At 41.4% G+C, this 261,226-nt stretch overlaps 2 protein-coding genes and 2 pseudogenes across 2 annotated transcripts; 3 read left to right on the forward strand and 1 right to left on the reverse strand.

Moving 5' to 3' along the window:
* Nucleotides 1-24,281: 24,281 nt before the first annotated feature.
* On the forward strand, nucleotides 24,282-26,507 carry LOC148024783 (phenylcoumaran benzylic ether reductase IRL1-like). The gene is made up of 5 exons (XM_087693769.1): nucleotides 24,282-24,667; nucleotides 24,835-24,969; nucleotides 25,125-25,362; nucleotides 25,683-25,886; nucleotides 26,016-26,507. Exons 1-5 carry the CDS (start codon nucleotides 24,473-24,475, stop codon nucleotides 26,177-26,179), a joined length of 936 nt encoding a protein of 311 aa, XP_087549895.1. The 5' UTR covers nucleotides 24,282-24,472; the 3' UTR covers nucleotides 26,180-26,507.
* Nucleotides 26,508-62,216: 35,709 nt separating this feature from the next.
* On the forward strand, nucleotides 62,217-225,722 carry LOC148024784 (glucan endo-1,3-beta-D-glucosidase-like; annotated as a pseudogene).
* Nucleotides 225,723-226,437: 715 nt separating this feature from the next.
* LOC148024785 (glucan endo-1,3-beta-D-glucosidase-like) lies at nucleotides 226,438-235,936 on the forward strand (annotated as a pseudogene).
* A 22,107-nt stretch (nucleotides 235,937-258,043) lies between these two features.
* LOC148024786 (phenylcoumaran benzylic ether reductase IRL1-like) lies at nucleotides 258,044-260,264 on the reverse strand. Its single transcript, XM_087693770.1, has 5 exons — nucleotides 259,867-260,264; nucleotides 259,565-259,699; nucleotides 259,172-259,409; nucleotides 258,648-258,851; nucleotides 258,044-258,518 (listed from the first exon to the last, which is right to left on the reverse strand). The coding sequence occupies exons 1-5, from the start codon at nucleotides 260,059-260,061 to the stop codon at nucleotides 258,355-258,357; spliced, it is 936 nt and encodes a 311-aa protein (XP_087549896.1). The 5' UTR covers nucleotides 260,062-260,264; the 3' UTR covers nucleotides 258,044-258,354.
* Nucleotides 260,265-261,226: the final 962 nt, after the last annotated feature.

The raw sequence follows: 261,226 nt of genomic DNA on the forward strand, positions 1-261,226 counted from the left end.
AAGCGGCCCCAATAACGCATGCAAAGAAAGGAGAACTTGTAATTCCAAAAGAGCACATTTCTTCTGCCAAGACTGTGAAGTTCAGTCATCCTAAGGAAAAGCAGAGCAATGTAGTCCAAGACAATGAAGTACAGAGTACTACAGAGCCACAGAGAGCAACAGAGACAGTTACAGAGAAAGGACTAGAGGTCCAAGAAATAGAGGATGCGGAAGGACCTTCTCATGAAGAAGAAGTGCAAATGTTGCCTCTCCTAGAAGAAAAAGGGAAGATAAAAGTGGGCATGGCCCCATTTCCCAGCTGATTGGAAAAGCCTATGAATCCTATCAAAGAGTATGATTTGGTCAAAGACCTAGACACTTTTAAACCAAACTTTACATTCCGATAGTTGCTAATGTTGTCTCCTAGCTATCGAAAGAAACTCAAAAGCATACTAACTAGAAGAAGAGGCCTAAGAATTGTTCCCTTTGTGGTGACAAAGTCTAATAGAGCCTCAGAACCCATGAAGGAAGTAGATGTGGCTAACGCGTTCCTAGATCTTGGAACCCCAAAGATTGGTGTATGGATTGAAGGGTGCTTTATTTCAGATGCATTGATTGATGGAGGCTCATCAGTAAACATAATGATGGATGTGACAATGAAGGATCTAGGCTTGCAAGAAATGCAGCCTATGCAATGGTTTATCAGACTAGTAGACCAAAGTAGAATCAAGCTGTTGGGCATTCTCCCATGCATAAAGACAACCCTCACAGGAAGAGACTATTGGCTAACATATCTGGTGGTCAAACCAAATTCCTACAGGACCTCATTTCCTCTACTGTTGGGAAGACCTTGGCTTTTTGAAGCAAGAGCAAGGACGGATTAGCTTAACACTAACCCTAGGCAGAGGATCCAATAAAGTAGTATTGAAGTTGTATGGATCGCAAAAAGGCAATGGATCCACATCCATCAAAGTTTAATAAACTCCTCCAATGAAGTAATAGATGGTACATCAGGAGATGAAGAGGTCGTCAAGTAGATCCTCTCCAAGAAACAGAGGTGTAGTCCCTAACAGTGGGCATTGTAAGCCAACTCCCAAAAGATGCAAAGTCCTTTTCAATGGGTAAATACTTCCTACTTGAGCCAGGAACGACTTTTGAAATCACATCTAACAGTGTGATAGAAGCATGGATGTATTGTTCTCTCTTTTACATGGCCATAGTAGAGCTAGAGAAAGAGGTAAAAGGCAAAGTAGAGAACCTGTTCTTCTCTTACAAACCTCCTATACAGAGATAGAGCTAGAGCTTGACGAGAATGATGATGAATTTGAAGAAGAAGATTATGAAAGCAAGATATAATAATATATTCCATCCGAAGAAGGCATGGATGAAGAGGGAGTCCCAGAAGCCTTAGAAGCAGAAGACTTCATGCTATTGGACAGAATGACGATGGTACCCTTTGGACTAGTAAATGGACCTTCCCATATACAAAGCTTTTATAAGAAATGGATTAAGAAAAATAAGCCATCTTTTATTAGTGGTTCTTGCCACCGCATCTACCCTTGCTAAGAAAGGATGATGATGATACCCCTTGTCAACAAGCACCATCCCCAAGGGCCCAACAGAATTTCAAGAGTCCTTGTTATGTGACGTTCTTGGATGCATCCTCAGAAGAGGAGTCCTCGAGCTCCTAGGTAATTAATACCCAAACCAAATCTGAGATAGCCCTGATACCATTTTAGCATCCCAATGAGCAACCCAAGTCCTCATTAAAACAAGAAGTGTCTAGTGGGACATCAAAACAAGACACCGCCCCCTTGAAGGAGTCGGATCTGTACCCGGAAGCAATCTGTGGGACCTTCATCCACGAAGTGGAAGATGGAAGGCAGTTAACCTTTGTGGATGCAAATGGCACTACATGCCACTTGAAGGTGGGTAGCAGCCTGCCAGAAGGGGAGTTGTCGATCTTGTACAACTTATTGAAAGAGAATTTAGACGTGTTTGCATGGTCATATAAAGATCTAAAGGGGATTGATCCCACAATTTGCCAACACCACATCCACCTAGAGCTTGATGCCAAACCTATGAGGCAAAGACAAAGACGTATGAATCCCAATTATTCTGCTCTAGTGAAGGCCAATTTATTGTAGCTCCTTGAAGTAGAGTTCATTTATCTAGTGGCTAATATTGAATGGGTTTCACCCATTGTGGTCATACCCAAGAAGAATAGGAAACTTACAATATGTGTGGACTTTCAAAGTTGATTTCCAAGATGAAGAAGGATCATTTCCCTATCTCTTTCATAGACCAATTGTTGGACAAAGTGGCAGGCCATGAGCTCTATTCCCTCTTGGATAGATTCAACAGATACAACCAAGTCCAAATTGCAAAAGAAGACCAATCCAAAACAGCCTTCACAACATAATGGGGAACCTATGCTTACAGAGTGATGGCGTTTGGGCTCTATAATGGTCCTACTACTTTCCAACGAGTGATGATGGCTGCCCTCCAGAACCATCTACATGATTTCATTGAGGTGTATCTTGATGACTTCTCTGTCTATAGCCTCATTCGTGAACATTGGGGACACTTAGAGCAGTGTTTTGACTGAGCCAGGATTATGGGATCTCTCTCAACCCCGAAAAATGCATATTTGGAGTCTCTTCTGTAGTTCTGTTGGGTCACATTGCCTCTCCATAAGGGATATCAGCAAACCCTACAAAGATTGAGAAGATCGTAGCCTTAACAGGACCAACCAAACTCAAACAATTGAAGGGATTTCTAGGCCATGTGGGCTACTATAGAAGGTTCATAGCCCATTTTGCAACAAAGGCATCCCGTTTGCATAAAATCTAGAGAAAAGATGTCAATTTTAAATGGACCACTGATTGTTCGGCTCCCCAAAATCCACAAGGCATTCCACAATCCTCTGCAACTTCGGTGGCTTACTCTTAATCTCATAATCGAACTCCTGCAAAGTGATTAACCACTTTGCCAAATGATCAGGCGGTTGTATATTGTTCATAAGCAATCTAAGCCCTTCCGCCTTTGTATAGAAAACTACCTTCTCATAGAGGATGTAGTGCCTGAATTTTTTAGTCGCAAAGACCATCGCAAGGCACAACTTCTCCCCATAGCTGTAGTTAATTTTTGAAATGCCCAATTTTCGACTAGCAAAAGCTATCAAACGATATCACTTTTTCTTCCAGATTTGGGCTAAACAGCAGAGCTGATACTATGCATGGTGGCTGCTGAAAATATGTAAAATACCGTGCCTCTTTTAGGTGCTTTTAAAACTGGTGCTTTTACTAGCTCCTATTTCACATCCTCGAAAGCTACCTTATAAGGGCCGCTCCATACAAATAGACAGCTAAAGGATAATAAGTTTGTTAATGGCAATGTCCTTTCTGCCAAGGCATTTATCAACCTTCGATAGTACCCTATTGATGACAGAAAGCTATATAGCTCTTTCGGAGTGCGTGATGGACTCATAGCAACTATAACCTTGATCTTTTCAGGGTCAGTTGCGATCCCTATTGAACCGACCACATGGCCTAGCAATAGCCCATAAGGCACTCCAAAGACACACTTCCTTCGATTAAGAGCAATACAAAATTGTCTGCAGCGCTCAAAACATTTTCTTAAGATAATCAACATCCTTTCCCTTACAGTGGCTGCCCCCAGGTCATTGATAAATACTTTTAACTCATCTGGGAAGATGTCACCAAAGGTCTTGTCTGCTATTCATTGCCATGATCCACGTGCATTGCACAATCCAAAGGCCATCACATGGTACACAAAAGTATCAATGATAGTAATAAAAGTTGTTTTCAACTTGTCCTCTTCTGCAATTGCCATCTGCTTGTATCCTGCAAAGCAATCCATAAATGAATATATTTCCCTACCCGCTAATTGATCCAAAATCTGGTCAATAAATGGCAACGGGTAGTAATCCTTAACCGTCTGCTTATTCAACTCTCTAAAATCTACACATAGTCAGATCTGGTTGTTTTTCTTCTTCCTGATGACAACTAGTGAACATAATTCCGTGTGCTATACAGGGAAGATTAAACCAGCTTTCCGTAACTTCTGCAACTTCTCAAACATCCCGTCCCTCAATTCAAAAGGCATACGTCTTACTTTCTAACACACAGGACGACTTCCTTCTTTTACAGGCATAGTATGAATAGCCAGGCTGGGAGGAATGCCTCTCAGCTCATTACAACCCCAAGCAAAGATGTCATGGAATTCTTGAATCAAGGACACATAGTCCTCCCTTTCTGCTGTACTAAGCATGGAATCTAATTTAATTTGCCGTGAATCATTCGGCGTGCCAAGGTCCAACTCAATCACATCCATGTCTCTTATCCTATCTTGTGGCTCTATCGGCTCATTTAGAGTTATCTAATAAATATCCTCTGTAGTGGACCCCTCTTTAGATTCATCACTGGATGATGTCTCACTACCAGATGGATCATCTGTTGTTTCTAATTCAGTAGAGGATAAAGGGGCTCTCTCACTTTGAGGAGACTTAGGGTAAGCAGCAACTATTACTCGATTAGCACCTCTATCTAGAACCACTCGACCAGTGGGTATATCGACCTGATAGTTTGTTCGTAAGATCCAAGGCCTACCTAGCAAGACTCGATAGCTAGGACACCCTGCAAATCTTATCACCCTAAAGTCCAAGAAGCATTCTACACTTGCAACTATAACATGGACTTTAGTAACGCAACCTTCAGGTTGCCTTAGACTATCATCAGCCATTCTAAGAAGGGTGGAGCTATCTTTTTGGATGCCTAGACCCAACCTCTCCATCAACTCTGAACTCATGATATTGATAGAGGACCCAGTAACTACGATAGCATGCTCTACTAATATTCCATCCACATATGCTGGAACCCTAGGGCAATTCTTTTCAGCATGATCAAACCAATCTTTCCCTACTCGTGCTATGCCCAAAGATTCTACAGTATACCCAATACGCAGGATCTTCTTGAATTCCTTGCGTACTCCTAGAGATAATTTAATCAACTGTAAGAGGTTTACATCTGGTTTGACTTCACAAAGAGAACTTGCCAAATAGTGATAAATCACAAACTTTGACAAAGAGATAGGGCAAACTGAGGCTAAACCTCATGCTTTACCACTGTCATACATCCACGAACAATCCTTATATTTTTCCTTATTTTTCCAATATGTATTTCTATTTTTTCCTTATTTTTCCCATTTTCTTGATTTATTTGGCAATAAAATATGCTTTTTTTGGTTTTTCTTATTCCAATCACTTCAGCATACTAACATTCAATTTATCTTCCATTTTTCCCCCATGGGAACATCTTTCACCCACCCGAAACGGAAAAACTACCATTTTACCACTTAAAGACCGCATTTTGGGTTTACGGGAATTAAATAAAGCATGTAAATCATTGCAAAATCAGAATTTCCTGATAAATAGCAATTACTCATGATGCAACCAGTACACAAACAAATTTTCATCCAATTAGAACATAATCATCATCATAAACTATAAAAAATCCTTCATTTTCTTCATAAAAATGGTCATACCGTGTTTTTACGAAACCCGAGATGCCTTCAATGACTGTATAACCAGAAAATGGAGCCTCCATTGCTCTCAATCCAATGCTACTCTTCAATCTTTAGCATCTCCATCAATCTCCATCACCATTTCCTTCATTCTTCCTCCCCGAATCCTCCTTCAAGATGGTACACATGAACAGCCCATAGAGAAGAGAGAAAGGGAGGAGAGAGAAAGACTAGAATCTGTTCTCTTCATTCGGACAGCCATTTCTTGCATGAAGACTGGTGATATCATCAACCAAGAGGGAGAAGTTGAGGCCCAATGTCGATTGCATGAGGTATTTGCAGCCCCACATCATGATTGGGGGGGATGATGGCGCATTTTTCGATGCCTGTTGCTGCCGCTATGCTCCACGCTTCCACGTTTTTTTTCCATCAATTTTGCGGGGGGGGGGGGGGGGGGGGTTTTAAGTCTCCAAAGGGCAACCCCCCTTTGGTCTTCAATTTGGTCCACCTTTTCATATCTTGGCCAATTTTTGGCCTCTTCCTCGTCCGAACTCCGTTTCGAGCTTTGAAAAATCCTGCGCGTCCGTCTCGACATCCCGCACTGACTGACAGGTCCTGGCATCCTGCACGGTAGTCGAAAAAATTATCAAAAATTCACAAGTGTCGCTCGGGTGCCTTTTAAAAGCCGTCTTTCACTTGGTGCTTAAAATCATCCTAGCCGCAGCCGCCGCCTTCGATGTTAAATATTTTTCCCCTAAACTCCGGATTTTTTGGCAAATTTTAGGCACATCTAGGGCTCAAAACTCCTCTCTCATAGGGAGTGAAGTATTCATGAAAGATGGCAAGAAATCTTGTTATTTCAAAGTAGAAGTCAAAACAGTTAGTCCCAATCATACACAAGAGACTATGTTTTAGTTTGAAGCAAGGGCTAGGTACCTTAGAGGTGCACTCCCTCATTTAAGGCAAGATGGCTACTATTCCAAAGGACTAAAGAGTGGGGCACAAATTTCATTATTATGCCTACATTTCTACTTTGAAGCAGAAGCATTAATTTGTGAGTGTAGAACAAGATGGGCCCAAGATAGTAATAATTGGAGAAGGAGCAACTGCTGCTTGATCATAGGGGATTGCCTTGCAAGGGATCAAGGAGCATTAATGAAATCGATGATTTGAAGGAGATTGAAGATCTAAAGGAAGTTCTTCTATCATCTACATCACATAGCCATAAGTAGATGTAGATTATGTAGGATCAAGGTCGATGTTGCAATAGGCTCATAAAGTTCCTAGTGGCCAAGTCATCATTGAGCAACAAGATTGTTAGTGTTTCTTTGTTTTCTAAGGGCTTGTTGGGTGTTAATGCCCTGTTAGAAAGCCCATCTCAATTTCTAGCACCCTCATTAAGGATCCTTTTGGGTTTTTGGGTTTAATTATCACTCTTAACGAGTCTCTATTTGCTATAAATAGGTTCTTTTATGGAAGAGTTCGAGAGAACATCAGTGAGTGGATTGTTGTGGTAGAAGATGAGATGGACCAACTAGAGGTAGTTGATGATGAGGCAATATTTGCCAAGGACTAGGAGAAGATGCATGGGATCTATATTGTTGGTTGCATGAGGGTATTCAATATAGTTGGGTTTGCTAAAGGAAATTCTAGAGATAGCTTATTTTGGGTTAGCAATCCATGAAGAGGAAAGATGTTAAGAGGTTCAATAAGCTAGGCTAGAAAGAGACTGGTTTATTGAAAATATATTGGTCTATGGGAGTAGCTGACATGAGGACCTACACCAAAATGAAATGCGAGGAAGGCCCAAAGGGATTAGGTACTAAAGAGAGAGATATTTATGCTAGGACTGAAGTTTTAGAGCTATGCAACCAAAAGGGTGACTTATAAGGGCTTGCTAAGCCTTGAGGGTTATTAAGAGAAGAGGTATTGACATGTTTGTTTGAGAGGACTAATGTTATAGAAATGGGATGTGAATAACCCTTAGATAAGTTAGGTGTCAATGTAATTGAGAGAGGGTTAGTACACATAGATTAGAAGGATGTCCCAAGGGTGGAGTTTTCTTTGTAGGAGGTCAGATTCCTTGGAGAAATTCCTAGTTGTGTTGAAAATGGGAAGATCCTAGATAAGTCGAACACCAAAGAGGAGACCCACATTGACCCTAAATTTGTTAGTAGAGTTGATAATGTGGTCTTAGAATATGGTAATGCTATAGTTTGTTTGAATGATATGTACTATAAATACACTCCTTGTTTAAATGAGAGTTTTAATCGTGGGAAGGAAAAGTTGTAGATAAAAACCTAGTCCTAGAGGAACCTATTATTTACTTATGACCTAAATAACCATGTTGAGTTTAAAATAAGGGAATAATGTTGTGTAGATAATAGACTAAAGTTAGTCCTGAAGGAAGTAACACTGGATTTGTGAGCCAAGAGTATTATGTTGATCACATAGATGATCTTTTTGTTTGGCTAAATGATTATTTAGAAGATGAAGAAAGATGGCTGGAAGCTGTAGATGGAGTAGACCGTATTTTTGAATTGGCTAGGATAGGCTATGACATTAGTTTTTCAATAGCAAGGGATCATATAGTTGTGAAACATGTTTTGTTGGAAGAAAGACCCTTGCACCTATGTGTTTGGAATAGTGAGTTTTTTGTAGAGATTGAGATGAGAGAGGCTTTTGAAATGCATCTTGTAGATGGCCCACCAATATATGATGATAATGGACTCTAGAGTCTACCTCTTGCAGGGTTTGTAGTGCCTTGAGGAGACTAGAGACAACATTGAGATGTTTGTTAGAGGTGGAATACATGGATATGCATGTTCAGAGTGCCATTATATGCAATCTCATATGTGTGAAGAGGATTTAAGTGATGGTCATGATCCTTAGGTATACCTTATGAAGCATCTTATGGCCTAAATAAAGATGAGCAAGAAGGAAAAGGCTAGGGTTATGATGACTCTAATCAAGAAATGAAACAAAAATTAGAGGATAGGGTGAAAAGAGGCAAGGGTAAACTTTCTCTTATGGCATTAAATGAAACAAAAAGTAGAGGATAGGGTGAAACAAAAAGATGAGCAAGAAGGAAAAGGCTGGGGTTATGATGACTCTAATCAAGAAATGAAACAAAAAGTAGAGGATAGGATGAAAAGAGCCAAGGGTAGACTCTCTTATGGCATTAAATGTTCAAGGAGAGGTTTTAAAAGAACATATGGAACATGGCTAGAAAATGTATGGGGATAAGAAGAGCTAGAGGTTATGCAAGAAAGAAAAGACTTGGAGGGGACTTATCGAGAGATGGTTGAATTAGAGAGGATTTAGATCTACCTTTTATAGAAAGACCTAGGTCTTGATCGTTATTTCAATGGTTAGATATGCATTTGGATACCATAAAGATGTTGCGGGTAAAGGCGCCTCCACCTAGTCGCCCGTGTATTACTACACTGACAGTCACTGCCACTGCACACTGCAGGTGGCGGGTGCCCATCACTGTCACTTTATTCTTTATTCTTTTAGTGACAGTTTGAATAAAGGAAGGTCCGGTCACACATTGTGACTGTTGGAGTTCCCATTTCTTGTCTCTCTCTTTCTTGCTCTTGCTCTCCTGCCATAGCTCTTGAGTGCAAGCTTCAATCCTTCTCACCTTTCAATTAGTATCAGAGCATGGCTTCCCGACTCTTGAGCTTGGCTCGTGGCATTCTCAGTTTTCCATTGACTCCCCACTCGCATTGGGTCTCATTCTCGACAGCCATAGCTCATTCTCTTGAGCTCTCATCACTCCTCGGCTTCCCGAGCTTCTTCGCAGTCTATTGAGGCACCATCAAGGCATTGACATTGAGGTATTGCTTCATTATTTCAAAGTTTTACTTCAGTCCACATGTCTAGGTAAACAGGGTTTTCACAGGTTGTGGGTAGCCATAGCTCACACCTCTTGGAGCTTCCTTCACTTGGATCTTGCTTCCACGCTTGCTGAGGCTTGGTGTAGGCTTTCTTTGGCCCCCATTTGTGCCCCCTTTGGGCCCCATAGTTGATACGTGGGACAACTGACTCCCCAGCTAGCTCACGTTTTTTTGCGCCTGTTTCAAAATCTGGCCCAAAAATCACTCTTATTGTCATATCTCGGGCATTCGGAACGCAATTCAGGCAAGGTAAGAGTCTAAGTTGAGGTTTTGGCATGCTGGGACATGATGGTGATGTCGAATTTGTCAAATTCTAATGACAGAATATTTTTCAATAGATTTTAGGTCTGAGACAGCATGTATTTGTATGTCTATGGCTTATGTGATGCTTCTACTGATGTCTATTGATACAGGATCACTTGTGGATGTTATGCCTCTTATGTGAGATGCATTTGGAGCTGATTTAGCTCAGCCATTGACTGTTTTGAACAATCCCAGATCTGTCCAAAACAAGGCAGCCACTTGTTACTTCAATTTTATGCTTACAGGTCTTAGCATTTGATGCCCGGTTGTGCACGGTTGGTGCCTATATATACGGGAATGTATGCCTATGGTTTGCCTATGGATTTGAGCTTGGATTGAGCACTGATATGCTCAATTTACAGAGGCTATATGCTGCTGGAAACTTCAGGACTGAAGCTATTTATGCTACAGTTGGGTTATGCCTATTGGTACGGGGTGCTCCCGGCTACTCGGTATGATGTCATGATGTATTTAGGCTATGCCACATGTCTTGTTTATTCTCCGAAATGATTTTGAGCTGAGATTAGAGCTCGATTTGGGTTTGACTGTCACTTCTTTGCAGCTGGCATTTCATCTATGACATGGTTTATGCCTAGACTACCCAGTACAGGTTATGATGTCTTGGTGAATGCTTTATGCTTTGGCTGTGGATGGCAGTTGTTTGAGCTCGTCTCAACATTCATTTGAGTATTCCCTTGAGCAGTTGGACATTGACTTGGATTTTTCCATTACGACTTCGCTTTTTCCATTTTACGACCTTAGATGCTATTGAGGCATTGTCTTGGTTACCTATCTTTGGTACTTTGACTTGGTTTGCTTGAGCTGTTGAGCTTGTTTATCCACCTTTTGAGCCAGTGGGAGCATCTTGTATGCTTGCTTGACATTGAGCAGGAGGTTTATGCTATTTTGAGCATTTTGCAAATACTTGAGACTTTGGGATCTCTTGCATTTAAATCTTGCATGGTTCATGCACTGATATCTTGGAGTTGCTTTTGACTTTAGCTTGGGCTTTGCACTCTTGTGAGAATACATCTGCTGGTGTCAGGTCTTGCCAGTGTTATCTATACTTTGCCCTATTGTCCAGGGGGTATGCCTACTCATTGACGGATGCTTTGGTGACATGTTTTGGTGTTTTCTCAGGGTCTTGATGTCTGTTTGGTGCTAATTTATGCCTGTTTATGGCTGGTTATGTCTTGGTTGTCATTTATTGACTTGGTGCAGTGATTTGGTCAGAAATTGACTCTCACAGTACCCTGCTGTCATTTATTATAGCAAGCATATAACTCCGGACTGACATGGATTTTTCATGCTTAGATATTCAGAAATGATGTACTTTCACTAGTACTTGGTGGGTAGTAGCTTTGGTTACAGTTTTTTGGCCATTTTTCTCTCGATTTTGGTGATTTTTTGGTCATTTTCTGCAGTAAATAGTAAGCAGTTTTAAACTGTATGTAGTCTTCCAGCCTACATTATGGCGAGTTCGTCCATTGATCATGCTATTTTCAACATCATTAAGCTTGATGGTATGAATTACTCTTATTGGAAGAGCCAGATTTGGTAGATGTTGGTGCACAAATCGCAGATCAAACCTTTGAGGTTGAGCAAGCATCCGCTTGCAACTATGCCAGATGAGGAATGGCTTGAGCTTGATGAGTTATGCAAGTCCACTATTGTATTATCTCTCACAGAACAGGTTCATTAGAATGTATTTGAGGAAGAACAGAGTGCATGGCAGTTGTGGGATAAAATCAAGAATCTCTATGATAAGAAAAGTCCAACGAGTTAGATGTATTGGCTAAAGCAGCTTATTGATCTACGCATGAAGGAGAATGTGACTATGTCTGCTCACTTGAGCCAGTTCCATGCTATACTCAAGAACTTGACTTCGCAAGACATCACTTTTGCAGAGGATGTCACTCCTCTTTTCTTGCTTGGTACTCTTAATGAGTCATGGGATATATTCCGCACTGCATTATGTGCCTCTACTGCTACCTTGAAATTATCTGATGATGTTGAGAGTGCTCTTCTGCAGGGCAGAGGTTAACCATAAGAATTTAGATGCCTCTCGTGTGTCGCATGCTATGACAGTTAGAGGCAAGAATGATGGATATGGAAAGCATGGTAGTGGCAGTGGCCATGGATGGGATTCTTAGAAATCTCGGTCCAAGTCTCATGGGAAGTACATAGCAAATCCCGTGGTAGGAATGCAGATGTTACTTGTCACCATTGTGGGAAAAAGGGCCATATTAGGCCACAATGCCATGAACTGCGCAATGAAAGGTGCAAAGATAAGCGGAAATACAAAGTGTAGGATAAGTCTTCTGATTGCAGCATAGTGCCTGCAAAGTCCAGTGTTAAAATTGAAGAGATCGATGTTATGCATCCTGAGGATGTTGATGATGATTATATCCTTGCAGCTTCTTCTAGTGCTTTGAAGATGACAGAGATACACTCTATGTATGCACAATGTTGGCTCTTGGACTCAGGTGTGTCCTTGTCAAGATTGTGGGAGAGAAGGAAGGAGTCTCACTTGTAGCTTTCTTGCTTGCACAATGGGGGAATATACACAAAGGTGGAGGCTGAAAACAGTTTTCCTCTTCTTAGTTGTGTAAGCCAAAAAGAACTCTAGTACATAGAAATAGAAGAACCCTATATATGGGTCTCAAACCAAACTCAACTAACTAAGGTGGCATACTAACTGAGCCACGAACTAGAGTAGATAAGGATAGCTATCATCTAGCTATTATTCATGGGCGGTGTACCAACCGCATCTGCAAACTGACAAGTTGGTGACATAAATGCACAACGGTCACCCTGGCATATCACGAGTGGAGCTCGATATCTCAACACTCCCCCTCGAGCTTAATCCTAATTCGTGCACACCAAGCAGGTCTCTGAACTTGTGTAGCTTCTCTGTGCCGAATGCCTTCGTGAATATGTCGGCTACCTAATCCTTTGTGCTGATATAAACTAGATCAATAAGACCTAGTAAAACCCTCTCCCGCACATAGTGATAATGCACCTCAATGTGCTTTGTTCTAACATGATAGACTGGGTTATTTGCCAAGTGTATACTACTCATGTTGTCACAATAAATGACAACTGGCCCATTTGTAGGCTGATGCATATCATAAAGTAGCTTATGCAACCAAGCTACCTCACATGCAGCCATTGCTGGGCCCCTGTACTCAGCCTCTGTGCTCGACAAGGTAATTGTAGGCTGTTTCTTGCTGCTCCAAGTGACTACAGCACTCCCAAAAGAGAACACATATCCACTTGTAGATCGTCTATCAGAAATACTTCCAGCCCAATCAGCATCAGTGTATCCATACAACTGTATCTGAACCCCAGTCTCATAAAGTAGTCCATACTGCAATGTGGACTTTACATACCTGAGTATGCGTCTAGCCGCATCCAAATGTGGTTTCCTTGGAGCCTGCATAAACTGACTTACCAATCCAACAGCATAGCTCAAATCTGACCTGGTAATAGTTATATAAATCAAACTTCCTACTATGCGTCTGTACATAGTAGGGTCTTCGAGAATCTCACCTGTATCTACGCTCAGCTTCACATTCTACTCCAAAGGAACTGAAATAGGCTTACAGCCTGTCATCCCATATTTGGACAGCATATCCAATCCATACTGCCTCTGCAAGAGCCGTATTCCACTTGGTGATCTAATCACCTCAATGCCCAAGAAATAACGCAGCTCTCCCAAATCCTTCATCTCAAACTTCTACTTCAATAGCATTTTCACATGAAGGATATCTTCATCACTGTCACCTTTCATAATCAAATCATCAACATAAATGACAAGTAGCATAATACCTTTCTCTGTTTTTCTCACATAAAGTGAGAAATCTGGCTTGGAAATCTGAAAGCCAATAGTGACAAGATACTGTCCTATCTTATCAGACCATGCTCTAGGTGCTTGCTTCAAGCCATACAAGGCTTTCTTCAACCTACAAACAAACTCAGGATGAACAGCATGCAAATAACTTGGTGGTTGCTCCATATATACCTCTTCTTACAAATCACCATGCAAGAAGGCATTCTTTACATCCATCTGATGTAAAGACCATTCCTTTGATGCAACCATAGCAATGACTGCTCTTACGGTTGCCATCCTTGCAACTAGACTGAATGTTTCTTCATAATCAATGCCATATGTTTGTGCATAACCCTTGACTACTAATCTTGCCTTGTATCTGTTCACACAACCATCTGCATTGTGCTTCACCTTATAAACCCACTTACAACCAATTGCATTCTTATCTTTAGGCAAAGGTACCAATTCCCATGTAGCATTTTCTTCCAAGGTATCCATTTCTTCATCCATGGCTTTCTCCCATTTTTCTTTTCCCATGCCTTGCTCAAAAGAAGTGGGTTCTGGTTCCTGTATCATTTTGACCATATAGGCATAGTGAATGGCTGTAAATCCATCATATTTCAGCCTATCCACAGGATACCTAGCTCTGGTAGACCTGCGCAAAGTAGGTTCACTCCCAGGTGCTCTCAAAACATCCCTGGTCTTCCTTACTCTAGGTGTAACAATAGAAGGAATACCCAACTCATCATCAATGCTTTGTTCTGAGCCACTGGATTCACCATCCACATAAGAGTGACCTACATTCACATCAAACATGGGTTGATCTACCTTCTCTTTTCCTTTTTGTGATACCTACATACCACTATCTGCATTACTTTGAGAAGATTCTTGTGATCTCAATCTGCCTATCCATGGCGAAGAATGTGAACCACTACTAGAGGACGCTCCAAGTCCCCTAATATCTTGTGACTGTTGCTGTGAATTATGTGCAACATTACCATTTTGTGCATCTACATTATCAATCACATTTATTGGTTTATACCAGCTACTCACCTCACCAAAAACAACATCTTTGCTCACTGTAAACTTACGAGTAGAAGGGTTATAGCATCTATATCCTTTTTGCTACAGAGAGTAATCAATAAAGATGCACTTCTCAGCTTTTGGATCCAACTTGGATCTCAACTCATCTGGCACATGAACATAGGCAATGCAACCAAAAATTTTCAAATGAGAAATATCTGGTTTCCTACCAGTATACCTCTCCTCTAGAGTCATCCCATGTATTGCTACAGTGGGAGTCATGTTCATTATGTAGACTGCTGTAGCAACTGCCTCAGCCCAGTAAAAATCTAGCAGGTCTTTTTTCATTGAGCATGGCACGAGATACCTCTCCAATATGCCTGTTTTTTCTTTCTGCAATTCCATTTTTTTGTGGGGTATGACTACATGAATATTGCTGCTTTATGCCATGCTCCTACAAGAACCTTGCAAACTCATTTGAGAGGTACTCTCCCCCTCCATCTGACCTTAGGCATTTTATTTGCAGGCCTGTTTCTTTTTCAACCATAGCTTTAAGAGTTTTGAAATGCCCAAAAACTTCACTTTTCTTTTTCATATAATACATCCAAACTTTTCTGCTATAGTCATCTATAAAAGTGATAAAATAATGACAGTCTCCAAGAGATGCAGCTTTAGTAGTCCACACATCAGAGTGGATTAATTCCAATGGCTTCTTACTCTCTTGAACATGTCTAGGAAATGTTTCCTTGCCTGTTTTCCAAATTGACAAGCTTCACATACCTTATGCATTTCTGCAACCTTGAATTTAGGAAATCCTGCAATAATATTTTGGGCTTGCATTGATTTAAGTCGCTGTAATTAACATGACCAATGCGTTTATGCCAGATATCAATATCTGCAACTACACTGGTCCCATGTGCAAACATTGCTGCACTCAATTCAGGCATGTCTGCATCCAACGTAAACATTTTGCCCTTCTTCTTTCCTTTTGCTATCAAGCGACCTTTATTTTTCATATCCTCAACAAAGCATCCATGAGAATTAAATCTGACCTACAAGCCCTGCTCAACCATTTGACCAACAGAAACTAGGTTCTTGGTGATATTCGGGACATGAAATACATCCGACAGGTATTTCTTTTTCCCATTCTGCATAGACAAAGGAAATTTTTCAATATGCACAATAGGATTTGCAGTATCATCACCAGTCTCCACAAATCCTGGTTTTTTCATTTTTCTTGCATCGAGCATCCATTCTGCATGACCTGTCATGTGGTTTGATGCACCTGAGTCAACATACCACACATCGTTGCTTTCTTCTGCACTTGCCACAGAATTGGTCATGTGCTGCACCATAAACAAATGCTCATTTCTGTCATCACCCTGTCTACTAGAGAATGCATAATTTCCTTGTTGCAATTTTCCATTCATGATGTCATTCTACTTTTTATAGCAATCTTTAGCCATATGACCCATTTTACCACAGTAGTAGCATTCAAAATTGTTGTTTGTATTTTGGCCTCTTTGCCATCCACCACGACCTCTTTGGCTCCCCCTGCCTCTAGATTTACCACGTCCTCCTCCGTAGGACTGGTTTTCTTGAGTTTGCTGTATATTCTGATTTCTACCACAGCCTCCAGATCGCCCTCCTCTACCTCTGCCTCTACCTCTTCCAGCATTTGAGTAGAAGATAGCTTCTTTTGAAGTTCCTCTTGAAGAAGATGCACCACCATTTCTCTGCTCCTCAGAAATTAGAAGAGCAATCAACTCCTCAAAATCAGGAAATCTTTCATGGATGGAAATGGATGTTCGGAACTGTGCATAATCCTTTCCTAGACCATTCAAGGTCACAGAAACTAAATTATCATCTTCCACTGGCGACCCAATGGAAGCAAGTACATCTGCAATCTTCTTCACCTTCATGTGGTAGTCATTGATGCTCATACTTTCTCTTTGCACATTGTGCAACTCTTGCTTGAGTTGCATTTTCCTGGCTTGCGTATTTTTGCTATACATTTTTGACAAAGTATCCCATGCCTCCTTTGGCGTACTTGCATCTTGAATATGCACAAACATAGAGTCTAAAATGCTGATAGACAGCCAGTACATAACTTTCCTGGCTCTCTCATGCCATGCTTTAAATGCCTGCATTTGCTGTTGATTGGGAACATCAAGAAGAATTGGTTCTTCTTCTATTTCTGCAACGAATTCCCAATATCATTTTCCCATAAGGAAATTCGTCATTCTGAACTTCTATGCTTGGAATTTGTTCTTGTCAAGCTTTTCAGTGACAATCTGTGAAAGAGAATCAGATGCCATTACAGAATCCTGCAAAAAATTCTATCACTACAAAGAACACAGCTTCAGCCTTACAATGGCAAATCTGCAAAACTGACGAAAGTGGTATTTGACCACACAGTCACTTCCTAGTGATGATTTTTCATCAACAGGCAACAAGGATGATTCTGTAACTCCCAATGTCTCTGTGCACAGGCATACAATGCAATTTCTATAGTAACTTTTCACCGACCTGTAGAACAGTGGTCGCACAACATAAAACAGGGCCTTTTTCTGAGTGCGTGCAGAAAACTTCCGCCTCCAAAACAGGCCCCGAAATGGACTCAAATCAAAAAAACAGAGCATATACCACCCTCTTGCTACACCGCGAAGGGCGTCTCAATTTGAGACAATGCACTCTTGCACTTTCCGGCTGTGCTACCTGCAGAGACTTGCTCCCAAAACAGAAAAATGAAAGCAACATTGGTCCTCTTACCAGAACACCGCGAACTTGGTTTGCTTTCTTGAGCTCCTTACCATGAACAAGGCTTTGATACCATGTCAAGATTGTGGGAGAGAAGGAAAGAGTCTCACTTGTAGCTTTCTTGCTTGCACAATGGGGGAATACACACAAAGGTGGAGGTTGAAAACAGTTTTCCTCTTCTTAGTTGTGTAAGCCAAAAAGAACTAGTACATAGAAATAGAAGAACCCTATATATGGGTCTCAAACCAAACTCAACTAACTAAGGTGGCATACTAATTGAGCCACGAACTAGAGTAGATAAGGATAGCTGTCATCTAGCTATTATTCATGGGCGGTGTACCAACCGCATCTGCAACTAACAAGTCGGTGACATAAATGCACAACGATCACCCTGGCATATCATGAGTGGAGCTCGATATCTCAACAGCCCTTTTATGTGACACCTTACTAAGAGTGGTTTCATTCATACCATACTATTTCAGATTTTGTGCGCTTGGGTGAGGACATCTCTCTTGATATTGTGGGCATTGGTGATGTTAGGCTGCAGTTTCCTTCTGGCAACAGTTTTGTTATGCAGGATGTATGTCATGTACCTACTTTGTGTTAGAATATCAAGCTCTTTCATGTGTGTTTGACCGACATGAGCTGGACACAGCTAGTCTGGCTAGATCAGTTAGGTACATTAAATAAGTCGGTTCTACTTCTAGTGTGAATGGTCTTTATGACCTTAGGTTGTATATGCACTAAGAGTGTGCTGAATGAATAATGAGAAGAATATAGAGAGGGGAAGCATGTTGCTTCACTCCGTGTTGCTCTCTTCCCTGCCTCCATGAAATCTAACATGGTATCAGAGCCATGAATGGGCTCACTGCAGGAATGCACTCAAGAAGAAGACTTGAAGATTGACCTGAAGAGCTGGAAAGGAAGAGGACTGACAGTCATTTTTCATCAATGGTCTCACAGAGGTATGTATTGTGGAGCATTGGAGTCTCATTGCTTGAAGCAGGAGTTGTGGCTTGCTGAGGAGTCTTCCAAGGACTGATTGAGCACGAGTGAGTGCATTATTATTATAATAATAAGCAAAATGTACAGCAGCAGAGATCTGGCCAGTCTGCATGTTTGCGCCTGCTGTGGCTGAAGGCATATTCACCTGCAACACAAGGCATTTGCAGCTCCTCAGGTAATCTATAGCTTGTCTATACACCTTGGAAGGTGGTTGAAGGTCTTGGCATGCTATCACTTGGATGTATGCTCAGTTATGAGCTACAGATATGATCTACAGATCTAAAATAATAGCACTTCAGCTGTAAACAGTGATAGGGCAGCTTGTATCTGAACTTGATTGGAGCTTGAAGCTCTCTGACATGGTTTATGGACCTCATTGGAGCCAAGGAGCACTCTGGAAGACATATGTATCAGTTCTCATGCCTTTGAGCTGAAATTTCTTGAAGGAAGTACTCAAATCTGGAAGTGTAAACACGCTGGAAACCTGTCTCAAAACAGTGGGCAGCAAGCATTAGCTTCCATTGAAGCATTACATAACACTTGGCTTGGATTTATCATATGTATGACATGGGATATGTATGCTGGAGGTTTATGGATTGGGTTGAGCATCAAGGGATCATGGAAGTTGAAGTCTAAGGCTGGTGATTATTGCAGTGACATTGTCTCAATGGTTGCAAGCAGTAAGTGCAATCTATGAACTGGATTCATGAAGACAGGATGCCTATAGTTACTCGAATGCTCATGTATTGAACCTAACACTTCAAAGTGAATGTCTGACATGATTTGAGGCTGTTTTGGAGCTGGATTGACTTTGGTTTACTGAGAAGTTGCTAATTGCAATTTGTAAGCAGAAGGCTTGATACCTATACCTGCTATCTATGCACTGATTTGTGCCCCATTGGTTATGCTTGGATTGCTACATGTACTAGCAGATGTCTATGAAGGTTTGGGACATGTATGACATGTATATCACTCAATTTTGGGCTTGAAATCACTGCTGGTCACTCACAGAATTACAGTTTTCAGACTACATATATGTACCCTGGCAGTGAGGTTGCAGGAGTTCAAACCGAAGTGAATACATAGTATTTGCACTGATTGCTTTACTCACAGGTTAAGCCACTTGGTGTGAGCTATTTTGGACTGTCAATGGGCTGAAATACCCTGGTTTATTACTGCAATTAATTGCAGAAAACTTTCATAAATAGTTCCGGGCTGAAGTTGGCTGAAGTTGAACTGTTAAGAAGATATTGGTTTGCAGGTAGTCAGGCAAGGTCTACAACATGGCAAATGCTTATAGAACTGATAATGTAACCCAAATTGTGGGAGAAAAGCTTGATAGCAACAATTATGCAATATGGAAGTTCCGCATGGAGAACTTTCTAATAGGCAAAGGATATTGGGACTTAGTGACAGGTGTTGAGGCTGAACTTGAAGTTCCAGAAAGGAATCCTACAGCTGATCAAAGACGAGCGCATCCAGCTTGGACGGAAAGAGATCGCAGGGTTTTACATTGGTTGTTATTATGTATCTCGGATGCTATGGTGATGCAGATCATGAACTGTAAATCCCCAGTAGATGCATGGAATATATTGGTCAAATACTATGGCACAACTACAAGTGCAAGGAAGATACAACTGAAGCAGAAATTCAATAACATGGAGAGGAAGAACAGATCCATACAAGATTATGTCACAGAGGTTAAGACCATAGCAGATCAGCTGGCATCTGTTGGCTCACAGGTTGAAGATGAGGATATGTTTACAGTGACCTTAAATGTCTTGGGTCCGGAGTACAAGTCTTTTGACACTTCAGTATCTGTACGGGCTGAGATGCCTGACTTTAATGAGTTGCATTATTGATTCATGAAGAGGTGAAGCTTGGCTTAGCTATAGGGTCAAGCAGTTCAAAGAATAAGGATGCAGTTTTTTACTCGAATCAGCGTGGTCGTGATAGCCATGGTAGAGGCTATGGATCTGGCAGAAGAGGCCAACAAAATGCATCCTATGGTAATAGCAATCAGCAGTCATCAAATGCAAGAGGTGGTGGAAACTTTCGAGGCAGGGGGAGATCTAAGTCCCGTGGCAGAGGCTCATGGCAACAGCAGCGTCAATCAGATAATCCAAATAAAGATAAGAATTGTCATTACTGTGGAAAGTATGGGCATATTGTAAAGGACTGCTGGAAGAAGCAGGGAAACCAGAAGGGCAAGCAGCATGGACATTATGCTACGTCCAGTCAGGCAGATGACTCTGGTGATAGATTGTTTGCCATGCAATATGTCAAAGATAAGGCTGCTGAAAAATCATCTGATGATGCAGTGTGGTACATTGAATCGGGGGCGTCGAATCACATGACCCTCACGGTGATTGGTTCACGGATATGGTGGCTGAAAAGCATGGCTATGTATGCACAGGTGATGACACGCAGCATAGCATTGAGCATAAAGGCAAAGTGCCTCTTGTGGTCCATAATGGCAGAATGAAAAATTTGCATGATGTATTGCATGTCCCTTCAATTACGAAGAACTTGTTATCTATTGGTCAGATGACGGAGAAGAACTTGCAGGTTAGATTCAATAAGCATGGCTTCTTTATTGAAGAGTTTGGCAATGGCTGCAAGTTGATAGCTCGTGGTCACAGGAATGGCAAAATGTTTACTCTTGATGCTTCTTTGCGAGAGCTGAATTCAGCTATGTTTGCCCATGTTTCTAGCACTGTTAGGGATTTGGAAATATGGCACAAGAGAGTGGGGCATGTCAATGTGCAAAGGCTGCAAATTATGCAAAAGAAACAGTTGGTTACAGGTTTACCGAAGTTTCAATATTCAGATATTGGTCATGTATGCGAGGCTTGTCAGTTCGGTAAGCAGTCACGATTTCCATTTGTCAAGCATGTACGACAGAGTACACGTCCATTGCAGTTAGTGCACTCTGATGTTTGGGGGCCAGCTCATAATGTATCTATGGGAGGTTCCAGATATTATGTATCCTTCATTGACGACTACAGTCGCTATACCTGGCTTTACATATTGAAAACAAAAGATGAGGTCTTTGTTGTTTTTCAGCAATTTAAAGCATAGATTGAGAAGGAGTTTGAATGCTACATCTCTTGCTTGAGATCTGATAGTGGTGGGGAGTATGTATCAAATGAATTTGATGATTTCTTGGCTAAAAGTGGCATTCGTAGGCAGCTCACCTACAGCTACACTCCGTAGCAAAACGGAGTAGCTGAAAGGAAGAATAGGGTTCTGATGGAAGCTGCTAGGGCTATGATGAATGAAAAGCATATGCCACTTTACTATTGGGTAGAGGCTGTTATGACAGCCGTATACATTTTGAACAGGACTCCCACTACAGGTATTCATGAGATGACACCGTTTGAGAAGTTGTATGGCTATAAGCCGGATGTAAGTCACATGAAAGTCTTTGGCTGTCTTGCTTATGTGCATATTCCAGATGAGAAAAGGAAGAAGTTGGATCCCAAAGCACATAAGTGTGTTTTCATTGGATATTCGCAGGAGAAGAAGGCATACAAATGCTATGATCCCTCTACCAGGGAGACTTTGGTAAGCAGGGATGTTATCTTTGATGAGATGGGTTCTTGGTATGTATCACCAGTTGCAGTGCCAGCGGATATGCCTTCCACTCATGCCTCTACAATTGATTTATAGCAGAGCACTGTTATGACAGGACCTCGTAGTCAGATAGTATCCCCATGGACAGGGAGAGTGAGGAGCTCGCCGTCCACTGACACCAGTATGTCAGTGAGGGGGAGACATGATGTCTTGGACAGCAAAGGAAAAGAGAAAGTTATTGAGGATGCATCTGGTATGATGACACCTAGCAGAATGACTTCTGGCTATGAGTCTGGTGATACTTTAGACAACGAACTTGGTATTCCGATTGTCTATACGCCTGGCACAAGGCAGAGCAAGTATATTCCGCCTCATGGGAGAGGGGAATCGAGTAGTGCACTACAGCTTAGACGCTCGCAGAGGGTCAGATACCCTGTTGACCAGTTGACATACAGTGGCTACTCTGCAAAGCATTATGCGTACATGACAAAAGTGATGGAGGTCAAAGAACCAAGTACATATGCTGAAGCAGTGAAAGATGAGAATTAGTGTGTAGCCATGGATAAAGAAATGAATGCCTTGGCTGAAAATAAAACATGGGATTTAGTACCACTGCCTAAAGGGAAAAAGACCATTGGTTGCAAATGGGTCTACAAAATCAAATGTAAGTCAGATGGCAGTGTGGAGAGATACAAAGCCAGGCTGGTCGCAAAGGGGTATGCCCAACAGTATGGACTTGATTATTAGGAAACATTCAGCCCTCTTGCTAAGATGGCAACCATACGCATTGTGATTGCCTTGGCTGCTGCTAAAGGCTGGAAATTGCAGCAGATGGACGTTAAGAATGCATTTCTTAACGGTGACCTAGCAGAGGATGTCTACATGGTTCAACCGGAAGGGTATGTTCACCCTTATTTTTAGCATTATGTATGCAGGCTGAAAAAGGCATTGTACGGGCTGAAACAGGCTCCGAGAGCTTGGCATGCTAGGATCAGTAACTACTTGCAGAGATTGGGTTTTACTGTTGGCAGGGCTGATCATAGCCTATTTACAAAGAAGACTGAGAGTGGTTTAGTAGTGCTGGTCATATATGTTGATGATTTGATAATCACTGGTGATGATGACTTGGGTATACAGCATGTAATGAAGATGTTGAAATCTGAATTTGACATGAAAGATCTGGGAGAACTGAAGTATTTCTTGGGCATTGAGGTAATTCTAGCTGACAATGGGTTATAGCTGATGCAGAAGCACTATGCCATAGAGATGCTGAAGAAGTATGGCATGGCTAAATGCAAACCGCTGGATACACCTCTTGATCAGAATGTCAAGCTAGACATGAACATTAGGGCTGAAGTAGAGGATGTGACTATGTACAGGCAGATGGTTGGCAGCTTGATTTACTTGACCATCACTAGGCCTGACTTGAGCTATGCTGTAGGGCTCATAAGCCAGTTTATGCAGAAGCCTAGAAATCCGCACTTGGATGCAGTTAGACACATTATGAGATATGTTAAGTCCACTGTAGAGTATGGGTTGTTCTATATCAGAGATAAGCCCTTGATATTGACTAGATACACGGGTGTAGATTGGGCAGGTTGCTCATATGATCGTAGATCTACGAGTGGACATGCATTTGGATTTGGTAGCGGCATGATTACTGGAGCAGCAAGAAGTAGCCTACGGTTGCTTTGTCGGTTTAAGAAATGCAAAAAGTAACCTTTCTAATTTCAAATTGATGTGCGATGAGAAAAGTTGAGGTCCACCAATATAACATACAATTGGGACAAACTTTTGAATTAAGGACATGTTGACTAGGAATTCGGAGGCACGAAAATACTTTCAGTATATAGTGTGTGCGGGAGGGCTAGTTGCCTAGAGTTTTTCACATACATAGACGTCTTCTAGAACCTTCTTCAAAAAGTGTGAGACATTCGATGGGTTCTTCGTCCCTTAGAGTAATATGGTATCCATAATCCAATACGATAGGCAAAAATAAAGCATGTCATGGAGCTCACAACACGTAATGACTTTTTGACTTAGACGCGTAAAAGCGCTTTCTTTTGGTGTCTCGACATTGTAACGTGCTATAAACCAAAAGAGAAGGGAGGCCGCACGTTTTGGTTTGGTACCCAGCCTCTCCCGAGTGCCGAGTCTCCACGTGCTTAATTAAACACACAAGCAACGACAGACAGCAAACCGGGTCAGATTCCACGCACAAGTCCAACAACCGGGTGGGGCCGGTTTTCCTCTGGAAACCGAGCGAGTCAAACGTCAGCGTTGAGAAGATGAATCACAGAAACCCTCGTTGAGACTCGCTCGAGCGAGTCAAGTATGTATGGCGGGAACCTCACCATCGGTAGTGCCTCCTCCTTATAAAACCCCCGTCATGATGAACACATGAACGAACGACTCTCGCTCTCTCTCTCTCTCTCTCTCTCTCGTGTCGGTCTGTCTGCCTGCGATCCGATCTGATCGAGAAGCAGCTTGTTTGTGCCATCAGCGATTGAAAGAGAATCAGATCAGTTACAAGCACATCATTATAACCATGTCGTCGAGCAGCAGTAAGGTGCTGGTGATCGGGGCCACAGGCTACCTGGGCAAGTGCGTGGCCTTGGCAGCAGCGGCGTCGCAGCACCCGACCTTCGTCCTAGTCCGGCCCTCCACCCTCACTAATTCCGGTGATTCCAAGAAGCAAGACCTCCTCGCGTCTCTCAAGGCAGCCGGTATCACCATCCTCCAGGTAAACTTCTACTACCTACGTCAGCTGGAACATGCATCAATCGCGCTCTCTCTCTCTCTCTCGCTGTGCCAGCCACGTCACTATCGTGTACAGCTAGCTACCAAACCTCTGGTTTTTCGTCTCCACATTTTCACTACCAGCCCTCATGATTTTTCGATGCGTGACAGGGCTCACTGGAAGACCATGAAAGCCTCGTGGCAGCACTGAAACAAGTGGATGTGGTTATCTCTACTGTCTCGGGACCTCAGATACCCGGGCAATTCAAGCTAATAGCAGCGATCAAAGAAGCAGGGACTATCAAGGTAATGCTATCGATCCGGGCACATCCAAGTGGCACTGCAATATTCGCAAGCTCTCCACCTTTACTGTCATCCTTCCCAGTGGATGCACGATTTTTGTCTGTATTACCGGTAATACATTCTCATGACACTTTCTGACCTCCGCCCTTTTGCTCCAGAGATTTTTCCCGTCGGAGTTTGGCATCGATGTTGATCGTGCACAAGCGCTGGAGCCTGCAAAGTCCATGTTCGCACTCAAGGCACAAATTCGGCGTGCTGTGGAGGAAGCGCACATCCCTCACACCTACGTTGTCAACAACGGATTTGCCGGATATTTTGTCGCAAACTTGTTCCAACCACACCTCACATCTCCACCAAGGGATAAAGTGATCATCCATGGGAGCGGAGACGTCAAAAGTAAGTGGGGGGGGATTTCACCACTTGATTTCGAGGCCATGCACATGTGGCTGTGGCACACTGGTAGAGGACACACACGCGCACGCGCACGCCCACGCCCACGCCCATGCACACCTCCTCCTAGCCTTGATTTGCCTTCCTCATCCTCATCTGCATCCTCATCCTCATCCTCATCTCTCATTAACAGCAACTCCGACTCCCGAGCAGCTTTATGTTTCTACTATGCAACTTTGTGTGCAGCTCTTCGTCTTGTTGATATTCCCTTTAAAGGTGCCTTCTAGTAAAGTCATTGATGGGTTGCGGGCCTTTGGATTATGCAGCCATAAATGTCTCCGAGGAAGATGTTGGGACATTTGCTATCAAGGCCATTGACGATCCGAGGACTCTCAACAAAACCCTACACATCAGGCCATCAACAAACATTCTTACACAAAATGAGCTAGTATCATTGTGGGAGAAGAAGATTGGGAAGACACTCGAAAGGCAGTTTGTTTCAGAGGAAGATATAGTCAAGAAAATCCAAGGTAAGAGATGCTTGCACCAAGAATGGCGGCCTTACCATATGGAAGGCCATCCAATGGTCTCAAATGCTTGACTTCTCTTTGGTTGTACCCACCAATGAATGTGTCACCTCTTGTGTTGATTTGTTGCAGAGACTCCCTTCCCAGGAAACATTTTCCCTGCACTCCTTCATGACGTGCTCATTAAAGGAGACCAGTGCAATTTTGAGCTGGGTGCACATGATGTGGAGGCCACCAACCTTTACCCCGATGTGAAGTACACTTCTACAAATGATTACCTCAACAAGTTTCTGTAAGAAAAGTGGCTTGCTACATGCCAATCTCTAGTTTGTTCAAAGGTGTACCAAGATCTCCAAGCCATCCATAAATGTACACAGCTAGTGCAGCTTATATACTATTTCACCTTTGTAGATACAATCCAAACGTAGAATAATGTATCTGAAAAAGCCAAGGCATGAGTTCATACATGTGTTGCATATCTATTTCATGAATATAGACAAGTCTAGGCTTGCATGCAAGTTTGGGATGTACAATCATTTTGATAAAACCACCCTTATAAACTGATAGACTAATAAAGCTCTTCTTGTGATCAAATCGTGATGTATCAAGCTTCTAAGTAGTTTGTGTAGAGTGATGCCTTGATCCATTGAGCACTTCAGTTGGGAACCCAACCACCTCGCTTTGATAAAATATAATGGAGCGGTTAAGGTCCTTTTAAAGACAAGTGTTCCAACAGATTAGATATTGGATTTTTGTTGCAAAGTGTTTGTTTGCATAAACATAAATAGACTTGTGATTCTGAGTCATCAATGTACAATGAGAGGGACATCACATTTAAGCAGTTTAATTAGATCCCCAATGATCAGCACAAGGCCCACAATGATGAAGGGTCATGTTTCATGTGTCTAATTAGATCCACAAGGATTGGCACAAATCCCATAATGATGGAGCGTCTATGTAAGGAACTAGCGCAAAGTGGATTGACACCTCAACAACACATTATTAGTGAATTTGGGAATTTTTCACAATTTTACAACTCGTGGTTGAAACTTTTCTTTGTCATAACTCTCACACCATGCCTCTAAATTTGGTACTCAATTATAGCTTAGTGATAGATTACCAAATTCATTGAAATTGACTTCAATGCAGATAGTTCAACAACACAAACACCACAATTGTGTAATAGTGGTCCACTAAGAAAAGTGATAGAGGGTGAGATGAATGATTATTTAGTGTGCAAAAGTGTGAGAAAGGATGCGAAAGGAGGTTGCCTTAGAGGCAAAGACCACAATTTCGAAAGGCAGCATATAAACTTTGGAATAACGTGCCAAATGTCAACTAGGAGCTCAAGGGAGGTTGCCCTTTGCGATAGATCCAAAGATGTAGAAGCATAGGTAGGCCACAAGGAACAAGGTCTATATAGGTAAGGACATGTTTCTAGATAAACCTGCCAAGTTGCTTATTTGAAATATCACAAAATTGGGAATGCTAGCTATATGACAAACATCTACAGTGTTTTACTGCGAAATTAAATTGTGCTTGAAGATTTTACTTAAGTGGGAATTTCTTCCTTTGAGCTTGGTTTTCTTTCTAAGCGGAAAGTTGTCAAAAAGAGCCCATTAGAAATTGGATTTAGTAGGGTTGAAGCTTATAACCCAAATGAAACTCCTATACAAATAGATGTGTTGAGTGTTAGATTTAAGAGATAAGAATGTGGTTAGCAAGTAACTCTCTATGTTGCAATTTGGTTTTTTGAAGAGCATGTACTTATTTGAAGTGGTAGTGAGTAATATCCAAGTTGTGGGTAGACCAACCTATTGTGGATACAATATGATACTCTAGCAATGTGATAAACAAAAGACTCGGTATCTTCAACGTGTTGTACTACATGCAATGAAAGTAGATAGGTTGGTAGTATAGCTATGATATTTGTGTAGGATTTGCATTCAACTATTAGCAATATTGCAAAATGATTAGTACATAACAACAATGATGCAATATCATGCATGCCAACACCATAGGTGTGGAACAATCAATTGGTAGGTCCTCCATATGTATTGAGACCAAGTTCTCAACACCTTCCCTCAAGCTCAATCCCATATCTTATCCAAAGTAGCTACAAACATATGGATTTTGTATGCACTCATTGCCTTTGTGAAAATGTTAAATGCCCAATCATGTTTATAGCTCACACAAACCAATATCACTTGTTGCTAAATTCTTCTTTCGCATGAAAGGATAGTGTACCTCTATTCATTTCACTAGTATGAAAGTGTATGTTTGTACCAACTATATGTTACTCATGTTGCAAGATAGATGACAATTTCTCAAAATCCATTTTCTTGCATCAATATGACATTAGGTTCTGTGGCCAAAATACCTCACATGTGTCTACAATCATACTCATGTAACTATGGGTTACTTCTTAGTGCTACATGTATGTGGGAGCTTTCGCTCAACCTACCAAGACCCAAGGGCCACTTATTGCTCAAGAGTTTCAAGCCGATATGCCAATGGCTAGCTATCACATAGCCCTATGCACTCTCAAGCTTACGAGTGGAGTGAGCTTACCTCAATGCCTGATCGAATACTCTTCTCTCTCACGCACACTAGTAGCTCCACGATCCGAGATGCAAGCTCAAGTAACCTCAATCCTCTACCTTCAAGCTCTATGCTCCATAGCCACACGTGCGAGATGAGATAAGAGTATAGAAGAGAAGGAGAGAGGAGAAGATGGAGAGTTTCTCCACCATGGTCCCTCACCCTCACACACTCGCTCCCTCACACTCTTACACTCCCTCTCTCAAGCACAAGCACAAGCAAGTAAGAAGAAGAAGAGAAGAGGAGAAGAAGAAGAAGAGAGTCACTTTTGTCACACACCAAAAATGAGCTTCTATATTCACTTTTTTGGCTTTTATACATGCCCTCATCCCTTTGGGCACCCATTCTTTTTTTTGCATGACCAACCATCTTGCCAAGGTCCTCTTTTCCTATTCTCTTCTATTTACATTATGCCTTCACCTATGCCCGTTGTCGTGCCACTACGTAGACACAGTGTAATAAAACTCTAGAGTGCATCATCATTCGGCTTTCTTATTGATTAAGAGAGTCAATGCCATATTAGTCATTAGTGTCAATGTCCATAGTGTGGATGGTTCAAAAATACTAGATTTTTGGGCAAGTTTAGTCTATTTTTAATATTTTGGATATTATTTCTTGTAAATATCTAAAAGCTCTAGACAACTTCTAGAATAGTTTGACATGTTAAAAAAATAAAGTGGCTTTTAGCCATTTTTGGGGGATTTTCTGCAAAAATAAGGATTGGCAAAATTACGCGATGCGCATTCGCAATTGACATGCAGCAAATAGCACTCCGAACTCACGGGGGATTCACAAGTAGTAATAAGGAGATGTCACCTGCGTGCAAGAAATCTATGAAAATATCCCTTATCTACCCCCTATTTATGGGACCTTACCTTATAAAATGTACCTTCCTTCCCTTAAATAACACTCCTCCCTTACACTCACGTGGTACCATATGGTAAACCCTAGTGGACCCCCCAAGTCTGAACTGGTAGAAGAAGAAGGAGTGATCTAGGAAAATTCTAACTAGGTGTCATGGTTTTTTACCCCCCTTTCAGAGCCAACAGAAGCATCAAATTGGTGGTTTGAGCAGCAAAGAGGAAGCTACTATTTCATGTACATTTTTATCTTCTCAAGATGTAAAAATAAATTAACAGGCTTCACCTCTGTGAGTATTCTTCTACATCTTCTATTTCTTCGAATCCCTTCTCTTTCATCAATTGCTCAGCTCCCTCAATCTCCCTTCACCCTAATGTCTCTTACCCCTATGTGGTAGACTTTTGACCTCAAATGCTCTGACAGTGGTGAACCCGATGTGAAAGTTAATAGTAGGTGTGTAAAGATGGGGGATTTTGCAAGTTCAAGTGGTGGTGATGCTTTACAATAGATGATTACTTTGTTGCAACAACAATAACAACAGCAATTGTTGTTACAATAGCAGATGCAAACTTGGTAGGAAGTAGAAAGAATTGATTCCTTAGCTGTGAATGCATTGGAGGTAGTGGAATAGGAATTGAAACAGTTTAAGGGTCAAAATGTTTTGTCCTTCATCTGGTTGTATGAAGAAAAGATGTTGTTTCATGGGATACTGTAGTATGCATGGAGTTGGTATTTCTCCTGCCGTTTGGCCATGCATGCATTGCATGATCAGATTGATGAGGTACATAGAAGAGATGTTGATTGGGAAACTTTTAAGAAACCTTTGAGAGAAGAGTGTTTTTAGGAAGATGCAGGATTGGTAACTAAAAAGACTTTTATAGATTGGATTAAAAAGCCTAATAAAGGGTTGGCTGCTATAGCTTTGCTCCGTGAATTTGAAAGTCAGTATGCACAGTTGGATGCTGATGAGTAGCAATCATTGGAAAGTTAGATACTTGATTTTTTTATGAAGGCTACAGATCCTGTCTTGTAGGAGAAGCTCATTGATCGTTTAGAAGATGCCTCTTCTGAAACATGGCTGAAATCAGATTGCGCTAATGTAACTAAGACAATGCATATGTTGGTCAAGAGAGATTGAATGAAATTAAGATGGGGTACAGGCACCACACCTGCCAGTGCTCAGAAGGGGACTGAAACTGCAGCCACCAAGATGCCTGTAGCTATGGTAGAACAATCGGCTATTCCTCTTTGTTTGGCTCTTAAAGGTGATGCTATGGATGAATTAATCAAGGGCATGCATGATTTGAGACTGAGTTTGCAAAGGTCGAAAAATTGGATGTCAAGGTAGAAGAGAAGGGTCGAGCAACAGCCCACATCCCAAAGGCCGTATAGAGAAGGATACAAGAGGAGATGCATTTGGTGTGATATTTTATAGCATGAAAAGAAAAACCATACATTATACTGTGTAGTAGAAGCAAAAAGGTTAGTCTTTTGGAAAGATGGTAAAATACATACAACAAAAATTGGTGTTCCAATGGAGCTAAATTTTGGAAATGGTGGCATGCAGAAGATGTTGGAAGAGATGGCTACAAGGATAGCATTTGTTGCCATATATGCAGCCACATATGGGTTGATAATTGAAAGGACTGATGAAGCTTGTAAAGGAGGCATGGATGAAGCAAAATCTTGCATTTGGATGCAAGCATTAGATTGCATGGAAAAGGGAAAAATAGCAAAGTCTCAATTTGCTAAGGTTCATAATCAAGAAGCTCTCATGGAAAAAAAAGAGAAGAAGAGATGAGGACACTGATGGTCCTTTCTCTTCAAATCCATCTAAATGCATAACACAAAGTAAAATGGAGCAGCAGAAAGAGGCTAAAGAAGCCATACATGAGCATGTTATTGAGGATGCATCTCAAGAGAAGAAACGAGAAGGGAAGAAAAGGGGCAAGCAGCCTAGTTATAGGTTACAATAAAATCTTGAGACTAACCTTTAAAAAGTCTTGAAAGAATGCATACTTGGCAGTAGAGTGTGGAATTCACACTTGGCGAAGTTCTTGCAATCGCGAAGCGTGAATTTTATGCTACAATCATTAATATATTGAAACAAAAAAGTTAGTTTGATGGTGAAGTTTGGCAAGCATTGATGCAAGTTGACATAGAGAATCAAATTCAAAGAGAGTATGACAATCCATGAAATGTTGTTTTGGAGCTCAAAAGATAGTAGTCCGGTGTCTATGGGATATAATAATAATAAGATATAGAAGAGATAGATGTTTTTTTATATAGAAGTTTATATGAGTCACTTGGATGAATTGTGTTTTTTGCATAACATTGATGTTTTTGCACAAACCTATGGAATATATAAAGACAATATAGTTTAGATATGTTAGAAAAATATGAGATGATATATTGTAATTCAATATTAGCTCCATTGAGCTAGAATGTGAATTAAAGTAGTGATATAGGTAAGATGTAGGTGATCTTATAGAAGATCTTATTTTGTGTATACAAATCGTAGAGAGTTTGATACACATGACTATCATTCGTTAAATTGGCATATTTAGCTTAGGGTGTGTCAATATATGTGTATAATAATGTCGATTAGAACTAGGTGGACTAGTTAGTTAGTGACTAAGTCCCTTTCACACTATTATTAGACTTAGTCTTACTTGATATTCCATTTATAAATGAGTAGTGACATGAATAATTAAAAAGAACAAGACTAAAGAGAGTACTATGCTCTCAGTGCTTCTCATATGTTTGTTGTGTCTCTCTCTCCCTCTCTCTGTATCACCAATATGGTATCAGAGTTGTGAGACCTTGAGAGCCTATGACGTTCACATTGCGGGAGCTAGAGCAAGAAGACAAAAGCCAACTATCATCTGAAGCTTGTGAAGAAATCTTCCCTATAGATGTGGCACCCATAACGAACACTTGAAGGGTATGTATTAGTCCTTTTGAAGTTTATTCTTGCTCTGAGCCTATTGAGGCTTGGTAGGAATGATCGATGATACGTACTACAACCTTGGGAGCATGCTTTAGTCGCTATCATATTGAGAATGTATGGAGCATATTCATTTCAGATTTGCACCTACCATTGATCACATGGACAACACAAGATTTTGTCATCTGATGAAGCTAAAGATGTTGGCTATTGTAGTTGGCATGCTAGGCAACATATAATGCTTATTGTAGCTCATGGAAATTAGAAGGAAAGGCATATACTCCGTAGCCAAAAGAAGGCAAGCATGAATCTAAGGATATGGCACCTACTTCTAGTGAAAATGTCAAGCATGGTTGAGCTATCAAATACTTGGTATTGGCATCATCAAACATCATGCGATGTTGAATAGTAGGTGTGGCATTATTCCTAAACACTTTGGCATCTTGAAAGAGGGCTGAAGTATGCCATTGGAAGTGTATTCATAGGCAAGGTGCTATCCTAAATTTATGACACCTCATACTTGATCTCTTGAGCATTGTGAAGGTTGTATGGTATTTGCAGATGCTTGGACATTACTTCATGAATGGAGGATGCTTTTCAGGAATGCAATGAACATTGAATGCTTAGTCTAGAACTAAGATATTGATAGATAAATAGTTCATTGCTTGTTCATAATCTATGAGAAATATTTTTTTGTCACTACTTCTAGTTGTATAATCAATGACACATATCTACTATGACTTGAGGCTATTTTGAGCCGAAATTTTCCATGTTTTAGAAAAAACAATGCTAGTCATTATTCATAGGTTGTTGGTTACAAATTACTTGTTTGCTCATTGTTACAGAACTTGGTTGTATAGGGGACATGCACAAGATGAAGTCCACATGAATTGGCTATCATGTTTAGATGATTTTCCACATGTCTGGGGATGTTTTTGAAATGTCTACAAACTGAAATTTACTTGTTATTGCATAATTTTACTGTCATAAAGTTAGCATATTGAAATTTTCCTACTATAATGGTGAGCTATCTATGCATCCAAAATAAATGGTTTGGAACTTCCATGTCTACAATATGCTTAGATAAGCTAAACTGAACTAATTGAAGGGCACAAATGGATGTACTCGTGTTGTTTGGATGCTATACAAATATCTTGATTAGTGAAAGATTTACTAGTCGGCATTGACAGCTGAGGACTACAGTAATACATAGAGTTGTAATCATGGCTAATGCTGAAAAGGTGGACAATATCACTTAAATAGTGGGTGAAAAATTGGACAATAATAATTATGTTATCTAAAAATTATGTATGGAGAACTTTTCCATTAGAAAAGACTATTAGGATCTTGTGAGATATGTGATGAAGCTAAACCTAAGCTTCTAGACAGACATCCAACTCTTGAACAGCACAAGGCACACCGTGCTTGGCTTGAATGTGCTAGTAGAGTCTTGCACTAGCTCTCACTATGCATTATGGATACAAGGGTCATGTAGATAATGAACTACAAGTCTCCTAAAGATGCTTGGGAAATCTTGATGAAGTATCATCCCAGGGGGGTCCACTAGGGTTTACCATATGGTACCACGTGAGTGTAAGGGAGGGGGGTTATATAAGGGAAGGAAGGTACATTTTATAAGGTAAGGTCCCATAAATAGGGGGTAGATAAGGGGTATTTTCATATATTTCTTGCATGCAAGTGATGTCTCCTTACTACTACTAGTGAATACCCAATGAGTATTATAGCACTACCACTAGTGCAAGAAAAATTCAGCTAAAGCAAAAATTCAACACCATGGAGAGGAAAGGATAGTCCATATAGAATTATGTAATAGAGATAAAGACTCTTGTAGATTAGTTGGCAAGTATTTGAACTGAAGTACAAGATGAGGATTTAGTTGATATGACCTTGAATGGACTTGGACCTGAATACAAGTCATTTGATTGCTGACGTCCGTACCACCGCAGGAACAAGGGGACACGCGTATCCGCGCGTGTGAATAGCCACTAAACAGCTCATGACCAAGTCACGACCATGATCAACAATGCCCACGTGCGTAGGAACACCCGCAATCGGGAAGGGGAAGGGGAAGGGGAAGGGGAAGGGAAGGAGGAGGAGGACGGTGGATCGAGAAGGAGGAAGGAGGAGGAGATGGAGGATGAGGGAAGGTGGGGAACGGAAGCGGGACACAAAAGAGAGAGAGAGAGAGAGAGAGAGAGAGAGAGAGAGAGAGAGAGAGAGAGAGAGAGAGAGAGAGAGAGAGAGAGAGAGAGAGAGAGAGAGAGAGAGAGAGAGAGAGAGAGAGAGAGAGAGAGACAGAAAGAAAGAAAGAAGGAAGAGACAGGAGAGAGGGAAGGAGGGGGGAGGAGGGAACCATTGACGGGGAGGGGGGAGGGTATGATTATTTTTTGTGAATCTTTAATTTTTTTTTAAAAAAATAGTATTTGAAAAAGAAAAATCAAAGGGATCCCCCTGTCCTGTGGGCAGGCGTGGGGGTAAAAAAATTTATAGTGGCAGGACCTATAGATGGCCGAGACATCGTCACGTGGCCAAACCGTGCGACAGACTCATTAGAAGACGTGTAAATTGAAAAACACAGATGTTCACGCGCAACGCAGGAGGTGCGTACACCCGTAAAAACATGAAAAAATTTAATAAAACCCAAACCGTGCATCGGAATGAAATGTCGTAAAAACACAAAATGTGTCAAAAGGTAGGGAGAAGATAATGAAAAAATACAACAGGGGGTTTGGGGAGAATGCAAAGCATTCACATGGGAAAAAGGTAAAAATCGAGCCTAAAAATGCATACAGGAAATATCGGAGAATTCGTTCATCGAAATGAAGTGCAAGAAGAATGAGAAATGTGTCACAGAATGTGCCCGACAATCCTATCACATCAGAACACAATTTTGATTAAGATAATATGCATTCACATGGGAAAAACCCAACAATCGTACCCAAAAAGGGATTCGAAAATTAATAGTTAATGATCCAGCCACCGGAATGGAGGGTAGTCAAAAGAAGAAATGTCAGGGCATCGATGATCTTCAGGGCTCACACATTAGAACTTACTTCAAATGGGGTTAGGAGACATTCACAAGGAAAAAACAATAAAATGAAGCTCGAAAACACCTATAAAAATTAATAACGAAAAATCTGTAGGTTGGAATAGGGCAGTGGAAAAAAGAAAAAATGGGCAAGAAGAGGGGCCGGTCAAGGCTATCCACTCAGAATTGAATTCTGATGAGAATAGGGAAAGTTCACATGGAAAAATGACAAAAATACGCATGAAAAAGACATGAAAACTCACAAAAATTAATAACGGACAACCTGTACTTCAGAATGATAGGGTGAAAAAAAAGTGTCATATGGAAGGTGTAGGATAGGGTTGTCACATCATGTCAGCGTTCCAAAATATCAAAGGAGTGTTCACATGAAAAAACGTCTAATGTGCGGGAATTGCTTCAAAAATTAATAACTTTCAATCCATTGCTCACAATAGAGGTGGTAAATAGGAAAAAGGTACAGTTTGAAGGGATACACATGGCTATAAGGTTGGATTTGGGTTTTTGTAAACTCAGGGTGTGTTCACATGGAAAAAGAATCAAAACACCGTATAAAGAAAAATAACAATAGGAATGGCCTCGTAGGTAAGGAAGACGAGGGCTGGTGGGTGGGCAAGGGACCCATTAAGTTAAAGTGAAGACATGGGATATACATAGATTCCATGAGTGACATATGCAAGATGTATGCTCGACACACGCGCAAGGATGTGCCCCCACACTTAAAACCTTACTTGGGTAGGGTGAAATGACTTCGCATGAATACAAGATGTGTCATTGGATTGTACGTTAATGTTACCACAGTTAAACATGACTATCACTTGCAAACAAAAGGTGTAGGGTTAGAAAAACTTAGCCTAGTTTGTCAAGCATTACAGTTGACTGGTGACGTTGCATCCTGTGTCGTTGTCGGTTGCAAGAGGTGTCAAGATGTCTTCACAGCATACATCCAGTGCAGCAGGGACCATGCAGCAGCACCTAGGGAGGAAGCTTTGCTGATGAAGGTGTAGGAATTCGGGTGATGACGAAGGCTATTGCACTCAAAACACAGTCACTCAAATGGGGAGGAAAGAACAGTCACTCATCCCATAACGCATATCATTCGATGAATCTCATCGAGAACCCCATAACATACACCCAGTTTAGAATTTGACAAGGGAAATGGGACAGAAGGAGTATGCCAGGGTGCACAATTGATGATGCGTAAGTGTGTCCAACCTCGTCTAGCATAGGTGCATAGAGAAAGGAAAACATAGCTTGCGCCAAGTGTTGTAACGTCCCTCAATCTCACCTCTCGATGATTGTTTTGAGGACACACCAATAACACTTGAGTCCCCTTTGACTGATACTCTGTTTGAGAATACAAGAGGGCAATTCGATCCTTACACCCATTATTATTATCCTCACAATGTGTGCATTTGATGGTGGAGAAGTGTATCCCGCCTTGTGCTGGCATATAGTGCGAGAATGAAGGCCAGGAAGCCTTATAGTGCAGTGCACAGGAATAGATCATGCATTGTGCATTGAGAGGTCCAGCCCGGGCATGCAACCCTCCATTCCACATAGCTCACCTCTCCTTTGAATTGAAGGGAAATGATTGGTCACTCACCCTACCCTCTGTCTCACGTTCTATTGATAAATACAGAGGGCAGTCCATACTCATAGCCCATCCTGTTAGGATGAAAGCTCACATCACTCAATTGTTTGTTGATAAAGATCACTTTATCTATTGCTAGCATTAGGGAGTTGATGATGAGGCATACCCAGGGAGGTAGCCCATATATTTGGTACTGTATATTTTTTGGAGATCATGTCGTCTGTGTTAAGGAATCACATGTTCTACAGGGAGTACAGAGACAACACACCAATGGAGGTGGCTTTGTAATTTCTTCTAGAAAAGTGTCTGTTAATGATTTGGCTATCCTGGATTGTGGGGTGTTACCATCTTTTCCACAGCCAGCTTCCTGTCCAAGGGTATTTCCACCTTTTCTTGGAATGAGGCCTGTTATGAAAAGGAATTGCTTCCTTTTCTCCCATAATAGTTTTATTTCATATTATTATTATTTTTCTTTTTTTTTACCCTACTCCCGAGGGTGTTTCCACCTTTTCTCAAAGAATAGGTTGGCATGACAAGGACTGAAGCCCTTTTCTCATATATATATATATAAGAGAATGGTAGAAATACCATGTGTCAGGACCATCCTCACCACTGTTGCTGGATTTCACAAGAAGAGAGCAAGGCCGTCTCATGAAGAAGATCTTAAGGGCTATTAGGAGCATGAGGAGAAAGACAGTGTGATGCCCAAAAGGGGAAGAGTGGGTCGACTGTGATTGTCAGAATCCATAGAGAGGGAAGTACTTCTTCAGGCGATAGCCATTGATAAGGAAAGGATCATCAGAGGCATCAACGGTCTACACTTGGACAGAGTCATTAGGATTGATACCAAGTACCTTATACGGGCCCATCCATTGTTGTTGAAGCTTGCTAGGAAACTTTCCAAATTGCAAATCATAGGCCAAGACAAGATCACCTTCCTTGAACTCCTTGTTCTTGGTGAAGCTGTCGTGATATGCCTTTCATCCGGCTTGCGTGGCTTCCATGCACTCTGTAGAGCCACCCTCTGCGAGTCTCGTCTAGACATTCTAAGTCCAGGATACAGTGTTTTGTAGGGACTCATTATCTCCCAAGCACTCCTTGATAGCCACTTGCAGGGAGGGAACCCAGTTCAATAGGAAATACGGCTTCTGTTCCATACACCAACTGGAAAGGAGTTTGTCCTATAGTTGCATTATGGGAGGTTCTGTATACCCAGAGGGCCTCTGTAAGTCGATCATCCCAATTAGACAATGTGCGGCTATCGTTCATGTCAAGATCAAGCAAACGATGTGATTGGTGACCTCAACTTGGCCTTGGCTCTGGGGTAATAGGGTGTGGACTTACAATGACGAATCTTGTACAGTTTGGTCAACTCTTCCATGATCTTATTAAGGAAGTGAGTACCTTGGTCATTGACGAGATCTAGGGGATTGCCAAAACAGGTGATGATATTCTTGTTACAGGAACAAGGCCACACTATTACCATCGTCCTACTTCAAAGCTTTAGGTTCACACCACTTGGTGACATAATCCGTACATATCAGGATCTATCTATGTTGCTTTTGTCTAGTGGGGGGATCGATTGGACCTACGAAGTCGATGCCCCACTTCTAGAATGGCTTCAAGGGAAGGATAGGTTGCAGTGGCATGGCATTGGTCTTGGTGGGTTTCCCCATCGGTTGATATGCATCACATTGCTTAGAGTAGTCATAGGCATCCTTATAGAGGGTCGACCACCAATATCCTGCTAACAGAGCCTTTCTGGCTATTGCTTCTCATGCAAAGTGACCTCCACATGGCTAGTCATGGAAAGCCTTTAGAAAAATCCCAATCTCTTCTCCTGCAACACATCTTGTGAGCACTTCATCTTTGCATTTCTTGTATAATGCACCGCCTAACAAGGTGTAGGGGGCTAATTCTAATAGAAGCCTCTTTCTTTCATGACTAGAGATGCTAGGAGGATACTGTTGGGTTGCCAGTAGATTGGCAATGTCTGCATACCACCAGGGGGAAACAGTTTCGACTAGAAATAAGGAAGCATCAGAGAGGTCTGGATCATCCTACTCCTCGTCTGCATTCTGCGGGATATGTGAATGATGATCAATTAGAACATGGGAGCAACCACACTCCAAGCTCCATTGCCGCGAGCAAGAGAAGAGAAGTGAAGAGAAGAAGAGAGGAGAGGAGAAGATGGAGAGCTTCTCCTCCTTGGTCCCTCGCCCTCACACACTCACTCCCTCACACTCTCACACTCCCTCTCTCGGGCACAAGCTCAAGCAAGCAAGAAGAAGAAGAAGAAGAAGAAGAAGAAGAAGAAGAAGAAGAAGAGAGCCACTTTTTGCCACACACAAGAATGAGCTTCTCATTCACTTTTCAACTTTATATACAAAACCCTAAATCCCTTTTGGGCGATCATCCCCTTTTCCCCTTTTTTACATGGCCGGCCGTAGCCTAGGCCCTTTTCCCATTGTTCTTTTTTCTTCCTAGCTTCCTTTCCACCGCCCGTCTACATTCACAAATTGCACGGGTGCGGGTGAGAGCCCGGCGCTCCTTGAATTAAACCATGATGCGCTTGCGCACTTTTACAAAAGTTTTGACTTGCGCTTTTCCTTGTGCACCTTTGTCTTCCATTTCTCTTGCCTTGGCCTTTGTCTTTGTCTTCTATTTTAGCTTTTCGGATTTTCCACCGCCTAGCACTCTTTTACAAGATTTTAGGGTGTGCCTTTGTATTTTAAAATGCACATTTCCCCTTTTGTAGTTGCCTTAGAATTTTAAGGTTGTCCTTGTGCTTTTGGCCTTTTCTCCTCTTCAGATCAACCTTCCCTGCAAGGACCATCTCACGAATAAAGTGGTAGTGTACCTCTATGTGTTTTGTCCTGGCATGGTAAACTGGATTCATGGCCAGGAGTACACTACTCAGATTATCACATAACAGTTTCACTGGAGCATCAACCTGAATGTCCAAGTCAGCCATAAGCTTGAGCAGCCAAGCAATCTCACATGCTGCCAATGCACCCCCCCTATACTCTGCCTCAGTACTAGATAAAGCAACCGTAGGCTGCTTCTTGCTGCTCCAACTGATCATGCCGCTACCAAAGCCAAAGGCATAGCCACTCGTAGATCGTCTGTCAGTTGAGCATCCTGCCCAATCTGCATCTGTGTATCCAATCAGTGTCAAGGACTTATCTCTGACATAGAACAGCCCATAGTCTACAGTGGACTTAACATACCTCATGATGCGTCTAACTGCATCCAAGTGCGGCTTTCTTGGCTTCTGCATAAACTGGCTTATCAGCCCTACTGCATAGCTCAAGTCAGGCCTAGTGATGGTCAAGTAAATCAGACTGCCGACCATCTGCCTGTACATAGTCACATCTTCTATTTCAGCCCCAGTGTTCATGTCTAGCTTTACATTCTGGTCCAGAGGTGTATCTAGTGGTTTGCATTCAGCCATGCCATACTTCTTAAGCATTTCCATGGCATAGTGATTCTACATCAGCCATAAACCATTTTCAGCTGGTACAACCTCAATACCCAAGAAATACTTCAGATCTCCCAGATCTTTCATGTCAAATTCAGATTTCAGCATCTTCATAGCATGCTGAATTCCCATGTCATCATCTCCACTGATTATCAGGTCATCAACATATATGACCAGCACTACCAAGCCACTGTCAGTCTTCTTTGTAAACAGGCTGTGATCAGCCCTGCCAACAACAAATCCAAGACTCTGCAAGTAACTGCTGATCCTAGCATGCCAGGCTCTCGGAGCCTGCTTCAGCCCATATAGTGCCTTTTTCAGCCTGCACACATACTGCTGAAAATCAGGGTGCTCATACCCTTCTGGCTGAACCATGTATACGTCCTCTGCTAAATCACCGTTGAGGAATGCATTCTTAACATCCATCTGCTGCAATTTCCAGCCTTTTTCAGCAGCCAAGGCAATAACAGTTCGTATGGTTGCCATTTTCGCAACCGGGCTGAATGTTTCATCATAATCCAAGCCATACTGCTGAGCATATCCTTTAGCGACCAGCCTTGCTTTGTACCTTTCCACACTACCATCAGACTTACATTTGATTTTATAAACCCATTTGCAACCAACAGGCTTTTTCCCTTCAGGCAGTGGTACCAAATCCCAAGTCTGATTTTCAGCCAAGGCTTTCATCTCTTCGTCCATAGCCATGCACCAATTTTCATCTTTTGCTGCTTCGGCATAAGTACCTGGTTCTTTGATCTCCATCACTTTTGTCATGTATGCATAATGCTTTGCAGAATAACTAGAGTACGTCAACCTGTCAACAGGGTATCTGACCCTCTGCGATCGTCTAAGCTGTGGTGCACTACTCGATTCACCTCTCTCATGAGGCGGAATGTACCTATTCTGCCTTGTGCCAAGCGTATAGACAGTCGGAATACCAAGTTCGCTGTCTAAAGTATCACTAGACTCATAGCCCGAAGTCATTCTGCCAGGTGTCATCATACCAGATGCATCCTCAATAACTTTCTATTTTCCTTTGTTGTCCAAGACATCATGTCTCCCCCTCACTGACATACCCGTGTCAGTGGATGGTGAGCTCCTCAATCTCCCTGTCCATGGAGATACTGTCTGACTGATAGGTCCTGTCATAGCAGTGCTCTGCTGCAAATCAATTGTAGAGACATGAGTGGAAGGCATATCAGATGGCACTGCAACTGGTGATACATACCAAGAACCCATCTCATCAAAGATAACATCCCTGCTTACCAAAGTCTCCCTGGTAGAGGGATCATAGCATTTGTATGCCTTCTTCTCCTACGAATATCCAATGAAAACACACTTATGTGCTTTGGGATCCAACTTCTTCCTTTTCTCATCTGGAATATGCACATAAGCAAGACAGCCAAAGACCTTCATGTGTCGTACATCCGGCTTATAGCCATAGAGCCTCTCAAACGGTGTCATGTCATGAATGCCTGCAGTGGGAGTCCTGTTCAGAATATATGCAGTTATCACAACAGCCTCTGCCCAATAGTAAAGTGGCATATGCTTCTCATTCATCATGGCCCTAGCAGCTTCCATCAGAACCCTGTTCTTCCTTTCAGCTACTCCGTTTTGCTGCGGAGTGTAGCTGCAGGTTAGCTGCCTACGAATGCCATTTTCAGCCAAAAAATCAGCAAATTCATTGGAGACATACTCCCCACCGCTATCAGATCTCAAGCAAGAGATGTAACACTCAAATTCCTTCTCAACCTGTGCTTTAAATTTCTGAAAAACAGCAAAGACCTCATCTTTTGTTTTCAATATGTAAAGCCAGGTATATCGACTGTAGTCATCAATGAAAGATACATAGTATCTGGAACCCCCCATAGATGAATTATGAGCTGGTCCCCAAACATCAGAGTGCACTAACTGCAGTGGTCGTGTACTCTGTCTTACATGCCTGACAAACGGCAATCGCGACTGCTTACCAAACTGGCAAGCCTCGCATACATGACCAACATCTGAATATTGGAATCTAGGTAACCCTGTTACCAGCTGCTTCTTCTGCATGGTCTGCAGCCTCTGCAAATTGACATGCCCCACTCTCTTGTGCCAAATCTCTAAGTCCCTAATAGTGCCAGAACCCTGGGCAAACATGGCAGAGTCCAGCTCTGGCAGTGTAGCATCAAGAGTGAATATTCTTCCATTTCTGTGGCCTTTCGCGATCAACTTGCATCCATTGCCAAACTCTTCAATAAAGCAGCCATGCTTATTGAAGTGAACCTGCAAGTTCTGGTCTGTCATCTGGCCCACAGACAATAGGTTCTTCGTAATCAAAGGGACATGCAAAACATCATGAAGATTCTTCTTCCTGCCATCATGTACAGCTAGAGGCACTTTGCCTTTATGCTCAATGCTATGCTGCGTGTCATCACCTGTGCATACATAGCCATGCTTTTCAGCCACCATATCCGTGAACCAATCACCATGAGGGGTCATGTGATTCGACGCCCCCGAGTCAATGTACCACACTACATCATCAGATGATTTTTCAGCAGCCTTATCTTTGACATACTGCATGGCAAACAGTCTATCACCAGAGTCATCTGCCTGACTGGACGTAGCATAATGTCCATGCTGCTTGCCCTTCTGATTTCCCTGCTTCTTCCAGCAATCCTTTGCAATATGCCCATACTTTCCGCAGTAGTGACAATCCTTATCTTTATTTGGATTGTCTGACTGAGGCTGCTGCTGCCATGAGCCTCTGCCACGGGAGTTAGATCTCCCCCTGCCTCGAAAGTTGCCACTACCTCTTGCATTTGATGACTGCTGATTGCTATTACTATAGGATGCATTTTGCTGGCCTCCTCTGCCAGATCCATAGCCTCTACCACGGCTACCACGACCACGCTGATTCGAATAAAAAACTGCATCCTTATTCTTTGAGCTGCTTGACCCTGTAGCTAAGCCAAGCTTCACCTCTTCATGAATCAATAGTGCAACTAGCTCATTAAAATCAGGCATCTCAGCCCGCACAGATACTGAAGTGTCAAAAGACTTGTACTCCGGACCCAAGCCATTTAAGGTCACTGCAACCATATCCTCATCTTCTACTTGTGAGCCAACAGATGCCAGCTGATCTGCTATGGTCTTAACCTCTGTGACATAATCTTGTATGGATCTATTCTTCCTGTCCATGTTATTGAATTTCTGCTTCAGTTGTATCTTCCTTGCACTTGTAGTTGTGCCATAGTATTTGACCAATATATTCCATGCATCTGCTGGGGATTTACAGTTCATGATCTGCATCACCATAGCATCCGAGATACATAATGACAGCCAATGTAAAACTCTACGAGCTCTTTCCGTCCAAGCTCGATGCGCTCGTCTTTGATCAGCTGTAGGATTCCTATCTGGAACTTCAGGTTCAGCCTCAACACCTATCACTAAGTCCCAGTATCCTTTGCCTATCAGAAAGTTTTCCATGCGGAACTTCCATATTGCATAATTGTTGCTATCAAGCTTTTCTCCCACAATCTGGGTTACATTATCAGTTCTATCAGCATTTGCCATGTTGCAGACCTTGCCTGGCTACCTGTAAACCAAGATATTCTTAACAGTTCAACTGCAGCCCGAAACTGTTTATGACAGTTTTCTGCAATTAATTGCAGGAAAAAAACCAGTAAATTTCAGTCAAATATCAGCCCAAACGACTTCCCAATCGGTTGATCCAACTCATAAAGACAATTGCCAATACATATGCCTGATGTTCGGTTCAGATTTAACTCCTGCAGATCCACTGCCAGGGTCCGAAAGCATGCAGTCCAAACCTATAAACTGCAATTACAGTAGCCTTTCCAAAGTTAAACTCCACCTGGATACATGTAATGCATGTTCCAAAGCTGCTTAGTTGACTCCTGGTACATATGCCACTTCAGACATAAGCATAGAGACATCAGCCAGTGTATTCTTAACAAGTGCCAATGCTAACAGTTTATGTAAAGATTGCAGTCAATAAACCAGCATAACCTGGTTCAACTAGCTCAAAAAAGTCCTTAAATCAGACCATACATTTGTTTCAGTATGTCACCGTCAGTACATGACTATGTAGTGACAATACCCTGTCTATATCTGACAAGCAAGTCAACCAAAAATGTCTACAATTTATATTCATCCCAAGAAGACAAGATTTCTTTTATTTTAGCTGCAAACTTCCAATATTCAGTGGCTTTTGATGCTCTTCTCAACCCAAGACAATTCTAACATGCATATGACAGTATATATGTCTTTCAGATGTCTGCATCTGTCACTCTGTGCTTCAGTAGAAAGCAAAATGCTTACTGCCCACAATCCAAGACAGTTTCCAGCCACAAAAGAAGCTTCAGATCTGTGTATTTCAGCCACCAAACTCAGCTTGCAATTGATCAAGACAAGTATATGTAGCCTCCAGCATGTACCTATACTTCACAGGTCCTTCTGGGCATACTCAAGAGCTTCCAATGCTCTTCAAGGTGTTGTAGACTCCATGTATGCTGTGTATACAGCAGTGCAGACAATTTACACAGTTCTGCCCACTTTGTTTCAGCTCATATCAGAGCTCAACCACAAGTAGTTACTCCATGTACTTCACAAAGACCTTTTTCAGTAGCCATACATGCTTCTCATGACCCATTTATGGTCACCATTGATTGCAGTAGACAGTGCAGGCCTTCAGCCCAAACAGGCGCAATCACGCTGATTGCAGACCTCTGTTTCCAGTTCTTGCTGATGAAGATGATGATTGTGATGTTGATGCCACACCCAAATGCACTCTAACCAGCCTCCTCAGGGTTCTCAAGAAGCCACAAGCTCTGATCTTGACCCTGGAGTGTGTAATGAACAAATGCCTACCTGCAGTCCACAATGGCAGCCTGTCTGCACAAAAGAAAAATGAGTCTTCACTTCCTGGAAGTAGATCTTCACTTTCTCCAACTCTCAGAGATCCACCAAGTCCTGCTCTGATACCATGTTTGAAGAAGAGAGAGAGACAGGGTTGAGCAATGTCTGAACCATTCAGATTCCATTATCTTCTTCTCATACTTTTATCATAGAGTAAAGACACACATACAAGAGTAACATAGAGTAAGTGACATGCTGACTAGACAGACTAACCATAGTCAAGTCACCGACTAGCTAACCGACTTATTTAATGTAGTCACATGCAGGAGACAGCTGTACACTAGCTGTCATGTTGGTAGTACATAAAGACAGTCACACACTACACGGGGAGCTTGACTTCTAACAGGAAGACATGCAGTATTTGATGTAGAGGGGATGGCCCCTTTGATGATACTCGTCTTGCCTCAAGTGTGGGATAGTAGATCTTTTCTCATGTCAAGTTATGTGGATTGAATTGAATGGAGCAAGGCTCATCCCCAGAGAAATAGAACGAAAAGGGGGAAAGTATGTAGGAGGAGACAATGCCCCTGTTGAGGCTCAAATTGCACTATATTAGTACTTTTATACCTTAGTACTAGCATACATGTAGAACCAGCATATGGAAAGTGACCTAAGATGTCATATGAAGCATTCAGGTTTTTACCTGACATTCAGGTGCCTTCCTGACAATCAAGAGTTTGTGTCTTTTGTATTCTTGCATGATGAGAAATGAGATATTCTTCAGGAGAGCACTAGATTCTGGTTGCTTATGTCTAGTTCTAACATTGTGTATCTGTGTCCTGAATACTCGTGATGTCTGTTTCAAGTTATTTGATCAGGAGTGAATATGATGATGATAAATTGTGTGATAGTTTTCAGGACAGTGGTTCAGCATTGATGTTTACGATATGTAGATCATGTTTGCATGGTATTCCTGAAGATTAGGTATGTGTAATGGCTGTAAATTGTGTCAGGAAGTTCCCTGCAGTGCTAATTTCCTACATTTCTTGTTATGGTCCTGATGGTCCATAACACTTTGGCGATCCCTGCCAGATTCAAGAACATGATTTCTTGATTTAGGTGCAGATCTGGAATCAAGTCCTAAGAGATTCAGGTGACAGGAATGCTGAAGCAAGAATTTGTTAGGATCAGTCTATGAATGAAGATAGTGATGGCAGTTATGTAATGACTCATCAGAGAAAGACGATCTTTTCCAAGAAGACACAGGAGATATGGTTTCGTTTTTGAGGAAAAATGCTTCAAGATCTTTCACAAATTCAAGGCATTTTTGTATTTTCAGGCATTTTTTGCACTTTTACAAGTTGCAGGTGTCAGGTCATCTCTGCATAAGAAAAACCCTGCAGTCAAGTTATTTGAAGCACGACATCTTGAAGTTCTTATTTCTTAAGAATTTAATCACTTCAAAAGTTCTCATGCTGTGGATTCAAGGTAGATTATTTAGGATGGCATGCTCATAAAGAAAGGCTGTTATGAAGTTCAAAGATAGGAAATATCAGATCTGCAATTTTCTAGATAGCATATTGCTGTGAACAATCATGCTGTGTGCTATATCTCTGTATGTCATTCTTGAAAATCAAGTGCTATTTGTGGGTGATATTAATTCAGGCAATAAAGGGGTTGTAATATTCAGGGCAGTGTGTTTATGCAGTCAATTATGATGTTTACAACAAGTCTATATGGCATTCTTGAAGATTACATGTTGCCCATGGTTGTTCTTGAATTCTGGAACCAATATGCTATTTATGGATGTTTCAAGTGGTCCTCAAACTCAAATTTGTTGGTGCAAGAATGGAGATGATTAAGAAGGATAGGATTTATGTTCACATGGATAAGGAAGAAAGGCAAGATGCAAAAAGAAATGAATTTTCAGGATTGGCCTGAAGGATTGACCTGAAGTGCAGGAATTTTCAGGCAGTTTCTTGAAGTGTAGGAATTTTCAGGCAGTTTCTTGAAGTGCAGGAATTTTCAGGCAGTTTCCTGAAGTGCAGGAAGTTTTAGGCTGTTACCTGAATTGTAGGAATCTGCAGGTCTGTTACCTAAATTACATGAATTTTAGGTTGGTTATCTGAATTGCAGGATGACAATGACAGGCATAACCTGAATCGCATGAAAGATGGAAGGAAGCTTGATAAAACTGAGACGTCTTGTCAACAAATGAGTTTTTTTTGGCATTTTTCAAGATCTACTTGCAAATGAGTGCTTCAAGCATCCTAAACTGTTAGAATTGCAAGAATATCCTGAATACCATAGGCTGAAGACTTCTACTCTATCACTGCAGAGTTTTGAGGTTGGTTGAAGGAAAAGCAAGTTGTTTTCAAACAGTAGCTATGCTTCATTATGGGTAAATCCAAGAAGAAGGACAAGCGATGAAAAATCTGTTTTGAGCATGGCCATACTTCAAAGTGTTTTCCATATGTTCATGAGTCCTGTGAAAGAGGAAAGTCATGTAAGTATTTCTGCATGTTTGATCTATGTAAGCAGTTCAATGGTATCCGCAAGAAGTTCTCTTCAGTAGCAAAGAAAGGTTCAGATTCAAGGCTAGATAAAGCATGGGAAAAGCTTACTTCTTTTGAGACTGTACTTGATGATGCTTATGAATGGCATGATGATCATGAAGACCGGAAGGTTAAGTCTTGCTCAAGTTTGAAGCAAGTTCAGAGATTGCTTAGAGCAGTTGAGAAGCTCAAGGAGAAGTATTATGATGTTTTGAATTCAAATCAAGATTCAGATTCAAGTGATGATGATGATTGTTACCCTTTACCTATGGTTTTGCCAAAGATTGAGGCTGAGGGAGTGAGAGAGGACAAGAGCCAAAGCAGCCAAAGATCCTTGAGTACCCCAAACCCAACACAGGAGCTTACCAATGGAAGAGTGGAGCATCACACACCTTGTATTGACAACTTGAAGGTATTTTCCATACTTTGGAGTCTTGAAAACGGTTATAATCAATCTTGAATCTGTTTTACTGAAGAAGAAACAAGTGATGAAGTTATCATCAAGGAAGTTGATCAGTTTGATGATCAGTCTAGTGATCAAGAAGATCAGTTGCATATTCAAGAAGATGATGCTGTCATGTATGACAAGCATGAGGCTGATGTTTTTCTTAATGAAGATGTTGTTATGGATGATTTTCTTTGTTCTCTTACTGGTTTTGAGGAAGATTATGCATCAAGGGAGTCAGATTTCACTGAAGAGGCTTTACAAGTACTTGAAATGCCACTGCCTGTAGTGCAAAATCCATCATTTCAAGATGTATTTTTCCAGGATACCTATATTTCCAGCATGTTGAATACTATTCCAGGTTATTTCAATATTCAGCCTAAAGAAATTCAACCATTTTTTACTGCTGTCAACTCTCTAGTTCATTGCCTGTATGAGCAGTTTTTAGGACAGCAAGTTATGGGACAACAGCAAATCAGTTTTCAGCCAGTTTTAGGACATCAAATGAATAGTTTTTAGCAAGGTACAGGTCTACCACAACAGATTAAAGGTCAAGAATTGCAAAAATTAGTCCATTCATGTGGTTTTCATGAAAATTTGCATGAGTTATGTCCTATGACTCAATCTTCAATTGAGATGATTGAATGGCTTTCTTCTGAGTTGGAAAAGGAGAGGAATGCAACTAAAATTGCGGCAGTTGAAGCTTTATCTGTCATTAATCGGCTTCAAGAAGAGAAAGCATTGCTTTAACAAGAGGTTTTTCATGTTAGGACTGTAATGGATTTGAAAGTTTCTCATTATTCGGAGGTCATTAATGCTCTTCAAGCAGTTGTTTCTTAGAAGGATAATGTAATTGTTGATTTACATACTTAGTTAGCTTGTTCTTATATTCCAAATCATGATGTTATTCTTGAGGATCTGTATGCACAGACAATTGATATGGTAGATGAAGTAGATAGTGATGTGGAAGAATTATTTTTTCAAGAAAATGATTCAATGGTACGTGTGTTTAAGATAAATGTTGATGGTATCATTCAAGGGTATCAGGAGTAGCTCAACATGGCTGGAAATGTAGTTTTAGAACAGAAAACTGTTCAATTTGCAGTCTGAAATCTGTCGGGACAGCATTGAGGCAGTTTTCTTGAACAGCAGGAGCAGGTTGAATTTCAGGACAGCATATGGAATGAGAGGTATAAATTAATTCAGGACCAAGGCACTACTTATCCTGAAGTTTTTCAGCAAGAAACTCTTGAAAATCCACAAATTGGTCTTATTGCAATTTATGACTGTTCAAGAGAGCATCCTGAAGACTTTTTGGCAAGGAAGGAGCAGTCTAAAGTTCAGAAAAGTTTAGGAACTGAATTGGATACATTATTTCAGAATTCTAGAGCTATGTACCCTGATCCTGAGCAGTAGGAAAATTCCCAAAATCAGGATACTAAAGAATTTGAGCCTGTAGTGGACAATGTAGATATGAATGATCAGGATAATGATCAAGTTGTTAATTTTTTAGTTCATCCTCATATTTCTGAAGTTTTTAAGTATTCTAATCAGTTTGGAAATGAAGTTGAAGCCAATAGTATTGTGCAAGTATCTGCCATAGTGGATATCTCTACAGTTGATGTTTTGGCAGAAATGGTTGATATTGTTTAGGACAATCAATTTTTGAGCATGGCAATGAGGATATTGGATAAGTTAGATGATATTTCCAAAAGTATATTGCAGATTTCTCTATCAGGAAGTGCTCAAGTTCTTTACCCGCAATATGATTTTTCAGGTTTGCTAGAATTTTCAAGTTTTCAACAGATTTTAGTAATTTAGAAGTGTTTAGGTCTGTTGGTAATGTCAGAATCACGGCATGGACAGCAGATACCTGAATTCTTGAGATCCGAATTTCTGCAACCCGAATTCCTACAACAACGATTTGAGTCCCTGATGCAAGAAAAAGTGTGGCAATAGCTTAAAATGCAGGAATTAGACCAGAAAGTACAGGTAGAGCATGGAAAACAGCAAGTAGAGCAACAAGCTGAAGATCAGTATTTTCATGTACCTGAATGTCAGGAGATATATGTTATATCAATTTGGATTGATGCAAAGCAATATTTTTGGGGTGATATGGTACAGATTGAAGCTATGGATGAGTATGATCTAGATGTAGATGCAGTTCTTTATTGTTTTCTTTTACAGGTTTTCTTGGATTATCTTGCATGTTTCTTTGAAGATGCAATTTCTTGTTCGAGATTTAAGCTGTGTGGTATATTGCCATATATTTCTTATGATGCAGATGGTGAAGCGTCATCGACATATTTCTTGATCAAATTTTCTACTCTTTGCCATTGGAGTAGTGATTTATTGATTCATTCATGGTTCTATATCTTTGTTCTCTATGATGTAGTATGGATGTCATTGTACTTGATCGGTTTCCAGTACTGGCATGTTGCCTTGAAATTTTACTGATGCTTAGGATCAATTATGCAACTGCACAAGAGGACTATGAGTATCCTAGAGGGGCTCTACTCATGGTTGCTCAGTGTGGCTTGTCAAGGGGCAAGGCCTCTAGTAGGGCATAATTGTATTCTCTGGGTTATTTCTTACTTTGTATGCTTTCCGTTATATAGCTACATACTTGTGGGTTTGAGACTTGACTGTCCCAATCATCCACCGGGCTGTGCTAGGTGTTGAGCCTTGAATTGCACTATATTAGTACTTTTATACCTTAGTACTAGTATACATGTAGGACCAGCATATGGAAAGTGACCTAAGATGTCATATGAAGCATTCAGGTTTTTACTTGACATTCAGGCGCCTTCCTGACAGTTAGGAGTTCGTGTCTTTTGTATTCCTGCATGATGAGAAATGAGATATTATTCAGGACAGCGCCTGATTCTGGTTGCTTACGTCTGGTTCTAACACTGTGTATCTGTGTCCTAAATATTCGTGATGTCTGTTTTAAGTTATTTGATCAGGAGTGAATATGATGATGATAAACTGTGTGATAGTTTTCAGGACAGTGGTTTAGCATTGATGTTTACGATATGTAGATCATGTTTGCATGGTATTCCTGAAGATTAGGTATGTGTAATGGCTGTAAATTGTGTCAGGAAGATCCCTGCAGTGCTAATTTCTTGCATTTCCTGTTATGGTCCTGATGGTCCATAACAGCCCCGTCCACACCCATAGATGTGTTGGCTAGGGCTTCCAATGGTGGCAATGAGGATGTCATGCCCTCCACCTGGAGGCGGGAATGGTCAATTCCTGCTCGGAGGTGGCAGGAAATGGTCACATAACTTCTAGACGTGTGGTGAGAGGAGGACCTAAGGAGCTTAGTCTATCAAGCTCAAAAGTTCCTTCCTGTGCTTGATTATCATTGCTTGTGTGTGTGCCGGCTTTTTGGTATTATCTATACATAGTCATAAAACTCATTGTTTATTTATGTACACATTTATGAATCCATGTCACTTCGTGAGGATAACAACCAATTGTAGAACTCATGATTGTATTGGAATGTGTCACACGCATGCAGTACCCATGATAGCCTACTTAATAACAACATATATTTTGCAACATTGAGTAGCATGGTACCTTGTGCGACTCCACTCGCAACATGTAGCTCCTCCTTAGTGAGAATTTTATTAATCAGAGAGTTTTCTTGGCTAGTTCCAACTAAGTGCATACCCCGAATAGCAATCAGTACTTGAAAGGAAGCTGGCACGACATAGGTTGGGTCTCTTTGAGACTGCCATTTGGCCAATTGCTCCTCTGAGACTGTCATAATATGGGCTCCAAGTTTGGCCATTGTAACATGGTTTTCAAACCAACAATTTTCAAATTGACTTCGACCCTCTGATTGTCATTTTAGTTGCTCTATCTCAAAGATATTTGGTTGGCAAAGCACATTGTTGAATATCACAGCTAAGCATAATTTGTTGGCCTCCTTATCAGAGAAGAGTTGCATGCATTCATGTAGGAGCTTGTCATAGCACTCATTAAGATTTTCTTGCTCTTCCCAGGATAGTAGATATGGCAAGTATTCCTCAAGATGCTTCCTAGGGAATGTCCCCATGTCTACGAGGACATAAACACGTGTGAATAATTTGAGTTTAGCATCCGACTCAATCAAGCACTCTGTGACACTTCTATGTTCTATGAAGGATTACTCGGTTGCTATATCATGCAAGGTTCTAGGAGTTTCCCTAGGCTTTAGCATAGCTTAGGGCTTAGGCCTAGATGACCTAGATTGGTCAATGCGAGGGTTGCTTATGTCCTCGGGGTTTTCATGTTTCTCCTGAGGATTTGCTATTATTGTGTCTTGGTTCTCCTCGGATGTGAACGGTATAGTTTTGTCAACCTATGGTGACAGTGTTGTATCCACTCTTGATTGGTCAATGCAAGTTCTATTGTCTATGGATAAAGTGTTGTAAGCAACCGTTGATGGTAATGGTTGCTTTGACTTATTAGAATACATGGATGTGTCTAAGATTTCACTGCTATTAGGAGAGATGGCAATGGGTTCATTCATCGGTGGACTCAATGCTTTGTTCCTCAGCTCTTTAGCACTCTTGATCTTAATCTTCTTGGCATCCTCAACAACTTGTAACTGCCATTATTTTCATTGTTTTCTTCTCTTCTTCTTGGGAAATTGAGGTGTATTCTTTAAAGATTTAGGACCCTAAACTAGGTCAGCCCGTTGATGTGCTTGGTCGGTGGGCCTCAACATTCTCCATTCCTAGTGTCTCCTCATGGGACATAACTGCAGACTTATGGATAGCCTCGCTAGGTTGTGAGGTTACAACTGCCTCTCTTTTTGGAGAGTCTAGCTCTTCAGTTAATTCCCCTGCGTTTAGCTCTTCATCCGATTGCATTGGTAGTTGCTTTGGGTCAGGGGGCATTTGCTCTAGGCTCTTGTCCTTACCCATTGGAACATGTCTCCATTGCTTCTTATCAGTGTGGATGTTGTGTTTAGAGTTTTTTTTCTCTTGCTCAGGAGGCTTGGGTGACTCTAGTGTAGAACCAAGAGATAGTTTGGGATTCCTGTCATGTAAGCTTGGATGAAACTAGCTAAAGAAGTCAGGGTTGTATTGATGGGAAGCATAAATATCTAGGATTTCAGGGTCTTGAGTGAGGCAAAAGACATATGCGCTAACATCAAGTACCATGTTCCCTACTCCTAGCCTGCTAGCCACATGTAGATCTTATTCTAGTAGCAATTTATCCTACAAGGGATGTTTTTGGACAATTGTAGAGAGATGGACCTCATGAACCATTTCCAACACTCTTAATGAGATTGGGGCAACATATGTGGGATCATGTATTGATGTCCAAAGGGCTTTCCTTTGCTCGGAGAGTGTCATTAGTCAGTGGCCAATTTTGGCTGGCAAGATTACCATTTCTGCACAAAGTCACCTTGTCCTTTCCCTTTTGTTTGATTACTTTGAGCTTTTCCTTGTTTGTCTTACATTGAGTAGTATAGAGTGAGGGTATCAAGCGCAATTGTCTACCCGTGGCTTTTGGGATGTCCTTCATGGCTTCCTCAGTGATAGCTACATTGCAGGAGCAAACTTGTTGTTGTTCATCCCAAGTTAGGGGTTTGGCTATGAGCTTTGTGTGCTTTGGTGTTGCCCTTCCGATATCCATGTGGATGTACGCATGTGTGATGCCTGACAGCTTGTGATCAAGCTTCATCATGCACTTTATCTCTCATTCATTAGTCAAATGTGCCATCTCCTTGGCCAAATCTTCCAGATATTTCTCCTCAAGTTTAGGCTTTAGGTGCTTTGGAAGTGCTGGAGGTGTCAAGGATGTTGGTTGCAACACCTCTTCTCTGTAGGTGAATTGCTAAGGACACGTTCCATAAGGGGCATCTCCAAGACTGAAGCCTGTGATTGCTGTGATTCCTGATTGGAAGTAATAGCCGCTAGTTTAATGGACTGGCTACTACTGATAGACTGCAATGTCAAGTCCTTAGGTAGATCGGAAGTGGTCGTGTCTTTTGTTTCCCTTTGAGCATTCACTTGTACAGATCGATTTGAGCTAGCCATGGTTGATTGCACATGAATTTCCCTAGGTTGAGAATTAGGGGTGCTGTCATGTCCCGCATCTTAGACATTTGGAAGCTCAGATGGAGACAGATATCGCGATTGAGAAGTTGTACTTGACAACTATTGTTGTGCTTCTTGTGTCTATTTAGGAAAAAAAAGTGTAGGAGATTTGGGACTCCTAGGCAGACTGGCTGGATTTTCTCGTGGGGCTGTTAGACAATTCTGGCATTTACTTTGTTGACCAATCAGCCTTATCATGAGCAGCATTGTGCTTGTGGTGCTCCTTATCCTCTTGGGAAGTCAAAGGCTCCTTGGGCAGTGGTGGTCTTTGTGCACACTCAACGATTACATCTAGTATTCACTTGTTAAGCAAGCTAGGTTGAGGATCTACCTTTCGAATAGTCATGTTTGGTTTCTTGATTTCAATTGTGAGGGGCTCAGTCACTCCAATGTTGTTGATTAGAGACTTGGATTTTTGTTTATATTTCCTCATGCACTTCCTCAATTTTGATAAGATCTGGCCTTCAACTGATAGAGGTGGTTAAGTAGGGGGCTTTGGCACCCAAATCCATAGGTAAGATCTAGCCTTCGACTAATAGAGATGGTTTAGTAGGGCTTTGGCACCCAAATCCATAGGTTACCTGCATAAGACCCTTGAGCACATAGCAACACTTTGTATATCCATCGATGTGTTGCGTTGGCTCTCCACCATTGATACCTTCATCTATAAGGCTTGGGCTTCTTTTATGGTCTTCTAGAATGTTTGTAAGTCCAAAGCCTATCCTTGGCATTGTCTCCTGACCTTCTTGTTTCAAGCATGGCCTCACTCACTGGTTCTCTCTATTCAATATGCACTTCTATAAACTCTTTCAACAAGTCCTTGCTCTTGTTTTACTAGGCTTTCCTTGTATGTCAGAATGTTCCTTATCTTTCCCTCGAGGTTTGATGAGGTCAACCTTGCTAAAGGTTGTGATTATCCTCACACCCAATAGTGTCAAGTGTATCCTCTATGCTACATAATCAGCCTCACACTTTGTGGCCATTTTGAAGGGTTGTCCTAGGAGGGTTTACTTTCCACAATTTTCACTATTTGGAGGAACATGGAATAGGATAGGCAAGCTTTCAAATTCAATAGTGACAAGGATTTTGCACTTCCCTGTAAGTGCTTGTGGGTCCCCCATAAGGACTAAGAGTTGCATTAGTCAGTGTGAGCTCTGTTTGGCCTAGTAGGGTCCATGCTTCATAGGTCAAGATATTAAAATCAACTCCTTCATCAATGACATCATCGACACTATGCTCTCTTTTTGTGATGAGTTTGACCCTAAGATAAGAAAGCAGTACTATGTCTTCATCTTCCGGGTATTGGCTTATAGATTCAAGCCTTCTGATACATGCCCTTGAGTCCCCAACTGCACATCTAGATTTGGATTCTCTACTGATACCTTGGGTCATCTGTGCACTGTTGTTCAAGGTTCATCTATCGTTACGACTGTCATGTCTAGCCATCCTCGCAATAGCTTGATGTTGTTACATTCTATTTTGAGTAGATGCAATCCTGATGCAACCTATACATGTTTTTTGTAATGTGCCTGCTCCTCAAATCGCGGGACACGTCTTAGCAATCCATCGAGAGATATATCTAGAAGACACCTCCCGGCACTCCCAAGGAATGACACGGGGTTTGCCAACTAGGGTCTCTCGAGTCTGTCCCGCAATGGAACTAATCTGGCCATTCCCACTAGGATCGACCTGAAGTCCGGGTTCCTAGTCAACATTGTCTAAGGTCATAGACCGACTTTTTCCTTACATTTCCTGTAACATCTCCTTTGAGGAAGGCTCTCAGCTAATCGAGACCACCCTTCTGTAGGATAGACCGTTAATCACATTCACCATGCTTCCCTCGAGGGTTGTTTTAGTTATCTAATTACCTACCATGCTATGTTTGACACATAAAAGCAGCTTCCTTAATTAACCCGTTAGTCACAGGTTCCTTCACGCAATTTAGGCCACAGACACGAAGACAGGTTAAAACAAGTTCAAACACTTCCTTAACTTATCTTCGGATTAATGTGTGTCTCCTACCCATACAGGAGAATTAAGTGCTCCTTTCTGCCTCCACAGAAAAATCCTTCCGTCTTTCGGCAATAAAAATCCGAAGGTTTATCCTTCCAAGATTCCACCTTGTAACTAGTATTGAGGCCTCAAGATCGCATCTCGATTCATGTAGAGTACTTGTGTAGGGCCCGGAGGCATTGGGATTTACGGCGAGAGCCCCCACTGGCACCCAAGCATCCTCCTATGCCAAGTGATTTCCACGGAGAGACATCTCGCGGCGGGTTCGGTCCACATTCCCAGTGCGGATTAATAACCCCCTTGGTTAGGGTTTGGCAGCTTGCGGGGGGTAGCCAGCACCATCCTTCCTTAATTATCCCTTTTAGGAAATCAACCATAGCTTAAGCAACCAACATAGTAACAATTGCTAGGGAAAACATCCCTTTTGTTTCCATGGCAATCAGTCATTTTAGACCCAGCCATGAAATCATCAACACTCCCCACTTGGGTTAACATCCAAAACCACATTAGCAAACAGTTGAACACACAACCTCTTGCTTCAAGGCATCACAATCCCATTGCATGCACAATTAGAATTTTAACTGGACAAATCAAAACAATTTCTTAAGGGATTCACAATCTTTACAAATCGCCAAGCATAACTTGGGTCAACAATCCATTTAGGGTTAGGTCACCAGCTTCAACTAAGCTAGAAGGGTATTCATTTGCGATAATCCACAGCAAGATTGATAAAACAATTCACAGGCAATTATGCTTATTCCCAATGCCCAGATCACATGTGACTTGCATCTATGAAAGTCTAGGGTTTTGTCTAACGATGCAAGTGTATCTCATGAACAGAAATTAACATTTCATGTGTTTCTTTTAACCATGATTGCGAAACGTGAATTCTAAATGACTATTCATGCATTGAACTGGTTAAAAAGCTATCATTTTATGTGAAGTAAGGCGATAACCTTATCATTTTATATGTGTAAAAGCTATCATTTCGTTCCTGAGGCTTGTGCGAATTCCAAACTCTACCGTTTCGCGCATGCAACTTAGTTCTTAGAGTAAACAAAACCCTATGCAGGACATCAATCCTTTCATCCCTTCCATGAGAAATAATTCCTAAATTAAAATTTTAACGCTTAGAACCTAGGCTTGATTCATATGTGCTGCATTGGTCGCTCCGCTCGACCCTCCAGCATTACCGGTGGCTTGGACGCCTATGCTTTTTGCGACTTTCTTCTTGGGAGCCATTCATCTTGCGGAGATTGGGCAGTCCGGACCTTAACGGTTTTGGTTAGACATGATCAATTTGGAAAACCACTGAATGTGGTTCGTTGCCAGGAGAGTGGTTTGGGTGACTCGTAGCGGTTACCCCCTTCCTCTCTCTTCTTCCTCTACCTCTCTTCTTGTCCTTCTCCCACTTCTTTCTCCTTCTGCTCCTTCCTCTACCACTTCTCACCTCTCTTTCTCTACCTCTTCTTCTTATTCCTCTACCTCTCTCCTTTTCCTTCTTCTTCTCCTCTCCTTTCCTCTATCTCTTCTTCTTCTCCCACTCTCTTCTCTCTCTCCTTCTCTTCTTCTCTCCCTTTCTCTCCTTCTCCTTCTCTACCCACTTCTTCTTTCCTCTTCTCTCCCTTCTTCTTTCTCTTCCCTCCTTCTACTTCTTATCCTCTCCTCCTGCTACTCCTTCCTCACTCTCTCTCTTCTTCTCCTTCTCTTCTTCTCCTCTCCTCTATCTCTTCTTCTTCTCCCTCTCTCTTCTCCTTCTTTTCTTCTCCTTCCCTTCTTCTCTCTTCTCCTCCTCTTACTACCTCTTCTCCCCTTCTTCTTCTTCTCCTGCTCTTCTTCTCCTTCTCTTCCTCTCTCCCTCTTCTCTCTCTCCCCTCTTCTTCTTCTTCTTCTTCTCTCTTCTCTCTTCTTCCTTCTTCTCTTCTCCTTCTTTTCTTCTCCTTCTCTTCCTCCCTCCCTCTTCTCTCTCTCCCCTCTTCTTCTTCTTCTTCTCTCTTCTCTCTTCTTCCTTCGTCTCTTCTCCTTCTTTTCTTCTCCTTCTCTTCTTCTCTCCTCTTCTCTCTCTCCCCTCTTCTTCCCCTTCTTCTTCTTCTTCTTCTTCTTCTCTCTTCCTCTCTTCCTCTCTTCTCTCTCTTCTCTCTTCTTCCTTCTTCTCTTCTTCTCTCCCTCTTCTCTCTTTTCCCTCTTCTTCACCTTCTTCTTCTTCTTCCTCACTCTCTCTTCCTCTTCTCCTCTCCCTCTCCTTCTCTTCACCTCCTTTTCTACTGACGTCACGTCCAGTGAGGGTGGCACCTGCACAGGCGATGGAGGGGGGGGACTTCTGTAGCAACGGGGGGAAAAACTCTACCTAAGCTGGAGAGGGGGCGCACTCTACCTGTCGAGCCGAGGGGGGTGCTAGTCTGGCGAGGCTAGAGGGGAGCCGCATGTGGACCTGGAGGGGGCCGCTGGTCTAGCGAGGCTGGAGGAGAGCCGCTTGTGGACCTGGAGGGGGCGCTGCCCTATGCGAGGGAGGGGGGAGGTTTTATAGGGGGGCCGCTACCACCTACAGCCTGCATGCCCCCCAGCTCCCACACGTCACCCGCCCTCTCTGTCTCTCTCTCCCCGCCATGCCACGGCAGGGGGAGAGAGAGGGAGAGATTAAATTTTTTTATAAAATTTGGGGGGGACTGTTCCTTTGGGGGAGCACAGGGGTCACAGGGGGGAAAAAAGGGAGACATTACATTTTTGTGGTATGGTCTTTTTGCCCTTGTTGGTTAGGTTGGCCCATTGAGGTTCTAGGGTCTTTGTTTGTCTTTGTTCAAGTTTAGTCTTTTGGTTGTTATTTGCAAGTGACAATCTATGCTTGTGTAGAGCCCTAAATACAGTAGGATCTAATTTGGAAGACCTATCACGGCATGTGTTTTCTCTCCAACCTACTTGGGGGAGGTGTGGAGGGGGCAAAGCCTCCTCTGCGGGGGTCCGGGGGGGCAGTCCCCCCCGACCCGTAAAGCCATTACGCTAAACACCATGTGTGATTTGAAGGATTGTTCGTAACCAAGATTTGAACTACTTGCTCTAGATTTCAGCCTAGTAATAGATCTATATTATATTTTTGGCTCTATATGGTCTTTGGGTCTGTATTTTCTTATTTTGTTTTGTTTGTCTGATTCCCAGAATGGGATTGCTATCCGATTCTCGATGGTTTGACTTTCAGAGTCAAACGTTCTCGATTCGACTGGGTTTAATTTTGAAGAGTGGTCCGATTGGTAGTTAGGTCCGAGTTCTATGGTTGGTCCAACTATAGAGTGACCCTATTGTTGTGCGCGTCCAATTGGATAAATGGGGTGTTTAATTGGACAGGCGGTCTGGTTGGTGGGAAAGTTTGTCTGATTGGATGGTTGGATATCTAATTGGTCCAATCGGACCAAAGGGCTTGGTCCCCAACTATCAAAGAGTGTCTGACTCCCGAGACGGGTGGCCCGATGGACCTGCAGTGGCAATCTGACTCCTAGAGTCGGATGGTCTGATGCTCCTAGTAGGATGGTCTGACTGTCCGACTTTGGGAGTCGGTGGACTAGGACACAGTGCTCCACTGACTGCAAACCCGATGGCGCAACACGATGATTCTTGACTGATTTCTCCTAGTGCTCATCACGGCTCCCTGTCATACCTTCTAGATCACATCAATGGCATAAAAAGAAGATCCTTATGTCCTTGGATCGATCAAAAGCACCAAAATCAAAGCTGTGATCTCCTCTGTCATCAAGAGGTCTCTCTCTCTCTCTTTGAAGCTCTCCTTAATCTCTCAAATGCAAAGTGAGGTCTTCCTTTCCACTTGTGGCATCTTCTTGCCCTGCCCAGGTGTGCATTCACCTTGGTCTTGCTTCTCTTACCAGCATTTAATCCAAAATTTTATTTTTTTGCTGTTCTTTTTCCCATTTCAACTTGTTATATAGCAGTAAAAACCCTACTATGTGCTCACACTATTTTACTCCTATCCTACCTAAATGTAAACAAAAATCATAAAGAAAACACCTACACTACTCCAACATGCTTTTCCAAATCCAAAAAACCAAAAACCTACTTGCTAAGGAGATCGAATACCTCTTCAAGCTCCCTCACTTCCTACCTATCTACGCCAAGCACTCATTCAGGGAAAACCCTACTTCAATGCTTGATTTGAAGCATGCAAGCATTCAAGGCTTGAATCCGTTGGTCTCAGCAATGGAACCAAAATGTAGAGGCGAGCTTAACCACCAAGACCCATGGACCATTTATTGTTCAAGCATTTCAAGCTGAGCACTAATGGCTACCCCTCACATAGCCAATGCACTATCCATCTCTACGAGTGTAGTGAGCTTACCTCCATACCCAATCAAGTTTCCTCTTCTCTCAAGCACTCCGGTGGCTCCACAATCCAAGTGCAAGCTTAAAGAAAGATCCATCCTCAAGCTCCACGCTCCAAGCTCCATTGTCATGAGCAAGAGAAGAGAAGAGAAGAACAGATATAGAGGCGATCAACTGTCAAGACCCACGGACCGCTTATTATTTCAAGCATTCCAAGCTAAGCAGTAATGGCTACCTCTCATATAGTCGATGCGCTATGTATCTCCGAGTGTAGTGAGCTTACCTCCATGCCCAATTGAGTTGCCTCCTCTTAAATTGGAGCACTTCGATAGCTCCACGATCCAAGTGCAAGCTTCAAGTAAGCTCCATCCTCAAGCTCCACGTTCCAAGCTCCATTACCGCGAGCCAGACAAGACAAGAGAAGATAAGAGAAAAAGAGAGGAGAATATGGAGAGCTTCTCCACCATAGTTCCTCACCCTCAAACACTCACTCCCTCAACTCTCACAATCCCTCTCTCAAGCACAAGCTCAAGCAAGCAAGAAGAAGAAGAAGAAGAAGAAGAAGAAGAAGAAGAAGAAGAAGAAAGCTACTTTTGGCCACACACAAGAATGAGCTCTCATTTATCTTTTGATCTCTATATACAAAGCCCTAAATCCCATTTGGGCGGTCATCCCCTTTGCACATGGCTGGCCATAGCCTAGGCTTTTTTTTCCATTTTTCTCCTATCTTCCTAGCTTCCTTCCTACTGTCCATCCACCTTTACAATTTGCATGGGTGAGAGCCCGGTACTCTTCAAAGAAATCGTGGTGCGCCTTGCATTCCTTAACAAAAGCATTGACTTGCGCTTTTTCTTGTGTGCCTTTCTCTTTGATTTAGGACTTTTTTGCACTTCTTGTGTTTCCATATTTCTCTAGGCACGCCGTCGTCTCCCGTCTCACTTTTTCATGACCTTATCTTCTGCTTTAGATTTTCTTGATTTTCCATCTTGTTCGTCTGAGGGTCAACATTACCCCCTCCTAGAGGAGTGCCAGTCCCATGGCACTTGCTGGTGGTGAGAGGGACGGTGGTACTAGGATGCTAGGGGTGTAATATTTCCGCGTACCATGTACGGTAAATATTAACTTGCTGCACGTCATACGAATCTCGTGCAAGGATTATCACTAGTGCCAGCAGTTGAGCTATAGCTACACGCGGGAAATAGTGACACTCTACCTTACGAGAATAGGACCGGAGGATTCAAACCCCATAACCGCGGGAGAACAGCCTCTTGGGAAGAGGTCAAGAGGATAAAGGTAAGATTATTGCAAATTTTTTTACTAATTTCCCCAGCCGATTTGTGGCTTGGGGAAAGGGGATGGCTTAGCATGGGAAGGAAGGATGGGAGAGAGGCCATGCATCCGACCACGTGGGCAGACCCCTCTCTCCCTAAGAAGCTATAAGAACCCCCTCTAAGGGGAGGGGTGGGGGCATGCTGTGAAGGGGAGATGGCGGCAGAAGGTCGTGTGGAAGGGAAGGACTGCCGTGAGGGAGATGGCCGTGAGGGAGGTGGCCGTGTGAAGGAGAGAGTAGCTGTGGGAGTGGCTGGCCATGTGGGGGAAAAGGGCGCCACGAGGAAGGGCGCCATGAGGAAGGTGGCCTGTGATAGGAAGGTGGAGGTCGCCACCGTGTAGGGGGGTCGCCAGCTGCCGCAGGAGTCGCCCAGCTCGCCGTGTCCAGCCGCCACGCCAGCCGCCACCCAGTCCGCCATGGTCCGCCGCCCGCCTGATCACGACCCCCTTCCCCCTCATCCACGTGCTGAAGTCAACCAGGAAGCTTCTTAGAAGCTTCCTCAAGAAGCTTCTAAGGGGGGGCTTCTTAAGCCCCCTTCCCACTCACTCTTCTCCGTTAGTCTATCCACATCCCCTGAGAATTCAGAAGAGAAGGAGGTGACACGAGGAGGCCTCGTTAAGCCCATTATTTTTCCCGGATTTGAAGAATAGGAGGTGACAAAAGTCCTTCCCACTACGTTGCCCATCGGCCTATCCGCACACACCCCGGAACTTGAAGAAAGAGGAGGCGACGAACCTTCTCAACGATTTCCCATAAGTCTCTTGGCCAAAATCTTGTAGAGAAGAAGAGGGATTCGTAAACACCCTTCCCAATATCTTTTAACCCTCGGGACTTTGAGGAGATGAAGGGGTAGTTTACGAACCTTCCCCACCAATTCCACCCCAAGGCCGGTCCTTGGATTTTTGGAAGAAGAAGAAGAAGAACTCTAAAGTCCTATTCGTGCAAGGCCCATTCGCAAGAGCCTTTTTCCGCGGACATCATCAATCCTTCCTTAATCCGGAATTTCAAGGAGGACTAAAGCTCTCAAATCGCCACTGTCAAAGGGATCTCATAAGAACCCTAAGGCCCGCCAAGGCAAATTCCGCAAACCGGAACTTCGGTCAAGGAAGCCATATAACAAAGAGAGTTGCGCATACAAAGGAGGCGAGCCAAGGTCATAAGATTGCAAGCCAAGGCAAAAAGTTGAAGTCCACAAAGGCTAGCTGGAGATCGAATTCGCGATGGTCTCTAGGAAGATCACAAGGTGCGATGCGGAAGGCTCAACCCGAGCATACGTGGATATTTTCCGGAGTCCGCAAGTCCAGGTTTGATCTATTTGGATTCCACACAAAAGTATTGAATTATTCACGATAACTTCATGGACTAGGAGGCACTCATGCATGTCAAATGCAACTAGTCAAGTAAATGCAATTGGAAAATGAATTGGCTATATGAACATTATTAGAAATAGCTTAAGATATGGGAATTGATCATGGAGTTAATGAAAGAGCATAAGGTGTCTATGCATTTGCAGACCTTATTAGTAAGTTTTCTTTTGTGCATTCTAAAGTGACGAGCCGAGGACAACTGTTGCATCATTACAAGGTTGAACTTATTAAGGTACACCTTTATACTAGGCATGGAAAGATTATTGGCATGTCCCATTTTTAGATAGATCTTCCGTGTAATGATTCATGAGGGAAGTTAACACCATAAGATGTTATTCGAAGAGGAATAGAAGGGCACAAACATGATCTAAGACTTGCAAGTGGCATGATTATTTGGGGTAAGTCTTAGTGGGACCTAGGAAAGTTAGTGTCCAGATTATCAGGCATCTTTACTTTGCCAAGAAAGGATAGGGTTATTGTGAACCATGTGATGTGTAGAACAGTGGATCGCATGTATTGGTGTAGTTGTAACTATTGATCTAGTTTATCACCTTTGGAAAAGGTTCATCCTTGTCGTAAGACAAGTATATTGTGTTGCCTACATCACATAAACCACAAGGGATTCTAGAACCATGGGCCAACCTAATTAGGATTGATTTGGAAGATACCCAATAAAACCCTGTTACTCGATGGAGGTAAACTCCGTGATCGAGGAACGCTAAGCAATGGGTAGAATGATCCCGTGGAATAGATGCAAAACATGAGCAAAAAGCTGCAACATTGTATAGACTTGAGATTTGTCCACAAGAGAGCTTTATCGTCTCTCAAAATGAGGTTGGCAAGTTATTGAAAGAATTTAACTTACAAGAGGATGGCTAATCATCCTGTTACTCACTTTTCTTGGGGAAAAATTGCCAAGGAAAAGGAAAGTTAAGTATTTGCCTTGAAGCAAATGACCAGACTATAAACTAAAGCGACATGGTCGCTGGATCCTGCCACAACAGAACCTTAAGCATTGGTAGGGTATAACCCTAAACCAAGAATGATAGGAATCTTGCCAAGTTGCAATTGATTCCGGATCGAATGCGGGTTGCATTCGGAGAAAAGGAGCCACTCCTTAACAGTTTGCCAGCTAAACGACCATTGAAATTGATTGTGCTTGTAACAGTTTAGAAAGGACTGTTTGCATTGTTTGCTCAATGAACTAAAGGATGAAAATATATCTAAAGCTTCAGGTTGGTGCCTGAGAGGCAGCTTCAGTTACCCCCGACTGCCTGCCTAACCCTAACCAAGGGGGTTGTGAACCGCGCCGGGAACGTGGACCGAACCCGCCGTGAGAGGTCTCTCCGTTGAGTTCTGCTTGGAGCAGGAGGACGCTTGGGTGCCAGGGGGGGCTCTGGCTGTAAATCCCTCGCCTTCCGGGTCCTGCACAAGAGACTAACGTGACTCGGGATTGGATCTTGAGGCCCGCATACTAGTCTACGGGCGAAAACTTGGGATAGTGATCACAGGAAGGATTACTGGATAGCCTTCGGGCGGATTATGAATACGCCTACGGGCGGGAACTCCTTGTATTTCAAAGATAAAAGGATAAAATGATAATAAAGGAGTTGTTTGGCACTGTTTTCTTTATGTCCTGTGATAAGATTACGTGAAGGAACCAGTGCATAACAGGGTTAATCAAAGAAGCTGTTTGTATATGTCAAACTAATGTGGTAGGTAATTACATAACTAAAACAAACCGAGGAAAGTGCGGAGGATGGACCATAGGTCCGTCCTATGGATGGGTGGTCCCGGTTAGCCGGGAACTTTTCTCAAAGTCCTCAACAAACAGAGGATGATCGTCATCACCGAAACAGGTACCGAGAACGATGACTTAGAATTAACTATTACCCGATTCGCGCTGTTTTAGGGGAACGGAATGAGACTATGCTTTGTGGCAGAGAGGTCGAGCCTTGCATCCCTCTCGTTTCCCATTCTCCTTGAACCAAGTGCAGCTTGAATCCGCTTCGGACCTGGCGTTTCTGCATAAAGTAGTTCGCTCGGGTCTGACGCTAGTTGTTGCTAGCTAATGACCAAACAGGAAACCCAAATTCAGGTCGATCCTAAGTGGGAACGGCCAGGATACTTCCGCTATGTGGCAGAATCGGAAAGACCTAGATTGCAAAACCCGTAACATTCCATGGGAGTGCCGGGCGGAGTTTTCTGGACAACCTTTCCGATGGACTGCTAAGACGTGTCCTAGAGGGTTCCAGCGGACACGTTACAAGGGGTTTCTTGAGGTTGTGGACATACCATGGTGGGGGTGTGTTGGAGGGATTTTTGGACATGTTAGAGGGATTTATGGAACTCACAGGCCCTTGGGCTAGGTAGGGGCCCTAGTATTAGAGGGATTTTTGGAATTGAGAGGTCTTGGGATTGGATATGATCCTTGGTGTTGGAGGGATGTTGAGGGGCGGTTTCATTTGGGAAATTCAAAATGGTGTTAGATGGATCCATTATTTAACTCTCCATGACTGAGTTCACCTACGTTGTTCCAAATGTTCTTCATTCACTTTCTAATCGTGGCTATTGCATTCACCCCTTGAAGGGTTGTGCTTTATCTGATGGCACATGGTGGAGGATGGGGAGGGCATTGCATGGATGATGGGGTCTCTGAAGCTGGTAGTGGGGCCTTTTCAATTTAACCTAGAAAGAAAAGAAAGGTGCATTAGGTGTGGGTGTGTCCCACTGTCGTGTGGTGCATTGTGCGCGTGCTAGTGGGATGGAGCTTAGGGTGATAGGTTTAACCACATGTGAGTGTTATCTCCCTGGGTGTGTCCTACCCTTGATGTGCCCTAAGCAAGAAGTGGGGGATCAAAATGAGGCTAGGGGGTTAGGAATAGAGCCGTGACTGGCAATCAGGGCCACCAGACATGCCTAGCTTGAGGACCCCTAGGTGCAATAGCTGTGGTGGATATGCAACTTGCGGTGGCGATGTGTGATAGCTTTTTTTTTGCTACATAGGGGTGTTCTCAGACTTGATGTTACTCAGATGAGTCACGAGGTGGCCTTAGGGATTTAGTCAAGAAGGCATGGCTCTGCAGGTATTCCTTGATGTTAGCCCTCACATTGAGAGGTGTGGTTGACAAAAAAGGATGGCTACACCTCGTTAAGTGGCTATCATCCATGTCTTCAAGGATCCTCATGAAAAACGAGGGAAGCAAGGTTGCCCTCATCATGAGCCTAGCCATAGCACAACTATCTATTCCTAGGTTAATGCCAAAAAAGAGTGGGGGGAGGTGGGCTTCCTCAGCTACTACTGCCTTTTGTTTAAGAAAAAACCTAATGATCCTCAAGTAATTGCAAGTGGTTATGAAGGCTGGGTTTGGGCAGGAAGAGAAATTCACGAGGAAGCAGTTAATAGAAGGGTTCAAGTCCCCTACTCTAAAGGTCATGCATTCCTTGAGAGTTGCTACATTGACATTGTAGATCTTCAGAAAGTCTACCTGCCATGCACCCCCTATCGTAATCCACCCCGTGTCTACGAGGGTAGGGCATGTAGGTGAGATCATTTCATTGTTCCTATGGCATGCCCTAGAAAGCCATCCATGCATCAAATTTGGTGTCCAAAATCCTTATTCGCAACTTTTTCTATGCCTCGTAGACTTGGATGATTTTGGAAACTTGATAGACCTTGTCGTGCCAATAGTTCGTGGGCTCCTGCCTCCATTGGATGTGATGCTGATGCTCCGCTCCTTGTCCCATCGGTTTGCTAGGGTATTGCCCTAACAAATGATTCCTTCCACTAGCTCCAGGGGTAAGACTCGGTTTAAGGCCTGTGGGAAGAGGAAAGAGAACTCAAAGGGTCAGGATTGGAGCTCTTGTTGTTGCCAGATAGTCATGTCCTACGGCCAGTTTAACGGGGTAGTGATCCTCGTGTGGTAGCATGGGCTCGTCAAGAAGTTGTTGTGGCCATGGCTGCGTCCTCTGCTGGGCTTGCTCCACAAGTTTCTATTTTCTTCTTCTTACAACAATAACGAGCTTGGAAACTTGGGTACCCTCTGGCGCTTCTGAGGGTAGATTAGGGAGGGCGGATTGTGCTCTTGGATTTGTGGTTCTTCTTCAAATACTTGCTCGAGGTTAGGCCCTTCCTCGGTGTCTTGTTCCACAGGAAGTTGGATTGGGGGTGGGTGGGGCTGCTCTTGTTCCTTGAATCCAAGTTCGCTAAGCTCATTGGTGGAGAGGTCGGCTTGTCGTAAGTAGCTACATTGCTGCTCCTTGGTTATGCCCGTGCCGATTGGAAGTGTACACTCTTGTAGGCCATATCTTAAATCTCTGGTTTTCAGTTCCAAATTCCTCCTCATTCTCTCCACCAATTCCTTTCCTTCAACTTGTGTGACATGAAGCACAGTCCTCAAAAAGGCTTGCCTCTATGTGTTGGAGCACGCTTTAGCGGCCTCAGCTCTCTAGACTCTGCGAGCACCCTCTCACATTCTGATACTGCCAAGTGCTCTGTCAGTCCCCGCACTCTTTCAAGGTTGCATTCCGTGCTGTGCCTTTTCTTATATGTCTTCCTTGCCCATCTCCATCTCCTGAGACAACATCATTACCACCTGTTGCTGCTCGCTCCAGATTTCCATCATTTGGGTCTTCTCCTTATCCCAGTGGTTCCACTGCTCCTCTGGCCATCCTCCTACCTTTCTCAGCCATAGAGTACTATTGGTAGGCTTTTGCAATTAGTTCTGATAGATCTTCAGTAGTTTGCACACAACTTTCCCATGCAGCTTCCTTTCAGTCATGACCATGGCCATTAGTGCCTCCACCTCCTCGTGGGTGTTCTTCAAGTTGTCTTGTAGGCTTATTGTGGCTTTGTTGATGGCCTTTGCCCTCATTTCTGACACGGCTTCTATTTCTCTCTCTAGCCTTCCTTCCTCTTCCATTGTCATCCATAGCTAGAATACCAGGGCATCCTCCTGTTCTTGGTGTTGTTCTTTTGGTGCGTGGTCTCCTTCTTTGGGGCTTCCTTGTAGTTCTACATGCATAGCTTCCACCCATGCCATTTGCTGCTGGAGCTCAACATATTGCTAGATGAGACACTTGTAGCCCCATTGCTGTGCCACCAAGTCTTGGGCTTCATCCTCTAGTCTTTGCATTAGACGATCTTCATTTTCTTGAGCCTTATTTTCTTGGGCACTGAGTTGCTCTTTCAAGCTCCGAATTTCTTTCTGATGCTCAGAGGCTTGCCATGTGATCTCTATTCATAGGGCTACCGCAGCCTCTCTTTCGGCCTCCAGCTCCACAGTAGTAGCCTTCTTCTCTTCCTTGGCCCTCTCTAGTTGGGCTAGGAGTTCTGCCACATAAGTATCATAGTCCGTGGCCGGGGGCATCATTGGCAGTGGTGTACTGGACGCTCCCATCTTTTGCCACTTTGGGTTCTGCTTGGACTGAGCATTCACCATAGACAACCTTTTGGCTCTTATCCCTTGTGCCATCTCTCATACTTTTGTGACTAGGAAGTGCATCATGGACATGATCTGAGTGGTGTCCATGGCAGATGCTGGCTCCTATGTGGTGGAGGTAGTGGTGGTGGTTTGAGGGGTGAGAGTCAAAGGGAGGGGGTCCAATGGGGCCTTGCCCTTTTGTGGGATGACTAGGGCTACTTCAGTGCTGCCACTTGGTTCACCTTCATGCTGTGGGCTCAAGGTGGCCATTTCTTTGGAACTGTAGGCCTCCTCTATAGACTTGTGCATGGCCTTCGCCATGTCTTCATCTTCTTTCTTTTTAGCTCTTCTGCCTCTCTCTTAGCTCTTCTCGTTCTCTCATCTTAGGCACTCTTGGACTCTTTTTGGGCCTTCCTAAACTCGGTCCATTCCTCCCTTTTCATCATTTTTTTTGTCTCCTTCTTCAGCTTTGATGTGGCTCCCTTCGTCTGTGCCTTCGGCTCTCCTTGGCCAGGGGACTGCATATCCTACTCTTCCTTATCACTTATAGTCCTTTCATTTGATCGCACTTGTTCATGGTGAGGCATTTGATCAAGAGTTTTCCCTACTCCCTCTCCACCTCCTCTCTATCCTTCAAGGCCTCTTGAATGATGGCCATTAGGACCCATCGAACCTAACGGTGGATGCTTTGGAGGATGACTTCTTTCGAACTAATCTTGCTATGGAGGTCAGGGATTCTTCTCTTTCTAGCATTCTACTAGTGGTCAAACTTTCGTTGAGCTTTTAATGGTTTTGCGCATGAAGGCATTCCAATCTATTTCATCTGAGGATCCTACTACGATGCTCTCCAACAATGGCACCCTGATTCTGTTCATAAGGGCATTGAACCTTTGACTGGAGAAGAGAGTATGGACCATCTTTACCTACAACTTGGTCTCAAGATTTGGAATATCCTCTAAACTAACCCCATCCACTATGTGTATGGTAGCCTTGTTCATCCCTAGCATGCTGTATGCGTCCCTTTTTTGGTGTCGCTCAGTCCTGCTAGTTAAGCCTAGGGCCTTCTCTACCACCTCAGGGCTCAATTCCACCTCTACTTGATCGTCTTCTTCCCCTTTCCTAATTGTCACAATGCCACAGTTCCTTTTGGCATTGAAGCTCCTCAAAAACTCTGCACATTTTTCATAGTTGACTGCTTGCCCAACCTTTTCTACATACTTTTGCAGGTTGCACTGGTCCACGAGTCATTTTATGGGTGGCTCTTTCATGATGAAGCCTTTTAGGTTCACGACATGCTTGAATGTGAATTGGTTGTAGCCCCTCATTTCTACCATCAATCCATACTTAGTTTGCTCTTCCTCTGCGAACGGAAGCTTGCTGCCTTTATCTTGCCCTACCATTTTAGGTTCATGTCACATAGCATGGTTCACCATTAGTATTCCTAAGACATTTTCTTGCTGGAAAATAAACAGGAATTGATCATGCCTTTATGGCAAGAAGAACATGCTTTAAGCAACAAAAAGAATTACCCCTTGAGCAGTTCTATTCATTTCCAAGGTTTTATAACACGTTTCCTTGTTTTCACCTTTCTTCATGTTTACCCCCTCCCCCCTTGGGAATGAGAAAAATTGTGCTAGGATTGGACATGGGAGAGGCAAGAAATTTGAGCACCGTAGGGTGCTATTTACTTGGGCATCAAGAAATTATAGAAAATAGGGTTGCATTCCAATTGTGCATGATGATCGAGCTAATGAGGGCTAATGCATACTTGGGTAATGTAAGTCAGGACATCGGTTAGAAAGTCACTTGAGTTGATGTGGCTCGCCACATGTAGCTCTTCTTCTGTAAGGATACAATCAATGTAAGGATGGGTCAAGACCTAGTCGTTTAGGTGTTTGGAGCGAGTGGTGGCCAAGACCCTAAATGAGGTTGGTGCTACATAAGTTGGGTGTCATACTCAATTGTATTGATGGCACGTCACTACTCATCATTAGTCATTATTTGGCAACCCCACTTCTCCCATTGGAGATGTAGGTTACTCCATTTTTGTAGGAACGAGGAGTTAGAGCTAGTGAGGCGAGTAAGTTCCTCAATCTCAATGGTTAACACAAGCCTTTGGGGCTTGTGCTAGGATGTTATTAATTGTTTGATGAATGTGTGCTCTTTTGAGATTTCACCATTATCAATCAACTCCTTTGAGACTTTGGGGGATGTTATGGTTATAAACTCGTATTCTTCCCAAGTGCAGGATAAGGAACAAACCTCAGAGGCGAGGGTTTCATCAAGTAAGCCGAGGTCAAGTCTTTCATAGCTCCTAGTGAACGTGGTAAATGTATTATCCAGGAGCTTGATGCAAGTCACCCAATTCATCTCCCATATTATTAGAGCTCCTTGGCGACCGATAGAAATGAAGTTGCTCATAGGAAGGCCTAAGATGTTGGTAGTTGGGGTGGAATTGAGCTAGACAGTAACGGTTCGTCGAGGAGTGGTAGGCTAGGTAGTGCTAGATCTAAGAATAACTCCGTAGTCCAATCCGTGTGTCCAGCATTGTTTTGGGGTATTGAGGGTGGCTCAAGTGGCATGGACGGTGCATTGCTTCCCTCTTGCGCAGCCACTAGGGTGCCAAGCTCTCTGGACTTAGATGATTCTGAGATATTGAGTTACTGTTTCGATTGATATATTGGTTGGGTTTTTTTAACCGCAACCATCATGGGTTCTCTGGGTATGCAGCTCGGTTTTCCTGGGTGTTCCTTGCCTTAGCAGGAATGGAGCTTCCTGGAGATGGGGTGGCAGTTGATGGTCATAGTTGGTTGGCTATGCTTCTAGGAACTCTTGTCTTGGGTACCAAGATCCAGGTGTTGCCTTTGTAGTATCCTTGGGATTGCACTAGTTCTTTGGGAATGCATCACGGTTTGATTTTGCATCTATGCCAATAGCATCAGATTAGTCGCTTAGGTTTCGAATGATAGCTATTGGCCCTACAGGGTCGTATTTGCTTGCTGTGCGTAGGCTGTTTTTGGTGCCTAGATCTTTGGGAATGCATCACGGCTTGATTTTTCATCTATGCCAATAGCATCGGATTAGTCGCTTAGGTTTCGAATGATAGCTATTGGCCCTACATGGTCGTATTTTCTTGTTGTGCATAGGCCATTTTTGGGTGCCTTGGCACCCATTTAAGTGTGGGCTATGTGGCCTTGGGAATGGCCTTAGTTGGTGGTGGTTTTGTGGTCTAGGTGGGTTTTTATAACTCACGACCCCCCTCCTTTTGCTTGGTCCTAGGTGGCTCTATCAGTGGCATCGCAGGCTTTGGTGGAGCCTTGTTGCCTTTGCTAGAAGCTGTCATGATTTGAACATTGCCAATAGAAAGGTGAATCCACTACAGATCATAGTCCATGTTGTAGAGTGCTTACTTCTTGAAAGTGCATCCAAATAGCACTTCTTGACTTGAATCCTTTGTATTTGGTAATACATAGAAGATGAAAGGTAGGCTCTTAGACTTGATAGAAACTGCAATCTTACACTTCCTTAGGAGTGCATTTGACTTGCCCCCAAATGGGGGCTGAGTTTAGCATTGGTGGGCTGTAACTGTGGCTGACCAATGAGGGTCCAATGAGTGTAGGTTAAGACATTGAAGTCAACTCCCTCATCAAGCAAGACATCAAAAGCATGTGTGTGCTGAGTGGTGGCCATGATGGTAGGTATGCAAGTGCTACTACCTCTTCATCCTCATCCTCTAGTTCGGTGTGATGGATGCTAGATGGACATTGAGAGGGGCTTCCAGCATAGGGGGGCTCATGCAGTGGGTGTGTGGGAGGATGGTACTTCTTTATGCAACTACCATTAAAGAAGCCTATGCCCTCACCTTCATTGATGTATTCTATGGTGTCTACCTCTCCTCCTTGGTCTCCTCACTAATGGAGTAGCAGTCCTCATACTCATCATCAAAATTGGCTTCTCTTGTTTGCTTGTTATCCCCAGGAATCTTGTCTCTAGCATGTCCTTTGTCGGTAACTAAGGCCCAATTGTACATTAAGTTCACGTCATGCACCTTAGTCCATCTCCACTGAGGAGCATTTAGGAGGTCTCTGAGGGGCTTGAGATTAGCAGCGGGATTGCTAGTCAACTTGCCCGTTAGATACTTGAGGGTTTCGTGTAGTTCTAGCTTGTTGCTAGGAACATTAGGTCTAGGTTGGCTGCTTGAGCTTCTTGCCATCATACAGAGGGTCACTACGGGCTCCCTCCTTGAGACACTTGCAATTTTGTAGCCTATTTGTATGTCTCCTCGTTTGAGAATGGGAGATCGATGGTTGTTAGTATGTGCATCCAATCTCACTCATTGTCAGGGCCAAGAATGTATTTGGTCAGGGGTTCATGAGACTTCCTTATTGGTGTGTCACCCTTGAGCATGGCAAAGATGACATCTAGGTCGATAGAGGTTGCCAATTTTTTAAGACTCCAAATGGCCTTACTTTCATTCCCTTAGCTAGAGTGATGTTGAACCTAGCGGTTTCGATGGGTGGGTTTCCCCAAGCTTGGAGCATAGTATGGCTCACCACACTCACTCTTGCCTCGGTATCTACAATTCCTTTCTGTGTGGCATCTCCCAGGGCTAGGATAGGCAAAACTATGTGCCTCTCAGTGCCTTCCCAAAAGGCATTAACGTGTAGTGACTTCACCATTGAGTGCAATTTCAAACTAGGTATTTGCATGACTACATCATGATCATGCAAGTCAACAGCGGCATGCTCCATCGGTGCTTCTATCCAGTGTTTCAATTATTGCCATAGCGTGGGGTGATGTTTGAGTAGGTCTCCTAAACTCAGGGTCACTAGGGTGGTCACTAAGGTCATGAGGAGGTTGTTGGTTATTTGTATCTCTCCTAGGTTTGTGCTCCTTGGCCACTGGTTTTGATTGACTGACTAGCCTGTGGCATCTAGATTTGTTGACCTAAGTGGCACCGCCTATGGCATGGGTGCATCTCTCGACCTTGGTCATGCAGGTAGCGTGCTTACACTAGAGAGATCCTTGATCTCGTCCTCTAAGATGGGCTCAGCATCCTTGAGGTTCTCATGGGCTTCTTTTACCCACTCTTTAACCTTGGATATTAACTTGAGTTGGCACATAGGGTAGGGACACTCCCCTACCTTTGCATTCCCTTTCTCTGCCATCTTTGGAGTGATAGTTTTTGCCTCTGCATTCATGACCTTCTGGCTGGTCACTAGTGTTGTCGCACCCTCAGTATTAAGAGTGACCCTTACACCAGTATTTTTCCTCCTTCTCCATTGGCTATTTTTTCCTATTGAGTGGCTCAATCTACATTGTTGGGCCATGGCAGTGATATTCTCGCCTGCCTTATTTATGCTCTGGGTCATGATATGTAGTAGGATAGGTGTATCCTCGTTGTTAAACATCTCTACTCTGAACAAACCCAAGGGCACAAAGGGCATGTTTTTTTGGGCTAGGGGATGGCTTTCGTCTAGGGCAATCAGCAAAGAGGTGATTGATGCTGCACTCGACACATCTGAGGTCAGCTTTTTTCTTATTTAGTTGTTCTTTCTCTGGATAGCGTGATGATATGTGGCCTAGGTGACCAAAGTCCAACACATTGGATCTTGGATTAGCCCTGTGAATCCTCTTCCCCTACCTCTACCTAATGCCATCATCGGCACTAGATTTCCCTCTTCATCGTACAAGAGATAAGGGTTTATGTAGGCTTTGTCTTTGTTAGGATCCTCCACATAATGGGGACTGGACCATCACTTAGTGGATGGGTCATGTAGGGTCCTGGTGGCCGTGTCGGGTTGATATCCATTTCAGGGATGATAGGCTTTGCATCATTTGGTGCTGAAAGTGCCAGCAGCTGGGCTCCTCTTCTAAGGAAATTTGGTGGCTTGTTCCCAAGGTATGGTAGGTTGTACTGTTGAACATAGGGAAATCTCCTATGTAACCTATAGTGCATGGCATCATGGCTGAATCCACAACAAATCATGCAAGGCCTAGACCTAGGATCTTGGCACTCTGGTGGGAGGTGGTTGCCGCCACAATGCACACATTGGACATACAATCGCGTTGGTTTCCTTACCAATTCCTATACGTATGCTAGCTCCAATTTTCACCTCGGCGAGCTCCTGGCCTTGATCTACATTCTTCCCCTATCCTGCGTGCTAGGGGTTCATCCCTCACTCAAGGTTGTGGTCCTTTGATTGGAGCTATCGTGGTTTGAGCTACGGGAGCTTCTCTCTCTCAACTAGTCATACACCCTAATTGCTTCATCAAAGACCCTAGCTAACACGTCTCGGTGCAAGCTAGAGTTACTTGCCAAAGCCTTGTACAACTCCTCGCTGTGGATTTCGTTTATGAACACCATGGAGACCACTCTTTCATTCATCACTCATTCATGGGGATTCTCTTGAAGAGGCTACGCACATGAGTGACATAGGCTCTTATGCCCTCCTTGTCCTTTTGACTAACATTCAAACTATGAGTTTGTCAGAGTATCCTGTTTCCGACAATCTCTTAATGAAGTGATCTTTTAGTCAGGCAAAGTTTGCCCACTTTGCCACATCTAAGCTGGTGTACCATGTCCTACCTTTGTTGCCTAAGTAGAGCCCAAATGCTTGGGAGTGTTGTGCTAGGTCCATGAGACTTTGCTCAAACTGCTCCATGAAACTGTACGGGTTGCTACTGGGCTAGTACTTGTCTAGCTACTTAGCCACTGCAGGGATTTTTGATTGGCTCTTTGCCCCCTGAGTAATTCCAAGGCCTGAGAGTAGCGTGTTCACTAATGCTGCTACACTCTATTTGGCAACCGTGTTGTCGATGAGGTGCTTGGTCACAAGCTCGCTCAGCATGAGGCCTACCTCTAGTGCTTTCTCTTACTCCGTGGTTGGTCCTGCCTTGTTTTTGCCAGCTAAGGCTAGCACGCATCAATCCTTATGCACATCTATGTCTTGTTGCAGCTTCTTAGTTCTCTTCTTGCGGTTGTAGGCAGCTATGCCCTGCAGTTCTCTCTTAACTCTTTCCTCTCTTCCTCCAAGCTTTCCACTACCTCCTATACTAGCTTATCATCGATTACTATCCTAGTTAGCATGTCGTACTCATTGACCACATCTTGGACCGCAACCAGAATTCACCCAGGTGGTCCAGCTGGTCATCTCCCTGGTCTGTGTTTTCTCCTGACATCGTTCCTACTTTCCGCTCCACAAGGTTTTCGACCAGTCTTAGCACTGTGGTAGCGATTTTGTCATCAATTTTGGTGTCCTTTTCGTTCCACTGCCATTTTTGAAGGTCCTATTGATGGGGCTCCAAAGCATCTGACTATGTTATGATGTCTCCTCCTATTCGTGTGTTCCTTGAGTTATTAAGTCTAACTACATTTCTTGTTATTGAAAACGATCCTCAACTTAGGTACACTCATTGCTGGGTGTTCCATTTTGCATGGTGAAAAATCAAGATTTCTGTCCTTTTCCAGTGCACTTTTGTGGAAGAAATCAATGTGTGGGGTGCATATGTGAAATGATTATGCAATTCTAGCTATCCCCTTTTCATGTCTACGATCTAATTTGGCTCTTGTCTCTCTTGAGGATAGTACAGGGTCTATGCTGCTCGCTCTACGCTCTATCAAGTCTAGGTTATAGTCTAGAGGTCAATCCTTGGGCTACAAGCCTAGTTGGCTATGCAACCACGCTCCTAGAGTCTACCTCTAAGTGGCATAGTCATGGTTTCTTCTAGTTCCTAGCTTTGGTGAGCCAGGGTGGGTTTCCTGAGGTGTTCCAGAATGTGTCCCAATAGGTCCTTCCCTGGGGGTGGTCCTACTCCTAGTTCTTCTATCTTCTACCCAACTGGTCCCGACCCCAAAAGGCGGTTCGACTGTTCGTGTGGTTTGATTGCAGTTTTTGGTTTGTACATCCGATTCTAGGAATCAAACGTTGGATTTGAGAGGTGTCTGATTTTGAGGCACCCAATTTTGGATGGTGGTCCGATTATGGAATGTCTGCTTTTCAAAATCAGACCATGTTTGTCCGATCGAACAAGATGGGTTGGTCCATGACTCTGTGGTCCCTGATCGTCGCGATCGGACGATCTGAGCCCGAGTGTTCTGACTTTGAGTTGGTACGACTGTCAAAGAGTGTCCAACTAGATGGATGGTCTGATCAAACCCGGGGTGGTAGTCCAACTCTTATAGTTGGATGGTCCAATGCTCCCAGTTTGGGCGATCCCTAACTATCCGACTTTAGGAGTCGAGGACCAAGACAGGTGGTCCGTCGATTGCAAACCTGACGATGCAACGCGATGATTTTTGATGAATTTATCCTAGCACTCATCATGGCCTCCTATCATACCTTCCAGATCACATCAATAGCATATAAAGAAGATCCTTATGTGCCTAGATCAATCAAAAATACCAGAATCAAAGCATGTGATCAGCAAGTCTCTCTCTCTCTCTCTAATGCAAAATGAGGTCTTTCTTGCCGCTCCTAGCCTCTTATTACCTGCCTAGGTCTGCATTCACCTTAATCTTGCCCCTCTTACTAGTATTCAGCTCAGGGTTTTGTTTTTTCCCTTCTTTTCCCTCTTTCTTCCTCTTATACATCAGCAAAACCCTATTGTGTGCTCACATTGCTTTAATCCTATCCTACCTAATGCAATAAAAAATCACCATATAGCACTCATTCTTCTTTAACGTACTCATCCAAACATCCAACCTCAAGCTCCAATTTGGGGATGAAACTCTTACTTGGATGCTTGATTTGAAGTGCACAAGTGCTCAAGCTTGAATCCGTTGGTCCTGGCAACGAAACCAAAATATAGAGGCGATCTACCACCAAGACCCATGGACCACTTATTGTTTCAAGTGTTTTTAGCACTAATGGCTACCTCTCACATAGTGGACATGCTATCTATCTCAGAGTGTAGTGAGTTTAGCTCCATGCTCGATCAAGTTGCCCCCTCTCCCAAGCACTCCGGTAGCTCCATGATCCAAGTGCAAGTTGCTCCATCCTCAAGATACACACTCCAAGCTCCATTGCCATGAGAAAGACAAGACAAGACAAGAGAAGATAAAAAGAGAGGAGAAGATGGAGAGCTTCTCCACCATGTTCCCTCACCCTCACACACACTCTCCCTCACACTCTCATAGTCTCTCTCTCAAGCACAAGCTCAAGCAAGCAAGCATGAAGAAGAAGAAGAAGAAGAAGAAGAAGAAGAAGAAGAAGAAGAAGAAGAAGAAGAAGAAGAAGAAAGCTACTTTGCCACACACAAGAATGAGCTCTCATTCATCTTTAGAACTTTATATACAAAGCCCTAAATCACATTTGGGCGGTCATCCCCTTTTCACATGGCCGGTCATATTGCCTAGGCCCTTTTTTCCATTGCCCTCCTATCTTCCTAGCTTCCTTCCTAATCATCCATCTACCTTTACAATTTGCACGGGTGACATTCCGAGGCTCTCTTAAAATAAATTGTGGTGCACCTTGCATTCTTTTACAAAAGCATTGACTTGCGCTTTTTCTTGTACGCCTTTCTCCTTGATTTAGGACTTTTCTACACTTCTTGTGTTTCCATATTTCTCTTGGCGTGCCTTTGTCTCGCGTTTCACTTTTGCCTTGAACTTATCTTCGGCTTTAGATTTTTCCATTTTCCACCTTGTTTGTCTGAGGGTTAACAAGAGAGGAGAAGATGGAGAGCTTCTCCACCATGGTCCCTCACCCTCACACACTCACTCCCTCACACTCTCACACTCCCTCTCTCAAGCACACGCTCAAGCAAGCAAGAAGAAGAAGAAGAGAGCTAGTTTTGGCCACACACAAGAATGAGCTTCTAATTCACTTTTCAACTTTATATACAAAACCCTAAATCCTTTTTGGGCGCTCATCCCCTTATCCCCTTTTTTACATGGCTGGTTGTGACCTAGGCCCTTTTTCCCATTGTCCTCCTATCTTCCTAGTTGCCTTTCTACTGCTCATCTATCTTTACAATTTGCACGGTTGAGAGTTGGATGCTCTTAAAATAAATCATGGTGTGCCTTGTGCTCTTTTACAAAAAGTATCGACTTGCGCTTTTTCTTGTGTGCCTGTCTCCTTGATTTAGGACTTTTCTGCACTTCTTGTGTTTCCAAATTCTTCTTGGCGCGCCTTTGTCTTCCGTTTCATTCTTGCCTTGGCATGTCTTCTGCTTTAGATTTTTCAGATTTTCCACCTTGTTTATCTGAGGGTTAACACCTATTCATATGTAAGCACAAACAAGCATACCTTGAGAACACACGCAAAGACTTGCATTATGTATGGTAATTTACACACATAAGGCCCAACATACATGCATGCACTCATTATCACAATATTTATATCACTTCACATTGTTAAGCGGCCCAAAGAAATATACAAAACATATAATATTATCTAAATAAGCTAACAATACTTACAGCCATAAGTATATAGGTATTTCTTGGAAAAGATAAAAATTTGCACTCTTCTCAACCTCATTTCTCTTAATGAAAGATGGTGCTACACTCACACCATGCCCTTATATAGAAAGATATCCCATCTTCTTGCATTAATATCCATCACATACACTACCTCACGACCCTTGTGCACTACTCAAAAATGTGTTTTTGCCATTAAGGTATTGAGTGCTCATACACTCATGCTTTAGGAAAAGATACAATTCCCAAACGTATGCCATGCACTTCAAACACTTAATGCCTACAAAGACAAAAAGAATGCATTGAAGTTGTTGTGAGTAATCCAAGTCGTGTCATTACTCTATGCGTATATGCATACAAAAAAAGTTCCTTGAATTATTCATTATCCTTAAACACTCTAGAACCTCACCCCTTATTTAGATTAGAAAGCCTCTCTCTCTCTCTCTCTCTCTCTCTCTCTCTCTCTCTCTCTCTCTCTCTCTCTCTCTCTCTCTCTCTCTCTCTCTCTCTCTCTCTTTCTCTCTCTCTCTCTCTCTCTCACACACACACACACATGCTCTCATGAATGATCTGAGTAGTTATAACCCCTCTTACATCTTTGATGGAATTTTGTATGACCCTCAACTCTTCCTTCCCCGTCCTCACACTCTATCCCTAGGTTTCGTAATAATTGCAAGAATTTCTCCATGTGCAACTTCAAAAAGTGTGTGCTCAATGTTGGTTCTCACTTTTTTTCTCATCCATCTAATGTTTTTGCATATAGCTCTAGTGGGCCTCATGCCATGCAGTGTATCATGGTGGTGCAATCAAGTGCATCTCCTCCCTTGGCATGGATGTAGTTGAAAAGATAGGGTATACAAAGCCCCAATGTACTGTAACAAAATAGTGTACTGTAGTGCTCATTGTAATCCCCCAATTAGTGCTATGTTCAAGGTTTAAAAATCAAACTTTTAATTTTCCAACCTTTTGTTTGACTTGTTATCGTCTAGTCCTACATGACATGCAACACAAAACAACCTCTCCTCTCTATATAGTGCATCCTTTTAGGATTCTCTTTCAAGTGTTTAGATGTTTCTATGATAAAGTATCCATTGTATACCTGGTCTTTAGGTTGAATTTGGTCCTAAGAAAAAAAATCCATTATCTTTTTCCCCCCATACTAGTTTTGGAAAACATTTATGTACCCAAAACGTTTCCTTAGACCTCTTTTTCATCAAGGATTCCAAAAAAACTTGAATTATTCTAATGAATCTAACACACACAAGAAACCTTCTTAACTCTAGTCTTCCTTTCCCTTGTTAGACCTCTGATAAGTAAACCATCACTAAGATTTAAAAAACCTAACTATTATGTCATGACCTAAAATGGGCCCGACACTGGCTCTCTAGCACTACCTAGATCTCTAAGACACACAAGACGCCCCGCATGGCCTCGCAATCAAGAGCATCTAAGGCTCACACTACACTAAACTCTAATATTGATTTTGCATTTGTAATAGGACACAGTCCAATGTTTACCTTCCCTTCTCCTCAGAGGGAGATCCTATAACATATATGTATAACACCTCGTATCACATACACAGGAGGTAACCTCTCAGCTGAAACAACGCAGCCTCACTATAGCTCTCCTACATCTTGGGGATTGGCCCCAAGATGCGCTGATCAACATAAAAAACAAGCATACAAGCTTCACTCTTTGATTTATTGAATGATCCAGGAGTTGATGTTTCCTCACTAAACTTATCTCAAGGAACCTTTCGTCTATTCTATAGCAAGGACTTCCTCACACTCTTAGTGTTGGTCAATGTTCGGCATACATGTGCCTTATATCCAGGAGATTATACAATGTGGCATGCAAAATGCAAAAGTGGATGCTTATTGTGCACAAACATTTATCATTAAAAATCAGCAAAGCGGAGTGTAAAAATCAGCCCTTCAATGATTTCAATCTATGCATTTTTGTTGCATTGCTAGGGACTAGCACCGAGTTACCTCATTGAGAGCGGAGTTTTGAGCCCTGGATGTGCCTAAAGTTTTCCAAAAAATCTGGAATTTAGGGGGAAAATATTTAACATCGAAGGCGGCGACTGTAGCTAGGACGATTTTAAGCACCAAGTGAAAGAGACTTTAGGCACCCGAGTGACACTTGTGGATTTTTGATAAATTTTTTGACTACCGTGCGGGATGCAAGGAGCTGCCAGTCATTACGAGATGCCAAGATGAACACACAGGATTTTTTAGAGGCTGAAACGGAGCCTGGACGAGGAAGAGGCCAAAAATTGACCAAGATTTGAAGAGGTGGACAAAGATTAGGACAAAAGGGGGGTGGCCTTTGGGACTTTTAACCCCCCCCCCCCCCCCCCAATTTTTGTGAAAAAAACGTCAGCATGGCGTGGAGGAAGATGGCATGAGCAGGTGCCGAAAAATGCGCCCTCCCTCTCATGGATCATGATGTCGGGCTAAAAGCAACCCATGCAACAGAGATTGGGCATCAACTTCTCCCTCTTGCCTGAATCTATCGCTGGTCTTTGCATGAGATATGGCTGTCTGGATGAAGAGATCAAAATCTAGTCTTTCTCTCTCCTCCCTCTCTCTCTTTCCTATGGGTTGTTCATGTGTACCATCTTGAAGGAGAAACCGAGAGAGAGAATGAAGGAAATGGTGATGGAGATTGATGGAGATGCTAAAGATTTATGTGCAGCATTGGATTGAGAGCAATGAGGCTCTGTCTGCTGGTTATGGAGTCATTCAAGGTGTATCGGGTTTCGTAAAAACACGGTATGACCATTTTTATGAAGAAAATGAAGGATTTTTGATAGTTTATGATGATAATTATGTTCTTATTGGATGAAAATTTGTTTGTGGGCTGGTTGCATCATGATTAATTGTTGTTTATAAAAAAAAATGATTTTTCAATGATTTACATGCTCTATGTAATCCTCGTAAACTCGAAATGCGGTCTTTAAGCGGTAAAATGGTAGTTTTTCCGTTTCAGGTGGGTAAAATGTGTTCCCATGGGGGAAAAATGGACGATAAATATAATGTTAGTATGCTGAAGTGATTGGAACAAGAAAAATAAGAAAATAGCATATTTTATTGCCAAATAAATCAAGAAAATAAAAAAATAAGGGAAAAAATAAAAATACGTCTTACAAAAATAAGGAAAAATATAATGATTGTTTGTGGATGTATGGTAGTGGCAAAGCATGAGGTTTAGCCTTAGTCTGCCCTATCTCCTTGTCAAAGTTTGTGATTTATTACTTTTTATACATCAAAATATGACAAAATGAATCTCTACACCTATGCAACGAAAGCAGTACCTAAATGTAAGGGGTTGGGATGTTTGAATGGTGTGATTTTGCGTGCTGATTGTTGCTGATTTTCTGATGCATATCATGGCATAGAGTTCGTTGTATTTTAATTAAGAGGATAGTAGCACGGGCGTTGTCTCGGTGCTATCCTTGCATCGCCGTAACGAGTTAGTGAATGAGCATTGAAAAGCCTGGTTGTGCACAACACGTGTATCATTGAAAAGTATGTTTAAGCACTTTAGGATCATTCACTTTGCATATGCATGTAAACCATGGTCAGAGAATAAGAAGGACTGGATGCATAGCACTTGTTTTCGATTATGATGACCCACACTTGAGTGTGTAAAGGCATCCTAAGCCATAGGATAGACGTTCATTTCTTGGGGGATCATTTGGTAAGGACGCATGGTATCTCCTGGAATACGTTCAAAATGAAAGAGTGGATTTTGTTGGTTTGTTCTATATGTTGAGCAATGCATCAAGGGGCTAATCCCTGCGATGTAGGAGAGCTGCAGTGGGGCCGCGGTGATTCCACCGAGAGGTTGCCTCCTATGTATGTGATTATTGTGGCATTTATTGCCAATGTGTATGGGTTCTCCCTCTGTGGAGTTTATAAAAAGGGAAACATTGGACTATAAAATTATAAACGCATAGATTAGGCTTTAGAACAGTTTGTCCTTTAGCAGCAGATAAATGCTCCTAGCCTGCGAGGCCGTGAGGGTGTGTTTGTCTGTCATGAGTATGAGGTCCGGCTAGTGCCATAGCCACTGCTAGCCCATTTGAGGTCCTATCAGTAGTGCGTCTGTCGGGAGCTGCCAACAAGTGATGGTTCTTGAATCTAGGGTTTTTAGGTACCTAAAAGTTGGTTTATGTCCTCTGATAAGGACCGTCAAGCCGAAATACAAAAATTAGAACGTGCTGAGAGGGGTAGACGGCGATCGGAGATTGTAAGTTGCTATTCTCCTCAAAGGAGTAGCCCGATACGCATAAGAGGCAGTGGTCTTAGTAACCCAACTACTGCACATAGTCCTTTAGGTACAGGAGGAAGCACAAGTTCTTCCTCTCTTCCACCAAGTCAACCCACTTCAAGTGGTGGTGTGATTCCATCAGTCCAAACTCCTATTGCCAATCCGATTGTCATCATGGCGCAACCCATTGCAATTCCTGCAAGACGCCGGATCGGCCAACTTTAGGAGTGTCTTTGCCCATTTTTAATGGGTTAGACGAAGAAGATGCGGAGTTTCACATTTGTGAATTCCAAAGATTAATGTTTAATTACCGATCCAAGATGAGGGACATCTTATGATGTTCTTTAACATGACATTAAAAGGAAGGGCTGCACTATGGTATCATAGCATAGAGACTGGAACCATAACCACAATCGACCAATTTTATGCAACTTTCCGATGAGAATATGCCCTTGAAAGTGTTGAGAATCAGCAATCACACTCACTAAAACAGCCTCTTTGTATGGAGCTTCAGGGTCAAGGATATGCAGGCTAACCTATCCCATATGCACAATGGTGCCTACTGCAGTTTCCTACTTTCCTATAAAGCATTGTACTTGCTTCCTTTTCTTAATGCAATGATAGTACTCTTTTCTTTTCAGTGAAGTGTCAATGTCATTGTCCACATACACAAGATTGTGTTTATGAGTCCAAGTCTCAATCTTGGAACCTAATTCACTTGTGTAACAAACAGTGTCTTTGTCTTCTCCATCATGAGTCCACACTTCTCCTTTCATCCACCATAACTCACTGCCATGCTCTAGATCCCGCATTTCTCACATGGTATCAAAGCCCAGTTAGGCATGGCATTGCTTCTCCAGCCTCTCTTGATTCCTCTCAACCTCAATCTAGCTCAATGTTAGCTCATGACTTCATCTCCCAACTCTACTCTCACTGAAGCTTCCATGGCAGCCATAGCCAGCAGTACCCTGTCAGATTGAGCTACTTATATCTCACTCCACAGGTCAAATCTCTTGGAGCTTCCTTCTGGAAAAGTATTCTCCAACTCACAAAGCTTCTGTGTATCACATCAATCCAGGACATTTGACCATCTAAAGCTCAGCATTGTGAAAATTCTCAATCTCTGCTCTGTGTCTGCCATAGCCAGATAGGACCTACCTCACTTGGAGCTTCAATAACTTCTCAACCAGGCCACTTCAGCTCTTGATGTCTTCTAGGGAATTGTTCTTCTACTCAAGGCGCTTCACCCTGGCACATAAATCAACTACATTGCTGCGCCCTGACCCCGACATTGCACAAATTTGTCATTGCTGTCTTGAACTGCGCCGAATCTGTTCGAGCTGCCTGCGCGCGCCATACTGCCTACAATCTAATCGATTTCCATAGGGCTTTGATAGCCCATGAAGTAAGCTTCCTAGGCATGTAAAATTTTTTGAAAATGATCAAGTATAGCTCCTGCAATCTGAGAAAAACCAGGCCCCTGTCTCAGAAACCCTAATTCCACCATAGCCAAAATTTCTCAAGCTTTTTTTTCTCAGTTTTTCTTTCTCCTAACACTCAACCCAAGCCTCTATCACTCTAATCCATTGACCCAACATCAAATCAAGGAGGGGAAGGACCTGAGAAGATTGAAGAACGACCGAATGATCCCAAACAAGAAGAATCAAGCTCAACATCAACACTGACATAATGTGTTTTCACACTGTCACTAACTGTGTCCCTTGACACACTGCATTCTGCTCTTCTACTGATAAAATCTCAGAATTTTGGTGTTGATTTGCTGCTGATCTTGCAACCTCAACATGGGAAAAGACTCTCCAAATGCTCGATTCAAAGGAGTTGGGTTTCACACCTGGCAAACCCGCATCAAGCTCATCTTGATGAAAAAGGGTCTCTGGGCTATCACAAATAGCAAAGAGAAGAAACCTCGGGATGTGGACCTTGCAACTACTTGGCAAAAGAATGATGACAGAGCCCAGGCCATTATCAAACTGGAGCTAGATGATAGTTATATCCATCATGTGGATAACTGTGAGACCTCACAGGATACATGAAAAAGACTTGACACCCTGTTCGGTGCACAATCTAAATCATCAAAGTATGGTCTCCTAATTGAGTTCTTCAGGCTCGAAATGAAGTCCAGCACATCACTTGCCACACACCTCAATTACATGGAAGGACTCCTAACCCAACTTGCAGGAATCAACATTAAAATGGATGAAGATGTTTGCATCGGTATTCTACTTAAGAGTTTGCCTCCTGAATATAATAATGTATCAACAACTTTAATCAACATGCCAAATCCTGAACTTGTTGATATCCAGGCATCACTGTTAGAAGAGGAAAAGAAGCTAAAAACTAAGGAAGAACCAAGTACTTCTAGAGATGAGCATGCATTATATGTTGGCAACAGGTACAAAGGCAAGAAGGATCAGCTCTTCTGTGACTTTTGCAAAAGGACCGGACACACCGAGAAGTTTTGCCACGCAAGAAAGAGATCCCAAAAGGCCTATCTAGTCGCAGTCAAAGAAGAAGAAGAAAATGGAGCAAAGGAAGAAGAAGATGAAAATGAAGACCACCAGAATCGGAAGGACAAGACTCATCAGTCCTTTTACTCTCATAATTCCGATAGACTATTTTAAAAAGCCTTGTACTTCCTTGCCCTAATGCTTCCTGCCATAAGCTTTGTAAACTCCTCACGTAACTTGGCATTACAGTCCCTGTATACTTTGTGAGGCCCCTGTTACAGCCTCTGGATGTCCATCATGTTTTGGTGCCCACACTTAGCCTTTTCTGTAACAGCCTCTGGTGTCTACCATGTTTGTGGTGTGCCCACACTTTGCAGGTGGTTCTCATTATAGCCTCTACACACTTTGTGCCTCTTTAGTTGTGATTGAGGAGGGGTGTTGAGAATCAACAATCACACTCACTAAAACAACCTCTTTGTATGGAGCTTCAGGGTCAAGGATATGCAGGCTAACCTATCCCATATGCACAATGGTGCCTACTGCAGTTTCCTACTTTCCTATAAAGCATTGTACTTGCTTCCTTTTCTTAATGCAATGATAGTACTCTTTTCTTTTCAGTGAAGTGTCAATGTCATTGTCCACATACAAAAGATTGTGTTTATGAGTCCAAGTCTCAATCTTGGAACCTAATTCACTTGTGTAACAAACAGTGTCTTTGTCTTCTCCATCATGAGTCCACACTTCTCCTTTCATCCACCATAACTCACTGCCATGCTCTAGATCCCGCATTTCTCACAGAAAGAGGTGGCCAATACTGGTTGCATGTTTTGAATGTAACACACCAAGATCCCCATGAGAATGTGAAAGCCTATGCCAAGAAGCTTAAGGAAGTATTTCGTAAGTTAAAAACTTACATTCCCATTCCGTCGGCTGCCCAATTGCAATATTTTTTGCATGGATTGGATTTCAATATCCAGGTACAATTGAGCAGTGTGGCTTTGGCTGATATAGACACCGCCATCACGCGGGCAGAAGGAGTAGAGTCACGATTACAAACGGCCTACTCCTCTCGAATAAATCTTAATGCGGGTCTAGTATCTGGAGGCAATTTACCATTGATGAATGGAAGCCAAGGGATACCTATGAATAACCCTAATGGGAGAGGAAGCATGGTTCAAAATGTACCTTTGCTGTCAGCTCCTCCCAGTGTGGCTATGCCTATGGCTAGTCACATTGGTTGGCTCCACCAAATGTTGGGGGCCAAGCTTCGAACACTAATGTTGTTCATGTGAGTCAACAACCAATGCCCAATCAAATTGTTAGGACAATGGAACGACAGATAGACGATCAAGGCTATGAGTCGAGTGCCTCTAATATCCTTGGCGAAGTTAAGGATATGATGAAGCACTATACTGACATGATTTCTGAACAATATCGGCAAATAGCTGTTGACGTCAATTTCCTGAAGAAGCAGCTGAATCTGATAGGGAGTCGACGCCCTAAAGAGGGTGGTCCCTCAAGATTCAGTTTTAAGTGGTGTGGCGGACAACATTTCCCTAGAAACTGTCCAAATGTTAAATGTGATATTTGTGGAAAGTCAGGCCACTTAGCTACCACCTGTTGGAGTAAGATTAGTTCCCTCCAACAAGGGAGTAAACAGCCAGGTCCAATTAATCATAGAGTGCAAGGTAATAACCTTCAGCAAAATGATGGACCAAGACAAATATTGCAAAGGGGAAAGACCACTATAGAGGAGTTGCCACAAGGCAATGGAGTCAGCCTTATCGAGGCTATATGCGTGAATGGCGCTGAAACCTCTAACGTACGAGCCGTGACAAGAGGCCAAAAGGCTAAAGAGGGTGATAAAGATAATGCAAAACTGGTCGAGGGAAACCCTAAGCAAGGGGACAAGGGGACGCAAGTCTTGAATCCTGGCGTGGAAGGTGGACCTCTAAGGCCTGTTGACAAAAAAGTCTATCCTAAGAAGGATGAGGAGGTGCCAAGAAAGAAGGCAAGAGCTAAAAGGGAAGCACCAAAGCCAGTCCTGAGACCAAAACAAAGGATGGTTTGGCGAGAAAAGAGAGCTTTGGCTACCTATCATGATTTTTATTTAGGAATTCCTCTTTGCGAAGTGAAACCAGATGTAAACCTCTTACAGTTGATTAAATTATCGCTAGGAGTATGCAATGAATTCAAGAAGATCCTATGTATTGGGTATATTGTAGAACCTTTGGGCATAGCACGAGTAGGGGAAGATTGGTTTGATCATGCTGAAAAGAATTGCCCTAGGGCTCTAGCATACGTGGATGGAATATTAGTGGAGCATGCTATTGTAGACACTGGGTCCTCCGTCAATATCATGAGTTCAGAGTTGGTGGAGAGGTTGGGTCTAGGCATCCAAAAAGATAGCTCCACTCTTCTTAGAATGGCTGATGATAGTCTAAGGCAACCAGAAGGTTGCGTTACTAAAGTCCATGTTACAGTTGCAAGTGTAGAATGCTTCTTGGACTTTAGGATAATAAGATTTGCAGGACGTCCTAGCTATCGAGTCTTGCTAGGTAGGCCTCTGATCTTACGAACAGATTGTCAAGTCGATATACCCGCCGGTCGAGTGGTTCTAGGTAGAGGTGCTAATCAAGTAATAGTCGATGCTTACCCTGAGTCTCCTCAGAGTGAGAGAGCTCCTTTATCCTCTACTGAATTAGAAACAACATATGATTCATTTGGTAGTAAGACATCATCCAGCAATGAATCTAAAGAGGGGTCCACTACAGAGGATATTTATCAGATAACTTTAAATGAGCCAATAGAGTCGCAAGATAGGATAAGAGACGCGGATGTGATTGAGTTAGACCTTGGCACGCCGAATGATTCGCGGCCAATTAAATTAGGTTCCATGCTCAGTTCAACAGAAAGCAAAGACTATGTGTCCTTGATTCAAGAATTCCGCGACATCTTTGCTTGGAGTTATGACGAGCTAAGAGGCATTCCTCCCAGCCTGGCTGTTTATACTATTCCTGTAAAAGAAGGCAGTCGTCTTGTGCATCAGAAAGTAAGGCGTATGCCATTTGAACTGAGGGATGGGATATTTGAGAAGTTACAGAAGTTAAGGAAAGCTGGTTTAATCTTCCCTGTACATCACACAGAATGGTGTTCACCAGTTATCATCAGGAAGAAGAAAAAAACCAGATCCGACTATGTGTAGATTTTAGAGAGATGAATAAGCAGATGGTTAAGGATTACTACCTGTTGCCATTTATTGACTAGATTTTGGATCAATTAGCAGGTAGGGAAATATATTCGTTTATAGATTGCTTTGTAGGATACAACCAGATGGCAATTGCAGAAGAGGACAAGTTGAAAACGACTTTCATCACTGTATTTGATACTTTTGCGTACCATGTGATGGCCTTTGGATTGTGCAATGCACCTAGATCATGGCAACGAACAACAGACAAGACCTTTGGTGACATCTCCCCAGATGAGTTGAAAGTATTTATCGATGACCTGGGGGCAACCATTGTAAGGAAAAGGATGTTGATTATTTTAAGAAAGTGCTTTGAGCACTGCAGACAATTTTGTATCACTCTTAACCCGCGAAAGTGTGTTTTTGGAGTGCCTTATGGGCTATTGCTAGGCCATGTGGTCAGTTTAGTAGGGATCACAACTGACCCTGAAAAGATCAAGGTTATAGTCGCTATGAGTCCACCACGCACTCCAAAAGAGGTACATAGCTTTCTGTCATCGATAGGGTACTATTGGAGGTTTATAAATGCCTTGGCAGAAAGGATGTTGCCATTAACGAACTTATTATCCTTTAGCTATCTATTTGTATGGAGCGACCCTTGTAAGGTAGCTTTCGAGGATGTGAAACAGGAGCTAGTAAAAGCACCACTTTTAAAAGCACCTAAAAGAGGTGAGGTATTTTACATATTTTCAACAGCCACCATGCATAGTATCAGCTGCTGTTTAGCCCAAATCTGGGAGAAAAAGTGGTATCATCCGATAGCTTTTGCTAGTCGAAAATTAGGCATATCAGAAATTAACTACACCTACATGGAGAAGTTGTGCCTTGTGATGGTCTCTGCGACTAAAAATTCAAGCACTACATCCTCTATGAGAAGGTAGTGTTCTATACGAAGGCGGAAGGGCTTAGATTGCTTATGAACAAGCTACAACCGCCTGATCGTCTGGCAAAGTGGTTAATCACTTTGCAGGAGTTCAATTATGAGATTAAAAGTAAGCCACCGAGGTTGCAGGGGATTGTGGAATGCCTTGTGGATTTCGGGGAGCCAAAAGAGACTTTGGTTGAAGAGAGTGATATCAAAGAAATTTTTAAAATTGATACAGCTTCTATCCCATCTTGGTAGGCTGCTATTACGCATTATCTATCAACGGGAGAGACTGGAGCTGGTTTATCAAAATATAAAAAGAGGAAAATTAGAGAACAGCTTTGAATTTTTCCTTGATCGCAGGAACACTATATCGGCAAGGTGTTGATGATATCTATCGCCGATGTGTGATGCCTAACGAGGTTCCTTTCATCTTGGAAGAGTGCCATGACTCCGCATGTGGAGGGCACTTCGCTGGATGGTTGACGGCACAGAAAGCTTTAAGAGCTGGATATTGGTGGCCGTCCATCTTCCAAGATTCCTTTGAGTACATTAAGAGATGTGATACCTGTCAAAGACATGACAGCAGAGAGAACAGGAAATGCCCACTTATGCCTATCATGTCTATCCTTCCATTTCAGAAGTGGGGCATTAACTTTGTGGGTCCTATCACCCCGTCGTCTACTACTCAGAAGAGGTACATTATAGTAGCAACTGATTATTTTAAAAAATTGTCAGAAGCATGGGCGACGAGGCAGGACAATGCAAAAGATACTGCAAGTTCCCTTTTAGAGCAGATTATCTGCCGTTTCGGTCCACCGAAGGAATTAGTGTCAGACTGTGGAACCCATTTTTTGAATAAAGTGATCAAAAGTCTGACTAAAGGTTGGCAAATCAAGCATAACAAAATGACCCCCTATAATCCGCAAGCAAATGGACAAGTCAAAAGTACTAATAAGCAGCTTGTGGGTATCTTATCTAAAATAGTCTCTAAGAAGAAACGAGACTGGGACAGGAAGTTGTATGTGGCAGTATGGGCGTACAATACAACATTCAAGCGAGCTACCGGCCATACTCCATTTAAATTAGTGTATGGGGAAGAGTGTGCGTTACCCCTCAAAATCGAGTTGCCAACCATATGGTTTGCAATTAACCACTCTTTGGGAGATGAGGATGCACTCTTTGAACATTTCATGACCATAGCCCACCTGGATGAACTGAAATTGCAGAGCTTATTACACCAGGAGGTAGCTAAACGTCAGATAAAGCACTTGCATGGCCTTAAAGCAAAGAAGTATACCTTTAAAAAAGGGCAATTAGTTATGTACTACGATGCGCGTCAAGAGCTGTTTCTAGGGAAGCTGGAACCTAGATGGGATGGCTTCTACAAGATTGTTAGGCTAGGGAAAAATAGGTCTACGGCTCTACTAACTAATCTACAGGGAGTAGAATTTTAAAATAAGGTTAATCTTAATAAGATTAAACCTTATCATTTCTAAGTATGCTAACACGGAGAAATGCATTGCAGGTCCATGCTGGGGCTGATTTGAGACATGCAAAAGAGCTTAAAGCTGGTTGATGGGGCGGTTAATTCCTTATTTGGAGCACCCATATCCGGAGCAGAGATACCATCAGGGGAAACTTATCTGGTGGAGCAAAGGATACAAAGTGATTGAGCAAGAAGACGGAACCTTTGTGTGGGAGATCAAAGTCTTCTGCCATCACTGCTTATGAATGTTGACAAGTATCCCCATTGAGTTTAATGAAGAAGGTGGGATGGAGCCGTCTGTTCACCCTCTAAACATGTTAAATTTTGACTATCATAATTACGAATAGAGGAGTTCGTGATGGCAAGCTGTGCAAACCCATTGTGGACGTACACATTATATTTTGACAAAACGTCCAAGGGCCCTAATAAAAAAGGGAGTGTTGGAGTAGTAATCCGAGATCCCCGATGTGGAGTTATGATGAAGTTAGTTGCTTATCTCAGGGTAGGATTTACTAACAACATGGCAGAGTATAAAGCCTTGATTATGGGATTGTATATTGCCAAGCAAGGTGGTATTTGGCAGTTGTTAGTAAAAGGGGATTCCCAGTTGATCCTGAATCAGCTAGATGGGATATACACAGTGCGGAATCCCATCCTTTGTATGTATCATTGAACTGCTATGACCCTGCTTGAGGAGTTTGAGAGAGTGTCTCTTCAGTTGATTCCACGTTACTGGAATCAGTTTGCGGACTCACTGGAAAATCTTGCTTATGAAGAAGACCTTTTCTTCAACTGTGGTCCTAGTTTGGATATTGCTATCAATAATGAGACAGGACCTGGTCGCTTGTGGGGAATGTTATCAGAGCATGCAATATATGGCAGGCGATGGTTGATATGGATGATGCAAAGAGTAGTCGAGACCCATCTACCACTGTTATCCTGCTGCAGCTAGGACGATTTTAAGCACCAAGTGAAAGACGGCTTTTAAAAGGTACCCGAGTGACACTTGTGGATTTTTTATAATTTTTTTGACTGCCGTGCAGGATGCCAGGAGTTGCCAGTCAGTGCGGGATGCCAAGACGGACGCGCAGGATTTTTTAGAGGCTGAAACGGAGCCCGGACGAGGAAGAGGCCAAAAATTGGCCAAGATTTGAAGAGGTGGACAAAGATTAAGACAAAAGGGGGGGTGCCCTTTGGGACTTTTAACACCCCCCCCCCCCCCCCCCCCCCCAAATTTTTGTGAAAAAAACGTGAGCATGGCGTGGAGGAAGATGGCGTGAGCAGGCACCGAAAAATGCGCCCTCCCCCTCATGGATCATGATGTCAGGCTGAAAGCAACCCATGCAACAGAGATTGGGCATCAACTTCTCCCTCTTGCCTGACTCTATCGCTGGTCTTCATGCGAGATATGGCTATCTGGATGAAGAGATCAAAATCTAGTCTGTCTCTCTCTTCCCTATGGGTTGTTCATGTGTACCATCTTGAAGGAGAAACCGGGAGGGAGAATGAAGGAAATGGTGATGGAGATTGATGGAGATGCTGAAGATTGATGTGCAACATTAGATTGAGAGCAACGGAGGCTCCATCTACTGGTTATGCAGTCATTCAAGGTGTCTCGGGTTTCGTAAAAACATGGTATGACCATTTTTATGAAGAAAATGAAGGATTTTTTATAGTTTATGATGATAATTATGTTCTTATTGGATGAAAATTTGTTGGTGGACTGGTTGCATTATGATTAATTGCTGTTTATCACAAAATTTTGATTTTGCAATGATTTACATGCTCTATTTAATCCCCGTAAATCCGAAATGCGGTCTTTAAGCGGTAAAATGGTAGTTTTTCCGTTTTGAGTGGGTAAAATGTGTTCCCATGGGGGAAAAATGGAAGATAAATTGAATGTTAGTATGTTAAAGTGATTGGAACAAGAAAAATCGGAAAATAACATATTTTATTACCAAATAAATCAAGAAAATGGGAAAAATAAGGGGAAAAATAAAAAAATATCTTACAAAAATAGGAAAAAAATATAAGGATTGTTCGTGGATGTATGACAGTGGTAAAGCATGAGGTTTAGTCTCAGTCTGCCCTATCTCCTTGTCAAAGTTTGTGATTTATCACTTTTTATACATCAAAACATGACAAAATGAACCTCTACACCTATGCAATGAAAGTAGTACCTAAACGTAGGGGGTTGGGATGTTTGAATGGTGTGATTTGCGTGCTGATTGTTGCTGATTTTCTGATGCATATCATGGCATAGAGAATTAGGGCCAAAAACGCTTCAAAAAATGCACTTTTGTTAATCACGGGATTAAGAAAATGGCCAAAGAGAGTTCGCCACGTGTGCAAGAATATGGTATTCTTGTCTCCTCTTTTTTAGAGATAGTGGAGTCCATTTCGTGATTCTCTCTTCTTTTTTAGCCAAAACCCCTAAAGTCTGATATGTTTTGGAGTCCCAAAGACGTTATTTACTTACAAATCTGACAAAATACGTGACAGAGATGTGATGAAATTAATAATGAGTTTTTTGAAAGTCGGGAGATATTTCAATATTTTTTTTGGCGCCCAATACATACTCATTTGTGTTCTTGGCGCTACTTTTTAGTTCATTCACCCCTCTTTGAGCTTCTTTCTCTGTGCTTTCATTCTTTTCATGGCTTCCTCCAGGCGCCCTTCTCATTTAATACACTCTTGCACAGTCTATAGCCAAGGAGCAGATGGAAAATTTGAGCCCAAAACCTTTGCTGTAAACGATTGGGTTACCATGCTGCCATCTTGCAAGGGCTCTCATAAGGTGAAAAGAAGAAAACGAGATGATATAAAACATCACTGGAAGGGGCGTATCATTGCCTTCAAAATTATGCCCAAAAGGCTGGTTTGTCAAGGTGCAACATGTTTACATGGCCAAGGATATGCACTTGCCTCCAAACGAACGTGTTTCCCAACAAACACATTGTAAGTTATTAGTTGAATAACGTATATAATTCTTTTCCATTTATGCAAGTTCTAACAAACGGTTCGTCATTGTAGATATCTTTCCGTCAACAAGTATTGAATGGCAACCTGTGGAAAGCCTAAGTAGGACTTTCCATGCCATTCATAAGGTATTGGCAGACATTATTTATGCCAATCAAATTGTGTCTTTTTTTAGTGAATGCAAGGTTTTTATATATTATACACAGTATGTGGTTCCCTCTAAAGCGGATAGGTATGGGAATATCGAAGATTTGCCATTGCCAAGTCTTTCATCTCTAATCTGGGAGATTCCTGACAAGGTAACGGTGCAGAGTTTCAAATTCAAAATATCTCAGGATATTAAAAAGTCCATGACAGCTGGAAGGATCTCAAGAATAATACATTTATCATGGTTTGTACCCCTCCATATCTTCGTGGCTTGCTTCAAAACAGTATATTTACAAAGAACGAAGGTATCCTGGCTAAGTAGAAAATTTTCGGAAGAGGATTTGGACAACACTATAGGGACGCATTGGAAATCTAGAGAGTGTGACCATAAGGGTGATATCTTGAGGTGCAGTGCATGCCCTCAATCCTTGGCTTTGGCTTACAGTATCCCTCGCCAAACTCTTGCTTTGGGCTTTCATTACAGGAGATACAAACTAAGATTGGGTATTTGGGTTCCCTTGGATTCCGATACAGATTGCACACCATATAAACTTGCAGTGCATGTTTTGCTGCATGAAGAAGTAAAGAAGGTGAATGTTACTTCCAATTGGAGTCTGAAAGATGTGAGGGATACCTTGGAATTGCTAGACAATACATCCCCTAGATACAAGTTCAAAGTGAATGGCGTAACAATTGGTAAAAGAGCCGAGTGCTCTTTCTCTTGTACGAGTTGTTTGTCTCCCACAATTGTGAGTTTTGAGCCTTGAGAATGAAAACTTTGCAGGAATTTATCTTAATAGACTGTCCTTAAGATATTTTTTAGTGGGAACTCATAAGCTATCATGAAGCAAGTTGCCTTTCGAATATATATAAATAAAATGTACATTACATTCGATTTATAAGTGAAAATTTTCATTACACCATGAGGTACAAAAATTTCATATAAATGTACAAAGCCAAAATAATAAGGCTCATGTATGCTTATGTTTGCTATCTTGATTCTTTATCGATTTCTTCAAAGATATTTTTTCTCACAGGGCCTTTCTTTGATTGTTGAAAGAATTTCACCTTTATAGGTAGTCTCTTTTCTTGGGGCTTAAGAGGGGATGGATCAAATTTCAGAGGAGAAAGCATTGGCATTCCTTTTTCTTAAGACTCTGTAGCAGTGGTCCCATTGCCTTTTCCCTTGCCCTTGCCCTTACCATTGCCATTGTCCTTACCCTTTCCCTTGCCCTTTCCCTTGCTTGTGCCCTTGGCCATTGAAGTTTTGGGAGGAAGAGGGGAGTCAGGATCATATGGTGTGATTTCCTTGTCCAGAATCAGCTCAATGCATCTCTCCCTTATCCACCAAACATATGAATCAGGATAGTCTCTACACTGTAAGAATAAATGTTATAAGTTAGTGAAAAGAAATCATGATAAGGGTTACACAAACATCAAATGAAATTAACTTACATTCACTCCTTCTATTTGTAACAACTTTGAATCCACTGTTCTGCAAATATTTGAGATAACTCTCCATCCACAAGAATGCGCATCACTTTGCAATGGAACTTCTTGTAGAAGAAACGTATAAGGCCTTTGAGGATCAGCAAGATCCTCATATGTAGTATCCAAAAATGTAGAAACAAGTCTACCAGCACTGCAAAAGGAAGCTTTGTAAGTTCAAAATATTTTTTGTAAATAAAATCAAAGTAAGTAATTTTCTTTCAACATACATTCGTGCCCATGAACACCGCTGAGAGAGTTCATAAAGATAATTTCTCTTGTAAGACAATTAATGTAGATGAGACTCCAATGCCCTCTGCAAATTCATAAAAGAGGTGAGTAGAAGGGTGAAAGCAAATGAATATAAATTTTCCTCTACAGAAAAAGAAAAATACATTTCTACATAAGGGAAAAAGATGTGGTAATTTGTCACACTATCGAAGCTACAAAAAAATGGTGAAATATTAGAACCAGATTTTGCAAGTAGTTCCACAGAGAGAAGTGGATCAACAATATATATGGTTCTACGGATATCGAGAGTGAGAGAGGAGACCAATGCCCTGCAGTCAATAGCAAAAGCTATTCAATACAAATTACATCCAAAATATACTTGAACATATAAGACTTTACTTACGCAAAAAAATAAATAAATATATAAGCCTTACCTTATGCAACAAAAAACAATGGAGTCAGATAGTTGGACATCCCTTTTTTCCAACATGGGCTTGTCCTCGGGAGATATACTAAGATATTCCTCCTCAGGTTCCGCAGAAACATTCACAAGTATCTGCCCATACACTTTGCCCATCCTCTCGCTGTTGACGGGAGCAAATGATGCGGATTTCCTCTTGTAAACTTCGTCTTCAGTTTCTGATGCCAGGAGGCATATTCCACGGTGGATTCCGTGAGGTTTTACGGTGGATTCCGTAAACTTAGATGACCGGGGCTCATACGCAAAGAGGATTCTTTGTGCGAGAAGTTGATGGGGACGCTTGTCCTTTTCGGGCGTTTCATTAATTTAGTGTGTACATGGGTGATTCCATAGCGGGTGATTCCGCAAAATGCATATTAAATTAATAAACGTTTATGAGTTTAGAGTGCGCACTCGTAATAAATTAAGGTTAGGATTTATTTCTAACCAGTTGATTTATTTATGTAGCTGAAGACTGCTAGGTATTCACTTTTGTCGGTTTAATTGTGTTATTTTACTAACGATTGTGAATGCTTCAGTTGATGTGTAGAGATAGCAGCAGTGGCGGAGGAAAGCATTGGAGTCTAGCGGGTTTTCGACTTTGGACTATATTTTGATAGGCGCCACGCCTATATTTTGTTATGTCTATAGAGACATCGATTATTTATTATTATTTTGTATGCGATTATGCACCTGGATATGTTATTTCTATTTGGACATTGAGATTGGGCGTGCCAGACTCTATGGGCACCGTCCATTAGCTTTATTTTCCTATTTTTGGTAGAAAGCAAACTCAAAAGCTAAAAGCTTGTCATATTTTTGTAATTGGGCTATTTTTGAGCATGAAGATTGGAAATATACATTAAATACATGCTTTGTGAAGCGCTCACACAAGGCATGGGGGAGATTGAACCCAATTTGTCTCTTGTCTCTTGTCGTGCTTGCTTTTACATGGGTTTTTGTGCTAAAAAGTAGAGTACTTTGTTCTTGGGGACCTTCCGGGATTCACCACGTGAGCTATCTGCATCCGATCTGCGCACCAGTGGTATCAGAGCGGAGCAGAGATCAAGAGCTTCCAATCGCTACCAATCTCGGGCAAAGGCGGAGCTCCAGGAACAAACAGCCTCTACAATCAATCTCATCGCGAACCGTCGATACAGGCAGACTTCTGGCGATCAAGAACCCCTGTTTCCACTGTCAGATCGCGAAGGACCAATCTCTGCAGGCGGAGGACCACTCCCTCATCTCCATGAACAAGTCGTGGATAAAACAGTAAGAAGCCATATCTATTTCTTCAAAAAGCTTAGTCTTCAAGCTTAAAAGACTTAGGAAATTAAAGAAGCTCCACAAAAATTCTCCACGAGGTATCTGAGGCTGTCCGAAATTTGCGCGACGTCATCAAACACCTCCTCTTGACCTCCACGATCTGCGTCGTTTTGAGTCGCTACTCTCTCCCTAATAAGCTTAAGCTATTAAGCTTATTAAGCTTAAGCTTAATTCATTAAGCTTAAGTCACACAATACTTTGCAAGTTACACAGGGCAGAGAAGTCGATATACTCCGGGTCTCGCACTACTGAAGTCAAGTTCCGCAAGTCGACTCTAATCAAGTTCTGCAAGTTCTGCAAGTCGGCCTAAGTCCAGCAAGTCCACAACTCTGCAAGTCTGCTAAGTCTGCAACTCTGCAAGTCAGACTAAATCAGAACTGACTAGTGCTTAAAACTCATAGAAGACTTGTTCGTATGCAAAAACTCTGAACTGGAAAGTTGTTCGCAGCAAGCTGTTCTACCTATCTACAAGTTCGTTGAAGTACTTTCAGCACACGGAGACAGAAATATTACAGAATTTCTGAAAATTGAAGAAGAAAATACCCAAAAATACATAGCCTTGTAACCCCAAATTTGAGCTACGCTCATCCCGCTAACTGATTTTGAGTGAGAAAGGTTTGTTGAGTTTTACAGGATGACTACCCCACATATGGATGATCCTATGGCTGAAGACGATCTACCCGAGCCTACCATGGAACAAAAGCTGGATCTTATCATGCTGCAATTGGAAGAAGAGCGAAGAGCTAGGCAAGCCTTGCAAGCGCAATTGACAAAGCTACAAGGAGCATCCACTGATAAAGAAGAACCTCAAGCTGAAGATTTGATTCGCCGTACCATCGACGCCACTCTTGAAGCACAAACCATTCGCAAGGAATCCAAGATAAGTAAACGAAGTTTCAAGTTTCGCACTTTCAATGGCATAAGAGAAGGAAAGACTGTTTTATCATTCATTAGCCAGTTTGATGACTATTTCCATGAGGAAACTTATCCCGAGAAAGATAAAATCAAGTGTGTTACTAATCATCTGATAGACAGAGCATCACTTTGGTGGACTGTAGTCCGCAAGAGCATAGAATGTCCTGCTACATGGGAAGATTTCAAGAAGAAGTTCATGCAAAATTTCCTACCACCGCAATTTCATGAGAAGGCTATCAAGCAATGGGATTTACTTCAACAACGCGATCGTGAGCCTATTCCACAGTATACAGAGCGTTTTTGGAATGCACTCCTACAGCTACGCATGCTTGAAGACGTACCAGAGACGACACATAAGCGAAAGTATATGTCTGGACTTCTTGGACACTACTACGCTGAGGTGAATATGTTCAAGCCTGCTACCCTTGAAGACGCCATCTCCTTAGCTCACGACACTGAAGATAAGTTACGTGGAAGAGATCGACGACCATAGCCATTCCAAGCAAACGGTAATTATGGATCTAAACAATTCAATTCAAATTTCAGAAGATTTAATCCAGATCGTTTCTCATCACCATCTTTCCGCAAGAATTGGCCTAAACCACCTGCATTACCATCCACTGTCAATCCAAATCCTAAGCCTATTCCACAAGCAAATCCAAATATACCCAGACTCCCAGCCATTGTAAATAATGTGACCAAAGCCAAGCCCATAGTATGCTACAAGTGTCACCAGCCAGGGCATCTCGCAGCAAATTGTCATTCAAAGAAGCCATCACCACATATCAACTACCTTGGAGCTATGGACGAAGACGAGCATGAGGATATGCCGGATTTCACTAAAGAAGAAGATGATCCTACTACTACTTCCGACACTTTACCAGGTATGCCTACTTCACATTCATTGTTGACTATGAAATGTATGGTGCATGGAAAAGAAAGAACTATATTGCATGATGACGGTAGTACCCATGACTTTATTTCAGCAAAATTGGTAAAGGAATTGAAACTGCATACTGTACCTACGCACTATCGCATAAAAGCTGCATTTTTAGGCACTAGGTACAATGGCACACAAGAAGTTCAAGATTTAGAAATTCAAATTGGTCCATATATTGAAAGAAGAAATTTCTTAGTTGTCCCATTACAGTCTAGCGACATTATTCTAGGAATGCCATGGAGACACCAACATAATTCCAATATAGATTATTCCACGCACACAATGAATATTAATTTTCAAGGAAAATCTATTACATTGTTTGGTATGCATGCATCTCATATTTTTCCACTGCTTTCGCATACTCAAGCAAAACGTGCACTACGCAAGAATACTAAATCATATCTCATTTGGGTGAATGAATTGCATGCAAAGGAAAATCATATGCACCCTAGGCATAAGGAATTTCTCGCATATTTTAAGGACTGTTTTGCAGAAGGCCTACCACCAGGTTTACCTCCATCACGTCCAGAAGACCATAAGATTGACCTAATACCTGGCACACAACCACCTTGCAAAGCCCCATATAGGCACAATCAAATAGAGCAAAAAGAAATCCAGAGTCAAGTAGAAGAATTACTAAATAGAGGCTTAATTCGACCTAGCAGTTCTCCATTCGCTGCACCTGTGCTCTTAGTCAAGAAAAAGAATAATACTTATCGTATGTGTATTGACTACCGAGCATTAAACAAGATCACTATAAAGAATAGGTATCCTATACCTAGAGTTGATGACCTTATGGACAAACTGCAAGGATCTTCTATATTTAGTAAAATTGACCTTAAGTCTGGATATCATCAGGTGAGGCTAGATAGATCCGACATATTTAAGACTGCATTCAGGACACAGTTTGGCCATTACGAATTCTTAGTCATGCCATTTGGATTAACTAATGCACCTGCCACTTTCAGTAGAATGATGAACTGTATTTTTCTAAAATATCAATATTGTGTGATTGTTTTCTTTGATGATATTTTAGTGTTCAGTCAAAGTGAAAAAGAGCATTATGAGCATTTATCATTAGTTTTTCAATTACTGAAAGAAAATCAATTGTTTGCAAATCTTGACAAGAGTGAATTCTTTAAGACAGAAATAGAATATCTAGGTCATATTGTATCAAAAGAAGGAATAAAAGTTGATCCTAAGAAAATTGATGCAATATTGCATTGGCCTATTCCTAAAAATGTACATGAATTACGCTCATTCCTTGGTCTTGCTAGTTTCTATAGGAAGTTTGTCCGTAATTTCTCATTACTTGCTTTACCATTGACCAAACTTCTTAAGAAAGGCATTGTTTATCAATGGACTGAAAACCAGCAGAAATCCTTTGATTTACTCAAATGTGCATTGACCAATGCCCCTGTTCTACAATTGCCTGACTTTAACAGACCATTCTTTTTAGTTGTGACCGATGCTAGCGGATCAGGAATAGGAGCCGTGCTAATGCAAGACAACCATCCAATAGCATATTCTAGTTCTAAGCTGAAACCCTCTGAGCTTAAATATTCCACTTATGACAAGGAACTCTTAGCAGTTGTACAAGCATTAAAACAATGGAAGCATTATTTAATGGGTTCAGAATTCATGATAAAGACCGACCAGCAAAGCATTAGACATCTACTTAGCCAACCCCAAATTTCTGACCGTCATATCAAATGGGCTTCATTCATTCAAAGTTTCCATCCTATCATTCAATACCAACCTGGAAAAGAAAATGTAGTTGCTGATGCATTGAGTAGAAGACCTGCAATTCATAACATTTCTATCATATCTTTTGATTCTTTGATTGCTATGAAAGACACATATCACCAGGATATTACTTTTCATTCTGATTGGCAAAAATTAGTTCAAAATAATTTCATTCCTGTTGATTCATTGTCATATAATGATGGATTCATGTTTTTTGAAAAGAGACTGTGTGTTACTATTCCATTCCGATCTTTTGTTTTGAATGAAATTCATTGTCCCCCATATCAAGGTCATAGAGGTATCATTTCTACATTACGCATGTTAACTGAAGATTTTTATTGGCCGCATATGGATGCAGATGTATCTAATTTTGTTTCTGAATGTTTGATTTGTTAAAGAATAAAGAGACATCATGGTAAACAGTATGGACTATTAATGCCTTTATCTATTCCATCTAAACCTTGGGAACATATATCTATGGATTTCATTACTGGCTTACCAAATACTAAATCTAACCATGACATGATTTGGACAATTGTAGATAGATTTAGTAAGCAAGCATATTTCATTGCATGTAAGAAAACTTTAACAGCATCACAAGCAGCACAGTTATTTTTGAAAACTGTTTTTACTAACCATGGATTGCCGAAAGTGATTATTCCAGATAGAGATTCTAGATTTTGTAATAATTTTTGGATTACACTGTTTGCAAATCTAGGCACAAAGATTGATTTCTCATCTGCATTTCATCCAGAAACAAATGGACAAACAGAAGCCACAAATAGCACCATTCTAGATCTTTTACGTGCATACACTATCTCTAAACCTCAGACATGGGATACTCATTTACATTTATTACAGTTTGCATATAACAATACACTGCACACATCTACAAAGAAAGCACCTTTTGAAGTTATTTATGGATATAGATTATCTACACCTGTTGCATCTTTGTCTAATAGAATACAAAGTGCCGATGATATTGCTATTATGCATAACACTATTTTTGATGAGGTAAAGGATATGATTGCTAAAGCCCAACAATCATATACCAAACAAGCCAACAAGAAAAGACAAGCCATGAATTTCAAAGTTGATGATTATGTTTGGCTTAGAATAGAAAAGCGTAGACTGCAAAGTGTAGATAGACATCCAGTTGTCAAATTAGCTCCTAGATTCTACGGACCATTTAGAATCATTCATAAGATTAATGACAATGCATTCAAGTTAGAATTGCCATCTCATTGGAAAATTCATAATACATTTCATATTAGTTTATTGAGACCATTTAAAGGCCAATTACCTATCCACCCTGTCTATGAAAACCCACCTTTACTAGAAGAAGAGACTGAAATACTTGAACCAGAAGCCATTATAGACACTGACTACATGACCACAAGAACTGGCCGAAGGTATTCTAGATATCTAGTGAAATTTAAGAACCATCCTGTAGAGGAAGCACAATGGATGCACGCTAGAGACTTAAATGCTTTCCCCACTCTGTTAGCTCCACATTGAGCTAATAGCAATTGAGGTCAATTGCTATCCCACCCCGGGGGTATGATGCCAGGAGGCATATTCCACGGTGGATTCCGTGAGGTTTTACGGTGGATTCCGTAAACTTAGATGACCGGGGCTCATACGCAAAGAGGATTCTTTGTGCGAGAAGTTGATGGGGACGCCTGTCCTTTTCGGACGTTTCATTAATTTAGTGTGTACATGGGTAATTCCATAGCGGGTGATTCCGCAAAATGCATATTAAATTAATAAACGTTTATGAGTTTAGAGTGCGCACTCGTAATAAATTAAGGTTAGGATTTATTTCTAACCAGTTGATTTATTTATGTAGCTGAAGACTGCTAGGTATTCACTTTTGTCGGTTTAATTGTGTTATTTTACTAACGATTGTGAATGCTTCAGTTGATGTATAGAGATAGCAGCAGTGGTGGAGGAAAGCATTGGAGTCTAGCGGGTTTTCGACTTTGGACTATATTTTGATAGGCGCCACGCCTATATTTTGTTATGTCTATAGAGACATCGATTATTTATTATTATTTTGTATGCGCTTATGCGCCTGGATATGTTATTTCTATTTGGACATTGAGATTGGGCGTGCCAGACTCTATGGGCACCGTCCATTAGCTTTATTTTCCTATTTTTGGTAGAAAGCAAACTCAAAAGCTAAAAGCTTGTCATATTTTTGTAATTGGGCTATTTTTGAGCATGAAGATTGGAAATATACATTAAATACATGCTTTGTGAAGCGCTCACATAAGGCATGGGGGAGATTGAACCCAATTTGTCTCTTGCCTCTTGTCGTGCTTGCTTTTACATGGGTTTTTGTGCTAAAAAGTAGAGTACTTTGTTCTTGGGGACCTTCCGGGATTCACCACGTGAGCTATCTGCGTCCGATCTGCGCACCAGTTTCCAACACCTCTTGATTTTTTTCACTCAAGAAAGACTCCTGCTGGGTGGCACCCCTTGTAGAGTAAAGGTGAGTTACATCCTCAACCTTAAGCTTTTTCTCTTTCCTGGACAATTTCGGGGGAATGTTAAGGATTTCAAGGGCTTTTTTATCGTTGGAAGGCAAGGGCCTCAGCACTTTATCGAACCTATACCTGATTCTACTGATGATGCTGAAATCCTTATTCATAAGGGTGATTCTATGAGCATGGGCGGCAGCAATGTAAGCATCGTTCATGAAATCAATAACAAAATCTTCTGCGGCCTCTTGCAGGGCAAGAATGGCTGAGAGTTGCCACTTCTTATTTAGACCAGAGACAGTTTCCACTTGAGACAATCTATCAGAGATCTCTTTAACGACTCTTATAAAAGCAGCCTTTGGAATGATATGCTGTGTAGCTCTCTGGGCTTTCCTGATCTCACTGAAACATCTCTGCATATAGAAGAAGCGGGACTTCCTCTTTCTCTTTTGTGGCTTGGGAGGTCCAGTGGCTTCAGCAAATGTAGGCTCAGATGCAATTGTAGGGGATGAATCTTTCACAGGGCAAGTCTCACCCTTTGCTTCCTCAACTTCAGGAGAAGAAACATTCACTGCACTGAAATTCTTTAACTCCATGGAAGATGTTAGGCCAATACCTGGTGTAGGGGGGATTTCTGTGGTAAAATGCACTGGGGCCTGTGATGGCCTAGCTTCAGCAAAATTTGAAGAGGGCTCCTCCTCAGGTTCATCAAATTGTAACTTTCTTCTACCCCCACTGTCCTGCCTATCCAGATACACTCTTCTTGCAGTTTGCTTTGTCCTTACCATCCAAAGAAGCAAATACAAGAACCAGAAGGACAACAACTGAAATAGCAAAAATCTGTAAATGCAACTGGCCTTATACGGCGCGAGAAGGGACGAAAAGAGAAATGCTGATATGGCGCGATATGAACAATACGAACAGTATGGAAGCGTGCCCTTGCTCCATATTGGAGATTACAAGAGGAGAAATACCGAAATGGCGCGATAGGAGGAATGCAAAGACGATGGAACCACGCCCTCGCTGCGTATTGGAGATGACAATGCCGATATGGCGCGATATGGAGAAAACAAAGACAACGTAGAGAAGCCCTCGCTCCGTATTGGAAATGACACAAGGCCGATATGACGCGAGGGGGAGGTTACGAAAGCCTCGGACGAACGTCCTCGCTCCGTATCGGCACACCTTGTTTTGACCAGCGAAGCAAAGGACTCAGCAAAAAGACCACCGATACAACGCGAGAGATTAGAAATGCAGAAGACGCAAGACTTGGATCGCACCGTATCGGCAAGCAAGGCGGAAGAGCTCGAGAAATGTAAAGTGTACACGTAGGAAAAATAACCCTTTATATACCCACGTCAATCATGACACGTGTTAGACACATGTCTGACGTTGATTGTGCCACGTGTCTGTGCATATCGTGCATATGCTACGTGTGGACTAACGACCGGTCCACGTGTTTGCCACGTGTTTATCGGCCACGTGTTGGCCAACGGCTACTGCCACGTGTCGAAGCCCAACGGATAGTGCCAGGTGGCATTATTGCGCGCCTACATAAGGGTGTGTCCCTAATCCGTACGGCTTTTTTTGGTTTTTTGTGGACCTTTATCTCTTCTCCTAATACGGTGTGAGAGCGAGTGTTTGTCTTCTTTGCTTTCGTCTGTTCGCGTCGTTTTGGAGGTTCTGCAGATTCTTCCTTCATCTTGCCTCCTAAGCTCATAGTGCTCAAGCTCGGGTGATCACGGTTGCGGCTCTTTCATTAAGGTTCTTGCTGGAATCATCGATACGGCACGAGGGGGCACATCCGTCTGAAGCGTTTCGGTCTTATTGCGCCGTATCGGCACAAGTTGGAAACATGTCTGAACCCACAGAATTCCTAGGCTCCAAGTTTTTTCCAGGAACTGGTAAAAGAAGAAGGCTTTCAAAAGGCTCAAGGGCATCAACATGTGATGAGCATGTGCATTCTGTTTCTTCTCCATGCTCTGCCACGAGTGTGAGAATGCCAAGTACATGTCGGTAATGAGAGGTCAAGGAGTATCAGAGCTTATTGATATCACTCCATCAGAGAGGCTTCTTGATTTTATCCTTCAGAATGGAATGGATCTCTCATTCTATGGAGTTGTGAAAAATGTCTTTAATCCTGATTGGGACCTTGACAGTGTTTTGAAATCTTGTAAAAAATATATTCTGGAGGACTTTTTGGAGTTTGAAAATCTTGCAGGTCCTCCTGTTAAAGTTGGCACAATTGAATATGTCCATGTTCCCATTAGGTCAACAGGAAATGAAAAGTCAGTGTTTACTAAGAAGTGTGGTGCCCACTCTCTGGAGAGGTTTTATTCAAGAGACATATTGTGCTCAAACTTTTTAATCTCAGGGAAGATTATTGTTTAGCAATTATTGCAGAGACTTCTGATGTTGCAAATGGGATAATTGACACAGAGAATGAATCAAAGGAAGAGATACTCAAACTTGATAAAGAAACTCTAGACGATAAGTTTATTGATGCTGGTGAGGCCCTCTCTCTTTGTTTTGAAAAGGCCAAAGAAGCTGAGAAAGAGTTGAGTATTACTGATGAGGACTTCGATCGCATTCAAAGAGAACTTGGGATTTCCAATTTTGGAAGAGAGGAGTCTGAATATGTTAAAGAATTGATTAACACCAATGAGACATCATCATCAATAAATTTATGGAATCCAGTTAAATTGGAGTACGATGAAAATCAAGTGGTAAGATAATTTTGAATTTGCTTTTACACATTGGTAGGTTTACATTTCATGCTCATTCAGTATGGGTTTTATTTGCAGTTGGAGATTGCTGATACAGATAACTTCTTAGGACGTGGCAAAGGATCGAGAGCTGCTGGTAGTACATTTAAAGACATTGCACTCGGCCACTACTTGGCTAGGATTGACCCTGATTCCTTTTTAGTACTTCATAGTAGTTTCTCAGAGGATGCAGCATGGCCCATACTTTGTATTAAAGCTCTTACAAGGCTTCTAGGTTTCTCAGGATTACAATATAATGCCCACAAAGTAATGTTTTTGGAAAAGACTACAGCAATTAGGATTTTTGGCTACGGTCCAGGTTACTCTGCTTCTAGAGCAAGATACTTTTTGGCGTTCACATCCTACGCCTTGGCTGCAAACCGAACTGATGTAAAATCTATAGCTGGCTACAAGAGAAAAAAATTTCTACGTTATAGAGGAAAGATTCCTGAGGAGGAAGAGAATGTGAGAGTTTTGGAAAACTAGCTTTGTATATATTCTTTCTTATATACAAAAGTGCGATTGCTCATGTGTCATTGCCGTCTTTTATCTGCATTCTTTGAAGTTGTCGTCGAAAAAACCAATTGAATAGCTCCTCCAAAGCATTGCTTTTTGTAACTCCTCCCCCATGCCTTGTGCTTCAAAAATAACTTGTGCGTGCTTGATAGTGGGATTTTTCCATGCCTTGGTTACAATAAGTTGCTAAGGGGCCATGCTCCTCCACAAAGTAAGGTCCATGAATATGAAGAATATGCTGCAATACAAAGTAACACTAATTTTATACCAATTGAAAAACCTGTCAAAATAAGCCCATATTAAATAATTGTTACTTTACCAGATAAAAAGTGATATCTTTTTCTCCGCATGCCTCTTTTATCGCCTGAACAAGCTTTGTGATTGATCTTTTGAACTCTTCCGCATATGTATATGTTGTCTTATGTTGCCTGAGGAGTTTCAAAAAAACATCAAGGTGTATCCAGACCTCCATTCTAAGAAACACAAGCCTCGACGTGCTTGCAACATTTGTTGTGATCTCACATAGCTCTCTCCAACACTCCCAAGCCGCATTCACCTACCTTCCTGAATGGTTTCCTAAGAATCGTCTAGCTTTTGAGCCTCCCATAGAGACATCGGCCAAGATATCTCTTGTTTTTCCTGAAAGTATTGGATCCTTTCTCAAGTGAACTTGGCCCCCATGAAATCCCATTTTCGATAGTAATGCCTCTTATTTATCAATACACTCATCTGATAAAGATAATGGCTTAATGGAATATGCGTAGTCAAGATGCAACCTGAGAAGCTTATCAATTATTCTAATCTCTGCATGCAAAGTAGAAATATGAACATTCTTAAGAGAGATGGAAAGAATGGGATCCCAGATGTCTTCTATGTTTTTAAATTTACTCAAATCTATAGAGTCTCTATTTGGGGCTCTTCTTACTGGTCGCAAACTACAATCTTTGGATCCAATACTTTCCATGCAATAAATGCAAGGATATTTTGCATTTGCACCATTACATATTCCAAGCATACATTTGATAGTTTTCAAATCAGCACTCATATGCCATTCCACATTAAATTTACCAACCCCATCAACTACCAACATTTCGCCTTCACTTTGAGACTTAATGATATTTGGAATACCTGTATGGTTGAACAACCATTTCAACGTTTGATGATTTTCAATTGGTACCTAGGCTGCACCAATCCACCAAATCTCCATCTCGGATTGGATCTTATGCAATGGAGCTTGGCCCTCACCATTGCTATGGTCCAATGCCATGTTCATGAGGCAAATGCTAATTCTTTCCATCTTCAGTCCCTATTGAATCTGTGCTTCATCCAACTTCAAGGCAAACTTTAGAACACCATAACTTTCTTCTTCTATGATTTTATACATGTGAACCATTGCAATTTGCACCTTTTTTAGATCAACCCATATATTGTTAAACGCATTGTAATAAAAAATTACTTTTTTTTTTTGTTTTTCATAGGACATAGACCTTTCGATGTGAATGTAATCTCCAAAAACATGTGGAATCTTGCGATTCATGGTAATTCTTGTAGTCGAAACTGCAAGGACTCGGGGCAATCCAAATATAGTTACCCTATTGCGTTTAAGTTTTTTAAACCATAATCCAGAGATAGCACGATAACCTTTTCGACTTATACCCACAGTATCACATGTCTCTACGATTTCATTTGCTTTCACCGTGCCTTTTAAATCCTTCACTAACTCTTTGAGAGTTGGACCTCTCAAATCCGCATTTTCGGGTGACTTAAGAATCCTCAAAATTCCTTTTGTTGCACTTGCTTCCTTTTGTTGCACTTACTTCAAATTCCTTTTGTTGCACTTAAGAATCCAGGTCAGCAATGTAGGAGAGCTGCAGTGGGGCCGCGGTGATTCCACCGAGAGGTTGCCTCCCATGTATGTGATTATTGTGGCATTTATTGCGAATGTGTATGGGTTGTCCCTCTGTGGAGTTTATAGAAAGGGAAACGTTGGACTATAAAACTATAAACGCATAGATTAGAGTTTAGGATAGTTTGTCCTTTAGCAACATATAGATGCTCCTGGCCCGCGAGGCCGTGAGGGTGTGTTTGTCTGTCATGACCATGAGGTCTAGCGCCATAGCCAGTGCTGGCCCATTTGAGGTCCCATTACTCGTGCTCCTATCTTCTTTAGACTTAAATTATTAGCATCCTATATGACATGCACAAAAAAAATATTAGACTTTACCTCATTTTCAGCACTTAAATGCTTCCACAATCCTTCTTTCCCCCTACCGTTACCACTTACATGTTGCATCATTACATAGGTGTAGGGTTTTATTTTTTTGGTCATTTTTATTTATAAAGTAATAAAACCACATTAAAATATACAAAAAATGTGAACTGAGGCTATACCTCATGCATCAACCTTGCCGAACATGCGCACACATTATCCATATTTTTCCACATTTTAATATCTCAAAAATCCTAAATTTTCCCATTTTTTTCTATTTTTACGATTTATTAATCAAGAAAATAGAGCATTTATTGGTTTTCATGGGTTTTTTTATTATGTTAGCTCAGAATCACACATTTTTCACATTTCATCCCTCATACATCATTTCTATCAAACACGAAATGGCAAAAAACCCCATTTTCTTTATAAAATGAGTGTGTTTCGGGTTTTAAGTAATTAGTTATGACTGTAAATTATTACAGGCTCTACATTTTCCCATGTATAGCCCTCAAACATGATGCAAGCAAGGCTCAAACAAATTTTCATCCTTTGTGTATATTTTTCCCACCCGAAATACGAAAAATCCCATTTTTCCTTTGTAAAAAGTAAAATTTCGATTTTAGAAAATTATTTTCAGCATTATGGCATTATGTATTCTTATTTTTCCAACATAGAATCATCAAACATACAACAAAAAACATTCCTACCAACTTTCATCCAATATGAACATCATTTGGCCAACCAAACCTAAAAAAGAAGCATTTTTCCTTTACAAAATAGAAATACCGATTTTTTATGATTGCGGGTTTCTAAAACCAGATTTGGGATGGCATAACAGTCCACCATTAATGCTTATCCCATCTACAATAATCCATCTCCAACCCCAAGTTGACTCCGAAGTGATCCAGTACCACGCCCCGGACAAGTATTCTTCAGCCCCTGTTCTTCTTGATTTCTCCTACATGAACCGCCGCTTAGAAGAGAGAGAGGGAGGAGAGAGAAATACTAAGTTTTGATCAGGCTATCTGGCTAGCCATTTTTGAAGCCGAGAGTGGAGATGGAGAGCGAAAAGATCATGCATGTTGCTGTTGCAATTGATTTATAGGGGTACATTGAGGTGGGAGATAAAAAGTCCCCCCCTCCCCGTCACGTGAAAAATTGGGGAGTGGGAGGCCCCAAGGGTCACCCCCTTCCCTCTCAAGTCCTTTTACACTTATTTTGCCCATTTGCCCGGTCTTTGGTCCCGTTCTTTGGTCGAATGCTGTCCGATTTGCAATTCGAAAAATCCTATGCATCCGTCTCAAAGTGCCCCATTGCTGGATAGCTGCTCTGACTTTCTCGAGCACTCGAATTTTTAAAAAAAAATCTTAGACTAATGCTCGAGCGACCTTCAAGGTACTTTTGAAAACTCTCTTTTGCTTGTCACCTAAAATCGGCCTAGCATCCTCTATTGCCTTCATGGAGTTCAAATTTCCCTTAAAATTTAGGGTTTTTGACAAATTTTTGGCACATCTTGGGCTCAAAAATTAGCTCTCATTGGCAACCACGGGATAGGCCAACTCAGCCCGTCAAATCCCATGAACAAATCTACACATAAACACAACCACAAAGAGCATCAAGCTAGTACAAAAATTATCCAACAAAACACATCACAGCTCTCACCCTATCCCTTGACAAAATCAAGGCATGAAATCCACAAGGAGTAGGCCTAGCATAATCTAACAGCAAGCTCAAAGCTAGTCACTAACCGACTGCTCCAATACAATAACCAAAAAGAACTATGAAAGAGGTAATTTTAAGTGGTGGTCTAAACTACCTTCCTAACTAAGGATAACTCAACTAGAATCTCCTACTAGGCCAGAACTCCTATAGCCTGATCAACAAATAGTTTCTTTTAGTACATTTTCCTTTTAGGCCCTTATTTTGAGCGTGTAAAAATGAGGGAGCTGAGCGTAGTGACCCAAGGAGAACAAGGCATCGGCGTCAAGTCCTATCTCGGTACCCAAGAGACTACCAAGCCCTCGCAAGGAGACACTTAATCTTTTTCTGACGCTCACTTTTATTTTTGCTCCAACCATCTCTGATTCTTATTTTTCAGCTAGATGCCACCCCCAACAAGACAAGGCATTGATCGCCGGGTCTGTGACTCAGCCCCAAGAACCTACCAGGCCTTCGCAAGGCGATGAACAACTGTTCAAGAATTTTTCTTTCTTTTTAGAGGGGTTAGAACCCCTTTCTACACACCTCCGTATATGTATTTTTAGATAGCTTCAAAACTTTTTCTTCTCTTGATATTAAAGGACAGGCTTCTCTAGTTGCCTCACACTAACAGGAACTCCTAGAACAGCTGCCTAGCACGCCAGTAGAACAGGGTCACTAGAACTGTCTTCTAAAACATGTATTTCAATGCTTGCAATGCCTTTGTAGGAGGCAATGACTACTCAGACCTCCCCAGACATACCTAACCTAAACCTGGGACTTCATGTCTTGATTGTCGATCCCCAACAAACAAAAAAAGAGTAACCCTTACATACACATATCTCATTATCTACTTAAGGGAAAAGACTCGAGAAGGGGATGAAACCACTTGGAATTGCGACAAGAAGCTCCTCCATAACAAAGAATCCCTCTAGTGACTTTGTCAACCTACATGATGCAATCACTAAAACAGAAAACTATTAAACATACTTGCACCAAACACACATATGGCCCTCTTGGCCTAAAGAAATAACACATTTTACTACAAAATAATTGGCCCTCTTGGCCTAAAGACATCAAACAAACCACCTCATATACATCCCTTCTTGGAAAATTTTATTAATAGATAACGAGATGCTCCATCCCAATGAAAAAATAGGGCTCCTGCCCTAAACTAAATGCATCAAATTATGACCCATACCTCCTACATAGATAGCAAGAGGGGTATGCATAACATGTCATCTAACCAACCTATGGGTCCAAGATAACAAAGGCAAATGGGTCTTGGTCACCCTTTGCATTACCCATACTAACCATCACTTGCCATATGGGGCATGTTTTGATCAAAGCCCCATAATCGACTGGGTCCTATCTCATCATCCATATAGATATCTACACTAGGACCACAATTAAAGAAAAGGTCTTCTTCATAAGAAAAGTTTGCTAATGAATCCGCCAATTGATTCCAATAATGTAAAACTAGCTAAAGAGACACTCTTTGAAACTAGTTGAGCAGGGTCATATCAATGTGATAATATATGGAGAGAATAGGATTTCAAATCGTGTATGTCACATTTAGTTGGTTCAATACCAATTGGGAATCCCCCTTTACTAACAACTGACTAATACCACCTTTCTTAGCAATCTTTAACCCCATAATTAAGGCTTTGTATTTCGCCATGTTATTGGTAAATCTAACCCCAAGATAAACAGCTAATTGTATTACTACTATATGTCGGGGATCTTTAATGACTACCCTATACTCCCTTTCTTGTTGGGACCCCTGGATGCTCCATCAAAATATAATGTATATGTCCATAAAGGGTTCATGCAGCCAGTCATCGTCAACTCTATTCATAATTATGGTGATCAAAATTGAGCATGTTCAGAGGATATACTGAAGGCTCCATCCCACCCTCTTCATTGAATGTAACATGAATGCTTGTCAAGATTTATAAGCAGTGATGATAGAAGACTTTGATTTTCCAAATGAATGATCCATCCTCTTGCTCAATCACATTATATCCTTTACTCCACTAGATAAGCTTCCCTTGATGATATCTCTGCTCCAAGTATGGGTGTTCCAAATAAGGAATCAGCCGCCCCATCAACCTCTTCTGTTTCTTGCAGATTCTTGATCAGCCTAGTATTGACCTGCAAGGCATTCACTTCGTTATTGCATTTAGAAATAATAAGGTTTAATCTCATTAAGATTAATCTTATTTTTAAATTCCACTCCCTCAAGATCAACTAGTAATGCCGTGGATTTATTCTTCCCTATTCTTACAATCTTATAGGCACCATCCCATTTAAGCTCAAGCTTTCTTGGAAATAGTTCTCTCCGTGCATCATAATAAAGAACTAACTGCCCCTTCTTAAGTGTATATTTCTTCACTTTTAGATCATGCAATTGCTTCATCCGATGCTTGCTTAGCTACTTCTTGGTGCAACAAACTCTACAATTTGAGCTCATCCAAGTGGACCAGAGTCGTAAAACACTCGAATAGGGCATCCTCATCACCCAAAGTATGATTGATTATGAATCTTATGGTTGGAAACTCAATCTCTAAGGGAAAGACACACTCCTCCCCATAAACTAATTTGAGTGGGATGTGGCCACCGGCTCATTTAAACATCGTATTATACGCCCACACCACCACATACAATTTTATATCCCAGTCACTCTTCTTTTCAGTAAATATTTTTTATAAAATGCCCACAAGCTGCTTATTAGTACTTTCAACTTTCCCATTTTCCCTGCGGGTTTTAAGGAGTCATCTTGTTATGCTTAATTTGCCATGCCTCTTTCAAGCTTTTAATCACATTATTTAGAAAATGGGTTCCATAGTGTGATACTAATTCTTTTGGCGGACCAAATTGGCATATAATTTGCTCTAATAGGAAACTGGCAATCTCTTTTGCATCATCCTTCTTTTTTGCTTGTGCTTCTGACCACTTTGTAAAGTAGTCAGTCGCCACGATAATATATCGCTTTTGCGTAGTGGACGATGGAGTAATAGGCCCCACAAAATCAACACCCCACTTTTCAAATGGAAGTATGCCATAATCAGAGTAAGTGGTTGCTTCTTGTTCTCCCTATTGTCATGTCGTTGACAAGTATCACATCTCTTAACATACTTAAATGAATCCTAGAAGATGGAAGGCCACCAATATCCAACTCCTAAAACATTTTGTGCTGTCAACTACCCAACAAAGTGCCCCCCCATAAGCGGAGTCATGGCACTCCTCCAGGATAAATGGAACCTCATCAGGCATCACACATCGGCGATAGATATCATCAACCCCCAGCCAATATAGTGTTTCTGCAACGTGAATGTTAAAGCGTGCTGTTTAATTTTTCTCTTCTCAGATTTTGATAGAGTAGCTCCAGTCTTGCTTGTAGATAGATAGTGCGTTATAGCAACATACCAGGAGGGAATATACATCGTATCAATCTTAAACAATGTTTCCATGTCACTTCCTTCAGCCAAGACCTCTTTTGGCTCTCCAAAATCCACAAGACATTCTACAATGCCTTGTAGCTTCGGTGGCTTGCTCTTAATCTCATAATCAAATTCCTGCCAAGTGATTAACCACCTTGCTAAATGATCAGGCGGCTATAACTTGTTTAGCAATAGTCTAAGTCCTTCCGCCTTCGTATAAAAACCACATTGTAATAAAGAATGTAGTACCTAAACTTTTTGGTCGCAAATACCATCTCAAGACACAACTTCTCCATATATGTGTAGTTAATTTGTGATATGCCCAACTTCCGACTAGCAAAGGCTATCATATGGTACCATTTTTTCTCCCAAATTTGGGCCAAACAGTAGCTAATACTATGCATTGTTGCTCCTGAAAATATATAAAACATTTTGCTCCTTTTTTATGCTTTTAAAATAGGTGCTTTGGCAAGCTCCTACTTCACATCATCAAAAGATACTTTGCAAGCATCACTCCATGCAAACATGCAATGTTCTTTCTGTCATGGCATTTATAAACCTGTGATAATACCCTATTGATGACAGAAAGATATGTATTTCCTTTGGAGTACGTGGCGGACTCATGGTGACTATGACCTTAATCTTTTCAGGGTCAATCATGATCCCTACTGAACTAACCACATGGCCTAACAATAGCCCATAAGGCACCCCAAAGACAAACTTCCATAGGTTAAGAGCTATGCAAAATTGTCTGCAACGCTCAAAACACTTCCGCAAAATAATCAATTACCTTTCTCTTATGGTGGCTACCCTCAGGTCATCAATAAATACTTTCAACTCCTCTGGGGAGATGTCACCAAAGGTCTTATCAATTGTTCTTTGCCACGAACCAGGTGCATTGCATAAACCAAAGGCCATCACATGGTACGCAAAGGTATTGAAGACAGTAATAAATGTCATTTTCAGCTTGCCTTGCTCAGCAATCGCCGTTTTGTTATATCAGCAAAGCAATCCACGAACAAATATATTTCCCTAATCACTAGTTGATGCAAAATTTGGTCAATAAACGGCAACGGGTAGTAGTCTTTAACAATCTACTTATTCAGCTCTCTAAACTCTATGCAAAGCCGAACTTGATTATTTTCTTCTTTCTGATCACAACTTGTGAACACCATTGATTATGTTGAACAGGGAAAATCAAACCTGCTTTCTACAACTTCTATAGCTCCTCAAATAGCCTACCCCTTAGTTCAAAAGGTACGTGCCTTACTTTCTTACATATGGGCTGACTTCCTTCCTTTAGAGGAATGGTATGCAAAGCTAGGCTAGGAGAAACGCCTCTAAGTTCCAAGCAAAGATGTTGCGGAACTCTTGAACTAAGGACACATAGTCCTCTCTTTCTTTGGAACTGAGCATGGAATCTAATTTGATTGGCTGCGAATTGTTTGGTATACCAAGGTCCAATTCAATCACATCCGCATCTCTTATCCTATCCTATGGCTTTATTGACTCATTCAAAGTTATTTGATAAATGTCCTGTAGAGTGGACCCTTCGTTAGATCCATTGCTCGATGACGTCTCACTACCAGATGGATCATCTACTGTTTCTAGTTCAGTAGAGGATAAAGAAGCTCTCCCACTTTGAGGAGACTCAGGGTAAGCATCCACTATTACAGGATTGGCACCTCTACCTAGAATCATTCGACCAGTGGGTATATCGACTAGACAATCTGTTCGTAAAATCCATGGCCTGCCTAGCAAAACTCGATAGCTAAGACGTCTTGCAAACCTTATCACCCTAAAGTTCAAATAGCATTTGATGCTTGCAACGGTAACATGGACTTTAGTGATGCACCTTCTAGTTGCCTTAGACTGTCATTAGTCATCCTAAGAAGTGTGGAGCCATCTTTTTGGATTTCTAGACCTAGCCTCTCCATCAAGTTTGAACTCATGATATTGACGAAGAATCCAGTGTCCACCACGATAGCATGCTCCACTAATATTCCATCCACATTTGTTGGAACCCTAGGACAATGCTTTTCAATATGGTCGAACCAATCTTCTCCTAATCGAGCTATGCCCAAAGGTTCTACAATATACCCAATACAGAGGATTTTCTTGAATTCCTTGCATACTACTGGAGACAATTTAATCAATTGTAGGAGATTCACGTCTGGTTTAACTTTGCAAAGAGAACTTGCTAAATCAAAGTCATGATAGTTAGCCAAAGTTCTTTTCTCTCACCAAATCATTCTCTCCTTTGGTCTTTGGACCGGCTTTGGTGCCTCTTTTTTAACTTTTACCTTCTTCTTGGAAATTTTTTATCCTTCTCGGGATCAACTTTACTATCAAGGCCTTAGCGGTCCACCTTCCATATTAGGATTCAGGACTTGCTTTCCCCTAACATCTTGCTTTGAGTTTCCCTCGACATGTTTTACATTTCCTTTGTCACCCTCTCTAGTCTTTTGACCTCTTATTACGACTCGTAGATTAGAAGTTCTAGCGTCATTGACACGTACAGCCTCAATAAGACTGACTCCATTGCCATGAGGAAAATCCTCTACAGTAGCCTTTCCTCTTTGCAGCATTTGTCTTGGTCCATCATCTTGCTGGGGATTATTCCCTTGTGCACGATGATAAATTGGACCTCGCTGTTTACTTCCTTGTTGGAGAGAACTGATCTTACTCCAATAGGTAGCGGCTAACTGGCTAGACTTTTCACAAATATCACATTTGACATTTAGACAATTCCTAGGGAAATGTTGGCCACCACACAACTTACAACTGAATCTTGAGGGGGTACCCTCTTCAGGGCATTGACTCCTTATCAAATTTTGCTACTTCTTAAGGAAATTGACATCAACAGCTATTTGTCTATACCATTTAGTAATCATATCAGTGTAGTGCTTCATCATATCCTTAACTTCACCAAGGACATTTGAGGCACTTGACTCATATCCACGCTCGTCTATCTATCATCCCATCGGCCTAATCACTTGATTGGGAATCGGCCACTAACTTACTGGGACAACATTTGGGTTTATTGTTTGACCTCCACCATTCAGTGGGGCCATCTGACTAACCATAGGCATAGTCACACTAGGAGGAGCTGGTAACATAGGAAAATTTTGCATGATACTCCCTCTTCCATTCGCATTAGACATGGGGTCCCCTTGACTCTCATTGGTCACTGCCAAATTATTGCCATTCCAATTTACCCTCGTTGCATAAGCCACTTGCAAACGCAACTATACTCCTTCTTCTTGGGTAATAGCAGTGTCAATGTTGGCCAAAGCGACACTACTCAATTGCACCTAGATGTTGAAATCTAATCCATGTAGAAAATATTGCAACTCTGCAGCTGAAGGAATGGAAATATAAGTATCAAGTTTCTGAAGAACTTGCTTTAGTTTCTTGGCATAGGCCTGGACATTCTCATTTGGCTCCTAGTGTGTTACATTCAAGACATGCAACCAATATTGTCCACCCCTCTCATGGGCAAAATCTCTACAAAAGGGCATGAAGAATTGATCAATGCTAGTTATGGTTGCGGCCTCTAGACCGTGATACCATGCTACTGCCATTAATTTTATTGTCATGTTGAAGAACATCATTAAGTATCCTTTGTCTTGAATTCGATAGTTGAACATGAGTTTTTGAAACTCATTAATATGGAGTTCTCCATCTTCTTCTGATAACCCATTGAAGATTGGTAAAGGTGCTCCCAATGCCGGTAAATCTAGTGTCCCTGCTAGAATTGCAATGGGTTGTGCCATGGCTACAACCGGATTGACAATAGGAGTTTGTGTAGGTAAAATTACACCCCCACTTGAAGTGGGTTGATTGCTTGGAAGAGGGGAATTATTAAGACTTCCTCTTACACTCAAAGGGCTACTTGTGACACTTGGATTATTAAAACCACTACCACTTATTTATATCGGGCTACTCCTTTGAGGAGAATAACACCTTAGAATCTCAGCCCACCGTCTAGCCCTCTCAGCACGTTCCTCTTTTGTATTTCATCTTGACGGTTCTTGTCAAGGAACATAAACCAACTGTTTGATCCCTAGAGACCCTAAATTCAAAACCACCACTTATTGGTGGCTCTTGGCAAATGCACCACCTATCGGGACCTAAAATGGGCCCAACAGTGGCTCTTTAGCACTAGCCAGACCTTTAAGACACACAAGACACCATGCACGGCCTCGCTTCCAGGAGTGTCTAAGGCCCACACTACACTAAACTCTAATATTGATTTTGTGTTTGTAATAGGAAAATTTCCAACATTTACCTTCCCTTCTCTTCAAAGGGAGATCCCATAACATATAGAAATAACACCTTGTATCACATACACATGAGGAAACCTCTCGGTTGAAACACCGCGACCTCACTGCAACTCTCCTACATCTTGGGGATTGGCCCCAAGATATGCTGCTCAACATAAAGAACAAGCATAAAAGCTCCACTCTTTGATTTGTTGAAGGATCCAAGATTTGATGTTTCCTCATCACTGAACTTATCCCAAGGAACCACTCGTCTAACCTACAGCAAGGACTTCCTCACACTCTCAACGTTGTTGGTCAAAGTTCCGCATACAGGTGCTATGCATCCAAGAGATTATACCATGTGGCAGCAAAATGTAAAAGTTTATGCTTATTGTGCACAAACATTTATCATTAAAAATCATCAAAGTGGAGTGTAAAAATCAACCCTTCAATGATTTCAATCTATGCATTGTTGCTGTGTTCCTAGAGACTAGCATCAAGTTACCTTGTGCTACTAGTCTCTTTAGAATTAAATTGTTATTGTTCTATATAATGTGAACAGAAAAAATATTAGACTTTACCTCATTTTCAACAATTAAATGCTTCCACAACCCTCCTTTCCCCCTACTGCTTATGTGTTGCATCATTGCATAGGTGTAGGGTTTTATTTTTTTGTCATTTTTTATGTATAAAGCAATAAAACCACACTAAAACACACAAAAAAGGGTGAATTGAGGCTATACCTCATGCTTGAACATGCACACACATTATCCATATTTTTTCACATTTTTATATGTCAAAAACCCTAAATTTTCCCATTTTTTCTATTTTTTACTATTTATTTATCAAGAAAATAGAGCATTTACTAGTTTTCTTGGTTTTTTTATTATGAAAACTAAGAATCACTCATTTTTCACATTTTATCCCTCATGTATCATTTCTATCAAACCCAAAAATGACAAAAAACCCTATTTTTTTTGTAAAATGCGTGTTTTTCAATTTTAAGTAAGTAGTTATGACCATAAATTATTACAAGTCCTGCGTTTTCCCATGTGCAACCCTCAAATATGATGCAAGCAAGGATCAAACAAACTTCCAGCCTATGTGTACATTTTTCCCACTCAAAACACACAAAATCCCATTTTTCCTTTGTAAAATGCGGTTTTTGGGTTTTTGAAAATTATTTTCAGTATTATGGCATTATGTATTCTAATTTTTCTAACATAGAATCATCAAACATACATAAAAAAACATTCCTACCAATTTTCATCCAATGTGAACATCATTTGGCCAACCGAACCTAAAAAAGAAGCATTTTTTCCTTTATAAAATAGAATTACCGATTTTTTATGGTCGCGGTGTCAAAGAGTTTACTGTTCATAATATAAATTATGGGATTCTTATGAGCTTCACTGGAAGTTATATGAGGAATTTGCATACAAAATTCAGACATTGTTATCCAATAACCAACTTAGTTACACAATATAGTTTTTAGTTATACCATGTATATTTATGAAAAATAAGTCTATGGGAACCTACAACATGGTCAACTGGAAGTAATTGATAGTCTGCAGGATAAATCACATTGATTCAGGTGCAAAAATATGGTCAGAACCCAAGAAAAATGCCAAAAGTTGCCAAAAGTCCACTAGGTCCACATGGGACCTAAAGTAATAGACTTAAGTGACCAGCAAGTGACCTGGGTAGGTCAAAAAGTGACCAGGGGCTGAGCAGGGAGCAACCCGCATTTTTCAGCGCAAAATGCGGGCTGCACAGTCTGAAGCAAATTGGAGAGAGCTGGAGCTATGGTGCATGATTTGGAGCATGCAAACTGAAGATCAACAGGCCCAAATACTGAAGATGTAAACATGGTGAGAGCTCCACTTCTCTGCCCATTTGGTCTGACGAAAATGCATGCTGAAACAGTCTATAAAAGAGGGAAATGTGAGAGAAAAGTATTCAGCATGCTCTTATGCACGACTTCTCTCATTTTGTCTACCTTATTCTTGGTCCGATGAAGCCCGACTTGTACCCAAGTACTTGAGTGACTTTGGGGCAAGCAAAGGGTGAGGATTTTGAAGGTATATGGGCTGTTATGGGCTGAAATAACCAGTCATAAACAGGGCAGCCCACTGTAACGGTCCATTTTTATGAGCAAACATGAGATTTATGTGGTTGTAATGGAAGGAAATGTCCTCTTTTCATCAGGACTTTGATCATTAATGATTAAAAGTGCTTCTTCTTGAGTTTATGCACTCATTTTGAGCTTGATTATGGGCTCGAATTTTCTGTTTTAAAACAGGGCTGAAGCTAAAATTATGCTTCTTCAATTCATTTCATGTATCTTTGGCCCAAATCTTGAATGCATTTGAATCTATCAACAAAATACTTGTTCCAAAGGGTTGAAATCCATCTATGTACTTGAAATAAATGCCATTAGATCTTGCATTTGATATTCATAATTGAATTGAGAATCTGAAAATATCCTTTATGATATGATGTATGTATCCAGAGGCATTTGATGTAATCAAGATAGACTTATTTCTTCCGTTCATGTATGCTAAGTACATAGTGAAAAAGCTTGAACTCTTCTTCCATACCTAAATCATTTCTAAATCCCGGATCTTATTAAACCCCAATCTATTTTCCCTTCCTGAACCTTGAATCCTAAACGCCTCTTCTGCACTAAAGCCCCGGTGGTAGACCTTCAACCCTTAACGCGACGATAGCGGGTTTCTAAAACTAGATTCCAGATAACAAAACAGTCCACCATTAAGGCTCAACCCATCTCCAATCATCCATCTCCAGACCCAAGTCGACTCGGAAGCGATCCGATACCATGCTGGGCAAGCATTCTTCAGCCCTTCTTCTTCTTGATTTATCCCACATGAACCGTCGCTTGAAAGAGAAATAATAAGTTGTGATCAGGCTAACCGGGAGGCCATTTTTGAGGCCGAAAGTGGCAATGGAGAGTGAAAAGATCATGCATCTTGCTGCTGCAATCAATTTATAGGGGTACATTGAGGTGGGAGATGTCTTATAGACCCCCTCCCCATAAAAAACACATCGTTTGCAGCCACCATCTCTTTTTTTTTCATTGCCATAAAAAGAAAATGCCCCCCCCTTCCCGTTGCGTGAAAATTTGAGGGGTGGAGGCCCCAAGGGTCACCCCTCTTCCCTCTCAAGTCCTTTTACACTTATTTTATCCATTTGCCCATCTGGTGTCTGATTCGCAATCTGAAAAATCTTACGCATTCGTCTCAAAGTCCCCCACTGTCGAGTAGTTGCTTGACTCGCTCAAACACTCAGAAAAATTACTAAAAATCTAGAACTAATACTAGGGTGGCCTTCAAGGCACTTTTGAAAACCATCTTTTGCTTGCTGCCTAAAATCAACCCATAAAATCAACCCAGCTTCCTCTATCGCCTTCGACGGAGTTTAATTTTCCCTTGAAATTTGGGTTTTTTGACAATTTTTTGACACATCTCAGTGGCGTGCCGCTACGTGCACACCGTGTAAAAAAAATTTAGAGTGTGGCTCTCTTATTGATTTAGAGAATCAATGCCATTTTAGACATTAGTGTTAGTATCCATGGGTCAAAAAATATTAGATTTCTGGACAAGTTTTAGCCAATTTTTGATATTTTAGATATTATCTCTTGTAAAAAATCCATAAAACTATAGACAACTTATAGACTAGGATGACATGTAAAAGGAAGCATGTAGCTTTTAGTGAATTTGAGAGGATTTTATGTAAAAAGAGAGATTGGCGAAATTGTGCGACACGCGATCGCTGTTTTCAGGCAGTGAATAGCACTCCAAATTGGGAGATGAAGAAGGAGTGATCTGGGTGAATTTTGGACAGGTGTCCGGATATTTTACCCCCCTTTCAGAGTCAATGGAAGTATCAGATTGGCGATCTGAGTAGCATAGAGGAATATATTATTTTATACACGTTTTTGTCTATTAGAGTTATATCTTCTCATAATGGTGAAAGAAACGGATAGGCTTCATCTCTATTAATATTCATCTACATTTTTCAATTCTTTTTGGGAGTATCTACGTCTTCAATTTCTTCGAACCCCTTCTCTTCAATCTACTGCTCTCCCTGAATCTACCTTCACCCTACTGTCTCCTACCCCCATGGTGGACTGTCGACACCAAATGCACAATATTATTCCCTTATATTTACCTCAACATGGTTACTTAGGTCATTAGTAATAATAGTTTCCTATAGGACTAGGTCTTTATGTACACAATTTCTTTCCCAATCAAAGCACTCATTTTTGAACAAGGAGTGTCTTTATAATCGTACATATAATCCAAACAAAATATAGCATTGCCATGTTCTAAGACCACATTACCAACTATACTAACAAATTCAATGCCAATGTTGGTCTCCTCTTTGATGTTTGACTCAGCTAGGATCTTCCCATCTTCAATACGACTTGGAGTTTCTCCAAGGAACCTCACCTCCTACAAAGAAAACTCTACCTATGGGGCATCCTTTTGATCTACGTATACTAACCCTATCTCAATTACATTGAAACCTAACTTATCCAAGGTTTCTTCACATCTCTTTTCTATAACAGTAGTCCTCTCAAAAAAGCGTGGCAATACATATTCTCTCAATAACTCTAAAGGCTTAGCAAGTCTTGATACATCACCCTCTTGCTTGCACAACTCTAAAACTTCACTCCTAGCATATGTCTCTTCCTCTTTAGTACCTAATCCCTTTGGAACTCCCTCTTGCATTTCATTTTTCTGTACATGCTCTTGATAGCTACTCCCATAGACCAATAGACTTTCAATAAACCAGTCTCTTTCTAGCCTAGCTTGTTGAGCCTCTAAACATATTTCCTCTTCTTAGGGATTGCTAACTCAAAATAAGCTATCTCTAGACTTGCCTTTAGCAAACCCCAACTATATTGAATATCCTCATGTGTCTCCCATGATATAAATCCCATGCGTATCCCCTTAGTCCTTGTGGCAAGCATACATTGCTCTTGCCTTATCATCAACTATCTCTTCTTGGTGGTCTGTCTTATCTTCAACCACAAGAATCCACTCACTAATGTTCTCTCCAACTCTCCCATAAAGGAACCTATCTATAGCATATAGATCCATCTTGAGCTTTGTTAAGAGTGATAATTCAACCCAAAAGCCTAAAAGAATCCTCAATGAGGGCACCAAAAATTTAGGGGCTTTTCGACCAAGAACTAACACCCAATAAGCCACCAAAAAACAAAGAAAGGATAATGATCTTGTTGTTGGATGATGACTTAGCAACTAGGAAGTTTATTTCTATAATAGGGATGAAATGGTTATTTCTTTCCTCTTATATCACCTTAGTTTAGCTCTCTCTCTCTCTCTCTCACTCACTTACTCACTCACTCTCTCACTCTCTCTCTTTCTCTCTCTCACTCACTCTCTCTCTCTCTCTCTCTCTCACTCACACACACACTCTCTCTCTCATATTTTACTTTGATTTTAAAGTTTTTCATAAGGAATAATTCTTGTATATATGAGACAAACACACAAGGAGACATAAAGTATTTATGTACAAAGAAACTCTATTTATGCCTAACCAATGGCTCAAAAACATATGATGTGTTGAGAAAAACAGAAAGGGATGGCATGTTTATTTAGGAAGATTCTCTCCTTGATCATGAGTATTGTTCTTCATATTTAGAAACTCAATCCATTAAACTTGGAGATGGCCACCCCTCCACAATTACTCAGGTTGTAATCAATGCTGATCACCAGTTAGATTCTTTCTATGATGTTTTATCCACCGTATACATGATCTTTAGGTCCAATTTGGTCCTTAGAAGAAAAATCCCTCATCTATTGGCCCCCATACTAGTTTTGGAAACATTTATGTACCCAAAACTTTTCCTTTGACCTCTTTTTCATCAAGGACATAGATCTCTGACACTAAATCAACACTAAGATTTTAAAAAATCACGCAACGATATACATTATTAACATATTTACAACTTCAAAGCTTTTCAATCTACGGTCTCCTCTTATTCCATATTTCCTTCTTTCATCTATCAATACTATTTGCAATGTATCATTATCCATCAAATCTTTTAAATTTCATTGACTCTCATAATTCTTAATATCATACACATTTCCAACATAGGGATTATTTTCTAACACATATGCATCAAGTATAGTCTCATTCTCCTCATTCTCTCTATGATATCCAACTACACATCTAACAACTCAAATAGCGATAAAGACCTAGGTCTTTCTATAAAATATAGATCTAATTGCTCTCCAATGCATCTATATCTTAGGAAGTCCCCTATTAGGTGTTCTCTTTCTTGCATAACCTCTAGCTCTTCTTCTCCCCATACATTTTCTAACCATGCAACTTCTAGAAGTATACATTGGCTTACAACTTCTAGGAGGAGGCATGGAAATATTCACTGATTGATTGTGTGATAAGTTTATCGACTTCTCACTTTTATCCTCACATTTCTTTTTTAATGGTTTTTGTAGCTTCTTACAAGTACTATTCTTTCTATTGCATCATTTTCTTTCTTTTAGATGATGAAAATACAAACTTAGGAGATTTTAGCCCCTCAATTACTCTAGTAATTGCCTCATTTGGCTGCTCATCAATGTTCTCCTTTTTTCATCTCCTCATGGGGTTTTTCTAGACCATACTAAACAACTTTATTTAATTGCACCTTTTTATCCATTTCTTTATTGCTAGTCACTTCATCAGTTTGTGTTGGATATTGATCTTGTTTGGCCATAGTCTCTATGATTTTCCTTTGATAAACCAAGAGTTGTTTGTTCTTGGGGGTGTTGATTAATATTGTCACCCTTGTTGGTCCATCTTGTGGCCTAGTTCTCCATTACAGTTGAATCTTCTTCATTGCAAGAGCATTTGGGTTGTTATATAGCACAATGAAGGTAGTCCCATGGGTGGTGTTGGAAATTGTTACCAATGGTTTCCAACATTTTACCCTTGAGCATGTAGGAGGGACTTTGGAACCCATCCCTACATTATTCTTTGTCCTAATTTATAATCTTAGGATCTTCTTTGTTATTTTCCAAAAGTCTATTATTGCTTGTGGTGATGGTTTTAGAGGTCCAATATGCACTCTTCGCATCATTGATTGACTTTTTTTTATTAAAGTGCTAACCGGTTTTCTATCTTCATAGTCTAGATTAGGGTCATCATAATCCCATTACTTGCCTTCTTGCTCATCTCTATTTAGGACATAATATGCTTCACAAGGTATACCTAAGGGATAATGACCATCACTTGAATCCTCTTCACACATATGAGACTACATGTAAGGGCTCTCTCTACATGCATACCCATATATTCTCACTCTATCAAACATCTCAACGTTGTCTCTAGTCTCCTTAGGGCACTACACATCCTACAAGGTAGACTCTAGAGACTCCTCAAGAACTACATCATCATCATGTATTGGTGAGCGATCTACAAGTTGCATCTCAAAAGCCTCTATACCTTAATCCCTACAAAAACCTTGCTATCCCAAACACATAGCTATAAGGGTCTTTCCATCAAATCTTCTTTCACGACTATATGATCCCTCTCTATGGAAAAACTAATATCATAGCATCTTATAGCCAATTCAAAAATATGGTCTAATCATTCATGTATGGTTTCTAACCACCTCATTCCATCATCTAATTAATCATTTAGCCAAGCAAAAAGATCATTTGGATTATCAACATAATACTCTTAGCTCACATATGCTCCTTTACTTCCTTTAGGACTACACTTTAGTTTATCATTTATACAATATTCTTCCCTTAATTTAACCTTAACATGGTTACTTAGGTCATTAGAAATAATATGTTCCTCTAGGACTAGATCTTTATCCACAACTTTTCCCCCACAATTAAAGCTCTCATTTAAAAAAGGAAAGTCTTTACAACCATACATATCATCCAAACCAACTCTAGCATTGCCATGTTCTAAGACCACTTTACCAGGTCTACTAAGAAATTTAGGGTCAATGTGGTCTCCTCTTTGGTGTTTGACCAATCTAGGATCTTCCCATGTTCAACACAATTAGGAGTTTCTCCAAAGAACCTCACCTCCTCCAAAGAAAACTCCACCCTTAGGGCATCCTTCTAATCTATGTCTACTAGCCCTCTCTCAATTACGTTGACACCTAACTTATCTAAGGTTTCTTCACATCCCTTTTCTATAACATTAGTCCTCTCCAAAAAATGTGGCAATACCTCTTCTCTCAATAATCCTAAAAGCTTAGCAAGTCCTAATACATTACCCTCTGGCTTACACAACTCTAAAAATTTAGTCCTACCATAGGTCTCTCCCTCTTTGGTACCTAATCCCTTGGGCCTCCCTCTTCCATTTCATTTTTTTGTAGGTCCTCTTGATAGTCCTACCATAGGTCTCTCCCTCATTGGTACCTAATCCCTTGGGCCTCCCTCTTCCATTTCATTTTTGTGTAGGTCCTCTTGATAGCTACTCCCATAGACTACTAGAATTTCAATAAACCAGTCTCTTTCTAGAATAGCTTGTTGAACCTCTAAACATATTTCCCCTTCAGGGATTGCTGACCCAAAATAAGCCATCTCTAGAATTGTATTTAGTGAAGCCCAACTATAATGAATATCCTCATGCAACCCACAATATAAATCTCATGCATCTCCCCTTAGTCATTGTGGCAAGCATACATTGATCTTGCCTCATCATCAACTACCTCTAGTTGTTCCATGTCATTTTCTACCACAAGAATCTACTCACTAATGTTCTCGTCAAAATCTCCCATAAAAGAACATATCCATAGTAGATGGAGCCCTCATGAATTTGGTTAAGAGTGATAATTCAACCCAAAAACCTAAAATCATCCTTAGCAAGGCACCATAAATTGAGGTGGGCTTTTGTAGCAAGGCACTAACACCCAACAAGCCACCAAAAAACAAAGAAAGGCTAATGATCTTGTTGCTCAAGGATGACTTGGACACAAGTAAGGTTATTTCCATAATAGGGAGGAAGAAATGGTTCTTTCTTTCATCTTATTTTACCTTAGTTTAGCTCTCTCTCTCTCTATATATATATATATATATATAAACTTTGATTTCAATTTGTTTTGCAGGAAAGAATTCTTGTAAATACAAGAAAAATTGACAAGGAGACTTCAAGTATTTGTGTACAAAGAAACTTGATTTATGCCTAACCAATGACTCAAAAACATATGATGTGTTAATCAAAAGAGATGGGAGGAAATATTTATCTCGGAAGATTCTCTCCTTGATTAGGAGTATTGTTCTTTATATTTAGAAACTCCATCCATTAAGATTGAAGATGGCCACCCATCCAACATTCTCTCCTTGATTAGGAGTATTGTTCTTTATATTTAGAAACTCCATCCATTAAGATTGAAGATGGCCTGCACCCATCCAACATTAATCAGATTATGATTGTTGTTGATCACCAATAATCATTCTTAGGCTTGTCGACACTACTATCACACATGCAAATCCAAGAATATTCTAAACAAGCCACCCAACACTAAAGCAATTGCATTCTCTCAAGTAGCTACCTTTGTGAACTTGGATGGCTACCTAGGCTAGAAGCTTTTCTTATGTGCTCATCTTTTTATCATTTGTAAGTAGCATCAACTTTATCCTTCCTTCTTCATGTCTCCTCACGATAGCTACTGCATTGCTCTTCATAGTTCACATGGATCTTGCTCCGAGATAATCTACATCTACTCATGGCTATGTGTTGTAGATGATAGAAGCTCTTCCTTTAGATCTATGACCTCCTTCAACCAAGTCATTTTATTAATGTTCAACTTGTCTGATCACTCGCTAGGCAGTCCCCTATGATCAAGCACCAATCACTTCTAGTTCAATTGCAAGATTGGGCTCATCGTATTCTATGCTTACATACTGATGCATCCGCTTCAACACAGAGATGCTTACTATAGACATGTGTATCCCACTCTCTAGTCCTCTAGAAGAGTAGCGGACTTACCTTAAACCTGAGGAGTGCACATCTAAGGTATCCAACCCTTGCTTCAAACTAAAACATATTCTCCTCTGTATCATCGGGGCTACCTGTTGTGACTTCTACTTTGAAATTGAAGGCTTACCTTCCATCTTTCATGAATACTGCTCCTCCGTAGGTGGTGCGCACGTAGTGAGCGTCAGAAGGTCCCCAAGAACAAAAGAACTCTACTTTTTGCACAAAAATCAATGAAGAAAACTTGCACGACATGAACAAGAGACCAATTGGGTGCAATCTCCCCCCATGCCTCGTGTGAGCGCTCCACAAAGCATGTATTTAATATATTATTCATCTTCAAGCTCAAATAATAGCCCAATTTACAAAATAGCATGCTTTAGCTTTTGAGTTTTGCTTTTGTGCCAATAAAGAATTAAAGCTAATGGGCGCCCAAGAAGTCAGGCGGTACCCAAATACAATGTCTAATACAAGTATTTAAATTGTGCGCCCATGCGCATACAAAAATAATAAATAAATATCAAACTCTTTAATAAATAAGCACAACAAAATATAGGCGCCATGCCTAAGATACGCGCCCATCAAAAATTGATGATAAATTTGAATATACGCTATCCTCCAATGCTTCCCACTGCCACCGCTGCTTGCTCTACACATCAACTGAAGCATTCACAATTGTTAGAAAAATAATACAATTAAACCGACAAAAGTGAATACCTAGCAGTCTTCAGCTACATAAATAAATAGGTTAGAAATCAATCCTAACCTTAATTTATTACCAGTGTGCACTCTAAACTCATAAACGTTTATTAATTTAAATATGTATTTTGCGGAATCACCCGCTATGGAATCACCCATGTACACATAAAATTAACAAAATGCTCGAAAAGGATAGGCGTCCCCATCGACTTTTTGCACAAAGAATCCACTTTGTGTATGAGCCCCGGTAATAATAAAATTTTACGGAATCCACTACAAAACCTCATGGAATCCACCGTGGAATATGCCTCCTGGCATCACTAGGGCTTTATATCACCCCCTATTTTGATAGCATGGGTGCTTTCTTCCTGATTTTTCTGCCTTCTCTTCATCATTATGTAGGTGTCTTGCTCTCTAGCATTAGGGCCTAGTCCCAACTACATGTGTTGCTCTTGCCCACCCGTCATATCAAGTCTTCTTTCTCCACACCTTCTTCAAGTACTGGCCACCTTAGTTTCCATATTTGGCCTTTGGATAAGGCTCAATATAGCCCTATTCATATGTAAGCACAAAAAAACATATCCCAAGAACACATGGAAGGACTTACAATATGTATGATATTTTACATACAAAAATACTAAAAAGCACTGCGAACATATGTACATGCACTCATAACTCACAATATTTATATCACTTCACATTTTTAATGGGCACAAAGAAATATACAAAACAAAAAATATATTCTAAATAAGCTAGCAAGACTTAGGACCATAAGTACATAGGTATTTTCTAGAAAAGCTAGAATTTTTCACTCTTCTCAACCTCACTCCTCGTAATGAAAGATGTTTCTACACCATGCCCCTTACAATATTGCTTTGGATAGAAAAATAGCACATCCCCTTGCAATAATAGCTATTGCACAGATTACCTCATGACTGTGCACCTAGTCAGAAATGATTTTTTTCCATTGAGGTACTTAGTGCTCATGCACTCATGCTTTAGGAAAAGATACAATTCCAAAAGATATACCATGCACTTCAAACACTTGATGGCTATTAGTGCCATTGCTTTATGCGTATATGCATGCACAAAGGGTTTCTTGAATTATTTATTATCCTTAATACTCAAGAACCTCACCCCTTATTCAAATTAGAATGTTGTTCCCCCCCTCCCCATGCTCTCATGAATGATCCATTGAGCAATTATAACCCCTCTCACATTTGATGGAGTCTTGCATGACCCTCAACTCTTCCTTCCATCTCACACTCTATCCCCAAGGTTCCTAATTATTGTAAGAATTTCTCCATGTGCAATGTCCAAAAGTGTGTGCTCAATGATGGTTCTTGTTCATGTGCTCATGCATCTATTTTTTTGGATATAGCTCTAGTGGGCCTCATGCCATGCAGTGCATCATGGTGGTGCAAGAAAGTGCATCTCCCTACATGGCATGAATTCAATTGAAAAGATGGGTTATACAAAGCCCTAGTGCAATGTAACAAAATAGTGTAGTGTAGTGCTTAGTGTAATCCCCCAATGAGTGCTACGTTCAATGTTAAAAAAACATAACTTTAATTTGCAACCATTTGTTTGACTTGTTCTCCCATTATTCTCCTCCAATCTTGCAAGAACTAATGCAGCACAAAATGTTATTTGCAAACAACCTCTCCTCTCTACCCAATGTGTCCTTCTAGGATTTTCTTTCAAAGTATTTAGATGCTTTCTATGATGTTGTAATACACCTAGTCTTTAGGTCGAATTGGGTCCTATGTAAGAAAATCCCTTATCTTTTTCCCTCCTTGATCATAAGTATTGTTCTTTATCTTTAGAAGCTCCCTCTATTAAGCTTGAAGATGGCCTCCCCTCTAGGATTACTTAGGTTTTGAGCACTATTGCTAATTACCAGCAGTTGCTCTTAGGCTTGGCCACCCTACTATCACACCTGCAACTCCAAGCGTCTTCTAAACAGGCCACCCTATACCAAAGCAATTGCCTTCTTTCAAGTAGTTGCGTCCATGAACTTGGATGGCTACCCAGGCCACAAGCTTTTCTTATGTCCTCATCTTTTGTCGTTTACAAGTAGCATCACCTTCGTCCTCCCTTCTTCACGTCTCCTCATACAATAGCTATCATGCGACTCTTAGGAGTTCACACTCAGCCTATTGTAGCATCAACCTTGATCCTAGATAATCTACATCTATTGATGGCTATGTGTAGTAGATGATACAAGCTCTTCCTTCGGATCTTCGACCTCCTTTAGATCAGTTGTTTTATTAATGCTCCAACTCATCTGATCCTTGAACAAGCAATCCCTTATTATCAAAAAGCGACAATCGCTCCTTCTGCTTCAATTACTAGCTTTGGCCCATTCTATTCTATGCTTACAGAGACTGATGTTTCTGCTCCAACCCAGAGATGCAAGCTTGCTAATGACGTCTTTATCCCACTCTGTAGTCCTCTGGAATAGTGGTCGACTTGCCTTAAACCCAAGAGAGTGCATGTCCATGGTATCCAACCCTTACTTCATACTAAAACATATTCTCCTCTGTATCATCAAGGCTAGCTATTCTAACTTCTACTTTGAAATGTAAGGCCTACCTTCCATCTTTCATACATACTGCGCCTCCCTAGGGATTTATATCACCCCCTATTTTGACAACATGGGTGTACTCTTCTTGATCTTTCCTCCTTCTCGTCATCCTTATGTAGGTCCTTCTCTTTGCTGTCAGGGCTTGGTCCCAACCAGATGTGCCAACATAAGTGCATGCACTCATAACTCACAATATTTATATCACTTCACATGGTTTATAGGTCCAAAGATACAAAAAATAAAATACCATCTAAACAAGCTACCAACTCTTAGGGCCATAAGTACATATGTATTTCTTGGAAAAGCTAAAAATTATCCCTCTTCTCAACCTCAATTCTCTTAACAAAAGATTGTTCTACACTCACATCATGTCCCTTACAATATCTCTTAGATAGAAAAATAGGCCATCTCCTTGCACTAATAGCCACTACACATGCTATCTCATGTTCCTTGTGCACCAAGTTAGAAATGTGTTTGTGCCATTGAGGTACTTAGTGCTCATGCACTCATGCTTTATGAAAATATACAATTTCAAAACATATGCCATCACTTCAAACACTTGATGGCCACCACAAATAAAAAATGAATGCATTGAAATTCTTGAGACTAATCTAAGTAGTGCCATTGCTCTATATGTATATGCATACATGAAAAGTTGATTGAATTACTCATTATCCTTAACACTTAATAACCTCACCCTCATTTAGATTATAAGGCTTCCCTCTACCCCCCACTCTCACATGCTCTCATGAATGATCCATTGAGTTGTTATAACCTCTCTCACATTTTATGGAGTCCTACACGGCTCTCAACTCTTCCTTCCACCTCACACTCTATCCCTAAGGTTCCTAATTAGTGTGAGAATTTTTCCATGTGTAGTGTCCAAAAGTGGGTGCTCAATGATGGTTCTTGCTCATGTGATCATGCATCTATTTTTTTAAAATATAGTTCGAGTGGACCTCATGCCATGTAGTGCATCAAGATGGTGCAATCAAGTGCATCTCTCACCATGGAATGGATGTAGTTGAAAAGATGGTGTACACAAAGCCCCAATGTAGCGTTACAAAATATTGTAGTATAGTGATCAATGTAATCCCCCAGTGGTTGCTATGCTCAAGGTTTAAAAATCAAATCTTTAATTTTGCAACCTTTTGCTTGACTTGTTCTCCCATTGTTCCCTCCAATCCTACAAGAACTAATACAACAAAAATGTTATTTGTAAAAAACTTCTCCTCTCTACCCAATGCATCCTTCTAGAATTTTCTTTCAAGTCTTTAAATGCTCTCTATGATTTTATATCCACCATATACCTAGTCTTTAGGTCAAATTCAGTGCTAAGCAAAAAAATCCCTCAACATATCTATAGAGGAGGAGAGGGATGAAGATGCAAGTTCAATAGTTACTAGTATTACTTACAAAGGAGAAAAGCCTATCAAAGATTTTATTGACCTTGAAGAGACAAAGCAAGGGTTGACTCTCACAATGCCACCATCTTTAGAAGATCCAATCCTAGACAACATTAGGGGAGATGTGAGGTATTTTTTTGGCCATGTAAGAAATTGAGGAGAGAGAAAGAATGATACAATTTATTTAAAAAATTTAGAAAGGGAAATTGCAATCTTGGGGGATGTTTGCCCTTTTTTACCTTGTTACTTTCCTTTTCTATCATTCATTGATGGTGAACTTCAAAGATATCACATGCACTTGCCACCTTTAATGGCTCACCACTACTTAGAAACTTCCCTACATGCTTCAATGACTCCCTCAAAGTAATCTCTCTTTACTTTCAAATTTTCATTTTGGGGGATTGTAAACCACATCCAATTGCAAGCTTGGATCACATCTTAGCAACTCAATTGCAAGCATGGATAACCATAAATGTCCATACCACCTTCATATTGATTTGAATGATGAGTATATATATTCACAAAAGAAACAAAGTGTCCACTAACACATCAAGTACCTTGGAAGCAATAGGGCATAAAGAATATCAAACTATGGACTAATGGTAGGTTGTATCCTGTGGATCCTATAACTAGAAGCACCCATCCATTCTCTTCATGTTCCTCATTTGTGGAGGTTTGTTGGAGATGAATCCTATGACATATATAGAAGCATGGATTCATAATGCATTCACAAAATGAGAATCTACCGATTTATTTGTGAAAGAGACGCATGCATGTATTTGCATGTTGTATTCGCAATACACCACATAGAATAGTATTTGCACGTATACATATACCTTTGTATGATCTCATTTGCCTATGTAGCATGAAAGAGATGTTTCCTTTTAGTGCTCTTTCTTTGGCATTCCTCCATGTGGACACTCAACACATTCATATAGGAACACAAAACATTCTCAATAGGAAGCGGTGAACTAAACATCTACAATAACTTAGGACTATGAGAATGAGAGCGTGCATTGTAGAGAAATATAACAAGCTTTTCATGTAGGGTCTCCTCCATATCCTCCTCAAATGCCAGCTCATACTTCATCTTGTTTCTTATTCATAAAAGAAAAAGAAGCAAAAAGGGTCAAAAAATTCATGGAGCTAAAAAACCTCCTAAATAAATTCTCAGGTACACCATAAATGAGGGTTACCACCAAGTGATATGGGGACCCTCTATAAGTGGTAGGGGACTATCTCCCTTAGTTCTAACACATATGGGCTTTATTATACAAGATGGTTCACTACCAAGTGATACAGGGTCTCTCTATAAGTTTAAGGGACCTCCTTGGCTTGCTATTGACCCATGTAGGCTTCATCGCATACGAGGATCACCAGTCAAGTGATATGGGGTCTCTTCACAACTAGGAGTGACCTCCCTTGCTTGGTGGTGACCCATGCAAGATTCACCACACATGAAGATCACTACCAAGTGATATAGGGTCCCTTTGTAAGTGAGAGGGGCCTCTCTCACTTGGTGCTAACCCATATAGGCTTCATGGCACATAAGGGTTACTGCCAAGAAATATGAGGGCTCTCCATTGGTGGGAGGGGTCTTCCTCACTTGATTGTGACCCATGGGGGCTTCACTATACATACGGGTTACCAATACGTGATATGGGGGCCCTCCATGACTCTGCTTGATCTCCCTTGCTTGGTGGTGATTTTCCCTTGCTTTGTCATGACCCACATGGGCTTCATCGCATACAAGGGTTACCATCAAGAAATACGGGGTCTCTTCACAACTAGGAGGGGCCTCCCTGGCTTTAATGGTGACCCATGGGGGACTCATTATACACAAGGGTCACCACCAATCTATATGGGGACTCTCTACAAATTGGAATGGGCTTGCCTTGCTTGGTGGTAACCCATGTAGGCTTCACCACACACAAGGGTCACCACCAAGATATACAATGCCCCTTCACAAATGGGAAGGACCTCCCTCACTTGGTCTTGATTGATGTGGACTTTATGGTACAAAAGGGTCACCACTAAGCAGTATGAGGGCCCTCCAAGTATAAGGGGCTTCTTCCTCACTTGGTCGTGAGCCATTTATGCTTCATTGCACACGAGAGTCACCATTGAGTGATACGGGGCCCTTCAAAAAGTTGAGAAGCCCTTCCCAATTGGATATGGTGCTCTTTGAAACTAGGATGGGGCTTTCTTACCTAATTGAGAGCTTCACTACACTCGATGGTCACTACAAAACTATAAAAGGGCTCACCACTCATGGGAGGGACATACCTTGCTTTGTAGTGGAAAGTTTGGGATTCAACCCACATGAGGGTCACCAAAGAGTAATATGATGACTCTTTTCTTAGTGGAGGTATCTCTCACTTGGTGGTTACCCATTGTGGATTTACACCATAGGAGAGTCACACATAAGCCTACCCTAAATTGTTGTTTGAGGGCATTCCCTTTAGGAACCTACATATCTATCGGGACCAAAAATGGGCCCAACACTAGCTCTAAGGCTCTAGCTAGGCCTTTATGCTCAACCAAAACACTCTATGGCCTTGTAGCCAATAACGTCTGGACACTAATCTAAAGTAAACACACGTTTGTATCGTTATAGTCCAACAGATCCCTTCCACGTTCTGTAATATGAAAATGGGCTAAGCTTATACTAAACCTCATGCCTTAGGCCCACCATACATTCACAAACATATTTATGTTTTTTGGTAAATTTATGGTGCATAAAATCTATTTTTTTCATTTAAAACCCATTTTCTTGACTTTTTTTCCTATTTATTTATTAATGATTACTATTATTATCTTATTCACCTTGACTAGAATTATTGAGATTCACCACTATCTTTCATTTCATCCTACAAAAACATTATTTTTTCACCAAAAAAAAGAAAAAAACATTTTTTCTCACTTGAATATCGTATTTTGGGCTTTGAATTATTAATAATGACCGCATTTAACTACATATTTTGCATGCTATCACTCTTAGCCCTCAAAGACATGTCAAACAAGGTTCATACAATTTTTCATACCACATATGCACTTCATTTGGACCATAAATTGTCAAAAACAAGTAAAATTTCATCATAAAATGGACATATTGCCAAATTACGTGTTTCAGGTCACAGAAATTGAATGCATGGATAGTCATCGGACCCACCATTGATCTCCACATATTGCTAAATTTTGTCTTTTAGGTCACAGAAAATGAATGCATGGATAGTCATTAGACTCACCATTGATCTCCACATATTGGTACATTTTCTTCATAAAATGGACATATTACTAAATTACGTGTTTTAGATCACAGAAATTGAATACATGGATAGTCATCGAACCCACCATTGATATCCACATAGCACTTGACATCATTTCTCAACATCATCTCAATCTTGCATCAATCGGGACAAGCATTCTTCATCCCGTTCTTATCTTTCTATTGATCGTATGAATGGTCTCTAGGAGGAGAGAGAGAGAGAGAGAGAGAAGAAAGAAATATTGAATTTTGAACTTCACAACTAGGCATCCATTCCTCATGCAAAGACCAGCGATAGAGAGTGAAAAATGAGAGAAGTAGGCATGCATCTTTAGATCTATGGGTTACTTTTTGGCTCCAAACCCCCCTCTCCACAAAATCGTCATGGTGTTAGGATGGCCCCTCTCCTTTGCTTCATGCATGAATAGAAAATGGCCCCTCCCTCCCCCCAAGCCCCCCCACTAATCATGAGATTTTGGGGGGCCAATGTCCCCAAGTGGCATGCCCTTTCAAATCTTGGCCACAATTTTGACCCTCCCCAAAATTTGCAGTCTCTAGTTCCTCATGCATCTGGTGCCCGATTCTGCATTTGAAAAATGAGAGTGGAGTTTTGAGCTCCGGATGTGCCTAAAATTTGCCAAAAAATCTAGAATTTAGGGGAAAAATATTTAACATCGAAGGCTGCGGTTGCATCTAGGACAATTTTAAGCACCAAGTGAAAGACGGCTTTTAAAAGGCGCCCGAGCGACACTTGTTGATTTTTGATAATGTTTCCAACTACCGTACGGGATGTCAGGAGATTCCTGTTAGTGCGGGATGTCAAGCTGGACGCGCAGGATTTTTCAGAGCTCAAATTGGAGTCCGGATGCGAAAGTGGCTACAAAATGACCAAGATACGAAAAGGTGGCCAAACATAGGACCAAAGGGGGGGTTCCCTTTGGGACCTTTTTTCAAGATTGTGGGAGAGAAGGAAGGAGTCTCACTTGTAGCTTTCTTGCTTGCACAATGGGGGAATACACACACAGGTGGAGGCTGAAAAACAGTTTTCCTCTTCTTAGTTGTATAAGCCAAAAGAACTCTCATACAAAGAAATAGAAGAACCCTATATATGGGTCTCAAACCAAACTCAAATAACTAAGGTGGCATACTAATTGAACCACAAACTAGAGTAGATAAGGATAGCTGTCATCTAGCTATTATTCATGGGCGGTGTACCAACCCCATCTGCAACTAACAAGTTGGTGACATAAATGCACAACGGTCACCCTGGCATACCACGAGTGGAGCTCGATATCTCAACACTCTCCCTCGAGCTGAATCCCAATTCCTGCATACCAAGCAGGTCTCTGAACTTGTGCAGCTTCTCTACGCCCAATGCCTTCATAAATATGTCAGCTACCTAATCCTCTATGCTGACATAAACTAGATCAATAAGACCTAGTAAAACCCTCTCCCGCACATAGTGATAATGCACATCAATGTGCTTTGTTCTAGCATGATAGAATGGGTTATTTGCCAAGTGTATACTACTCATGTTGTCACAATAAATGACAACTGGCCCATCTGTAGGCTGATGCATATCATAAAGTAGCTTATGCAACCAAGCTACCTCACATGCAGCCATTGCTGCACCCCTGTACTGGGCCTCTGTGCTCGACAAGGCAACTGTAGGCTGTTTCTTACCGCTCCAAGTGACTGCAACACTCCCAAAAGAGAACACATATCCATTGGTAGATCGTCTATCAGAAATACTACCAGCCCAATCAGCATTAGTGTATCCATGCAACTATATCTGAATCCCAGTCTCATAAAGTAGTCCATACTGCAATGTGGACTTCACATACCTGAGTATGCGTCTAGCCGCATCCAAATGCGGTTTCCTTAGAGCCTGCATAAATTGACTTACCAATCCAACAGCATAGCTCAAATCTAGCCTGGTAATAGTCATATAAATCAAACTTCCTACTATGCGCCTGTACATAGTAGGGTCTTCCAGAAGCTGACCATTCCTTTGATGCAGCCATGGCAATGACTGCTCTTACGGTTTCCATCCTTGCAACCGGACTGAATGTTTCCTCATAATCAATGCCATATGTTTGTGCATACCCCTTGACTACTAATCTTGCCTTGTATCTGTTCACAGAACCATCTGCATTGTGCTTCACCTTATAAACCCACTTACAACCAATTGCATTCTTATCTTTAAGCAAAGGTACCAATTCCCATGTAGCATTTGCTTCCAAGGCATCCATTTCTTCATCCATGGCTTTCTCCCATTTTTCTTTTCCCATGGCTTGCTCAAAAGAAGTGGGTTCTGGTTCCTGTATCACTTTGACCATATAGGCATAGTGAATGGCTATAAATCCATCATATTTCAGTCTATCCACAGGATACCTAGCTCTGGTAGACCTGCGCAAAGTAGGTTCACTTCCAGGTGCTCTCAAAACGTCTCTAGTCTTCCTTACTCCAGGTGTAACAATAGAAGGAATGCCCAACTCATCATCAATGCTCTGTTCTGAGCCACTGGATTCACCATCCACATAAGAGTGACCTGCATTCACATCAAACATGGGCTGATCTACCTTCTCTTTTCCTTTTCGTGATACTTGCATACCACTATCTGCATTACTTTGAGATGATTCTCTTGATCTCAATCTGCCTGTCCATGGCGAAGAATGTGAACCACTGCTAGAGGATGCTCCAGGTCCACTAATATCTTGTGACTGCTGATGTGAATTCTGTGCAGCATTACCATTTTGTGCATCTACATTATCAATCACATTTACTGGTTTATACCAGCTACTCATCTTATCAAAAACAACATCTCTGCTCACTGTAAACTTACGAGTAGAAGGGTTATAGCATCTATACCCTTTTTGCTGCAGAGAGTAACCAATAAAGATGCACTTCTCAGCTTTTGGATCCAACTTGGATCTCAACTCATCTGGCACATGAACATAGGCAATGCAACCAAAAATTTTCAAATGAGAAATATCTGGTTTCCTACCAGTATACTGTTGAGATATCGAGCTCCACTCGTGATACGCCACGGTGATTGTTGTGTATTTATGTCACCGACTTGTCAGTTGCAGATGCGGTTGGTACACCGCCCATGAATAATAGCTAGATGACAGCTATCCTTATCTACTCTAGTTCGTGGCTCAGTTAGTATGCCACCTTAGTTAGTTGAGTTTGGTTTGAGACCCATATATAGGGTTCTTCTATTTCTTTGTATGAGAGTTTTTTTGGCTTACACAACTAAGAAGAGGAAAACTGTTTTCAGCCTCCACCTTTGTGTGTATTCCCCCATTGTGCATGCAAGAAAGCTACAAGTGAGACTCCTTCCTTCTCTCCCACAATCTTGACATGGTATCAGAGCCTTGTTCGTGGTAAGGAGCTCAAGAAAGCAAGCCAAGCACGTGGTGTTCTGGTAAGAGGAGCAGCGTTGCTTTCATTTTCTGTTTTGGGAGCAGATCTCTGCAGGTAGCACAGCCAGAAATTGCAAGAGTGCATTGTCTCAGGTTGAGACGCCCTTCGCGGTGAAGCAAAAGGGCAGTATATGCTGCGGGAGAGGGATTTAGCCCATGGCGACCTTGTTTTTTTTATTTGAGGCCATTTCGAGGCCTGTTTTGGAGGCGGAAGCTTTTTGCACGCACTCAGGAAAAAGCCCTATTTTATGCTGTGTGACCACTATTCTACAGGTCGGTGAAAAGTTACCATAGATATTGCATCATATGCTCATGTGTAGAGACATTGGGAGTTACAGAATCATCCTTGGTTCCTGTATATGCAAAATCGTCACTAGGAAGTGACTGTGTGGTTAAATACCACTTTCGTCAGTTTTGCAGATTTGTCCTTGTGAGGCTGAAGCTGTGTTCTCTGCAGTGACAGAATTTTTTGCAGTGTTCTGTGATGGCGTCTGATTCTCTTTCACAGATTGTAACTGAAAAGCTTGACAAGAACAACTTCCAGGCATGGAAGTTTAGAATGACGAATTTCCTTATGGGAAAAGGGTATTGGGAATTTGTTGCAGGAAATGAAGAAGAACCAGTTCTTCCTGATGTTCCCAATCAACAGCAAATGCAGGCATTTAAAGCATGGCATGAGAGAGCCAAGAAAGTTATGTACTGGCTGTCTATCAGTATTTCAAACTCTATGATTGTGCATATTCAGGATGCAAGTACGCCAAAGAGGGCATGGGATACTTTGTCAAAAATGTATAGCACAAATACGCAAGCCAGGAAAATGCAGCTCAAGCAAGAATTGCATAATGTGCAAAGAGAAAGTATGAGCATTAATGACTACCACATGAAGGTGAAGAAGATTGCAGATGCACTTGCTTCCATTGGGTCGCCAGTGGAAGATGATGATTTGGTTTCTGTGACCTTGAATGGTCTAGAAAAGGATTATGCACAGTTTCGAACATCCATTTCCGTTCGTGAAAGATTTCCTGATTTTGAGGAGTTGATTGCTCTTCTAATTTCTGAGGAGCAGAGAAATGGTGGTGCATCTTCTTCAGGAGGAACTTCAAAAGAAGCTGTCTTCTACTCAAATGCGGGAAGAGGTAGAGGCAGAGGTAGAGGAGGCCGATCTGGAGGCCGTGGTAGAAATCAGAATATGCAGCAAACTCAAGAAAACCAGTCCTATGGAGGAGGACGTGGTAACTCTAGAGGCAGGGGGAGCCAAAGAGGTCGTGGTGGATGGCAAAGAGGCCAAAATGCAAACAGTAATGTTGAATGCTACTACTGTGGTAAAATGGGTCATATGGCTAAAGACTGCTATAAAAAGCAGAATGACATCATGAATGAAAAACTGCAACAAGGAAATTATGCATCTTCTAGTAGACAGGGTGATGACAAAAATGAGCATTTGTTTATGGTGCAGCATATGAACAATTCTGTGACAAGTGCAGAAGAAAGCAATGATGTGTGATATGTTGACTCAGGTGCATCAAACCACATGACTGGTCATGCAGAATGGATGGAGGATGCAAGGAAAATGGAAAAACCAAGATTTGTGGAGACTGGTGATGATACTGCACATCCTATTGTGAAGATTGGAAAAGTTCCTTTGTCTATGCAGGATGGGAAAAAGAAATACCTGTCCGACGTATTTCACGTCCTGAATATCACCAAGAATCTAGTCTCTGTTGGTCAAATGGTTGAACAGGGCTTGCAGGTCAGATTTAATCCTCATGGATGCTTTGTTGAGGATATGAAAAATAAAGGTTGCTTGATAGCAAAAGGAAAGAAGAAGGGCAGAATGTTTACATTGGATGCATATATGTCTGAATTGAGTGCAGCAATGTTTGCACATGGGACTGATGTAGTTGCAGATATTGATATCTGGCATAAACGCATTGGTCATGTTAATGTACAGTGACTTAAATCAATGCAGACCCAAAATATTGTTGCAGGATTTCCTAAATTCAAGGTTGCAGAAATGCATAAGGTATGTGAAGCCTGTCAATTTGGAAAACAGGCAAGGAAACCATTTCCTAGACATGCTCAAGAGAGTAAGAAGCCATTGGAATTAATCCACTCTGATGTATGGACTACTAAAGCTGCATCTCTTGGAGGCTGTCATTATTTTGTCACTTTTATTGATGACTATAACAGAAAAGTTTGGTTGTATTTTATGAAAAAGAAAAGTGAAGTTTTTGGGCATTTCAAAACTCTTAAAGCTATGGTTGAAAAAGTGATGGACCTAAAAACGGGCCGGCACTGGCTCATGCACTAGCCGGACCTCGTCACTATGCGCAAGACAACCCCCTCGGCCTCGCGGCCAGGAGCGTCTATCAAAATCTCTGCCTTCCTAAACATTGCGTTTGTAATACGTTGTAGTCCAACTGATCCTAACCCAATATTGCTCCTCAGAGGGAGTCCCTTTCACATAGCCAAAAGGCTCGAATCACATACACATGGGGTTCCTCCTACGGCTGAATGCCGTCAACCCTCTGCGACTCTCCTACACCTTGGGGATTAGCCCCTCGATGCGCCGCTCAACATTTAGACATTTCGCACAAACTTCACTCAAGGTACCAAATAAACGTATCCAGGAATGTACCATTGTCCTTACTTAATTTCCCCTTTAGGATCCCACGACTAGCCTACAGCATAGGAACCTCACACTCTCAACGGTGGGTCACAGGCCTACTGAAAACAATTGCTATGCGTATCCAGGAGCTAACTCTGATACTTTTAATTTCCTCTAAATGATCATGCAAAGAGGTGGATGCCTAGTGCTCAAACATTTTAAAAACCACCAGCGTGCAAGTGCAAAACATCTCTTTCATGCTTTTCTTTCTAACCGCTTTGTGCTTCGCTGCAACACCTAGCACCGAAGTGATCTTCGTGCTACTAGGTTTTAATTTTTATCATTATTATTCCGTCCTAGTTGCAATGCATATAAAATCAGCAAATTATTCCTCATGCTCAACGGCATTTAACCATTTTTCCACAACTCTACCCTTCCCCGTTGATAGTGCATCATTGCATTCATTTCTTTCAGGGTTTCCTTGCCATTTTTATGTGGAGAAAGGAAGGAAACACACACTACAACATATAAACAAGGCTGAACTGAAGCATAACTTCATGCCCCAGCCTTGCTATACATCAACAAACATAAATCCTATTTTTCTATATTTTTCGTAGCCCCAAATGTATTTTTCCCCTATTTTTCATGGTGTTTTTATCATTTTTCCCCATTTTCTTCATTTTCTTGTATTTTTTAAATTGCTGAAAATGAAAACCAGTTTGTGGGCTGTGGCCCTTAGTTCATTTGCAACAAAATTGAAAGATTAGTTGATGTGTATCGACGGTTTTCCCCATTTATATGCCCAACACCCTTGTTTTTCCCCATTTTTCATGCATTTTCGGGTTTCTTGACATTATTTCGGGCCATGAAATGCATGTTTTTCATAATTTCTGGTTATAAACAGTAAGAACTCAGAAGAATCAGCAGCATAATCAAATCTTAGTCCATATGAACGGCATTCCATCAATCAAAAGCATAAAACACTAAATTTTCTTTGTAATTTTTTGGTTTACCGCTTAAACGCGTGTTTCGGGTTTTGTGTCCATGGCTGTAGATTTGGAAAACAGCAACACTTCATGTCCAGCAACATCCCAAATCACCATTCTCAGCCCGTGTAGCAATCCGGTCCATGCCGGACAAGTCTCCATCATTCTTTCTTCATTGCTCCTTCCCACACATGAACTGCCTCTTAGAAGAGAGAGAGGGAGGAGAGAGAAAGACTAGAATCAGAAATTTCAAACCAGGCCATCATTCCACGGGCGAAGGGCGGCGATAGAGTCCACAGACAGAGGGGAATGAAGCCCCATAATCCATTGGGGGGGTTGTTTGCAGCAGCCATGATGCCTCTCATCCATTCATGGCGCATTTTTCGGGCGCCATCTTCTTCCACGTTTTTTCATGCCTCTTCATTCTCTCTCCACGTTTTTTGCTTCATAAGGTGCATAAAATTTTTGGGGGGGGTCCTCAAAAGGCATGCTCAAATTTGGCCTCCCAAGTGTCCACCTTTTCATATCTTGACCGTTTCCTTGGCCATTTTCCTGTCCGGACTCCGAATTGAGCTCTGAAAAATCCTGGGCATCCGGCTTAGCATCCCGCATTGGCCAGTAGCTTGTGTCAACCCGCACAACTGTCTGAAAAATTATGAAAAATCAACAAGTGTCGCTCGGGCGCCTTTAAAGCACTTTGGCGCTTTGAAAAATCAACAAGTGTCGCTCGGGCGCCTTTAAAGCACTTTGGCGCTTAAAATCGTCCTAGATCGAGCCGCCGCCTTTGACAGTGAATATTTTTCCCTTGATATTCATAATTTTTAGCTATTTTTAAGCACTTGCCGTCTCCTAAATTCCGCTCTCATTGGCGACCACGGGATAGGGCGACTCAGCCCGTCGAATCCACGAACATATCTGCACATAAACAACCAAAGAAGCATCAAACTAATACAAAACAATTATCATCATAAAACTCAGCACAATGCTCCCCCTACCCCTGGACAGAACCAAGGCATGACATCCACAAGGAATAGGCCTAGCATCATCTAATAGAAGATCCGAAGTGAGTCACTAACGAGCTGCTCCAACACAGCCAAACTAAAAAGAACTGCCAAAGAGGTTGCCCTAAGTGGTAGTCTGAACTACTGACCAACTAAAGACAACGCAACTAGGAGCTCCTACAAGGCGAGGACTCCTATAGCCTGAGCAAAGGATATTTTCTTTCAGTATATCTCTTCTTTGAGGGTTTTGATTGGATGAACATACTTGGGCATGTAAAAAGGAGGGAGCTGAGCGTAGTGACCCAAGGAGAACAGGGCATCGGTCTCAGGACTTGTCTCGGCACCCAAGAACCTACCAAGCCCTCGCAAGGCGACACTTAATCCTTTTCTAACGCTCACTTTTATTTTCGCTCCAACCTTCCTTGTTTTGATATTATTTTTCCAGCAAGAAGCCACCCCGAGGAAGACAAGGTATCGGCCCCGGGTCTGACTCGTCCCCAGGAACCTACCAGGCCTTCGCAAGGCGATGATCAACTGCTTATATATTTTCATTTCTTTTCTTTTCATTGATAGGGGTTAGAACCCCTTTTTACACACCTTCGTATTTATATTCATCTTTTAGGATATTCAGGATTTCTTGGCATCATTATTATTATCTTCTAGCAGGCTTCTCTAACTGCCTCACTACTAACAAGAACTCCTAGAACGGCTGCCTAGCAGGTTAGCAGAACAGAGCCACTAGGACTTCCTTCTAAAACAGATCTTTCAATGTCTAACAATGTCTTTACAGGAGGCAATGACTACTCCGACCTCCCTCAAACATACGTAGCCTAAACCTGGGACTTCATGCCTTGGTCGCCGGTCCCCAACAAAAAGTATCCCCTCAACAAGTACAAATACACATATAACAGGAAAGAAAGGTACTCGTAAAGGAGAAATATCACCTGGAGTGGCCACAAGAAGCTTCCATCACAGCAAAGGCTCCTCCAGGCTCCACCAAATTCCACGCACCACGAAACCTGTCCAGCACAACACTAAACAAAAACCCAATTAAACGCACCCGCACTAGACAGGGAAATGGCCCTCTTGGCCTAATGAAATCAGACATGACTTTGCCACAAAACTGAATCGGCCCTCTTGGCCTAATGAAATCAAACAATACTATGCAGAACATCCACCTGGAAACAACCATGATAGACATCAAAGCATACTATTCCCAGGGAAACAGAGGCTCGTAGCCCTAAACTAGGTGCATTAAATTATGACCTATCCCTCCTGCGTACATCGCAAGAGGTGTGCGCATCACATGTCGTCGAATCAGTCTGTGGGTCTGAGATAATAAAGGTAGATGAGTCTCGCTTACCCTCTGCATCACCCAAATCAACCATCGTCTGCCAAAGAGGACATGTTCAGAAAGCATACCCCACAAACGACCAGGTCCTGTCTCACCATCAATAGATATATCGGGACAAGGGCCACAATTAAAGAAGAGGTCCTCTTCATACGCAAGATTAGCCAATGAATCGGCAAACTGATTCCAATTCCGTGGAATCAGCTGAAAAGACACTCTATCGAATTCGTCTAGCAGGGCTATGGCAGTATGATGGTACATACAAAGGATCGGGTTCCGCACCATGTACGTCCCATTGAGTTGATTTAAAACCAACTGAGAGTCCCCTTTCACCAACAACTGGCAGATACCACCCTTCTTTGCAATATTCAAACCCATAATCAGGGCTTTGTATTCTGCCATATTATTGGTAAAATTCACCCCAAGATAAGCAGCTAACTTCATGACAATGCGTCGTCGGGGGTCTCGGATGACAACTCCTACACTTCCTTTTTTGCATGCACCCCTGGACGCCCCATCAAAGTACAAGGTGTACGTCCATAAAGGGTTTACATATCCTGCCATCCTGAACTCTACTCGTAATTATGGTAATCGAAATTCAGCATATTCAACGGGTGGACTGTAGGCTCCATCCCTCCATCATCATTGAATTCAACAGGGATGCTCGTCAAAAGTTGTAGGCAATGATGGCAGAAGACCTTGATTTCCCAAATAAATGTCCCGCCTTCTTGCTCAATCACCTTGTATCCTTTGCTCCACCAAATGAGCTTTCCCTGATGATACCTCTGTTCCAAATATGGATGTTCTAAATAAGGGATCAGACGACCCATCAACCTCTATCACGATTTCCTTGCAGATGTTTGATCAATCTTGCCTAGACCTGCAAGGCAGTTATAGCATTAGTACAATCAGAAGTAATAAGGTTTAATCTTATTAAGATTAACCTTATTTTTAAATTCTATCCCCTCAAGGTCAGCTAACAAAACTGTGGATTTATTCTTTCCTATTCTAACGATCTTATAGGGCCCATCCCGTTTGGGTTCTAGCTTGCCTGGGAATAATTCACGTCGTGCGTCATAATATAGAACAAGCTGTCCTTTCTTGAAGGTGTATTTCTTGGCTTTGAGGTCGTGTAGCTTCTTCATTCGGCGCTTCGCCACTTCTTGGTGCAATAAGCTCTGCAACTTAAGCTCATCTAAATGTGCCAGTGTCGTCAAGCGCTCAAAAAGAGCGTCTTCATCGCTCAAAGAATGATTGATGGCAAACCGAATAGTCGGCAGCTCAATTTCTAGAGGCAAGACACACTCCTCCCCATATACTAACTTGAACGGGGTATGGCCAGTGGCTCGTTTGAAGGTCGTATTATAGGCCCACACTGCCACGTATAACTTTTTATCCCAATCCCGTTTCTTTTCCGACACAATTTTGGACAGGATGCCTACAAGCTGCTTGTTGGTGCTTTCGACTTGCCCATTGGCTTGCGGATTATATGGGGTTGTCTTGTTATGCTTGATGTTCCACAACTCTGTCAAACCTTTGATCACCTTATTCAGGAAATGAGTTCCGCGGTCCGACACTAATTCTTTCGGTGGACCAAACCGGCATATTATCTGCTCTAAAAGAAAACTAGCAGTTTCTTTCGCATCATCTTTCCTTGTTGCACGTGCTTCTGACCACTTTGTGAAGTAGTCAGTTGCGACAATGATGTACCTCTTTTGCGTAGTCGATGACGGAGTAATAGGACCCACAAAGTCTATTCCCCACTTCTCAAATGGAAGTATCGCCATAATAGGGGTGAGTGGTCGTTTCCTATTCTCTCGACTATCATGTCGTTGGCAAATATCGCATCGCTTAACATACGCAAACGCATCCTGGAAGATGGCAGGCCACCAATAACCTGCTCTTAAAGCCTTTTGTGCTGTAAGCCGTCCAGCAAAATGGCCACCGCAAGCAGAATCATGGCACTCTTCCAAAATGAATGGCACCTTGTCAGGCGTCACACATCGGCGATAGATATCATCAACCCCTTGCCGATATAATGTACCTGCGATCAAGGCAAACTTTAACGCTTGCTGCTTAATTTTCCTTTTCTCAGCCTTAGATAATTCGGATCCCGCCTCTCCTGTTGATAAATAATGCGTTATTGCAGCATACCAGGAGGGAATAGATGCCGTATCTATTTTAAATATCATCTCCATGTCACTACCTTCAGCCACAGATTCTTTCGGCTCCCCAAAGTCCACTAGACATTCCACGATGCCTTGCAACCTTGGTGGCTTACTCTTGATTTCATAATCAAATTCCTGCAAAGTGATCAACCACTTCGCTAAACGATCAGGCGGCTGTAACTTATTCATCAATAGTCGAAGTCCCTCCGCCTTCGTATAAAGTACGACTTTCTCATAGAGAATGTAATGCCTGAATTTCTTGGTCCCAAAGACCATCGCTAGACACAGCTTCTCCATGTAGGTGTAATTGATTTCGGATACCCCCAGCTTCCGACTAGCAAAAGCAATCGGGTGGTACCACTTCTCTTCCCAAATTTGGGCTAAACAGCAGCTGATACTATACGTGGTGGCTGCTGAGAATATATAGAACACCTCACCTCTTTTAGGTGCTTTTAAAACGGGCGCTCTTGCTAGCTCTTGTTTCACATCCTCGAATGCTACCTGACAAGGGTCACCCCATACAAACGAACAGCTAAAGGACAATAAATTTGTAAGTGGCAACGTTCTTTCTGCTAAGGCGTTAATGAATCTACGGTAGTAACCAACCGAAGACAGAAAGCTATGAACTTCTTTCGGAGTGCGTGGTGGACCCATGGCAACTATAACTTTGACCTTCTCGCGGTCTGTCGCAATTCCTACCGAACTGACCACATGACCCAGCAATAGCCCATAAGGTACTCCAAAAGCACACTTCCGGGGGTTTAGGGCGATGCAAAATTGTCTACAGCGCTCAAAGCATTTTCTCAAAATGATCAACTGCCTTTCTCTCACGGTGGCGGCCCCTAAGTCATCAATAAACACCCTCAACTCTTCAGGGGATATGTCACCGAATGTCTTATCGGCTGTTCGTTGCCACGAACCAGGCGCATTGCATAAACCAAAAGCCATCACGTGGTAAGCAAAAGTGCCAAATACAGTGATAAAAGTTGTTTTCAACTTGTCCTCTTCTGCAATTGCCATTTGGTTGTATCCTGCAAAGCAATCCATAAACGAATATATCTCCCTACCCGCTAATTGATCCAAAATCTGGTCAATAAATGGCAACGGGTAGTAGTCCTTAACTGTCTGCTTATTCAGCTCTCTAAAGTCTACACATAAACGGATCTGATTATTCTTCTTCTTTCTAATCACAACTGGCGAACACCATTCCGTGTGTTGTACAGGAAAAATCAAACCCGCTTTTCGAAGCTTCTGCAACTCCTCAAACAGCCCGTCCCTCAATTCGAAAGGCATACGCCTTACTTTCTGCCGTACAGGACGACTGCCCTCTTTCAACGGAATTGTATGAACAGCAAGACTAGGAGGAATGCCTCTCAACTCATCATAACTCCAGGCAAAGATATCACGGAATTCCTGGATCAAGGCCACATAGTCCTCCCTTTCTGCTGAGCTGAGCATAGAGCCTAATTTGATTGGCCGCGAATCATCAAGCGTACCAAGGTCTAGCTCGATAACATCTGCATCTCTTATACGATCTTGGGCCTCTATGGGCTCGTTCAAAGTGATCTGATAGATGTCCTCCGTGGTGGATCCCTCTTTGGACTCATCACTCGATGATGCCTCACTAACAGATGAATCTTCTAATGTCTCCAATTCTGTAGAAGATAGAGGAGCCCTCTCACTCTGCGGGGACTCAGGATAAGCATCAACCACCACACGTTGAGCACCTCTGCCGAATATTAATCGACCGGCGGGTATATCCACTTGGCAATCCGCTTGCAAGATCCAAGGTCGTCCAAGTAATACTTGGTAACTTGGCCGGCCTGCAAAACGAATCACCCTAAAGTCCAACAGGCATTCTACATTTGCAACAGTGACATGGACCTTAGTAATGCAGCCTTCCGGCTGTCTCAAACTATCATCTGCCATTCTGAGAATTGTGGAAGTATCTTTCTGAATCGCAAGACCTAACCTTTCCATCAGTTCAGAACTCATAATGTTAACAGATGATCCTGTGTCGACAATGGCATAATCTACTAATATCCCATCGACATAGGCTGCAACCCTTGGGCAATGCTTCTCAGCATGCTCGAACCAGTCATCACCAACTCGCGCAATACCCAAAGGTTCTACAATATACCCAGTACGTAGGATCTTTCTAAATTCCTTGCGTACTCCTGGGGAAAGCTTAATAAGCTGCAAAAGGTTCACATCCGGCTTGACTTCGCAAAGAGAGCTCACCAAATCGAATTCATGATAGTTCGATAGAGCTCGCTTTTCACGCCAAATCATCCGCTCTTTAGGTCGCTGAACTGGCTTTATTGCCTCTTTCTTAACTTTCACCTTCTTCTTTGGTGCTTCCTTATCGGCTTTACTCTCTACGGGCTTCAAAGGTCCCCCTTCTAGGGCAGGATCCAAAACTTGCGTTCCTTTGTCGCCTTGTTTAGGGTTTCCGTCGACAGGCTTATCCTTGTCGGCTTCTCTACCCTTTTGACCTCTTGTAAGAACAGCTCGTAGATTAGAGGTTTCAGCATCATTAACGTGTACAGCCTCAATCAAACTAACCCCACTACCACTTGGTAGCTCTTCCACTGTAGTCTTTGGTCGTTGAAGTATTTGTTTAGGCCCATTTTCTGGCTGGGAGTCATTTCCTTGGCCACGATGATTGACAGGCCCTGGTTGCCGACTTCCTCGCTGGAGGGAACTGATCTTACTCCAGCAAGTAGCTGCTAGATGGCCAGATTTTCCACAAATGTCACACTTAACATTTGGGCAATTTCGTGGATAGTGCTGCCCACCACACCATTTGCAACTAAACCTCGAAGGTGCACCCTCCTCTGGGTATCTACTTCCTATCAAATTTTGTTGTTTTTTAAGGAAGTTGACATCAACGGCTATTTGTCGATACTGCTCCGTAATCATGTCGGTATAATGCTTCATCATGTCCTTAACCTCGCCAAGAACATTGGAAGAACTCGACTCATAGCCTTGGTCATTTCCATGTCGTTCAATCGGCCTAACAATTCGATTAGGCACAGGCTGTTGAGTCACAGGCATGGTATTAGAATTGACCGCCTGGCCTCCACTACTTGGAGCCATTTGACTGCCCGTAGGCATCGACATGCTAGGGGGAGCTGGTAATAAAGGGACATTCTGTATCATGTTCCCTCTCCCATTAGGGTTAGCCATCGCTATCCCTTGGCCACTACTGCCATTGGCTATTGCCATATTGTTTCCCAATACTAAACCCATGTTCGAATTGCCTCTAGAAGCATAGGCTGCTTGTAGTCGGGATTCCACCTCTTGTGCTCGTGTAATGGCAGTATCTATATCCCCCAAGGGGACACTACTCAACTGCAATTGGATATTAAAGTCCAAACCATGTAGGAAATATTGCAATTGGGCAGCTGCGGGGATAGGGATAGAGGTGTCCAACTTACGGAAGACCTCTTTTATCTTCTTCGCATAAGCACGAATATCCTCGTGTGGATCTTGGCGGGTCACGTTGAGTACACGCAACCAATATTGCCCACCCCTTTCAGGGGCAAACTCCCTTCGAAAAGCTCCATAAAATGCATCAATGTTCAATATGGTTCCGGCTTCTAAACCATGATACCATATAGCAGCTCTTCCTTTGAGAGTCATGTTGAAGAACATCATTAAATGCCCTTCTTCTTGAATGCGACAGTTAAACATCAGCTTTTGAAACTCCCTAATGTGGAGTTCCGCATCTTCCTCAACTAGCCCATTAAAAATGGGTAGCGGGTAACCTAGAGCCGGCAAATCCGTCGTTCCTGCTGGAATTGCAATAGGCTGCGCCATGACGGGGATTGGATTTGCACTAGGAATAGGGAACGGTGGGGTTACACCTCCCGCAATTGACGTGGATTGGCTTATGGCAGGAAGGGGAGCACTAGAGCTTCCACCTTCTCCTAACTTATTGCTTGGGGTCCTAAGACCACTAGATCCACTCCCTCGTAAGGGTTCAGCACCGCTACGCTTAGGGGAATATCTCCTAAAGATTTCAGCACGTCGCCTAGCTCTCTCGTCTCTTTCCTGCTTTTGGATTTCTGCTAGACGATGCTTATCAATAAATAACGGATCGATCTCAGTATCCTTTGGCATAAACTGCTAGTTGGTCCCTAGAAAACCAGGATTTGAGAACCGCCACTTTTAAGCAGCTCCCGGCAGACGCACCACTGATGGACCTAAAAACGGGCCGGCACTGGCTCATGCACTAGCCGGACCTCGTCACTATGCGCAAGACAACCCCCTCGGCCTCGCGGCCAGGAGCGTCTATCAAAATCTCTGCCTTCCTAAACATTGCGTTTGTAATACGTTGTAGTCCAACTGATCCTAACCCAATATTGCTCCTCAGAGGGAGTCCCTTTCACATAGCCAAAAGGCTCGAATCACATACACATGGGGTTCCTCCTACGGCTGAATGCCGTCAACCCTCTGCGACTCTCCTACACCTTGGGGATTAGCCCCTCGATGCGCCGCTCAACATTTAGACATTTCGCACAAACTTCACTCAAGGTACCAAATAAACGTATCCAGGAATGTACCATTGTCCTTACTTAATTTCCCCTTTAGGATCCCACGACTAGCCTACAGCATAGGAACCTCACACTCTCAACGGTGGGTCACAGGCCTACTGAAAACAATTGCTATGCGTATCCAGGAGCTAACTCTGATACTTTTAATTTCCTCTAAATGATCATGCAAAGAGGTGGATGCCTAGTGCTCAAACATTTTAAAAACCACCAGCGTGCAAGTGCAAAACATCTCTTTCATGCTTTTCTTTCTAACCGCTTTGTGCTTCGCTGCAACACCTAGCACCGAAGTGATCTTCGTGCTACTAGGTTTTAATTTTTATCATTATTATTCCGTCCTAGTTGCAATGCATATAAAATCAGCAAATTATTCCTCATGCTCAACGGCATTTAACCATTTTTCCACAACTCTACCCTTCCCCGTTGATAGTGCATCATTGCATTCATTTCTTTCAGGGTTTCCTTGCCATTTTTATGTGGAGAAAGGAAGGAAACACACACTACAACATATAAACAAGGCTGAACTGAAGCATAACTTCATGCCCCAGCCTTGCTATACATCAACAAACATAAATCCTATTTTTCTATATTTTTCGTAGCCCCAAATGTATTTTTCCCCTATTTTTCATGGTGTTTTTATCATTTTTCCCCATTTTCTTCATTTTCTTGTATTTTTTAAATTGCTGAAAATGAAAACCAGTTTGTGGGCTGTGGCCCTTAGTTCATTTGCAACAAAATTGAAAGATTAGTTGATGTGTATCGACGGTTTTCCCCATTTATATGCCCAACACCCTTGTTTTTCCCCATTTTTCATGCATTTTCGGGTTTCTTGACATTATTTCGGGCCATGAAATGCATGTTTTTCATAATTTCTGGTTATAAACAGTAAGAACTCAGAAGAATCAGCAGCATAATCAAATCTTAGTCCATATGAACGGCATTCCATCAATCAAAAGCATAAAACACTAAATTTTCTTTGTAATTTTTTGGTTTACCGCTTAAACGCGTGTTTCGGGTTTTGTGTCCATGGCTGTAGATTTGGAAAACAGCAACACTTCATGTCCAGCAACATCCCAAATCACCATTCTCAGCCCGTGTAGCAATCCGGTCCATGCCGGACAAGTCTCCATCATTCTTTCTTCATTGCTCCTTCCCACACATGAACTGCCTCTTAGAAGAGAGAGAGGGAGGAGAGAGAAAGACTAGAATCAGAAATTTCAAACCAGGCCATCATTCCACGGGCGAAGGGCGGCGATAGAGTCCACAGACAGAGGGGAATGAAGCCCCATAATCCATTGGGGGGGTTGTTTGCAGCAGCCATGATGCCTCTCATCCATTCATGGCGCATTTTTCGGGCGCCATCTTCTTCCACGTTTTTTCATGCCTCTTCATTCTCTCTCCACGTTTTTTGCTTCATAAGGTGCATAAAATTTTTGGGGGGGGTCCAAACTCAAAAGGCATGCTCAAATTTGGCCTCCCAAGTGTCCACCTTTTCATATCTTGACCGTTTCCTTGGCCATTTTCCTGTCCGGACTCCGAATTGAGCTCTGAAAAATCCTGGGCATCCGGCTTAGCATCCCGCATTGGCCAGTAGCTTGTGTCAACCCGCACAACTGTCTGAAAAATTATGAAAAATCAACAAGTGTCGCTCGGGCGCCTTTAAAGCACTTTGGCGCTTAAAATCGTCCTAGATCGAGCCGCCGCCTTTGACAGTGAATATTTTTCCCTTGATATTCATAATTTTTAGCTATTTTTAAGCACTTGCCGTCTCCTAAATTCCGCTCTCAAAAAGAAACAGGCCTGCAAATAAAATGCCTAAGGTCAGATGGAGGGGGAGAGTACCTCTCAAATGAGTTTGCAAGGTTCTTGCAGGAGCATGGCATAAAGCAGCAATATTCATGTAGTCATGCCCCACAGCAAAATGGAATTGCAGAAAGAAAAAATAGGCATATTGGAGAGGTATCTCGTGCCATGCTCAATGAAAAAGACTTGCCAGATTTTTACTGGGCTGAAGCAGTTGCTACAACAGTCTATATAATGAACAGGACTCCCACTGCAGCAATACATGGGATGACTCCAGAGGAGAGGTATACTGGTAGGAAACCAGATATTTCTCATTTGAAATTTTTTTGTTGCATTGCCTATGTACATGTACCAGATGAGTTGAGATCCAAGTTGGATCCAAAAGCTGAGAAGTGCATCTTTATTGGTTACTCTCTACAGCAAAAAGGGTATAGATGCTATAACCCTTCTACTCGTAAGTTTACAGTGAGCAGAGATGTTTTTGATGAGATGAGTAGCTGGTATAAACTAGTAAATGTGATTGATGATGTAGATGCACAAAATGGTAATGCTGCACAGAATTCACAGCAGCATTCACAAAATATTAGTGGACCTGGAGCATCCTCTAGCAGTGGTTCACATTCTTTGCCATGGACAGGCAGATTGAGATCAGGAGAATATTCTCAAAGCAATGCAGATAGTGGTATGCAGGTATCACGAAAAGGAAAAGAGAAGGTTGATCAGCCCATGTTTGATGTGAATGCAGGTCACTCTTATGTGGATGGTGAATCCAGTGGCTCAGAACAGAGCATTGATGATGAGTTGGGTATTCCTTCTATTGTTACACCTGGAGTAAGGAAGACCAGGGATGTTTTGAGAGCACCTGGGAGTGAACCTATTTTGCGCAGGTCTACGAGAGCTAGGTATCCTGTGGATAGGCTGAAATATGATGGATTTACAGCCATTCATTATGCATATATGGTCAAAGTGATACAGGAACCAGAACCCACTTCTTTTGAGCAAGCCATGGGAAAAGAAAAATGGGAGAAAGCCATGGATGAAGAAATGGATACCTTGGAAGCAAATGCTACATGGGAATTGCTACCTTTGCCTAAAGGCAAGAATGCAATTGGTTGTAAGTGGGTTTATAAGGTGAAGCACAATGCAGATGGTTCTGTGAACAGATACAAGGCAAGATTAGTAGTCAAGGGGTATGCACAAACATATGGCATTGATTATGAAGAAACATTCAGTCCGGTTGCCAGGATGGCAACCGTAAGAGCAGTCGTTGCTATGGCTACATCAAAGGAATGGTCTTTACATCAGATGGATGTAAAGAATGCCTTCTTGCATGGTGATTTGCAAGAAGAGGTATATATGGAGCAGCCACCAGGTTATGTGCATGCTGTTCATCCTGAGTTTGCTTGTAGGTTGAAGAAAGCATTGTATGGCTTGAAGCAAGCACCTAGAGCATGGTTAGACAAGATAGGACAGTATCTTATCACTATTGGCTTTCAGATTTCCAAGGCAGATTTCTCACTTTATGTGAGAAAAACAGAGAAAGGTATTATACTACTTGTCATTTATGTTGATGATTTGATTATGACAGGTGATAGTGATGAAGATATCCTTCATGTGAAAATGCTATTGAAGCAGAAGTTTGAGATGAAGGATTTGGGAGAGCTGCGTTATTTCTTGGGCATTGAGGTGATTAGATCACCAAGTGGGATACAGCTCTTGCAGAGACTGTATGGATTGGACATGCTGTCCAAATATGGGATGACAGGCTGTAAGCCTATTTTAGTTCCTTTGGAGCAGAATGTGAAGCTGAGCACAGATGTAGGTGAGCTTCTGGAAGACCCTACTATGTACAGACGCATAGTAGGAAGTTTGATTTATATGACTATTACCAGGCCAGATTTGAGCTATGCTATTGGATTGGTAAGTCAGTTTATGCAGGCTCCAAGGAAACCGCATCAGGTATGTGAAGTCCACATTGTAGTATGGACTATTTTATGAGACTGGGGTTCAGATACAGTTGCATGGATACACTGATGCTGATTGGGCTGGTAGCATTTCTGATAGACGTTCTACTAGTGGATATGTGTTCTCTTTTGGGAGTGCTGCAGTCACTTGGAGCAGCAAGAAACAGCCTACAGTTGCCTTGTCGAGCACGGAGGCTGAGTACAGGGGTGCAGCAATGGCTGCATGTGAGGTAGCTTGGTTGCATAAGCTACTTTATGATATGCATCAGTCTACAGATGGGCTAGTTGTCATTTATTGTGACAATATGAGTAGTATACACTTGGCAAATAACCCAGTCTATCATGCTAGAACAAAGCACATTGAGGTGCATTATCACTATGTGCGGGAGAGGGTTTTACTAGGTCTTATTGATCTAGTTTATGTCAGCACAGAGAATCAGGTAGCTGACATATTTACGAAGGCATTGGGCGCAGAGAAGCTGCACAAGTTCAGAGACCTACTTGGTGTGCAGGAATTGGGATTGAGCTCGAGGGGGAGTGTTGAGATATCGAGCTCCACTCGTGATGTGCCAGGGTGACCGTTGTGTATTTATGTCACCGACTTGTTAGTTGCAGATGCGATTGGTACACCGCCCATGAATAATAGCTAGATGATAGCTATCCTTATCTACTCTAGTTCGTGGCTCAGTTATTATGCCACCTTAGTTAGTTGATTTGGTTTGAGACCCATATATAGGGTTCTTCTATTTCTTTGTATGAGAGTTTTTTTGGCTTACACAACTAAGAAGAGGAAAACTGTTTTCAGCCTCCACCTTTGTGTGTATTCCCCGATTGTGCAAGCAAAAAAGCTACAAGTGAGACTCCTTCCTTCTCTCCCACAATCTTGACATATACCTCTCCTCTAGAGTCATCCCATGTATTGCTACAGTGGGAGTCCTGTTCATTATGTAGACTGTTGTAGCAACTGCTTTAGCCCAGTAAAAATCTGGCAAGTCTTTTTCGTTGAGCATGTCACGAGATACCTCTCCAATATGCATGTTTTTCCTTTTTGAAATTCCATTTTGTTGTGGGGTATGACTGCATGAATATTGCTGCTTTATGCCATGCTCCTGCAAGAACCTTCCAAACTCATTTGAGAGGTACTCTCCCCCTCCATCTGACCTTAGGCATTTTATTTGCAGGCCTGTTTCTTTTTCAACCATAGCTTTAAGAGTTTTGAAATGCCCAAAAACTTCACTTTTCTTTTTCATAAAATACACCCAAACTTTTTTGCTATAGTCATCAATAAAAGTGACAAAATAATGATAGCCTCCAAGAGATGCAGCTTTAATAGTCCACACATTAGAATGGATTAATTCCAATGGCTTCTTACTCTCTTGAACATGTCTAAGAAATGGTTTCCTTGCCTGTTTTCCAAACTGATAGGCTTCACATACCTTATGCATTTCTGCAACCTTGAATTTAGGCAATCCTGCAACAATATTTTGGGCTTGCATTGATTTAAGTCGCTATACATTAACATGACCAATGCGTTTATGCCAGATATCAATATCTGCAACTACACCGGTCCCATGTGCAAACATTGCTGCACTCAATTTAGGCATGTCTGCATCCAACGTAAACATTCTGCCCTTCTTATTTCCTTTTGCTATCAAGTGACCTTTATTTTTCATAGCAGAGTATCGTGGTGCGGACTTAACAGCCTGTGAAGTTAAGTGGTTACAGAAGTTGCTGAATGACTTGGGAGTACACTTGGACAGCAAAGTCAAGCTGTATTGTAACAATTTGAGCAGTGTTATGTTAGCAAGCAATCCTGTTTATCATGCAAGATCAAAACACATTGAGGTTCACTACCATTTCATCAGGGAAATGGTTTTAGTAGATCAGATTGACTTGGAGCATGTGAAGACTGAAGACCAGGTAGTAGACATCTTTACCAAATCACTTGGTAAAGATAAGTTCATTCACTTTAGACAGCTACTTGGAGTGATGCAGATGATTTGAGTTTTGTTTTTTAGCTTGAGGGGGAGTGTTAGAAATCAAGCTCACTGTCAGTGTGTTTTCATCTATGATCGACATCTATGACAGCTAGAGTGTACAGCTGTCTACATGTGACTACATTAAATAAGTCGTGTTAGTAGTCAGTTAGTGACCTGACTAGAGTTAGTCCATCTAGTCTACATTTACACTAGGTCACTTTATCTTGTAGTGTGTGTGCTTTTCAGTTTAGTGTGTGGAAAATGAAGGAATGAGCTTGGGAGCATGAAGGCTCATGGATATGGTGTTTTCCCTGTCTCTCTCTCCTCTTTGAACATGCATGTGGAGGGCACTTTGCGGGATGGTTGACAGTGCAGAAAGCTTTAAGAGCTGGATATTGGTGGCCGTCCATCTTCCAAGATTCCTTTGAGTATATTCAAAGATGCGATACTTGTCAAAGACATGACAACAGAGAGAATAGGAAATGCCCACTTACGCCTATCATGGCTATCCTCCCATTTGAGAAGTGGGGCATTGATTTTGTGGGTCCTATTACCCCGTCGTCTACTACCCAGAAGATGTATATTATAGTAGCAACTAATTATTTCACAAAATGGTCAGAAGCGCGGGCGAGGAGGCAGGACAATGCAAAAGAGATAGCGAGTTTCCTTTTAGAGCAGATTATCTGCCGTTTCGGTCCACCGAAAGAATTAGTGTCGGACCGTGGACCCCATTTTTTGAATAAAGTGATCAAAAGCTTGACTGAAGCTTGGCAAATCAAGCATAATAAAACAACCCCTTATAATCCGCAAGCGAACGGGCAAGTTGAAAGTACTAATAAGCAGCTTGTGGGTATCTTGTCTAAAATAGTCTTTGAGAAGAAACGAGACTGGGACAGGAAGTTGTATGTGGCAATATGGGTGTGTAATACAATGTTCAAGCGAGCTACCGGCCATCCTCCATTTAAATTAGTTTATGGGGAAGAGTGTGTGTTACCCCTTGAAATTGAGTTGCCAACCATACGGTTTGCAATTAACCACTATTTGGGAGATGAGGATTCACTCTTTGAATGTTTCACAACCCTAGCCCACCTGGATAAACTGAAATTGCAGAGCTTATTACACTAGGAGGTAGCTAAACGTCGGATGAAGCAGTTGCACGACTTTAAAGCAAAGAAGTATGCCTTTAAAAAATGGCAATTAGTTTTGTATTATGATGCGCATAGGGAGCTGTTTCCAGGGAAGCTGAAACCTAGATGGGATGGCCTCTACAAGATTGTTAGGATAGGGAAAAATAGGTCTACGGCTCTACTAGCTGATCTGCAGCAGGGAGTAGAACTTAAAAATAAGGTTAATTTTAATAAGATTAAACCTTATTATTTCTGAGCATGCTAATACAGGAAAAATGCATTACAGGTCCATGTTGTGGCTGATTTGAGACCTGCAAAAGAGCTTAAAGCTGGTTGATGGGGCGGTTAACTCCTTATTTGGAGCACCCATATCTAGAGCAGAGATACCATCAGGGGAAACTTATCTGGTGGAGCAAAGGATACAAAGTGATTGAGCAAGAAGATGGAACCTTTGTGTGGGAGATCAAAGTCTTCTACCATCACTGCTTACGAATGTTGACAAGTATCCCTGTTGAGTTCAATGAAGAAGGTGGGATAGAGCCATCAGTTCACCCTCTAAACATGCTAAACTTTGATTATCATAATTACTAATAGAGGAGTTTGTGATGGCAGGCTGTGTAAACCCATTGTGGACATACACATTATATTTTGACGGAGCGTCTAGGGGCCCTAATAAAAAAGGGAGTGTTGGAGTAGTAATCCGAGATCCCTGACATAGAGCTACGATGAAGTTAGCTGCTTACCTCAGGGTAGGATTCACTAATAATATGGCGGAGTATAAAGCCTTGATTATGGGACTGCATATTTCCAAGCAAGGTGGTATTCATTAGTTGTTAGTAAAAGGGGATTCCCAGTTGATCCTGAATCAGCTAGATGTGACATACACAGTGAGGAATCCCATTCTTTGTATGTATCATCGAACTGCTATGACCCTACTTGAGGAGTTTGAGAGAGTGTCTTTTCAGTTGATTCCACGCTACTGGAATCAGTTTGCAGTTTTATGCTATATGTGTCTGTGTGCTTGTAGGGGATTTTCTTTTCTTGTTGTGGATTGGCGTCCAAGGCATGAAGTCCTAGGTTTAGGTTAGGTATGGCTAAGGGAGGTCTGAGTAGTCGTTGACTCCTGTAAAGACATTGCCAGACATCAAAAGACCTATTTTAGAAGGCAGTTCTAGTGACCCTATTCTGCTAGCCTGCTACGCAGCCGTTCTAGGAGTTCTTGTTGGTTGTGAGGTAGTTAGAGGAGCCTACTAAAGAAGGAAAAATGAGGATAAAGGAAAAGGAACCCTGAATATCCTAAAAGAAAGTAACTATCTACAAAGGTGTGTAAAAAGGGGTTCTAACCCCTATAAAAATAGAAAAGAAAAGAAAGGAAAATTTATAAGCAGTTGATCATCGCCTTGTGAAGGCCTGGTAGGTTCCTGGGGATGAGTCAGACCCGGGGCCGATGCCTTGTCTTCCTAGGGATGGCATCTTGCTGGAAAAGAAGAAAGTAAGGAAGGTTGGAGCAAAAATAAAATTGAGCATCAGAAAAGGATTAAGTGTCGCCTTGCGAGGGCTTGGTAGGTTCTTGGGTACCGAGACAGGACCTGAGGCCGATGCCCTGTTCTCCTTTGGTCACTACACTCAGCTCCCTCCTTTTTACATGCCCAAGTATGGAAATACAAAACCTAAAAGAAGAAATGTGCTGAAAGAAAATACTTCTTCATCAAGCTATGGAGTCCTCGCCTAGTAGAAGCTCTTGGTTGTGTTGTCCTTAGTTAGGTAGGTAGTTCAGACCACCACTTAGGGCAACCTCTTTGATAGTTCTTTTTAGTTTGGCCGTGTTGGAGCAATTGGTTGGTGACTACTTCGGACCTTCTATCAGATTATGCTAGGCCTACTCCTTGTCAGGGGGTGTTGTGTTTTAGTATATGTCTATTTTGTATCAGCTTGATGCTTCCTTTGGTTGTTTTTGTGCAGATCTATTGTGGGATTTGACGGGCTGAGTCGCCCTATCCCATGGTCGCCAATGAGAGCGGAGTTTTGAGATCGGGATGTGCCTAAAATTTGCCAAAAAATCCGAAATTTAGGGGAAAAATATTCAATGTCAGAGGCAGCGGCTCCAACTAGGATGATTTTAAGCACCAAGTGAAATACGACTCTTAAAAGGCGCCCAAGCGACACTTGTTGATTTTTTATAATTTTTCAGACTGCCATGCAGGTTGTCAGGAGTTGCTAGCCAATGCGGGATGTCAAGCCGGACACCCAGGATTTTTCAAAGCTCGATTTGGAGCCCGGACGGGGAAATGGCCAACAAATGGACAAGATTTGAAAAGGTGGACACTTGGGAGGACAAATGGGCATGACCTTTGGGGCCCAAATTTTATGCCACATGAAATGTGGATGAAAAAATTGTGATCAAGAAGAAGGAGACGTGATGCTAGGAAGGCACCGAAATTTGCGCCCAATCTTGGGAGATGGATCATGCAGCCTCAATGCAACCCCCCTGACCGACATTGGCCCTTGATTTCCTCCTATATGCTGATCATTTCACCACCCTTCGCTCGCGCAATGATGGCCTAGATGAAGAACTCTGATTTTAGTCTTTCTCTCTTCTCCCTCTCTCTCCCTTAAGGGGTTGTTCTTGTGTGGAAGAAGACAATGAAGAATGGTGGAGGAAAGATTGTCCGGATGAGACCGGATTGCTTCCGGATGGATGAAGACATGAAGAGTGCTGTTCTTGAAGATACTGAGCATTGAATGCATGCTGGAAATCAGTCCCGCAACCAAGAACAAAAAATCGAGACCCAAAAATAAGCGGTAATGCTATTTTTACAAAGAAAATGATCTTTTTATGCTATTTGCTTTATGAAACCTTGTTCATATGGGCTGTATATGCATTATGATGTTGTTTGCTATGAGTTTTATCAGTTTATGCTCTGAAAATCAGAAAATCATAAGTGATATGGCTGAAATTAATGTTATAAAACCCGTAAAACACGCGTTTAAGGGGTAAAAGGGGGGTTTTTTTGCAAAATAAAGGAAAAATATGAGATATAACATCAATAAAACCTGAAATTTTGCTGTCAAGAAACCTAAGGGCCACAGTACACAATCAATTTTAATTTGTAGTCATTTTTTATTGAAGAAAATAGAGGAAAATACCAAAAAATGCTGGAAAATGGGTTTTAAATGGGGAAAATTTAGGAAACGATAAAAAGAAAATTCCAAAAAATTACATAAGTGTTTGTGCAATTTATAATGAAGGTGGAGCATGAGGTTGGCCTCGCTTTACCCTCGTTTCTATGTTTTGTCCGTGTTTATCACTTTTTTCTATAAAGAAATACACATAAAATGACATTTTCACCTATCAACGATTGCAAAACATTAAACGGTAGGGTGAGAGGGGAGGTTGAGCGTCAAAATATAATCTTAAATCTGATTTATGTGTTGCATCATGGCTATAGGACGTGGTTTTAAAATAAAGAAAAAGGCATCATGGGCGTAAGGCTCGGTGTCTCTCCTCGTTTCAATACATAAACGTTAGTATGGAAATCATGGAAAGATTGGTTTTGCACGATGCACAATGCTGATTTTCTTTTGTTTGTGCACTAAACCATTCACATTATGCTCTATGCATGGTTCATGGTATCAAAGGAAAAATCTCCTGGACTACATAGCAGTTGTTTTCTTAGGACTTTGACCCACGATTGAGAGTGTGAGGTTATCCCTTGCCGTAGGCTAGAGGGTCGGTTTCTTAAGGGACTTTGAAGTGAGGAAGCATGATATATCTCCTGGAAATACGAAAAATATAAAAGAGAGGAGTTTTTGTTCATCTGTGTTATGTGTTTAGCAACACATCAAAGGGCCAATCCCTGCGATGTAGGAGAGCTGCAGTGGGGCTCAGACTATTAGTCGGTGGAGTGCCTCTATATGTGTGTGATCATGGCATTGCCAATGTGTAAGGGTTCTCCCTCTGAGGAGTTTTAGGGAAACATTGGACTATAAACTATAAACGCAGGAATTAAGCTTTAGGGCAGTTTGTCCTTTAGCATTAGATTGACGCTCCTGGTCCGCGAGGCCGTGAGGGTGTTTATGTGTCATGAGCATGAGGTCCGGCTAGTGCTATAGCCAGTGCCGACCCATTTTAGGTCCCACCAGTGCCCTTTGGGACCTTTGACCCCCCCTCTAATTTTTTGATGAAGAGGCATGAAACAATGTGGATATGGCGTGGTGCAGGTGGCCTTTTTTGCGCCCTCTCCTCATGATGCATGATTGTTAGACTGTGAAGAAGCTATCCAACAGACATGGGGGCTCAACTTCTCCCTCTTGGCTGGTTCTATCGCTGGTCTTTGCACGAGGAATGGCTGTGTGGATGAAGAGAACAAATTCTAGTCTTTCTCTCTCCTCCCTCTCTCTCTTCTCTATGGGCTGTTCATGTGTACCATCTTGAAAGAGGAACCGGGGAAGGAGAATGAAGGAAGTGGTGATGGAAATTGATGGAGATGTTGAAGATTGAAGTGCAGCATTGGATTGAGAGCAATAGAGGATCCGTTTGCTGGTTATGCATTCATTCAAGGCGTCTTGTGTTACGTAAAAACATGGTATGACCATTTTTATGAAGAAAATCAAGGATTTTTTATAATTTATGATGATAATTATATTCTTATTGGATGAAAATTTGTTTGTGGGCTATTTGCATCATGATTAATTACTGTGTATCAAAAAATTTTGGTTTTGCAATGATTTACATGCTTTATTTAATTCCCGTAAACCTGAAATGCGGTTTTTAAGTGGCAAAATGGTGGTTTTTCCGTTTCGGGCGGGTAAAAAGTGTTCCCATGGGGGGAATGTGCAAGATAAATTGAATGTTAGTATGATGAAGTGATTGGAACAAGAAAAATCAGAAAATAGTATATTTTATTGTCAAATAAATCAGGAAAATAAAAAAAATAAGAGAAAAAATAGAAATACGTCTTGGAAAAATAAGGAAAAATATAATGATTGTTTGTGGATGTGTGATAGTGGAAAAGCATGAGTTTTAGTCTCAGTTTGCCCTATCTCTTTGTCAAAGTTTGTGATTTATTGCTTTCTATACATCAAAACATGACAAAATGAACCTCTACACCTATGCAACGAAAGCAATACCTAAACGTAGGGGGTGGGGAGGTTTGAATGGTGTGATTTGCGTGCTGATTGTTGCTGATTTTCTGATGCATACCATGACATAGAGTCCATTTTATGTTAATTAAAAGGATAGTAGCACGAGTGTTATCTCAGTGCTATCCTTGCATCGCCGCAACGGGTTAGGGAATAAGCATTAAAAGCATGGTTGTACACAAACACGTTGCTGATTTGAAAATTATGTTTGAGCACTTTAGGACTATTCACTTTGCATGTGCATGAAACCATGGTATCGGAATAAGAAAAACCTGGATTTTTCAATGATAATGACCCACGGTTGAGTGTGGAAAGGCATCTTAAGCCATAGGATAGATGTTCATTTCTTGGGGGATTATTTAGTGAGGAAACATGGTATCTCCTAGATTAGTTGCGAAAATGAAGGGTGGAGTTTATTAGTTTGTTTTATATGTTGAGCAGCACATCAAGGGGCCAATCCCTGCGATATAGGAGAGCTACAGTGAGGCCGCGGTGTTTCTACCGAGAGGTTGCCTCCCATGTATGTGATTATCATGGTATTTATTGCCAATGTGTATGGGTTCTCCCTCTGAGGAGTTTATAGAAAAAGGGAAACGTTGGACTACAAAACTATAAAACTATAAACACATAGATTAGGCTTTAGGGCAGTTTGTCCTTTAGTAGTAGATAGACGGTCCTGGTCCATGAGGCCGTGAGGGTGTGTTTGTCTGTTATGAGCATGAGGTCCGGCTAGTGCCATAGCAAGTACCGGCCCATTTCAGGTTCCATCAAAAAATTTGTGTGTCTGTCTTCTTAAAGTCCTAAACTTTTGAGAACTTGTCTTTCCGCTACCATTGGTCTTTAAATTCTACCTTAAAATAACATAATTTGATATGTCTTTGGCCCTTGTTCCAGCTTAAAATCCCACTTTCATTGGCAACCACGAGATAGGGTGACTCAACATGTCGAATTCACGAGCTAATTTGCACATAAACAAAACTATAAAGAGCATCAAGCTACTTCAATACATAGCAAAACACAAACATAGCTCTCACCCAACCCCCTAAAAAAATCAAGGCTTGAAAATCCACAAGGGATAGACCAAGTATAATCTAATAGAGATCCAAAGCTAGTCGCTATAACCAAGTGCTCCAACATGGACAAGCTAAAAAGAACTATCAAAGAAGTCATCCTAAGTGGTGGTTTGAACTACCTACCTACCCTAGGTCAAATGGACAACTAGGAGCTTCTACTAGGCAAGGTCTCCTATAGCCTGGTCTTTCATTTTCAGATACTTTGATTCATCACTTTTTATGTACTTCAAGACTTGATACTCAAGCATATAAAAAGGAGGGAGTTGAGTGTAGTGATCCAAGGAGAATAGTATATCAACCCCAAGTCCTGATTCAGTATCCAAGAACCCATGAATGCCTCACAATGTAACACTTAAATGTTTTTCTTCCGATAACTTTTATTTTCACTTCAACCATCCTTGATTATTTTATCTAGCTAGACATCACCCCTAACGAGACAAGGCATTAGCCCCGGGTCTACTCATCCCCATAAACCTACAAGGCCTTCGCAAGACAATGATTATCTAATCTTTGATTTTCATTTCATTTCATTTTATTTCCTTTTGTTTAGGGGTTAGAACCCCTTTTTACACACCTCCGCATACTATAGAATTCAAATATATGCATTGTTTCTTCTTTTTCTTTCATTTCATTTCATTTCCTTTTGTTTAGGGGTTTGAACCCCTTTTTACACACCTCCACATACTATAGAATTCAAATATATGCATTGTTTCTTCTTTTTCTTTTATTTTGGTAGGGTTCTCTAGTTGCCTCACAACTAACAAAAACTCCTAGAAATAGTTGCCTAGTAGGCTAGCAGAACAGGGTCACTAGGTCTACCTTCTAAAAGAGTTCTTAGAGTGTTCAACAATGTCTTCATAGGAGGCATACAACTACTTGGACCTCCCCAGACACACATAACCTAAATTTTGGGACTTCATGCCTTGATGGCCAATCCCCAACAAAAGAAAGAAAAATCCCCACAAATACACATAACCATTCAACATAAAAGAAAAGAACTCATAAAGGAAGGAGATCACATGGACTTGGCCACAAGGAGTGTTGGCGCAACAAGAGGCTTTCTCTAGGCACTCTATCAAACCAGTTCGGTACAACACACAAACAAAAAAAAACATTAACCGCACCTAGACCAAACAGATAGATGGACCTCTTGGCCTAGCAAAATATAACATTTCACAACAATCAAGATGTCCCTGTTGGCCTAATGAAATATAACACTGTGCATCCAAAACAACGGCCCTCTTGTCCTAAAGAAAAAAAAACCAATATAGCTTATACACATCCTTGCTTGGAGTGGTACTCACATACAACAAGACACTCTATTCCAAGGAGAAAAGAGGGCTCCTAGCCCTAAACTAGATGCATCAGATTATGAATCATAGCTCGTGCATATATAATAAGAGGTGTGCACATAAAATGTCAGTTGACCACACTATGGGTCCAACATAACAATGGTAAATAGGTCTCGTCTACTCTTTGCATTACCTATACTAACCATCACCTGCCATATACATCATGTTCTGATAATAGTCCCCATAATTGATCATCTCCTCTCTCATTATCAATGGAGATATCTAAACTAGGACCACATTTGAAAAATAGGTCTTCTTCATAAGCATAATTTGCTAATGAATTGGTAAACTAATTCCAATATCGTAGAACTAGCTGAAGAGATACTCTCTCAAACTTGTTAATCAGGTTCATAGCATCATGATAATACATACAAAGAATGGGATTCCACATTGTGTACATCCCATTCAATTGATTTAAAATCAACTAGGAGTCCCCTTTTACTAATGTTCTTCTTCATAAGCATAATTTGCTAATGAATTGGTAAACTGACTCCAATATCATAGAACTAGTTGAAGAGACACTCTCTCAAACTTGTTAATCAAGTTCATACTAGCATGATAATACATACAAAGAATGGGATTCCACATTGTGTACATCCCATTCAATTGATTTAAAATCAACTAGGAGTTCCCTTTTACTAATAACTGGTAAATAGCACATTTCTTAGCAATATTCAGTCCCATGATCAGGCCTTTATATTTCGCCATATTATTAGTAAATCCTACCCCAAGGTAGGTAGCTAATTTCAGTGTATTTGTACGTCGAGGATCTCTAATGATTACCCCAATACTCCCTTTTTTATTGGGACCCATGGATGCTTCATCAAATTATAATATATATGTCCATAAAGGGTTCACGCATCTGGCCATCACAAGCTTCTTTATTCGTAACTATGATAGTCAAAATTCAGCATATTTAGAGCATGAACCAAAGGCTCTATCCCACCTTCTTCATTGAATCCAACATGGATGCTCATAAAAATCTTTAAGCCATGATGGAAAAAGGCTCTGATCTTCCAAACAAATGTCCAATCCTCTTGCTCAATCACTTTATAACCTTTGCTCCACCAAACAAGTCTTTCTTGATGGTATCTTTGTTCCAAATATGTGTGTTCTAAGTGGGGGATGCAAATCTGCTAGTAATGTTGTGGACTTATTTTTCTCCATTGTAATTATTTTATAGGGATCATCCCACTTAGGATCTAGTTTCCCAAGAAATAGCTCCTTACATGTATCATAGTATAAAAGTAACTACCCTTTCTTGAAGGTATACTTCTTTGCTTTTAAATCATGAAATTGCTTCATTCGATGCTTAGCTACCTCCTGATGTAACAAACTCTGCAATTTGAGCTCATTGAGGTGTGCTAAAGTTGTAAAGTGCTCAAAGAGTGTATCTTTGTTCCCCAAAGAATGGTTAATTGCAAATCTTATAGTCAATAACTTGATTTGTGGGGGTAGTACGCACTCCTTGCCATAAACTAACTTCTTATCCCAATCTCATTTCTTCTCTGATACTATCTATAGAATACCCACAAGCTATTTATTAGTACTTTCAATGTGCCCATTCACATGTGGATTATAAGGTATCATTTTATTGTGTTTAATCTATCATGCTTTACCTACGCTCTTAATCACCTTATTCAGAAAGTGGGTTTTGCGATCCGATATACTAACTCCTTTAGTGGACCAAATCGGCAGATAATTTGCTCAAGCACGAAGCTAGAAATCTCCTTTGCATTGCCCTTGTCGCTTGTGCTACTTACCACTTTGTAAAATAATCAGTTTCCACTATCATATATCTCTTCTGTGTAGAGGATGATGGGGTAATAGGACCCATGAAATCAATGCCCCACTTCTTGAATGGTAATATAGCCATAATACACGTCAAAGGGTGCTTCCTATTCTCCCTAATATCATGTCTTTGACATACATCACATATCTTGACAAATGTAAATGCATCCTAGAAAATTGATGGCCACTAATATCGAGCTCTTAAAGCTTTTTGTGCAATCAACCGTCCAAGAAAGTGTCCTCCACAAGCGGAGTCATGACACTCTTCCAAGATAAACGTGACCTCATTAGGCATAACACATCAGTGATAATAAACATCATCAACCCCCTGCTAATATATATATATTCCTACAATCAAGGCAGATTTCAAAGCCAGTTGTTTAATTTTCATCTTCTCAGCCTTTGACAAAGTGGCTTCAGCCTCCCTTGTAGATAGATAGTGCATTATGGTAGCATACCAAGATGGAATGAAAGCTATATCATTTTTGAATAGACCCTCAAGGTCACTACCTTTAGCTAAAATTTCATTTGGCGCCTTGAAATCCACAATACATTTAACATGTCCCGTACCTTTGGTGGTTAGTCTTGATTTCATAATCAAACTCCTGCAAAGTGGTTAACCACTTTTCTAGATGGTCATGCAGCTCCAATTTATTTATCAATAGCCTCAACCCCTCCATCTTCGTATAAAATACTACCTTTTCATAGAGACTGTAATGCCTGAATTTATTTGTCGCAAATACCATATTAGGGCACAACTTCTTCATATAGGTATAATTAATCTAAGAGATTCCCAATTTACAGCTAGCAAATGCAATTCGATGATACCACATCTCCTCCCCAATTTGGCCTAAACAATAACTGATGCTATGTATTGTAGCTGCTAAAAATATATAGAAGACCTCACCTCTTTTGGGTGCTCTCAGGATTGGCACTTTTTCTAGTTCTTGCTTTACATCCTCAAAGGATACTTCACATGGATCACTCCAAACAAACTGATAATTGAAGGATAGTAGATTCGTTAATGGCAACGTTGTCTCTGCTGGTGTATTGATAAATCTTTGATAGTATCCCACTGATGAAAAAAATCTATGTACTTCTTTAGGAGTGAACGATGGACTCATAGTGATAACAATCATTATCTTTTCAGGGTTGGTCGTAATACTAGTCGAGCTAACCACATGACCCAATAGCAATCCATAAGTCACTCCAAAGACAGACTTTCTTGGATTAAGAGCAATGTAAAACTACGTGCAACTTGCAAAACATTTTCTTAGAATAACCAGCTATCTCTTCCTTGTGGTGGTTGTCCCTAGATCATCACTAAAGGTTTACAACTCCTCTGAGGAAATATAACCAAAAGTCTTATCAGCTGTATGTTGCCAAGAATCAGGTGCATTACATAACTGAAATGCCATAATATGATAGGCAAAGATTTCAAATATAGTATAAATATTGTTTTCAACTTGTATTCCTTTGCAACAACAATTTGGTTATATCCAACAAAGAAGTTCATGAATGAATAAATATCTCTACTTGCCAACTAATCTAGAATCTGGTCAATAAATGAAATCGAATAGTAATCTTTGACCATCTACTTATTGAGCTCCTTAAAATCTATGAAAAGTTGGATTTGATTATTCTTCTTTTTCTTGATAACTACCAATGAATATCACTCCATGTGTTGCATAGGAAATATCAAGCCAACCTTACACAATTTTTGCAACTCCTCAAATAATCCATCCCTTAGTTCAAGAGGCATATGTCTCACTTTTTGTTGCATAGGGCGGCTACCTTCCTTTAAGGAAATGGTATGCATAACCAAATTGGGAGGAATACTCCTCAACTCGTCATAGCTCTAGGAAAACGTGTCATGGGATTCTTGGATCAAGGACACATAGTCCTTCCTTTCTTCCAGATCGAGCATAGATCCTAGTTTAAATGGTCATGGATCATCTAACATTCCGAGGTCCAGCTCAATGACATCCACATCTCTTATTCTATCTTGAGCTTCGATCGCTTCATTTAGAGTTACCTGGTAGACATCCTCTGTAGTGGATCCCCCTTTTAATTCATCACTTGATGAAGTCCCACTACTGGATAGATCATCTAATGTATCTAATTTTGATAAAGATAAAGATAATATCTCACTTTGACGAGATTTAGGATATGCATCCATTATCATGCATTAGTCATCTCTACTAAAAATCAAACGACCAACGGGTATATCCATTTGATAGTTGGATTACAAAATCCATGGCCTTCCTAATAATACTTCATAGCTTGGCTGCCTTGCAAACCTAATAACCCTAAAGTCCATAATGCATTCCACATTAGCAACAGTCACATGGACTTTGGTAATGCAACCTTTAGATTACCTTAAACTATCACATGGACTTTGGTAATGCAACCTTTAGGTTATGTTAAACTCATAATATTGATGGAGGATCCCATGTCTACAATGGTATGTTCCAGTAATATGCCATTAATGTATGATGCTACCCTTGGGTAGTGCTTTTTAGCATGTCCAAACCAATCATTTTCTACCCAAGAAATTTCCAAGGGCTCAATGATATACCGAGTGTGAAGAATATTTTTGAAATCTTTATGCACTCTTGGAGATAACTTGATCAATTGCAGGAGACTCACATTGGTCTTTACCTCGCAAAGAGAACTCGCTAAATCAAATTCATGATAGCCAGCAATGGTTCTCTTCTCCAACCAGTTTATTCTTTCTCTTAGTTGTTGAATAGACTTTGGTGCCTCTTTCTTAGCTTTAACCTTCTTCTTTGGCAACAACTCATTGGGGTCGACTTTGCCATCAAAAGCTTTTAATGGATCGTCTTCCATGTCAGGGTTATGGACTTGCGTCCCCTTATAATCTTTTTTGGAGTTTATCTCAACAGGTTTTACATTATCACTATCATCTTCTTTAACCTTTTATCCTCTTGTAATGGCTCACAAATTGGAATCCTTAGTGGTATTAACATGTGTAGATTCGATAAGGCTGACTCCATACCACTAGGCAGCTCCTCTACGATAGCTTTTTCTCTTTGCAGTATTTGTTTTAGTCCTTCGTCACATTGAAGGTTGTGCCCTTGTACTCGATGATTTATTAGACTTGGCTGCATACTCCCTTGCTAAAGAGAGTTGATCCTACTCCAGCAAATACTAGCTAGATGGTCGAACTTCCCACATATGTCACATTTGACATTAGGGCAGTTTCTGGGGAAGTGCTGACCACCACACCACTTACAACTAAATCCTGATGGAGCACCCTCTTTAGGGTGTCAACTTCCTATTAAGTTTTTCTTTTTCTTTAGGAAATTAACATCTATGCCTATTTGTCTATATTGTTCCATTATCATATCAATATAATGCTTCATCATGTCCTTGACTTTGCTAAGGATGTTTGATGCACTAGACTCATAGCGGCGATCGTCTACTTTCTGTCCAGTTGGTCTAACTAGCTGATTAGATCGATTACTCTTGATTAATTGGAATGAAATTAGGGTTTGTCACTTGGCCTCCATTATTTAGTGGAGCTATCTAGCTAGCTGTCACCGTAGTCACATTAGAAGGATCTGGTAGCATATGGGCACACTCTACATTATCCTTCCTCTCCCAATCAAATTGGTAATGGGCGTTCCTTGACTTCCATTGGTCAATGCCAAATTATTTCCAAGCCTGCGACTCAAATTTAAGTTTTCCCTAGAGGTATCGGCCACTTGCAATTGTTACTTTACCTCCTTTACTCATGTAATAGCAATGTTAATATGAACGAGAGCAACACTACTCAACTACATCTAAATATTAAAGTCCAGCCCATGTAAAAAGTACTATAGTTAAGTAGCAGTTGGAATGGAAATATAGGTTTGTAATTTGTGAAACATTTTTTTTAGTTTCTTGGCATAGACTTGAACATTCTCATGAGGTTCTTGATGTGTTACATTGAAAACACATAGCCAATATTGACCTCCTCTTTTAGGGGCAAACTCTCCTTGGAAGGTTGCAAAAAATAGATCAATTGTAGTTATGGTTCCAGGTTCTAGGTTGTGATACTATATTGCAACTTCTTCTTTCAAAGTCATATTAAAGAACATCATTAGATGTCTCGCATCTTGAATTAAACAATTGAACATTAACTTTTGGAACTCATTAATGTGGAGCTCCACATCTTCCTCTACTAACCCATTAAAAATGGGTAGAGCAAATCCAAAGCCTAGCAAATCTAGCATGCCTGTAGGAATTTCAATAGGTTGTGCCATGACGATGATTGGATTGGCTAAGGATATTTAAACTAGTGGAACTGCTATCCCACTCAAAGTGGGATGACTGAGTAGGAGAGGGAAAGTAGTAGAGTTTCTTCCTTCTCTTAAAGAACTACTTGTGGAACTAGGGTTGCTAAGACCCTTTCTTGTAGAGATCTTGAGATGCTCCGTTGAGGAGAATACCTCCTAATAATTTCCGCCCCCTCTCTAGCCCTTTCAACTTTTTCTTGCTTCTAAAACTTGGCTCGATAGTCTTTTGGATCTATTTCAATGCCTTTTGGTATACACTAATCAACTCATCCTCCCTATCGATCAAGTTTCGGACACCACCACTTGTTAGTAGCTCCTGACAAATGCACAACCTGTCTGGACCAAAAATGGATCCAACAAAGGCTCTAAGGCTCTAGCTGGGCCTTTATGCTCAATCAAAACATCTTACGGCCTCGCATCTAGGAGCGTCCATGGAGGCTACACACATTGATCTAACTTGAACAAGCATTTGTATTGTTTATAGTCTAACGGATCCCTTCCCAACACCTCATAGGGAGTACCCAAACATAATGGTGTCTACCACATTAGTACATACACAATGAGCACCCCTCAATTGACTACCATGGCCCACTATGGCTCTCCTACACCTCAAAGATTGGCCCCAAGATGTGCCATTCAAATATATAGCACATGCGACACATAGTCCTCTCTTTACAAAAAACGTTTCAGGAGATCATTTGTATCCTCACTTTATTAGTCCCCAAAGAAATGAATGTACTGTAACGTTCGCGTAAACTACCTCCTGAGGATAAATATATAACATTTTTCTTGTGGATAATGCAAATTTTTTAAATTATTGCCCTCCCCAGCTGATTGTTGTGCTAGAAGGGGAGGGGAATAGAAGGGACGCAGAAAGCTCCTCGGTGGAGCTCTCGGAGTAATATGACCATGCATGCTGACACGAAGGAGAGGGAAGATCCCTCCCCTCCCCTATTTAAGCAAGGGGGGCTGCTGCCGTGAAGGGGAGATCAGGAGGGAGTGAGGGCCGCCCCAATACCTTACTGTTGCAGTTGACGTGAGAGAGAGAGGGACTGTTGAATGCTGCATTGACGGACGGAGGGCCAGAGATTTTGGAGAAGAGACGCCGTGCGCCATCATTGCAGAGAGGGAGAGAGTGAGCCTCTCCGCTCGACTCATAAGGGTGCGAGCTGCCCGCTGCCTATCCTCCCAGCGTCGCCGCATGCAGCCACAGGCCTCGCCGCCTGCCTGACCAACACGCCGTCAGAACATCACCTTCGGCGTTGATTTCCCCCTCCTGCCATGTACCAAAAAGAAGCCGTAGAAGCTTCTGAGTAGAAGCTTCTAAGAGGGACTAGATAAGCCCCCTTTCCCCTGGCTTCGAAACCACCCCCCCCCCCCCCCCCCCCGGCGGTTTTTAACCCCTATAAGCCCCTTTCCTGTCGCTCTTGAATACCCCTCCCCCCCGGGTTTAAAATCCTCTTAAACCCCCTTTCTTTTGGGCTTATCATCCCCCCTGTGTTTAAAATCCTCACACGCCCCTTAGGCCCTTTCCCATGAATGTTGGAAAACCACCCTTTTTCCCCCCGTGCTTAATCCCTTAAACCCCTTTCCCTTCACCTTGAAGTCCCCCCCCCCCCGGTCTTTAACCTTTATAAGCCCCCTTTCCCCCCTGGAAGAACTAAGTCCTTAAAGGTCTTATTACCCCCGTGTTTTATCTCTTGAAAACCTTTTTCACCCCCCCTCCCCGTGTCGTAAAACCTTACAAGGGCCCCTTCTTGTGCCTCTTATCACCCCCCTCGTGTTTAAAGCTCGTAAGCCTTTGTTTCCCCTTAGCCTTCCCATGCTTCCAGTGGGCTTTGAAAACCCCGTGCATTATAGATTTTCCTTAAGCCCTTTCCCTTGGACTTAGGGATTACTCCCCATTTCCCCCGTGGTTAAACCCCTTAGGCCGTTCCTTGCCCTATGCAAAATACCCTTGGGCCTTTGTTCTTTTTCCCCACTCGTAAAAGAGAAGAAGAGTGTTGAAGGTCTTATTGGCAAAAGATTTTGAAACACCCCTTCATTTGAAATCCCTACTTTAAGGAGGGAGTCTTCTAAAAAATACTTCTGACGGACAGTGCAAGGGAGCGACAGTGGAATTCCAAAGAGGAATTGTAAAGCTACTTCCACGTCCGAAAGACTACAATTGCGATGCCTCCTAAGAAAGTCCAAGGTGTAGCTACAGAGGGTCATCTTTGGGCATGCACGTGGATATCTCACCCCAAACCCAGGTTTTCCTTCCTAATTTTTATTTGATATTGTTGTAATTCAATCATGCAAGGTTAATTGTTAGAAATAGGATATATTTTTGTCCTAGTTGTTCACGATGAAGGAACTTAGTCATTATTACTTTTAAATAAAACATGCAAATTAAGAAAGCATAAATGCATTTCTAGCAAATAGCTTAGGCATTGAAATGAATTATAAGATTAGTTTATTATCCATTAAAATAGTATACTTCGGTTAAGCCTAGAAGTATAAACTGCATCTCACACTATTAACCCATATCGCAATGAATCATCATGGAAAGTGCAAAGCATGAAACTATTCTTACGATGCATAAACTCTATGAAATTATCGTTGTCAACTGCATAAATTAGTAAGAAAAAGGTTTCTTATTTAGCATGAATTTTGTTCGCAAAGAAAAGGGAAGATTAGTTGAAATTAATCTAACCTATGCCTGACCTCAAACCGATAAGTTAGGGTTGAAAAATCAAATTATGCATAGTCAACGAATCATGTGGAAATAATCTAGAAATTATCTTCTAGAGTTAATCAAATTGGCATAAAACTAAAACACCTAAGAGGCGAAGTACTTGTTCGGAATATGTTAAATTCCAAGAAACGCCTATACCTTAAAATACTTGCCCACATTCACTGAATGTAGGGATAGTGAAGCGTAATCGTAAAGTGAGCTAGGGTTTGTCCCTAAGAATCTTACAAGATGAAACTTGGAAACCCTAGGTCTAACGTTGTCAGCCTAGTAACCTGAAACAGATTGTTTCGTGACTCCATAGACTCATAGTTCAATGCAGCACTTGTGCAACAAGTGCGAAGTCATTCGATCTTGTGATTGGATCACAAGGGGATGGCCAAGTTCTCGCAATGAAGTTGGCATGTCCTTACGCAAGTTATCTTGCAAGAGGATGAATAATCATCCTAATTTAGTGGTCTTTCTTGAGTAAAGAAGATTGATTGGAAACTAAAGACCAGCTGATAAACTGAAGTACCCAATGAACTTAAGATTTGACCAAGTTGGGTTAAGAGGGTATGCCCTAACCCAGGATATAGGGGATCTTGCCAAGTTGCAAGTCATCCCGGATCGAGTGCTGGTTGCATTCGAAAGGAAGGATTCATTCCTTAGCAGTTTGCAAACAACAAAAATGATCAATGGAAATATTTGTGCTTGCTACAGATTTTAGAAGCACTGTTTGGCTTTGTTTGATCAATGAATTAAAAGATAAATGGATATCTATACTTCAGGTTGAAGGCCTGAAGGGAGAGGCAGCTTCAGTTACCCCCAACTGCCTGCCTAACCCTAACCAAGGGGATTGTTGACTGCATCGGAAAAGTGGAACGAACCCGCCGCAAGAGGTCTCTCCGTTGAGCGCTACTTGGAGCAGGAGGACACTTGGGTGCCAGGGGGGCTCTGGCTGTAAATCCCTCGCCTTTCGGGCCCTGCACAAGAGGCTAACATGACTTGGGATTGGATCTCAAGGCCCGCATACTAGTCTATGGGCGGAAACTTGGAATAGTGATCCCTGTGGATTGCTGGATAGCCTTCGGGCAGATTGTGGATAAGCCTATGGGCTGGACTCTTTGTATTTCAAAGATAATTATGATAACCTGTTAATAAGGAACTTGTCTGGTATTGTTTTTCTATGTCAAGTGATAAGATTATGTGAAGGAACCAGTGCCTAACGGATTAATTAAAGAAGCTGGTTGTTACATATCCAACTAATGTGTTAGGTAATTAAATAACTAAAACAACCCGAGGAAAGTGCGAGGATGGGCCATAGGTTCATCCTATGGATGGGTGGTCCCGATTGGCCGGGAACTTTTCTCAAATCACGATGGACAGCAGGAAGATCGTCAAAGAACACAAACAACAAAAGCGTTGACCAAGAGTTATGATTAAACCCGGTTTACGCTGTTTTAGGGGAACGGAATGGGACTATGCCTTATGGCAGAGAGGTTGAGCTTTGCATCCCTCTCATTTCCCATTCTCCTTGAACCAAGTGTAGCGTGAATCCACTTCGGACCTAGCGTTTTTGCGTAAAGTAATTCGCTTGGGTTCGACGCTAGTTGTTGTTAGGGAATAAACAATCAGGGAAACCCTAATTCAGGTCGATCCTAAGTGGGAATGACCGGAATACTTTTGCTACGTGGCAAACATGGAAAGCCCTAGATCACAAACCCCGTAACATTCCATGGGACTGCCAGGTGGAGCTTTCTAGACATCCTTTTCGATGGACTGCTAAGATGTGTCCTGGAAATACAAGTGGACATGTTACAGTTGGTATCAGAGCGAACCAACAACGGAGTTGTTTTATGAAATCTTAATAAGAAGAAGTAAAGCAAATGTAATTTTCCAAACATTTCCTTACCTTCAATGCTGTCTTGCAGAATTACGAAGCGTGGAACAAGTTCTTGGTATTTCGAGTCATGTTTATGACTGCAATGCATTCTCCGCATTATCGACAAAGGGTTGAGATGATGAACATCCTAGAGCAAATCTATAATCCATCACCGTTGTACATGGAACGAAGATGGATGGGTGCCTCAGGAATCTACTATATAGACGCCCACCGGTTTGCTTACCTACAAACCAACTTAAAAAGGATCAGGTGATTGGAAGATTAGAAAGTCGTGAAGCTATTCATTTTTGTGGAAGCTCACGTAAACTCAACTTTACATATTCGAGGTCGGAGGGTTGAGATGAACTTATATGTATATGAGAAAGTAACCCATGTAATCCCCGCCGAACAGGATTAAAGTGTTGGGCCGCCATGAGAAGAATGGATTCCAACAGAAAGGATATCCTGAACTTCCAATGATTTACCGATTCCTGAAAATCCATGACCCGAAACCATACTACTATACAGTTCCTGTAGATAAATGTAATATAACGTTGTTCTCCCCAAACTAAATGTAACAATTGGCTTATCATCGCAAGAAATGTTGTATTCCAAAAGGGCTATGCCCATATAATTACAAATAAGACTTCTTTTTATCAATGTTTGATTGTGCATGAGAATTGATAAAAAGTTAAGTAGCTACATTGCTTACGTGATAGCAGAATTGAAGATGTAATATAAATCAATAATGATTATCATATAATAACATTAAGAAACCTTTATCCAAGCACAACCCCAAGTACAGGTTCCTAATTCGCCTCCTACATCAAGTACTGCTGTAATCCAGGAGAAGAAGTTCCTTCTCAAGCAGATTAAGCCACCCGAGTTTGACGGGAGAGGCAGGTCCGTCCAAGCGGATGCTGAAATTTGGACTGAATCCATGGAGGATTACTTTGAAGTAGCGGTACTGCACCCGCCAATTAGGCTATGCTCACTAAGTTAAAGCTCACCGACGAAGCCAGGCTTTGGTGGAAGTAATGGTGCAGGAATCAAGGGATCGCAGAGGGATCTGTTACCTGGGAGAAGCTGAAGAAAGCCGTGCAAGGAAGATACTTGCCACTTGCATATCGCACGCAGAAAATGAATGAGTTCTACGAGCTAAAACAGTTGGGACTCACTCTTGACGCATACTACTCTAAATTCGTCTCACTTTTAAAGTATGCGCCACAGATGGACATGACATAGCAGGTGTCCAAATTTTGTGCTGGTTTAAATCCACCAGTTAATACCCATCTCGAATCTATGTGTCCATCAGATCTTTAGGACACACTCATTCGAGCGACACCTATAATTCAGGAAGTGCAATCTAGACCAAGGGGTAACAAAGCTTGGTCTTATAATGACCCGATCAGAGGAGCATTCAGACCTCAAATGAAGAGACTTCAAGGTCATAATCAGGGATAAAGAAAGAAAGCAAGGACTAATAATGTCAACAACTTTGTTCCTACTCAAAGCAATGGCCAAAACCTCCATTGTTTCCACTACAACGAACCCGGTCACTTCAAGAGGGAATGTCCCAAGCTTGGTGGAGGACATCGCCAAGCGCCTTTCCAAGGAACGGGCCGTGGTCAAGGAGCCACTACCTGAGGCAGAGGAAGAACCGCCTATGTTGCCAATAGGCAAATGTGCGAAGAAGAAGAAGAAGAAGATCCGACCATGGAAGCAGAGTTTGAAAGGGCGATAGTCCATGCCGCTTTACACAAGAAAGGGCCGAATCGCCAGTTCTTGGTGATTCAGACACCGTCAAACTATCATGGTAAAAGTTTCAAGACCTTGATTGATTGTGGCAGTACACATTCCTTTATCTCACTAGCTTGTGCAAAAAGATTAGGAATAGCCACAGTAGAAGCACCTATCTTGCTTGTGGAATTGGCGAATGGTCGTGAGGTTACTTGTACCAGGCAAACTGCTAAGGTGGAATTCTTCCTGGGAGGAAAGAAGACTTTGGTCAAATTCAGAGTCATGAATTTAGGTATCCATGAGTGTCTACTCAGAATGGATTGGCTTGGAGATATTCAAGTTACATGGGTTACCCAAAAGAATCATTAGTGATCGTGATTCTCTCTTCATGTCACACTTCTGGAGAGCTATCTTTGAAGATATTGGGACTCAACTCTTCTTTAGCACCGCTTACCATCCCCAAACGGATGGCCAAACAGAGCGAATAAATCAAGTCATCTTGGATATGCTTAGGGCATATTGCGGTCGTGAGCCGAAGAGGTGGATTTAATACTTGCCTTTGGTTGAATTTGCCTACAATGCTTCTTACCAACAAAGCATCCAGATGACCCCTTTCCAAACATTGTATGGTCATGATTGCAGAAGTCCCCTAAACTTTTCAGATCCAACCTTAAGGGTTGAAGCTTCAAGATAGATGTTGGAAGAAATGGATGACCAAATAAAGTCAATAAGACAGGACATCCAAGAGGCCAAGGATAGACAGAAGGCATACGCGGATTTGAAGCGTCAAGATAGAGTCTTCGAAGAAGGAGACATGATCTTCATTCATGTATGCCCTAAAAAGAGTTCCCTATCCTTAGGAGATTGCAAGAAGCTAAGTCCAAGGTATTGTGAACCGAATAAGATCCTCAAGTGCCTAGGACCTAATGCCTATAAACTGCAACTCCCTGAGAACCTAAAGGTTCACAATGTATTCCATATAAGCCTATTGAAGAAATATGTACCTAATCCTACCCATGTACTTGATGACCAACAAGTTGTAATGCCTAGTCAAGGAGTCCTTGAACTAAGGCCTGACACGATCTTAGATGTTAGGGAGAGACAGTTAAGATCCAGAACCTTGAGAGAATGCCTCGTCCAGTGGAAAGATTATCCCAAAGAGGATGCCACTTGGGTAGATGAAGGTACTCTCAACCATCAATATCCCCAGTTTATCTCGAGATGAGGACATCTCGATTCCTCTAAGGGGGAGAGAATGTAACGTTCGCGTAAACTACCTCTTCAGGATAAATATATAACATTTTTCTTGTGGATAATGCAATTTTTTTTTAAATTCCCCTCCCCAGCCGACTGTTGTGCTAGAAGGGGAGGGGAATAGAAGGGACGCAGAAGCTCCTCGGTGGAGCTCTCGGAGTAATACGACCATGCATGCTGACACAAAGGAGAGGGAAGATCCCTCCCCTCCCCTATTTAAGCAAGGGGGGCTCTTGCCATGAAGGGGAGATCAGGAGGGAGTGAGGGCCGCCCCAATACCTTATTGTTGCAGTCGACATGAGAGAGAGAGGGACTCTTGAATGCTGCATTGACGGACGGAGGGCCAGAGATTTTGGAGAAGAGACGTCGTGCGCCATCATTGTAGAGAGGGAGAGAGTGAGCCTCTCCACTCAACTCGTAAGGGTCCGAGCTGCCCGCTGCCTGTCCTCCCAGCACCGCCGCATGCAGCCACAGGACTCGCCGCCTACCTGACCAACACGCCATCAAAACGCCGCCTTCGGCGTTGATTTCCCCCTCTTGCCACGTACCAAAAAGAAGTCATAGAAGCTGAGAGCGGAATTTTGCTGATGCGAAGTGCTTAAAAATAGCTAAAAATTGTGAATATCAAGGGAAAAATATTCAATGTCAAAGGCGGCAGCTCGATCTAGGACGATTTTAAGCATCAAGTGTTTGACGAGCGCCCGTGCAACACTCCAAGATTTTTAGTAACTTTTCCATGTGCCTGAGCAAGTGACTGAAGATGTGGGCCAGTCCGGGATGCCAAGACGAATCTACAGAAATTTACAGCTCGCAAAACGGACGCCGGACGTGGGAGGAGCCTAAAATTTGGCCAAAAATAAAAAATTGAAAAGGTGTGATTAGTGGGGGGGTGACCTTTGGGTCTACCACCCCCCCTATTTTCCATTTTTTCCGCCAAGAGGCTGAATGGCGACGACAGGGCGACGAAAACGCCCCCCCCCCCTCTCAATGCAAAAAATTTACTGAAGAAGAAGACATACTGCTGATTACACGGGGCAACTACATTATTTCCACACTCCGCATCACTCCGTCCCGCGTGAGATATGGCAGCCTGTAGAGGGAGAGAGAAAATCAGTATTTCTCTCTCCTCCCTCTCTCTCCTCTAAGGGGGGATTCATGCGGGAAGAGAAAGGAAGAAGAAAGAATGGTGGAGGCTTGTCTGGCATCGACCGGATCGCTCCACGGGCTGGAAATGGTGACGTGTGATCGGCATGAGCATGCTGCTGATTTTCAGATTTGCAGCCATGGACATGAAACCCGAGACACGCAAATAAGCGGTAATTCAATTTTTTCAAAGGAAATTTGAGATTTCATGGCTTTTGATTGATAAAATGTTGTTCATGTGGGCTAAAATTTGTTTATGTTGCTGTTTTCCATGAGCATTTGATGATCAAAATCAGAAAATCAGAACAACACGCATCTTGGGGCCCAAAATAATACACTAAAACACGTAAAATATGGAAAATCAAGGGAAAATGATGTTTGTGAGCATAAAAATGGAAGAATAAATAGAAACACTAACTAAATTTTCATTTTTGTTGCAAGAAGAAACTAAGGGCCACAGCCCATAACCTATTTTGAATTTTTAGTAATTAAATAATGCAAAAAATAAGGAAAAATACAAGGAAAATAGAGAAAACCCACTAAAAATAGGGGGAAATGCATTTTGGGTGCGGAAAACTAATGAAAATTAAGAACAATGTTCGTGAATGTTTGTGGGGACTGAACCATGAGGATTTGCCTCAGTTTAGCCCCACCTTCTTGTTTTAGTGTGTCTTTTTCCGCTTTTTACACATAAAATTATGGCAAAATGCCTTATAAATCTATGCAACAATGCAACATTTGATTGATGGGAGGGTAGAGTGGTTAAAATATGTGTCTAAATGCTGAGTGAACCGATGAAAAGCTTGCTGTTTTTTTTCCATACCATATAGGTCGGTAAATAATTATAGAATAAGGGCCTAGTAGCACGAGGGTTTCCTCGGTGCTAGGTTCATGCAACGCCGCATAAGAACCGTAGCTGAAAAACATTAAAAGGATGTTTTCCACATGTGCACAATATTGATTTTATAATTGTTTGAGCACTTAGCATCCATGATATGCATAAATCATGGAAATATTTAAAGGTATCAGAAATCCTGGATGCACAGCAGTTGCTTTCATTAGGACCTTGACCCACGTTGAGTGAGAGACAGGACACCTTAAGCCATAGGCTAGTCATGGGGTCTAGAGGAAAGAGAAGTAAGGACAATGGTACATTTCTGTATACGATCAATTGGTACCTTGAGTGGATTTTGTACGAAATGTTTATATGTTGGGCGACGCACCGAGGGGCCAATCCCCAAGGTGTAGGGGAGTCGCAGAGGGGTGGCGGCACTCAGTCGTTGGAGGACCCCCTATGTCTGTGCTTCATTCCATTAGGCAATGTGTAAGGGACTCCCTCTGAGGAGTAGTGGGTGAGAGAAGAGTGGACTACAAACGATGTAATACAAACGCAAGATGTCTAGGAAGGCAATGTATGTGCCATCAATGCTCCTGGCCGCGAGGCCATGGGGTTGTTGAGCGCGTGAGATAGAGGTCCGGCTAGTGCACGAGCCAATGCCGGCCCGTTTTAGGTCCCATCAGTGGTGCGTCTGCCGGGAGCTGCTTAAAAGTGGCGGTCCTCGAATCCTGGTTGTCTAGGGACCAACTAGCAGTTTATGCCAAAGGATACTGTGATTGATCTGTTATTTATCGATAAGCATCATCTAGCAGAAATCCAAAAGCAAGAGAGAGACGAAAGAGCTAGGCAACGTGCTGAAATTTTTAGGAGATATTCCCCTAAGCGTAGAGGTGATGAACCCTTATGAGGGAGTGGATCTAGTGGTCTTGGTGCCACAAGCAGTAAGTTACGAGAAGGTGGAAGCTCTAGTGCTCCCCTTCCTTCCATAAGCCAGTCTACATCAAGTGCGGGAGGTGCAACCCCACCGTCCCCTATTCCTAGTGCAAATCCAATTCTCGTCATGGCGTAGCCTATTGCAATTCCGGCAGGAATGATGGATTTGTCGGCTCTAGGTTACCCGTTACCCATTTTTAATGGGCTAGTTGAGGAAGATGCAGAACTCCACATCAGGGAGTTTCAAAAGCTGATGTTTAACTGTCGCATCCAAGAAGAAGGACATTTAATGATGTTCTTCAACATGACTCTCAAAGGAAGAGCTGCCATATGGTATCATAGTTTAGAAGCCGGAACCATATTGAATAATGATCTATTTTATGGAGCTTTTCGAAGGGAGTTTGCCCCTGAAAGGGGTGGGCAATATTGGTTGCGTGCACTCAACGTGACCCACCAAGAACCACACGAGGATATTCGTGCTTATGCGAAGAAAATAAAAGAGGTTTTCCGTAAGTTGGACACCTCTATTCCTATCCCCGCAGCTGGCCAATTGCAATATTTCCTACATGGTTTGGACTTTAACATCCAATTGCAGTTGAGTAGTGTCCCTTGGGGGATATAGATACTGCCATTACACGAGCACAAGAGGTGGAATCCTGACTACAAGCAGCCTATGCTTCTCGAGGCAATTCGAATATGGGTTTAGTATTGGGAAATAATACGGCGATGGCCAATGGCAGTAGTGGCCAAGGGATAGCGATGGCTAACCCTAATGGGAGAGGGAACATGATGCAGAATGTGCCTTTATTACCAGCTCCCCCTAGCATGTCGATGCCTACGGGCAGTCAAATGGCTCCAAATGGTGGAGGCCAGGCAGTCAATTCTAATACCATGCCTGTGGCTCAACAACCAGTGCCTAATCGAATTGTTAGGCCGATGGAACAACATGGTAATGATCAAGGCTACGAGTCGAGCGCTTCCAATGTTCTTGGCAAGGTTAAGGACATGATGAAGCATTATACCGACATGATTACGGAGCAGTATCGACAAATAGCCGTTGATGTCAACTTCCTTTAAAAACAACAAAATTTGATAGGAAATAGATACCCAGATGAGGGTACACCTTCAAGGTTTAGTTGCAAATGGTGTGGTGGGCAACATTATCCAAGAAATTGCCCAAATGTTAAGTGTGACATCTGTGGAAAATCCGGCCATTTAGCAGCTACTTGCTGGAGTAAGATCAGTTCCCTCCAGCGAGGTAGTCGGCAACCAGGGCCTGTTAATCATCGTGCGCAAGGAAATGATTCCCAGCGAGAAGATGGGCCTAAACAAATACTTCAACGACCAAAGACTACAGTGGAGGAGCTACCTAATGGTAGTGGGGTTAGTTTGATTGAGGTTGTATGCGTTAATGATGCTGAAACCTCTAATCTGCGAGCTATTCTTACAAGAGGTCAAAAGGGTAGAGAAGCCAACAAGGATAAGCCTGTCGATGGAAACCCTAAACAAGGTGACAAAGGACCGCAAGTTTTGGATCCTACCATGGAAGGGGGACATTTGAAGCCCATGGAAAGTAAATCCGATAAGGAATCACCAAAGAAGAAAGTGAAAGTTAAAAAAGAGGCAATAAAGCCGGTTCAACGACCTAAAGAGTGGATGGTTTGGCGTGAAAAGCGAGCTCTATCGAACTGTCATGAATTCGATTTGGCGAGCTCTCTTTGTGAAGTCAAACCGGATGTGAATCTTTTGCAGCTGATTAAGCTTTCTCCAGGAGTACGCAAGGAATTTAGAAATATCCTCTGTACCGGTTATATCGTAGAACCTTTGGGTATTGCGTGAGTTGGTGATGACTGGTTCGAGCATGCTGAGAAGCATTGCCCAAGGGTTGCAGCCTATGTCAATGGGATATTAGTAGATTATGCCATTGTCGACATGGGATCATCTGTTAACATTATGAGTTCTGAACTGATGGAAAGGTTGGGTCTTGCGATCCAGAAAGATACCTCCATAATTCTCAGAATGGCAGATGATAGTTTGAGGCAGCCGGAAGGCTGCATTACTAAGGTCCATGTCACTGTTGCAAATGTAGAATGCCTGTTGGACTTTAGGGTGATTCGTTTTGCAGGCCGTCCAAGTTACCAAGTATTACTTGGACGACCTTGGATCTTGCAAGCGGACTGCCAAGTAGATATACCCGCCGGTCGACTAATATTCGGCAGAGGTGCCTAGCGTGTGGTGGTTGATGCTTATCCTGAGTACCCGCAGAGTGAGAGAGCTCCTCTATCCTCTACAAAATTGGATACATTAGAAGATTTATCTGCCAGTGAGATATCATCGAGTGATGAGTCCAAAGAGGGATCCACCATGGAAGACATCTATCAGATCACTTTGAACGATTCGATAGAGGCCCAAGATCGTATAAGAGATGCAGATGTTGTCGAGCTAGACCTTGGTACGCCTGATGATTCGCGGCCAATCAAATTAGGTTCTATGCTCAGCACAGCAGAAAGGGAGGACTATGTGGCCTTGATTCAGGAATTCCATGATATCTTTGCCTGGAGTTATGATGAGCTGAGAGGCATTCCTCCTAGTCTTGCTGTTCATACAATTCCGTTGAAAGAGGGCAGTCGTCCTGTACGACAGAAAGTAAGGCGTATGCCTTTCGAACTAAGGGACGGGCTGTTTGAAGAGTTACAGAAGCTTCGAAAAGCGGGTTTGATTTTTCCTGTGCAACACACAGAATGGTGTTCGCCAATTGTGATCAGAAAGAAGAAAAATAATCAAATTCGATTATGTGTAGACTTTAGAGAGCTGAATAAGCAGACAGTTAAGGACTACTACCCGTTGCCATTTATTGACCAGATTTTGGATCAATTAGCGGGTAGGGAGATATATTCGTTTATGGATTGCTTTGCAGGATATAACCAAATGGAAATTGCAGAAGAGGACAAGTTGAAAACAACTTTTATTACTGTATTTGGTACTTTTGCGTACCATGTGATGGCCTTTGGTTTATGCAATGTGCCTGGTTGGTGGCAACGAACAACAGATAAGACATTCGGTGACATATCCCCTGAAGAGTTGAAGGTGTTTATTGATGACTTAGGGGCCGCCACCGTGAGAGGAAGACAGTTGATCATTTTAAGAAAATGCTTTGAGCGCTGTAGACAATTTTGTATCGCTCTAAACCCACGGAAGTGTGTTTTCGGTGTACCCTATGGGCTCTTGTTGGGTCATGTGGTCAGTTCGGTAGGAATTGCGACAGACCCCGAGAAGGTCAAAGTTATAGTTGCCATGGGTCCACCACGCACTCCGAAAGAAGTTCATAGCTTTCTGTCTTCGGTTGGTTATTATCGTAGATTCATAAACGCCTTGGCAGAAAGAACGTTGCCGCTTATAAATTTATTGTCCTTTAGCTGTTTGTTTGTATGGAGTGACCCTTGTAAGGTAGCATTCGAGGATGTGAAACAGGAGCTAGCAAGAGCTCCCATTTTAAAAGCATCTAAAAGAGGTGAGGTGTTCTATATATTCTCAGCAGCCACCATGTATAGTATCAGCTGCTGTTTAGCCCAAATTTGGGAAGAGAAGTGGTATCATCCGATACCCTTTGCTAGTCAGAAATTGGGCATTTCAGAGATCAATTATATCTACATGGAGAAGTTGTGTCTAGCGATGGTCTTTGGGACCAAGAAATTTAGGCATTATATTCTCTATGAGAAAGTCGTGCTTTATACGAAGGCGGAGGGGCTTTGACTATTGATGAATAAGCTACAGCCGCCTAATCATCTAGCGAAGTGGTTAATCACTTTGCAAGAGTTTGATTATGAAATCAGGAGTAAGCCACCAAGGCTGCAAGGCATCATGGAATGTCTTGTGGACTTTGGGGAGCTGAAAGAATCTGTGGCTGAAGGTAGTGACATGGAGTTGTTATTTAAAATAGATACGGCATCTATTCCCTCCTGGTACGTTGCAATAATGCATTATTTATCGACGGGAGAGGCGGGATCCGAATTATCTAAAGCTGAGAGAATGAAAATTAGGCAGCAAGCATTAAAGTTTGCCTTGATCGCAGGTACATTATATCGGCAAGGGGTTGATGACATCTATCGCTGACGTGTGATGCCTGACAAGGTGCCATTCATTTTGGAAGAGTGCCATGATTCTGCTTGCAGCGGCCATTTTGTTGGACGGCTTACAGCACAAAAGGCTTTAAGAGCAGGTTATTGGTGGCCTGCCATCTTCCAGGATGCGTTTGCGTATGTTAAGAGATGCAATATTTGTCAATGACATGATAGTCATGAGAATAGGAAAAGACCACTCACCCCTATTATGGCGATACTTCCATTTGAGAAGTGGGGAATAGACTTTGTGGGTCCTATTACTCCGTCGTCGATTGCGCAAAAGAGGTATATCATTGTAGCAATTGACTACTTCACAAAGTGGTCAGAAGCACGTGCAACAAGGAAAGATGATGCTAAAGAAACTGCTAGTTTCCTTTTAGAGTAGATAATATGTCGTTTTGGTCCGCCGAAGGAATTAGTGTCGGACCGCGGAACCCATTTCCTGAATAAGGTGATCAAAAGCTTGACAGAGACTTGGCAAATCAAGCATAACAAGACAACCCCATATAACCCGCAAGCCAATGGGCAAGTTGAAAGCACCAATAAGCAGCTTGTGGGCATCCTATCTAAAATTGTGTCGGAAAAGAAACGGGATTGGGATAAAAAGTTATACGTGGCAGTGTGGGCCTACAATACGACCTTCAAAAGGGCCACTGGCCATACCCCGTTCAAGTTAGTATATGGGGAGGAGTGTGTCTTGCCTTTAGAGATTGAGATGCCGACTATTCGGTTTGCCATCAATCATTCTTTGAGTGATGAAGACGCACTTTTTGAGCGCTTGACGACGCTGGCACATTTAGATGATCTTAAGCTGCAGAGCTTATTGCACCAAGAAGTGGCGAAGCGCCGAATGAAGCAGCTACACGACCTCAAAGCCAAGAAATGCACCTTCAAGAAAGGACAGCTTGTTCTGTATTATGACGCACGACGTGAATTATTTCCAGGCAAGCTAGAGCCCAAATGGGATGGGCCCTATAGGATCGTTAGAATAGGAAAGAATAAATCCACAGTCTTGTTAGCTGACCTTGAGGGGATAGAATTTAAAAATAAGGTTAATCTTAATAAGATTAAACCTTATTATTTCTGATTGCACTAATACTATGACTACCTTGCAAGTCTAGGCGAGATCAATCAAACATCTGCAAGGAAATCGTGATAGAGGTTGATGGGTCGTCTGATCCCTTATTTAGAACACCCATATTTAGAACAGATGTTTCATCAGGGGAAGCTCATTTGGTGGAGCAAAGGATATAAGGTGACTGAGCAAGAAGGGGGACATTTATTTGGGAGATCAAGGTCTTCTGCCATCACTGCCTACAAATTTTGACGAGCACCCCTGTTGAATTCAATGATGATGGAGGGATGGAGCCTACAGTCCACCCGTTGAATATGTTGAATTTTGATTACCATAATTACGAGTAGAGTTCCGGATGGCAGGATATGTAGACCCTTTATGGACGTACACCTTGTACTTTGATGGGGCGTCCAGGGGTGCATGCAAAAAAGGAAGTGTAGGAGTTGTCATCCAAGACCCCCGACGACGCATTGTCATGAAGTTAGCTGCTTATCTCGGGGTGAATTTTACTAATAATATGGCAGAATACAAAGCCCTGATTATGGGTTTGCATATTGCAAAGAAGGGTGGTATCCGCCAGTTGTTGGTGAAAGGGGACTCTTAGTTGGTTTTAAATCAACTCAATGGGACGTACATGGTACGAAACCCCATCCTTTGCATGTACCATCATACTACCATAGCCCTGCTAGACGAATTTGATAGTGTCTTTTCAGCTGATTCCACGAAATTGGAATCAGTTTGCCAATTCATTGGCTAATTTTGCGTATGAAGAAGACCTCTTCTTTAATTGTGGCCCTTGTCCCGATATATCTATTGACGATGAGACAGGACCTGGTTGTTTGTGGGTGCTTTCTGAACATGCCCTCTTTGGTAGACGATGGTTGATCTGGGTGATGCAGAGGGTAGGCGAGACTCATCTACCTTTATTATCTTGGACCCACAGACTGATTGGACGACATGTGATGCGAACACCTCTTGCAATATATGCAGGAGTGATGGGTCATAATTTAATGCACCTAGTTTAGGGCTACGAGCCTCTGTTCCCCTGGGAATGTTATGCTTTGATGGCCATCATAGTTGTTTCCAGGAGGATGTTATGCATAGTCATGTTTGATTTCATTAGGCCAAGAGGGCCAATCTATTGGCAAAGTCATGTTTGATTTCATTAGGCCAAGAGGGCCATTTCCCTGTCTAGTGCGGGTGCGTTTAATCGGGTTTTTGTTTTAAGTATTGTGCTGGACACGTTTTGTGATTCGTGGAATTTGGTGGAGCCTGGAGGAGCCTTTGCTGCGATGGAAACTTCTTGTGGCCAATCCAGGTGATACCTCTCCTTTACCAGTACCTTTCTTTCGTGTTATATGTGTATTTGTACTTGTCGAGGGAATATATTTTTGTTGGGGACCGGCAACCAAGGCATGAAGTCCCAGGTTTAGGCTAAGTATGTTTGAGGGAGGTCGGAGTAGTCATTGCCTCTTGTAAAGACATTGTCAGGCATCGGAAAACTTGTTTTAGAAGGAAGTCCTAGAGGCCCTGTTCTGCTAGCCTGCTAGGCAGCCGTTCTAGGAGTTCTTGTTAGTAGTGAGGCAGTTAGAGAAGCCTACCAGAAGATAATAATGATGATGCCAAGAAACCCTGAACATCCCAAAAGATGAATATAAATACGAAGGTGTGTAAAAAGGGGTTCTAACCCCTATCAAAGAAAAGGAAAGGAATGAAAATGTATAGGCAGTTGATCATCGCCTTGCGAAGGCCTGGTAGGTTCCTGGGGACGAGTAAGACCCAGGGCCGATATCTTGTCTTCCTAGGGGTGGCTTCTTGCTGGGGAAAAAAAAACTAATAACAAAACAAGGAAGGTTGGAGCAAAAATAAAAGTGAGCATTAGAAAAGGATTAAGTGTTCACCTTGCGAGGGCTTGGTAGGTTCTTGGGTGCCGAGACAGGTCCTGAGGCCGATGCCCTGTTCTCCTTGGGTCACTACACTCAGCTCCCTCCTTTTTACATGCCCAAGTATGTTAATAAAATAAAAACCCTAAAAGAAGAAATGTACTGAAAGAAAATACTTCTTGATCAGGCTATAGGAGTCCTCGCCTTGTAGGAGCTCCTAGTTGTGTTGTCTTTAGTTGGTGGGTAGTTCAGACCACCACTTCGGGCGACCTCTTTGATAGGTTTTTTAGTTTGTCTATGTTGGAGCAGGTGGTCAGTCACTCACTTCGGATCTTCTATTAGATGATGCTAGACCTACTCCTTGTGGATGTCATGCCTTGGTTCTGTCAGGGGGTAGGGAGAGCATTGTGCTGTGTTTAGTATATATCTACTTTGTATCAGCTTGATGCTTCTTTGGTTGCTTATGTGCAGATATATTCGTGGATTCGACGGGCTGAGTCGCCCTATCCCGTGGTCGCCAATGAGAGCGGAATTTTGGTGCTACGAAGTGCTTAAAAATAGCTAAAAATTGTGAATATCAAGGGAAAAATATTCAATGTCAAAGGCGGCAACTCGATCTAGGATGATTTTAAGCATCAAGTGCTTGACGAGCGCCCGTGCAACACTCCAGGATTTTTAGTAACTTTTCCGTGTGCCTGAGCAAGTGACTGAAGATGTGGGCCAGTCCGGGATGCCAAGACAAATCTACAGAAATTTACAGCTCGCAAAACGGACGCCGGATGTGGGAGGAGCCTAAAATTTGGCCAAAAATAAAAGATTGAAAAGGTGTGATTAGTGGGGGGGTGACCTTTGGGTCTACCCCCCCTATTTTTCGTTTTTTTCGCCAAGAGGCTGAACGGCGACGACAGGGCGATGAAAACGCCCCCCCTCAATGCAAAAAATTTGCTGAACAAGAAGCCATACTGCTGATTACACGGGGCAACTACATTATTTCCACACTCCGCATCGCTCCGTTCCGCGCGAGATATGGCAGCCTGTAGAGGGAGAGAGAAAATCAGTCTTTCTCTCTCCTCCCTCCCTCTCCTCTAAGGGGGGATTCATGTGGGAAGAGAAAGGAAGAAGAAAGAATGGTGGAGGCTTGTCTGGCATCGACCGGATCGCTCCACGGGCTGGAAATGGTGACATGTGATCGGCATGAGCATGAAGTGCTGCTAATTTTCAGATTTGCAGCCATGGACATGAAACCCGAGACACGCAAATAAGCGGTAATTCAATTTTTTCAAAGGAAATTTGAGATTTCATGGCTTTTGATTAATAAAATGTTGTTCATGTGGGCTAAAAATTGTTTATGTTGCTGTTTTCCATGAGTATTTGATGATCAAAATCAGAAAATCAAAACAACACGCATCTTGGGGCCCAAAGTAATACACTAAAACATGTAAAATATGGAAAATCAAGGGAAAATGATGTTTGTGAGCATAAAAATGGAAGAATAAATAGGAACACTAACTAAATTTTCATTTTTGTTCCAAGAAGAAACTAAGGGCCACAGCCCGTAATCTATTTTGAATTTTTAGTAATTAAATAATGCAAAAAATAAGGGAAAATACAAGGAAAATAGAGAAAACCCACTAAAAATAGGGAAAAAATGCATTTTGGGTGCGAAAAACTAATGAAAATTAAGAACAATGTTCGTGAATGTTTGTGGGGACTGAAGCATGAGGATTTGCCTCAATTCAGCCCCACCTTCTTGTTTTAGTGTGTCTTTTTCCGCTTTTTACACATAAAATGATGGCAAAATGCCTTATAAATCTATGCAACAATGCAACATTTGATCGATGGGAGGATAGAGTGGTTAAAATGTGTCTAAATGCTGAGTGAACCGATGAAAAGCTTGCTGTTTTTTTTCCATACCATATAGGTCGGTAAATAATTATAGAATAAGGGCCTAGTAGCACGAGGGTTTCCTCGGTGCTAGGTTCATGCAACGCCACATAAGAACGGTAGCTGAAAACCATTAAAAGGATGTTTTCCATATGTGCACAATATTTATTTTATAATTTTTTGAGCACTTAGCATCCACGATATGCATAAATCATGGAAATATTTAAAGGTATCAGAAATCCTGGATGCACAGCAATTGCTTTCATTAGGAGCATGACCCACGTTGAGTGAGAGATAGGACACCCTAAGCCATAGGCTAGTCATGGGGTCTAGAGGAAAGAGAAGTAAGGACAATGGTACATTCCTGTATACGATCAATTGGTACCTTGAATGGATTTTGTACGAAATGTTTATATGTTGAGCGACGCACCAAAGGGCCAATCCCCAAGGTGTAGGAGAGTCGCAGAGGGGTGGCGGCACTCAGCCGTTGGAGGACCCCCTATGTCTGTGCTTCGTGCCATTTGGCAATGTGTAAGGGACTCCCTCTGAGGAGTAGTGGGTGAGAGAAGAGTGGACTACAAACGACGTAATACAAACGCAAGATGTCTAGGAAGGCAATGTATGTGCCATCAACGCTCCTGGCCGCGAGGCCGTGGGGTTGTTGAGCGCGTGAGATAGAGGTCCGGCTAGTGCACGAGCCAATGCCGGCCCGTTCCATGTCCCATCAGAAGCTTCTGAGTGGAAGCTTCTAAGGGGGCTAGATAAGTCCCCTTTCCCCTGGCTTCGAAACTACACCTCCCCCCCCCCCCCCTCGGGTTTTTAACCCCTATAGGCCCCCTTCCAGTGTCTCTTGAATCCCCCTCCCCCCCGGGTTTAAAATCCTCTTAAGCCCCCTTTCTTTTGGGCTTATCATCCCCCTCCCTCCGTGTTTAAAATCCTCACATGCCCCTTAGGCCCTTTCCCATGAATGTTGGAAAACCACCCTTTTTCCCCCCATGCTTAATCCCTTAAACCCCTTTCCCTTCACCTTGAAGTCCCCCCCCCCCCCCCCCTTGATTTTTAACCTTTATAAGCCCCCTTTCCCCCCTGGAAGAATTAAGGCCTTAAAGCTCTTATTACCCCTGTGTTTTATCTCTTGAAAACCCTTTTCACCCCCCCCCCCCCCCCCCCCCCCCCCGTGTCGTAAAACCTTACAAGGGCCCCTTCTTGTGCCTCTTATCACCCCCCCTCGTGTTTAAAGCTCGTAAGCCCTTGTTTCCCCTTAGCCTTCCCTTGCTTCCCGTGGGCTTTGAAAACCCCGTGCTTTATAAATTTCCTTAAGCCCTTTCCCTTGAACTTAGGGATTACTCCCCATTTCCCCCATGGTTAAACCCCTTGGGTCTTTGTTCTTTTTCCCCACTCGTAAAAGAGAAGAAGAGTGTTGAAGGTCTTATCGGCAAAAGATTTTGAAACACCCCTTCATTTGAGATCCCTACTTTAAGGAGGGAGTGTTCTAAAAACTACTTCTGACGGATGGTGCAAGGGAGTGACGGTGGAATTCCAACGAGGAATTATAAAGCTACTTCCACGTCCGAAAGACTACAATTGCGATGCCTCCTAAGAAAGTCCAAGGTGTAGCTGCGGAAGGGTCATCTCCGGGCATCCACGTGGATATCTCACCCCAAACCCAGGTTTTCCTTCCTAATTTTTATTTGATATTGTTGTAATTCAATCATGCAAGGTTAATTGTTAGAAATAGGATATATTTTTGTCCTAGTTGTTCATGATGAAGGAACTTAGTCATTATTACTTTTAAATAAAACATGCAAATTAAGAAAGCATAAATGCATTTCTAGCAAATAGCTTAGGCATTGAAATGAATTATAAGATTAGTTTATTATCCATTAAAATAGTATACTTCGGTTAAGCCTAGAAGTATAAACTGCATCTCACACTATTAACCCATATCGCAATGAATCATCATGGAAAGTCCAAAGCATGAAACGATTCTTACAATGCATAAACTCTATGAAATTGTCGTTGTCAACTGCATAAATTAGCAAGAAAAAGGTTGCTTATTTAGCATGAATTTTGTTCGCAAAGAAAAGGGAAGATTAGTTGAAATTAACCTAACCTATGCCTGACCTCAAAAATCGATAAGTTAGGGTTGAAAAATCAAATTACGCATAGTCAACGAATCATGTGGAAGTAATCTGGAAATTATCTTCTAGAGTTAAACAAATTGGCATAAAACTAAAACATGTAAGCCGCGGAGTACTCGTTCGGAATATGTTAAATTCCAAGAAACGCCTATACCTTAAAATACTTGCCCACATTCACTGAATGTAGGGACAGTGAAACGTAATCGTAAAGTGAGCTAGGGTTTATCCCTAAGAATCTTACAAGATGAAACTTGGAAACCCTAGGTCTAATGATGTCAGCCTAGTAACCTGAAACAGATTATTTAGTGACTCCATAGACTCATAGTTCAATGCAGCACTTGCGCAACAAGTGCGCAGTCATTCGATCTTGTGATTGGATCACAAGGGGATAGCCAAGTTCTCGCAATGAAGTTGGCATGTCCTTACGCAGGTTATCTTGCAAGAGGATGAATAATCATCCTAATTTAGTGGTCTTTCTTGAGTAAAGAAGATTGATTGGAAACTAAAGACCATCCGATAAACTGAAGTACCCAATGAACTTAAGGTTTGACCAAGTTGGGTTAAGAGGGTACGCCCTAACCTAGGATATAGGGGATCTTGCCAAGTTGCAAGTCATCCCGGATCGAGTGTTGGTTGCATTCGAAAGGAAGGATTCATTCCTTAAGAGTTTGCCAACAACAAAAATGATCAATGGAAATGTTTGTGCTTGCTACAGATTTTAGAAGCACTGTTTGGCTTTGTTTGATCAATGAATTAAAAGATAAATGGATATCTATACTTCAGGTTGAAGGCCTGAAGGGAGAGGCAGCTTTAGTTACCCCCGACTGCCTGCCTAACCCTAACCAAGGGGGTTGTTCACCACGCCAGGAAAGTGGACCAAACCCGCCGCGAGAGGTCTCTCCGTTGAGCGCTACTTGGAGCAGGAGGATGCTTGGGTGCCAGGGGGGCTCTGGCTGTAAATCCCTTGCCTTCCAGGCCCTGCACAAGAGGCTAACATGACTCGAGATTAGATCTCGAGGCCCGCATACTAGTCTACGGGCGAAAAATTGGAATAGTGATCCCTGTGGATTCCTGGATAGCCTTTGGGCAGATTGTGAATAAGCCTACGGGCTGGACTCTTTGTATTTCAAAGATAATTACGATAACCTGTTAATAAGGAACTTGTCTGATATTGTTTTTCTATGTCAAGTGATAAGATTACGTGAAGGAACGAATGCCTAATGGGTTAATTAAAGAAGCTGGTTGTTACATGTCCAACTAATGTGTTAGGTAATTAAATAACTAAAACAACCCGAGGAAAGTGCGGAGGATGGGCTATAGGTCAGTCCTATGGATGGGTGGTCCCGGTTGGCTAGGAACTTTTCTCAAATCACGATGGACAGCAGGAAGATCGTCAAAGAATACGAACAACAAAAGCGTTGACCTAGAGTTATGATTAAACCCGATTTACGATGTTTGAAGGGAACGGAATGGGACTATGCCTTATGGCAGAGAGGTTGAGCTTTGCATCCCTCTCATTTCCCATTCTCCTTGAACCAAGTGCAGCGTGAATCCACTTCGGACTTGGCATTTCTGTGTAAAGTAGTTCACTTGGGTTCGACGGTAGTTGCTATTAGGAAATTACCAATCAGGAAAACCCTAATTCAAGTCGATCCTAAGTGGAAACGGTCGGAATACTTCTGCTACATGGCAGACGTGGAAAGCCCTAGATCACAAATCCCGTAACATTCCATGGGAGTGCCAGGTGGAGCTTTCTAGACATCCTTTTCGATGGACTGCTAAGATGTGTCTTGGAAATACAAGTGGACACGTTATATGTACTAACCCTATAGCTCACACTCTCAATGTGGGTCAACATTTAAGAAACCAACAAGTGTTATGCAATCCAGGAGAGAGCTGATACTTGTTTGAAACCATGTATATGAAATGCAATGTAAAGGTGAATGCCTACAAGTGCACAAACAATTTATTAAATCAAATCAGCAACATGGGTGTGCACAACGAATTCTTTTCATGATTTTCATACTACTAGCATACTTGCAGTATTGCATAGGGATAGCGCTAAGCATACTTGTGCTATTGAACCCTTTAACACTTAAATAAAATAAAATCTATATGCAAAATGCACCAAATAAATTAGATGTAAAACCACAATCAACACTCATAAATCTCCCTCTCTCTCTACCATTTAATGTTATGCTTGCAGTGGTAGGTGTAGAGAATGTTTTCATATCATTTTCTTGTCCAAAAACCAATAAATCATCCACTATAACATGGAAATGGGCCTAAGCTAAGGCTAAACCTCATGACTTAGGCCCTCTATACATCCACAAACATATTTTTAAAATTTTGGTATAAAAAATATATATTTTCCATTTAAAATCTATTTTTCTTGATTTTTTCTATTTATCTATTTAATAAATACTCTATTTTTTATTTTCTAATTCAACATAATAAGGACTACTTAGATTCACCACTATCTTTCATTTCATCTTGCAAAAACATGATTTTCCAACCCAAAATAGAAAAAATCATTTTTTTCCACTTAAATTCCACATTTTGGGCTTTAAATTACTATTAAAGGTCACATTTAACTACAAATTTTGCATACAATCACTTGTAGCCTTCAAAGACATATCAAACAAGGTTCATACAAATTTTCATATCATATGCACTTCATTTGGACTATAAACTGTCAAAAACAAGCAAATTTTCTTCATAAAATGGACATACGGCTAAATTGCATGTTTTGGGTCATGGAAATTGAATGCATGGATAATCATCGGGTGCCATCAATCTCCACATAGCACTTGACATCACTTCTCAACATCCTCTCAATCTTGCATCAATCCGGTGCATGTCGAACAAGCATTCTTCATCCCGTTCTTGATCTCTTTCTATTGCATGTGTGAATGGTCTCATGGAGGAGAGAGAGAGAGAGAGAGGAGAGAGAAAGATAGATTTTTGATCTACACAACCAAGCAACCCTTCCTCACATGAAGACCGATGAGAGAGAGCAAAAAATTGAAGAAGATGGGCTACATCTTCAGATCTATAGATTGCTTTTTGGCTCCAAACCCCCCTCTCCATAAAATTGTCATAGAGTGAGGATGGCGCCCCTGCTCTACTTCACACCTGAAAAAAATGCCCCCCTATAATTGTGAAATTTTGGGGGCCAATAGTCCCAAGGCCTATGCCCTTTCAAATCTTGGCCACTATTTTGACCCCCCCAGCCTCAGATTCCTCTCGCATTCAGTGCTCGATTCTGCATTTGAAAATTTATGCATGCCCGTCTTGAAGACTTGAACTTTCTGCATGCCCATCTTGAAGTCTTGAACTTCTTGGAACTTTTCTTGCTTTGAGCCAGCACTCAAAAAAATTATGGAAAATCTACATCCACTATGAAGGATTGTCTTTTGAAATAATTTGAATTCTCATCTTCCACGGCCACTTAAAATTGTTGTGGGGATCCGCGTCTTCCACTTCTGTTGGTCTTTAAATTCCACCTTGAAATAACAAAGTTCAACACATCTTTGGTTCTTGTTATGGCTTAAAATCCCACTCTCAACATCCCTCTAATGAGAATCTAGATGCATAAAGTCGCAATTTAATTTGGCTAGAAATACCCCACACTTGCTACATTGTCAAGAATGCCACCTCTAATGAGCATTTAGATATATGAAGTTGCTATTTAGTTTGGTTGGAAATAGCCCACACCTACTACATTGTTGAGGATGGCACCTTGTACCAAGAGCTTGTGTCCATAGCTAGATGGGATCCTTGATCTACTATGCCTCTATTACGATGATGAGAGTGTCAGGGTGAAGCAAGAGCTAGACAAGAGTAGATGCAAGAGAGAGCAAGAGATTCAGTGTGATTGAAGGGGATGAGAGAGTATAAGTGTAGTAGGAGAGGGAATCTTGCCAAGATTTTGAACCCTAATCCCTTTTGGAGTGATCATTAGTAGTATAAGGTACACAAGTATGGTCAGTGGTCCCTCCATGTAGTTAATGTGATTATCACTTTTGGTTATGTTGATAGTCCCAAGGTCCCAGTTTACACTATTAGGATTTTGGAATCAATGAAAGGGGCACTTTTCTAGGATTCTGTGTGTGTGTGTGTGTGTGTGTGTGTGTGTGTGTGTGTGTGTGTGTGTGTGTGTGTGTGTGTGTGTGTGTGTGTGTGTGTGTGTGTGTGTGTGTGTGTGTGTGTGTGTGTGTGTGTGTGTGTGTGTGTGTGTGTGTGTGTGTGTGTGTGTGTGTGTGTGTGTGTGTGTGTGTGTGTGTGTGTGTGTGTGTGTGTGTGTGTGTGTGTGTGTGTGTGTGTGTGTGTGTGTGTGTGTGTGTGTGTGTGTGTGTGTGTGTGTGTGTGTGTGTGTGTGTGTGTGTGTGTGTGTGTGTGTGTGTGTGTGTGTGTGTGTGTGTGTGTGTGTGTGTGTGTGTGTGTGTGTGTGTGTGTGTGTGTGTGTGTGTTGGTTGGTTGTTTGGGGGGCAGGGGACTTAGGATTATTAGCCTATAAGACTTGTCATGACATTTTGTTTCTTGCCTCATAGCCAACCCACATGCTCTCTTCCTCCCATCATATCACTGTATTGGTGGCTTCGTCAGCTTATGGCCTCACTCTTGACCCCCTTACATTCGAGTTGCCTGTAATGGATAACCTATCCATTGCTTGCACGGAAGGCTTGCAACTCTATTGATGTGCTAAATTATGACCCCAAACCTAAAAACGAGCAATAAAATGGACTCATAATACTTTGTAGGCTTCAACAAGATAAACTTGTCAAATATCCTGCGAATTGTAATTTCAAATGGAATGCCATGACTATTTCTATTGCTTCAACTCAGTCCTAAATCCAACAAGATAGTGCCTAGAAATCTAGAATTAGTGTAGATTATGTGTGTCCCCTTAGCACCTTTATCCTGGATTTCCTTATATACAATTCAAAAACCATCCTAGATTCTCCCATATGCATCCTTGGTGCTTGGTACTTGATCCCCACACCTTTGAACCTATTAATGCAAAATCACTCAGTACTCAATCCCCACATCCCAAATTAGGCAATACAAAAGCTATTTCATTAAACATGACTCTATACACATTTGGTTGTTTTTTTACCCTTGCATTCACTTGGTCCTTTGTTCTAACTCTCACCTAGCTAGCTATCTATTGAGCCCTCATAACCTCCATTGAGTCTGTAGCAAACGTTGTCGACACAATGAGTCCATCCCCCAAAAAAACAACTCTATGATGATAGTGTCAATTTCTCATTGTGACCTATTCACTGGTGAAGCCTTATTTTGTTTCTTAAAAATTCCTAACCACTACATGCACCTTGTTTTGTATCAAAAAAATCTCTGACCATTGCATATTTAGTGTGCTTGTCTTCTAGGAGTAACATCTACTCTTGGTGGTGACCTTCATTCAGTGCTTTTGTCTTTCAAAATCACCATTGAATGATTCATGGAAATTCTTTGCCATAGAGCAACCTCTATCACTTGATGGTGACCTTTGTCAAGTGTTCTTGTCTTTGAGGGTCACCACCCAAGTGGTTAGTTTTGACAACCCATTATGCAAGGGTAGCCTCTATCACTTGGTGGTAACCCTCATCCAGTGTTTATCTTCAAGGATCACCATCAAGCAATTCATGGCAACCCTTTGTTCAAGGGAAACCTCTATTGCATGGTGGTGACTCTCATCTAGCATTTTTGTCTTCAAGAGTCACCACAAAGCAATTCATGACAACCCATTTCCATGAGGTAGCCTCTACATAGTGACCCCCCTCATCTAGTGTTTCTATCTTTAGGGGTCACTACCAAGCAATTTGTGGCAACCCTTTCCTATGGGATAGTGTTTATTGCTTGATGGCGACTCTTGTCTAGTGTTCTTATCTACGAGGGTCACCCCACCAAGTGGTTTGTAGCAACCCATTCGCAAAGGGCAGCCTTTATTGCTTCATGGTGACCCTCCTCTAGTGTTTTTTTCTTTTAGGGTCACCACCAATGCACCAACATTTGACAAATGCTCAAGTTATGGCCTCTCGACCAGAAAGTAACCTCAAAAGTTCTGTAACAATAGCATCACACTTATTGGTCCTTATAGAATATTTCCTAGAATCCCAAGGAGCTTAAAATGTCCAAAAGTGGATCCAAATCTCCCCTAGTGCTTGATGAGGCTACCAAATCAAATCAATTGAATACTACAAGTCCATAGGCTGAAGTCTCACAACCATTTCTTTAGTAAGAAAAGGATTAGATCAACACAACCTTAGATCGTTCAATTTTCATTACATTTTGATAACTCTAGGTCATTGTTTTATTTTGGCAATGTGATTAAAGGCTTATCCTATATTGATAACTTTGTATCCTCACAAGGAGAATCAAAGCATATGGGTTTGTACATGGATTCAACATTAAAGGAGTACACTAGAAATCTTACCTGTCGATGTTGTCATCTTCTGTAAGTACTTGCTTTGTAGAATATACCCAAAATTTTGCAACCAATATACTCAAGTCAACCTTATTTATCATCCACTTTCTACTTAGAATAGCTTAAACTAAGTTAATTAATTTTCAAAGATAAAAATAATATTAATTAAGATTATTCAATATTAAAATAATTAATTCTAGGTGTTTCAAGATTTATTTTGGAATATTTAATGATCTAAAACTAATTTTCAAAGTATTTTATTAGCTAGCAATATTTGTTCAATTATTGTGATTTTTAAATATTTATTTTGAATGATAAAAATGTTAAAAATTTAGTTTGATTCCTTGATAATTTAATAATTTTTTCTTAGTAGTAATCTCCTTAAAATAATCCAAACCTTATCCTAAAATTTGACCAAATTTTTGTAATTTTTGGAATTTCTAATATCATAAAACATACTAGTAGTTTAAAAAATTAGGCACACATACACACATATAAAAGAAAAACAGAATCTTATAAGGCTTTAGGAAGGAGCCTTGTAAGGTTTTTGGGGGAAGGTCAAGGGGGCACTTTATGGCCACCCTAGTTCCCCCCCCCCCTTTTTTTTTATAAAAATAAGAAAAAAGAAATCCCCCCTGTTACGGTCCTTCATGGGACTTCAAGTCATAACGTATCATGAGGCATACAAATGGCACAATGGAAATATACATAATATATATCAATAAGAAATCTTTGTATTCATGATATTGAAAGTTACAATATTGAGGCACATCTCAAGACTATGCCCTTGTGATATCGCACATGTGAGGGTTCACCACAATAAACCTAGGGAAACACATGTAGAAAGACTACCTAAGAAAAGCTTGAGTGACTACTACTCCCAATATATGTGCATTTGTAGACATCCTCATGGTATACCTACAAAACCCTTACCCTTACACCCACCCTCACTCAATGGATTGCTATCCTTAGCAAATCTAAGGGTGGTTTTCTTGACTCATTCAAAGGTTATACAACTCATTATGTCAAGCTACTCAATATCCACCATTGACTCATTAGCAAGGTCTTAATGTAGCCTTTTCTATCAAGTTCATTCAAGTCCAACCGCGACTCAATTACATTTGAGGAGTGGAGGCTTCAAAGTCCTAACTTTATTTGGCTTGTCTCTTATGGCTTTGCATGCCAAGCATTGTAAGTAGGATCCCAAGTTGTTACACTGTTGGGGTCAAGGCGTGTTGGCTCCGACTGTCACCATGTTATGCCAAACCTTAAGGGAGTAATTCCATTGGGTTGTTTCTCCCTCTCTTTGCACCTTTGGCTTGGGGCTTGGAGACTTGGGTCTCTTGGTTCATTTACCAAGACACTTTGTCCTCATCTCGTCAAGTCTTGGTGCATGGCACCTCTTGGACTCTTCTTAGCTTCATTTAGAGTTGAAGTGCCTTAGAGGATATGGACTAAGTCATCACATAGACCAAATGTGGCATTCCGTATTTTTCCATCCAGTCACACAGACCTCATTTGACATACAAGTCAGGACCCACCCAATGTCCCTATACACATGGCTTTTCCTAATAATGGGGGCATTCCAACTTAGAGTGCCATGGATCATTTGTGCCATCCTAGGAGGGTGGGGTATTGAGCATATCTAACACCCCTCCTTCATAAGAGATGAATTCGAAGGAGATCCTTCATAAGAGATTTGGTAAATATATTGGCTCTATTCTCCTCTATTGGACAATAGACCAAGGACACTAGACTAGTCTACTATCCCATCCTCAATCAAGTCATGCACATAATGATATTGGATCTTAATGTGTTCAATGTGTGCATGAAAAACTAGATTGGCGATGCAACTTTGATTGTCACATCTAGCATTGTTAGATCTTGATTGTGTACTCCCATATGCCATAGGATCCTCCCTAACCATATTGCTTCACATGTAGCAAAGCAAGCTACCTTGTACTCTACTTTGGTAGAAGACAAAGCCATAATTGGTTTCTTCTTACGGATCCAAGAGAATATTCCTAAACCTAAAGAGAAACAATATCGAGAAATTGATTTCCTAGAATCATTGTCACCTATCCAATTTGAGACACCATTCCCCATAAGAGCACTTTTGAAATTGTATGTGATACCATAGTCAAGAGTTCCCTTCAACTATTTGAGCATCCGCATCCTAGCTTTCCAACAACTTTCTCTTGGTTTGTTTGAGAACCTACTCAAAACACCAACAACAAAATTGATATTTGGCCTAGTGTTACACAAGTAGATGAGGCTTCCAACCAACCTCATGTGCCTTCCAATTTCTACTATTACTAATGTATCCTTAGTGGATACTTTACATTGACCTCCATAGGTGTAGCTATTGCATTACACTCGGTCACTCCAAATGCTTTTAAGATCTCCCATACGCACTTCTTTTGAGAGATGATGATATTTCTAGGCTCTTGTTAAACTTCAATCCCCAAATAATAGTGCAATAATCCCAAATAATAGTGCAAAAATCCCAAGTCTGTCATTTCAAAATCAAGGGTCAAAGACTTTTGAGTCTCAGGAATCATATCTTCATAGTCACTTGTAATAAGAAGGTCATCCACATATAGGATGATCACTATAGACTTTTCACCAGCCCTATAAATATAAAGGTTAGCATTTGAGGCATATCTTTTGAAATTAAAGCCTAGAAAGAATTTATCTATTTGCTGGTACCATTTTCTAGGGGCTTGTTTCAGCCCATATAGTGCCTTCTTCAGCTTACAAACTTTGTTCCTAAAATGGGGGACCTCTAACCCTGGTGGCTAAGCTACATACACCTCCTCCTTGAGGTCACCATTTAGAAGCATTGATTTAACATTCCTTTGGTAAACTATCCACTTCTTATGAGCAACCACTGCAAGTACTATATAAAAAGAGTGGTCATTTGAGTGGTTGGAGCAAAGGATTCTTGAAAATCAAATCCTTCAACCTAAGAAAACCCTTGTACAACTAAACTAGCTTTATACTTTTCTAAGCCACCATCAGCCTTGTACTTGACCTTCTAGACCCACTTGGTGCCAACAATGTTGAGATGGCAAGCTCAACACATGTGAACATTGATGATGGACTGCTTGGCTAGATGGGTCCACACATCTATACTTAGCACATCGGTGGTCATTATGATCCTCACATGGCTCCATTGACTTATTAATTATTATATTTAGTTTGTTACACCTACCTACAACTAGTATAGTTATAGCACCAATCCATTTGTATAGTCAGTTATGCATTGTGAGTGCACTGTTTGACTTAATAGGCCACTTTTTTTTACGTTGTATCTTATCTATACATTGTGCATTGTGCACATTATATTGTGTGTGAAAAAAGAAGAAAAAACCATCAATGAAACATTCTTAGCTTCCATCTCTCTTCTTATGTTCTTGAGTGAGCTTCCTCTTGTGTGTGTGGTGTGTGTTGGGCACATCAACTCAAGGAACTTTCCACACCATATGATTCTTGACAAATAATCTTCCTCTGTTTTGGCTAATCCACTAGCTCCCAATTATAATTCTTCATTATGATATTATACTTAGCTTGCATGGCTTCACTCTATACTAGATCAATAAGTGCATCTTCCACATGTGATGACTCCTTTACTTCTCTCATACACTTAGCCATCAAGGCCATATTGAATATGTGAGGAGAAGCCTTTCTTTGCTTCTTTATTCTCAAAGACCTCTTTGGTCTATCTATCTTTTCCTTAGTTGTGGTAGGCATAGGATTATTGTGATCATAGAGCTACTTCACCCATCATAGCAATGGCTTTTCCGATGGCATGATTCCAAGTTATTGAACGTTTTCTTCATCATTCAAAGATGATGCTTCCTCCTCTTTGAGGGTAAGGATAGCTCTTGGGATAGGTTTATAGTGGAATACTTCTTCGCTGGATGATAAAGTAGAAGAACTTATATTCTCTTCCTCCATTGTATGTGGCTACTCCTTGGATACCACATCACGACTCACTATGATCTTATTTGCCTCTTGGCCATACAATTCGTAAGCCTTTTTCTCATCACTATAACCCAAGCATATATATTTTTTGTTTTTTAAATTTAACTTGTTTCTTATATCCTTTGGAATTAAATATATGCTTAACATTCGCATCCAAAAGTTTTAAAATGTGCTCAAAATGTGAGACAAATGGTTTCTTACCAGAATAGGACTCATGGGGAGTTTTTCTCTTAAGAGCCTTTGTGTAACTCCAATTGAGAATGTAGTCTATACTATTAATAGCTTCTGCCCAAAACAGGAAAGGAAATTCCTTGCCTTTAAGCATGCACCTTGCTATTTTCACAATGGTGGGATTTTGGTGTTCAACAATGCCATTTTGTTGAGGTGTATGAGGTATCGTCAATTGACACTTGATCCCTTTGATCTTGCAAAAGTCCTCAAACTTCTTTGAGTTGAACCCACCACCACTAACTGTTCTAAACTTTTTATTCACACTTTGTCCTATTTCGTTCTCAAAGGTTTCAGTCATTGTTTAAACTTACCAAAAGTTGAGTCTTATCACAAAGAAAGTACGCCCAAATCTTCCTACTGTAGTTGTCGATGATCAATATAAAATAAGAGGATCCTTCCAAGGCTTTTATAGGTATTTTATCGTATAAGTTTGAATGCACCAACTCTAGAGGAGCCTTCACTCTATTATTGTTTATTGTGGAAATGCATTTCTCTATTTCTTGCCCATGATACGAGTTTTACATGGTTCCTTCATTTTAGTTTGGAGGTAGGTGAGCAACTCGTGAGCAACTATACCTTGCTTATGCATCTTCTTTAACATAGCAAAACTAATGTGACCAAATCTTTCATGCCAAAGTTTACTTGTGCCCACATCATCGCTGATTGTAAGAGCACTTAGCTCATACAAGTTTTTCCTTCTTTCTCCTTTGCTGACAACTTTGCTAGCTCTGTAAATAATTTATGCACCTATCTTTGTGAATCTCACCTCATTGCCAAGATGAGTATTAGAAGTAACTCATAGCATATTTCTCTTAATCCTAGAAACATACAATATATTTGAAAGATTTTTGAGTTCATCATTCATGCTAATAAAGGAAATAGGATATGTGCCCTTAGCAAGGCATTTTTATTCATTTCCAACCATCAAAATGATGGATTCTTGCAGAGGCTTTATCTAGTTTGTGTTGTTTCGTACGTAGGGGGAAGAGATATCCCCCCTTACCATTATCGATTTAGTGACTCCTGCTTATCATGCTTCGAATGACAAACAAATCTTGGCTGGATTCTTTTTCGTTTTCATAGTCTCCTTACTCTAGAGAAGTCAGTGCTAGATATTTCTTGCGTCGAGGAATACATTTCCTCAATGATCTCCATGAATAAGTCCAAGTCTACTTTAGTCTTATTAACTATCTCCTTCCCTTTAGTATTCACAATACCATTGTTTTCATTTGCCTTCTTTACATGACAATTTGCAATTGCATGTCCTTTCTTCTTGCAGTAAAAGCACTCTCCTCAAAACTTTTTCCTACCACCCTTCTTTTTGTCATTGTTGGTAGAGGAACTACCTTTGCAATAGATAAGAGCATTATCAATGCTAGCACCAAGAAGTATTTGACATGCTTTCATCTCAAAATGTAGTCCTATGGGATGTTCTTATTATAGGATATACTCATTGATGGTAGTTCAACTGTGTATGAAGTCATGCTAAATGATCTTGTTTTGCTTTAATGGGCATGCATGGCTATGCTAGAACTAATGCATTGTTATTCTTGCAATTTTGAGACTCGGATATATTTCCATCTAGATACATCCATTAGCAATGCTTTTAGGCAATGGTAGGCGAGCCTTTAGTGAGAGCCATGTATGCATGGCACTCATGTATAGCTATGTATGGTTCTTCCTCAAACAATATGAACAGAAGGCTCCAAGAATGGTTGGTTTTCAGGTACATTTAGTGGCTAAATGTCCCGCTTGATGGCACTTTCCACACCATGTATTAGAACACATCACATCTCTCCCACCTCTTGCAAGAGTGGATATATTGGCATTAATCACCTTCAACGTCTGAAATTGCTCTATAATCACATCCATAAGCTCTTTCTTGATACTTGATACAGAATTGGATAGGTAGTCCTTTAGATTTTTACTTCATGGAGTACTTGTAGTAGGGTTTTGGGAAGCTTCTGTGATGACTGTATACACTGGTATTGATCTCCACATAGCACTTCACACCATTTCTCAGCATCATCTCAATCTTGCATCAATCAGGACAAGCATTCTTCATCCCGTTCTTCTCTTTCTATTGATCGTATGAATGGTCTCTAGGAGGGGAGAGAGAGAGAGAGAGAGAGAGAGAGAAGAGAGAAATATTGATTTTTGAACTTCACAACTAGGCATCCATTCCTCATGCAAAGACCAGCAATAGAGAGTGAAAAATGAGAGAAGTAGGCATGCATCTTTAGATCTATGGGTTACTGGTGCGCAGATCGGTCGCAGTATGCTCACGTAGTGAATCCCGGAAGGTCCCCAAGAACAATGAACTCTACCTTTTTGCACAAAAAACAATGTAAAAGCATGAATGACAAGAAGCAAGAGACCAATTGGGTTCAATCTCCCCCCATGCCTTGTGTGAGCGCTTCACAAAGCATGTATTTTATGTATATTTCCATCTTCATGCTCAATAATAGCCCAATTTACAAAAATATGACAAGCTTTTAGCTTTTGAGTTTGCTTTCTACAAAAATAGGAAATAAAGCTAATGGATGGTGCCCATAGAGTCTGGCACGCCCAATCTCAACGTCCAAATAGAAATAACATATCCATGCGCATAGGTGCATAGAAAATAATAATCAATAATCAATGCCTCAATAGACATAACAAAATATAGGCGTGGCGCCTATCAAAATATAATCCAAAGGTCGAATACTCGCTAGACTCCAATGCTTTCCTTCGCCACTGTTGCTATCTCTACACATCAACTGAAGCATTCACAATCGTTAGTAAAATAATACAATTAAACCGACAAAAGTGAATACCTAGCAGTCTTTAGCTACATAAATAAATCAACTGGTTAGAAATAAATCCTAACCTTAATTTATTACGAGTGCGCACTCTAAACTCATAAACGTTTATTAATTTAACATGTATTTTGCGGAATCACCCACGTACACACTAAATTAATGAAACGCCCGAAAAGGACAGGCGTCCCCATCAACTTCTCGCACAAAGAATTCTCTTTGTGTATGAGCCCCGGTCATCTAAGTTTACAGAATCCACCATAAAACCTCACGGAATCCACCATGGCACGGAATCCACCGTGGAATATGCCTCCTGGCATCATACACCCGGGGTGGGATAGCAATTGACCTCAATTGCTATTAGCTCAATGTGGAGCTAACAGAGTGGGGAAAGCATTTAAGTCTCTAGCGTGCATCCATTGTGCTTCCTCTACAGGATGGTTCTTAAATTTTACTAGATATCTAGAATATCTTCGGCTAGTTCTAGTGGTCATATAGTCAGTGTCTATGATGGCTTCTGGTTCAAGTATTTCAGTCTCTTCCTCTAATAAAGGTGGGTTTTCATAAACAGGGTGGATAGGTAATTGGCCTCTAAATGGTCTCAATAAACTAATGTGAAATGTATTGTTAATTTTCCAATGAGATGGTAATTCTAACTTGAATGCATTATCATTAATCTTATGAATGATTCTAAATGGTCCATAGAATCTAGGAGCTAATTTGACAACTGGATGTCTATCTACACTTTGCAGTCTACGTTTTTCTATTCTCAGCCAAACATAATCATCAACTTTGAAATTCATGGCTTGTCTTTTCTTGTTGGCTTGTTTGGTATATGATTGTTGGGCTTTAGCAATCATATCCTTAACCTCATCAAAAATACTGTTATGCATAGTAGCAATATCATCAGCACTCTGAATTCTATTAGACAAAGATGCAACAGGTGTAGATAATCTATATCCATAAATAACTTCAAAAGGTGCTTTCTTTGTAGATGTATGCGATGTATTGTTATATGCAAACTGTAATAAATGCAAATGAGTGTCCCATGTCTGAGGTTTAGAGATAGTATATGCATGTAAAAGATCTAGAATGGTGCTGTTTGTGGCTTTTGTTTGTCCATTAGTTTCTGGATGAAATGCAGATGAGAAATCAATCTTTGTGCCTCGATTAGCAAACAGTGTAATCCAAAAATTGTTACAAAATCTAGAATCACGATCTGAAATAATCACTTTTGGCAATCCATGGTTAGTAAAAACAGTTTTCAAAAATAATTGTGCTGCTTGTGATGCTGTTAAAGTTTTCTTACATGGAATGAAATATGCTTGCTTACTAAATCTATCTACAATAGTCCAAATCATATTATGGTTAGATTTAGTATTTGGTAAACCAATAATGAAATCCATAGAAATATGTTCTCAAGGTTTAGATGGAATAGACAAAGGCATTAGTAATCCATACTGTTTACCATGATGTCTCTTTATTCTTTGACAAATCAAACATTCAGAAACGAAATTAGATACATCTGCATCCATATGCGGCCAATAAAAATCTTTAGTTAACATACGCAATGTAGAGATGATACCTCTATGACCTTGATATGGGAGATAATGAATTTCATTCAAAACAAAAGATCGGAATGGAATAGTAACACACAGTCTCTTTTCATAAAACATAAATCCATCATTATATGACAATGAATCAACAGGAATGAAATTATTTTGAACTAATTTATTCCAATCAGAATGAAAAGTAATATCCTGGTGATATGTATCTTTCATAGCAATCAAAGAATCAAAAGATATGACAGAAATATTATGAATTGCAGGTCTTCTACTTAATGCATCAGCAACTACATTTTCTTTTCCAGGTTGGTATTGAATGATAGGATGAAAACTTTGAATGAAGGAAGCCCATTTGATATGACGGTCAGAAATTTGGGGTTGGCTAAGTAAATGTCTAATACTTTGCTGGTCGGTCTTTATCATGAATTCTGAACCCATTAAGTAGTGTTTCCACTGTCTTAATGCTTGTACAACTGCTAATAATTCTTTGTCATAAGTGGAATATTTCAGCTCAGAGGGTTTCAGCTTAGAACTAGAATATGCTATTGGATGATTGTCTTGCATTAGTACAGCTCCTATTCCTGATCCGCTAGCATCGGTCACAACTAGAAAGAATGGTCTATTAAAGTCAAGCAATTGTAAAACAGGGGCATTGGTTAATGCACGTTTCAGTAAGTCAAAGGATTTCTGCTGATTTTCAGTCCATTGATAAACAATTCTTTTCTTGAGAAGTTTTGTTAATGGTAAAGCAAGTAATGAAAAATTACGTACAAACTTCCTATAGAAACTAGCAAGACCAAGGAATGAGCGTAACTCATGCACGTTTTTAGGAACAGGCCAATGCAATATTGCATCAATTTTCTTAGGATAAACTTTAATTCCTTCAGATGATACAATATGACCTAAATATTCTATTTCTGTCTTAAAGAATTCACTCTTGTCAGGATTTGCAAACAATTGATTTTCTTTCAATAATTGAAAAACTAATGATAAATGCTCATAATGCTCTTTTTCACTTTGACTAAACACCAAAATATCATCAAAGAAAACAATCACACAATACTGATATTTCAAAAAGATACGGTTCATCATTCTACTGAAAGTGGCAGGTGCATTAGTCAATCCGAATGGCATGACTAAGAATTTCACTGAAGATGTAGATGACACTACTACTACTTCCGACACTTTACCAGGTATGCCTACTCCACATTCATTATTGACTATGAAATATTTGGTGCATGGAAAGGAAAGGACTATCTTGCATGATGACGGTAGTACTCATGACTTTATTTCAGCAAAATTGGTAAAGGAATTGAAATTACAGACTGTACCTACGCATTATTGCATTAAAACTGCATTTTTAGGCACTAGGTATAATGGTACACAAGAAGTTCAAGATTTAGAGATTCAAATTGGTTCATACACTGAAAGAAGAAATTTCTTAGTTGTTCCATTACAGTCAAGTGACATTATTTTAGGAATGCCTTGGCGACACCAGCATAACCCAAATATAGATTATTCCACACACACAATGAATATTAATTTGCAAGGAAAATCTATTACATTATATGGTATGCATGCATCTAATATTTTTCCACTGCTTTCGCATACTCAAGCAAAACCTGCATTACGCAAGAGTACTAAATCATATCTCATTTGGGTGAATGAATTGAAAGCAAAGGAAAATCATATGCACCCTAGGCATAAGGAATTTCTTGCATATTTTAAGGACTGTTTTGTAGAAGACCTACCACCAGGTTTACCTCCTTCACGTCCAGAAGACCATAAGATTGATTTAATCCCTGGCACACAACCACCTTGCAAAGCACCATATAGGCACAATCAAATAGAGCAAAAAGAAATCCAGAGTCAAGTTGAAGAATTACTAAATAGAGGCTTAATTCGACCTAGCAGTTCTCCATTCGGTGCACTTGTACTTTTAGTCAAGAAAAAGAATAATACCTATCGTATGTGTATTGACTACCGAGCTTTAAATAAGATCACTGTAAAGAATAGGTATCCTATACCTAGAGTTGATGACCTTATGGACAAACTGCAAGGATCTTCTATATTTAGTAAAATTGACCTTAAGTCTGGATATCATCAGGTGAGGCTAGATAAATCTGACATATTTAAGACTGCATTCAGAACACAGTTTGGCCATTACGAATTCATGATCGTCTTCGTCCATGGCTCCAAGATAGTTGATATGTGCTGGTGGCTTCTTTGAATGACAATTTGCTGCGAGATGCCCCGACTGGTGACATTTATAGCATACTATTGGCTTGGCTTTGGTTACATTATTTGCAATGGCTGGAAGTCTGGGTACATTTGGATTTGCTTGTGGAATAGGCTTAGGATTTGGATTGACATTGGATGGTAATGCAGGTGTTTTAACCCAATTCTTGCGGAAAGATGGTGAAGAGAAACGACCTGGATTAAACCTTCTAAAATTGGAATTGAATTGTTTAGATCCATAATTACCATTGGCTTGGAATTGTTGTGGTCATCTGTCTCTACCGCGTAGCTTATCTTCAGTGTCGTGAGCTAGTGAGATGGCGTCTTCAAGGGTAGCAGGCTTGAACATGTTCACTTCAACGTAGTAATGTCCAAGAAGTCCAGACATATACTTCCGCTTATGTGTCGTCTCTGGTACGTCTTCAAGCATGCGTAGCTGTAGGAGTGCATTCCAAAAACGCTCTGTATACTGTGGAATAGGCTCACGATCCCGTTGTTGAAGTAAATCCCATTGCTTGATAGCCTTCTCATGAAATTGCGGTGGAAGGAAATTCTGCATGAACTTCTTCTTGAAATCTTCCCAATTAGCAGGACATTCTATGCTCTTGCGTACTACAGTCCACCAAAGTGATGCTCTGTCTACCAGATGATTAGTAACACACTTGATTTTATTTTTTTCTGGATAAGTTTCCTCATGGAAATAGTCATCAAACTGGCTAATGAAAGATAAAACAGTCTTTCCTTCTCGTATGCCATTGAAAGTGCGAAATTTGAAACTTCGTTTACTTATCTTTGATTCCTTGCGAATGGTTTGAGCTTCAAGAGTGGCGTCGATGGTACGTCGAATCATATCTTCAGCTTGAGGTTCTTCTTTGTCGGTAGACGCTCTTTGTAATTTTGTCAATTGCGCTTGCAATGCTTGCCTAGCCCTTCGTTCTTCTTCCAATTGCAGCATGATTAGATCCAGCTTTTGTTCCATGGTAGGCTCAGGTAGGTCGTCTTCAGCCATAGGATCATCCATATGTGGGGTCGTCATCCTGTAAAACTCAAAAGACCTTTCTCACTCAAAATCAGGTTAGCGGGATGAGCGTAGCTCAAATTCGGGGTTACAAGGCTATGTGTTTTTGGGTATTTCTTTCTCAGTTTTCAGAAAATCTGTGATATTTCCTTCTTCGTTTGTTGAAAATACTTCAGCGGACCTGTGGATGGGTAGAATACCTTGCCAAGAACAACTTTGCAGTTCAGAGTTTTTGCGCAGGAACAACCCTTCTAGGAGTTTTGAGCACTAGTCAGTTCTGACTCCAGTTGACTAGTCTGACGTGCAGAGTTACAGACTTAGCCGACTTGCAGAGTTGCAGACTTGCAGAACTTAGGGAACTTGCAGAACTTGATTCCAATCGACTTGCAAAACTTGACTTCAGAAGTGCATGACCTGAAGTTTATGAACTTGATTGTCTTGTGTGACTTGCAGGAAGCTTAAAAGCTTTGATTGACTTAATGGATTAAGAAGCTTTTAGCTTCTTAATCTGTCGTGGATTTTTAGGACAAGAGGATGTCCACGGCGGAATTCGCGGCCTTCAGTACAGCCCGCCGTCCTCAACGATTGATTCGTTTTTTATGAAGCTTTAATCAATGAGCTAAAGCTTTTGAAATTTTAAAGGTGAAGCTTATTTACCTATGAAAGATATAAGCTTATCTCTGGTTTTTTGACGACTTGATGAAGGAGATGGATGTGTGGTCCTCCGCCTGTACAGCCTCGTCCTTCGCGATCTGAGAGTAGAAACAGGGGTTCTTGATCGCCAGAAGTCTGTCTGTATCGACAGTTCGTGACGATGTTGATTGTAGAGCCCGATCGTTCCTGGAGCTCCGCCTTCGCTCGAGATGGGGTAGCGATTGGAAGCTCTTGATCTCAGCTTTGCTCTGATACCACTGGTGCACAGATCGGTCGCAGTATGCTCACATAGTGAATCCCGGAAGGTCCCCAAGAACAATGAACTCTACCTTTTTGCACAAAAAACAATGTAAAAGCATGAACGACAAGAAGCAAGAGACTGATTGGGTTCAATCTCCCCCCATGCCTTGTGTGAGTGCTTCACAAAGCATGTATTTTATGTATATTTCCATCTTCATGCTCAATAATAGCCCAATTTACAAAAATATGACAAGCTTTTAGCTTTTGAGTTTGCTTTCTACAAAAATAGGAAACAAAGCTAATGGACGGTGCCCATAGAGTCTGGCACGCCCAATCTCAATGTCCAAATAGAAATAACATATCCGTGCGCATAGGCGCATACAAAAAAATAATCAATAATCAATGCCTCAATAGACATAACAAAATATAGGCGTGGCGCCTATCAAAATATAATCCAAAGGTCGAATACTCGCTAGACTCCAATGCTTTCCTCCGCCACTGCTGCTATCTCTACACATCAACTGAAGCATTCACAATCGTTAGTAAAATAATACAATTAAACCGACAAAAGTGAATACCTAGCAGTCTTTAGCTACATAAATAAATCAACTGGTTAGAAATAAATCCTAGCCTTAATTTATTACGAGTGCGCACTCTAAACTCATAAACGTTTATTAATTTAACATGTATTTTGCGGAATCACTCGCTATGGAATCACCCACGTACACACTAAATTAATGAAACGCCCGAAAAGGACAGGCGTCCCCATTAACTTCTCGCACAAAGAATCCTCTTTGTGTATGAGCCCCGGTCATCTAAGTTTACGGAATCCACCGTAAAACCTCATGGAATCCACCGTGGCACGAAATCCACCATGGAATATGCCTCCTGGCATCAGTTACTTTTTGGCTCCAAACCCCCCTCTCCACAAAATCTTCATGGCTTTAAGATGGCCCCCCTCCTTTGCTTCATGCATGAACAGAAAATGGCCCCTCCCTCCCCCTCTAGCTCCCCCACTAATCGTGAGATTTTGGGGGGGGCAATGTCCCCAAGTTGTATGCCCTTTCAAATCTTGGCCACAATTTTGACCCCCCCCCCAAAGTTTGCGGCCTCTAGTTCCTCATGCATCTGGTGTCCGATTCTGAATTTGAAAATTTTTGTGTGTCTGTCTTGAAGTCCTAAACTTTTGAGAACTTGTCTTGCTTCTATGCAAGACTAAAAGAAATTATGAAAAATTTGGAACCATTACAAAGGTTTATCTTTTAATTTGAATTATCGTCTTCCACGACTACTTAGAATTGTTGGATCCATGTCTTCCGCTACCGTCGGTCTTTAAATTCTACCTTAAAATGACATAATTTGATATGTCTTTGGCCCTTGCTCCAACTTAAAATTCCACTTTCATTGGCAACCACAGGATAGGGTGACTCAACCTGTCGAATTGAACTTATTTGCACATAAAGAAACTATAAAGAGCATCAAGCTGCTTCAAAAAAGAATACATAGCAAAACACAAACATAGCTCTCGCCCAACCCCCTGAAAAAATCAAGGCATGAAAATCCACAAGGGATAGACCAAGTATAATCTAATAGAGATCCAAAGCTAGTCGCTATAACCAAGTGCTCCAACACAGACAAGCTAAAAAGAACTATCAAAGAAGTCATCCTAAGTGGTGGTCTAAACTACCTACCTACCCTAGGTCAAATGGACAACTGGGAGCTTCTACTAGGCAAGGACTCCTATAGCCTAGTCTTTCATTTTCAGATACTTTGATTCATCACTTTTTATGTACTTCAAGACTTGATACTCCAGCATGTAAAAAGAAGGGAGTTGAGCGTAGTGATCCAAGGAGAATAGTATATCAATTCCAGGTCCTGATTCAGTATCCAAGAACCTACGAATGCCTCACAAGGTGATACTTAAACATTTTTCTTCCGATAACTTTTATTTTCACTCCAACGATCCTTAATTATTTTATCCAACTAGACATCACCCCTAAGGAGACAAGGCATTAGCCCCGGCTCTACTCATCCCCATAAACCTACGAGGCCTTTGCAAGACAATGATTATCTAATCTTCCATTTTCCTTTCATTTCATTTCATTTCCTTTTTTTTAGGGGTTAGAACCCCTTTTTACACACCTCCGCATACTATAGATTTCAAATATATGCATTGTTTCTTCTTTTTCTTTTATTTTGGTAGGGTTCTCTAGCTGCCTCACAACTAACAAAAACTCCTAGAAACAGTTGCCTAGTAGGCTAGCAGAACAGGGTCACTAGGACTACCTTCTAAAAGAGTTCTTAGAGTGTTCGACAATGTCTTTATAGGAGGCAGACAACTACTTGGACCTCCCCAAACACACATAATCTAAATTTTGGGACTTCATGCCTTGATGGCCAATCCCCAACAAAAGAAAGAAAAATCCCCACAGATACACATAACAATTCAACATAAAAGAAAAGAACTCATAAAGGAAGGATATCACATCGACTTGGCCACAAGAAGCGTTGGCGCAAAAAGAGGCTTTCTCTAGGCACTCTATCAAACCAGTTCGGTACAACACTAAAAAAAGAAAACATTAACTGCACCTAGACCAAACAGATAGATGAACCTCTTGGCCTAACAAAATACAACTTTTGCAACAATCAAGATGGCCCTATTGGCCTAATGAAATATAACATTGTGCATCCAAAACAATGGCCCTCTTGTCCTAAAGAAAAAAAAATCTAATACAGCTTATACACATCCTTGCTTGGAGTGGTACTCACATACAACAAGACACTCTATTCCAAGGAGAAAAGAGGGCTCCTAGGCCTAAACTAGATGCATCAGATTATGACTTATAGCTCGTGCGTATATAATAAGACGTGTGTGCATAAAATTTTGGTTGACCACACTATGGGTCCAACATAACAACAATAAATAGGTCTTGTCTACTCTTTGAAATACCCATACTAACCATCACCTGCCATATACATCATGTTCTGATAATAGTCCCCATAATTGATCACGACCTCTCTCATTATCAATGAAGATATCTAAGGTAGGACCACATTTGAAAAATAGGTCTTCTTCATAAGCATAATTTTCTAATGAATTGGTAAACTGATTCCAATATCGTAGAACTAGCTGAAGAGACACTCTCTCAAACTTGTTAATCAGGTTTATAGCAGCACGATAATACATACAAAGAATGGGATTCCACATTTTGTACATCCTATTCAATTGATTTAAAATCAACTAGGAGTCCCCTTTTACTAATAACTAGTAAATAGCACATTTCTTAGCAATATTCAATCCCATGATCAGGCCTTTATATTTTGCCATATTATTAGTAAATCCTACCCCAAGGTAGGTAGCTAATTTCAGTGTGTTTGTACGTCGAGGATCTCTAATGACTACCCCAATACTCCCTTTCTTATTGGGACCCCTAGATGCTCCATCAAATTATAATATATATGTCCATAAAGGGTTCACGCATCTAGCCATCATTGGCTTCTTCATTTGTAACTATGATAGTCAAAATTCAGCATATTCAGAGCATGAGCCAAAGGCTCTATCCCACCTTCTTCATTGAATCCAACATGGATGCTCATCAAAATCCTTAAGCCATGATGGCAAAAGGCTTTGATGTCCCAAAAAAATGCCCAATCCTCTTGCTCAATCACTTTATAACCTTTGCTCCACCAAACAAGTCTTCCCTGATGGTATCTTTGTTCCAAATATGTGTGTTCTAAGTAGGGGATGCAAATTTGCTAGTATTGTTGTGGACTTATTTTTCTCTACTGTAACTATTTTGTAGGGATCATCCCACTTAGGCTCTAGTTTACCAAGAAATAGCTCGCTACGTGCATCATAGTATAAAAGTAACTACCCTTTCTTGAAGGTATACTTCTTTGCTTTTAAATCATGAAATTGCTTCATTCGACGCTTAGCTATCTCTTGATGTAACAGACTCTACAATTTGATCTCATTGAGATGTGCTAAAGTTGTAAAGTGCTCAAAGAGTGTATCTTTGTTCCTGAAAGAATGGTTAATTGCAAATCTTATAGTCAATAACTCGATTTGTGGGGGTAGTACACACTGCTTGCCGTAAACTAACTTCTTATCCCAATCTCATTTCTTCTCTGATACTATCTATAGAATACCCACAAGCTATTTATTAGTACTTTTAACATGCCCATTCACATGTGGATTATAAGGTATTATTTTATTATGTTTAATCTATCATGCTTTAGCTATGCTCTTAATCACCCTATTCATAAAGTGGGTTTTGCGATCCGATATACTAACTCCTTTAGTGGACCAAATCGGCAGATAGTCTGCTAGCACAAAGCTAGAACTCTCCTTTGCATTGTCCTTCCTTGTTGCTTGTGCTACTTACCACTTTGTAAAATAATCAGTTTCGACTATGATATATCTCTTCTTTGTAGAGGATGATGGGGCAATAGGACCCATGAAATCAATGCCCCACTTCTTGAATGGTAGTATAGCCATAATATGAGTCAGAGGGTGCTTCCTATTCTCCCTACTATCATGTCTTTGACATACATCACATATCTTGACAAATGTAAATGCATCCTAGAAAATTGATGGCCACCAATATCGAGCTCTTAAAGCTTTATGTGCAGTCAACTGTCCAAGAAAGTGTCCTCCACAAGAGCGGAGTCATGACACTCTTCCAAGATAAACGTGACCTCATTAGGCATAACACATCAGTGATAATAAACATCATCAACCCCCTGCTAATATACATATTCCTACAATCAAGGCAAATTTCAAAGCTTGCTATTTAATTTTCATCTTCTTAGCCTTTGACAAAGTGGCTCCAGTCTCCCTTGTAGATAGGTAGTGTATTATGGCAACATACCAAGATGGAATGAAAGCTATATCAAATTTGAATAGACCCTCAAGGTCACTACCTTTAGCTAAAATTTCATTTGGCTCCTTGAAATCCACAAGACATTTAACATGTCCCGTACCTTTGGTGGTTAGTCTTGATTTCATAATCAAACTCTTGCAAAGTGATTAACCACTTTTCCAGATAGTCATGCGGCTCCAATTTATTTATCAATAGCCTCAAACCCTCCACCTTCATATAAAATACTACCTTTTCATAAATAATGTAATGCCTAAATTTATTTGTCACAAATACCATCCTAGGGCATGACTTCTTTATATAGGTATAATTAATTTAAGAGATTCCCAATTTACAGCTAGCAAATGCAATTCGATGATACCACTTCTCCTCCCAAATTTGGGCTAAACATTAACTAATGTTATGTATTGTAGCTGCTAAAAATATATAGAAGACCTCACCTCTTTTGGGTGCTCTCAGGATTGGCACTTTTTCCTTGCTTTACATCCTCAAAGGATACTTCACATGGGTCACTCCAAACAAACTCATAATTGAAGGATAGTAGATTCGTTAATGGCAACGTTCTCTCTACTAGTGCATTGATAAAGGGTTGGTCGTAATACTAGTCAAGCTAACCACATGGCCCAATAGCAATCCATAAGTCACTCCAAAGACACACTTCCTTGGATTAAGAGAAATGCAGAACTGCTTGCAACTTGAAAAATATTTTCTTAGAATAACCAACTGTCTCTCCCTTGTGGTGGTTGCCCCTAGATCATCACTAAAGATTTTCAACTCCTCTCGGAAAATATAATCAAAAGTCTTATCAGTTGTATGTTGCCAAGAACCAAGTGCATTGCATAACTGAAATGCCATATTATGATATGCAAAGATTTCAAATATAGTAATAAATATTGTTTTCAACTTGTACTCCTTTGCAACAACAATTTGGTTATATCCAACAAAGGAGTCCATGAATGAATAAATATCTCTACTTGCCAACTGATCTAAAATCTAGTCAATAAATGAAAGTGGATAGTAATCTTTGACCATCTACTTATTGAGCTCCTTAAAATCTATGAAAAGTTGGATTTGATTATTCTTCTTTTTCTTGATAACTACCAATGAATATCACTCCATATGTTGCATAGGAAATATCAAGCCAGCCTTACACAATTTTTGTAACTCCTCAAATAATCCATCCCTTAGTTCAAGAGGCATATGTCTCACTTTTTGTTGCATAGGGAAACTACCTTCCTTTAAGGAAATGGTATGCACATCCAAATTGGGAGGAATACTCCTCAACTCATCATAGCTCTAGGCAAAGATGTCATGGGATTCGATGGGAGTTTATTTCAACAGGTTTTACATTATCCCTATCATCTTCTTTAACCTTTTATCCTCTTGTAATGGCTCACAAATTGGAATCCTTAGTGGTATTAACATGCATAGACTCAATAAGGCTAACTCCACTACCACTAGGTAGCTCCTCTATGGTAGCTTTTTCTCTTTGTAGTATTTGTTTTGATCCTTCATCACATTGAAGGTTGTTCCCTTGTACTCCATGATTTATTAGACTTGGCTGCATACTTCCTTGCTAAAGAGAGCTAATCTTACTCCAGAAAATACTAGCTAGATGGTCGAACTTTCCACATATGTCACATTTGACATTAGGGCAATAACTGGGGAAGTGTTGACAGCCACACCACTTACAACGAAATCCTGATGGACCCACCTCTTTAGGGTGTTGACTTCCTATTAAGTTTTGCTTCTTCTTTAGGAAATTAACATCTATGCCTATTTGTCTATATTGTTCCATTGTCATATCAATATAATGCTTCATCATGTCCTTGACTTTGCCAAGGGCGTTTGATGCACTACACTCATAGCGGCGATCATCTACTTTATGTTCAGTTGGTCTAACTAGCTGATTAGAGATCCATTACTGTTGATTAATTGGAATGACATTGGGGTTTGTCACTTGGCCTCCACTATTTAGTGGAGCTATCTAGCTAGTTGTCACCATAGTCACATTAGAAGGATCTAGTAGCATACGGGCACACTCTACATTATGCTTCCTCTCCCATTCAGATTAGTAATGGGTGTTCCTTGACTTTCATTGGTCAATGCCAAATTATTTCCAAGTCTGAGACTCAAATTTAATTTTTCCCTAGAGGTGTAGGCCGCTTGCAATTGTTACTTTACCTCCTTTGCTCATGTAATAGCAGTGTTAATATGAACGAGAGCAACACTACTCAACTACATCTAAATATTAAAGTCCATCCCATGTAAAAAGTACTATAGTTGAGTAGCAGTTGGAATGGAAATATGGGTTTGTAATTTATGAAACACTTTTTTTTAGTTTCTTGGTATAGACTAACATTCTCATGAGGTTCTTGATGTGTTACATTGAAAACACATAGCCAATATTGACCTCCTCTTTTAGGGGCAAACTCTCCTTGGAAGGTTGCAAAAAATAGATCAATTGTAGTTATGGTTCCAGGTTCTAGGTTGTGATACTATATTGCAACTCCTTCTTTCAAATTCATATTAAAGAACATCATTAGATATCCCTCATCTTGAATTCAACAATTGAACATTAACTTTTGGAACTCATTAATGTGGAGCTCCACATCTTCCTCTACTAACCCATTAAAAATGGGTAGAGCAAATCCAAAGCCTAGCAAATCTAGCATGCCTGTAGGGATTGCAATAGGTTGTGCCACGATGATGATTGGATTGGCTAAGGATATCTAAACTAGTGGAACTACTATCCCACTCAAAGTGGGATGACTGACTAGGAGAGGGAAAGTATTAGAGTTTCTTCCTTCTCTGGAACTAGGGTTGCTAAGACCCTTCCTTGTAGAGATCTTGAGATGGTTCGTTGAGGAGAATACCTCCTAATAATTTCCACCCACTCTCTAGCCCTTTCAACTTTTTCTTGCTTCTAAAACTTGGCTCGATAGTCTTTTGGATCTATTTCACTACCTTTTGGCATACACTAATCAACTAGTCCTCCCTATTGATTAAGATTCGGACACCACTACTTATTAGCGGCTCCAGACAAATGCACAACCTGTCTGGACCAAAAATGGATCCAACAAAGGATCCAAGGCTCTAGTTGGGCCTTTATGCTCAATCAAAACATCTCACCGCCTCGCATCTAGGAGCGTCCATGGAGGCTACACACTTTGAGCTAACTTGAACAAGCATTTGTATTGTTTATAGTCTAACATATCCCTTCCCAACTCCTCATAGGGAGTACCCAAACATAATGGTGTCTAGCACCTTAGTACATACACAATGAGCACCCCTCGATTGACTAACATGACCCACTAGGGCTCTCCTACACCTCAAAGATTGGCCCTAAGATGTGCCATTCAAATATATAACACATGCGACACATAGTCCTCTCTTTAAAAAATCATTTCAGGAGATAATTTGTATCCTCACTTTATTAGTCCCCAAAGAAATGAGTGTACTAACCCTATAGCTTGAGACTTCTCACACTCGCAATGTGGGTCAACATTTAAGAAACCAACAAGTGTTATGCAATCCAGGAGGGAGCTCATACTTTTTTGATATCATGTATATGAAATGCAATGTAAAGGTGAATGCCTACAAGTGCACAAACAATTTATTAAATCAAATCAGCAACATGGGTGTGCACAACCAATGCTTTTTATGGTTTTCATACTACTAGCATACTTGTTGCATTGCATAGGGATAGCACCAAGCATACTCGTGCTATTGAACCCTTTAACACTTACATAAAATAAAATCTATATGCAAAATGCACCGAATAAATTAGATGTAAAACCATGATCACCACTCATAAATCTCCCTCTCTCCCTACCATTTAATGTTATGCTTGCGGTGGTAAGTGTAGAGTATGTTTTCATATCATTTTCTTATCTAAAAAATAATAAATCATGCACTATAACATGGAAATGGGGCTAAGCTAAGGCTAAACCTCATGACTTAGGCCCACTATACATCCACAAACATATTTTTAACATTTTGGTGCATAAAATCTATATTTTCCATTTAAAATCTATTTATTTATTTATTTATTTAATAACTAATCTATTTTTTGATTTTCTAATTCAGCCTAATAAGGACTACTAGCTTAGATTCACCACTATCTTTCATTTCATCTTGCAGAAACATGATTTTCCCACCCAAAATAGAAAAAAACATTTTTTTCCACTTCAATTTCACATTTTGGGCTTTAAATTATTATTAAAGATCACATTTAACTACAAATTTTGCATACTATCACTTGTACCCTTCAAAGACATATCAAACAAGGTTCATACAAATTTTCATATCATATGCACTTCATTTGGACTATAAACTGTCAAAAACAAGCAAATTTTCTTCATAAAATGGACGTATTGCTAAATTGCGTGTTTTGGGTCATGAAAATTGAATGCATGGACAATCATCGGACCTGCCATCAATCTCCACATAGCACTTGACATCACTTCTCAGCATCCTCTCAATCTTGCATCAATCCGGTGCATGTCGAACTAGCATTTTTCATCCCGTTCTTGATCTCTTTCTATTGCATGTGTGAATGGTCTCTTGGAGGAGAGAGAGAGAGAGGAGAGAGAAAGATAGATTTTTGATCTACACAACCAAGCAACCATTCCTCACATGAAGACCAGTGAGAGAGAGCAAAAAATTGAAGAAGTAGGCCTACATCTTCAGATCTATAGATTGCTTTTTGGCTCCAAACCCCCCTCTCCATAAAATCGTCGTAGAGTGAGGATGGTGCCCCTCCTCTACTTCACACCTTTTAAAAATGCCCCCCTATAATTGTGAAATTTTGGGGGCCAATAGTCCCAAGGTCTATGCCCTTTCAAATCTTGGCCACTATTTTGACCACCCAGCCTCAGATTCCTCTCGCATTCAATGCTCGATTCTGCAATTGAAAATTTATGCATGCCCCTCTTGAAGTCTTGAACTTTCTACATGCTTGTCTTGAAGTCTTGAACTTCCAAAAACCTTTCTTGCTTTGAGCTGGCACTCAAAAAAATTATGGAAAATCTACAGCCACTATGCAGGATTGTCTTTTGAAATAATTTGAATTCTCATCTTCCATGGCCACTTAAAATTGTTGTGGATTCGTGTTGTCGTACTGCTGCGCATCCGAGGTGTGAAATCCACCAAAAAGTTGTGTGTGTGACATTTATTACTTTGTACATATTTAGGTTTTGTGCTTTGCCACTCTATAACTGGTGAAAGAAACACAGATGCCAGAGAGATCTTGAAGACTATTGTTGGCAAGCATGTTGTGTCATACTATGATAATCTGAGTGTATCTCTTGAGCTTCCAGGTCGACTCATAGTGCCTCTTGTGAGAGGGTCTCCTTATATCACATTGATCTTTGATGAGTATTTTATGTTGAAAATTTCCTCCATTCATGCGGTTTTGAAGGTTACATCAGATGAAAGTTGCACCAAGCACAAGGTTACAACGAGCAATGGCCAAACCTGGCTAATATATAGCTCTGATGGTGTGTACTTGTTTGCAAACCTCACTGCAAGTCAAAATTTTAAGGGAGTTTTAAGAGTTGTATTGCTTACAGGGGATGATAGTGCTGAAGACACTTTGGATAGGTTCAGTACAGCCTAAATGCAAGGGCATGCTGATCTGCCTGTTCCTTTCCAAGTAAAGTATGATTGGAAGAAATATGGTTGGGGGGAGCTGCTGATGCTAAGTCTCCCAATGCACAGAGATATGATGTCCTCTACTCAACTACAGCGTGTATGTCCTGCTCTGTTTTATAATGGCATGGATGGTGAAATGATAGGAGTGGTGGGTGATTGCTGGATTCTAAATGAAGTTCCCATTTCTGTGGGTTGGTATTCTTCAAAGGGCATCATAGATCCAGGGTCTCAAAGATTGATTGCTGAGGCATTGGACCGTGATGTGAGTGAGCTCAAACCAATCACTATTGATTCTTCATATTTCTATGGTAAAGCTTTGGCCCGTGCTGCCAGGCTGGCACTGATAGCAGAGGAGGCTGGGCATCTCGATCTGCTGAATCCAATTAGGGATTTGTTGGTGCAGTGATTGACACCTTGGATGGATGGAAATTTCGTTGGAAATTCTTTTCTTTTTTATCAATGATGGGGAGGATTGACAAGTCGCAACGGATCAACAAATTCCGAAGCAGATTTTGGGTTTGGAGTATATAATGACCATCATTATCATTTGGGTTACTTTTGCTATGCTGGGGCAGCTCTTGCAAAATTAGATCCAATCTAGGGAAAGAAAAACAAGCCTTGAAAAAGAAAAAGAAATGGAAAATGTGGGGAAAGTATCAGAGAAGAGGAAAAGCTTAAGAGATCGCTTCTTTCGATCCCAATAGGAAGAAGAAGAAGAAGGTCGTCATTCAAGAACCAGAGGAAACGGGAAAACAGGGGAATCTAAATGGCACAGAATTATAAATTGTTTGGGGGGCAGAGATTCTGAGGAGGAAGCTGATGACGGCAATGTTATAATCTCCTCTTCATCCAAATGCTCTTCAAGGGTAAAATTCTCTCTATCAAACAACGACTCCACAGGGGAGGTCGTGGACAAGCCAGTCATGTGCCAGAACATCTTGCTGATTTACAGAACTGCACGCCAGGAAAAACCAGTCCATTGGAACTCAAAATTGCTTCCGTGGTGCAAATGCTACAACATTTTCCTAAAGTTTATGCAAACATCGCGAGAAGGACTCTATAGCAAACAGAGATTATCACATCGGTTCAGAAGCGACCAAAGATGATGCTACAATAGGTGCAGACAAAGCAGTGAGGTCAAAACTGACAACGTTGCATAGCAGCTTACGTGAACAGGAGGTTCACAAATGCCTTATACCAAAAACGCTTGAGTTGCAGAGACAAGTTGATGGTTTGAGCCACTGGATATCTGAATGCAGAGATTGGGATCTTTTCTTCCCTCATAGGCACCAACAAAGATAATGCATTGAATAGGCATGTGGAATGTATATCCTGGAAATGCCCGTCCTCTTCGCATATCTGGTAATGCTGCCAACAACAATTATGGCTATATCTGTAGCTAATTGAATAGTGGATTCTACAGATTTTTCTGACACAGTATTAGTAGCATTGGTGCAACTCTGATGCTGCACTTTTATTGAGGAAATTGCCCTCATTTGTGTAATGTGGAATGACCAAAAACAGTATACATTGTTTGTATTTACTGGAAGGATGTTATTGATTGCAGTGTACATGTAAGCAATCAAGTTTCATGCTTCATGGAAAGACAAGGTGTATGAATACTCCAGTATTCGAGTAGATTTTCCACAGCAGATTCACTTGAATGGGCATCTAACTTCTCTGCAAAATGCAGTGTTTTCTACCATCCGGAGTATGAACATGCCCTCTGTTTTCTACCGCTTTTGCTGCTCACAAATCCTCTCATCTTGCTTATTCATATGATTGATCTTCTATCTTGAAATTAGTCAAGGTCCTTTGTGGTCACAACTTTGCTTTTGAAAACCCTTCGACATCTTTGGTAAACCCGACGTGAAAGCATCGCATTTAAATTTTAGGATGGGAGATACTTCAGCATCAATTTTAGCCTCTTCTACGATTCCTACTTTGTACTCTACTTCAGCTTCATCATCGATTTCTGCTTCAAGTACTTCTACGGATGATTTAAAGCAGATTTTGCAGAATATGTCTATGTATATGCAGCTTCAAAATCAACAGACACAATTGTATATGCAGCAGCAGTAGTAGTTACATCAACCACAGTTGTCTCAGCAAAGGCAACTATATTCAGAGCAAGAGAATGCAATCAGCACGACTAAGGTGATTGAAGCAGTTGAGAATGAAAAGAAGCTATTTGATGGCCGTAATGTATCAGCTTATTTGAAGACATATGAGATCAAGAAAGGATTTTTTGGAGTACCAACAGGACTTATGAGTAAATATTTTCTTCGCCTTGTCACACCCTCCTTGAGGGTAAATGTGACTGATCTTTTCCTTCAAAATTTGCATTGGCAAGATTTTAAGAAGGCCCTGAAAGAGGAGTATTTTCTTGAGGACTTTGGGATGGCTACATGGCGGTCATTTCGAGAGTGGGTCTACATGCCAAACAAAATGGAAGACCCGCCTACAGAATGGATCCATGACACCGATGCTGTCTTCTACTCCTATGTCTGCTTCTACCCCTGTCATTTCTTCTCTTCCTCGGCCAGTTACTTGGCCTATGCCAGTGCCTACTGTTTCTAATCCTCCTGTTCCTCCTGTTCCAAGACCGATGCCAGCTCCTTCTGCTCCAAAACCATCTGCTCCGTCGGTTCCTTCCTCTCTTGATGACATAATCAAAGGCATAACGGATTTGACACTGGAGTCAGTTAAAGAAAAATTGGTGGGAAAATTGAAAGAGTAGTTTGCTTCGACTGCGCCTACTATTTCTTCTAGTGTTCCTACTGCACCTAGGAGTGCTCCTAGTGCACCTAGGAGAGATCGAAGATGTAGTTGGTGTGATAGTATGGATCATCAGCGTTGTAGGGATTGCGAATCTTTTCAAGATTCAAGGAGGAAGAATTTGGTATTTTGGGGACAAGATGGCAAGATCTCGTTGACTGAAACAGGAGCTCCGCTTGCTACCAATTTTGGGAAAGGCGGAATGAAGAAATTAGTAGATGATATGGCTGCGCGTACTTCTTATGTGGCAGCTAGAGGAGATGCTTCTGCATATGGAGTCTAGATTGAGAAAGGTTCAGAGAGTTAGTCAGCATTATGGACCTATGCTATGGAGATGGCAAACAAAGGGAAATTTCAGCAGACAGTTTGGACTAGTGCAGGTTCTAGCATCAGATCTGAGACAGGTTGAGATTTGCCTGTTGACAGGTACACTATTTATGTCTACTTGGCTAAGTCTCAGGGAGCAGATGTACTTGTTGAGGAGAAGCGTAAGAGAGATGAAGAGAATCCCAATGCAGCTAAAAAGACTAGAGGGGGTGAGTTTGTTACTCCACCTACTACAAGGCCATCTTTGAGACTAGGGCCAGAATGACAAATGGAAGATGCTCAAAAGAAAGAAAAGAGTCAGGAGCCTAGACAGAGAAAGCAGCCAGGATTTAGATTAATGTCCGATATTGAGACATCTACGGACATGAAGAAAATCTTTAATGACAAGATACTTGGCAGTAAGGTGACTTGTACTATTTCTGAGGTTTTGGGCATCTTGAAAAGAGAGTTTCAAGATCAGTTCCAAGAAGTCCTGAAGAGGAAAAGATATACATTGCCTACTACTGATACACAAGGAGTTTTGATTAGGGAGTTGGATGAAGATGAGGATGAGGTTATGGTTGAGAATGCTTCTGTTTTTCCGCAGACAGAGAAGAGAGTTCAGCCTATGCATTATGTTGAAACTGATGAGCCTATCTTGGTACCACGTAGTCATTTTTCGCGGAGTAATTGGGCTAGGGCAACTACAGAAACGATGGTAAAAATTGGAGAGAAACAGGTGCCTTATGTTGCTTTGGTGGATCATGGTTCAGAGATTAATCTCATAGCTCATGGAGTTTATGAAAGTAATAGATGGCCTATGGATGCAGAGCATGGGTGGTGTATGAGAGCCGCCAACAACACTGCAGGTGATTTGTATGTTGCCTGTCCCAGTGTCAGGATTTCTATTGGAGATGTAGAGGAGGATTTCCATTTCTTTGTGCAGGCTTCATGCTCTTACCCCATAATCCTAGGACAGTCATTCATCACAGAGATGCGCATGGAGACGAAAGTAATGGATGATGGATCTGCTTATGCACGGATTCACAGTAAAGATGGTATGAGAGTAGTCCAGTTTATGACTGTGTGTGTAAATCATGCTAGAAACAGGGATACTCTTCGAGATGCACCTTTGCCCACTGTGAGGGATTCAGGTTTCCATTAGGTACCGATGTCCCGCGAGACGACGGTGGTACAGAGCAGAGGAGATTGGAGTTCTCGCCTCCTGACATCAATCTTTTCTCCTCCAATTTTGTTGGAATTTCAGCAAACAGTTCGATGAGTTATTAGAAGATTTCTAAGTTGCCTAGAGGTGCCAGGTAGTACATATGTAGGAAGGAGAAAGATTTGAAAAATGCAGGTATTTTAGAGGATGATGAACATATAGATGGGATGTATGATAGTATGGTTTGTGTAGATACGATGAAAAAGATGGAAAATATGCTGAAAACTGATATGCTGAGTTGTCACAGTAATGTATCAGTGCAATCCCTAGACATGTTTCATGAAATTTTAGATTTTATGTCACAGATAGAGTCAGAGGCTGAGGTGACTCAGCAAAAAGTGTTGAGTGCTGAAGAAATTCAGCAAACAGAGTTTCCAGCTGATTATGATCAGCCTATAGAGACATAGAGGGCTGAAAACTTTCAGCCAATAGAGTTTACTGCTGAAATATTTTAGCATCCAGAGTTTAGGGCTACTCCTATGCAGTCCATAGAGCAGAGGGCTGAGGATATTCAGCCCACCAGAGGGCAGAATTGCTGATTTACAGCATGATTTGAGTAATGCGGAGGATCATAATGAAGCCAAGGTTGACATGAAATACAAGACTGTGGATAAGAAGGTGAAGCTGGTAGCTGGACCGCTTCCACCTGACAGTGATCAGCAAATAGAGAGGGCTGCCAAGCAGCCAATTTTGAGGAATCCAGAGCATATAGGCCATAAATTTTCAGCAGGGACTCTTGCTGAATTAAAAATTGGAAATGGTGATTTCTTGCTACCTTCAGAGAAGCAATGCTTTCAAGATATGCTTGAGCGACATGGAAGGGGGTTTTCTTTTTGTTCACATGAGATTGGATGTGTGAATCCAGATATTGTTGCCCCTATGGTGATCTTTACTATTCCTCATATTCCATGGAACCTCCGACCTATTCCAGTGCCTAGGGAACACCTGCCAAAGCTAGTTGACTTGTTGAATGAGAAAATCAGGATGGGAATCCTAGAACCTTCATCTGCACCATACTCAAATAGGTGGTTTACGGTTTCAAAGAAGAATGGTACTCTCCGATTTATACAGGACATGCAGCCAATAAACAGAGTTACTATCAGGAATGTTGGTATAGGTCCAGTTGTGGATGAGTTTGCAGAAGCATTTGCTGGATGTGCCATCTATTCTTTAGGTGACTTGTATTTGGGATATGATCAGTTTCAGCTGGCCTTGGAAAGCAGGGACATAACCACTATGAGAACTCCTATTGGGCTTGTCAAGATGTGTACCTTGCCTCAAGGTGCCACTAATTCTATTGCGCATATGATGAATGCCATGCATAAGGTCCGTGAGTACATACCACAGCTTACCATGCCTTTCTTGGATGATGTGCCCATTAAGGGGTGTGCAGAAGAAGAGAAGAATGAGAGTCTAAATGAGCAAGGATGCAGATACTTTGTGGCTGATCATATTTTAGCTTGTGAAAAGATTTTGGCCAAGTTAGAAGAAGTGAACTTGACACTATCTGGGCAGAAATCTGTTTTTGGAGTAAATGAGGTTGTCATTGTTGGATATATGTGTGGGTATTATGGCAGAATACCTTCACCTGAGAAGGTGGATGTTATAGGCAAGATTACGGAGTATTGTTCTACCACTTTAAAGGTACGGAGATTCATTGGAGCCTCTATGTTTTACATGATTTGGATACCCCATTTTGCACACATAGCATATTGTTTATATCAGCTGCTTCGAAAGGGGCAGAAATTTTATTGGGATGAGAGCCACACTAGAGCCATGCGGAAATTGAAGAAGTTATTGCAGATTGCTCCTACTCTTAGGAAAGCAGATTATAATTGCAGTAGGCCTATTGTATTGACAGTTGACACTAGTCCAATTGGCATAGGTTGGGCTGTGGGTCAAGATGATGCAAATGGAAATAGGTATGCTAGTCGGTTTGGGGCGAAAGTCCTAAACAAGAGACAGAGGAGGTATCCGCAAATCAAGAGGGAATTACTGGGAATTGTTACGGCTCCAAATGTGACAAGGAGTACTTTATTGGAGCTCCAGTTGTGGTAGAGACAGATTGCTTGCCGTTGATAGGTATGATTACGAGTTGCTCTACTCCGGATATAGCTATGTTGAGATGGATTGCATACATCAAGTCATTAAATCCAAAATTTAAACACATAGCAGGGAAGGATAATCTAATGGTGGCGGATATGCTATCTAGAGCCAGATATGATAATGAGGAGACACTGCTTGCAGAAGAGGATGATGCAGAAATTTCAGCCGCTATGGTTGATCATGTTTGCCATGTCTATGATATTGTGGCTTTCATAGAAGAACTCTATGTTGGAGATTGGTTACAGATTGGCAAGTACCTTAGTACACTAAGCAAAAGAGATGAATGGACAAATGGAGTTCAAGAAGATCAGAAGAAAAGCCTATGGTTATTTCCTCAAGGACGGATTTCTTTGGAAGCACCCAAAGAAAAGAGGTGGATTACCCTTGCGGGTTGTTTGCGATAAAGAGACCCAGTTACAGGTGATGAGGGAGTTTCATGAGAGTTCTTGGGCTGGTCATAGACGAGTGTGGGCTACTTATGAGAAAATCAAGGAAAAATATTGGTGGAAAGGCATGTATAGAGATGTTTCTCGCTTTGTAGAGACTTGCAGAGATTGTTAGATGTATTTCGTAGTGCGTCATCGAGATGAGCTTCATCCGACCTATTCGCTATGCATTCATTATAAGTGGGTAGTTGACTTGGTTACTATGCCGATGGGTCTATGGCAGATGAGATATATTGTATTGGCTAGAGAGGATCTTACCAATCATATTGAGGGCAGACCTTTGAGAACGAAGACCACTAGTGCAATGTGTAAATTCTTATTGGAAGAAATTTTCAACAGGTATGGCTGTGTGGGTAAGATCACTGCAGATCATGGTGAATTAGATGCAGATGAAGCTAGGGAGTTTTTCTCTCAAGTAGGAATCAAGTTGGCTCTAACCACAGCATACAATCCAGAGGGAAATGGAAAAAGTGAAAGAGGGCATTCGCCGATAGTGAAAGCATTAGCTAAAGCATGCAGAGGACAGATTGATGAATGGCCGAGACTTCTACCATTTTCTTTGTGGGCTGATCGTACGACTCACATTGTTACCACAGGATATATGCCCGCAGAGTTGATGTATGGTCAGAAACCGATTATGCCGACTGAGACTTGTGCTTTGACTTGGTCAGTTTTACCTTGGCAGGAGGATTTGACGAGAGAGGAGCTCTTAGCTCTTCAGATCTGGCAGTTGGAGAGAAGACTAGAGGATATTCAGCTAGCTATTGATAGGTTGACGGTTGCTAGACTTAGAAATAAGGACAGGTTTGACAGTAGGAATCGCTTATGGCCCAGAGCAATAAAAGAGGGAGACTGGGTATTAGTCTTTGATAGTAGCCTTGAAAATCAGCATACTGCACTTTGAAAGATGGTGAAAAGATGGTTTGGGCCGTACATAGTCAGACATGTCTTTGACAATACAACATATGAGCTGACAGAATTGGATGGGACAGTGCTTAGAGTGCCTATTGCAGGAAAAAGAATCAAGATTTTCAAGAAAAGAGATGATGAGGATTATGCATTGGAAGAATTTGCAAGAGAAGGGCAACGAGAAGAAACTCCAGTAGAAGAGATAGATGATATGATAGATAATCTTGCTGATATACCGAAAATAGACAATGAAGAGATTGATCTGTATGTGGATCTTGACGACAATGATCATGGGTAGTTGGCCCATCCAGAGGATGCGCAGGATCAGAGGGAGTGGATGTCATACTGTTGCGCATCCGAGGTGTGAAATCCACCAAAAAGTTGTGTGTGTGACATTTGTTACTTTGTACATATTTAGGTTTTGTGCTTTGCCACTCTATAATTGGTGAAAGAAACATAGATTCCACAGAGAGCTTGAAGACTATTGTTGGCAAGCATGTTGTGTCATACTATGATGATCTGAGTGCATCTCTTGAGCTTCCACGTTGACTCACAGTACCTCTTGTGAGAGGGCTCCTTATGTCACATTGATCTTTGATGAGTATTCCATGTTGAAAATTTCCTCCATTCATGCGGTTTTGAAGGTTACATCAAATGAAAGTTGCACCAAGCACAAGGTTACAACGAGCAATGGCCAAACCTGGCTAATATATAGCTCTCATGGTGTGTACTTGTTTGCAAACCTCACTGCAAGTCAAAATTTTAAGGGAATTTTAAGAGTTGTATTGCTTACAGGGGATGATAGTGCTAAAGACATTTTGAATAGGTTCAGTACAACCTATCCCATGCAAGGGCATGCTGATCTGTCTGTTCCTTTCCAAGTAAAGTATGATTGGAAGAAATGTGGTTGGGGGGAGCTGCTGATGCTGAGTCTCCCAATGCACAGAGATATGATGCCCTCTACTCAACTACAGCGTGTATGTCCTGCTCTGTTTTATAATGGCATGGATGGTGAAATGATAGGAGTGGTGGGTGATTGCTGGATTCTAAATGAAGTTCCCATTTCTGTGGGTTGGTATTCTTCAAAGGGCATCATAGATCCAGGGTCTCAAAGATTGATTGCTGAGGCATTGGACCGTGATGTGAGTGAGCTTAAACCAATCACTAGTGATTCTTCATATTTCTATGGAAAAGCTTTGGCCCATGCTGCCAAGCTGGCACTGATAGCAGAGGAGGTTGGGCATCTCGATCTGCTGAATCCAATTAGGGATTTCTTGGTGCAGTCATTAACACCTTGGATGGATGGAACTTTCGCTGGAAATGATTTTCTTTTTTATCAAAGATGGGTAGGATTGACAAGTCACAACGGATCAACAAATTCTGAAGCAGATTTTGGGTTTGGAGTATATAATGACCATCATTATCATTTGGGTTACTTTTTCTATGCTGGGGTAGTTCTTGCAAAATTAGATCCAATCTAGGGAAAGAAAAACAAGCCTGGAAAAAGAAAAAGCAACGGAAAACGTGGGGAAAGTATCAGAGAAGAGGAAAAGCTTAAGAGATCCCAATTTCGATCCCAATAGGAAGAAGAAGAAGAAGGTCGTCATTCAAGAACCAGAGGAAACGGGAAAACAGGGGAATCTAAACGGCACAGAATTGTAAATTGTTTGGGGGGCAGCAATTCTGAGGAGGAAGCTGATGACGGCAATATTATAAGCTTCTCTTCATCCAAAAGCTCTTCAAGGGTAAAATTCTCTCTATCAAACAACGACTCCACAGGGGAGGTCGTGGACAAGCCAGTCATGCGCCAGAACATCTTGTTGATTTACAGAACTACACGCTAGGAAAAACCAGTCCACTGGAACTCAAAATTGCTTCCGTGGTGCAAACGCTACAACATTTTCCTAAAGTTTACGCAAACATTGCGAGAAGGACTCTATAGCAAACAGAGGTTATCACATATGTTCAGAAGCGACCAAAGGTGATGCTACAATAGCTGCAGACAAAGCAGTGAGGTCAAAAGTGACAACATTGCGTAGGAGCTTGCATGAACAAGAGGTTCACAGATGCCTTATACCAAAACGCTTGAGTTGCAGAGACAAGTCGATGGTTTGAGCCACTGGATGTTTGAATGCAGAGATTGGGATCTTTTCTTCTTCCCTCATAGGCACCAACAAAGATAATGCATTGAATAGGCATGTGGAATGCATATCCTGGAAATGATCGTCCTCTTCGCATATCTGGTAATGCTGCCAACAACAATTATGGCTATATCTATAGCTAATTGAATAATGGATTCTACAGATTTTTCTGACACAGTATTAGTAGCATTGGTGCAACTCTGATGCTGCACTTTTATTGAGGAAATTGCCCTCATTTGTGTAATGTGGAATGACCAAAAACAATATACATTGTTTGTATTTACTGGAAGGATGTTATTGATTGCAGTGTACATGTAAGCAATCAAGTTTCATGTTTCATGGAAAGACAAGGTGTATGAATACTCCAATATTCGAGTAGATTTTCCACAGCAGATTCACTTGAATGGGCATCTAACTTCTCTGCAAAATGTAGTGTTTTATACCATCTGAAGTATGAACTTGCCCTCCATTTTCTGCCGCTTTTGCTGCTCACAAATCCTCTCATCTTGCTTATTCGTATGATTGATCTTCTATCCTGAAATTATTCAAGGTCCTCCGTGGTTGCGAATTTGCTTTCGAAAACCCTTCGACAGTGTCTTCCACTTCTGTCGGTCTTTAAATTCCGCCTTGAAATAACATAGTTCAACACATCTTTGATTCTTGTTATGGCTTAAAATCCCACTCTCAACATCCCTCTAATGAGCATCTAGATGCATAAAGTTGCAATTTAATTTGGCTAGAAATAACCCACACTTGGTGCATTGTCAAGAATGGCACCTCTAATGAGCATCTAGATATATGAAGTTGCTATTCAGTTTGGTTGGAAATAGCCCACACCTACTACATTGTCGAGGATGGCACCTTGTACCAAGAGATTGTGTCCATAGCTAGATGGGCTCCTTGATCTGCTATGCCTCTATCACGATGATGAGAGTGCAGGGGTGAAGCAAGAGCTAGACAAGAGTAGATCCAAGAGAGAGCAAGAGAGTCAGTGTGATTGAAGGGGATGAGAGAGTATAAGTGTAGCAAGATAGGGAATCTTGCCAAATTTTTTGACCCTAACCCCTTTTGGAGTGATCATTGGTAGTATAAGGTACACAAGTATGGTCAGTGGTCCCTCCATGGAGTTAATGTGATTATCACTTTTAGTTATGTTGATAGTTCTAGTTTACACTATTAGGATTTTGGAATCAATGAGAGGGGCACTTTTTTAGGATTCTGTGTGTGTGTGTGTGTGTGGGGGGGGGGGGGGGGCAGGGGACTTAGGATTATTAGCCTATGTGTGTGTGTGTGTGTGTGTGTGTGTGTGTGGGGGGGGGGGGGGGGGGGGGCAGGGGACTTAGGATTATTAGCCTATGTGTGTGTGTGTGTGTGTGTGTGTGTGTGTGTGTGTGTGTGTGTGTGTGTGTGTGTGTGTGTGTGTGTGTGTGTGTGTGTGTGTGTGTGTGTGTGTGTGTGTGTGTGTGTGTGTGTGTGTGTGTGTGTGTGTGTGTGTGTGTGTGTGTGTGTGTGTGTGTGTGTGTGTGTGTGTGTGTGTGTGTGTGTGTGTGTGTGTGTGTGTGTGTGTGTGTGTGTGTGTGTGTGTGTGTGTGTGTGTGTGTGTGTGTGTGTGTGTGTGTGTGTGTGTGTGTGTGTGTGTGTGTGTGTGTGTGTGTGTGTGTGTGTGTGTGTGTGTGTGTGTGTGTGTGTGTGTGTGTGTGTGTGTGTGTGTGTGTGTGTGTGTGGGGGGGGGGGGGGGGGTGTGTGTGTGGGGGGGGGGGGGGGGGGGCAGGGGACTTAGGATTATTAGCCTATAAGACTTGTCATGAAATTTTGTTTCTTGCCTCATAGCCAACCCACATGCTCTCTTCCTCCCATCATATCACTGTATTGGTGGCTTCGTCAGCTCATGGCCTCACTCTTGACCCCCTTACATTCGAGTCGCCTGTAATGGATAACCTATCCCTTGCTTGCACGGAAGGCTTGCAACTCTATTGATGTGCTAAATTATGACCCCAAACCTAACAACGAGCAATAAAATGGAGAGGCTCAGAATACTGTGTAGACTTCAACAAGATAAACTTGCCAAATATCTTGCAAATTGTAATTTCAAATGGAATGGCATGCCTATTTCTATTGCTTCAACTCAGTCCTAAATCAACAAGCTAGTGCCTAGAATTCTAGAATTAGTGTAGATGATGTATGCCCCCTTAGCACATTTATCCTGGATTTCCTTATATACATCCCAAAAACCATCCTAGATTCTCCCATATGCATCCTTGGTGCTTGGTACTTGATCCCCACACCTTTGAACCTATTAATGCAAAAGCACTCAGTACTCAATCCCCACATCCCAAATTAGGTAATACAAAATCTATTTCTTTAAACATGACTCTCTACACATTTGGTTGTTTATTTACCCTCGCATTCACTTGGTCCTTTGTTCTAACTCTCACCTAGCTAGCCATCTATTGAGCCCTCGTAACCTCCATTGAGTCTGTAGCAAACGCTATCGACACAATGAGCCCATCCCCCAAAAAAACAACTCTATGATGATAGTGTCAATTTCTCATTGTGACCTATTCACTGGTGAAGCTTTATTTTGTTTCTTAAAAATTCCTAACCACTACATGCACCTTGTTTTGTATCATCTGACCATGATTGCATATTTAGTGTGCTTGTCTTCTAGGAGTAACATCTACTCTTGGTGGTGACCTTCATTCGGTGCTTTTGTCTTTTAGGATCACCATTGAATGGTTCATGGCAATTCTTTGCCATAGAGCAATCTCTACCACTTGATGGTGACCTTCATCTAGTGTTCTTGTCTTTGAGGGTCACCACCAAGTGGTTCGTTGACAACTCATTATGCAAGGGTAGCCTCTATCACTTGGTGGTAACCCTCATCCAGTGTTTATCTTCAAGGATCACCATCAAGCAATTCATGGCAACCCTTTGTTCAAGGGAAACCTCTATTCCATGGTGGTGACTCTCATCTAGTATTTTTGTCTTCAAGAGTCACCACAAAGCAGTTCATGACAACCCATTTCCATGAGGTAGCCTCTACATAGTGACCCCCCTCATCCAGTGTTTCTATCTTTGGGGGTCACTACCAAGCAATTTGTGGCAACCCTTTCCTATGGGATAGTCTGTATTGCTTAATGGTGACTCTTGTCTAGTGTTCTTATCTACGAGGGTATCTACGAGGGTCACCTCACCAAGTGGTTTGTAGCAACCCATTTGCAAAGGGTAGCCTTTATTGCTTCATGGTGACCCTCCTCTAGTGTTTTTTTCTTTTAGTGATGGGACCTGGAACGGGCCGGCACTGGCTCGTGCACTAGCCGAACCTCTATCTCACGCGCTCAACAACCCCACGGCCTCGCGACCAGGAGCGTTGATGGCACATACATTGCCTTCTTAGACATATTGCATTTGTATTACGTCATTTGTAGTCCACTCTTCTCTCACCCACTACTCCTCAAAGGGAGTCCCTTACACATTGCCTAATGGCATGAAGCACAGACATAGGGGGTCCTCCAACGACTAGTGCCGCCACCCCTCTGCGACTCTCCTACACCTTGGGGATTGGCCCCTCGGTGCGTCGCTCAACATACAAACATTTCGTACAAATCTCTTTAGTGATGCTAGAAGTCGATTTGATATATGATTTTATTTGGTCCTTTTTCTATTTATTATTTTCGATTTAGAAGTAACTTTTTTATTTCCTTGGGCAGATTTTTTAGAAAAGATAGGTTAGTATGGATTTTGGTCTATGATGCTATTTGTTTGGATTTTGACTATTGGTTTTCTCATCGAATGCTCAAACACTTTTTTGAAATCTATTTCGGCTGACGAGACGGGGGACTTCAGTCTCTCTCTAGGGAATTCTTTGACTAGTATCTCTTCTACTTCCTTCTTTTCTACATCTCTGAATTCAGCCTTCAAACCACTACAGAGAGGGAGATATTCCGTTCTCTGGAGGTGTCAAAACTCATTCTTGTGAGAATCGTTGTTGTACCATCATCATATGATGCCAGTTTTTCTAACAGTTTCAATAGTGTATGTTGTGAAGAATACTCGATCCACCAAGTTCCAGTGGGTTGCTAATTGGACAAACAGGAGATTGTCAGTACACCATGCATCCCACATGTCCTCTTGTTGAGCATCTAAGAAAAAATTCCCAACTCATTTCTTTCTTGTTTTCGTGAACCTCCACTAACCACGACTCTTGAAGCTTCTTCACGATCTCCCCTTGATGATGTCTAGAAACTTCTTAATGAATGCCAAGTCTTCCATGGATGGTCATTCTCTCTATCTCATACCCAACAAAAGACCTATGAACTTGCTTCCAATTTGGTAGAATTGGAAGTGGCCCCAATAACGCGTGCAAAGAAAGGAGAACTTGTAATTCCAAAAGAGCACATTTCTTCTGCCAAGACTGTGAAGTTTAGTCATCCTAAGGAAAAGCAGAACAATGTAGTCCAAGACAATGAAGTACAAAGTACTACAGAGCCACAGAGAGCAACAGAGACAGTTACAGAGATAGGACTAGAGGTCCAAGAAATAGAGGATGCGGAAGGACCTTCTCATGAAGAAGAAGTGCAAATGTTGCCTCTCCTAGAAGAAAAAGGGAAGATAGAAGTGGGCATGGCCCCATTTCCCAACTGATTGGAAAAGCCTATGAATCCTATCAAAGAGTATGATTTGGTCAAAGACCTAGACACTTTTAAACCAAACTTAACATTCCGATAGTTGCTAATTTGTCTCCTAGCTGCCGAAAGAAACTCAAAAGCATACTAACTAGAAGAAGAGGCCTAAGAATTGTTCCCTTTGTGGTGAGAAAGTCTAATAGAGCCTTAGAACCCATGAAGGAAGTAGATGTGGCTAACGCCTTCCTAGATCTTGGAACCCCAAAGATTGGTGTATGGATTGAAGGGTGCTTTATTTCAGATGCATTGATTGATGGAGGCTCATCAGTAAAAATAGTGATGGATGTGACAATGAAGGATCTAGGCTTGCAAGAAATGCAGCCTATGCAATGGTTTATCAGACTGGCAGACCAAAGTAGAATCAAGCTATTGGGCATTCTCCCATGCGTAAAGACAACCCTCACAGGAAGAGACTATTGGCTGACATATCTGGTGGTCAAACCAAATTCCTACGGGACCTCATTTCCTCTATTGTTGGGAAGACCTTGGCTTTTTGAAGCAAGAGCAAGGACGGATTGGTTTAACACTAACCCTAGGCAGAGGATCCAATAAAGTAGTATTGAAGTTGTATGGATTGCAAAAAGGCAATGGATCCACATCCATCAAAGTTTAATAAACTCCTCCAATGAAGTAATAGATGGTACATTAGGAGATGAAGAGGTCGTCAAGTAGATCCTCTCCAAGAAACAGAGGTGTAGTCCCTAACAGTGGGCATTGTAAGCCAACTCCCAAAAGATGCAAAGTCCTTTTCAATGGGTAAATACCTCCTACTTGAGCCAGGAACAACTTTTGAAATCACATCTAACAGTGTGATAGAAGCATTGATGTATTGTTCTCTCTTTTACATGGCCATAGTAGAGCTAGAGAAAGAGGCAAAAGGCAAAGTAGAGAACCTGTTCTTCTCTTACAAACCTCCTATATAGAGATAGAGCTAGAGCTTGACGAGAATGATGATGAATTTGAAGAAGAAGATTATGAAAGCAAGATAGAATAATATATTCCATCCGAAGAAGGCATGGATGAAGAGGGAGTCCCAGAAGCCTTAGAAGCAGAAGACTTCATGCTATTGGACAAAATGACGATGGTACCCTTTGGACTAGTAAATGGACCTTCCCATATGCAAAGATTTTATAAGAAATGGATTAAGAAAAATAAGCTATCTTTTATTAGTGGTTCTTGCCACCGCATCTACCCTTGCTAAGAAAGGATGATGATGATACCCCTTGTCAACAAGCACCATCCCCAAGGGCCCAACAGAATTTCAAGAGTCCCTGTTATGTGACGTTCCTGGATGCATCCTCAGAGGAGGAGTCCTCGAGCTCCTAGGTAATTAATACCCAAACCAAATCTGAGATATCCCTGATACCATTTTAGCATCCCAAGGAGCAACCCAAGTCCTCATTAAAACAAGAAGTGTCTAGTGGGACATCAAAAGAAGACACCGCCCCCTTGAAGGAGTCGAATCTGTACCCGAAAGCAATCTGTGGGACCTTCATCCACGAAGTGGAAGATGGAAGGCAGTTAACCTTTGTGGATGCAAATGGCACTACATGCCACTTGAAGGTGGGTAGCAGCCTTCCAAAAGGGGAGTTGTCGATCTTGTACAACTTATTGAAAGAGAATTTAGACGTGTTTGCATGGTCATATAAAGATCTAAAGGGGATTGATCCCACAGTTTGCCAACACCACATCCACCTAGAGCTTGATGCTAAACCTATGAGGTAAAGACAGAGACCTATGAATCCCAATTATTCTGCTCTAGTGAAGGCCAATTTATTGTAGCTCCTTGAAGTAGAGTTCATTTATCTAGTGGCTAATATTGAATGGGTTTCACCCATTGTGGTCATACCCAAGAAGAATAGGAAACTTACAATATGTGTGGACTTTCAAAGTTGAATTCCAAGATAAAGAAGGATCATTTCCCTATCTCTTTCATAGATCAATTGTTGGACAAAGTGGCAGGCCATGAGCTCTATTCCCTCTTGGATAGATTCAACAGATACAACCAAGTCCAAATTGCAAAAGAAGACCAATCCAAAACAACCTTCAAAACATAATGGGGAACCTATGCTTACAGAGTGATGGCGTTTGGGCTCTATAATGGTCCTACTACTTTCCAACGAGTGATTATGGCTGCCCTCCAGAACCATCTACATGATTTCATTGAGGTGTATCTTGATGACTTCTCTATCTATAGCCTCATCCGTGAACATTGGGGACACTTAGAGCAGTGTTTTGACTGATGCCAGGATTATGGGATCTCCCTCAACCCCGAGAAATGCATATTTGGAGTCTCTTTTGGAGTTCTGTTGGGTCACATTGCCTCTCCATAAGGGATATCAACAAACCCTACAAAGATTGAGAAGATCGTAGCCTTAGCAGGACCAACCAAACTCAAACAATTGAAGGGATTTCTAGGCCATGTGGGCTACTATAGAAGGTTCATAGCCCATTTTGCAACAAAGGCATCTCGTTTGCATAAAATCTAGAGAAAAGATATCAAGTTTAAATGGATCATTGATTGTGACAAGGCGAATGTGAAGGGAAGAATGATGAGATGGCTCCTTCTATTCCAAGAGTTTGACTTTGAGGTAATCACCAAACCTGGTCGCTCCCATGTTCTAATTGATCATCATTTGCGTATCCCGCAGAATGCAGCCGAGGAGTAGGATGATCCAGACCTCTCTGATGTTTCTTTATTTCTAGTCGAAATTGTCTCCCCCTGGAGGTATGCAGACATCGCCAATCTACTGGCAACCCAACAGTATCCTCCTGGCATCTCTAGTCGTGAAAGAAAGAGGCTTCTATTAGAATTAGCCCCCTACACCTTGTTAGGCGGTGCATTATACAAGAAATGCAAAGATGAAGTGCTCACAAGATGTGTTGCAGGAGAAGAGATTGGGATTTTTCTAAAGGCTTTCCATGACTAGCCATGTGGAGGTCACTTTGCATGAGAAGCAACAGCCAGAAAGGCTCTGTAAGTAGGATATTGGTGGTCGACCCTCTATAAGGATGCCTATGACTACTCTAAGCAATGTGATGCATATCAACCGATGGGGAAACCCACCAAGACCAATGCCATGCCACTGCAACCTATCCTTCCCTTGAAGCCATTCTAGAAGTGGGGCATCGACTTCGTAGGTCCAATCGATCCCCCCACTAGATAAAAGCAACATAGATACATCCTGATATGTACGGATTATGTCACCAAGTGGTGTGAAGCCAAAGCTTTGAAGTAGGATGATGGTAATAGTGTGGCCTTGTTCCTGTACAAGAATATCATCACCCGTTTTGGCAATCCCCTAGAGCTTGTCAATGACCAAGGTACTCACTTCCTTGATAAGATCATGGAAGAGTTGACCAAACTGTACAAGATTCGTCATTGTAAGTCCACACCCTATTACCCCTGAGCCAAGGCCAAGTTGAGGTCACCAATCACATCCTTTGCTTGATCTTGACATGAACGATAGCCGCACAATGTCTAATTGGGATGATCAACTTACAGAGGCCCTCTGGGTATACAGAACCTCCCATAATGCAACTATAGGACAAACTCCTTTCCAGTTGGTGTATGGAACAGAAGCCGTATTTCCTGTTGAATTGGGTTCCCTCCCTGCAAGTGGCTTTCAAGGAGTGCTTGGGAGATGACGAGTCCCTACAAAACACTGTATCCTGCACTTAGAATGTCTAGACAAGACTCGCAGAGGGTGGCTCTACAGAGTGCATGGAAGCCACGCAAGCCCGATAAAAGGCCTATCACGATAGCTTCACCAAGAACAAGGAGTTCAAGGAAGGTGATCTTGTCTTGGCCTATGATTTGCAATTTGGAAAGTTTCCTAGCAAGCTTCAACAACAATGGATGGGCCCCTATAAGGTACTTGGTATCAATCCTAATGACTCTGTCCAAGTGTAGACCGTTGATGCCTCTGATGATCCTTTCCTTATCAATGGCTATCGCCTGAAGAAGTACTTCCCTCTCTATGGATCCTGACAATCACAGTCGACCCACCCTTCCCCTTTTGGGCATCACACTGTCTTTCTCCTCATGCTCCTAATAGCCCTTAAGATCTTCTTCATGAGACGGCCTTGCTCTCTTCTCGTGAAATCCAGCAACAGTGGTGAGGATGGTCCTGACACATGATATTTCTACCATTCTCTTTACACACACACACACACACACACACACACACACACACACACACACACACACACATATATATATATATATATATATATATATATGAGAAAAGGGCTTCAGTCCTTGTCATGCCAACCTATTCTTTGAGAAAAGGTGGAAACACCCTCGGGAGTAGGGTAAAAAAAAAGAAAAAATAATAATAATATAAAATAAAACTATTATGGGAGAAAAGGAAGCAATTCCTTTTCATAACATGCCTCATTCCAAGAAAAGGTGGAAATACCCTTGGACAGGAAGATGGCTGTGGAAAAGGTGGTAACACCCCACAATCCAGGATAGCCAATCATTAACAGACACTTTTCTAGAAGAAATTCCAAAGCCACCTCCATTGGTGTGTTGTCTCTGTACTCCCTGTAGAACATGTGATTCCTTAACACATACGACATGATCTCCAAAAAATATACAATACCAAATATATGGGCTACCTCCTTGGGTATGCCTCATCATCAACTCCCTAATGCTAGCAATAGATGAAGTGATCTTTATCAACAAACAATTGAGTGATGTGAGCTTTCATCCTAACAGGATGGGCTGTGAGTATGGACTGCCCTCTGTATTTATTAATAGAACATGAGACAGAGGGTAGGGTGAGTGACCAATCATTTCCCTTCAATTCAAAGGAGAGGTGAGCTATGTGGAATGGAGGGTTGCACGCCCGGGCTGGACCTCTCAATGCACAATGCATGATCTATTCCTGTGCACTGCACTATAAGGCTCCCTGGCCTTCCTTCTCGCACTATATGCCAGCACAGGGCGGGATACACTGCTCCACCATCAAATGCGCACATTGTGAGGATAATAATAATGGGTGTAAGGATCGGATTGCCCTCTTGTATTCTAAAACAGAGCATCAGTCAAAGGGGACTCAAGTGTGATTGGTGTGTCCTCAAAACAATCATCGAGAGGTGAGATTGAGGGACGTTACAACACTTGGCACAAGCTATGTTTTCCTTTCACTATGCACCTATGCTAGACGAGGTTGGACACACTTATGCATCATCAATTGTGCACCCTGGCATACTCCTTCTGTCCCATTTCCCTTGTCAAATTCTAAACTGGGTGTATGTTATGGGGTTCTCTATGAGATTCATCGAATGATATGCGTTATGGGATGAGTGACTGTTCTTTCCTCCCCATTTGAGTGACTGTGTGTTGAGTGCAATAGCCTTCGTCATCACTCGAATTCCTGCACCTTCATCAGCAAAGCTGCCTCCCTGGGTGCTGCTGCATGGCCCCTGCTGCACTGGATGTATGCTGTGAAGACATCTTGAGACCTCTTGCAACCGACAGCGACACAGGATGCGACGTCACCAATCAACTGCAATGCTTGACAAACTAGGCTAAGTTTTTCTAACCCTACACCTTCTATTTGCAAGTGATAGTCATGTTTAACTATGGTAACATTAACGTACAATCCGATGACACATCTTGTATTCATGCGAAGTCATTTCACCCTACCCAAGTAAGGTTTTAAGTGTGGGGGCACATCCTTGCGCGTGTGCCGAGCATACATCTTGCATATGTCACTCATGGAATCTACGTATATCCCATGTCTTCACTTTAACTTAATGGGTCCCTTGCCCACCCACCAGCCCTCGTCTTCCTTACCTACGAGGCCATTCCTATTGTTATTTTTCTTTATACGGTGTTTTGATCCTTTTTCCATGTGAACACACCCTGAGTTTACAAAAGCCCAAATCCAACCTTATAGCCATGTGTATCCCTTCAAACTGTACCTTTTTCCTATTTACCACCCCTATTCTGAGCAATGGATTGAAAGTTATTAATTTTTGAAGCAATTTCTGCACATTAGACGTTTTTCCATGTGAACACTCCTTTAATATTTTGAAACGCTGACATGATGTGACAACCCTATCCTACACCTTCCATATGACACTTTTTTTTTCACTCTATCATTCTGAAGTACAGGTTGTCCGTTATTAATTTTTGTGAGTTTTCATGTCTTTTTCATGCGTATTTTTGTCATTTTTCCATGTGAACTTTCCCTATTCTCCTCGGAATTCAATTTTGAGTGGATAGCCTTGACTGGCCCCTCTTCTTGCCCATTTTTTTCTTTTTTCCATTGCCCTGTTCCAACCTACAGATTTTTCGTTATTAAATTTTATAGGTTTTTTCGAGCTTCGTTTTATTGTTTTTTCCTTGTGAATGTCTCCTAACCCCATTTGAACTAAGTTCTAATGTGTGAGCCCTGAAGATCATCGATGCCCTGACATTTCTCCTTTTGACTACCCTCCATTCCGGTGGCTGGATCATTAACTATTAATTTTCGAATCCCTTTTTGGGTACGATTGTTGGGTTTTTCCCATGTGAATGCATATTATCTTAATCAAAATTGTGTTCTGATGTGATAGGATTGTCGGGCACGTTCTGTGACACATTTCTCATTCTTCTTGCACTTCGTTTTGATGAACGAATTCTCCGATATTTCTTGTATGCATTTTTAGGCTCGATTTTCACCTTTTTCCCATGTGCATGCTTTGCATTCTCTTCAAACCCCCTGGTGTATTATTTCACTATCTTCTCCCTACCTTTCGACACATTTTGTGTTTTTACGACATTTCATTCCGATGCACGGTTTGGGTTTTATTAAATTTTTTCGTGTTTTTTCGGGTGTACGCACCTCCTGCGTTGCACGTGAATATCTGCGTTTTTCAATTTACACATCTTCTGATGAGTCTGTCGCACGGTTTGGCCACGTGACGGTGTCTCGGCCATCTATAGGTCCTGGCACTATAAATTTTTTTACCCCCACGCCTGCCCACAGGACAGGGGGATCCCTTTGATTTTTCTTTTTCAAATACTATTTTTTTAAAAAAATTTAAAGATTCACAAAAAATAATCATACCCTCCCCCCTCCCCGTCAATGGTTCCCTCCTCCCCCCTCCTTCCCTCTCTCCTGTCTCTTCCTTCTTTCTCTCTCTCTCTCTCTCTCTCTCTCTCTCTCTCTCTCTCTCTCTCTCTCTCTCTCTCTCTCTCTCTCTCTCTCTCTCTCTCTCTCTCTCTCTCTCTCTCTTTTGTGTCCCGCTTCCGTTCCCCACCTTCCTGCGTCCCCCACCTTGCCCTCATCCTCCATCTCCTCCTCCTTCCTCCTTCTCGATCCACTGTCCTCCTCCTTCCCTTCCCCTTCCCCTTCCCCTTCCCCTTCCCCTTCCCCTTCTCCTTCTCCATCTCCTCCCCCCTCTTCCTACCTTCCTTCCTCCCCTCCTCCCTCCTCCTCTCTTTCTCCTCCCACCCTCCTCTTCTTCTCCTCTATCTGCCTCCTCCTCCTCTCTCCCTCCTTCCTCGCTCTTCGTCAAAGACATCATGCCACTTGTCAAAGACGCTGCCACACCAGCTGAAGATGCTCGTTGTGCCACCTGCTGTTGTTGATGCCACCACCATGTCACCATCGATCGCACCGGCCACCTTGATGTGGCACCCTCGCAATCATTGGCCCTCACATTAGTAGCCAAGGTCTAGCACCGAGTCCATGAACACCATCATTGCCACTAGTTGGCCCTCCCACGACGACATTGTTGTTGCCCCTACGTTCATGGACGATGCCGCCTCCTCCATCTAGTGTTGCACACGAATGCGCTCCTGCCGTCCCCTCCTTTTCCCCACTCCCTCGATTGCCCACCCGTCCCACAAACCTTGCCCACCCCCCTGCCCACTACTCCCTTTTCCCCCACCACCCTCCCTTATTCCCCCCTTGGCCCATGTTCCCACGTAGAACCCCCCAATTCCCCCCTACCCCTCCCTTGGCCCCTATTCCTATGGTTCCTCTGTTTGCGTCAACACCCCCATCGCCGACAACACCTAAATTTCCACGCCTCAACGCGTCATCCAACACCACCTCGTCCCACCACCCCGATTGCGAGTGTTCCTACGCACGTGGGCATTGTTGATCATGGTTGTGACTAGGTCATGAGCTATTTAGTGGCTATTCACATGCGCGGACGTGCGTGTCCCCTTGTTCCTGCAGTGGTATGGATGTTAGCAATCAAATGACTTGTATTCAGGTCCAAGTCCATTCAAGGTCATATCAACTAAATCCTCATCTTGTACTTCAGTTCAAATACTTGCCAACTAATCTACAAGAGTCTTTATCTCTATTACATAATTCTATATGGACTATCCTTTCCTCTCCATGGTGTTGAATTTTTGCTTTAGCTGAATTTTTCTTGCACTAGTGGTAGTGCTATAATACTCATTGGGTATTCACTAGTAGTAGTAAGGAGACATCACTTGCATGCAAGAAATATATGAAAATACCCCTTATCTACCCCCTATTTATGGGACCTTACCTTATAAAATGTACATTCCTTCCCTTAAATAACCCCCCTCCCTTACACTCATGTGGTACCATATGGTAAACCCTAGTGGACCCCCCTGGGATAATACTTCATCCAGATTTCCCAAGCATCTTTAGGAGACTTGTAGTTCATTATCTACATGACCCTTGTATCCATAATGCATAGTGAGAGCTAGTGCAAGACTCTACTAGCACATTCAAGCCAAGCACGGTGTGCCTTGTGCTATTCAAGAGTTGGATGTCTGTCTAGAAGCTTAGGTTTAGCTTCGTCACATATCTCACAAGATCCTAATAGTCTTTTATAATGGAAAAGTTCTCCATACATAATTTCTAGATAACATAATTATTATTGTCCAATTTTTCACCCACTATTTAAGTGATATTGTCCACCTTTTCAGCATTAGCCATGATTACAACTCTATGTATTACTGTAGTCCTCAGCTGTCAATGCCGACTAGTAAATCTTTCACTAATCAAGATATTTGTATAGCATCCAAACAACACAAGTACATCCATTTGTGCCCTTCAATTAGTTCAGTTTAGCTTATCTAAGCATATTGTAGACATGGAAGTTCCAAACCATTTATTTTGGATGCATAGATAGCTCACCATTACAGTAGGAAAATTTCAATATGCTAACTTTATGACAGTAAAATTATGCAATAACAAGTAAATTTCAGCTTGTAGACATTTCAAAAACATCCCCAGACATGTGGCAAATCATCTAAACATGATAGCCAATTCATGTGGACTTCATCTTGTGCATGTCCCCTATACAACCAAGTTCTGTAACAATGAGCAAACAAGCAATTTGTAACCAACAACCTATGAATAACGATTAGCATTGTTTTTTCTAAAACATGGAAAATTTCGGCTCAAAATAGCCTCAAGTCATAGTAGATATGTGTCATTGATTATACAACTAGAAGTAGTGACAAAAAAATCTTTCTCATAGATTATGAACAAGCAATGAACTATTTATCTATCAATATCTTAGTTCTAGACTAAGCATTCAATGTTCATTGCATTCCTGAAAAGCATCCTCCATTCATGAAGTAATGTCCAAGCATCTGCAAATACCATACATCTTTCACAATGCTCAAGAGATCAAGTATGAGGTGTCATAAATTTAGGATAGCACCTTGCCTATGAATACACTTCCAATGGCATACTTCAGCCCTCTTTCAAGATGCCAAAGTGTTTAGGAATAATGCCACACCTACTATTCAACATCGCATGATGTTTGATGATGCCAATACCAAGTATTTGATAGCTCAACCATGCTTGACATTTTCACTAGAAATAGGTGCCATATCCTTAGATTCATGCTTGCCTTCTTTTGGCTACGGAGTATATGCCTTTTCTTCTAATTTCCATGAGCTACAATAAGCATTATATGTTGCCTAGCATGCCAACTACAATAGCCAACATCTTTAGCTTCATCAGATGACAAAATCTTGTGTTGTCCATGTGATCAATGGTAGGTGCAAATCTGAAATGAATACGCTCCATACATGCTCAATATGATAGCGACTAAAGCATGCTCCCAAGGTTGTAGTACGTATCATCGATCATTCCTACCAAGCCTCAATAGGCTCAGAGCAAGAATAAACTTCAAAAGGACTAATACATACCCTTCAAGTGTTGGTTATGGGTGCCACATCTATAGGGAAGATTTCTTCACAAGCTTTAGATGATAGTTGGATTTTGTCTTCTTGCTCTAGCTCCCGCAATGTGAACGTCATAGGCTCTCAAGGTCTCACAACTCTGATACCATATTGGTGATACAGAGAGAGGGAGAGAGACACACAACAAACATATGAGAAGCACTGAGAGCATAGTACTCTCTTTAGTCTTGTTCTTTTTAATTATTCATGTCACTACTCATTTATAAATGGAATATCAAGTAAGACTAAGTCTAATAATAGTGTGAAAGGGACTTAGTCACTAACTAACTAGTCCACCTAGTTCTAATCGACATTATTATACACATATATTGACACACCCTAAGCTAAATATGCCAATTTAACGAATGATAGTCATGTGTATCAAACTCTCTACGATTTGTATACACAAAATAAGATCTTCTATAAGATCACCTACATCTTACCTATATCACTACTTTAATTCACATTCTAGCTCAATGGAGCTAATATTGAATTACAATATATCATCTCATATTTTTCTAACATATCTAAACTATATTGTCTTTATATATTCCATAGGTTTGTGCAAAAACATCAATGTTATGCAAAAAACACAATTCACCCAAGTGACTCATATAAACTTCTATATAAAAAAACATCTATCTCTTCTATATCTTATTATTATTATATCCCATAGACACCGGACTACTATCTTTTGAGATCCAAAACAACATTTCATGCATTGTCATACTCTCTTTGAATTTGATTCTCTATGTCAACTTGCATCAATGCTTGCCAAACTTCACCATCAAACTAACTTTTTTGTTTCAATATATTAATGATTGTAGCATAAAATTCACGCTTCGCGATTGCAAGAACTTCGCCAAGTGTGAATTCCACACTCTACTACCAATTATGCATTCTTTCAAGACTTTTTAAAGGTTTGTGGTAGTCTCAAGATTTTATTGTAACCTATAACTAGGCTGCTTGCCCCTTTTCTTCCCTTCTCATTTCTTCTCTTGAGATGCATCCTCGATAACATGCTCATGTATGGCTTCTTTAGCCTCTTTCTGCTGCTCCATTTTACTTTGTGTTATGCATTTAGATGGATCTGAAGAGAAAGGACCATCAGTGTCCTCATCTCTTCTTCTCTTTTTTTTCCATGAGAGCTTCTTGATTATGAACCTTAGCAAATTGAGACTTTGCTATTTTTCCCTTTTCCATGCAATCTAATGCTTGCATCCAAATGCAAGATTTTGCTTCATCCATGCCTCCTTTACAAGCTTCATCGGTCCTTTCAATTATCAACCCATATGTGGCTGCATATATGGCAACAAATGCTATCCTTGTAGCCATCTCTTCCAACATCTTCTGCATGCCACTATTTCCAAAATTTAGCTCCATTGGAACACCAATTTTTGTTGTATGTATTTTACCATCTTTCCAAAAGACTAACCTTTTTGCTTCTACTTCACAGTATAATGTATGGTTTTGCTTTTCATGCTATAAAATATCACACCAAATGCATCTCCTCTTATATCCTTCTCTATACGGCCTTTGGGATGTGGCCTGTTGCTCGACCCTTCTCTTCTACCTTGACATCCAATTTTTCGACCTTTGCAAACTCAGTCTCAAATCATGCATGCCCTTGATTAATTCATTCATAGCATCACCTTTAAGAGCCAGACAAAGAGGTATAGCTGGTTGTTCTACCATAGCTACAGGCATCTTGGTGGCTGCAGTTTCAGTCCCCTTCTGGGCACTGGCAGGTGTGGTGCCTGTACCCCATCTTAATTTCATTCAATCTCTCTTGACTAACATATGCACTGTCTTAGTTACATTAGCGCAATCTGATTTCAGCCATGTTTCAGAAGAGGCATCTTCTAAATGATCAATGAGCTTCTCCTACAAGACAGGATCTGTAGCCTTCATAAAAAAATCAATTATCTAACTTTCCAATGATTGCTACTCATCAGCATCCAACTGTGCATACCGACTTTCAAATTCACGGAGCAAAGCTATAGCAGCCAACCCTTTATTGGGCTTTTCAATCCAATCTATAAAAGTCTTTTTAGTTACCAATCCTGCATCTTCCTAAAAACACTCTTCTCTCAAAGGTTTCTTATAAGTTTCCCAATCAACATCTCTTCTATGTAACTCATCAATCTGATCATGCAATGCATGCATGGCTAAACGACAGGAGAAATACCGACTCCATGCATACTACAGTATCCCATGAAACAACATCTTTTCTTCATACAACTAGATGAAGGACAAAACATTTAGACCCTTAAACTGTTTCAATTCCTGTTCCACTACCTCCAATGCATTCATAGCTAAGGAATCAATTCTTTCTACTTCCTACCAAGTTTGCATCTGCTATTGTAACAACAATTGCTGTTGTTATTGTTGTTGCAACAAAGTAATCGTCTGTTGTAAAGCATCACCACCACTTGAACTTGCAAAATCCCCCATCTTTACACACCTACTGTTAACTTTCACATCGGGTTCACCACTGTCAGAGAATTTGAGGTCAAAAGTCTACCACATAGGGGTAAGAGACAATAGGGTGAAGGGAGATTGAGGGAGCTAAGCAATTGATGAAAGAGAAGGGATTCTAAGAAATAGAAGATGTAGAAGAATACTCACAGAGGTGAAGCTTGTTAATTTATTTTTGCATCTTGAGAAGATAAAAATGTGCATGAAATAGTAGCTTCCTCTTTGCTGCTCAAACCACCAATTTGATGCTTCTGTTGGCTCTGAAAGGGGGGTAAAATACCATGACACCTAGTTAGAATTTTCCTAGATCACTCCTTCTTCTTCTACCAGTTCGGACTTGGGGGGTCCACTAGGGTTTACCATATGGTACCACGTGAGTGTAAGGGAGGAGTGTTATTTAAGGGAAGGAAGGTACATTTTATAAGGTAAGGTCCCATAAATAGGGGGTAGATAAGGGATATTTTCATAGATTTCTTGCACGCAGGTGACATCTCCTTATTACTACTTGTGAATCCCCTGTGAGTTCGGAGTGCTATTTGCTGCATGTAAACTACGAATGCGCATCGCACAATTTTGCCAATCCTTATTTTTGCAGAAAATCCCCCAAAAATGGCTAAAAGCCACTTTATTTTTTTAAAATGTCAAACTATTCTAGAAGTTGTCTAGAGCTTTTAGATATTTACAAGAAATAATATCCAAAATATTAAAAATAGACTAAACTTGCCCAAAAATCTAGTATTTTTGAACCATCCACACTATGGACATTGACACTAATGACTAATATGGCTTTGACTCTCTTAATCAATAAGAAAGCCGAATGATGATGCACTCTAGAGTTTTATTACACTGTGTCCACGTAGTGGCACGACAACGGGCATAGGTGAAGGCATAATGTAAATAGAAGAGAATAGGAAAAGAGGACCTTGGCAAGATGGTTGGTCATGCAAAAAAAAGAATGGGTGCCCAAAGGGATGAGGGCATGTATAAAAGCCAAAAAAGTGAATATAGAAGCTCATTTTTGGTGTGTGACAAAAGTGACTCTCTTCTTCTTCTCCTCCTCTTCTCTTCTTCTTCTTACTTGCTTGTGCTTGTGCTTGAGAGAGGGAGTGTAAGAGTGTGAGGGAGTGAGTGTGTGAGGGTGAGGGACCATGGTGGAGAAACTCTCCATCTTCTTCTCTCTCCTTCTCTTCTATACTCTTATCTCATCTCGCACGTTGTCGTATTGCTGCGCATTCGAGGTGTGAAAACCACCCAAAAGTCGTGTGTGTGATTTGATACTTTGTACATATTTAGTTGTTATGTTTTCTCTTTTATTCTATGCTAAAGACGAAGAAGAACAAGGAGTTTTGGGAGACTGGTAACTCGAGATGTAATCTCATGGCTACACTTATTTCAAGATATGTCGATTATGGGCTTCGTGAGGATGTTTCTAACATCTACAACTGGATGTTCTATGTGTGAAATGGCAGTAGTATGGGCACAGAACCAATTGATCATGATGAGTCTAGAGAGCTTATCAAAGCGTATCCTAGCAAGATGTGCGAATGTCTTCCGAATCTGAATGGAGAGAGTGTTGTGGAGTGTGATCAAGTTTCTTCCATGCTTACAGAAACATTTTGATCTTACACTTGAGTAGTATATCTTGAAAGTTGGAGAGGGTAATGAAATGTAATGTGTTAGTGGGTTTATGGGTTTGGATGTTTCTTCAAGGCCTCTATGGATTCTTGGAGATGTTTTCATGGGGCTTATCACACGGTTTTCGATTATGGAAAAACACGTATAGGCTTTGCAAGGAAAGAGCTTTTTTTTAAAAATGGGACAAGGGGGGGAAAAAGCAGATTTGAAAGGGGAGAAAAGAAAGGGCCGCTTTTGGAGAGGAATCGGGAAGGAAGGTCAGGGAGACGCAGAAAACACGGAAGGAGGAGACTAATGAGGGGATTTCAAAAGCTAAAGAGGGAGGGAAAGGAAAAAAAGGGAGAGCCCGAAAAGGAAACGAGGACTGAAACAGAAGAAGAGGGGAGATGGTACTCTGCGGGAAAACAGGGAAGAACAGAGGAGCTTTTGTTTTTGGAATCGAGCTTGGGGAATTTTTGGCCAGGATTATTGATCTTGCATACGACATTTTTTTTGAAGGGGAATCAGAATGCTAAAGGGGGAGATCTGCCGTGAAAAAGAAAAAGGAAAGAAAATAGAAAAAGGATACTCTGCACTGTCAGAGAGAAAAGAGGGAAGGGATTCTGCTACTTCACTGGGAGAGAGAACAAGAGATTGAAGGGAGGAACGAACAGGATTGAAGAAGAGAGCCGAAGATGCTGAAGATGAAGTGTACAAGGACATCAGAAGAGAAGACGAAGCATTGAAGCAAGTTAGAAGCAAGGGCTATACTAAAGCTTTTGACTTATTCGAGCTACATTAGGAACTCTGCAAAGTAATGAAAGAGAAGTCGACGACAGATGGGTGATGATGAAATCCGAAGGTGACAAACTTGAAGCCTGCAACTTGTGATGATAGATGTCATGCGGCTTCCGCGGCTATGGTCTACATATTCAGCAGAGAAAACAAATTCTATGATCGCTGCAGTGCACAGGTCCTACGGAAGTAGAAGATGATGACATAGACGGGTGAGGAAGACGAAGATGAAGAGAATGATGAAAAAGCGGCAAAGGACGACAAAGAAGAATTTGTAGACGAGCCTCTGAAGATGGTCATCAATCACGATAGGGAAAGCGTAGATCAATGTTGCTACAGCTGTTGCCCTCCCTTGTTCAATTGAAATGCCCGTCTCCATTAATGACACAGAGCCTTCTTTTAGTGATGACCATGGCAATCCAATTGCGGGTTCCCTCAACAAGATCATTTCTGCAAACTCTTTGCTACTACCAGCAATGCTGTCCTGTGGGGTGAATTCTCTAAGGCCTATCTGAGAGGCACATGTAAACACAAAAAAATAATAATTGGGAACATCGACTTACTGCTTTGTCTTCCTTGCGGATACTTGCAAGAATCTGAAAGTGACCAGCATTTACTGTTATGATTTTCTCTGTGCTACTTGATGCATATTCATGGAACTGTTATTCTATTCTCTACAACCAGCAGTAGCAGAATCTACCCATACAATTTTTGACAGAGGACTGGAGTTGCAGAAGACAGAACCAGCACAAATTTCTACACCTCTTTCTGGAATCTAAAGACATAAAATTTTTCTCTTGTGAATGACATCATGACAAGAGAAAATGAGATATTTTTTATTGATGATTATTGCTCAGAAACAGTCCAGACTTTCTATCAAGTGCTCTCTGTATCTTCTCTTTAAGCTCATCAAGAGTGCCATTGAAGAATTAATATCAAAAACAATACTTTGAGACTTCAGTTCTTGTATAAACAGAGGCTACTAATTTCAGTCACATTAAAAGACGATTCTTAGAAGGATCTAAATGTATTGAAACAAACAAATGCTACAACATGGATAATATATTTATCTGAACATGTCTGCAAGGTTGTAAATGTCATACTTGATTAATATTTTATCCTGAAATTTATCAAGGACTTCTGAAGTTGCGACATTGCTTTCAAAACCCTTCGACAACGTGTGGCTATGGAGCATAGAGCTTGAAGGTAGAGGATTGACGTTACTTGAGCTTGCATCTCGGATCGTGGAGCTACTAATGTGCGTGAGAGAGAAGAGTATTCAATCAGGCATTGAGGTAAGCTCACTCCACTCGTAAGCTTGAGAGTGCGTAGGGCTATGTGATAGCTAGCCATTGGCATATCATCTTGAAACTCTTGAGCAATAAGCGGCCCTTGGGTCTTGGTAGGTTGAGCGAAAGCTCCCACATACATGTAGCACTAAGAAGTAACCCATAGTTACATGAGTATGATTGTAGACACATGTGAGGTATTTTGGCCACAGAACCTAATGTCATATTGATGCAAGAAAATGGATTTTGAGAAATTGTCATCTATCTTGCAACATGACTAACATATAGTTGGTACAAACATACACTTTCATACTAGTGAAATGAATGGAGGTACACTATCCTTTCATGCGAAAGAAGAATTTAGCAACAAGTGATATTGGTTTGTGTGAGCTATAAACATGATTGGGCATTTAACATTTTCACAAAGGCAATGAGTGCATACAAAATCCATATGTTTGTAGCTACTTTGGATAAGATATGGGATTGAGCTTGAGGGAAGGTGTTGAGAACTTGGTCTCAATACATATGGAGGACCTACCAATTGATTCTTCCACACCTATGGTGTTGGCATGCATGATATTGCATCATTGTTGTTATGTACTAATCATTTTGCAATATTGCTAATAGTTGAATGCAAATCCTACACAAATATCATAGCTATACTACCAACCTATCTACTTTCATTGCATGTAGTACAACACGTTGAAGATACCGAGTCTTTTGTTTATCACATTGCTAGAGTATCATATTGTATCCACAATAGGTTGGTCTACCCACAACTTGGATATTACTCACTACCACTTCAAATAAGTACATGCTCTTCAAAAAACCAAATTGCAACATAGAGAGTTACTTGCTAACCACATTCTTATCTCTTAAATCTAACACTCAACACATCTATTTGTATAGGAGTTTCATTTGGGTTATAAGCTTCAACCCTACTAAATCCAATTTCTAATGGGCTCTTTTTGACAACTTTCCGCTTTGAAAGAAAACCAAGCTCAAAGGAAGAAATTCCCACTTAAGTAAAATCTTCAAGCACAATTTAATTTCGCAGTAAAACACTGTAGATGTTTGTCATATAACTAGCATTCCCAATTTTGTGATATTTCAAATAAGCAACTTGGCAGGTTTATCTAGAAACATGTCCTTACCTATATAGACCTTGTTCCTTATGGCCTACCCATGCTTCTACATCTTTGGATCTATCGCAAAGGGCAACCTCCCTTGAGATCCTAGTTGACATTTGGCACATTATTCCAAAGTTTATATGCTGCCTTTCGAAATTGTGGTCTTTGCCTCTAAGGCAACCTCCTTTCACATCCTTTCTCACACTTTTGCACACTAAATAATCATTCATCTCACCCTCTATCACTTTTCTTAGTGGACCACTATTACACAATTGTGGTGTTTGTGTTGTTGAACTATCTGCATTGAAGTCAATTTCAATGAATTTGGTAATCTATCACTAAGCTATAATTGAGTACCAAAATTAGAGGCATGGTGTGAGAGTTATGACAAAGAAAAGTTTCAACCACGAGTTGTAAAATTGTGAAAAATTCCCAAATTCACTAATAATGTGTTGTTGAGGTGTCAATCCACTTTGCGCTAGTTCCTTACATAGATGCTCCATCATTATGGGATTTGTGCCAATCCTTGTGGATCTAATTAGACACATGAAACGTGACCCTTCATCATTGTGGGCCTTGTGCTGATCATTGGGGATCTAATTAAACTGCTTAAATGTGATGTCCCTCTCATTGTACATTGATGACTCAGAATCACAAGTCTATTTATGTTTCTGCAAACAAACACTTTGCAACAAAAACCCAATATCTAATCTGTTGGAACACTTGTCTTTAAAAGGACCTTAACCGCTCCATTATATTTTATCAAAGCGAGGTGGTTGGGTTCCCAACTGAAGTGCTCAATGGATCAAGGCATCACTCTACACAAACTACTTAGAAGCTTGATACATCACGATTTGATCACAAGAAGAGCTTTATTAGTCTATCAGTTTATAAGGGTGGTTTTATCAAAATGATTGTACATCCCAAACTTGCATGCAAGCCTAGACTTGTCTATATTCATAAAATAGATATGCAACAAGTGTATGAACTCATGCCTTGGCTTTTTCAGATACATTATTCTACGTTTGGATTGTATCTACAAAGGTGAAATAGTATATAAGCTGCACTAGCTGTGTACATTTATGGATGGCTTGGAGATCTTGATACACCTTTGAACAAACTAGAGATTGGCATGTAGCAAGCCACTTTTCTTACAGAAACTTGTTGAGGTAATCATTTGTAGAAGTGTACTTCACATCGGGGTAAAGGTTGGTGGCCTCCACATCATGTGCACCCAGCTCAAAATTGCACTGGTCTCCTTTAATGAGCACGTCATGAAGGAGTGCAGGGAAAATGTTTCCTGGGAAGGGAGTCTCTGCAACAAATCAACACAAGAGGTGACACATTCATTGGTGGGTACAACCAAAGAGAAGTCAAGCATTTGAGACCATTGGATGGCCTTCCATATGGTAAGGCCGCCATTCTTGGTGCAAGCATCTCTTACCTTGGATTTTCTTGACTATATCTTCCTCTGAAACAAACTGCCTTTCGAGTGTCTTCCCAATCTTCTTCTCCCACAATGATACTAGCTCATTTTGTGTAAGAATGTTTGTTGATGGCCTGATGTGTAGGGTTTTGTTGAGAGTCCTCGGATCGTCAATGGCCTTGATAGCAAATGTCCCAACATCTTCCTCGGAGACATTTATGGCTGCATAATCCAAAGGCCCGCAACCCATCAATGACTTTACTAGAAGGCACCTTTAAAGGGAATATCAACAAGACGAAGAGCTGCACACAAAGTTGCATAGTAGAAACATAAAGCTGCTCGGGAGTCGGAGTTGCTGTTAATGAGAGATGAGGATGAGGATGAGGATGCAGATGAGGATGAGGAAGGCAAATCAAGGCTAGGAGGAGGTGTGCATGGGCGTGGGCGTGGGCGTGCGCGTGCGCGTGTGTGTCCTCTACCAGTGTGCCACAGCCACATGTGCATGGCCTCGAAATCAAGTGGTGAAATCCCCCCCCACTTACTTTTGACGTCTCCGCTCCCATGGATGATCACTTTATCCCTTGGTGGAGATGTGAGGTGTGGTTGGAACAAGTTTGCGACAAAATATCCGGCAAATCCGTTGTTGACAACGTAGGTGTGAGGGATGTGCGCTTCCTCCACAGCACGCCGAATTTGTGCCTTGAGTGCGAACATGGACTTTGCAGGCTCCAGCGCTTGTGCACGATCAACATCGATGCCAAACTCCGACGGGAAAAATCTCTGGAGCAAAAGGGCGGAGGTCAGAAAGTGTCATGAGAATGTATTACCGGTAATACAGACAAAAATCGTGCATCCACTGGGAAGGATGACAGTAAAGGTGGAGAGCTTGCGAATATTGCAGTGCCACTTGGATGTGCCCGGATCGATAGCATTACCTTGATAGTCCCTGCTTCTTTGATCGCTGCTATTAGCTTGAATTGCCCGGGTATCTGAGGTCCCGAGACAGTAGAGATAACCACATCCACTTGTTTCAGTGCTGCCACGAGGCTTTCATGGTCTTCCAGTGAGCCCTGTCACGCATCGAAAAATCATGAGGGCTGGTAGTGAAAATGTGGAGACGAAAAACCAGAGGTTTGGTAGCTAGCTGTACACGATAGTGACGTGGCTGGCACAGCGAGAGAGAGAGAGAGAGCGCGATTGATGCATGTTCCAGCTGACGTAGGTAGTAGAAGTTTACCTGGAGGATGGTGATACCGGCTGCCTTGAGAGACGCGAGGAGGTCTTGCTTCTTGGAATCACCGGAATTAGTGAGGGTGGAGGGCCGGACTAGGACGAAGGTCGGGTGCTGCGACGCCGCTGCTGCCAAGGCCACGCACTTGCCCAGGTAGCCTGTGGCCCCGATCACCAGCACCTTACTGCTGCTCGACGACATGGTTATAATGATGTGCTTGTAACTGATCTGATTCTCTTTCAATCGCTGATGGCACAAACAAGCTGCTTCTCGATCAGATCGGATCGCAGGCAGACAGACCGACACGAGAGAGAGAGAGAGAGAGAGAGAGCGAGAGTCGTTCGTTCATGTGTTCATCATGACGGGGGTTTTATAAGGAGGAGGCACTACCGATGGTGAGGTTCCCGCCATACATACTTGACTCGCTCGAGCGAGTCTCAACGAGGGTTTCTGTGATTCATCTTCTCAACGCTGACGTTTGACTCGCTCGGTTTCCAGAGGAAAACCGGCCCCACCCGGTTGTTGGACTTGTGCGTGGAATCTGACCCGGTTTGCTGTCTGTCGTTGCTTGTGTGTTTAATTAAGCACGTGGAGACTCGGCACTCGGGAGAGGCTGGGTACCAAACCAAAACGTGCGGCCTCCCTTCTCTTTTGGTTTATAGCACGTTACAATGTCGAGACACCAAAAGAAAGCGCTTTTACGCGTCTAAGTCAAAAAGTCATTACGTGTTGTGAGCTCCATGACATGCTTTATTTTTGCCTATCGTATTGGATTATGGATACCATATTACTCTAACTTCTAAGGGACGAAGAACCCATCGAATGTCTCACACTTTTTGAAGAAGGTTCTAGAAGACGTCTATGTATGTGAAAAACTCTAGGCAACTAGCCCTCCCTCACACACTATATACTGAAAGTATTTTCGTGCCTCCGAATTCCTAGTCAACATGTCCTTAATTCAAAAGTTTGTCCCAATTGTATGTTATATTGGTGGACCTCAACTTTTCTCATCGCACATCAATTTGAAATTAGAAAGGTTACTTTTTGCATTTCTTAAATGTTTGATATTATTACGCATTCTCATGTCGACTTGCCAATGGACCAAGAGAATTACCCCTCCTAATTGTCAATTCAGAATCCATACAAATGGATATTCGACCTGACTACTTATTGCAAAATTTTTGTCTTGCAATGGGATGAAAATGACGTAAACAAGGTGAGATTTCCTTCTCCTGACCGAATATTCGATCATCTCACACATTGACGCCATCCTTAACAAGGGATTAAACAACTGAAGGAATTGTTACTTTGGTTCGCACTTCTTGCAAGCTAAGCCACATATGTCTCTACATCTTTATAATACACC

Source organism: Lygodium microphyllum, chromosome 15 (genome assembly GCF_053477565.2).
Source record: "Lygodium microphyllum isolate KBCC chromosome 15, Lygodium_microphyllum_v1.1.10, whole genome shotgun sequence".
Classification (NCBI taxonomy): Eukaryota; Viridiplantae; Streptophyta; class Polypodiopsida; order Schizaeales; family Lygodiaceae; genus Lygodium; species Lygodium microphyllum.

Coding starts and splice junctions, on each gene's coding strand:
- LOC148024783 (XM_087693769.1), top strand. CDS start 24,473: ATGTCGTCGAGCAGCAGTAAGGTGCTGGTGATCGGGGCCACAGGCTAC. Junction 25,363..25,682: donor TGGGAGCGGAGACGTCAAAA/GTAAGTGGGGGG, acceptor TGGATTATGCAG/CCATAAATGTCTCCGAGGAA. Junction 25,887..26,015: donor TATAGTCAAGAAAATCCAAG/GTAAGAGATGCT, acceptor GATTTGTTGCAG/AGACTCCCTTCCCAGGAAAC.
- LOC148024786 (XM_087693770.1), bottom strand. CDS start 260,061: ATGTCGTCGAGCAGCAGTAAGGTGCTGGTGATCGGGGCCACAGGCTAC. Junction 258,852..259,171: donor TGGGAGCGGAGACGTCAAAA/GTAAGTGGGGGG, acceptor TGGATTATGCAG/CCATAAATGTCTCCGAGGAA. Junction 258,519..258,647: donor TATAGTCAAGAAAATCCAAG/GTAAGAGATGCT, acceptor GATTTGTTGCAG/AGACTCCCTTCCCAGGAAAC.